Source organism: Dromiciops gliroides, chromosome 2 (assembly GCF_019393635.1).
Source record: "Dromiciops gliroides isolate mDroGli1 chromosome 2, mDroGli1.pri, whole genome shotgun sequence".
NCBI classification, from domain to species: Eukaryota; Metazoa; Chordata; class Mammalia; order Microbiotheria; family Microbiotheriidae; genus Dromiciops; species Dromiciops gliroides.
The window spans coordinates 454,988,733-455,277,090 of NC_057862.1; the positions used below are offsets into that span (position 1 = coordinate 454,988,733).

The 288,358-nt window shown below is 39.0% G+C and overlaps 1 protein-coding gene and 1 non-coding gene across 2 annotated transcripts; both read left to right on the top strand.

Annotated features, from left to right (window-relative positions):
- Nucleotides 1-3,529: 3,529 nt before the first annotated feature.
- On the top strand, nt 3,530-3,632 carry LOC122744931. Its single transcript, XR_006355262.1, has one exon. It is a non-coding gene; the product is annotated as a U6 spliceosomal RNA (small nuclear RNA).
- Nucleotides 3,633-41,899: 38,267 nt separating this feature from the next.
- On the top strand, nt 41,900-159,034 carry BCAS1 (brain enriched myelin associated protein 1). The gene is made up of 13 exons (XM_043980960.1): nt 41,900-41,984; nt 42,343-42,513; nt 54,815-55,389; nt 85,747-85,908; nt 89,674-89,718; nt 96,337-96,474; nt 101,682-101,717; nt 102,285-102,494; nt 112,274-112,315; nt 122,371-122,565; nt 136,156-136,221; nt 145,056-145,316; nt 156,101-159,034. The coding sequence occupies exons 1-13, from the start codon at nt 41,900-41,902 to the stop codon at nt 156,173-156,175; spliced, it is 2,061 nt and encodes a 686-aa protein (XP_043836895.1). The 3' UTR covers nt 156,176-159,034.
- The last annotated feature ends 129,324 nt before the right edge of the window (nt 159,035-288,358 follow it).

Genomic DNA, 288,358 nt, shown 5'->3' on the forward strand with positions numbered 1-288,358 from the left:
CAAAGGAGACTGAGGAACATTCAGATAAGCTGGAGGGGAGCTAGGAGAGTGGTGTACTAAAAATCTAGAAAGAAGAGAGCTTCAAGGAGAGGGATATCATCAGAGGATGCAGAGAGGTTGAGGAGAATGAGAATTGAGAAGAGGTCATTGAATTTGGCAACTTGGAGATCACTGATAACTTTGGAGAGATCAGTCTCAGTGAAATGATAAAGTTGGAAGCCAAATTGTAAGTGGCTACAAAGAACATGAGAAGAAAGTGGAATCATCTGTTCTGGCTGGCCTTTTCAAGGAGTTTAGCCACAAAAAGCAGAACACATATAGGACAATAGTTAGTTTGAATGGAAAGATCAAGTGAGGTTTTGTTGAGGATGGGAAGCCATGGGAATATTTGTTGTCAGTAGAGAATGAGCCACCAGACAGGGAGAAGTAGAAAATAAGACAAAGAGTAGAAATAACAGAAGGGGCAATCTGTTGGAGGAGATGAGGAGTGGGATCACTTGTGCAGGCAGAAGGGGATAGCCTTAGTAAGGAGTAAGGCCACCTCTGTATGTAAGACAAGGGTGAAGGAAGGGATAGTGGCAGAAGGCATGTGAGTGATACAAGAGTAGAATACAGGATAAGAGGAAGCTTACAGAATGGCCTCATTTATTTTCCTGGAAAACATATGCAAGATTCTCAGCTAAGAGGGTGGGGAGAGGAGAAACCAAGGGAGGTTTGAGGAGAGATGAAAAGTATTCGAAGAGCCACTGTGAAGGTAGGAGAGTGAGCTGATAAGGCAAAGGATTACCTCACAGCAATGAGGACCCAGTTGAAGTGTAAAATATTTTTTAGTGGACCCAGACAGAATGGTTGAATAATTTTCTCCACCTTCATTCAGCAGCATGTAAAATGGAGCAAAGGTGGTGAATGGTAGGAATGATCCAAGGCTGAGATTTGGCATGGCATCATTGTAATCAACAAAATGATAAAGGGATTCAAGAAAGAAGGCCTGTTTAGAGTTGAATTGGTTCACCGAGGGGTCAAGATGGAGAAAAGAGGAGAGAGTAGCTAGGACAAGGGAGGTACCCTGGGAAAGAATTGAAAGGTCAAGTGATTAGAAGTCATGGTATGGACAAAGAATAAGTGTTTGGTAAGGAGAGGCAAAGGAAAAGGTGAAAACCTGATTATGGTTGGATAAAGTGATTTTGGAATTCTTGGATGTGGTAGTGGTACTTTTGTGGGTAATGGCAAAATCAAGGATATCTTTATATGTGGCTGAGGTAGAGCAGAGGAGTAGGTCATAGGAGGTGAATAGGTTGAGGAACTGAGTGCTTGAGGGAAAGTCAATATGTATGCTTAAGTCTCCTAGTATAAAGGCAGGAGTTGGGAAGGAGAGAAAAATTGTGGGCCATGTACTGAACTCACTGTGTCAGGAAGGGAAGTAACCTGGAGGGCTGGGGGGTGGGGAGGGAGGGGGGAAGAGGGAGATCTATGATCTATAGACAAAGGCTACCAGCTCTTTGACTGGGTGGTAGATATGAATAGCACAAACCTCAAAAGAAGAGAAGTTATTGTGTAATGAAGGTAGGGGAGAATCTGGAAGAAGCGGCAATGAGAAATAAGGAGTATTCCAAGTCCCCTACCTTGACCAATGAACCATAGACAAGTAAAAGTGCAACCATCAATGGAAAGAGCAGCCAGGGAGGCTGCAATCAGCAAGAGACAGATTTAAGTAATAACTAATAGATGGAAAGAATAGGAGAAGAAAAGATTTAGGATGAAGGGAAATGTGTTGTCCTTGGAATAGGCATTCCACAGGGCATAGTGAAAGGGCTGAGTGGCATTTGTTTGAAACTTTGTGGTGGGAGGGTTAAGGGGGATGGGAATGAGGAACTGGGAGAACAGGGGTGGGGAATAGGTTTGAATGATTACCTCCAGTGAGACTCACTGAAATATAAAGGGTATGGTCAAGTGTAAGAATGTTCATCATTACATGGAGGGTGACACCACTTCCCAGTGGAGGCTGGAGATTGAATTGGAGGCAAATGCAGATTAAGATGGTGGTGTGTGGTCACATGATCAGATAGGAGGTCCTGCTTCACTACTCCTCTTCCCTCTGCAGCATGAAGATTAGGCAAGAAAACACAAATTGTAGAGCTAAAGTCCAGATTATGCCAATTAACTAGCTGTGTAACTTTGAGCAAGTCATTTAAGTTCTATGAGCCACCTTCTACTTCATAGTAACTACCTCTCTGACTTATTGTGTTTTTAATTTAACTTTTTTTTTAAATAACAAAAAAAATCTATTTTCTCTCCCTTTCACCTCCCTACCACCATTGGAAAGAAAAAAAAGGGGAGGAGGGAAAAAAGAAAGGAAGGAAAGAAGGAAGGAAGGGAGAGAGAGGAAGGAAAGAAGAGAGAGGAAGGAAAGAAGGAAGGACAGAGGGAAGGAAAACACTAATAATAAAAGTTCACATTTATAGAGGGCCTACTGTGTGCCAGGCACTAAGCTGAGCACTTTACAAATATTATCTCATTTGATACTCACAATAACCATGAGGGTAGATATTATTATTGTTGTTCCCATCTTACAGTTGAGGAAACTGAGGCACAGTGGTCAGGCAACTTGCTCAGGGACACACAGTAGTAAATGTCTGAGGCTAGGTTTGAACTTAGGTCTTTCTGACTCCAAACCCAGTGCTATGTCCACTGTGTGAACAGCTGCTTCAAAAAACAGAACCCATGTAACAAATATGAATATTCCAGAAACACGTGTTCCCACATTGTCTATAATGGGGGAGAAGTATGTCTCAGTCTATACTTTGAGTCCGTTGCCTTTGGAGATAGAAAGTATATGTCATCATTTGTCCTCTGGAATCATGATTAGTCATTGTTTTGATGAGAGTTCTCAAGTCTTTCAAAGTTCTCTTTTCAATATTGTTGTTATTGTATATAGAACACTGCAGAGCTTTTACAAAGGAATATGTACCTCAAAAGATAATAAAAAATATATAAACTTATTCCCCTAACACATGAGACACATAATCCTCCTCCCTGACCTTCCACTAGACCTCAGTTTCTGGGGAGGGAAAGGGATTAGGTTCATGATTTAGCCTGGTTCCTATATAGCACAGTCCCACTTCCAAGTCCAACATGCCCCACCCCCACCCCCAGCAGAAACTAATACCCTCAGACTCATTTCTCCATAAAAGGAGTAAAAAAAAGAGGGAATAGGAAAGAACTTTCCTTCCTCTCTCACCATTTCATTATATCCCTGCTGAACATAGCAGAGTGTAGCCCACAAATGACTAGCTCCAGTTTTCAAGATGCAAGCAACCAATCAAGGGAGGCTACCCCCACCCATCTGGTAATGGATTCCATACTAGGCACACTGGACATGCTCAAAAAATGAACAGAAAAGACCAGGCTACACATTAATTTTTCTGGTTCTACTCACTTCACTCTCACAGAGTTATAGTGAAAAATCAAATGTAACTTGTGTGAGGTGCTTTGCAAGTCTTAACAAAATATAAAAATGTCAATTAGGTGCTTGTTTTTGCAGCAGATATACTAAAATTGGAATGATACAAAAAAGATGAGCATGGCCCCTATACAAAGATGACATGCAAATTCCTGAAGCATTCCACTGTTTTTCAAGACTTAAGAACGCTGATCAACACAATGGCCAACTAGAATTCCAGAGGACTGATGATGAAACATATTACCCACCTCCTGACAGAGAGGTGATGGATGGGCTCAAAGGACAGATTGAGGCATATTTTTTGACATGGATAATATGGGAATTTGCTGTGTTCAGCTATACATGTATGAAATGGGTTTTGCTTTTCTTTCTTTCTCAATAGAAGCAGGGAGAGGTGAGAGGGAGAGAATTCAGACCTAAAAATAAAATAAATTTAATTTTTGAAAAGAAAGAAATGTTAGTTAGTATTATATGTCATCATTTGTTATTACTATTACTATTACATATACAAGATTCTCATTCAACACATGTTATAGCTATCACTTCAAGGTTTACAAAGCACTTTATATATGTTATCCTATTTGATCCTCAAAACAACTCAAAGTAAGCCTTGTTATTTTCCCCATTTTGCAGATGAGGAAACTGAGACTGAGAGAGGTTAAATATATTGCCCAGAGTCACACAGCTAACCTGAGTCAGGATTTGACTTTAGGTTTTCACTTCTCCAAATCCAGAGCCTAGTCTTGAAATTCACTGGATTGCTACTCAGTAATGGACCTAACATTAAGATGCTCTAACTAAACAAAACTTAGGCATTATCTTACTTTAATAGATGTGTGAAAGCATAAATGTGGATGCTTCCTCCATTGACCCAGATCATAATAGCAATAAAGGATACTATTAATAACAATAATTAACACTTATTAAGTACCTATTTGCTAGACACTATCCTTAGCACTTTACAAATATTATCTCATTTCATCTTCATGACAACCCTAAGAGGTAGATGCCATTTTTATGCCTATTTTATAATAGAGGAAACTGAGGCAGTCAGAGCTTAACTGACTTGCCCAAGGTCTAAGGCCAGATTTTAAGTCAGGTCTTCTTGACACCAAACACCAAGCCCCATCCAATTGTGCCACATAGCTGCTTCATTCCTTACTGTGTCATCTTTCTGAATTGCTGTACCCCAAAACTCTACCTAGAGACCAAGATTCCTACTAGAAGACTCCAAACCTACCTATTTTGATCTTTAGATGAGACTTTAAGCCCATCACTAGACTTGTACTCAATTCTTCCCAGCTTGATAGAGTAGAAACATAATACACAAGCATTGGCTTTTAGAATTATGTGTTACCACGCTACAATGAATCATTTGATTAGGACTTTGGTGGAGTATGATTATCTATATCTATATAAACATGTGTGTATGTATGTACGCAACGTGTGTATGTATATAATCTCAACAAAAAACACTAGATTTGAAACAAAAACTCTAGAGTACATATGTGTACAGAGACATTTGTGTCTATGTATAGATATAAACATATAAGCAAATGTATACATATAAACTTGTATATGCATATGTATGTGTTTATATACTTATACATATGTAACTGCAAGTACCAGATTGGCATAATGGCTATAGAATCAAGAAACATTGGTTCAAATCCCATCTTTGATACAAACTATTTGACCATGAGAGAGTCTCTTAACTTCTCTATGATCCCAAATAGCTCCCTAAGTTTCAGAGCAGGCATAGATCTGCACTGGTTGAGTTTCCTTACTCAAAGCTACAAAACAACAACTACACACAAAAACACAAAACAAAACAAAAAAGAACTAATGGAACTATACACTGTCTGAACAGAATAAGTGCCAAGAGTAAGGGAGGACATAATCCCACTACCCACTACTCTGGTCAGACCATACCTGGAGAACTGTGTTCAATTCTAGGCACCAGATCTTAAAGGGTACATTATCAAGATGAAATATATCCATCGAGGAGTGACCAGGCTAAGGAGAAAACATGAAGCTCTAACACATGAGTATTGTTGGAAGGAACTGGGATGTTTAGCCTACAGAATCAAAGACTTTGGAGGGTAGATGATAGCTGTCTCCTAATATCTGAAAAGCTGTTGTGTGAAATAGGGATTAGACTTAATCTTGTTGACCCAGAGGAAAGAATCAGGATGAGCGGACAGAAGTTGACAGCATATAGATTTTGATTTGACATATGGAAAAACTCCCTAGCAATTAGAGCTGCTTAGTGATTCATTGGAGTACCTGATAAATTAGTAAATTCCATAGCCACAGAGGTATTCAAGTAAAATGATCATTCAGCTAGGCTCTTGTAGAGGAGATTCACCCATTGGTCAAGGGGTCCAAGTAGGTGATCTCTGAAGTTCCTTGCAGGCCTACCATTCTGTTTTCTAAAGTCCTTGGAAGCTCAAGAGTGTAACTATATGTGAAATATTGTCCACTTTGCACTGATGGCTGGGTTTGGTTTTGTTCTATCAAAACTGCAATTTCATTTTTGTAGAGAATATGGAAGTCTTTGTCAGGAAACTCCCTCTACCACAGCAAATCTACAACTAGTCTTGGAAAAGTTTCTATGGAGCCCTGAGAGACTATGTGACACCCCCTGGGTCATACAGCCAGTAAGTGTCAAGAGGCCAGACTCTAGTTCACCCAGGTCTTCATGATTCCAAGACCATCCCCTATGCTGACCCTTTACAACAGGGAAGTAACAAACTTTAAATAGTAATAGCCAAGGACTATTTAATAGATATGAGACAGACAGAGACAGAGCCAGAGAGACAGAAAGATGGAGAAAGACAGAGAAAAGATACAGAGACAGAAAGAGATGACAAAATACAATAAAAGCAAGATCAAAGCCATAAGGTAGAGAGCAATGTAGCACTAGAGATCTAAAACCAAGGAAACCAGACATTAAATACCCAGATCTCTTTAGCAACTTAAGAGCATCAGAAATACTCCCAAGATGCTTAAATTATATTCCAGGTACATGAACATTCAGCATCATCAAATCCCTACTAACGGGCTACCCCCCTTCCTTCTCTTGAGCAGCAGCAAATCACCATTCCTGTGGATTTGTTAGCTCTCAAAATAGGAGAAGTGGAGGGATAATGGTGGTGATGATAATAGCAATAAATTTAGCAGCAGCAGTAGCATTTATTTATATAGTACTTTAAGGTTTGTGAAGTGCTTTATAAATATTAGCTCATTTTAACCTCACAACAACCCTGGGAGGCAAGTGCTCTTATCGCCCCCATTTTACAGATGAAAAAGCTGAGGTAGACAGAGGTTAAGTGGGCACAGCATCACACAACTAGCAAATGTCTACATTTAAACTCAGGTCATCCTAACTTTAGTTCTAGTGCTCTATTTATCTGGCTGAAGAAACAATTACCACCCAACTACCTTCATCAATCTCCATCTTCCCCCTATAATTTAAACTTTTTTTAAAAACCTGTGCTCCAAGGGGCAGCTAGATGACACAGTGGATAGAGCACTGGCCTTGGAGTCAGGAGTACCCAGGTTCAAATCCGGCCTCAGACACTTGACACTTACTAGCTGTGTGACCCTGGGCAAGTCACTTAACCCCCATTGCCCTGCAAAAAAAAAAAAAAAATTCCCAAGGACTTACTCTCATTTTTGGAGGGTGTCTGAGAGTCAGGAATTATGATCTCATTGGTGTAGGGAACTCCTTTTACCAAAGTAGATTGGCATCTGCTCTACAAATTAGAGAATCACTGTGAAGTTAAGTAACTTTCTTGAAATTAATAATAATAACAAATAGCCAACATTTATATAGCATTTACTATGTGCCAGGCACTGTCAAAGTTAAGTGTTTTGCAATTATTATCTCATTTGAGACTCACAACAACTTTGGGAAGTAGGTGTTATTATTTTCCCCATTTTAGAGTTGAGGAAACAGACAGGTTTAAGTGACTTGCCCAGGGTGACACAGCTAGTAAGTGTCTGATGAGATGAGAGTTGAACCCAGATCTTCCTGACTCCAGTCCCAGTACTCTATCTCCTAGGAAATCACTAGATTAGACTTTTAAAACAGGAGGTATGGGAAATCACTAGATTCAGCTTTTAAAACAGTGTAACAGATTGGAGCTATCAGAGGAAGCACTTGAACCCAGGCCTTCCTGACTTTGAGGCCAATTTGCTATCCACCATACCAATATGCTTCTCCAGGTATCATTATGATCTGACTTTAAAATGAGACTGGAGTTCCCTGAGTTGGTTTTGCATTTCCATCCTAGTTCTGTTAGAATCCAGAGGAGTGTGACCTGTGATCTGCAGATATAACTTCCTTCTTTCTTACCAGAGGATCCTTCAGGCATCTCTCCTCCCTCTGAAGCCAGGCTTTCAATGTCAAGATAAGATAATAAAACTTGTCAGTTCTGACCCTGAAAAAAAGCTCGATTACTGAAAATTCACAAAATACCTACTGTCCCCTACATACTTCGGCTTTGGGATACTATCCACTCTTCCTATCTATCTTTTTCTGTAGAGGGCTTAAATACCAGGCTGGGACTAGAAATCTGAGGAGCCCTTACCTTGTTTCCTCAGAGCCGGGCTCCCCAACCACATTCCCATAGCCACGTCAGATCTAATGGAATTATTTCTGCTGATACTAAAATTTGTCTATAGGTGGCAGTGACCTTTTACTTTTCCTGCAACATAAATCTACAACAATCCTTTCCTTTCCAAAAAAGAGAGGAAAACCATTTCACAATGTGTGAGCCATAACTGTTAACTCAAAGCAATATCACTTGGACCCAGCTTGCAATTGCATAAGACTTGTGGCTTAGTGTTTTTCCCCCCTAGAACCACACTTTCCCTCTAGGTTGTGCAGAAGCCGTTTGTGATACATAATACCCAAATTGCTAGAACATTAGATAAGCCTGAAGAGAAAATACAACTAACTATCTAACAGTTGTGCAATGGAAAAGTTGCAGCCATACTCAACAGATTTCAAACCCCTCCCAACTTCAGTAAGCTGGCAGGGTATATCCTCCAACATTTTCTTTAAATGTACTCAGATTCTAGGAGAATCTCTAAACATATATTAGATGGAGTAGAAGAGTAAATTGAACTCAGAACTTGAGGTCAAAAGACCTGGAATTAGAATTAGAAGGATTCTTAGAGATAGTTTAGTCAGATATCTTCAATTTATGAATGGGGAAACTGAGGCATAGAGAGGCTAAATTACCAAAAGTCATATAATTGCAAGTAATGGAGATAGGATTTGAACCTAGGATTTGACTCAGATAAAGTCATATTACTCCTATAATTTGACTCATTCTATAAGATCCTTTCCAGCTCCAAATTTTACAATTAGCCTATCATTCCACTGAGCCTCGGTTTTTTCATCTGTAGAATGAGAACAAAACTACTGTAATAATCCTTTCACCACCTACCTCAAAGAAATGCTTTGAAGAAAATTCTTTGAAAACTGTAGGATAGAATAGAAATGTGAATCATACCCTCTAATAGGTAAGTGGTCTCATAATGTGAGATAAATGGTTTTCAAAAGGAGAATTGCAGCAACCAGATGAGCACATATTCTAAATTACTCATAAGAGAAAAGCAAACTAAGAGAACTCTGAGGTTTTGTGAATGGGCAGAGACAACAACAAAAGCAGAAGTTGTCGATGACAGGAAGACTATGGGAAAATAAACACTTGTACTCTGTTGGAGGAACACTGAATTGGCCTAACCATTTAGAAAAACCACTTGGGATCATGTGACAAAAGTGATAAGTATATTTATATCCTTTGACCCAGTGATCTCATTACTAAACATATAACTGTAGGAGGAAAGAGGGGAGGAGGGAAAGAGGGAAGAAGAGAGGGAGAGAGGGAGGAAAGAAAGAAATAAGGAAGGAAGGAAGGAAGAAAGGAAGGAAGGAAGGAAGGAAGGAAGGAAGGAAGGAAGGAAGGAAGGAAGGAAGGAAGGAAGGAAGGAAGGAAGGAAGGAAGGAAGGAAGGAAGGAAGGAAGGAAGGAAGGAAAAGAAAGAAAGAAAGAAAGAAAGAAAGAAAGAAAGAAAGAAAGAAAGAAAGAAAGAAAGAAAGAAAGAAAGAAAGAAAGAAAGAAAGAAAGGAAGGAGGTCCCTGCTATTTACATGTTGCTCCACCAGTCAGAATGTAAGCTCCCTGAGGGCAGAAAGTAGGTTTGCCTTTCTTTTTATCCTTGGTTCTCAGAACCAGAGTTCCTGGTACATAGCAAATGTAATGAATGTCTGCTGATTGCTTCAGTAGTTGATGTATAACAAAGTGGGTGACCATCAGCTGGACTTGGAAGATGACTGAACAAGTTGGGATGTGTGAATATAATGAAATATTATGATAGAGTAAAGAAAAATAAATATCATGAATTAAGAAAGAAAATGAACTCATACAAAGAGAAATAAGTACAGCAAGAACAATTTGCCCAGCAACTGAAATAATGTAAATAAAAATGGAAGCCAAACGCCGAGTAAAACAAAGAAAGACAATAATGGTCCTAGAGAACAGATGATAAAATAAATCTCCTTCCTCTCTGTAGTGAAGCAGGATACCAGAAGGGCAGGAAGTTACATAGATTTCAGACATGGTGGCAGCATCCATTGTTTTTGCTTTGTTACAAAAAGGAGTTCAATTGGGGTCTGGGGCTTTAAGATGGTAAGAGTAAGGGTCAGGCAATGATGTGTTGATTATATGCAGAAATGACTGATGAAAAGGCATTTATTTATATTGATAAAAGCTCTTTTTTGTTTTAAAGAAAAATGAGCTTTAGTTATTAGATACTGTTAGCTCTTCCAGATCCATAAACAAAATTAAATGTTATATTGGATTATAGGATTTAAATGTGAAGGTAGCATCAAAGCCCTCCTTTACAGATGAGAAGACTCGGACCTATTTTGCCCACATGATTTTGCCCAAGATCTTGTAGGTAGTAAGTAGCAAATATATTCCGGATTCAGATCTAGAGTTTCTAATTTCAAACACGCAAAATCCCAACTTTCTAATACCTTTTTTTTTTCAGGGCAATGAAGGTTAAGTGACTTGCCCAGGAACACACAGCTAGTAAGTGTCAAGTGTCTGAGGCCAGATTTGAACTCAGGTCCTCCTGAATCCAGAGCCAGTGCTTTATCCACTGCACCACCTACCTGCCCCAGTGCAACCCAGCTGCTCCCCCAATACCTTTATACCCTATATGGGAGGTGGCAAAGGTGATAGAGTATTGGACCTGCAGTCAGATAGAATTGAGTTCAAATCCCACCTCTGACACTCTGTGACTCTGGGCAAGTCACTTTGTTTGTGTCTGCCTCAGTTTCCTCATCTGTAAAATGGGTATATCTCCCAAGGCTGTTGTGAGGATTAAATGAGATGATTATTATAAAGTGATAAATCACGACTGATATATAGCAAGCACTATGTAAATTTTAGTTATTTTGTTGTTGCTGTTGCTGAAGTACAAATTACTCTGCTTTAGTTTCCTTATATGTAAAATGGAGATAATAATGTTACCTACCTCCCAGGGTTATTGTAAAGATAAAATGAGATGATATTGGTAGATCACTTTGCAAACCTTAAAGTGCTATATAAATGCTAGAGATTAAAAAGATTAAACAATAGATATGTATGTTGTGTGCCTTTGACATATATGTCTTTCCTTTTAATAAGCAATGCAGAAATAATGTAGTTTAACTTGCCTTTTGAATGCAAGAATGGGATTTAAATGAGAACTCTGATCATGTTATATATGAGGGGTATGGTACCTGAGGGAAAATACAGAATATTTTCTACAAGTATCATAAACAACCTGGTAAAATGAAATGTTAAGGTTTGGAGACAGAATATTTGCTTTCAAATCTCAGCTTTGTTAGTTACCACAAGAAAATGCCTCCTCTCCAGACCTGTTTCCTCATCTGTAAAATGAGAGGGTTAGACTAGATGGTCTCCAAAGCCCCTTCCAGATCTAAATCTAGGATCATATGATACCTATGATGCCAACTTTGAAAAGGTGCCTTCCCCTCTCTCTGCCTCAGTTTCTCCATATATACAATGAGGGCTTGTACCAAATGATAGCTAAGGCCCTTTCTAGTTCTAAATCCTTTTATCCCATTAGGTTTGTTACACAATACTTTTAGAAAACAGATATCAATTCTTCAAATTCAATTACACACCAAATTTCCCACTGAGGTTTGGCAATGGGGTTGTTTTTTTTTTCTTTCCTAAATGCAAATTGCATGCTACTTTCGTTGCTAGGGAACAGAATCATGCAGCAAGGATAAGAAGCATACACTGAGTCCTTGGAGACTCGATAGCTGTTTTCACAAGAAATCAAAAGTTCTGATTTCAACTCTGCTAATACCACCTGAGCAGAAACCTCTTGTCAAACTTGCTCAGCAGTAAGACATTCTAGAGCTTGGGTCATTTAGGCCAATGTGGTCATATGCAGTATATAGAGAAATTTGCTTCAGGTATCAAATGTAATAGTCTTTTCTCCTCCCAACTACCCCACCCTAGAGTTTACTTTAAATTATACCTTTGACTCTGCCCTTGAATAAAGTATTATAATGGTAGCAAATATATATATATATTTTTTTTTCCCAAGGGAAGGAATACAATTAAGGATTAAAACTGTCTCTCTCAAATTCTACCAAACACATTCATCCAAAAATCGAATATAATTTCATGTTCATATCTGGAGGATTCTATTGATCAGAGATCATGAAGGTGTTAGGGGAAAAAACAAACAAAAACTACTGAATTAGGTCCCAAGAGATCTGGGTTCATATCTTGTCCTTGGCTAACTAGTCACTTCCCTTCTCTGTCCCTAAATTTTCTGTAAAATGATGGGATTGGATCAGACAATCTTGAAGGCAGGGAAAGTTGTATTCGAGGTCAGCTCCAAACGATTATACAAATTGTGAAATTTTCAGTCTGAGCATTTACATCTCAGAAATCAGCAAATGTTACAAACCAGGCTTTGATTTATTGTTTGGTTTGATTGTTTAAACTTAAGAAAGGCATGGAGAAAATTTTAATAATGCAGGTTAAATGTAAAGGTGTGTCATGTCTACATTTTTCCTTAGAGAGCCAGTTGTTAATCATTAACCAGCACACCTTTTCTCAATGGTCTCTTCCAGCTCTGAATTTAGAGCTAATTTAAGATTTCTAAGGTTATTTCCAGTTCTGACATTTTATGTTTATAAGGACTCTTCCAAGCTCTGACATTGTCTGTTCTGTGTTCTAAGGTTCCGCCAAGATCTGAAATGCTATAGCCTGTGTTCTCAAGTCCCTTTCAACTCTGAAATCCTGAGAGTAAGAGTTGAATTTAATGTGTAAGATTTCTGAGAGGTTATGTTTTTAGGAAGGAATGAATAAGACTTCTACTTGGTGTTTTTCTCTTGGACAGCAGCTATGGGAAATGAAATGAGTGTTCCTCAAAAAGATGAAGAGCCAACAAATGAAACATCAACAGACCATTCACAGGTAGCCTGGAAACATTTCTGTTCATATGACTTGTAATATTGCTTTACTGATAGGATAAAATTCCCAGAAGGCCCCAACCAAACTACCCCTCTAAAATCATCACAAATGAAATTCCTCTGTTTAGCATAAAGCTTTACCTCCATTAAAATGCAGCTATCCTTAGGAAGGGTAACTATAAACTATTGCCATTTATAGCTTTCTATGAATTATCTTCCTGCTCCCCCTTGGGCCCTTTATCAAAAACTGATTTTTGATCATCCATTCATTCATACTGTTGTATAATCTTGGGCAAATCACTTTCCTCATCTGTAAAATAAGCAAATTGAACTAGCTGATTTCTAAGGCTCCTTCCAGCCCTGCTACTCTACAATTCTTTAAAACTTCAATTATCATTCCAAGTACATATTTTCAAATTAAACAAATTATAGCTTTCATAAATAGAAAAATAAATTTGGACAACAAAAGACCATTTTCTGCCAACTTATCCTGGGACCATGATACTGAGCAGAATAAACTAATTCTACAGAAAAAGAAGATCGGAGACACAAGAGATATATCTCACTTTACAGTTTCATTCCACTAGTTCTAATTGCTAGGCTATTCCCCTACTCCTAACACTGGGATCAGAAATTTTTGAACTGGAAAGAACTTTAGACATTATCAAGTTCAGAATCTTCATTTTACAGCTGAGTAAAATGAGACCCAGAGAATTTATGACTTGCCCAAAGTCACATAGGAAGTAATAAGTTCCCATAAGAACAACTTGCATATAACACTCTTATATTAGGTTCCTAAGTCCTTTGAATAATAGTCTGCTATGACTTACTTCCCTGGGGCATAGCAAAAAGTTTCTGGAAAGCCATTATTTAAATTAAGCTTAGTTGTGGATAGAGTTTATTGGTGGCACTGATTACCACAAATTCTAATCTAGCTTAGAAAAAGCAGGTTCCTTTCCCCAAGAAGGTTAATTCACATTAGAACATTTGCTATTTCAGATTGCTCCTGAGTCTGGATGTGTTCAAAACGGGCTGCCTGCTATGACATCAGCTCTCATTGTTCAGCAGAAGAATGATGGTATGTACATATATAACTCTGAAGCGGCAACTAACCCAACTTAACAGACAAAATGGAAGAGAAGGAATTGCATTTGTGTTTTTGTACATGTGCATGCGCACACGTACTTTGATAGCACCAAAATCTTGCATTTGCCCCCATTAATATTTAAGCCTGATAATTTAAAGTGTATACATAATAGCTCCCATTCATTTTGAAATTTTTTTTTCATTCAGTTAGTCAATAAATATTTATTAAACACCTACCAGGGGAAACAAAGAAATGCAAAAGACAATCCCTGCCCTTAGGGAGCATACGATCTAGTCCAGGAGACAACATGCTAACTCTGTACAAATAAATTACATATAACAAAAAGAAAATAATCAACAGATGGAAGGTAGTAGATTCAAGAGGGATTGGGAAAGGCTTCTTGTTCTCCTCACAACAATTCTATATAGATAGTAAAAGTATTATTGCCTCCATTAAGATGAAGAATTTGAAGCTCTTGGAAACAACTAGATTGGTGGAATGCTGGATCAGGAGCCAGGAAGACCTGAGTTCAAATCCAAACTCAGATATTTACTAGCTGCATGATCCTGAGCAAGTCACTCAACTTCTATCTGCCTCAGTTTCCTCATTTGTAAAATGAAGATAATAATAGCACTTACCTCCCAGAAAGAGTTGATTTGAGGATAAAATAACATTTATAAATGTGCACTTTACAAACCTCGAATCACTATTGAAGAGTTAGCTATCATGGAGGTTAAATGATGTGTCCAAGGTCATACATTTGATAAATAGTAGAATTGGAATTTGAATACAGGTCTTTTGAGACCAAATCTTATACTCTTTCCTTCACACTACCCCGCTTCAACTTATAAAGCTATTCATGTATTCTCAAAGGTGAGTTTATTCAGAGGGATAGAACATTTACCTCCACACATTCTATTGCCATTGTAAGACTACAGGATCATAGATAAAAGAGGAAATTCCCAAGTTCTGACCAAATAAGACCCTGAAATATCTTTCCTTTTCCATCAGTCTAGAAGTGTCAATAAATACAAAATAGTATAGTGAAAAGAGCCTGGATTTGGAGTCAGATAAACTAGAGTCACATCCCAGCTCTCTTCTCCTTACTTGTTGTATGACTTTGGGCAGTCATTTCTTTTTTTTGAGCTTCAGTTTCCTCCTCTATAATAGGAGAGACCTAGGCTAGATGAATTCCAATAGCCCTCCCAGCTCTAAAGCAATGATGGGGGATCTAAAACATTCACCATTCTATGTCACTTTCACTTTACAAAATGGTACCCTCACGACAATCATGGATAGGTCTATGTAAATGTTTGTGCATGTCCTTAGCACAATGCCTGGAATATGTTGTTCTTTTGTTTCAGTCATGTGTGACTCTTCATGACTCCATTTGGGGTTTTCTTGGAATAGTCTACGATTTCTTTCTGCAGCTTATTTTACAGATGAGGAAATTGAGGCAAACAGGGTTAAATCACCTGCCCGGAGTCACTCAGCTAATAAGTGTCTGAGGCTGGATTTGAACTCAGTTGTATCTTGACTCCAGTCCCACTGCTCTATCTACTGTGCCACCTAGCTACCCCCACCTGAAATTATAGTAAAAGCTTAATTTATACTTGTTGATTGATTGACCGACTGACAGAGAGTGTGCCTGTGTATCTGATAGAACATGAGCTTATTCTCAGTTTCTTTGTACTTGTATCCCCAGGACCTAGCACAATGTCTGGTATATTGGAGGTATTTAATATATTTGAATGATAGATTTAGGTTTAGACTAGATCTATGATTTCACTGGTGCAGCTAGGTGGTACAGTGAGTGGATAGAGCGCTAGGCCTGGAGTCAGAAAGACTCATCTTCCTGAGTTCAAATCTGGCCTCAGATACTTACTAGCTGTGTCACCCTGGAAACTCACTTAACCCTGTTTGCCTCAGTTTCCTCATCTGTAAAATGAGCCGAAGAAGGAAATGGTGAACCTTTCCAGTATCTTTGCCAAGAAAACCCCAAATGGGGTCACAAAGGGTTGGACACTACTGAACAATAACAAAATGATTTCATTAGTATGGAGAACTCCTACTGAGTAAATCCCCCATACCCATGCAAATTCCCTCCTTTGCTGTAACTTACAGCCTGAGAAAGAGTTTTCTGAGGCACTGAGAGATAAAGGGACATGTTAAGGGCCATATAGCTGGCATATGCCATGTCTTCCTGGTTCCAAGGTCAGGGCTCTGGCACATAGCTAGCAATATATTATAGATATCTGGACCTTAATCAGGATCTTTTCTCAAATATTGTCCCAGCTTTGTCAACTATGCTTAATAAAATAGTCTATTTGAATCATTAGCAAGTGAATATTTCCTGTCAGCATGTTCTTTGGCTCACTTTTCAGAATCAGAGAGAGTGTGAGCTTTGAGCTACACTGATAGTTTAATTCAGCTAACATGCTGAGGACCTAATTAGGTCCCTCCTAAACAATGTAATATAGTAAAAAGAGGGGCAGCTAGGTGGAATAGTGGATAAAGCACCAGACCTGAATTCAGGAGTACCTGAGATCAAATCCGGCCTCAGACACTTGACACTTAACTAGCTGTGTGACCCTGAGCAAGTCACTTAACTCTCATTGCCCTGCAAAAACAAACAAACAAACAAAACAAAAAAAGAGAGCTGCTCTCAAAGCCAGGAAGACCTAAGTCTCATCTCTAATGAACACTGACTGAGTGACCCTGGGTAAGTCACATATAATCTCCCAGTGTTCTAGGCAGTTCTCAAAGACTCTTAGGTTGACCTGTATTGGTAGAGATAGTTTATTATATTCGTGAAATCATGGGTGAGGCCCCAATCCTGCCTTTCTATATCAGATGACCAGAGAGAGGGAAGGAATGACCGTTCAGTGTTATGGGGTGACATGTTTAAGATTAGGGCTGGGTTAGAAGCAAGAGTCTTCAATCCCCCAAGTTAGTCATTAAAGACTGAGGAGCACTTACAAGTGTAATGATAATAAAAGACTTCATTCAGCCCAGGTGTGGGACTGCACATTGAAGGAGGCCTCTTGCCTTTCTATTTTTTTGCTAATCAGTGGCAAGCCTGAGTCTCTGCCGTGGTGAACCCTGTTACTTTTCAAATCTCCACTGCTCCTATCTCACACAGATCCTTTGTTGTGGGGTTCCCTGGGAGGTAAAGATTGGATCATTTCTTTCATTCCTACCCGTTCCCTTGCTTAGCACTGATAAAATGTCAACCCCTCAGAAATTTGAAGGAGATTCACTAGGAAGAAGGGAAGGAAGGAAGGAAGGGAATACTCAATGGGGGAGGGAGAGTATGCCAGCAGATAAAAAGGTTCACAGATCCCAATGTTCTTATCATTTAATCCTGATCTTTAACACTAGCTTTGAAACATTTGGTCCATTCTTCTTATCTCCTTCCTGCTTAAATTTATTCTGTACAGGCTTGGCCTTGATAGTGACTATCAGTTATAGACTCATTTCTGTGGATTTGGCCAGCTCTGGCCTGCTACTCCCAAAAGCTGCCTTTTCTACCCTCAACATGGCTTATGGAGATCTAGTGCTGAGGCCGAGTCTTTTCTTATAAATGCTCCCAGCTTTGTCAACTCAGAATACTTTACCCTCAATCCACTGGCCAAAACCTGATAAAGCCTACCCTGCCTTGTAAAACAGGCCTCTCCCTAATCAAGGCCTCCGAATTCCCTCCCCTTGTGGTTACAGACCTGAGCACTTCCCCTCACTGGCACTCTCCATATTCTGAGCCCTTCACCCCATCTCTGTGGTCCCCTGAAGTATATTTTCTGAGAGGGAAATTTTGATAACTTCCACCCTTTAAGGAAAAATAATGACTAGCAGGGGCAGCTAGGTGGTGGAGTGGATAGAGCACCGGCCCTGGATTCAGGAAGACCTGAGTTCAAATAGGACTTCAGACACTTTACACTTACTAGCTGTGTGACTCTAGGCAAATCACTTAACCCCAATTGCCTCACCAAAAAAAAAAGAAAGAAAGAAAAATAATGACCAACATCTAAATCATATGAGCCCTGGCTTCATGGCTTTACCCTGTGGGTTTTTAAGACTGGCTAATTTGACTTTCTCTGAGATGGCCCCTAATTCCCTACTTGTGGATGAGCTGAAGTGACAAAAATAATTGAGGGCCAAGAGAGCACAGAGCTCTAAACATAGTAAGAGTTAAATGAATCTTTGTTGAGTTGAATAAATACTAGATGCTTTTCCTTTGGCACCTAAGCAGCTAGGTGGTGCAGTGGATAGAGAGCTGGGTTCAAATCCAGCCTCTGACACTTACTACTATATAGTAGTAGTAGGCCCTAGGCAAGACACTGTCTACTTCAGTTTCCTCATCCATAAAATGGGGATATAATAGCACCTACCTCCCAGGGTTGTTGTGAAGATCAAATGAGATAATAATTGTAAAGCACTTAGCATAGTACCTGATGCATAGTTAGCACTTAACAAATCCTTCCTTCCTTCCCTTTTTCTTTCTTCTTTCCTTCCTTCTTTCCTCCTCAGTTAAGAATCCAGTTATTTCTCTACCTTAAGAACAAGAGTTCACTTGAACTAATTCCCCACAGGGTGGGCCCTGAAGACTAAGGTGATGCAATAATAACAACAACAAAATGATATCTCCAGTCATTACCATCTTCAACCCCTCTCTCACTCAGCAATTGAACAAGGTCATTTTACCATACTATTGGGCAGAGCTTCTAAGGGGAAATCCTTAAAAATATTAATGATGATGATGATGGTGGTGGTGGTGGTGATGATGACATGTCTTTGTAGCTTTTAGTTTGCCAAGTTCTTTATATCTATTGTCTAATTTGGTGCTCACAGCAACCCTTCATGATGGGCACGATGGATGTTCTTGCCCGTATTTTACAGATAGGGAAACCAGGGCTCAAAGGCATTAAGTGACCCGATGGCTATACAGCTATGAAATGTCAGAATGCAAATCTGAACCCAAGCCATCCTAACAAATCCAGCAACTATCTACTTCATGCATTAGCTTCTAGGCTCAAAACATCCCTAGATGAACTTGGCAGGTAAGAAGTCAACCAAGAAGCATTTATGAAGAGAGCCTATTCTGTACCAGGCACTGAGGTTACAGAGACAAAATTGAAACAGTCCCTGCCCTCAAATAGCTTACATTTAATTAGGGAAATGATATGTACATGTATGTCCATACAAACACACATACACAAGCAAGTACAAAGTGATTTTGGGTAGAGAAGGTAGAGAGTAGCAGCTAACAGGATTGGGAAAGGCCTTGTGAAGGATGTGGCATGAGCTGAGATCTAGGCAACACAGATTCTTAGAGAAAGGGCAAGGAGAGAGGTAATTCTAGGCATGGAAAACAACCAGTATAAAAATACAGAAGGGAAATGGAAAATCATGTATGAAGAGCAACAAAGAGGCCAGTTTGGTTGAAATGTAGAGTGCATAAAAGGGAGCAATACATCGAAAACCTGGAAAGTTCGTCTGAAGCCAGGGTGGAAAAGCTTAAAATGCCAAATGAAAGAGTTTATATTTTGTTCTAGAGGCAATAGGGGACCCCAGGGTGGGGGGATCAAGGGAGTGACATGATCAGACCTGTCTTGGAAGAATCATTTTGGCAGCTTTGTGGAGAATGGATTAAAGGGAAGAGAAATGAGAAGCTATCGCATTAGTCCAAGAGAAAGGACATGAGGGCATGAACTATGGTTGTCATCATCTTAGGAGTGATAAAAAGGGGACATATGGAATAGATGTTGCAGAGATAGTCATTAAATTTGAAAAATGAATAAATATCGGAGGTGAGGAAGAGTGAGAGAGTTAAAACAGTTACAGCTGAGTGACTGGAATGAGGTGGGTGTCATCAATATAAATAAGGACATTAGGAAAAAGTAGTAGGTTTGGGAATAAATAAATGAATTCTGTTTTGGACACATTGAGTTTAAGATGCCTATGGGACATGTCTTGGGAAACATCTCATAAGCAGTTGGTGATGTAGAAGTGGCATTCAGAAGAGAGATTAGGGATAATTAAATCCACAAAAGCTGAGAAGATTACCAAGAAAGAAGGTATATATAGAGAGAAGAGGGCCCAGGACAGAGCCTTAAAGTAGACCCACAATTGAAAATTTTGTTCAGTTGTGTCCAACCCTTCATCACCCCATGAACCATACTGTCCATGGGGTTTACTTAGCAAAGTTACTAGAGTAATTTGCCATTTCCTTCTCCAGTGCATTAAGGCAAACAGAGGTTAAGTGACTTGCCTAGTGTCATATGGATAGTAAGTGTCTTAGGCCAGATTTAAATTCATGTCTTCCTGACTCCAGGCCTAGTGCTATATTCACTGAACCACCTAGCTACCTCCCCAGTAGATAATAGGGCATTAATTTTAAATGCTGCAAATAAGTCAAGAAGAATAGGTTTAAAGAAAAGATCACTGCATGTGTCAGTTAAGGGATCATTGATAACTTTGGAGAGAGCAGTTTCAGTTAAGTGATGAGGTAAAAAACCATATTGTAAGGGACTAAGAAGCAAGTGAAAGGAGAGAAAAAAAATTAATTCAATAAGTAGAGATAACTTCCGCTTGTGAATTTGGCTATGAAATGGTAGAATTATTTAGGAAAATAACTCAGAAGGATAGTAACATCAAAGGAAGGTTTTTGTTAGTCTGTTCAATAGATGGGGGAGATCCAGGCATGTTTGTATGCAGCTAGAAGGAGCCAATAGACAGGAAAAGATAGAACACTAGGGAGAGAAGGAGGATAGTGAGAGGTCAATCTGTGAAATGAGAAGGCAGTGGATGGGATCAGGAAATGAATAAAGGGGTCTTGGTAAGGAGATTGTCATCTCTTCATCATATACTAAAGTAACGGAGGAGAGACTGAGGGATAGTAACAAGGGGGTTTGAGATGCAGAGGAGAGAAGAGAGAGCTCATGGCAAATGACTTCTATTTTCTCAGTGAGGTATGAAGTAAATTGCACTGCTGAGAGAGGGAGGGAAAAGAATAATGCAGGCTTGAGAAATGAAGAACATTCATTGTGGGCAATGCAAAAGAATCAATTAGGGTGGGGCAGCTAGGTGGCACAGTGGATTAAGCACCAGCCCTAGATTCAGGAATACTCAGGTTCGAATACGGCCTCAGACACTTGATACTTACTAGCTGTGTGACCCAGGGCAAGTCACTTAACCCTTATTGCCCCACAAAAAATTAAAAAAATAAAAATAAAAGGAAAGAATCAATTAGGGTTAGGGTTAGGGTTAGGATATTTAAGGGAATATCAATATGTGGATTGAAATCCATACCAACATAGAGACAAGGGTTGGCAAACAAATCAGAAGATGAAAAATTCACATTTTAATTCAATTAAAAATTTAAAGCCCCAATATTTCTTTTTTTGTTGTTGTTGTTGTTTTGTGGGGCTATGGGGGTTAAGTGACTTGCCCAAGGTCACACAGCTAGTAAGTGTCGTGTCTGAGGCTGGATTTGAACTCAGGTACTCCTGAACCCAGGGCCTGTGCTTTATCCACTGCACCACCTAGCTACCCCAAGCCCCAATATTTCTTGAAACAACTCATATTGGCTCATGCTGGTTGTTTCTTTCTGCAATAGCCATCAGAATGGGGTGGTCAGATCTTGAACTCACAAGAATCATTCAAATGGCTACCAAGAGACAGCAAGAAAAGTCAAAGAAAGACTAACTAAGGCAAGTACATGTAGGCAAGCCTGTGTCAGAAAATACTCTGCAGTGTCTGGGTCAATCAGCAAATGTTTTTGAGGGCCTCCTATGATCAAGGTGTTCTAGAAGACACAGGAGCATAATAAGATAGAGGCGTCATCCCTAAGATCTTCTGGTCTAGCTGATCCTTGGCGTTTGTGTTATGGAATCTCCTATAAAAACTACCTGATAATATGTCCTTTGGTATTTCACTCACTTTGAATGGAGTCCAAGATAAACACATCTTATAGCCAAGTCTATAGTGAATAGTTTAGGGTCGAGCAAGGTCAAAGTGAATTTTTTCACTTTTTAAACAATCTGTCAAAAGGGCTCAGAAGTATTTTAGAAATATTCCAGACAGGGTTTTTAGACCCAACTTCTTTCCTTGTTCATTATCTTTTAAAGCTTCAGATCCTGTAATGAGTCCTATTTGGTAAGGATACCGCAGGTGGTTTTGAATATTTTAAGCAAGTGAAGATGTTAAATAATGATTTTTTTAAAGAATCTTATTACTTATTTGCATATAAATTTGCTTTGAGGAAAATGATGATTAATTTCTACCAGGCATAGGAAACTAAACTATGAAATTAGTTTAGAATTCAATATCAGATCTATTTAATGTCCTCTGAAAATTAACCACTGAGCTAACTGGTGAAATTTTTTAATGTACTTCCTAAATGGATATTACACATACCATGATTCTTAATGTACTCTACTACTGACTTGAATAGAACACCACATGGTCTGTGAAAGAAAAGTAATATACCCCAAAATGGTACCTTCTGAAAGCTTTTGCTCAGGCAAAGTAAATGCAGATAATGTAAAATAACAGCAGATCTTTAATTTCATGCAAAGTTACTCTTTTACAGGCTAAATCCCATATTACAAAGGAAATCTCAGTATAACAAAATGTTTTCAAAGTACTATGTTATGGAAATGCTTGTTTTATTTCATAAATATGTATTAATGTAATTTTTAAAAGGGAAAAAATTTAAAGGAAAAAATAAAAAAAACAAAAATCCTAGCCTATAGACCTCTTGTTGCACAGAATATTCAATGCAACAAAATGCCAATTTAACCAAATAATCCAGACATTTCCTTGGAGTTCATTGTCAGAAAATTTGGTGAAATAAGCCACAAGGAAAAGGAAAAGAGATGTGAACAAGGTAGAAAGGGAAGCAAATGTACTTAGTGCAGAATATATAAATAAGGATCCCAACATGTAATTCCACATCTGCATTTTAAAAAATCATCATTGATTGTCTACTGCAATATCCTATATGTCATTTATGCCACAAAAGATAGGACCTCAGCCCCCTAGGAAATTACAGTCTGAAGAAGATAGGTTTTTTGATTCCCCTTCTTCGTCCTTGGTGCATTTATTGATCTTTACTTGTTGGACCTTGAGATTTAGAGTTGGAAGGGACCGTGAAAATCATCTAGTGCAACCTGTTCATATAGCAGATGAGGAAACTGGGGACTAGAGAAGGAAAGTGATTTTCCCAGAATCACATATGTAACATATCCAGGTACAAGTAACACAGTGACATGTATCAAGGCCAACAACAAGGTCCTCAGATTCCAAAGTCAGTGCTGTTTCTACTATACTATGCATCCTTCCAACTTCTCCCTCCTAGATATTTTTTTTACTTTATATGCAAATCAAGATCTGTTGGTGTAGAACATCAATAGTTACAGTTGCCCTATGGAAGATTTCCTATAGCACTAAGCATATCATATATTCCTTATAATTGATCATTTACATGTACCAGAATTGTAATAAAGTCCCTTAATCAACATGCTATAGGTTAATTGCATTATTAAAGCTCAACAGATTTTGTTTCAAATGCCTTAATCTCACTTCTGGATTGTTCTCTTTGTAGCAATAAGATTTTTTTTAATAGTCCTGTATTTAATTATCTTTTAAATACAGTATAGCAGATACTGAATAAGCCAAGTATTATAGTGATAAAAATAGTTTTTTCCAGAACTGATATATTTTTCCCCCTTGTCTTTCTAACTCAATGATTTCCAATGCTGGTTTGGGGACCTTTCAGAATGTCATAAAATTAAGTAAAATTCAATTTAATTTTTAAGATTAATATATCCCCTGGAGTACCTTGAGGCAGGGAGGGGGAAAGAGTAGTTGCAAAATCTAACGCAATTAGATGTTGCAGCTCCAGACAGATTGGAAATTCCTCCTTGAAACACTATAAAGAGTAAATTGTCTTAAATAACAGCACATTGAAAAATTAAAGAACCTAATTTTTCTTTAACCTAAGCTACATTTTTAATTTAATTTGTCAATTTAAGACAGTCTTTGAAAGGCTTGCTTTGCAGGGAGGGGGTGCTGCTAATAGATGTCAGAGACAGGTAGGTGATGATTCGTGAGAGAAATCACACCGACTGACACGTTTTCCTTCAAATTGGCATTCTAGACTAATGTGCCTGCTTTGCAAAGATAAGGATTGCTTAAATTAATATCTTCCACTTCCTTCTAGATTCTTTTTCTAAAGATTTTTGATTTTAGTTCCAAAATTATTATTTTTTTTAAATAGAGGTAAGGATATTAATCACTATAATTGATCTTATTAACTCATTTTCCTCCCACATTCGCTCTTACCTGTGTCACCAGACATACATCTCATATGCGTACAAATATGGATTTTCATCTTGTTCTCAATATCAACTTTAACCTCACAGTCAACCTATTAGATCAAGCATTCCTATTCATGATAATAGCTGGCATTTATATAAGCAAATACAAGACGTTTAAAAAAAAAAAGGCTACCAGTACAGTCTCAATCCAGTTGTTAGTCACCATTCTTTTGTTCTACTCTTCCCTCCCCCACCCCCATCCCTGGAACTCTGATCCCCTTCTGATAAAAGGGTCATGATTAAATGCCAAAGGTCTGCATTCTGTCCTGCATCAGACTTATCCCTGTCTATGCCTTATCTTTACCACTAGATTTTAAGTTCCTTGAGGGCAAGGATAAATTGCTTCATTCCTGACTGTACTACTAATTTAGAGTATGGTTCTGGGCAAGTCCCTTCACTTTCAGCCTTTTCATCATTGTATGAGGACTGTGTTCTTAACCTTGTTTTGTGTCATAGACCATTCTCTTAGCCTGCTAAAGCCTATGCACGTCTCATAATGTTTGGGGGGGGGGTGTTGGTTTTTTCTTTGTTTCTTTTGGTTTGGTTTGGTGTTTTTGGTGAGGCAATTGGGGTTAAGTGACTTGCCCAGGGTCACACAGCTAGTAAGTGTCTGAGGTCGGATTTGAACTCAGGTCCTCCTGAATCCAGGGCTGGTGCTTTATCCACTGCGCCACCTAGCTGCCCTGTTGGGGGTTTTTTAATTCATAAAATAAAATACTTAGGATTACAAAGGGAAACAATTGTATTGAAAAATGGTTAACAAAATATTAAAAAAAAAAAAGTTCATGGACCACAGAGTAAAAGCCCCTTGGACTAGATGATCCCTGAGGTCTTTTCTACCTCTGACCCTCTATAATGCTATGATAGTATGAATAAATTCATTGTATGCATGTTTAAAAATAAGAAGAGAGCAAGAAGAAGGAAGAAAAAGAAGAAAAAAAATGAGAAGAAAGAGAAAGAGGAGGAGGAGGAGAAAAAAATACTATAAAGTAGCTTTAATAAAGGTATATTTTTCTAGTCCCCTTACCAGCTACCTGGTCTTTACCAGATTCTCCACATCATATTTTTATACCCAGATTCTCATTCATATATATATATATATATTCAGGGAAGTGAAAGGGCCTCATTTTTCTTTTCCTTTGATTCCTTCTTAATACAGTTTGTCAGCTGGGTCCCCTGTTGAAAAGATTTGCTTGGTATTCACTGTTAATGGATGGCAGAGACAGCAGCAGGATGATTTATCTGTCAGAACACACAGACTGACGTTTTCCAGCAATAGAAGAATATGTCTGCTCCAGCTGGATAAGATGTTTTAAAATTAGTACCTTCAGGCTTCTTTATGCTCACTCATTTATTTTTTTAAAAAGTAAATTACCTGCATTTTTTCTAAACAAATATGAAAATTTTTGTTTAGATTGAAATTTCATTTTTTGAAAAATTATGCCTACCATTCTACAAAACATCCATGATTTTATCAGTCTAAGGTACTCTTTCCACCAACACACCATTAGATGAGATGTTTTAAGTTCTTCTGGCCAAAAAAGGAAAGAAAATTAATTACCTGGAAACGGCCCTATGAGCCTCTCCAAACTGATCTAGTTCCATCCTCAGACTACTAACACATAATCAATAACTGGGCCTGTACTCAGGCCTTGCCATTTAGTAGGACCTGCCAGAGCCTATGATCCACTGGTAAAGCCTTCAAGATTTGAGGGTCATCATTACCTCTTGACAGAGAGGTGATGAACTCAAGATGCAGAAAAAGGCACATGCATTTTGGATGGAGCCAATGTGGGAATTTGTTTTGCTTGGCTAAGTCTATTTGTTATGAGTGCTTTTTTTCCCAGGTGGAGAAAGGCAGGAGGTCGAAGAGGAATTGTGATAAGGTAGCAAAAAGAAGAAAGGAGAAGAAGAAAAGAGAAAATAGGGAAGAGTCAATGAGGATTTTTTTAATGTAGAGAACAGAAGGAAAATCAGAAGAAAAAAAAAAACAGACAAGCTGTACAGCTTTCAAAACTACAGGTTGAATTTATATACCAAATGTATAATAGCAAGCTGTACATAATAGAGATCTGTAGTTTCATGTACAAACCTCTTTTTCTATTCTACTAGCTATGTGGAAATGTTCCTTTTATTTAGTTTTTAAGTTAATGATAATAATAGAATTGAAAGTTATCTCCACATCATGAGGCAGCATCAGAATAGGATATTAGTAGAGATTTCTCCCATTGATACAATAACAAATAAACAAACATCAAAACCTTTTCAAACTGGGGGCAGCTAGGTGACACAGTGGATAAGGCACCAGACTTGGATTCAGGAGGACCTGAGTTCAAACCTAGCCTCAGATACTTATTAGCTGTGTGACCCTGGGCAAGTCACTTAACCCCCATTGCCCTGAAAAAAAAAGAAAAAAAACCCTTTTCAAACTGAAGTTAAGGGCCAATGACAATTGCACAAAGATCTGATTCTATAAACTGCTTATCCCATGAGACTGTCAGTACCTCTATAAACCCCAGTGGCCCTTGAAAAGAAGCAGACACAGTCATAGCAACCCCATGGAAATGGGGTCCTTTCCTAGAAGACTGAGTGGTGGATCAAAACCAGAGAAACCGTCCAAACCACTGAAAGAGGAGGTAAAGGCTACAACTTCCCTCTCTGCTATAATAGGTTCCAAATCACTGGAGGAAGCACTGTGTGAATGAGATAATGGTATGAGGGATGGCAATCTTGTCTTCTAGCCTCAGCCCAGCTGTGTGTTTTTGGCCAAGTCACTTCAACACTCTAGACTTTTATTTCCCCATTTGCAAAACGGGGGGATTGGAGCAGAGAAATAATTTCAATCTTAAAAATAGTTTAAACTTCATTTTATTAATTATTCTTATTAGCAAGCATGTATTTTCTCTCCCTCCTCCAACACTGGGCAAGTCACTTCTCTTCTTGGAAGCCTCAGTTTCCTCCTTTGTAAAATGATGGAGTTAGACCAAATGGTCTCTGAGATCTTGACCAGCTGGGAATACTACGCTCTGGCATATCACATGTACCTAGATGTCGTTCAATATAATTCTTCTCTTCTCTATCAGAGGCTACTTTCCGGAGACAAAAGGACAAAAGTTTCATTCATTCATTCACTTGTTAGTTCATTCATTAAAAAATATTTCTATTTATTAAGTGTAAGATACTAAGTGCTATGAAGTATTATCTTGTTTTGATGTTGTATATTATACATGTGTATAATATGTGTAAGGTGTACACACATATATGTATACATATATAGTTATAGGTATATCGTGTGCACACATATATGTGTACATATAGTTATAGGTATGTGTGTACATACACATATATGTATGTGTGTACATATATATTTTATATTTATATTTGTACATGTTCCTTCCCCAATGGAACATAAGCTAGGGCAGAGGCTATTTCTTTTGTCTTTGTATCCCCAACCCCTGCACGATGCCTAGTGCATAGTAGGCATTTAGATAATTGATTGATTAAAATATGATCCCTCCCCTCAAGAGGATTATAATTTCTATTATAATTCAAAACAGTATATAGCAAGTGCTAAAAGAGGCCCCAAAGAAGCTCTGGCCAGAACTACTCTCCCAGAAAGCCTGAATAGATTTCTCTAACCTTCCTTGATTCCACACCCAGAATCTCTCAAACTAGTCTTTATTCTAATACTAGTTCCCATTCTGCATCACTTTCCTCACATCAACCACCTAAGGTAAATGAGGCAAGAATTATTATCATCATGCCCATTTTGCTGATAAGAAAATTGAAGTTCACAGAAGTTGAGTGAATTGCACTGGGTCATACAATCAGGAAGTGGCAGAGGACAAGATTATGGGATCATGAAGTCCCCTCGCCTTTCCACTCAGTTACCCTCCCTTCCTCTCCTCCTAAATGTCCAGGCAGGGGGAAGCTAGGGGGTACAGTGGATAAAGCACCAGCCCTGGATTCAGGAGGTCCTGAGTTCAAATCTGTCCTCAGACACTTGACATTAACTGTGTGACCCTGGGCAAGTCACTTAACCCCAATTGCCTCACAAAAACAAAAAAAAGAATAGCTAAATGTCCAGAAAATATCAAATTTCATAAATATGACGTGGAGAAAGGAAGTAGAGTATAGAAATTTGAGGAAGACCTATCATCCATTTCCCAGCTCTGATTTGTACTACTTATGTGTAACCTCACACATGTTACTTTTGGGTCCTCCACTTTCTCACCTGCAAAAGAAAGAAGGAGACAGAGACAGAGAAAAACACAGAAAGATAAACAGACCTCTAAGGTCCACCTCTAAATCCATGGTCCTAAGTTCCAATTCTTGATTTGCTCTAAATTTCATCTGGTTCTTTCCCACTACCTTGATATAAATGCTCAGTTCTTTCTGATCTTAATCATTTCCTTTCCCAGGGCCAGAGAGACCCCAACTTGTCTCTCTCACCATTGTTTACATATCCCCATCTCAATTACAAACATTGAAAAATCAGCATTCCCAAGACCCATGTATGTACTGCATACATAGAGTATATCATACATATATACATATATGCAAAAATGGGTACTTATAATACCCATATAAATAGGGAGGGTGGTTATTCTTTATACAGAACCTTTATGTTTGGATGTATTATTTTTTTTCACTGGCGAATAAAAATATTTTAACATCAGTATAGAAATCTATGGGGGGCAGCTAGGTGGCACAGTGTATAAAGCACTGGCCTTGGATTCAGGAAGACCTGAGTTCGAATCTGACCTCAGACACTTGAAACTTACTAGCTGTGTGACCCTGGGCAAGTCACTTAATCCCCATTACCCTGCAGAAAGAAAGAAAGAAAGAGAGAGAGAGAGAGAGAGAGAGAGAGAGAGAGAGAGAGAGAGAGAGAGAGAAAGAGAGAGAGGAAGAGAGAGAGGAAGAGAGAAAGGAAGGAAGGAAGGAAGGAAGGAAGGAAGGAAGGAAGGAAGGAAGGAAGGAAGGAAGAAGAAAGAAAGAAAGAAAGAAAGAAAGAAAGAAAGAAAGAAAGAAAGAAAGAAAGAAAGAAAGAAAGAAAGAAAGAAAGAAAGAAAGAAAGAAAGAGAGAGGAAGAGAGGAAGGGAGGAAGGGAGGGAGGAAGGGAGGAAGGGAGGAAGGGAGGAAGGAAGGGAGGAAGGGAGGAAGGGAGGAAGGGAGGAAGGAAGGAAGGAAGGAAGGAAGGAAGGAAGGAAGGAAGGAAGGAAGGAAGGAAGGAAGGAAGGAAGGAAGGAAGGAAAGAAGGAAGGAAGGAAGAAAGGAAGGAAGGAAGGAAGGAAGGAAGGAAGGAAGGAAGGAAGGAAGAAAGAAAGAAAGAAAGAAAGAAAGAAAGAAAGAAAGAAAGAAAGAAAGAAAGAAAGAAAGAAAGAAAGAAAGAAAGAAAGAAAGAAAGAAAGAAAGAAAAAAAAAGAGAAATCTATGAAGATTCTATAAATGACTCTTTAGAATGCAAGTTATTGGGAAGTCCTGTAATGAGGATAGTGATGATGTCCAACAGACTGGTTTGGGAGCCCCAGTAAAAACTCACATGGGGGCAGAGAGAAAAATTTCCTTTATGAAATTTAAGCAAGTTGTTCTTCTGTTTAAAATCCTTGGAGGCTCTTTTCTCCTCTCCCATCTCCATTAACTGACCCTCTTGGCAAATCTTGTTTTGTTTCATAATTAACACTGCTTGATTAAATTAGACTTCCACACAGCTGGTACTTAATAATATACAACCTGCTCTTTGCCTCTCCAAGATGGGAATAACTCCAGGAATCATATTCCAGTGAAAAAGATGGAAATGCTGACATGGTCTCAGAAACATCATCAATATTAATTCTGTGTCTGAGAGAGAAACACGGTGGGTGGGAAAGAAAGACAGAGAGAACTCACACATCTGTATAAGAAAGAACATAGCAATCAGCTGACCATTTCCTCTTCTCTCATTTCTCATCCCTGGGGTCAATTTCTACCAGATTTTCTGCCTGAAATAGACTAAGCTTCCAACCTTATACACAAAATTCTAAACTTTGTTTACTGAACAATTTAGAAACTTTTTTTTTGTTCTTGTCATTCTAATTCTTTCATTGGCCTGGAAAGAGTTTATAAGAACTTGACATGTATACCCTTTTTTTAAATTAAAAAAAAACCAGATATGATAATAACTCATATTTCTACTGGGCATTAAGGTTTACAAGGCCCTTTCCTTAGCACAGCCCCCTGTATAATGGGGAATGCTGATATTATGATCTCCATTTACAGATTGGGAAATTGAGACCCAAAGAGGAAAATTACTTGTCCAAGGTCACATAGCCATTAAGTGACTAGGCCACAACTTAAACCTAGCTCTTCTGACTCTTTGTCAATGTTCTTTCCACTACATCGGGCTGTCTCCCTGCCTTAAACTCAAATCCTAGACCCTGACAACTGGTAATCATTAAAGGCTTAAGGGAATATTTTGATAGAAGTTGAGTTAGCTGCTGCAGTCTAGCCAGATTTCTACTGCATACAGTATTCTTTGTCATTCAGGGTCTGGACTTGTTTTAACACGTGGCTGAATGGGAATTTACCACCCACCACCCTAAAAATATATCCCATGAAACTGTTTGTGCCTGGACTTCCTATATAAGGATTTCTTGATGTTCTGTGTTTAGTAAAGAAGAAAAGCATGAAAATCAATCTCTCATATATCTTAAAAACCCACATTACTTATAACCACTGCCCCTAAGCCATTCAACATATTTGCTACTTAGATGTTTATTTGGGGACCTTAAGATCTGTGGACATCTTTAAACACAAAAAGCAACAAAGATTTAGAATTTCTACAAGGTATGGAAGTAGAAGATAGAATCACCTCAGCTTAATTATTTAGAAAAATAAAAGATCAGGAGATTTGTGTATATTCTTATATGGGTATATATCAACAAACATTCTGTATTTAGGTTGAAATGACTCATTTATAGCTGTGAGAAGACAGTGTGTTACTCCACATTCAACGACAAAGTATTTCCATAGGACTACAATAGCTCTTTGCTAGACCCTTAATTCTTGTGGTCACAAATGTATAAGTGAACTCCAAGGGGAGAAATATGCACCAGCATTGCTTGTATTGGACTTTTAATTCGATTCAATAGGGGAAAATATTGTAATGTAATGGAAAGATCCCTGAATTTGGAGTTACCAGACCTAGATTCAATGGTTTGATTTACTAATTTACTATGACTTACTTTATGGGTGCCTTGGGTAAGATACTTCCCTTCTCTGAGACTCAGTTTTCTCATCCATATAATAAGAACATTGGACTAAATCAGAAGTTTGAAATCCTTTTTTTCTGTCCTAGACCCCTTGGGTTGTATGGTTAAATCTATGGATGCTGTTTTGAAATAATATTTCTAAATAACAAGAAATAAAATCTATGGGGATACAAAATAAGCCAATTATCTTAAAATACATTTATTAAAATATCTTTTAAATATTCACACTCTAGGTTAAGAACTCCTGGGAGGGATGACCTCTAATGTCCCTTCCAGTACTAGAACCTATGAACCTAATTCATTTTAGTCTACCTTAGTTCAAGTCAAGTCAATTCAACAAAAATTTATTAAACTCCCACTACGTACAAGACACTAGGGATACAAATGTGTCTGGGGAAGAGGGGAAGAAATGCAGTTCTTGCCCTCAGAAATCTTAGTCTACTAAAAATGATGAGACACATTATAAGCAACTGCAGCAGTCATTGGAATATGATTAAGTATATAAGGGAAAGGTCAGGGGCAACTAGGTGGTGCAGTGGATAGAACACCGGGCCTGGATTCAGGAGGACCTGAGTACAAATCCAGCCTCAGACATTTGACACTTACTAGCTGTGTGACCCTGGGCAAGTCACTTAGCCCCCATTACCCCAGGGGGGAAAAAAAATAAGAGAAAGGTCAGAGTGCCTCGAGATGGACTACTTGGAGCCAAAGAGATTAGGGAAAGGCTTCATAGAGGAGGTTGCACCATTAAGCTAGTTCTGAAAGTTGTGTTTGCATTTTTTTGAGGAGAATTTTGACAAGTAGAGTGAAGGAGGCATTTTGTTTCAAAATATCTATTTAGAATCCTGGAAGATTTACTTATTTTTATAACATTATTACCTGATAATATTAATCTTTGTTTCACAGGAAATACTCCTATCAACAAGATTGCCAAACCACTGAAGTATCAAAATGTAATTAATTGCCTTGTATCATTGTTGCCCAATGCCCTACAAAATAGGTTACTCAATATATTTGTTGAATGAATGAATCAAACGACAGTTCTGATTGGCAAAAGAAGCTACATATGTCCAAAAATTAGCAGAGATGCCTAGTTTAGTGAAGATAAGCCTGGATCAGAAATCTTGGGAGAACTATCAGGCCTAACTCTTTCACTAGCTAGTTATAGAACAAGCAACTCACTTTAGTTCTAATTCTAGTTCACTAGATCTGGATCTCACTTTCTGATGTCTGAAATAATGGAGAGGTCCCTTCCAGAATCCCAGAGTTGAAAGAGAATTGCAGGGGTCAAGAATGTCCAAAATACAACCATATAGGAATCTGTTTTAGAACACCCACCAAAATTGGGCCTGCTCTCTCCCAAGTTAGTCCATTCTACTTTTAGATAGCTCAAATTGTTGTTGTTGTTGTTGTTGTTGTTTCAAGTTTTCCCCTTACATCAAGCCTAAATTTGTCTCTCTGTAGCTTTCTCCCACCACTCCTAGTTCTGTATTGTTCAGCAAAGGAGAGCAAATGTAATCCTTCTTCTAAATATATTTAATCCCACATGTATGTCTTTATTATTCCCTTCAAATTCTTAAAGATAGCTGGCATGCCCTCATAAAATCTTCCCTTCTCCACTTCACAGAATCAACCATTGTATGGCTTCATCTTGAGGTCCCTCATCATCCTCTTCATCCTTCTATATACTATGGTACAAAAAAATTCATTATTAACAAGTATATCTAATCTGGAAAATTTTGTATGTAATTTAATTTATGAAAAATTATGATTATATGAAAAATTATAGGTTTAGAAAAATTATAATTGGGCTGTAAGTCCTGTTCATGGTCGCCATTCAAATGTAGAAATATTTTGTTAACTAAGGCTAATTTGGGGGGACTAATTTGATTGGGGTACTAATTCTGGGACTGTTGACTATTTGGCTATCTGACTGCTGTTAATTTAATGTTGGCCGTTTATATAAAGTTCCACCACACTGCTCCACTCCCAAATTGATAAGCAAAATATTAAGAAGCCTCCTACCTTAATAATCAAAGCAGAGTTTATTTATGAGATACTATTTAAAATTAAGAATACAGGGAAATAAAATGTACAACCTGACTGAATTACAGTGCGACTCTTTCCACAGAGTCTCTTTCCCACTTGCTGTGCCTCAAACTTTTTTAATACAATAAGGGCCTTAGCTGCCTCTCAATTCAGGGTATTCAGGTACTTTATTCTAACTCCGAGGATCTTTCACTTTGTAAATCCCCCTGCTTCTAACTTTCTTCTCCTTACTGCCACCGCTGAACCCCTTTGTTTCTCTCTCACCGACTTTCTGTCTGTCTGTCTGTCTGTCTGACCTCAAGCTGAAGCCATACATCAGTCTGCCCTTCGGTCTCTTTTTTCTCTGCTCTTAGTCCTTCTTGTCTTCTCCTGCGTCCTTGTAGCCCCTTCTCTCATCTGCCACACTCCAACCTTTCTAATCTCATCAGCTGCCTAATCTCCTCCTTCTGAACAACTCCGTCCTTGTCTGCCCCCCTTGATGTCTAACTCCCAGGTCTACATATACACCTTTTCTTCTCTCCACTCAAATCTCAGGACTTCTTGCACCCACACACCAAGCTAATCCACTAGCCAGCGCTGCAGCTGGTGGAGGGGGAGGGGGGGTGCTCGAGCAGCTCATGCCTCAGCACAGGCTATCCAGGATCTCTTGGGTAGCTCCGCTCAGGTCAGAGGGAGCTGGGGGCTTTTTCCCCCCAGGCTGTCTAACCTGGTGTCTTGTACAGCCCACTGGGCTTTTTGATTCAGCTGAAGCAGAGGAGGGGAGGGGCACCAGTACCTCCCACACAGAAGAGACCCTGAGGGCCTAAGGCTTTCTAATCTCAGCCCAAAGGTAGGGTCCCCAAATCAAAATAAATTTCTACAATACTTGTCAATGATTTCCCAGAAATGAATACAATACTCCTAAGTACTACCTTAATAGGGTAGAGAAAAACAATATTATCAACTCTTGTTTCTTACACATTTATTTTTCAGTCATTTCAGTTGTATCTGACTCTTCATTACCCCATTTCAAGTTTTCTTGCAGAAATGGTTTGCCATTTCTTTCTCCAGCTCATTTTATGATGAGGAAACTGAGGCAAGCAAGTGACTGGACCTGGGTCATCCAGCTAGTGAGTGTCTGAGGTGGAATTTGAAGTCAGGTCTTCCTGACTCCAGGCATAGAGATCCACTATGTCATCCAGCTGTCTCTATGTGTTTCACACATAATAAACACTTAATATATTTTTATAGATTAACTGACTATGTTGGGGGGAGGGGAGAGAATATCTCTCAATATAGCCTAAGTTCAAATAAGTTATGTTTGCTATATCTGTGAGTCTGTGACTCCAAGCAAAGTTCATACATTGTCCATATATACATTTTGAATGACCAAGTAATTCTTCTTTTCCTTGTAACTAAACACTGAAGTGTTTTCTTTCAGGGAAAATCTCATCCATTTTAGCCACCAAACACTCATCTGAGATAATGTTCAAGTCGCCATAATCAGACACATATCATAATCATATAATTGTTGAGCTTCCTTTTCCTTTTACAATGGCATTGCAGCTCCATCTGCCTTTACCTCAGTTCACATGCCAATGGCTAAGGATACAGCTTTCAGTGTGAAACATGCCATGCTCAAGGCTTATCAGGTGATGAAAAGCCTAGTAAGCTCATCTGTGGAAAGAATGAATGGAATCATTGTCTTCTGAAAGTGAATACTGTATTATACTGAGGACCAGAATTAGAAATAATGAAGCTTTCTTTGGCCTCAAAGAGAAATTTCAATGTGTATCTGGTCTTTATTAAGCACTTTGCTTAAGGGTTTGTAGGATTGTCTGGTTGCTGAGCCAAATTAAGCCAGGATTTGAGGGAACAGAGAACATGAAAGTCCTCTTCTGCATGCATGTTTTCAGCAAAGAGTTGTAGTTATGGAATGTTGGAAGGAACTTTAGAATACAGAATGTTACAACTTGAGTAGAATGTTAGAGCTGAAAGAAAGTTTGACTATTAGAACTGGGAGGAACTGTAGAAAGCAGAATACAGCAAGCAGGAACCTTAGAGTATAGACCATGACAACTGGAAGTGATCTTAGCACATGAAAGAAGAGAACCGAGAACGTTGGAAGAGACCATAGAATATTAGAATTAGAGCCCAAAAAGGTCAAAAAAAGATCTAATCCAACTAACTCATTAATAGATAAAACAAACTGAGACCTGCAGAGAAGTGACTTGCCCAAGGTCTCGTAACTAACTAGTGACACATTTGGATAATGTGCATTTTTTTTTCTTTCTAAGAAGCAGTCAAGAAAGTATCCAGCATGACTGTATAATTCTACAAGTTCTCAGGATGAAGCAGTTATTCCCAGTTCTAACAGGGAAGACAAACATATCTCAGATCTGTCTTGAAGTTTTCCCAGTAGGGGCTGTGACATTTAATAGGTAATATGTCATTATTAAGGGAGTCAAAGAGCCTGTAATGATTAGAATTCACTAGAAACTGAGCAAGAGTACATCAGTTTTGGCTGGGGTGGGGCAGGCACAGTCTAAGTTTCAGGAGTTATCCCTTGAGAAGCAGTTTCACTTCTGTCCTAATTCTAGATCATAAACTCTTTAAAAAAAAAAAAAAGCTGTCCTACTCAGCCAGAGAAAAGGCCAACATGAAGTTGATGCACCACACCTTATGACAAGGGCGGCTGGGCCCAAGCTTTAAGGAAAGCAAATAAAAGTGGATATACAGGCTAGGTGGTTACTGAAGCATCTACAGAGGGCCTTGGCTGATCAGAAAAGGAAAACCAGTCACCAGAGTGATGTTCAAGAAATTCTGACTAGAACAGGGAACACTTCAGGGAGTACTCCAGAGCTGAACATTTGTTTGCCTCAATTGGCTTTCCCCAAACTCTGGCTCACTCCAGTCTTATTCAGGGTGGCATCTGCCATGCCCTGTCCCAATCCAACTGAACCTGGCACACTATGGGCTCCTAGAGAGGCCATCCAAGGACAGAGCAGAGATTTGAATTTAACAAAATTATTTTATTTCACATAATCAAAGCACAAGATCTGCAGAATTTCAAAAATGGAATAGATTATAGTGCCCGGATTTTCCATTTGGATGATGACCAGAAATCCTCTTTTCCTTATCACCATCATCATCATCACTGTCATTGTCATTACTGCCACCATCACCATCACAGCTCACTGAGGGAAGAAACTGTTTACAGATATATAAAAATATGTAGAGAGATCTATTTCTATATCTGTAGATACAGATATAAATCCTCATTTCATTATAATAATAATAGCTAGCTTTTATATAGTACCTACAATGTGCCAGGCAACATGCTAAGTGCTTTACAAATATTATCTCATTGGATCCTCGCAACAACCACACAAGCAAGGGATATGGATTATCTTCCTTATTTTACTGATGAGAAAACTGAGGCAAACAGAGGTTAAATGACTTGCCCAAGATTACACAACTAGTAATTGTCTAAGGCCAAATCTGACCTCATGTCTCCAAGATGATCACTCTCTCTCTGTCCTTTGTACCACCAAGCTATTAGGTGGTCCTAATAAATGACCATCCATCCTCTGCCTAAAGATCTTCGGTGACAGGGAAACAACTACTTCCTAAGGATGTACATTCCATTTCTTTTTTTCTTTTTTTTTTTTTTTGGTGAGGCAATTGGAGTTAAGTGACTTGCCCAGGGTCACACAGTTAGTTAGTGACGAGTGTCTGAGGCTGGATTTGAACTCAGGTCCTCCTGAATCCAGGGCCAGTGCTCTATTACTGTGCCACCTAGCTGCCCCAGTACATTCCATTTCTTTTTTTTTTTTTAGTGAGGCAATTGGGGTTAAGTGACTTGCCCAGGGTCACACAGGTAGTAAGTGTTAAGTGTTTGAGGCCGGATTTGAACTCAGGTACTCCTGACTCCAGGGCCGGTGCTCTATCCACTGTGCCACCTAGCTGCCCCCATTCCATTTCTTAACAGCTTTATTAGTAAATGTTTTTCCTGACATCAAGACTAATTTTTCCCCTTTGCTGATCCTACATTTTTTTTTCTAGTTTGGGTCTAACCCCTCTTCCACGTTTGCCCTTCAAACACTTGAAAGTAGCTATAATGCCCTTCAAGTCTTCTCTGGATAACATAATATTAGAATGTCTATGATCATTATCATAATCATGTGGCATAGTGACTTTGGGTGGGAGCCAAATTCCTTTGACTTTTGCTTCCTTTGGGTGGGTCCCCCCAACCCTTCACTCAGTTTTTCTTTCTAAAATGGAGAATAGAACCTGAAGTGCAGGAAGGTGAGGGAAATGGCTGCCCCAGGGTACTGTTACAACAATGGCATCTGATTGACTGAGAACAAGATATTCTTACACTTATAAATTTATAGTCCATGAAAAAACAAAAGTGAATCTAAAGATGGGAAGTATTGTTGGAGACAAAGCCAAAACAAGGTGGGTATAGGCAAAGTGCCTAAGGCACAACAATAGGGAGGAGCAATATTCCTTTTTACAAATGTACATGTATTCATGCCAGAGAATTCTCTTCTCTATGATTCCCAAAAGATTTTTTGTGTGTGATAACTCAAAGTATGTTTATAGTGGAAGCTCAAAGCTTCTCATAGGCAAAGTCATTTTTTTGGTCCTGCTCTCCTCATGTAGAAATATAAAGAAATATGGCTTAAACTATAGCAAGCTGTATCTGGAACTTATTAAATGGCCACAGCCACAGAGAAGTCATTGATGGAGCAATGTTGACTTGGTGACAATTTTCCAGAGACATGTCCCAATGATCTTTCCTTGGCCCTGTGCATTCAAGATTTTTATCAGTGAGTTGGATGAACTCATATATAGCATCCTCTTCAAATGAGCAGATGACCTCAGACTAGAAAGCCTAACTAATATGTTGGGTGACCATTGGGATTAAAAAAAAAATACTGACCAGATGAAGCATTAGATGGAATCTAATAAGCGCAGTCGCTTAATTCTTGGGATGATCATCAGTCCTCTATAAAAGTATCTGCCTGTCTCTTGCTGGAGGAGAAAGGTCTCTCAGACAGCCACACCTTTGTGCCATGCCTTCTCCCCATGAGAAGTCCAAGGACTTCTCTCTTGGTTTCCTTTCCCTAACACCTAAATAAATTATTATTTTATTCTAATTGGATTTGTGTGCAAGAAGGTATAATTCTTTAAAGAGGAATTCCTAAGAACCCCTACCTCAACCCCTTTCAATTTCCCCCATAACAATCTCCATTTTATAGTTGAGGAAACTGAGGCAAACAGGTTAAATGATCAATTTCTTAAGCTATTAAGTATCTGATGCTGGCTGCCCCAAAGCCAGCAAATGATGAAACTGGAAAGGAAATTCAGGTAACTACCCTATTTCCCCATAACAATTGGAATAAATGTAAACTCTTACATTTAGGTTCAAAAAAATCAATGTTGTTCTTGTAAAGTACAGAAAAACAGAAACCAAAGGAAATGTTTAAATATGAAATATGAGAAATAACTTGGCATATTAGGAGTCATAGAGTCCAGGGAGAAAAAGGAATAAGTTTTTAAGGGTTGGAGTGGGAAATGCTGTTGTAAATCCTCCGCACTCCCTGGGCTCTGAGCCATCCACGGTGAACTTGTAGTGATATGACTTCTTGTAGATTTGCCAATAAAGTTACAGGTATGTCCTGCCCTATGATGCTAAATGGCTGGGGTGGAGCCAAGTACTTTTAGTACTGCAACACAAAGGCCCCATAGACACTGTCATTATTCTGTCTGTCCACATCCATCATGAAGTAACCCTACCATCCTTAGTGAAAATCTAGCCAATTCTTTTTTTTTTTCCCATAACGTAGTATAATATTAATTTTAAAAAAGATGATTGCACATGAAACAATTCTTCACTTTCTCAGCCTACAGGCACTTAGCAATACCCTTGGAAGAGGCATGGCTAAAATGCAGTTCCCTAAAAAGAATTTCAATATGGGTAAACAGTTAATATGGTGACTAAAAAACTAAACAAAACAAAAACAAAAATACACTATTATGAGTTTAAGAGAAACAGAACATCTAGAATAAGCAATGTGATATAGTCCCATTGTACTTTCCCCTGATGAGACCACCCTGCAGTATTTTCTTCTCTTCTGGCCAACCCCTCTTTAGCACAGTGAGAAAATGAAAAGCAGGAAGAAAAAAGTGAGCCAAGATGACTTAGAGTTTATGGGTTATACCATAGAAGGACTGGTTGAAGTACCTGGAAATACCAAGCCTGAAGGGAAAAAGGGAGGTGGGGGGGGTGGAGTAGAGGAGGGTACATTAACTGTCTTTAATTATTCCAAGTGTTGTCAAGTGGAAAGTATGTTAAATTTATGCTTAGCCCCAGAGGGCAAAACTAGAAACAATGGATAAAAAATTCAGAGAGACAGATTGAAGATTGAAATAAATCAATCTATTGATTGGGAATTCCCCTCACCCAGGGCCCAGGGTGACTGACACTGAATTCACATGGGCTGATTGGCTCTCATGATGAAGGGGCTAATCTAACAAGGGTCATTTTCTCTTTTGGCTTGTTGCTCCCAGAGTTATTCTAGGAAACTCTCCAAATATAACTTACATTTGGCTCCTGTGTATGTGTTCTCATATGTTGAATGAAGGAATCAATGAATGGCAGGAAATAGGATAGAAACTGGACTTGTGATTTCAACTCAAATTCCCAGGTGAGGAAGATGCAGATAGCACCTCTGCAACTCATCATCTTAGAGTTGTTTCTCTCTAAGGCTAAGGAATTTTCCCAGAGTCATATATACAGTATGTGTCAGAGATGGGACTTGAACCCAGTGCTTCCTGGCTTTGAAGTTGCTCTCTATCTACTACACCATTTATTAAGTGCTTACTATGTGCCTGACACTAAGGCAGGGGATTCAGATAAAAGCAAGCAAGACAATCCTTATTCTCAAGGAGCTTACATTATGAGGGGTGCAGATATCACATAGAGAGGAACTAGAAAGTGTGTTGGGGGTGGGGATGGAGCATAAGAGGGCTAGGGAGTATGCATATAGTAGCATGGTTTGGATATGGTTCCAAGCTCCCCTCTCAGAGACTTGGGTCACAGGGTCAGAGTCTAAGTCCTGTTGGGAGGAGGAGGAAGATGAGAAGATGGTGGGGTACAGGCAGTATGGTTTGGAATAGCTGGGAAATGACATGGATGCCTAGCTGCAGGCAAGACAAGATAAAAGCTCATCTGTCAAAGATAAGAGTATCAGGGTGAGAGTCCAAGACTTAGGTACAGGCCTTCAAGGTAGCAATGCATATGTTTATTTAGTCCATGGAATATATAACAGACACAGAAAAGTCACAGGCACCCAAGAACAGATGCATAAAGCCCTTATACCCAGAGGTTCCCCATGATCAATCATTACGCACTATGGACCACTAGGCAATGTACTAGATACCGGAGATAAAAATGCAAAAAAATTAAAGCATTTCTACTCTTGAAGGGAACTGAGCTTGGGGTTATCACTGGGGCAACCATTTGGTATTCTGGCAGATACCTCAGGTTCTCACAGATTCCTGCAGGGTACCTCTCACATCCAGAATATAATTCTGGGGTTTAGATTTTTCTCATCTCCCCCAAAAGGAACCCATACTTTGGGGCTGCAGAAGAAGAAATCTCCTTTCCATTGACTATGCTCTGTCTTAATAGCTAAACTGGCTTTGCTCTCTAAGTAGAATTCTATTGAAGAACAGCATGAGCAAACTTCTTTTCCAACAGACATACTGTATCGAAAAAATCTCCCTTTCTCTATTTCTCCATTCCCCAAAATTAGAAACTTGGGAGCTCTTGAACTTAAGGTTATCCACAAGGCAATCACCAAGGCTGGCACTGCCCAGGATTCTCCCTTTTCTGTCTAGATTTTGGCATACAGATGTTTGAGAATTCAAAGTCTTCCTCTTCTACAGAGAAGTTTGACTTCACAAATTACCCACTTGAGCCAAGTGGATGCACACATTTCTGCCTATGCCATGTGCTTCTCCATGAAATCTAGTCATTACCCAGTTGCTATCATCTCACGAGTAAGCACACTGAACTCTCTTGTGGCCCTGCCTCACGGAAACCATTTTCAGTTGGTGGGGGCAAGAGGAAGAAGGGGGAGGAAACAGAAAGGCCATCGCAAATGGGCACTGCTGTACACTGTGGTACAGAGCGGAACAAACATGCCGTAATAGAACAAGCTCTGGTTTTAGACTCAGAGGACCTGGGTTAGATCTCTGCTCTGCTACTTATTGCCTCGATGAACTTAGACAATTCACTGGTTCCCCAGACGAGACCCTCCATTTCAGATCTGAATATCTTTCTGACTGTCCCCCAGGCCTGGAAAGCTCTCTCTCTCCTCATCTCCACCTCCTGGATGCCCTGCCTGCCTTCAAAACAGATCAAGCTCTTCTATTACCTATCACAAATTCTATTACCTACCTATTACAAATCATTTTACATCTCCGGGACTCAGTTTCTTCATTTGTAAAATGAAGAGAGTGGACATCACTAGATGATGTCTGAGGTCCCTCCCAGCTCTAATCCTTGGGACCCTAGCATAATGGGTGTTTTGCATATATCTAGATGACCTAAAATGTCTGCATCCGCAAGGGCGATGGCAGGGACCTGCTTCTGTGAGACAGGAGATCTGGTGTAGGAGTGCATATTCTGCATTGGCCTACCCTGTGGTTGGGAGGAGCTCTGTAGCCAAATGCTGTCACCTCCGGAAGCCTTTCCCAAACCTCCTCAAATTTGGTACCTTCCCTCTCTTAAATATTTCCTGTTTATCCTGTGCATAGATGGCTTATTTGTACATATTTGCTTGCATATTGCTTCCCCTATTGAATTGTGAGCTTCTCAAGGTCAGGGACTATCTTTTGCCTTTCTTCATATCCCAGTGCTTAGCACAGAGCCCAGTACATAGTAAGTGCTTAATAAATGCTTACTGACTGATTGATTTTATAGATGAGAAAGCTGACACTCAGAGAGGGGTGGTGATTTCCCAAATGTCTTACTGGTAAGTGACAGAGCCAGGAAGTTAACCCAAGTGTTCTGATTCTAAATCCTATGTGGTTTCCACCACATCTCACTCTCTTTATGGATACATCTCTTGGGGTGTCAAATGCCACCCAAATACTTTTATTTTCATGTCTATATAAGTAACTGTTCTTGTCAAAACTGCTACAGATCCAGAATGTAAGAAATGTTTCTTTTTATAGGTTAAAAAAAAAGGTATTTTTAATGGAAGAAGGGAAAAAAAAGTTTCAGACCTTGCCAAGGGCTCACAAATGCTGTGCCCTAGCCGGAGCTGATGAAGAGAGAGTGTAACCCTATCTTATCACAGTGATACAACTATGGGCCTGTAGTCCAGAATGTGTTCCCAGCCTTAATTTATTCCTGGAGGAAAAGGCTAGAATAGACAGTTCTTGCTTTAATTAAACACTGGGGGCTTTGAAGGGAGATGCTGAGTCCTCAGAAGTGACTCATTTAACTTTCTGTTTATTGTTCCTTTGGCTACCTTGCTATAGAGGGATATGTTCACATTGTATTTCAATTTAAGAAGTAAATTAATATGCTCTGGTGAAAAAAGAGACAGACAGGTAGAGACAGAGACAGACAGACAGGGGGACGAAGAGAGAGGGAGGGAGGAGAGAGAGGGAGACAGAGAGACAGAGAGAGGAGGGAGAGACAGAGACAGAGACAGAGAGAGAATGGAATGGAAAGGAATGGAATGGAATGGAATGTTAAAGGACTGGAGTCTGAAATCCAACTATTCTATTACCTACCTATTCCAAATCACCTCTCTGCGCTTCAGTTTCCTCTTCTGTAAAGTGAGGAGCGTGGACATCACTAGATGATGTCTGAGGTCCCTTCCAACTCTAATCCCTAGGATCCTAGTGTAATGAATGTTTTGCACATGCCTAGATGACCTAAAATGGATGAACCTACATGAAAGATGGCAGGGACCTACTTCTGTGAGACAGGAAACCTGGTGTGAGTGTGGATATTTTACACTGGCCTCCTGTGTGGTTGGGAGCAGCTTGCCTTTGGCTTTGTATCCAAAGCTATCTGTATGTGTGCTGGTCTCCTATCTCACAAAAGCAGGGCCCTGATGTCTCCCATGTGGGTGCATTCATTTTAGATGGTCTGGGTATGTGTCAAACACACATTACATTAGGATTATAGGATCAGAGAGAAGAACTGAGGCCCAGAAGGGTCGGGTGACTTGCCCAAAATCACTCAAGAAATAACAGAGACAAGATTCAAACCTGGTCCTTTGACTTCAAATCTAGAATTTTCAATTGTGCTTCCAAAAGAGAAAGAATCCAGAGTAGTAAGAGTATTGAATTGGGTAGCAGCAGGAGACCTAAATGCTGGTCTTGGCCCCTACTTAGCCATGTGATCTTGGGTACCTTGTAGAGCTATTGAGAACCAAAATCCTCCCTAGTCACACTACATCTGTAAGATTGTGTTCAATTCTGGGTACCACCTTTTTTTAGGAAGGATTTTGATAAGTAAGAATTTGTCCAGCGAAGGGCAATTAGGTTGTTGAGAAAACTGGAAACTGTGCTATATGAGAATCTGTTGAAGGGGCAGCTAGGTGGAGCAGTGGATAAAACACCGGTCCTGAAGTCAGGAGTACCTGAGTTCAAATCTGGCCTCAGACACTTGACACTTACTAGCTGTGTGACCCTGGGCAAGTCACTTAACCCTCATTGCCCTGCAAAAAAGAGAGAAAGAGAGAGAGAGAGAGAGAGAGAGAGAGAGAGAGAGAGAGAGAGAGAGAGAGAGAGAATCAGTTGAAGGAAGAAGGATGTTTAGTACAGAGAAATGGAGACACATGAAAGCTGCCTTCAAGTATTCAAAGCATGGTTTGTAAGGAAGAGGGCTTAGATGTATTCTCCTTGGCTTGGAAGCAGAACTAGGTACAATAGATTCAAGTTTAAGGAAGGTAGATGGAAATTTGATGTGAAGAAAAATATCCCCACAAGTAGAGCCTCCCTAGAATGCACTGTGATTCCTCAGAAAGTAGAATCCTTCTCTCTGGAGGTCTTCAAGCAGAGGTTGGAACCCTTCTTGTTGGCAATGTTATAGGGGGGGATTGTCAATTATTTCTAGGCCACTGAAGCTCCCTCTAATGGAGATTCTGTGATTCATAGGCTCAGGGTATTATAAGATTATGGATGTGGAGCTGGGAGGCAATGTGGCAATCATCTAGTCCCACCCCTTTGTGTTATAGATAAGTAAACTGAGTTTCAGCAGACTAAGTGACTTGCCCCTAGTCATTTAGGGAGTAAGTAGAAGAGCTGGAATTTAAACCAAGTCTCCTGACTCCAAATTCTGATCACTTTCCACTCTCTGACATTTCTTTTCCATGAATGTCACTGTCGTCCTTTGTGAAAAGAGGAGTTTGTTCCACAGAATTCTTTCCAACTCTGCCATTTTTTAGGATGCATCTTACCTTTAGAGAGAAAGCATGTCATGTGTTCAAAAGAGCTTAATATGAGAGATCTAACTTACAGTCCCTGCTGTTTCCCTAAATGGTCATGTAACCTGAAATATGTCACTTCCTCCCTTCCTCTAAGCCTAGAAAATGAAGATTTTGAACTAGTTGACTTCTGAGGTCCCTTCTAGCTCTGGCAAGTCATTGATTCTATAATTAATGTTAAAGTCATTATTTTTAGTCAAAAGCTGTAACTTCACCTGTACATGGAACTCTAGTGAGGTAACTTCTCAGTACGAATTAGGATTTGTGCTACAGTTGAGCATCTTAGAAAGTTGCCTGGAATTTTGTATGTGTCAGAGATGGAACCTTAACCCAGGTCTTCCTGACTGCAGTCTTCTATCCCTTTTACTATCCTGACTCTCAAAGTTACTCTATATAACTTTACGTTTAATTTTTTTTTCTTTTGACTAAATCTGTGATTGCTTTCGTATGGAGAACTCCCAGTGAAGAAACTCCCACCCTAGTTGCAAAGGCAACTTTTGCAACATGTTGCAACTTGTCTGTGATTTTCAGTCTTAGAGTTGCTTTAAGTCCTTTGCAGAAGTGAGGGACTATAGGTGTGGAACATTGATTGCATTTACTGTTATACTTAGGTAATGCATTGGTTAGTTTTGCTGAACTGATTTTTTTCTCTTTTCTTTCTTTATTCTTTTTTTTTCTTTCTTCCTTCCTTCCTTTCTCCCTCCCTCCCCCCACCCCTTTCTTTCTTAGAGTTCTTAGAGTTGCTTGAAGTCCTAAGATTAAGTGACTTGCCAAGGATCACAAGACTAGTCTGTCTTAGAAGTATTCTAAAAATAGATAGATAGATAGATAAAAGTTTAAATTTAATTTTTAAAAAAGTAGTCTACTTAGAAGTAGAACTCAAACCCAGATCTTCCTTACTCACACTTAGCTCTACATATCAGGCCACTTGGCCACTTATATTATATCTTCTATATTATATGTTATATAGTCTTCTCAAAGGACTATTAAAAAAAAGATTAAATTTAAAGCTTCAAAGAAAACCACCTGCATTTTCTAATGCACACCTCATTGTCAAAGAGAGTCTTAACCATTGTCACTGCCCCTTTTATCTTTCTTTGGGTGGGATGAAAAACAATAAGACAGAGAAATCTTGGGAGTGCCCTTCTGTTAAGTACTTGCAGAATGTGTCAGAGGTCCACTGTCACAGTATATTAGTCAGTCTGTTGGGTCTGCAGGTTGTTAAGAGATCAATTGCAAAGCACTGAGCCATTATGATGAATTGTTCACTCAGAGAAATATTCTTGGGAAAATTAAAATGTGCCAGGAGCCATGGACAATGCAAGAGACATGGATTATTGGGTTTATGTACTAAGAGCCCTGTTGAGAGTCCTTAGCCCAAATTGGAGAGATTAGAGATAGTGACTGAGAAACAGAATGAAACAAGGATTTGCTGAGATTTTGCTCACATTTAAATGCCAGAGGGAAATGTTCCATTAATATGAAATTCAGGGTGAGATGAGGAAATGGGCCTACTATCAGGCAAGCAGAGAGAGTAAAGGTTAGTGCTATGAATTTGGTTTGGAGCTTTTTATTTCTTTTTAACATATCATTCCTAGATCTGAGGTATTCCATGTACACCAATTCTCCCCAATTCTGAACGCTATGTAACTAACTATAATGACCAAGCTTGGCCCCAAAGAAGAGATGAGAAATTCATCACTCTTCTTGCTTTGCAGAAGTGAGGGACTATGGGTGTGGAACATTGTATTTACTGTTATATTCATTGGTTAGTTTTGCCAAACTGATTTCTTTCTCTTTTCTTCCTTTCTTCCTTCCTTCCCTCCTTCCTTCCTTCCTTTCTACTTTGGACAATGTACTTAACCTCTCTGGATCTCATTTTCCATTTCTGTAAATCTGAGGGGATTTGTTTGGTTATACTTCATTCTTAAGTTTATAGGCAGCTAGATAATACAGTGAATGGATAGAATGTTGAACCTGGAGTCAAGGAGAGCTGAGTTCAAATCTAGCTTCAAATACTTTTTAGTTGAGTAATCCTAGTTAAGTTACATAACCTCTGCTGCCTCATTTTTCTTATCTGTCAAATGGGGTTAATAATAGTATGTACTTTCCAGGGTCATAATAAGACCAAATTGATATAGTATTTATAAAGTGATTTATAAACCTCAGAATGTTACCTATAAATGTTAGCTATCAGAATTTAGGGTTATATTTTCTTTCTGATGAAGTGAACCCTAAAATGTAAAAACTTTTCTAGAGACAGACAGATAGACAGACATATAACTGGAAAGTGTGTTTCAATCAGGAACAGCCTGTGCTAGGAAAATGATAAATATGTTCCTAAGAAATCCTAGAATTGAGATCAAAGAAAATTCTCAAAAAAATGAAGATATCTTGTTGATATCTTGAAAAATCAAACCATTGTTTTGTTCAGAGCTCTCATGTCTCTAAAACCAGTGGCTCAGAATGGAAGCTATGGACCCAAGCCTAAACTTGGAGGTTTCTTTTTCCTTTTAAGAAAAAATGTTTTATTGATGTTTTATGTATTGTTTGTTTGATAAAATTGGACTTGCTTGGTTTATGTATATGTAAAGATACATACATACATACATAGATAAATATACATATACACATGTCATGAATTCCCTGACCCCTAAAACCGTAGAACCCTAACTTGTAAAAATTAAGTACAATTAAGCAAAACAAAGAAACACATTAGCTATGCCCCAAAATAGATGTCTTATTTTGCACCTATTATCTACTACCTCTATGCCTGTTGGTGAGAGGCATGCTTCACTATCAGTCCTTTAAAATCATAAGTCACTACATTCATCAGAATTTTTCATTCTTTCTGTTATTTTTCTTTGTGATTATAGTCATTATGTACATTGTTTTTCTAGTTCTGCTTACTTCGTTCTGTCTGTTTATACAAGTCTTTCCCAGTTCCTATGAGTTCTTCATATTTGTTATTTCTTATAATATCAAAAATATTCCATTTATATGCCACAATTTATTACCATTCCTCAAATGGTCCTCTCTTGGGGACTTTTTAATAATTAATATTCTATATGGTCCAAAGGTTCTCATTTCTAAGAATATCTGAATTTGGCTCATTTTGCTCCCTAGGTGCACTCAATTCTCTTACAAGAAAACAAGACATGAAAAAGTAGATCAAATTTGGTACATATAACAAAGCATATAGAAAGGACTCACATCTGAACCCATAGACTATCAAGGAAACTTTACTCTCTGGTGGGTCCCAACTTCCCACAGGGTCTTATAGAGTCTCTCCACACATAGAGTGAGTGACACACTAAGGTTGAATCCAAGAAAGAGGAGTTGCTAGAGAGTCAACCCTCTTTCCTCCGGACCTGCACAGTCCACTTGACTGACAGTACTAGTGAAAGGCAAAGTCTGAGTTTACTTCTCTTTACTTTGGCTATGTGTCTCATTGTTCTTCTGTTCTAACTCCTACTCTTATACTTTGGTCTGGGGTTCCCTGCTTTACCAATTCCTATACATATATTGCTTGATATTATTGGTCTCTCCACTCCTGTTAAGGCTTGGAAGCTCTGTCATTTTGCCATTACTATGCTCTGTCTCCATTGCCATTTCCAGCAGCTGTTGCCACCACTTCCTCTGCAAAGGGTTATGGATTGTTTAGAATGAGACCAATTGAATCAATATGGCTTTGAGATAATCAAGACATGTCTAATTCTGGTGTCAATCAAGGATTACTCTCCAACCCAGTTGGCACATAAAAGGGTCATTCAGACACCTGTCAAGACCACCTGACTTGGCCTTCTTGACCAAGGGTACCTAGACATTTCTTCTGGACAAATTCCATTTTGTTCTTCCTTGCCACCAACACTCCAACCACATGCTCAGGGACAGGGGAGGGGAAATTTTACCCAACCAGATGATCAGAAGACGAAGGTTCAGTTTTCCTCTTTGTAGTCACCAAACTGTGTAATTTAAAATTCTAAATGTGGGTTCTAATCTGTCCCCCCAGTTTGGGGGGAAACTGACTAAAATTAATGATAAATGAATTGAGGTTTTTTAAGGGTTTATTGAAAGATAGTAAAAGAAAGAGAAAGATTGAGAACAGACTTCCTATAACCTGACGATCCTAAACTTTCCTAGCTTCCAATTCTGAAGTCCTCTGCCACCACCACAATCTTTCATAGTCAAAGAGGCCAAGCTCTCTCAATAGCCTCCACTTCCTCCTTCCTGTCCCCTCCCAGAAATGGGAGGTTCTTCAAGATGATTGGTTCAGTGGGCCCAAAGGTGGTCAAAGTTCAAAGTTGTTAGCTTCTGAGAACAATTACTTTCTTAAGTACCCTTAAGTACCAGCCAGACGTTTACAATCTAGTACTCCACTCAGTAGCTCTTCCCCAACTCAATCAGCCCAGATCAATCTCCAGGTGAACCCCTGAGTATCTGCTAAATCCATTACCTTAACACACTACTGAGTCTGTTTTAAAGTTAGGTACTGTAAGAAAATAATGGGGTTCTATGAGACCCAGAGAGCCTTGCCTGATCTTTCTTAAGGTCAACCCAGAGTCAGGAGAATTCCAAAAGAAATGTAGTTGGACCTTGAATAGAGACAATATCAGAGATTAAAACCATACCTACCTCAAAGCCTTGCCCTTCAGAGGGTCTGTCCCCTATACTCTAACCTCAGCACATACTATTCATGGACCACCCTCAAGTACAGTAAACCAATAGATTTGAAAGATGCTAGCCAATTAACTTTGAGCAGTGTGGAAGGGCTGCCTCTCCTTCAAACCTGCAGGAGGCTTCCGCTCACACATCCTCAGACACCTTTTCTTGGCCTGGGACTCTGAAGGGAGCAGACGCGATTTCTCTCTCTTTACTAATATTTAATATACTTTAATAAATGCTTAATGCCACAAACTGGTGCTATAGCCTCTACTTTCTAAGTAACAATATAAATTCCCTAAATTCCCTAAAACTTGGGACATAGGGCACCCCATAAATTTTTAAATGACACAGTACCAACAACATTAGGGCAACCACAGAGCCAGCTCTGAAAAAGAACATCAGAATTTCCTCTGACTTGCTCTAATTTTCTCTTCACTTACTGTAAAGACCTGCTTTGCAGATATGGAGATGCTCTCTCCAAAAGACAGGAGAGACAATTGTTATGACTTTATTGACAAATAGAGTAGGTCCTAATCAATTGTTTGTCACCCTCTCTGCATCCTATCACCATCCAAATAAATAAGTTTTCAACAGCATTCATGTTGGCTAGAGAGGAAACAAAATTAGTAGCAGGTAGTATACTTCCTCAAGGAGTTTTGGGGTTTTTTTTCTAAGAGAGCCAGGTACCAATCAGTGTTGAAACAAATGATTCTGGTATTTATCTTAGGAGAATATTCCATATTTAGCACAATCCATCTATGCATTGAAGCCTTGTTCTGACAGATAGAGTGAAGGAGCTGCTCAAGGGTATTAACACAATGTGTCAACAAATTTTAAAGCCTGGGAGAGGGCATTGCCTGACTGTAGACGCTTCCCTCTCCAGCCTCCCTCCCTTCCCTGCCAGAATCTTAAGGAAAGAGGAAAGATGCTGAAAGAAAGAGTTGAAACTCTTGGCATCTTGAAAAGCCTAGCTTTGTTGGGGATTTTTGCCTCCCACTTTTCTTCAGCTGTTTCCTCTTCTGCTGGCAAGGTCCATCAGTAAATTTAATTTACATTCACTGGGCACATCAGTTGGCTCTCTTAGTTGCTCAGGGACCTGACACTGCTCTCTCTTTCTGTCTTTTTCTTTTGGTCTTTTGTCAGTTCCCCTGTTTATAGAAACCCCTCCCCCCCCCTCCAAGAAGAGTCTCTCCCACAAATGGAGCAGCAAGAAGAGATGGATGAGTTAATCAGTCAGTATTTTAGCCGAGGCACAGTTGAGGTGATTGGCTTGGGGTCTAGTGGTGTAGGTGGACCCCTTCAAGGGCACAGGTCACTGCAGCCTTTCTTTAGTCTCCTTGTCTGTGCTCTGCAGGATGCTCCATGGGGAGAGAGGATTGCAGTAGAGAAGCCAAGCTTCTTTTTCCTGGCTGCTTTTCCATCTACTTCAAAATGACAATTCCACAAGCGCCAATGAGCACACAAGCACACACACACACACAGATACACATGCATGCTCACACGTGTGCCCATACATATACACAATTATACCCTACTCCAACATGAGAATGAGCAATTAGGGAAGAAAGAAATAACTCCCATTCAGAAACCCACAAAATGAGAACAGAGGTGGTAGAAATCAAATTTTGAGTGCCTCTGTAAATGTACAAGCTTAAGTAGAGAGGTGACATAGATAAGGCACATGCTGGAAGAACTCTGTCTAGGGGATAGAGAGATAGAGACAGAGACAGAAAGAGTCAGTGCTTTTGATACTGCCATGGTAGTAGAATATTTACTGGAGAGTCATGTTGAAGTAGGCAAATGCACACAGCATGGTCCCTCTTCTTTATCCATGGGCACCTGAGGTAGTGTCTATATAGAGATATATTTATATAGAGAGATATATTTATATACATACCCTATCTATACACACACACACACACACACACACATACATATATCTTCAGATATCTGTTCTGATCCACTCTATCAAATCTGTATATTCAATTTGATTTTACCTCATTCGAAAGGCAGCATGGTATGGTGGTAGGACTATTGGACTTTGAGTCAGAAGTCCTAGATTTAAACCCCATCTTTGCCACTTCCTAGCTATATGATCTTAGATAAGTCACTTAACAGCAAACAGCCTTATATGAAAATACAATTTGAGTTATAGGTGATCTTAGAAAACTTGCCCTCATTTTATAGATGAAAACTGAGGTTCAGTTAAGTGACTTTCTCAGTGTCACAGTGGTACTGTAGTATGTTTCATAGGTGTAACAAGAAGTGGAGCTGGGATTCGAACCCAAATCTTCTGCTTTTTTTCTATATACCATATATCTTTTTTCATTTTTTAATATTTTATTTCCCCCCAATTACATGTAAAAACCATTTTTAACATGTGCAGGTTTTTGAGTTCCAAATTCTATCCCTTCTTCCCTTCCCTATCCCCTCCCTGAGATGCTAAGCAATTTGATATAGGTTATACATGTGCAATCATGTAAAACATTTCCATATTAGTCATTTTGTGGAAGAAAACCTGGAATAACAAAAAAGTGAAAAATAGTATGCTTCAGTTTGTATTCAGATGCCATCAGTTCTTTCTCTGGAGGCAGATAACATTTTTCATCATAAGTCCTTTGGGATTGTCTTGGATCATTATATTGCTGAGAATAGCTAAATTACTCAGTGTTCATCATACAATATTGCTGTTACTGTTCACACTGTTCTCCTGGTTCTGCTCACTTCACTCTGCATTAATTCATATAAGTCTTTCCAAGTTTTCTCTGAGATAATCCTGCTTGTCATTTCTTTTAGCATAATAATATTCCATTACAATCATATACCAAAACTTATTTAGCCATTCCCCAATTTCCAATTCTTAGCCAATACAAAAAGAACTGCTATACATTCTTTTGTATAAATAGATTTCCTCCCCTGTCCCCTTTTTTAAATTTCTTTAGGATATAGACCTAGTAGTGGTATTACTGGATCAAAAAGTATAACTGGTTTTATAACCAGAGAAGTTGGATCACCTTACAACTCAACTCCATCAACAAAGCACTGGTGTCTAAGTTTTACCACATCCTCACCAACATTTATAATTTTCCTTTTCTGTCATATTAGCCAACATGATAGATGTGAAGTGGTACCTCAGGGTTGTTTTAATTTGCATTTCTCTAATCAATAGTGACTTGGAGCATTTTTTTCATTTGACTATAAATAGCTTTAATTTCATTTGAAAACTGCTATTCATACCCTTTGACCATTTATCAATTGGGGAATGACTTATATTCTTATAAATTTGACTCAGTTCTCTACATTTGAAAAATAAGGTCTTTATCAGAGATACTTGCTATAGAAACCTTCCCCTCAGTTTTCTGTTTTCCTTCTAATTTTGGTTGCATTTTTTTGTGCAAAAACTTTATTTCAACGCTTTGCCATTAAACTATTCCCTTTCCCAATGCAGATCAGAATCCTTCTGTGCTTTAACAGATAATCTTCATTACTTGCTGAGTCTGGGGAAAAAAAATGACCATACAATGGACAAACTTCTTGTAATGAGAGACTCCAAACTTAACTAGGCTGGATGAGACACAGCTTTGGAGACTCTCAAATCTGTATGGGATCATTTGTTTTCTCATCTATTAAATGGGGATCAAAAAAATGTGAACCCCTCACACTCCCAAAAGTCCTTAAGAGAGGGCAGCTAGTTGGCACAGTGGATAAAGCACCAGCCCTGGATTCAGAAGGACCTGAGTTCAAATCCTACCTCAGACACTTGACACTTAGCAGCTATGTGACCCTGGGCAAGTCATTTAACCCTCATTGCCCTGCCAAAAAAAAAAACAAAACAAAAAGTTCTTAGGAGTACCAAGGACCTGGTGATATAATAATAACTATATTTATATAGTACTTTAAAATTTGCAAAACACTTTACATGTATTACATTACTTTACATGTATTATCTCCATTTGATCTTCACAACAATCTTGTGAGGTAGGTGCTTTTAGTTGGCCCATTTTACAGGTGAAGAAACTGAGGTTAAGGGGGTAAGTGACTTGACTAGGGTCACAGAGGTAGTTAGCATCTAAGGCAAGATGTGTACTCTTTTTTTTTTTTCCGGGGCAATGGAGTTAAGTGACTTGCCCAGGGTCATACAGCTAGTAAGTGTTAAGTATCTGAGGCCAGATTTGAACTCATGTCCTCCTGAATCCAGGGCTGGTGCTTTATCCACTGCGCCATCTAGCTGCCCCCAAGATGTGTACTCTTGACCCCAGTCTAGCACTATTATACTACTTAACTACAATATAAAGTGCTCTGGAAAACTTAACGCACTATATTTTATGTTTCAGCTATTATCCTTTTTCGCACATACATAGCCCAGTACTTCTGAAGAAAATTCTCCAGGCAGCAGATACCTGGTCCCACAGTGTTTTGCTTTGTTTTGTTTTGTTTTGTTTTGTTTTGTTTTGTTTTGAAGACTGCCTCCTGCGGCAGCTAAGTGGTGCAGTGGATAAAGCACCAGCCCTAGATTCAGGAGGACTTGAGTTCAAATGTGGTTTCAAGACACTTGACACATACTAGCTGTGTGACCCTGGGCAAGGCACTTATGCCTCATTGCCGCCCCCCCCCCCCCCAAAAGACTACCTCCTGAATCCAGTCCTGACATGGACCATGAGCTGATTCCTTAATAACTAATTCCTAGTCTGAATTTTCCAACACAAGACATGAATTGTCTCTAGGTAAACCAACATGTACACCACAGACAAGCCAAGGAACAAGGGGTTTATTAACATGCCACAAGTCCGCTTTGTCCTTGTCATATGAAAACACACGAGTAAGGAACATTTGAAGTCCATGATTAATACTTGAGTTGCCTTGTTTGGTTGAATAATCAATGTTTTGTGTTTGTGTTTGCAGCCAGTGCAGAGACAAGTGTTAACCAGGGTAATGTGGCCACTTCTTCCCATCAAACAATGGAGATAAGCACTGTTTCTGAGGCCAACGGAAAGAATCTTGGGAAGGAGGCCAAAGCCCCAGCACCAGCTGCTAAATCTCGTTTTTTCTTGACACTCTCGCGGCCTGTACCAGGACGTACCGGAGACCAAGGCACAGATTCATCAGTTGCATCAGTGAGCCTGGATGTCAGCTCTGAAAAACCCCCAGCGAACAAAGCATCAAGTGAGAACATGAAACTTCCGGCAACAGCTGCACTGGAAGAAGATTCAGATAAAACCCAGAGCCAGGTCCCAGCGGAAGCATCCCTTAGTTCTACTGAACAGCCAGCATCGCCTCCACCTGAGGCAGAGGGTGAAGCCCCTGCCAAACCCAAGGAACCCAGCTTTTTTGACAAATTCTTCAAACTGGACAAGAAAAAAGAAAATACACCTGTTCCCACTGGAATCCAAGAGGGAACAGAAAATACAGAGAACCAACACCTGGACAGAGAGACTCCTGGATTATCAAGCCAGTCGAACAATGTCCCAGAGGAGAAGGCAAGTGTTTAAACAGGAATATCCATTCCATTCTTAATGAAATCTCATAAGAGCATTAATGGGGTAAGACAACTTCACATATGTTAAACAACAGACACCAGGGGCCTTGACAAAGGTATCAAGTCATTGGCCCTCTAAAACAAATAGGACATTGTACTGTAGTGTCTCCCTGACGTTTTAGCTGACAGGAACATCTGTTTGAAGAGCATTAACAGCTGTTTCATCTGGTTTATATAAAAAAAATGGAAGGTGACTGCCACAAAGATGAGTTAATCCTATTTACCAGAGTTTGAGGTAGGAGAACTGTATGTGGTCAATAGACCTGAATGCAAAAGCATTCAAAATGTCACAATTATTCCTGGTCTTAGAGAGGCCATAATTTGCTTCTTGTTAGAAGCCTGTTGTTTCACCAACAATAGGTATTATGTGGGTGAGTTAAGGGAAATTTTTTCCTTTTTGAAAATTCTCACTTGTACCATCTCATAAGAGTAGATCAAGGTGTGCTCTGAACAGTATTTCTGCTTATAACATATATTATAACATATAATTATAACATATATTATAACTATATCATGATAAAAGCTTTTATTTTCAGAGAGAGCTGTCCCAAAATAGATATTTCTGCTCCTCAGCATACTAAAACAAATGCCTTTTAATGTTTGGGCAAAACATTATTTGTTTAAAATATTTAGACCTTATTTTTATTTAGGTCTAGAATTAGTATAGTAGAGAAAGAAATGGGAGCTGATATGGTTCTCTCTCTCTCTTTCTCTCTTTCTCTCTCTCTTTCCCTCCTCTCCCTCCCTCCATTCTTCTCTCCTTCTCTCCCTCCCTTCTTTCCTCCCCCACTCTGCCAGTGAGCCACTATGAGCCACTGTTAATAGCCTTTTAAATTGTTGGGTTTTTTTAAATACAAAAGGTGAGATTGCATCCCTCTGGTAAAGTTGGACAAAAGAAAAAAATGCTATGTGATTGTTAGATTTTTCTGTTATTTGATTAGGAAAAGTTTATTTTTACAGATTTTGAAATAATCAGTTCAAAGCCTCCCTCCAAAATGTACCTGTTGTATGCACCAGCTACGGAGTTCCTCTGCTTGTACAATTTACACATTGAATGTTCAAGTAACAGTAACCAGCGCTGGAACAGAAAAAGGCGAATGGGAGTAGATGGGGATGCAAAACAACTTTCAGTGATAATGCAGCTTATGGTCTTGAGCTTATAGCTTATGAATTGAAATGGTAAAAGGGGGAAATGTTATGATCTAATTTAACTGAGTCTGTTCTGAGTAGTTTTGTCCCTCAGCAGTATGGTAAGTTTCTAGGAACCTCTACCACCTACAAGCAGGCAATATAGCCAAATAGGGAAACCATTAGACCTGGAGTCAGACAATCTGGGGTTGAATCTTGGCTCAGGCACTAGTTAACTGAGAGTCCATGGCCAAAGCACTTCTCCTTCCCGACCCTCAACTTCCTCACTTATAAAATGAGAGCATTATTCTAGATGATTTCTGCTATCCCTTCCTCCTCTTAAAGTCCTATATTCCTGTTGCTGCCTGTTAGGTGAGGAAGGTGGAGGAAGGGGAGTAGAGGGTGTTGCTGAAGAAGTCAACCATTAGATGAAATACCATTTCTGAGCATGAATTCTCAAGTCAGAGTTCTGAAGGCAGAATCACTTGAGAGAAATAATCAGATACTATTTTCTCCAGGAAATCAAAAATCATTCTGGGCCTGTTAAGCTATTGAGAAAATTGAACTGTTATTCATTGAAACAGAATCATAAGACTGAAAGGTAGCTTGAGAAGCCACTTAATTCTGTCTCCTAGCCTCCAGTCAGGTCTGCATCTACTAATGTCATACAAATGAATATTTGTGTTACTTCCAAAGTTATCCAGAGAAGGAAATTTTACAACTTAATATATTTAGTAAGCCCCTTCACTGTTCTATAGCCCTCTCAAGAATAGCCTTAAAAGGTTAAAAAAAAAAAAAGCCTTATGGTCAAAGGGCAACAAAGCTTAGGTGAACAAGGCTTCGATCCCATTGGATGCTAAGAGGTGGCCATCCTACATTTGGAATTTTATGCAACTCAACTCTTTTATAACAGAAATTTGGGGATAACATTCCATTTTAAATGTGTTGAAAAAGGGATTTAAATCTAAATATGAGGGGATATATTGGAAACACTATGGGAGGAAGCATGGTGCAGTAGAGTGCTGGATTTAGTCAAAGGATCCAAGTTCAAAGCCTAGCTCTTCCACTTACTACTTGTTATGACCATGGATAGGTTGATCTCTCTGGACTTCAGTTTCCTCAGCTAGAAAATGATAGATTACTTTTCATTTCCATAGTTTTGTTTTGTTTTGTTTTTGCAGGGCGATGAGGGTTAAGTGACTTGCCCAGGGTCACACAGCTAGTAAGTGTCAAGTGTCTGAGGCTGGATTTGAACTCAGGTACTCCTGAATCCAGGGCCAGTGCTTTATCCACTGTGCCACCTAGCTGCCCCCTAGATTACTTTTCTATATTTAAGCCCATGGTGCTATGACAGATGTATAACTATAGCCAAGCTAGGAAGTAAAGCTATAGTAACTATTTGGGAGAGCCAAAAGTTGAAACCTGCATTCCAGTCTGGAAAATGGGCCAGCACTTTCAATATTCATTTATGAAACCTGCATATTCATGTATTTTTAATTGTTTGAAGATGGCACGATCCAAAATTGTAACTGGATGATAGCTATCACGGAAGTGGAATTATCTGAATATCTACTCTATTATATGCATGTTTCATACAAAACACAGAAAAGATATGGAATAGTCATTTGATTCATTCATTCAGGGAAAATGATTTGGAGTCAAGATCTGAGTTCAAATGCTTAAATTCCACTAGATGTCTTTCCATGGACAAGTCACTTAAATTCTCTGAATTTCAATTTCCTCATGTGTAAAATGAGTCCAATACTTGTAGTTCCTTCATCACGGAGTTATTTTCAGCTTCAAATGAGAATATATATATAAGTATTTTACATATTTTAAAGTATCATATAAATGTTCACTGGCATAATAAATATTTGCTTATGTCTACTATGTGCACTGACCTATTCTAACTCCTTTCCCCAAGAGTGCTGGTCTTCCAAATGAGAAGAAATTGAGCATGTCGTGGAAACAGTGCTGGGCTTAGAATCAGGCAAGCTGACTTTTGAGTCCTGATTCTGTCAGCTATTAGCTATGTGACCATGAGGAAGTCATTTAAACTTTCCGAGCCTCAGTCTTTTTTCTTGTAAAATGGGGACAATACTACTTTCACCACCCATTTCATGGGATTGCTTGTGGGGAAGATATTTCTTAAGTCTGTTGCAGTTCATTCTTTTTACTTAAAATTACACCAAGATTTTTTTGGTGAGATTGGGTATTAGAGATTTTTTTCTTAAGATAAAAACAACAAAAACAACCACATAAGCAAAGTTACAGATATTATCTAGTCTAAAAAGTACCTCCAGGAAAACAGCTCAATGGTCACCAAATTTTATGTAAATTTCAATGAGGATTGACTAGATGTGTTTGCAAATGATTTCAAGGAGCCTTCTGATTGTTTGGGACAGTTGTCTGATCAATGGCTTGCCATTTCTTTATAAATCAGCTTTTTTTGTGTGAGATGGTAGAACCAACCCCTCAAATAGCAACAACAAAAAGATCCTCATGCATCTGCTTCCACGGCTGGAGCTCAATATTCTACATAGATGATAGTCAATAGATTGGCCCGGCATCCTTAGGGTAAATTAGAACTTGGGCACAGGATTGTCAGATGTCCTTGCAGTTCAGCAAACACCCTCCTTGAATTGGAATATCAATTCCAGCTAACAGATAGGATTGTGAATCAGAAGATAGATGCCCCCATTTCATTCTAAGAGTAACACACAAACCTTCTGTGTTTCATGAATGACAATCTCATTTTTGTGCACTATAAAACTACATTCAGAGCATAGCATAATTAAAACAAGGCAAGAATTCATGCACTAATGAAGCATTTACTACATGGGCCAAAGAACAGATAAATTATATGCCTGGAATGTTTCACTGAGCAGTGATTCATGCAAACAAAAGTGTTGGCAGAAATGGGTTCTTTGATTTTTTTTCCCACACTTAACAAGGGAACCAGCACTATATGATAAGCATTTAAAATATTTATCACAAAAAATCTAAGCTCATCAAAGAAATACATTTACTCTTTATAAGCAGATAGCTTTAGTTTCTAATATGAATCATGCTTCTTTTTTTTCCTGTCTTTTTTTTTTAACTTGAAATTTTTTCCAATCACATTTGGGTACAGTTGGGTGCTAGAGTTTTCCTCTTAAGATGAAAGAAACACATAAACAAAGATACAAATGCATCAGGTCTAAAAAGTGACTCCATGAAAAGAGCTGAATGGACTTGAAGGACAGAGTCCTGAGGGAAGTTTTCCATCCCCTCCTTCCACAGTTTCCTGATTTGCAGACCCAAGGGTATGGGTAGGTTCTATTTCCTCCTGAATAGACAGCAATGAGAGAGGAATAAAACAGGGGGCGAGTATGTTGTACAATTTAGGCCTATCTTCCTGTTATCAACTCATAAATGTTAGAACTAGCAGGGACCTTAGAAATCATCAAATGCATTGCCCCGATTTTATAGATGAGGAATCTGAGCCAAGAGAGGATTGAGTCTCTTGCCAAGGGTCATGTGGGACATAAGTAGCTAGGACCTGAACCTATCTTCCAACACCCACTCTCCTGCTCATCTACAGATATTTGAATCCATTTGAATAAACTCCAATTGTCTTTTGAAACACTTTGCACACATCCCATCATGGCAAAGATGGTGGGCATCATAACATACCTTTTTCATGCAGCTTTCATATTTTAAAAATTCTTGTATGGCTTTCAAATGACTAATTATAGTGTGAGTGCTTGGCCTGAGGTACCCTACTAAGAGCTGTATGTACTGAGTACCTAATACATCTTCACTTACTGGATCCTATCTGAGGTTACATGAGTCTTTTTTTTGGCCTCCCGTGCAGTAATGGTGCCTTGACTCATTATGTTTTGCATCATTTCTTTGGCATGGAATACTCTTGGAAGAGCATAGTCAGTCATACACTTAAGACCAGATTTCAATTTGGCAACAATGTCTAGTGGTCATGTTTTTAAAAGGCATTTTAAGACAGACAGCAGGGTACCAGTTTTAAATAATCCTTCAGAGAATATTTCAAAGCAGAAATGAGATGTGTGGACTGAAAACTTGCAATAAGATATGTAGTTACATATGGGGCAAGTAGGTGGTACAGTAGATAGAGCTCTGGACTGGAGTCAGGAAGACTCATCTTTGTGAGTTCAAATGCAGCCTCAGACACTTACTAGCTATTTGACCTTGACAAGTCACATTAACCTATTTGCCTCAGTTTCCTCATTAGTAAAATGATCTGGAGAAGAAAAATGGTGAACCACTCTCCAGTATCTTTGCCAACTAAAAACAAATGGGGTCATAAAGAATCATACTTGACTGAAACAACTCAATAACAACATGCAGTTATACAGGCAGAAGACATGGTTTGATTCTAAGCTCCACCACCTACTTATCTATGTGACCATAGGAAAGTCCTTTCAACTCTATTGGCCTCAGGTTCTTCATCATAGTGTGCTTATCATAATACCTGGCATGCAGCAAGTGTTTAATAAATGTTTACTATTGATTCATCTGCAAAAATGACTAGAAGATATTGAATACCCTCTTCTACCTCATCATCTCATGAGCCTAGAATTTCAATGTTATCACATTAATTAAAACACATTTTTCTAATATATAATACTTTATTTTTCCTCACTTACATGTTAAAACAGTTTTTTAACATTTGGGGTTTTTTTAATTATTGAGTTCTAAATTCTATCCCTTCTTTCCTCCTAGCCATCCCCCCCCTCCCTGAAACAGTAATCAGAGATAGGTTATATATGTATACTCACGTAAAACATTTTCCATATTAGTAACTTTGTACAAAAAATCAAATAAAGAAAAGAAAAAGTGAAAACAGCATGCTTCAGTCTGTATTCAAACAATATCAGTTCTTTCTCTGGACACAGATACATGCTTCATCATTAATCCTTTGGGATTGTCTTAGATCATTGTATTGCTGGGAATAGCTAAGTCATTCACAATTCTTCAATGAAAATATTGCTGTTACTATATACAATGTTCTCCTAGTTCACTTCACTTTGCATCAGTTCATGTAAGTCTTTCCAGTTTTTTCTGAAAGCATCCTACTTGTCATTTCTTTATAGCACAGTAATATTCCATCACAATCATAGCTTGTTTAGCCATTCCCCAATTGATGGACAACCCTTGATTTCCAATTCTTAGCCACAACAAAAAGAGCTGCTATTTTGTAAAATAGGTCCTTCCCTTCCCACATTTTTATTGTCTTTGGGATATAGACCTAGCAGTGGTATGTTGGAACAAAGAATATGCAGTTTGCTTGGCTCTTGGGCATAGTTCCAAATTGCTCTCAGAATGGTTAGATCAGTTTCACAACTCCTACCAATAGAGCATAGTGTCCCAGTTTCTCCATGTTCCCCTCCAACATTTATCATTTTCCTTTTTTGTAATAGTAGCCTATCTGATAGGTGTGAGGTAGTACTTCAGGGTTGTTTTAAAACACATTTTTTAGAGAAAAGAAAAATCAAAGTTTTCAGTCTTTTTGACGTATATCTGTTTCTTGAGTGCTCTGGGTGTTATTCTAAAGGAGTCTACCTAGCAAGTAGAAAGAACATTATATTCAGAATCACAAGTTCCTAAGTTCTAGTCCAGTTCCATCAGGTATACATTCTGTTGTCTTAGGCAAGTGATACAACAACAAAGCCTCATTTGCTTCATAGATAAAGTAAGGATATTGGATGAGATGTATCTAAGGTCCTTTTCTAGCACCAATATTGTATGTTCTAAGGTACCTCTCAACTTCACTTCTGACATTCTATGTTCTTTGAGTTGCCTTTCATTATAATATTCTGTTATGCATTCAGACTTGTGTGTCTATCCAATACATATTGGGCAAAAAACATTTTCACCCTGTCTGAGAACCAGTTTGCTCATCTGTAAAATGAGACTACATGATCTCTAAGAGTTCTCCTACCAGCTCTAAATCCTATAACACCAGTATATGATATTGAGACTAATCATTATCCTTGAGGGCTGCTGCTTATGTCTTCTTGCTAAGTTCATTTGTTGTGAGAGAGGTTGGTATCTCCTCCCATAACTAAAGTTGTGGCTGCTTTGTTTCTCATTCCTCCCACAGCTTTAGAGATAATACTTTTGGAAAATACTTATTTAGCATTGAATGTATTTGTGTCTAAATTCCAAATGCCCAGAGTAATGGAAGAACAATCAGTAAAACTCTTGGATTGTGACCCATTTCCTTTTTTTCTAAAGATGAAGAGTTTGTAGGGTTTTTTTAATATTATTTTACACCAAGTAGGTTTGTGGGAAGCTAAATGGCCAGTGATAGAGTTCCAGGCCTGGAGTCAGGAAGGAATCTCATCTTCCTAAGTTCAAATTTGGTCTCAAACGCTTAATAGCTGTGTGACCCTGTTTACCTTAGTTTCCTCATCTATGAAATGAGGTGAGAAGGAAATGGCAAACTACCTCCAGTATTGTTACCAATGAAAATTCCAAATGGGATCACAAAGAGTTGGACACAGCTGAAATGACTGAACAACAACAACGAGTAGGTTTGTATTTCCACAGACCAAGGTTGGCAAGATCAAGATGACTTAAATATTTTGCGTAACAAAATTAAAAACTAGACAAAGCATAGCTCTGTGAATCTCTAACTCCTTATGGCGGAATTCCATATTAAGCTAGGACATATTTTATATTTTGTGTGTGATTACCCCAAAAAAACTGGATAAAATATATAAAAGTAAAGATAGTGATTTGATCTGTTATTATTTCCTAGAAAAACCTAATTGCTGTAGGACAACCACCAAAATGAAAGAGCTAAAGAGTCTGGAAATTGCTATAGCCAGCAAGCAGTCTCCCTACACTGATAAATTTAGAGGTGCTAAGAGCAACAGAGGTCATCACAGTTAATTCCCTTGTATTGTTGATAAGGAAACTGAGGTCGACCCAATGTAATTATATAGCTAGTAAGATCAGCTAGTATTCCAATGAATATATTCTGATTCTAAAAGCCACCAAACTTTCCACTAGACCACCTCACCAAATAGAATAATATGGCAGCTAAGAGCTCATTCACAAAATACGGTAGAGGAGAATGACAAGGAAAGAAAGGAAGGAAGGAATGACAGAGGGGAGAGAGTGAGGAAGGGATGAGAGGGAGGGAAAGAAGGAGGGAGAGAGAGAGAGAGAGAGAGGAGAGAGAGAGAGAGAGAGAGAAGAAAAAGTGAAAAGTTGTAAAGAGGAAAAAGAAATAACAGATAGATTGACATGAAATCCAGCCAGACAAGTAATCCAAAAAGGATTGTAGAATTATATTTTGAAAGGACAAAAACCAGATACACAATATAATAGCATCATGAGTATTTCTTATAGTAATCTACATTCATCTGGCACCAGTAATGGAAATGTCACATCTAGATATTCAGAATCTGATACAGTTTGTAAGAAAGTAGCAATAGTACTTAAGAAGATGGCACCCCAAAAGAGTAGCTGGATCTCACAAAATTAATACAGAAGACATTTTTACTGGAGATAACACAATTATGAAAACACTTAGAATTGATTCCAAGATGTCAAAGGATGAGAGCATTTCAAAAGAATCAGAGATGGTGATTTTTTTTTTTAAAAAAAGTGCAACTGAGAAGATATGAATAAATGAATCTACTTATCATCTCAATAAAATCTTATAAAAATGGTTCATTAAGGCATTGAAGGCATCTTCAGTTTAAATGTGAGAAGAGAACAAGCAAGTTTTCATAGGCAGTTTTCTATAGCAGTCTACATAATTACACAAGCAGTTGAGAGATGTAAAGAACATAAGATCATGCTGTATCTATTCTTTATTGACTTTAAAATGGGTCACCTGATAACCAAAATAAAGCTCTGAAGGCTCTCCTTAGAGAAGGTGTCTTCCTATAAATACATAAAAATTCTGGAGATTCCATGACAGATATAACTAAGAAAATTACTTTGATCAACAATCCATTGAATATGGACATCAAGCAAAACATTAGATGTTCACTAAAAAGGTCCACCAGTAACATAGAAATTAGTTGACATTCATCTTGGAGACTTTTCTACTCGATGGCAAGGTTCTCTGAGTATTGCTATGTACAAATGGACATTGTTTGAATCAAGCCTTGATGCATTAAAAAATCCACCTTAAGTTATACCTATTGTCATATGAAAGAGATCTGCCTAACAAGTCACACTGGGAGAAATGGAGAAAATGCAATGCCCCACATCATAGCATGTACCAAGACAGTAATGTTGAATTAATGTATCACTATGGGCATTATGGGCAAGAACCAATGATAGGTAATGGAACTGAGTAGAAGGTGAAGATTTGGAATGTATTGATAAACTATACAGTGTTCTCAATGTCCTCAGGATGGTTTATGCTGCTAAGCTCTGCCACTTTAACAAAATAGTTCTCTCTGATTGCTATATGGTTGTGATGATCTCAGAAATGGTTTATATATAAATAATATAAAGGTCAGTGCAAAGATGCAGGGTCAGTCAGTGAATCAATAAGCATTTTAAGTGTTTACTGTGTGTACTAGCACTGGATATACCACCACCACCACCACCACCACACCAAAAAAGAGTCAAAAACATATTCCCTCTCCTCATGGAGCTTACATTCTAATGGGAGAGACAATATACAAATAACTGTACATATAAGATATTTATTTATTTATAAAGTATAAATGAAAAATCATCTCAGAGAAAAGGCAATAGCAATAAGTAATTAGGCAAGGTCTCCTGCATAAGGTGGGATTTGAGCTAAATCTTCAAGGGAAACTTAGAGGCAGAGTTGAGAAAGGAGAGCACTCCAGCCACAGGGAACAGCTAAATAAAAAGCAGATGTGAGAGATGGTGTGTCATATTTTAGAAACTTTAAGTAGGATATTTGTAGTGAATGCAGAGAAGTAAAGTATAAGAAGACCCGGAAGGGACAAGGTTGTGAAGAGCTTTAAATGCCAAACAGAGAAGTATAGATTTGATCTGGGAGGTAATAATGAGGCACAGGAGTTTATTGAGTAGTACTCAAACCTAAGCATTAGGAAAATCATTTTGGCAACTCCATTGGGGGTGGACTGGAGTAGGGAAAGACTTAAAGCAAAGAGACCAATTACTAGGTTATTGCAATAGTTCAAGTGAACAGTTATGAGTGCCTGAACTTGGATAGTGACTGCATGAGTGGAGAGAATGGCAAATATTTCAGAGATGTAGTCTGGCAAGATTTGACAGTGGATTGGATAGGATGAATAAGAAAAAGAAGTCAGAGGTAAAACAAAGGTTGAAGCTTGGTCTGACTGATTAGATGATGGTGCCCTTAACAATAATAGGAAATTTTCAGAGGAGAAAGGGTTAGGGCTAGGGAGAAAGGTGATGAGTTCTGCTTTGGAAACATTGAACTTGAGATGCCTATGGGACATCCAGTTCAGAATTTCCAAAATTCGGTAGGTAATATGTCAGTATGACTCAGGAGTGAGACCAGGGCTGGATATGTAGATCTTGTAGTCATCTGAATAGACATAATTGAACCAGTGGCAGCAAATGTTATCACCAAATGAGATAGTATAAAGCAAAAGAAAAGCAAGGCCCAGCAAAGAACCCTGGGGGATAGACAGCATTTGTGTATAAGAAGAAGGGTAAAAGATATTCATTTTAAGGATATTAATGAAAAATGGAGATGGATGAGCCACATAGGAAGAAATAGAAATAGTATATGGGCCAGTGGTAAATTCATGTTCTTGAGATATTGAAAGAACAAGAGGAAAGTCTCCAACATACTGGGCATCTCCTTCGTGAGGGATTTATGGGGAAACATGGATATTCAGGGAGTACTCACAGCAGTGAAACCACAAATCTTTTGTAGTATTTTGTACGAGCCGTGATATTTCATTGACTCAGTCAACAGATATTTATTGAGCACCTACCAGGTATAATGCACAGCAGGTAGGACCCCTAGAGCCTAGGTGGGTATTTCAAGATAAGTAAGGCTATCATATAATCAGAGGAATTAGAGATGAAAGCTGCATTTTGCAATGAATGATCTGGTCACATTCTATCACTTTTATGTTATTTTATTTTTTTTATTTTTTTAGTGAGGCAATTGGGGTTAAGTGACGTGCCCAGGGTCCACAGCTAGTAAGTGTTAAGTGTCTGAGGCCGGATCTGAACTCAGGTACTCTGACTCCAGGGCCGGTGCTCTATCCACTGCGCCATCTAGCTGCCCCCAATTCTATCACTTTTAATGAGGAAATTGAGGTCCAGAAGATATTAGTGACAACATTCAGGGAATAAGAAACTTAAGACATAAAATTATATGATTGGAAAGGAGTTATAAAAGGAAATGTGAAGATATCTCCAGGTCACCAACATATTAGATATTTTACATTCACAAAAATTCACCTCTGAGTGATACGGTATAGAAGTGATAGTTTCATATGATGGGAAGTTTGAATTATTCATTGTGCCAATGTCTCCTTCCACAAGTAATTCACTTAGTGCGTCATCTGTCTTACCCCAAATATCTCTCACAGATCCTCCTTACCCTCAGCAAATGTATTTCCATCTAATAACATGTACTATCTATTATTAATAACCTGCAGAAGAAAATTGTTAGGAATACCAAGCAAGGGAATATTTGTTACCCAAAGGGCTAGTTCTCACTATACTCCAAAAGATTTTTATCTGCTTGTTGGAAATAAGTCACTAGATTCTCTAAAATCCTGAGGGCAGCAAGTGGTGAGGAGGCCAGCTGCCCCCTACACTAAACATATGTATGATACTGTTTTTACAGATTTACATTTGGCCTACTTATTTACCCTCTGGAAAAGTTGAAGACCTTAGTTTACTTATTTGATTATATAAATTTAATATCTTCCTAATGACTTACTTTGATAAATCAACAAATATCTCCATGCAGAGCAATAACTAGCATGAGCAAAAAGGGATATTTGGGTGGCAAGAGATTTGTTCTTTCCCCATCCCCATTGGCATTCAGTCATTTTTAAATCGTGTCCAACTCTTCATGACACTATTTGGGTATCTTGGCACAGTACTAGAATGGTTAGCCATTTCCTTCTCTAGTTCATTTTATAGATGAGGAACTGAAGCAAAACAGTTAAGTGTCTTGCCAGGGTCACACAGTTTAGTAAGTGTCTGAGGCAGATTTTGAACTCAGGAAGATGTCTTCCTGACTTTGGGCCCCAGCATTCTATGAACCTATGACACCTCCTAGCTGCCCCTTCACCACCTAGCTACACACATCCCAACTGTCCTCTGTCAGCCTTGTGCCCTGGAGTGTGCCCTGGATATCAGTCAGACTCACTATATATGCTGCTGCATGCTGTTACACAGTGCTCCCCACTTCCATCAGCAGTTTTTTTGTCCAGGACAGACTAGTCCTAATAATGGCTTTATCTGAGTGCCTGTTCTGCATAAAGAAGGAACCATGTGAACTTTCTGTCCAACAAACCAGGAAGATAATTTTAAATGATAAAACTCTGAATCCATGTCTATACTGAACAAAAGGACAAGGGATTTATATTCTTGGGGGGGGGGCAATGAGGGTTAATTGACTTGCCCAGGGTCACACAGCTAGTAAGTGTCAAGTGTCTAAGGCCAGATTTGAACTCAGGTACTCCTGAATGCAGGGCCGGTGCTTTATCCACTGAACCACCTAGCTGCCCCCAACAAGGGATTTATATAAAAGTTCATTAATCCCATCAATCAATTTAGAATCAGAAACATCCATTCAGATCCTAGTTGTTCTTTTTACGAGCGAGCGACATGATCTTCAATGAGTCACTTAATCATTTGACCTCCTAGACCTCAGGGTCCATTGGGCATGATGACCTCTGATATTACCAGCAGCTCTGAATGTAGGGTCCTAAAGAGACTGCTTGCTGGCTATGGCTGGTTTTAGACTCTTTTGGCCTCTTCATTGTAGTGATTGTTAGCAACTCGAAACATTTTTTTTAATAGACTGAGCCAATTTTATACACTGAATTCAGATTATATGGTTAATTTTTTTCAAGTGATTCATTTGATCTGTATGATAATTAAAATGGAAAATGGTAACCACAGGTGAAAACACAATCAAGAATTAGAAGGGACCCTGCTTAGAGATGAAGTTCTTAGAGTTCTTCATTAGCTTACTTGTCTCTCTCTGTTGTGGTTGTAGTTGTGGTTGTTGCTGTTGTTGTTGTTGTTCAGTCATTTCAATCACGTCTGACTCTTCATGATCCCATTTGGGGTTTTCTTGGAAGAGAAACTACAGTGGTTTGCCATTTCATTCTCCAGCTCATTTTACAGATAAGGAAACTGAGGCAAACAGAGTTTAGTGACTTGCTTAGGGTCACACAGTTAGTGTATGATGCCAGATTTGAACTCATGAATATAAATTTTACTGACTCCAGGGCCAACACTGTATCCATTGTGCCACCTAGCTGCCCTAATTTTGTCTCTCTACAACAATCATAATAACTGACAATTTACTGCTTTCCTAGAACCATAAAATCTCAAATACACAAGGGACTTAGAGATTGTCAGTTCACCCCACTCATTTACACAGGATCAAAACTTTAGGCCCCCCACATACCACTAAGAGATCCATCATCAAGATAGATCCATAATATACTTCAACAAACATTAATAAAGAGCCTACTATGTACAGAGCACAAATAATAAGTACTCGTGCGAGGACAACAATGAGATAAAATACAGTCCAAGCTGTCATAGGGCTTATAATCATAGTCAGAGGTATATACTACACACACATAACTATAATAGACAACTACATAAGTAAAATTACAAACTTCTATACTATTCAAGACTCTCCCCAGGCTTGATAGGGTAGTAGGCAGAGTCAGGAGTAGAAGGATAAGATGCTACACTTGGACATCAGTAAGACATAGGTTCAAATCTTAACTTGTCAAAAAATACTAAGTTGTCTGACCAGGAGCAATGATTTAACTTCTCTGAACTCTCAGTTTCCTAATCTATCAAGTGGTGTTAATAACATCTATATACTTTATCTCACCAGGTTTTTGTGAGACTTGATTAAAAAATGCATGACAAGTGCTTTGAAAACCTTAAATGCTACACAGACATCAGCATTTTAAACGGTTGAATGGAATGGATAGGACTTTAACAAATGAAAAATCATGGGTGTTTGAGTCAATCAAGAACAATTAATTAAGTGCTTACTATATGCCAAGCTAGATGGTGCAGTTGATAGAGCACAGGACTGAATCAGGAAGACTCATTTTCCTGAATTCAAATCTGGCTTCAAACACTTAATAACTATGTGCACCCTGGGTAAGTCATTTAACCCTGTTTGGCTCAGTTTCCTCATTTGTAAAATGCGCTGAAGAAAGAAATGGCAAACCTCTCAATGTCTTTACCAAGAAAACCCCCAACTAAACAACAAGTATGTGCAAGCTCAGGGGATACAAATATAATATAGATGCCCTGGCTCAACTCTCAGTTCTGGGCTTGTCCATCTCTGCCTCAGCTACTCTGAAGGGTTTGAGGGTGTCTCTTTCCTTTGTTGTCAGCTCAATCCCCCACCATCTATGTTCCCTCACATATTATATTGGGGCTGGACTTAGTGTGGACACCCAAGCAGCTTTTAGCCATACTTGCAGCTCAGAACCCCAGAACTCAAACAATAATCAGGATTACAGACATGTGACAACCCAACTGACTTGGAAAGTTTCTAAAGTCCCTTAATTGATGGTAACTTCTGTAGTTCCTCTTTTGACTGGGTGGTGTCAGGCACTGTGCAAAATCTACTGATAGAAAGACAAAAAGGAAACAGTCTCTGGCCTTAAGGAATTTTCCATTCTCCCTAAGTGTATGCAATTTGCACACGGGTTAGTAAATGCAAAGTATGTGCAAATACACACAAAGTAATTTCAAGAGGGAAAGGGATCAGGAAAAGGCTCTTAACAGTGATTACCTTTGTAAGAAGCTATGCATTCTTATAGGGGCAAAGGTGGGCAAGTAGTAGATTCTAAACATGGAATATTCTATTACCAGGAAGAGCTAGCCACTGGCTAGTTTGACTGGAATGCAGATTACACAAAAGGGGAGTGATATTAAATGACTGGACAAGGAGGTAAGAGTACATTTAAAGAGGAAGACCTTAAATACCTGACTGAAATTCTGTGTTTTAATAATAGGCAACAGAAAGCCACTGTTTTCCACATTTTTGTCTGTTTCATGGGTGAGTCACCATGGCAAAAATTCTCAAGAATCAAAATTCAGGAGAACCACAGGGCACTGGAGAGGCACATGGTGGGTGTAAGAAGGACTACTACATATTACCAGAAATTGAGTTGGACATAAAGGACATTTTAAAAAGAACATGTATATATGGGAAATGCAGGACAAATGTAGAACAGATCATAAATAGAAAGCCTGCGTAGCTATATTAGTCCCTTTAAGTTATCAAAAGAATAAGAGCCACAGCAGAAAGAGGTTTTGATATCATGGTACCTGGGGTTGAATTCTGACTGTCACCTCCTTCCTGGATGACTTTGGACAAGTCACTTACCTAACTACTCTAGACCTCAGTTTCATCATCTATAAAATGAAGAAGAGTGGAATTAAAATGGCCTCCTAAATTCCCTTCCATCTCTAAATCTCTGATCCTAATGAATCTCTGCGGCCTCAGTTTCTTCATCCGTAAAATGGCCTCAAAGGTCCTTTCCAACCTGTCTGTGGCCCTATGATCTATGCTCCTGTGATGATATGGAGTAGGTCTTCCATGGAGGATTTATGGAAAGATATGGAGAAAATTCCATGAGATGAAAAGGCATAGGAAGGGGGAAGCTGTGCTGCAATCTGCATGAGTGGAGGAAGGACCCATGTTTGCTGAGATCAATCATAGATTCTTCTAAATATCTGGCATGAGACCTATCAGGAGACAATGCTCATTTATAAGCTGACGTGAACTGAACAAAAACAAGTTAGAGTGGACAAGTAATCACTCTAGGGCTGTTAGTTTATACTTTCCAAAAGCCAGGATTACAGCAGAGCAGACAAAACAAAGGCTTCATCCCTGTCCATTGAAAAGCTTACAAGACCAATAAACAGGGGTGGTTTTTTTAACGGTTGTTTAGTTTTTATTTCCTTCTTCTCCGTTTATAAATTTACTTTTCCTTTGTGGAAAAACTAGAAAAAAAATGCCTTCACTTCCAGCTTTGACCCACCCCCTCCTTTGTTTTGTGGATCTAAGCTTCCCCATCTGCCGATCACCCTGTTTCCATAGGGGGCTGGGAAGGGAACAAAATAAATACTGAGTCATTGTCTAGAGGCCCCTACAATGAAGTGGAGACTGTGTCTTACTTTTCCTGTTGCAATATGTAGGTGGGGAAAGAAATGGAATTTCCTTTTCATCCTCTAGACCTGCAGATCAAACTATCTAACAGATGTAAAGTGGAGGAAGGTTGTGCTTTTTGTATAGTCATGTTCTCTTAGCGGAAAATTCTTCTGGGCTGAACAGTACCTAGACATGGGACGTAGGCCTGCAAAACCAAAGAGTTAATAAACACAATGTAATGGAAACCAGCTCAAATCTGAACCTTGATGCTTTCTGTTTAACTTTTGTGAGCCTCAGTCTTCCATACCTGTTAAAATGAGAATGCCACTTAACTGCCTGGCAGAGCCATATAAGTTATTTGATGACCTCTGAGGTCCAGTTCTAAGTTTATGATCCTTTGTTACATAAACTGATGAACTGCTGAAATTCCTTTAACTCTTTTTAAAGCCTCCAGGGGCATGACTAGCCTACCTGAAGAGGGCTTCTCCTTGACCCAATCAAAGAGGTTCATACCTCATAAAGCCATCAGTGAACATAGTCCATCTTATGTACACACTCAGACTTTATCACTGTGACTACCTCACATTGCATTGATCAAGGTGGAGGATAGGACCCCTTACCTCCCATTACTATTATTGGAAGTGTGCTGTAGTAGAAAATATTCGATTTGAAGACAGAAGGTCTGGGTGCACATCCTGCTTTTCCTACTTACTATGAGACCATGGCCTTTTCACTTCGCCTTTCTTGCTGTCACTTTCTCCATCTGTAAAATGAGGAGACTGAATTAAATGTGATTATCTCTAGGTCTCCTCCTGTTCTATCTCCCATGAAATGGGGCAATAACTTCTCCATCAGAGAATCTGGACAAAGCTGTCACCCATTGCTGATCAAAGGATTCAGAGATGGATGTTGCCTTAGAGATCCAATCCATTCCCTTTATTTATTCATTTCAGATCATTTTTGTGAGGGAAGAAGGAATCCTGATTATCCAAGGTATCTCAGTTTTCCATTTCTCTTTAATGGTATAGATGTAGCTTAAAGGAGACTGGACTCCAGATTGCATTGCAGCCATTATAACAACTATAAATTATGGAGAAACAAAGGGAGACGTCGGGAAAGCCATATGGTTCTTATTATATATAATCATATTTTGCGGGGGCATCTTTTGGGTGCAGCAAATTGTCATCTCTGAACTAATGTTCTTGGATGTTTGTTCTTTGAAGACAAAGGGAAAGAGAGAACATAGGTTATCTCCTATATACATAAAAACTCAAAACTGGTAGAATGAACACCTGCATCCTTAAATGGATGAATGTTATTTCCTGAACAACATTTATCTTTGTGACTTAAAGTCAAATATGCTCACATCACAGCCATTAGACTGTGAGCTCACTGAAAGCAAGGATTACCTTTTGCCTTTCTTTGTATCCCCAGAAGTTAGCACAATGTCTGACACATAGTAGGTACTTAATACATGTTTATGGACTGACTGGCATCACCAAAAAAGAATTTGCCTTAGCTTTAGAATGAGCTGCAACCATGCTAAGGAGAGCATAATAATATAGCTACAGTGACAAATGATGTTGTATAACAGGACTGGGGGTACAGAGTCAAGAATGGAAGAGTCTGTACCCTCAAGGAGCTTACCATCTATTGAGGGAAACAAGAAAAATATACATGTAGCTTTTTTAAAAAAGAAAGCATGAGGGGCAGCTAAATGGCACAGTGAATGGACCACCAGCCCTGGAGTCAGGAATGCCTGAGTTCAAATCCGGCCTCAGACACTTAATACTTACTAGCTGTGTGACCCTGGGCAAGTCACTTAACCCCAACTGCCTCACTTTAAAAAAAAAAAAAAAACCATGACAGGCAGAATGGGGAACTGATCTTTAAACTAGGAAGACCTGGGTTCAAGTGCCTGGGAAGGAAGTGACAGAGGGAGACAAAGACAGAGGGAGGAAAGGAGAGGAGAGGAGAGGAGAAAAGAGGGAGAGGAGGCTCCTTCCCAAGGAGTTTAGATTCTTCTGAGCAAAGTAACATGCCTATGACTGCACAGTGTAAAAACTAGAACTGGGGCAGCTAGGTGGCGCAGTGGATAGAGCACTGGCCCTGGAGTCAGGAGTACCTGAGTTCAAATCCGGCCTCAGACACTTAACACTTACTAGCTGTGTGACCCTGGGCAAGTCACTTAACCCCAATTGCCTCACCAAAAAAACCCAAACAGACAAACAAACAAAAAAACTAGAACTAAAATTCTGTTCTCCTTTTTCCAATTCCAGCTCCCTTTCCCACTGTCACCACACATGCTCTAAATTCTGTGGTTTATCATATACTGCCCTCATTTGTTACCTAATTCCTTCATATATCATATCTCTTCCCCCCCAAAAAAACCTCAACTTTTTTTGAGGACAAATGTTGATTTCCAGCTCTATTTATCTAGCCCTAGGGGCAACTAGGTGGCACAATGGATAAAGCACCAGCCCTGGATTCAGGAGGACCCGAATTCAAATCTGACCTCAGACACTTGACACTTACTAGCTGTGTGACCCTGGGCAAGTCACTTAACCCTCATTGCCCCGCAAAAAAACAAACAAACAAAAAAAACCAAAGAACAAAAAAAAAAAAAATTGGGAGGGGGGGCAGCTAGGTGGCACAGTGAATAAAGCACCAGTCCTGGATTCAGGAGGACCTGAGTTCAAATCCAGCCTCAGACACTTGACACTTACTGTGTGACTTTGAGCAAGTCACTTAACCCTCATTGCCCCTCAAAATATAAATAAATAATAAAATTTAAAATATTTAGCTAGCCCTAGACTATTTCCTGAGTTCTGGTCCGTTATCACCACCTACTAAATATTTCCCACTGGATGCCCTGGGTAGACATCTCAAACTTAAAATGTAAGAACATTCAGTTCTTCAACCCACTCACTTCTTATGAGCTACTCCTCTACCCTACTTCAACCACAAACAAAAATGGTCATATCCTTGATCTTGCCATCACCTGCAAACATGCCTACTCTATGTCAAGAATTCCAGAATCACCTTAATCTGACCATAATCTATTTTATATTTATTTCACCTCTTCTTCTGTCTTCCTTTACAAAACCCTATTCTTCATCCACACCATAACCTCCAATCCCTTGACTCTTTAATTCTCTTTCCTGCATTAACCACTCTATCCTTTTCCTAATCTTGACCCCTTAGTGAGCAAATTCAACTTTACATTGTCCCCTTCTCTTGATTTCCTAGCCCCCTTGGAATATCACCAATTATACCCAGCCAAGTCTCAGCTTTGAATCAATCCCACTAGTGCCTGGCATATGTTGTTCTATCATTTGAGTCATGCCCAACTCTTCATGACCCCATTTAGGGTTTTCTTGGCAAAGATCCTGGAGTGGTTTGTCATTTCGTACTCCAGATCATCTTACATATGAGGAAACTGAGGCAAACAAGTGACTTTCCCAGAGTCACACAGCTAGCAAGTGTCTGAGGCTAGATTTGAACTCAAAAAAATGGGTCTTCCTGACTTCAAGCCCAACACTATCCACTGTGCCATCTAGCTGCACAGCATGTAATAGATGTTTAATAACTGTTTATCAATTGATTGATTAATTAATGACCAAAACTCACCCATCTTCCTAACTTCTCTATATCTGTCCAAGACAGGTCCTTTCTTCTAGTCACCTAGGTTCACAAACTCAGTGTCATCCTTTATTCCTCGCCCTCTCTAGCCTCCAATATAATTTCCAAATTTTCTTGATCCCACCTCCACATCATCTCTCACATCTCCTTTCTCTCTATTCACAACCACAATAGTTCAGGATCTCATCATCTCTTGCGTGGACTATTACATAGGAAAGAAGGAAGGAAGGCAGGGAGGGAGAGAAGGAAAGAAGGAATAGGGAACAGAAGAAGGGAGGGAGGGAGGGAAGAAAAGGAGAGAAGGGAAAAAGGGTGAGAAGCAGGAAGGAACATGCATTAATTTATTATTTACTATCTGCCAGGCTCTGTTTGTGGGCTGCTAAGGTGGCACAATAGACAAAGCCTGGAGTCAAGAAAATTCATTCTCTTGAGTTCAAATCTGACCTTAGACACTTACTACCTCTGTGACCCTGGACAAGTCACTTCACCCTGTTTGCCTCAGTTCCTCAATGGTAAAATGAGCTGAAGAAGGAAATGGTTAACCACTCCAGTTTTTCCGTCAAGAAAACCCCAAATGGGGTCACAGAAAGTCAGACACAACTGAAAAACAACTTAACAACAGGTTCTGTTCAAAATCATTAGTGGTTCCTTACTACCTCTAGGATTAAAAACAAACAAACAACAAAAAAAACCCATATAAATTCTGATTAGCTTTCAAAACACTTCACAATCTGGATTCAGTTTACCTTCCCAAGCATGTGATTCATTGCTCTCTTTCATGAATGGTACATTCTAGCCAAACTGGCATACTTATCGCTCCTAGTATGCAACATTTCCATCTCCTTTCTCCATACCTTTGCATGGGCTATTCCCTATACATGGAATCATTCCCTTTTTCCAACACCACTTTTGGGAAAAATTCTCTTCAGAGGTCAACTCAAGACCCAAATTTTACATGAAGTTTCCTTTAAAAAAAAAAAAACTTATTGGTGCAGCTAGGTGACACAGTGGGTAAAGCATCGGTCCTCAAGTCAGGAGGACTTGATTTCAAATCCAACCTCAAATATTTACTAGCTGTGTGACCCTGGGCAAGTCACTTAACCCTGTTTGCTTCCCAAAAAAAGGTAAATAGGGGTTAAGTGATTTTCCTGGGGTTACACAGTTAATAAGTGTTTGAGGCTCAGTTGGAATTCAGGTCTTCCTGACTCTAATCCCAGAATTCTCTCAACTGTCCCACCTAGCTGACCTATGGAATATAAGTTCCTTAAAGGCAGGGGCTATTTTATTTTTGTCTCCTCAGTATCTAGCACGGTGCCAGGCACATAGTGGGCAATTTAATCCATTCTTCTTGACTGATTGACTGGCTTAAAATTCCAACTCTGCTATTTTCTACCTATAAAGCTTAGGTCAAATCATTTCCCATTCTCCTTACCTACAAAATGAGAGGGTTATGTCTTTAATATAATATTGAAGTTTCATAATAATGTTGATCATTGAGGTTCCTTTCAGTTCTAGATTCTCAAAAGAAAAATAAATATTTCAAGATGGAAATATATTCTAAAAACACAATGAATACAATTTTTTATATTCATACAATAATGAAAATGTATGCACTAATGAATATACATAATGAAAATATGCATGAGAACAAAATATCCTCATATTTACTTTTTAACCTCTCAAAGCATAAGTAAGGTCAGCTGGCTGCATACATGTAACACAGATGCTTTCAGGTTCCACATAGAAAAAAGAATGTCAGGAATTTAGTAAAGATTGGGACAATTCAAAGGCCTGGGAGAATGGGAAAGTGGTTTCCTTCTGACTTGGTGGGTCATGGTTGGCAGTTTTAATAGGACCTGAGCATTAATTGTTTATTTCACCAACACACCTACATCTGAAGTCATCCTTCATATTTTACCTTAATGTGTCAAAGGACCAGTTACTATTTCCCACTTCATTCATCTCTGGATTTACAAAGCTTGCATTGTTAATCTTCCTAGGCTAGAATGCTTTTCCCCAGTTTCCAGATGGAGGGCCATAAAGCTGTCACTGAGCAAAAAGCCCAAGGAAACAAACAGATTTCCTTTCATAGATACAACAGGTCCCCTGATCTGTGACTCCTTCTTAAACCATGTGAGATCCTCAGGCTAGCAAAGGATAAAATTGGGGATATACTTGATGAGAGGAAAAACAGCTCAATAAGAAGTGGGGGAGAAACAAAAAAGAGAGGAACATGCCCCTTCTCAGGAAGAAAAGCAAGGACAGAGTTGGATGAGCTCCCACTACCAAAGCTATCTGTTTCAGGGGCGTGAAAGCCTTCACTTTGTTGGTTTAGGTTCATATAGTGAACATTCAAGAGGATGTTTATTTAATCTTAGGGGCTTGGCTTGCAATTAGGATACACTACCACCAAATGATTGATGATGCCTTGGTTATGACCTCATGGTCCAAATAGCTAGGTTTCATAATCCTAGTTAATTAAAAAAACAATTAGCACATTTTTTCCATCTAAAACTCTTAGATTTTATTTTAAAATGTAATTCATTATTGGAAGATTATGCATAAAAATAAATGTTTAGCTTTTTTTTAAGTGTGAGAGGCAGCATGGAGAACTAGATAGAAAACTGGTCTCTGAGTTAGGAAGACTTGGGTTCAAGTCTAGCTTCTGTTATATACTGGTTCAGTGACAAGTCTTTTGACCTCTATGGCCCCAGGCAATTCTTGAAAATTCTAAATAGCAGAGCAGTTACAGATATGCACCAGTGGAGGGAGTTTCCTTACCAAGATTCTACTGATGAAATCACAAGTCTCCTTGAAAAGGGGTAGGGGGGTGGAGTGTGGTAAACTTACCTCTAATTTTCATTTTAAAAAATAAATACTTAGGTACCTCTCACTAGTCCTTGAATATAATCGATCTATCCCCATGCCAATCCCTAGTCACAAACTTTGATCAAAATATAGTTGTATAATTTACCCTATTTCTCTTAGGTTCAAGTCAATATTAATTTCTAGGCATATATAGAACCCTAAGGCTTCTGTAGTTCACCAAGTATCAAGTCCCTATTTCTCACTTAGGAATTCAGAATAGTGAAAGATCATGGGGCTAGTTAAGATGCCATAGTGAGTAGATTTTTTTTTTAAATATACTGAGCCTGGAATCAGGAAGACTTTAGTTCAAATTTGGCTTCAGACATTTCCTAGCTGTATGACCCTGGGCAAGTCACATAACCTCTGCTTGCCTCAGTTTCCTCATTTGTAAAATAAGGATAATAATAGCACCTACTTCCCAAGGTTGTTGTGATAGTCAATTGAGATTATAATTGTAAAACAGCACAGTATCTGGAATATAGTAAGTACTATATTAATGTTAGTTATTGTTATTATTGTCATTATGGATATATTCAAAGAAGGCTTCTGGGGCAAGATGAGACTTGATCAAGAATCAGTCTAGCTAAATACAGAAGGGCCCAACATCAGAACCATGTTATTGTTGTTCAGTTGTGTCTGACCCTTTGTGATACCGTTTGGGATTTTCCTGGAGTGGTTGACAGTTTCCTTCTCCAGCTCATTTGATGGATGAGAAAACTGAGGCAAACAGGGCTAAGTGACTTGCCCAGGGTCATGCAGAAAGTGTCTGAGGATAGATTTGAAGATGAGTCTTCCTGACTCCAAGCCCAGTGCTCCGTGCACTATAGATGCCCCAAAATCAGCCTAAGTAGAGAAGTGCTCAGCATCAGAAAAATAGTAGCTAACAATACTGTTTTATTCTATATTTATATAAATATAGAATATTTATGTTTATTCTATAGCATTTTATGGTTTTCAAAGCATAGTTATTATTTTAACTTCACAAAAACCCTGCAAGTTGGGTGCTAATCTATTATTATCCTCATTTTACACAAGAGGAAACTAAGGCAGACAGATTAAGTGACTTAGGGGTCACACAACTATTAAATGTCTGAAGCTGGATTGAAACTTATTGCCAGACCTTTCCAGCAAGCCAGCTAGTTAGTAAGTGAACAAGCATTGCCAGGCAATAAGCTGATACCTCAGGAGACAAATAAAGGCAAACACAGTCCCAGTCCTCAAGGGCCTCATGTTCCAATTGGGGAGATAATATGAAAGGTGGCTCAGTGGATAGAGCACTGGCCATGGAGTCAGGAAGACCTGAGTGCAAATCTGGCCTCAGATACTACTAGCTGTGTGACCGTGGGCAAGTCACTTAACTCCATTGCCTCAAAAACACAAAAACCAAACCATGATCTATACAGCAGAATGGTAATCTCAGGAGACAGCTAGGTGGTGCAGTGGATAAAGCACTGGCCCTTGATTCAGGAGGACCTGAGTTCAATTCTGGCCTCAGACATTTGACACTTACTAGCTGTGTGACCCTGGACAAGTCACTTAACCCTCAATGCCCTGCAAAAAATACATACATATATACATACATTGCCCTGCAAAAAAAAAAGAATAGTAATCTCAGAGGGAAGGCACTGGGGTTACAGCAAGGGCAGACAGCCAAGAAAAAACTCTTGCAGAAACTAGATTGGATCTGAGTCTTCAACTAAGCCTGGAGGTTCAGATGAAAAGTGCCAGTATTCCAGTATGGAGCAGAGGTGGTGAAAAGCTACACAATGTGGCAAGAGGAAGTGTTGTTGCATTGTTGTGTCTGACTAACTGTAAGGCTAGTGTCGATAAATCCTAGAGTACATGGAGGAAACTAATGTGTATTATAGAGTAATTCATATAGAATTTATATATTGAGATTTATATAGTTATAATACTATATATAGTATATATACTATTAATATATTGACATTTATATATTTATATTATATAGTATAAATATTATTAATATGTTGAAATTTATATATTTATATTTATACTATATATAGGATATATTTATATTATTGTATATTTCACTACCTCGCTTGCTTCCGGGCATTACTGATCCTTTTATAAGAGCACTAGGAAGTTGCCATTCTCCAAGGGTCTTGCTTTGAGCCAGAAGCCAGACTCCTTCTGTTGCTATTTGAGAAAGACTTCAAGTATTTTACTTCCAAGAAGGTGCTTGCCCTTTAAAAGGGGACAAAGTATTGCAAAGATTTTGAAACCATAAAGAATGAATCCCTAATTATGCTGAAAAGAGGAAGAGATGGGTAGGAAAGGGACAAGGTATGAACAGCTTTAATTGGAGAATTTTATATTTGATACTGAAGCTAATAGAGAACCACTGGGGTTTATTGAGTATGGGGGGTAAGGGAAGGGGGGAAAGATACATAGTCAGACCTGTGCCAGTTCCCAGGGCCTAGGATTCTAGAATATGTTGTTGTTCAGCCGTTTCAGTGGTATCCGACTCTTTCTGAGTCCATTTGGGGTTTTCTTAGCAAAGATACTGGAGTGGTTTGCCATTTCCTTCTCAAGCTCATTTTACAGATGAGGAAACCAAAGCAAACAGGATTAAGTGACTTGCCCAGGGTCACACAGCTAGGAAGTGTCTGAGGCTGGATTTGAATCTTCCTGATTCCCAGACCAGTGCTCTATCTACTTGTACCACGTCATTGCTCATCCTAGAATTTATGGGTATCTATTCTGAAAAGTCTTTTCAAAAAAGATGTTGCCCTGTGACCATTCCTGGTGTATAATACATTTTTTTTTTAGTGTAAGAGCACTTCCTACTATGAAACTTTAAATATACTCAATGCTTACCTTTGCAAGGACATCAAATAAATCTATATGATAAATACAGAAGAAATTGTTGTTATAAAACTGTAACAAAAATTATCTTTGTTTCAATAAGCATTGAAGAGGTAGGAAAATGATTGTATTAACTTTCAACTTCTAGGCCATGTAGTTGAAGTCACCCAAGAGATTGCCATTTTTATTGCTAATCATTTTGCATTAGTCTCTAAGGAGTGGAGTTTGTAAGTGACATGAATGAACTCTTTAGAACACAATTTTCATACCTCATTTATAATCAGAAATTTTCTGACAGGGACAGATACAACTCCAGAATAATTTATTCCTTGGGCTGCTGACCATATTACTTCTTAGAAAACAAGGCACCTTCCAGTGAAGAAATCCAAGGTTGTTAGAGAGACAGAGAAACAGAAACAGAAAGACAGAGACAAAGAGACTTAATGCAAAGTCCCAGGGCCCCATGCTTTGGACACAGACCTTCATTTTTCAATGAAAAGATAAAAGTGAATTTAAAGTAACTGAGAAAGACTTAGTGAAACTACAGAGTCACAATATTATTTTAGGTCTCCTGCCTCCAAACCCAGAGCTCTTTCCATTATAAGAGGGACTGTCCCTTCTTTCATTGACACATAACAGTACTTAATGCTTACCAAGTTGAATATGAGGTAATGAAGAATGAACTAGGGTTGAATCCTGTCTCAGTCACTAGTTATGTGACCTGAGGCAAGTCATTCAACCTCTCTGAGCCTCAGTTTTCTCATCTATAAAAATGGGGATGATAATAACAACACCCAGAGCAGCTACATGACCCAGCGGATACAATGCAAAGGCTGGCAGCAGACCTTGAACTCTTTGTGAGTTCAAATCTAGCCTCAGACACTTACTAGCTGTATGATCCTGAGTGAGACACTTAAGCCTGTTTGCCTCAGTTTCCTCATTTGTAAAATGAGCTGGAGAAGGAAATGGCAAACCATCCCAGTGTCTTTGCCAAGAGAATTCCAAATAGGATCACAAAAAGTTGGACAAGACTGAAAAATGACTCAATGACAATAATAACAAAACTCACTTTAGATGGTTGTTAGGAAAAACAAATGAGCTAATGCATGTGAAGTACTTTGCTAAACTTAAGCCACTATATAAGTATAAGATAACATTCCCTAGACTGTGTAGATAAAATTTACATGAGAACCTTCATACTGAATCAAATGATTAAGTCCTTACAGATATCTCTTAAGTGCTCAATACCATGCTAAGCACTCTGAAGACTACATACAAATCTGAGTCATGCTTCCTGCCCTTAAGGATCTTATAATCTAACATACATAAGGCAATAAAAATGCTATAAACAATGGTATAATTTTTGCACACAGTGTCAGTATTTGTTTTACTTAAGGATGTAGACTTGTTACAAGGGTTTGTTTTGTTTTTAATTTTGAGGTGAAGAGGTGGAAAGGGGGCATTAGCAATAGGGTTGACTAGAAGGAAGGAAGGAAGGAAGGGAGGGAGGGAGGGAGGGAGGAAGGAAGGGCGGGAGGGAGGAAAAATGAGAGAGGAAGAAAGAAACAAGGAAAGAAAAAGAGAGAGAAAAGGAAAGAGAGAGAGAAACAAAAGAGGACTATTGAAAATTTTAATGTACAGAAGAGAATAGAAGGAAAGCCAGAAGAAAACAGAGACAAGGAAAACAGCTTTGAAGGTTATATGTTGAATTTATTATGTACTTAAAAGAAAAAAATTGGCTGTATATAGATAGTAGGGAATTCTCAGTTTCATATACCATCACCTTTACTGTTTTTCTTTGTACATGGAAGTGCTCATTTTATTTGGTATGTTAACTTCAAAATAAAAATTCTAAATTTTAAAATAAATAATGGTATACAATAAAATTATCCCCTAAAACTTGACAATGGCCAGTTGTGGCACACAAGTAACTGTTGGTTTTCAATGGCTAGCCCAGAAGAGTGCAGTCTGTAGCATATTCTAATAAACTAAAAGTCTTCTAGTTCATAATTGGTAATGTATTATGTGTGTCTTAGACTTGGACCAACCTAATTAAGTTAAGCATGGTTCAGTACCAAAGGTCTATCCACCAAATGGTGAATTTTGAGGAATCACATCCACTAAGAAGACTTTATTGTGATATTGGAGGAGCTGTCCTCCCAGCTGGTGGTTGCGAAAATATCTACACTGATAAAATCCTATATTCCTAAAGAATACAATCAAGTTATAAGTAGTATGAACTCGTATATAACTACAGTGAGAGTAAATAGTATGACAAAGGCTCAAGAGGTATAGGGACTTGCCCAATGTCACAGAGCAAGTGATAGTCAGGAAGCTGGTGAAAACACAATTCTACTAACTCCTAGAGCAGCATACTGCCCACTACCATGCTTCAGAATAGTAAGACAAGGCAGGTGGGGGAAAGTTCAGACAGTTACTAAGGAACCAAGATACTCACAGGAACTAAAGGGCAAGGGCAAACAGACAGAACTAATTAGAAACAACCACACCAAGAAGACCTGGATAACTGATATAATCCTATGTCTCAACGATATAACTTTTATCTAGTTCCCATTAAGGCAGCCAATTCTCAAGGGCACCTTCCTCAGAACCACTAGGTAGAAGATCAGTGACCCTGGATGAAATGGGCATTATGTAGGGAGAAAGAAAGACAAATCCTAACACCCACTTTGTAAGGTTGGAACCATTTTGACCATTACTGCTCTGTGCCAATGTTCCCAAAGATGCCCAGTCCTAAGGAGGAAAATGTGATCATAAGGGGAAGGGGAAAGAGGTCCAAAATGGATAGCTGGGGCACTTAAGTGGCACAGTGGATAGAGCACCAGCCATAGAATCAGGAAGGCCTGGGCTCAAGACACTTACTAGCTGTGTGACCCTGGACAAGTCACAACCTCAATTGCCTCAAAAAAAAAAAAAAAGGACAGCTGCCTATAGAACAGCAATGGAGTACAAAGAGGCGGTATTTTGAAATATGACTTTATATAAAGATACATGAGAGGGGGGCAGCTAGTTGGGTCAGTGGATAAAGCACAGGCCCTGGATTCAGGAGGACCTGAGTTCAAATCCAGCCTCAGACACTTGACACTTACTAGCTGTGTGACCCTGGACAAGTCACTTAACCTTCATTGCCCTGAAAAAAACAAAAGGAAGTAAAAGCAGTAATAAATTTTTTTTAAAAAAGATACATGAGAGATATAACATCCCAGTGGATAGAGAGGCAACTGTGGAGCCAAGAAGATCAGGGTTCAAGTCTTGCCTTAGACACAAACAGGCTATGGGACTCTAGTCAATACCCCCACTTTCTCAGTGATCTAGTGAACTCTCTAAGATTATAGAATGCAGAGGAGATGCCGAACTGCTTTGGGAGAAGGAACTTCCTCAGTCAAGAGTTCCTTATATCAGTGAAGTTATAGATCTACTTCTTATGCCTTTACACATATTTCCATGCCAGAAAATTCAGTTCTTCATGGCCCATAGGTATTTACTTTGTGATAAGCTACACCAAATGCATTGCACTGTCCAGGGAACACAAACACTCAGGAAAGGACCTCACCTTTCAAACATTTCCTAGAGGGAAAACCTCAATATTTTGTTCAGATTCTGGCCACAGCCAGCCAAAACATGGGCAATCACGGGTTCTGGGCACCCACCAATCACCAGTCACCCAAAAGATTCAAGCATTTCTTGAATACTGGCTATGTGCCTATTATAGCTCCTTATGTTGGTTTTAACAACCAATGGGCCCCTAAGGGTACAATGAAAGGTGATTCTTCCAAGAAAAGCCCCAAAATGATTATTCTTCTCCTTCATTCATTCCTTCAATGACCCTTTATTGAGTACCTACAATGTACTATATACACTGTGCTATGGGCAGGCATACGAGCAAGCACGTGACCTGGATCCTTCTAGATGAAATGTCAGAGAGTAAAGTTTTCATTGTCGGCCATCCTTCCTTACAATGATGATAAACCTTGAGAATTTTAGAGCACAGAGACAACTGAAAATGTAAATTTGTTCTTTCTTAACATTAAAACTTGGCATGGTGATTACAGCAGGTCAATCAGAGGTGTTTCTCTGGATAGGCACAAAGAATTCAGGTATGGAGGCTGCAAAGATTAAAACCACTGCCGCCCTATTCTTGCCGGGCTTCACAACTGCTTTGCAGAATTAATAGAAAAGAGTTTTTGTTTTGAAAGCAGCTTGAACTGTTGTGTTTGTTGTACTCTGGTGGCTCAAAACAATGAGCTTCCAACCAACAGCAAATGCTGAATATATTAGAAATTGAGGAAGGGGGAAGGGGGAGTGAGTCCTGTAAAGACCTTGATTGTTCTCTATATGTAGGCAGAATAAATATGGCTGGAATTCGGGTGTGTGAGGGCCAAGGGATGCAAATGACAAATAATACTTTGCCATTCCAGGATACATTCATCAAGCCCAAACTGTGAAAACTCTGCTTGATTTTAGGACATAGTTGACAGCAAGGAAAAGGGTGAACAGGAAAATCCAGTGGGTATCAATTCTTCAGTCCCAGAAGATACCGAGAAACCCGAGGTTGTTCAGGAGAACCCCAAGACTGTAAATATAACAGAGAACAATAATCCCGTCATGAGTTTCTTTAAAACACTGGTAAGTGTATTTCTTTCCTTTTTTCCCTCAAGCTTGTATTTTCTTAAAGCATTTACTGTTTTTGGAAGCAATGTGGTGTAGTGGAAAGAGCTTTGGCCTACCAGTCAGGAGATTTCAAGTTCAAGTTATCCCATTATCTGTGAGATGTTGGGCTGTTGTTCAGTCATTTCAGTCATATCCAACTCTTAGTGACCCCATTTGGAATTTTCTTAGCAAAGATCCTGGAGTGGTTTGCCATTTTCTTCTCCAGCTCATTTTACAAATGAGGAAACTGAGGCAAACAGGATTAGGTGATTTGCCCAGGGTCATCCAGCTAGTAAGTATATGAGCCCTTATTTGAACTGAGGAAGATGAGTCTTCCTGACTCCCGGCCAGGTGTTCTATCTACTTTGCTAGCTAGCATCTCTCCATATATCACTTTCCTCACCTATAAAATTAAAGGAGATGGTTTGGATTAGCTAATCTAAAAGGTCTCTATCCACTTGAAATCCATTGGTGATCAGTTCTCTGAACTTCAGTTTTGTCATCTGTAAAACAGAGATAATGACTCTTGTACTAACAGTCTCATAAAGTGGTTCTAAGAAACATTCTGCTATTCTTGGTTATAGAACCCACAGTTTAAATGTGTACACAGGAATAAGTCCAGACATGAGGCCTTCAGCCTTAGTGACCATAAGTAACTCAAAAGTCCCTTTCTAAACATGCATGTAAAAACTTCAACTTCTACCACTTGTGTTAGAAAATGAGATCATGCTCAGATATGAGTGAGGTTGTGTTCATTATAGCCAAATTGAGATCGGATGCTCACATAATTAACACTAATAAAGGAAGAAAAAATTACCGCAATTGGATTTAGGAGTGACTAAAAAAATTGTGTATGATACTTTACACATTGAAATTATTTTAAGTAAAAATGCTAAATACTAAACGTATTAACTAAAGTTTAGTTGGTCATTTTGTTGTTCGATGTTAAATTTTTAATAAAAGATTTAAATTTTAACTTGAATCATTTTCATCTCCCGAAATGATTGTCTCTATACCTAGGATGATAAAATAGGAAACATAAATTTAGAACTGGAAAGTTCTAATATAATTTTATATAATAATCTAATAATGATAATAGTAGCTAACATTTTTATAGTGCTTATTATATGCCAGGCACCGTGCTATGTGCTTTATAATTATTATCTCATTTGATACTCACAACAACCCTGGGGGGTAGGTGCTATTATTTTCCCCATTCTTACAAATGAGGAAACTAATAAAAAAACCAGGTTAAGTGACTAAAACTGATTCAGACCAGGGTCACACAGCTAGCAAATATCTGAAGCTAGATTTGAACTCAGATCTTCCTGACTCCAAACCCAATGCTCTAACTACTACACCACTTAGCTGTCACCCAGTCCAACCCCCTCATATTCTAATAAGGAAACTGAGTCGGAAAAACTATATGGTTTACCCAAGGTCAAATAAATTTCAAAAGTAACAGAGGTCTGATTTGAACCCAGGTTCTTTGACTTCAGACTCAGTGTTCTATCTATGCACCAAGCTGTCAGGTGATAAGCCTTGGTTTTTAACAGGCAGAGCAGATCTTATACATGCAAATGAGTGTTGTCTTTTAACATTTCCAAAATGTTGCCATTGCTCAAAAAGTTTTCCAGGCCCTATTTTGAAACTATGCTCAGGGCCAGTTTCTGAGCCACCAAACAAAATTAGTCACTTTATTACTTTATAGTCACAATTCATTCTAATCTAAGATTCTGTTCCTTGGCTTGATGGAAAGAACACTGAGAATCAGTACTGAGAATCAGTAAATCTGGATTCTAATCCAGACTATATGCCACAAACTCATTATGTGATTGTGGATGAGTCACTTCTTCTCTGTGGGCTCTTATTTCTCCATCTCTTAAATGATGGGGTTGAATTAAATAAACTCTAAGAGCCCTTCCAGCTCTGAAATTCATCACATCAATGAGATGAGATGAGTTTGGTCTACCACTTCATTTGCTAAACTTGGCTCTCAGTGATTTCTGGCTATTTCCCCTCAAATCAGAACCACCCGCAAAAGATAAAGATTTTCTGTCATTCAGAATACTCTACAAAATGGACCCTTGCCTCATGCCAAAGTGTTCCATAAGTGAAAGATCTAAACATGTTTAGAATAATGTTGTGCCTCTGATCTTGACAACTGCCTAGGTCCTGTAGTCTTTGACACAGGGATGGGTAAGAGAATGAGGGCTCAGAAAGTATTGTCAAGGACAAAGCTGTTGTTGACCTTGGATGCAAAATCATTATGCCCAAATTCTTCTGTTTCTTTTTCTGTGCCTGAAATCTCAGGTAGCTCACAGTACAGACCAATGTACAAGACTTCTCTCTAAGGTGACATTTAACCCAGAGGAACACAAATACAGACACAAAGGGAAAACTGTCCAGGTGACTGAACTTCCCAAAGTCAACACTTTTCTGCAATAAAGAGCTCTCCCCTGGATCTCTTGATCTCCTTGCTGTTAAGAAATGATCCACTAGTATTGCATAATGGGTCAGCCTAAGTGTTAGTTCAGAGACTTTGGCCCTCATTGCTTCTATATTTTATCTATATAAGGTATGGGGGGGCAGTGTCTGTGTGTATATACGCATGTGTATATCACATATATTATGTGATTACATGTATGTACACATCTGTACATACCTGTGTAAGGGGTAAAACTAAATGTGTGTGGACACTGAATCAACCTTAGAAAGTTCAACCCATACTCTCTCAGCAGGAGGCCCCTGGTAATAATATTCTCACACCTACATGCATTATATGTATGTATATATGTACATATATAATATATACACATATATGTATTACGTATACATAGTATAAAGATATACACCTATATTTTGTGTGTATGTATCTGTATATATATATATATATATATATATATATATATATATATACTATATTGCATGTGTGTGTGCCATGAATCAAGAAAACCTGATTTCAAATATGACCTCAGACACTTACTAGCTATGTCACCCTGGGCATATCACTTAACCTCTTTCTGCCTCAGTTTCCTCAACTATAAAATGGGGATAATAATGGAACCACCCTCCCAGGGTTATTGTGAGGATGAAATGACATAGTTTTTGTAACATGCTTAGCACAGTACTTGATACAAAATAGGTGTTTGAAAAATGCCTGTTTCTCCCCCCTCTCATACCTAAAAGAAGTCTCAGAATGGGAGAGAGGCTGATACACCCTTTGTGCTATTGGAAACAATTGTTGCCTTCCTATTGCCATATACCTCATATTCCCCTCCTTCCTCATCCCAGTAACAAAAAACTTTCAAAGTGACAAGGTGATGTATGCGTTGCTTCATTTACAAGCCCAGCTTATCTTATAATTGTATGAATGTAGGTGGCAGCTAGGTGAAGCAGTGGATAAAGTACCAGCCCTGGATTCAGGAGGACCTGAGTTCAAATGCGGCCTCAGACATTTGATACTAGCTGTGTGACCCTGGGCAAGTCACTTGACCCTCATTGCCCTGCAAAAATTATTATTATTGTTGTTGTTGTTGTTGTTGTATGAATGTATAAGTTCCAATGCATGTGTTTTAAGTAACAGTCTTAACTCACCTTGAGTCACCTGGGATGGGAAACCTAGAAAATTCAGTATAGTAAATGATCAGTGATTCTTCTCTGATTCTTTACCCTCTATAGTAAATCAGACAACTCTGAAAAGCAATGATTTAGTTTCTTTTCTTTTCTCCAACATTTAAGGTTTCATCTAACAAAGCTGAAACTAAAACTGATTCAGAAGACAAGGTAGGTAGTTTTATGTATCTATGTATATGCCTGCAACTAGGTTTCAAAAAACTTTCATTCAACCAACATTTGTTAGGTATCAACTTGGGATGCAAAGATAAAAAATGACATGGTCTCTGACCACAAGTAGTTTACAATCCAACAAAGGGATTAGAGATCTCAATATATACTACTTTATAACAGAGAAAAATGAATAATAATGTGCAGAACTTCCCTGCTAGGTTCTGATTCTAAGCTGTATGTACATGTAGTTGGGTAGTTTAGAAGCATATCTCACTGAACTGTTACAAAACAGAGTATATAACCATAATGGAAATCAAAGTTGTCATTTTCCCAGTTGAATCCCTGAATGGTTGCCTAAATGCAAAATCAAATAATTGAGCAGCTGGATGACAAATTATTTTATGTGTTTAAGTGTTTAAGGGAAAATACCAGTGTTCTATGCTACGGTTATTCATTGTGCACGTTGTATATCTTTCAAATACATCAAAACTTATTTTCTCAAACTATGTTAGCAGTGGCAAATGTTGACTGCAAAATGAGCTAACAATGATGCTTATTCTTATTTATGCCTACTTGATAAAAGATGTAGCTTTTCCCTATAACCCCTTTAAAAATCCCTATTCTAAAATTATCTTGATTGATCTAAGATTTTTTTATAGTAAATTTTACTCACAAATTGGGGGGTTTTTTTTCAGTTTTGTTGGTATTTTTCCCCTGCTTAATTTGTGTTGCTTGGGTTGAGTTACACACTTCAATTGCCAGAAATAAATAAATGAATAATTGTTAAATGTATATGTGTATATAATTCCCATAGATGCACAGATAAATGCATAAAAAAGGTAAAACATTAAGGGGGAGAAGGAGAGGAATGAGCAAAGTCCTTTGGGCATGTTTAAGGAGAAAGAGATCATTTTCAGCTGAGGGGATCAGGAAAAATTTCATGGAAACTGGAGTGTGAACAAGAAGGATTTCAGTGGGCAGAGAAGTGGACAGAACACTCTCCTGACATTCACCTGTACAAATGCATGGAGGTGAGAGAATGCAGGATGACACCTAGGATGGTTAGTGGTCTAATTTGCCTAGAATAGAAATTGCATGAAAGTATATGGTATGAAATAAGACTGGAGCAGTGGGTAAATGCCAGACAAGGGAAGAATTTAAATGTCAGGTTACAGAACATGCATCATATTACAATAAGCTGAGTCACTCAAGATTTACAATGAGGGGAATAACATTGTACTAGATATTAGGGAGCACTGGAGAGGGGAAGGACTGGCAATATGGAGACTAGTAAGGAGGTTTCTATAATAGCATAGGTGAGTGACAGGGAGTGACTGATTAGGGAGATAGCAAAATGAATGGAGATGAAGGGACAAATGAAAGAGATACTACAGTGTTATGCCACCATAGTAGATCCTCCAAGAATGGACATAGTGTGAATATTAGTCCAGGAGTAGTATAGAAATTCAGAGAGGAACAGATAGAGACCAAAAGACAGTGACAGAGAGACAGAGATAGACAAAGAGGATGTGGATAGAAACCAATTGCTGGAGCCAGGAGGACCTGAAAGCTCAGGTCTTGCCTCTGATACACACTGGCTGAGGGACCCTGGGTAAGTCACTAACCTCTCAGAGTTCTATGTAACTCTAAGAGAATGAGTTGCAGAAAAGAGGGTGACTTGCATTGGTAGAGGGAGTTCCTTTGTCTAGAAGTTCCCTATGTCGATGAAATGACAGACCCAAGTACCTATCATTCTATAACTGGGGTAAAAATGAATAGAACCTGCCAACTGACTGACTATAAAGGGTGAATGGAGAGGTTTTGCCTAGGAGGATGGTGGTACCTATCTATCAAGAAGAAACACACAATTTTTTTTTTTTAAGAAGAAGAAATAGCACAAAATCTGAAAAGAGAAACGGTGATTTCTGTTTGGATGGGAATTGAAGCGGCAGTAGATTGTCCAAGTAGAGATGTCTCTTAGGTAGAAATCCAGGTCCAGGAACTTGGGGAAAAGATTGGCCTGCATATATATGATATGTATACACACACACACACACACACACACACACACACACGTGCTTGCTTGCATGCACACACAGAGAAGCATTTGAGCCCACATAGGTAAGATGAGCAAAGCTCTGGGAATGAATGAGATCATCAAGAGAGACTATAGAGAGAAGAGTTGAGGAAAGAGACTGGAGGGTGGGGGTGGGGTGCAGGAGGGGAAGGGCAGTTAGGGAACTAGAGAAGGAACTAACAAAGGATCAAGCAGAACTCAGATGTGTCATATAGTAGGGGCTTAATAAATGTTTGTTGACTGAAGCAGAGAGGTAGGAGAAAGGATTAGGCAGAATTATGGAAGCCAAGGCAGAAAAGAATCTTTAAAAGGAGGAGGCAGTCAGCAGTGCCAAACATTTTTGAGAGACCAAGGAGGAAAAAGCCTGAGAAAAAGTCAAATTTGCCAATTAAAAGTTCATTAAGGGGCAGCTAGGTGGTGCAGTGGATAAAGCACCGGCCCTGGATTCTGGAGGACCTAAATTCAAATCCGGCCTCAGACACTTGACACTTGCTAGCTGTGTGACCCTGGGCAAGTCACTTAGCCCTCATTGCCCCACTAAATAAATTTTTAAAAATTAAAATTTTTTAAAAGTTCATTACTCAGGGCAGCTAGGTGGCGCAATGGATAGAGCACCAGCCCTAGATTCAAATCTGACCTCAGACACTTGACATTTACTAGCTATGTGACCTTGAGTAAGTCATTTAACCCCAATTGCCTCACCAAAAAAAAAAAGTTCATTACTCATACTCATCTTGAAGGGAACTATTTTTAGTCCAATCATGAGGAGTAAAACCAGATTGTAATGAGTTGAGGATTAAGTGAGTAGTGAGGAATTGTAAGCAACAACTGAAGACTAGTCCTTCTGGAAGTTTAACAATGAAAGGAAGGAAAAATGAAAGAAGAAGAGAGAATGGGTGAAGTTATAAAGAGGTTTTGAGTTATAGAAAAGGAGAAATGAGGGAAATGTGACAATGATCTTTGTCTTCTCAGTAAAATAGGAGACAAGGTCACCCACAAAGAGAAGGGAAGGAGGAGTGATGTTGTGGACTTGAAGAAATTTGATAATGGTTTGGGATAGCCACAGTGTGATAAGGATGAATAGAGAGTCCTGTGCAACAGTGAGAGCCCATTTGAGCTTGGATCTTATAAATTTGTAGCGGCCTCTGTAAGCACAGTTTCGTGACTTCCTCCAGCGGAGCTCAGAGCAGAAGAGTGGAGGGGCAGCTAGGTGGCACAGTGGATAAAGCACTGACCCTGGATTCAGGAGGACCCGAGTTCAAATCCAGCCTCAGACACTTGACACTTACTAGCCGTGTGACCCTGGGCAAGTCACTTAACCCTCATTGCCCCACAACAACAACAAAAAAAGATATTGCTGAGGATAGAGGCAGAAGCATAGTGTGGAATTATAATGGAGAGTTGTTGGGTTTTGTCCTTCATTTTCAAAAAGGATCATGACATTGGGGTGATGTTATGACTTGCAATGAATTGGATTTAAGTGAGATAGGACTCTACAAAATCACCAACCTCACTCTCTCCTCCAGAGCCATCTAGGTCCAGTGGCCAGATCAGATAGATAGATAGATAGATAGATAGATAGATAGATAGATAGATAGATAGATAGATAGATCAGAACAACTGGAGATGGCCCTAGATGTCTAAGGCAATTGGTATTAAGTGGCTTGCCCAGTGTCACACAGTCAGCAAGTGTCTGAGGTAAGATCTGAACTCAGGTCCTCCTGACTTCAGGACCAGTGCTCTAACCACTGTGCCACCTAGCTGCCCACAATGAAGAGTAGGAAGCAAGCGACCTCCTTCTGCTAGCCTCTGTGAGTCAAGGCTTTGAGCAAAGGAGCATCTAATGCCAGAGGGGATGATGGGAAAAGATATACTGTCTCCAGGGATAATGTAGGTTTCAGTTACCACAAGACGAAAAGAATTTAAGAGGAAAAGTTCTACAGTGGCTATCATCTGACCATAAGAGAATGGGGTTCAGGAGGTGTACACATGCAGATATGGAATGGGAGGGTATGGGGCCAAGATGATAGGTCCAGGATCATGGAGAGAAGTAGCAGGGGAAAGGTATTTTAGCTCAGAGAAGTGTGTGATGTTGAATGATAAAGATTTATGAAGCAAGAAGTTGAGTGTTGCTGATGAAAGGGAAGATGAAAGCTTATAAGCTAAGCTGTTTGAGGGAAGTTTTATATCTCCCATCTCCCACTGTTTGCGTGTGTGTGTGTGTGTGTGTGTGTGTGTGAATGTATCTGTTTTCCTCTGTATCTTCATATCTAGATTTTGAATGAATGAAGGGTTTCCTTGGCCATTTCAGCCAAGTTGTCAGATTGTGTGGTAGGCCATGTACTCTTAAGCTGATGGCCTTGATGGATATTTCATTTCATTCTCAGACTCAGTTCATTTTGTTAATCAGCTCTTGTTTATAATCAACCCAAGAGCCATTTTAAAAGGCATGAATGGGGAAAGTGATTGCTCCATTGTCGTCAAGATGTTTCTTATCCTCTAATTTCTGAGGTTGAGAATTAGCAGTGAAAATGGAAATGGTAATAGAGTAATTGTAGTCAGTGTGTGGTGACCTTCCTCTTTTTGTTGCTGTGCAAACATGCCCAGCAAACTCAGCAGAAACTGCACAGAGAAGGTTTGAAAGGAGTGAAACTCCTCTGGAAGAAGACTGGAGGTGCCAGATTTTTTAATATTTCACAATATGCCCATTGTTATTCCAATGATTTTAAAAAAGTTCCTCCCCTTGGAATGAAGGTGTTCAGTAAAATTAAATAGCTTCTCTCTAGGAAACTTGCCAAATGTTAATGAAGGGCGTGTGGAGAGTACAGCATATCCCATGGGGAGCCTAGGACTCGCTGAAAATATAGCAAACTCTCCAAGAAGAAACTGATAATTTGGAATAATAGATTTCTAAAGAAAATTTCCCCCTTTCCCACTGACATCACAGATTCTCTCCAGGGAAATTCATGATTCAAGTTTCAGGAGAACTGTGGTGAGAAATGGAGCCATCAGAGAGAGATTCTCTATGCTTATTTTTTATTGCCCTTAGCTTGAGTCTGAAGATATGGCCAAGGAATGAGTGGCTTCCACATGCTCCTCCCTCCTCCCCTGAGTCTCACAGAATCTCTTGCAACTCAGAATTATGTTCCTTTGACTTACAGTTTATGTCTTTATTCTTGAATTTGTCTATTTAAGGAACCTAAACGGATTGTCTTTATTATGTGTTTGCCATACTGCAAGCAGGGCTCAGGGCAATGTCACACAAAGTACTTCCTATTTCCCCATGCTCTGTATTGTTTGGGAATATTTTGCATGAGTGGGTTTAGCCTAATGCACTCTCAAGACTCTGCTTCATTTGGACTCTGCTCCTATCCTAGAATTAAAATATCAGAGTTATCTCTGGAAATGATAAGATCTCAATATTCCTCCCCACTGACTTGGACATAGCTCCCTCTGGCATCATTTGAAGCTTTGTGGCCTAACAGGAGGAACATTTATGAGCATGGTTTCACAACCATCATAATAACCCTTTTAAGACCTTGTTTCAAAGTCTTTTAAAGGACTTTTTTAATTGAAAAGTGCAGCCAGACTTCTGGGAAGTATTTGGTCTTGCCACTGTAATTGACATATTGACAAACAGCTGTTTGCTAGGCAAGTCTTATGATGAAATGTCAGCTATCATCATTGTCATTAAATATTATGTATAGAATATTCATCAACCCAGAAACACATACAACATTGGCATGGGACAATACTGTTAGTCAGGCTGGCAATGAGAGTGACCATTACTTAGTAATTTCAGCTTTATATCTTCCTTAACTTAGCCAGAGTAGATTAGTTCATGAAAGAAGTTTCATTAACATTTAGCCTCTTGAGTAGTCTGGTTTTGCCATTATGAAATGAAATTACCACCCATGCTAGAGACACTTGTCCATCCCTTCCACCCCTAAATAGAAATGATCCTATTATCTTGTGGTTCCAAAATCCTTTCCTTTCACTTATGTATTCAATGCCTATGTGGGGAAAAGATATTTTGGTGCCTTCCAGTGTTTAAAATCACTGGGATTGGATATTTTTTATTGCTATTATTCTCTTTGGGCTGCTAATATTTTGAGATAAAGAATTAAGAAATTTGGTTAATCACTGGGATCCATTGTGTGACATAAGATATAGTCACCTGAAGCTATCTGCTTGAGGCACTCTATTTTTTTCTTTTCATCTGGATGGCTAATGGGGTGTGGACACTCTCTAAATGCATTTTGATTGTCATTACTGACTGAGTTCACACTTAACAAAGGCCTTCTCACCCAGCTGAGAATTTGGGTGTGCCTAAATTTCCATGGAGTAAGTCATGCTCTTACAGGAGAATCATCATCCATCATTAAACATTCAGATATTACTGGGATGGGCATTTGGGAACAATATCCATTGACAGGTGTGTGACTATCTTAGCATGCAATTAATTAATAATGAAAAGAAAGTGGATAATGTAAAATAAAGTCAAAAACTACTCAACTGTGACTACTATCACCTGAAAGGGATCGAAAACTGAGAAGGTTCATGATGGACCAGCCGGTCAGAAGACAACAGGAGAAGTCCAGGCCAAAGGAGCCAAGAAAAAGAATACAGAGAGCCCCCGGCTAGGCTATGCCTTTAGAAAATTCTTTAGGCATAAGGTCTGTATCTTGTTGCTAGAGAAAAGCAGAACCCTGGCCTGCAATGGATGATATGGATTCTGGTCATCCATGGACCAAAATCTACCTTGGCAAAGGGAGAGGTTTCTGTAGGTGTTTGGGACTGTCAAATGACAAATGAAGTCGGTATGAGATAGTATAGTCTAGTGGAAAGAACACTGGATTTGGAGTCAGGGAGCCTGGATTCGAATCATGTCTCTGCCACTTACTACCTGTATGACCTTGGGCAAGTCATTTAATTTCTCTAGGTCTAAGTATCCCAGTCTATAAAGTAAGAGGCCTGCATTAGATTACCTCTAAAACCCCTTCCAGGTCTAAAAATCTACAATCTAAGAAGCCAATTTAAACGACAGCCCCAAAACCTGCATGGTTACAAACCTGCCCTCCCTGGTATCTCCCACCTGTAGGGCAGGGTTCTGAAATAATTCTCCTAACCCAAAAGTCATGTCTCTTACCCGAGAAAACCTATATAACTGTATGATTTTACTTTGTTACTAACAAAACTTATACCACCCTGCAACAGACAAAGAGGAAAAACAATGAATTAAGGCAGGGTAAGGTAGCCTCTTTGTTAGAAGCAGGCTGGGCCTTTAGAAAATAGAGAAAACTAAAAAGGCTGCAGGTGTGCAGGTATCAACTTCCCAGTTTGCTAGAGTGATGCCCTTGGGTGCTCAAGAGAACCACTACAACTACATTATTCCAGCATACTTGGAAATGAGTCAAAAATATCCCCCAAGCTCAGCTTAATGCAATGAGCACACGCAGAAAGCCCTCTCTCTTAATGTCCTGCTCTGGGAGCCATGCCTGTAAGGAGTTCTTTGGAAATATTTTTGAGATGGAGTTGAAATTTACACATGCTATCAATATTGTGAATTTATCCTTTGAAATGAGAGCACATTTAGAAATCTTAAGCATATTTCCTTAAAGAGAAATATTGTTCTGGTAAAGGACAGGGATGATCTGGAAACTAATGCTATAATTTGTAGTTCAGAGCTCCCCCTGCCCCCCCCCAAAAAAAGCAGTTGTACACTAGACAGCATCTCATGACTGACTACGGGCAAAATATGATATCATTCATCACATGGGAACATTCCAGACCAACACCCACTTGGGATGTTTTTGTGAGCAAGGAATTTTGATAATTGAAGAGTTTTTTCTTTTGTTCAAATATATGTATATATGTACATATATAGGCACATACCCATATAGTATATAATATATACACATGCATTTATGTAGTATGTATGTGTATGTGTGTGTGTGTGTGTATATATATATATATATATATATATATAAAGTTTCACCCTATCCCACTCCCTTCACCTGCCCACCCATGTATTTCAATAAGGACAAATGCAGTGCTTACTTTAAGAATGCCATTTCAGGGTGAAGAGGGAGTACCAAATAATCTAGTAGACTATATTCTGCCACTAATGCACATGCAAAATGAGAAAAGACTGAATTCTGGGAAAACTCTGGGAAGATGGAGAGGAAATGCCCCATTCTGGACATCTACACTATGTACATTTTGACAAGTCTTTACTTTGTGAGACGCATAGTCTTTTAGAACTGCATTTTCCAAATTCTCTGAATTCCTTTTCACACAGCAACTTAACGCATGATTTCTGAAGCTTGTAGCTGCTTCTGAGACCCTTCCTCCTGACCACTGGAGACTTTTCATTTTATTCTTGTTAGAAGTCTATCATCACTAATGGAATGGCCCATTCAAATGGAAAGACTCCCATCAAAATCAAGTAAATGGGTCCTTCCATCAAACTTTTCACAGTGTCACAAAGGGCATGATTCTGATCTTCCCTTTTTTTCTTAGATTTACAAATTATGGCAGAAGGGAGAAACACTTACCCCAAGACCAACCCAGAGCTTCAAGTCTAAAACACTGTCTTCTACTTCTCACATAATAAGGGCTAAGGAAGACAAAGAGCTAGCTATTGCTGCAATGTAGACTTGGCTAAGTTCTTAAGCAGGTCATATACACTTAGCTTCTCTTAGTGTCTCTATGAATGCCAACACTTTATTAACTTTGACGAAATAAATGGTTCTGGGCTCTCTGAGGGCTACGACATTCTTTTTTTAGTCAGACTAAAATAAAGGCATTGTTATTTTTCTTAAGTCATACAGAAGTATTGGTATTATAAAGGATTAAAAGGAGAATTTAGTCTTTCACAAATAGAAAGTGTGGTTTAACTCATTTTTCTTATGGCTACATGACTCATTATCAATAAGTCAACCAAGAAGCATTTATTAAATACTTAGCATATGCCAGCATATGTCTCCTGAAGATAAGGAGACAAAAATGAAAAGTCTCTGACCTCAGGTTGCTTACATTCTCTCTAGGAAGACAACATGTACAGCTATAAGTACATCTGAAACATGGATAAAATAGATGGAAGGGAACTTTCTGAGGACATGCATTATTGTCAGAAAATGCACACCAACATATCAGCACTTTTTACTTGGCAAGTTTTCCATATCTATATAGGATCCAATGAAGCCACCTTCTCATCTTAGAATGTTAAGATTATTGTTAATGGTCTCATAGGAACTATTTTCTTCATACATTCATTGTTTTTCAGGTCTTTGTGTAATCATTGTCCCTTACTAACATCATCCCCACAATGTGAAAATAAGATAACAGTACCAGTAACATGGCACAATGTATCTACGTTCAATACATTTGGGTGGCCTGAGAGAGTGCCCATAAGTGGAAGTAGAATATATATATATATAACATGTTCCTCCTTCACTGAACATCAATGGCCCAAACATTGAATAGAGTGGTCCATGATATGGTCGCCCTGTCAAAACAGCCCTGAATGATAAAAAATAGAGGGGGCAAAATGAGGGGCTTCTTGTGCCCGATATCGGACTAGAGAGGAAAGATTATGAAAACTGGGAACAGTGGGGCAAAGTAGAGGTGGAAGAGGAGGTTTTGTCTTGTTTCTTTGGGACCCTTGACCTGCCTGTCTAAAATAGTTTATTAGAGTTTAATTCAGAACTATAACTGAGTGATTCTCAAGTTGTCCTTTGTTAAGGGGATCTCCCATGCATGTTCATTTCTCTTGTAATAAACCTGGTTTTCACATAGTTCTCATGAGATTGTGATTGCCTGTTGACACCTTCTAGAGTGAATAAAGGTTTCAATTCAATTCAATAAATTCAACAAACATTTATTAAACACCTATAATGTTCCAGGCACTGTGTTATGCACTGGTTTGGCAATTATGCACCTGCTTTGAACAATGTAGACATCCTCTGTTGAGGACAAAAAGCAGCCAAACTGGGTCATTCAAACCAAAATAAATTTTTGTGGTTTGAATTATTGGTTATGAGATCAACTCTTACCAAATTGACTGGATCTTTCTGTATTCACCACTTCCCTTGGCCTACAGAATAGGCACTTTTAAAAAATGAATCATCTAATATAATCTCCTTTTTTCATCTGTGAATCAGAGGCATAAAACTATGACATGTTTGGGGTTAACTCTGTTCCAAGAGGTAGTATGAATAGTGGGTAGGGCACTAGACTTAGAATCAGAATGACATGGGTTCATATCCCACCATAGACACTAGCAGTGTGGCCCTGGATAAGTCACATAATCTCTCAGGGCCTCATCTGTAAAATGAAGGGGCTGGGATCTATGGTCCTCTAGTTCTAAATCTATGATGCTATGATCATATCCTTTTACTTTCCAGGGCTTCAAGTACTGCCCAGATCATGTGAGGCAACACTCCAAGACCCTAGGAGGGAGCCTAATGATTTGGCTAACTCCTGCCAAGAGTATTATTGTGCAGCCAGGCAAAGCAAGGCCCAGGATGATTTTTGCTAAATGGCATGGTGGGAAGGACAGATTGTACTGAATATTGTTGTTTCCTTGAAATCCTGCTTATGTACCTGATGTGCTCCAGCCCTTAGCAAACAAGCGAGCAGCAACTCTGGCAGACCCTTCTGTCACATAATGTAGAAATGGCTCCCCAAATATTCCAGAGAGAAGCATATTCTTTGTGCAACACACTCTTACCCCCCCCCTTATCCTACCTGCATTCATCACTCCTAAGAAATTGTAACCCCCAGTAACAACCATTCTCCCAATCTTTTCTTTTTTTTTAGTGTTTTGTTGTTTTAAAATAGAAAATATTGGGCCATGTGTGTTCATTTCCCCCTCAGTCTCCTTTAATTCTGTGAATAACCATTTGAAGTTAAAACTGTGCAGATTGTCTAAGACTTGCTGGAACATGCATAATGCAGAAAATCATTAGCAATCTCATCTTGTCCTGCCATCTATGAAATACAGACGGCTTTTTCCCCTTTAATTCTCCTGTGCTCTGCAGGTCTATGCATTTTAAAATGGGGCCGGAGATTACTCCTTAAAACTTATAGCAAGACTTTGATCATTCTTGTCAAAACTCATAAGTAGACTTTGATTTCCCTCTCTCTCTCTGGAGGCTTAGATTGTTCCACAGAGTAGTTGTCCCTCAGGACTGTCCAGTTAAATATGGAAAAAAGGCCTCAATTCAGCTTGGGTAACAGACTTATTGACATGTAGACAGAGAAAAACATAAGTCTACTCACTTCTATACAAGTTTTTAACCTTTCTTGTGCCTTGAACCTTTTGGTAGATTGATGAATCCTATTGATTCTTTCTCAGAATAATGTTTTTAAATAATTAAAGAAAATGCTAAATTTCTGTGAAAGGTTGGTAAAAATAAAGATGTAGATTTTTTTTTTCCCATCCAAGTTTCCAGACCTCTGAAAACTACTCACAAATCCTTTGGGTATATATATAGTGAACCACAGGTTAATAACCTCTGCCTTCTAGGGCGAAACAAGATTTGGAAAAACCTTTCTGGGTGTGAAAACAGCAGAATATCAAAGGGCCCCTTCTTTTTGCCAGTTTTTTTCTTCTTGGTGGCAGAGAAGGGTAGGAAAGATGAGCTATATCAAGAAGAGTTCTGCTCTCCCTGAAGGAAAGTTTTTGGGGGAGAATGGAATAGGAGTAGAGCACACTAGCTAAGACTGGATCCATACCCCTATGCCCAGTCATACCTACTTTGCCTCTTTTCTGTCACCTGAATTTCCTACTTGTTGGGGAAGATGTTGAGGGGAGAAGGGAGTGATAGTTGGAGGCCTTGTAAAACACTGACTTTATTTTCTATTTCTTTGCTTTTAGTCTTCAAAAGAAACTCAATCAACATCAAATACCAAAGTAAGTATATTTTCTACAACCAGTTAGTTGTTGCAGAATGGACATAGCCAGGGGGTAATTCAAATGAAGCTGTCTTGATCCACAGTCATCCTTTTCTGGCAAGCATTGATTTTCAACACAGGTTAATAGTGTAAAAAGCACTGGACTTGGAGTCCAAAGACCTGAGTTCAAATCCTACCTCTCCTACTTACTATTCACATGGCCTTGGACAAATAATTCAACCTTTCTTGGCCTCAGTTTCTTCTTTGTAGAATTCAGAAGTTAGACAAGATAATCAGTAGGGCTCCTTCTAGTTCTAAATCCTAGGAAACTATAACTTAAGCAATTGCATATTACTTGATTAAATCAAATCAGCAAGAATTTATAAAACTTGAGGGTAGAAACAGAGGGGGGGAAAGCAACCCTTGCCCTCAGAAATCTTGCAGTCTTGTGGTCCTCCATCATGCCTTCTAAAGAATTATTAGCACACAAGTAGAATAGACCTTTGTTCCTTTTAAGTCTTTTCCTTTTTTATCATTTTGAGCAACTATTTGTCTTTTGGGGCTTGCTTGTTTTTAACATATATAGGGTGCTGAAAAGTCACCTGCTTCTTCAGCTAATACAAAATCAGACAAAGCCACCTCTTCATCACCTGAGGCCCAAGGGACACAGAAAAATACTAAAGGCTTGGACTCTTCAGCTCAGCAACAAACGACAGCATCCTCAGAATCAGCAAAGAATGGGACAAAGGAGAAATCTCCCACTTCTCTTCCCCTGGGCAAGCTATTTTGGAAAAAGGTCTGTATTGTCTTAGTTTGCTATTTTCAAGGTTTGAAGGTATTCTGTTGCTTGACTTGTTGGGAATGTATTTCTAGAAACCAAATCTGTGAGCGCGCGCGCGCGCGTGTGTGTGTGTGTGTGTGTGTGTGTGTGTGTGTGTGTGTGTGTGGTGTGTGTTTAAAATTATTACTCTCATTCAATAGTGAGCTGACATACTTTATTTCTCCAACAGGATGGAACTTGCATTTAAGTTGATGGTGTCTTACTGATTGCTCAGAAGAGTTAATTATCTATCAGGTTAAAACATGTGTTTTGTGTGAGATAAAAAGAGGTGCACAGATATGGTTTCTCTTTCTTTGAACCACTCTTGCACATAACATACAAAGTTATAGTACTGTGTGATTTCTTTTAGCAGAGTTCTACTCATTAGAATAGCTGCTGACTCCCAGCTCTCTCCTAGTTTCCCATGTAAACTCTGAGCCGTTGGATCAATGAATATCCCCTTAGAGTTTCTTTGGATTGTCTTTTTCCCAGCCAGATGTGGTTAGTCATTAGAAGCTGTTTAGGTTCTATTCTTGTACTGGGAATTCAGGGCGTTTACCCAGCTCACCAACAAAGCAAATACACCCTTGGCTTTGGCTCTACGTGGAAGTTCAAACAGTTGCTGTCTGGATTATTTTTTTTTCCCCTCCAGAAGCAGATGCCTCAGGTATGAGTAGTGAAAGGAAAGGGGGTGGAGTTATTCTGAGCACTCTCACATAATTACCATTGCTAGGGAAACCACTGCCACTGATGTGCCTTCTAAATTGCTGCTTCATCTGAAAGCAGTAAAATAGAGTGCAGAAGGTACTTGGGGATTTCAAAAGGAAGTTGGGCAGAAGAAGCAAGCTGTTAAATATTTAATTGGCAACTAAGCCCAGAAAGGTGTTTGAGCAGATTCCTCTTTATACAGGTGATAAATACAAACATACCTGATGTTTGGAGAGACATGGCTTTGATGTCGATTTCAATTCCTTGTCTGGAATTCTAAAAGAATTCTAAATTCTAATTCGAGATACTCTAAGATTCCAGAAATTCTGTATAATGGAATGTCTAGATTCTATAAGATGTGAAGGTGACAAATAGAATGTAATGGGCTCTTCAATATCCCTTTCCAATTTGGGAATGTTTAGATCTTGTCAGTCCATCTCTATGTTCTGACACAGACACCAATAACTATTGGCTGTGTGGTCCAAGAGATTTGGGATTAGAGCACCTGAGTTTGAATCCATCAGGATTCTCTCTCTGCCCCATATCACCTGTTTAACCTTGGACAAATCATTTGCCTTCTCCACAACTCAATTCCAGAGAGTAAAATGAGATGGTTGGAATAGATGATTTCGAGTTCTTTTCTAGTTTATAATCTATGATCCCAAACACCCTTAAGGATACTATTGTTCCCATTCTCTCCTATCAGGGAGACTTCTTTCTCACCAAATACCCCCATTTTTTCCTATGAAGGTATCTTCTATCTGTAGTTTGCAATGTTTAGAGTTTCAGTAGAATGATGGTCACAGAGTTCTCAACCTTTTAAACTCTGAGCCTCACACACTTTGGAAAAAATACCACCCCTTTCTCTTTCTGCCCCATGTTTTGTCTCTGTTTTCTTGCATACTTTCCCAGTTTTAGAATATGAAATGAAGAAATCTATTCCACTTGAAAGTACCCTCACCAATGTGAGGACCCTTCTGATAAACTTCTAGCTAAAGCAGAATCCTCTGCAGAGATTGTTTTTTGTTCCTTTCCACTAACTACAAAAATGCAGGTCTAAGGGAAATAAAAATTCCATGTAAGAGAAAACAAACATGGTGTTTTTAGAAGATTCAGGATTTTTTTTTCTTTGAACCAATCAGACATCTGAACCAACTTCAAGCAACTTCAGGAACACTTTTAGGGATACATGATGAAAAGACCTGGAAAATATATTTAATAATGATGCCCAAGGTTTCTCTCTTCTAGTTCTATCAATTGGGATTTAAAAAATGAATTTTTAAGGGGGCAGCTAGGTGGCGCAGTGGGTAAAGCACTGGCCCTGGATTCAGGAGGACCTGAATTCAAATGCAGCCTCAGACACTTGACACTTACTAGTTGTGTGACCCTGGGCAAGTCACTTAACCCTCATTGCCCTGTGAAAAATTAAATTAAATTTAAAATGAATTTTTAAAAAATTACTAAGGACACTACATTGACTCAGTATGGCATAGTAGAAAGAACACTGGACTTGGGGTCAGGAAACCTGGATTCCACTCCCATCTCTGCCATTCACAAAGTATATGACTTCTAACAAGCCACTTAAACTTTGCAAGTGCCCTCCATAAAATTCAAGGATGGAGGGAGGAGGGGTGTCCCTTTGTCCATTCACTCTTAGTCACCTTTTTTCTTTTAACATGGTCATAATGTACTCCATTATCTAACATATTCCATTCTGCTAGATCTGGTTTTTTTTTTCCACTTTGCATTACTTCATAAAAGTCTGTCCACATATCTTTGCATGCCTCATTCTTGTCATCCCCAATTGCATGGGAGTATTCTATTTCATTAATGTGCCACAATTTCTTTAGCCATTCTGTGCCATGGGGTTTTTAAGAGTTTGAAGAGCCCTTAAAACAGATCATCAAGGTCAGTCCCCTTATTTTATAGATGAAGAAGCTGGGCATTCTCCATTTCTTCATCTTTAAAATTATGGAGCTGGGCTGCATGATCTCTACGGTCTCATTCCAGGACAGACATTTTATGATTCTATCATAAAGATGATCATAAAGTTCCTTTTTGGCTCAAGCAACCTGTGAGTCTGTGATTCTATAAGATGTCTCTGTGTGAAGCTGAAAGGGGGGGGGAAGGTGCTTTTTAACTGTTGCTGAAGAAGTTACCATGAGAAAAAATAAATAACCCCTAACTCTCCTGAGCAAACTGATTTCACACTCTAACATAGTTGGAAAAGAGGGCTAAAATAAAGCTAGCAAGAGGAACAGTCCCTTTCTCTTTGTTTCAGCACTAAATCCAGTAGTTCCTAATGAGCCTTTCTAGCCTGACAATCAGAGTGCCAAATGCTGTGGAGGATGCAAAAACCTCAATATTTAGCACAGCTCTCCTGGAGCTTCCAGTATTGTTGGGAAATGAGATATGCCCATCTAGGGGGTAAAAAGAGACATTATATACTTAAATGCTATAGACCTTTGGAGAAGAGAAAACTCAGTAGTCAAGGTAAGCTTCAGAGAGTGCAGAAATGTTGAGTAGGCCTGGAAGGATGGGTGGAATTTGAGTAGACAGAGGAATAATTAGAAGGGAACATTGCCAGCGGGAAAAATATGAGGAAAGATGCGGTTGAAGTGGGTGAGACTATAGTGGAAAGTACAGAAAGGGAGCTGTCATAAAGAAATCATAGACAGATAGGATGCCAAACCTGTGGAAGATATCCAAGCATGTCTGGTAACTTCACTGTGGAGGATTTTTGGAAAGACCGTAATAAGGATCGTGTAGGATATAAAGATGTGGATAAGTTGCCATCTGCCCCAGGAGAAGCAGCTACCACATCTAGAATATCATAGCTCCAGAGAAGGGCTAAAGTAAAGGGTCCTTTATTATGGAAGGCCTAGAGAGATAAGTAGTCTAGACTTGATGGAGCAGACTATACCACCATGGTAGATGATAAAAGGAGAGGCTTAACATGGTAAAGCACAAAGAATATTAGTCTGTTAGTGCCATGCATATTGGTTTAGAGGGGGCACTAGGAAAGATTTAACACTTTTTACAAATGATTTTTTATTGATGTCTCTTGTTTTGACATTGTCTAGATTTTCCCCTGTATCTCTGCCCCACCCTCTCTAAGGCCCAACCCTTTGAACAAAGAATTTCTTAAAAAGAAAAAGGGAGGGGGAAATCTACAAAAACAATTGACACATCAAAAAAATCCACATTAGATGCAATTTTCCACAACAATGAACCACATACACACACACACACACACACACACACACACACACACACACATACACACACACCTATGCAAATGACTGAAAGGAGGTATCTTCTTATTTCTTCTTTGGGGGTTCAAACTTCTCTTCATAACTTTGCAACATTCATTTTTTATTATTTTGTGGTAATCTCTTCATTTACATTGTTGCAGTTATTATCCATGTATATACATATGTATGTATACATATATGTGTGTATACACATATATATAATTTTACTGCCTCTGCTTACTACATTTTGCATCTATTCATGTAAGTCCATGCTTCTCTGTATTCATCATGTTCATCATTTCTGATAGCACATTAATATTTTGTTTTGTTAATGGACCACAACTTGTTTAGCCATTGCCCAACTGATAAGTATCTGTTTTGTTCCCAGTTCTTTGCTACCACAAAAAGTGCTGCTATAAATATTTTGGTGTATGTGGATCCTCCCTTCTTTCTTTGTCAGTGATTTCATTGGGGTATATACTTAGCAGTAAAATGTCAAAGTCAAAGGGTGTGGACATTTTAGCCACTTTATTTGCATAATGCCAAATTGCTTTCCAGAATGGTTGTATTAATTCATGGCTCACTCCACTGACAATTCATTAGAGTGCCTGTCTTTCTACAACTCAACCAGTATTGACTATCCCCATCTTTTGTCATTGTTTCCTATTTGTTGGCTGGGAGGCAAACATAATTTGCCTTTCTCATATTGTTGATGATTTGGAGCATTCTTTCATATGACTGTTAATAGTTTTCCATTCTTCTTTGCAGAACTGTTTGTACATAGCCTTTGATCATTTCCATGTGTGTGAATTGGCTCAGATTGAGATTGAGGCAAAGAGACATGGGAGATGAGGCAGGGGAAAGGAAGGGGAGGGGTGGTAAGGAGATGGGAATTGGGGAGAGGGGGGAGAGACAAACAGATAAAGGGAGGGATGACAGTATTGTATAGTGGATAGATATGTGACTTTGAAATCAAAAGACCAAAATTCAAGTCTGTCTCCTAAATATTCAGTCTATGTGATCCTGGGCATGTCTATTAATTTTAAGTGGTCTAATTAACTATTCTCCAAAACTATAGGGTGCAGACAGTTTGCTGATCTGTATTTATAGAGGAAGTTCCTTCACCTGGGAGTTATATATACTAATGACATAACAGAGCAACTCTGTATCAAAAAAAAAAAAATGAATGTTACTAACCCAAGTAAAGAATGTTTATTATTCAAGTCTATGCATCTGTAACACAAAAAGAAGTGAGCTGGCAATTATCTGGTTAATTTAGTCCATAGACGCAGCCAAACTGGATGATTTGGATTCCAAAGTGGAAGAGAGAGGAAGTTACGGGAGCACAGGACCTTATTTGTCATGGCTTATTGAACTCTCCCAACCTGTTAGTGACATGAGAGAGCAAACACACAGCCCAGCCTCTGCCCTAAAGGCTTATTTTCTAAGAATGTCATATATCTCAGAAAGGGATCAAAGATTCTCTGTACATGTTTCAGTGGCAGCAGGAGATAGAGAGATGGCAGAGCTGTGAATGGTCTAAGGACCAAGAAAATTCTATTTCCAGCTGATCTAAGGAATGAATGAGAGAAAGGCCTTAACAATCATTAAACTCTCTTATAGATAAGGAAACTGAGTCCAATGGAAAGGCAGTGACTTGCCCAGAGTCACTCAACTAGGTCAGGGCAGTTAGGACAGGAGAGACTGGCTCTACAAGCACACTGACTATAGGTAACTCTTTCTACTACACCCTTGTTCTACAAAGTGACACAATTTCTTGCAATCTCATTTTCCATCCAAATGAAGGACATTCTTTTTTCTCTCTAAACAGGAAGCTGAAAACAGGAACTGATTATTGATCTAAGTGTTCCCACATTTTAAACATTGTTTAAGGTTAGCTCTGTGGGAGTGACTGTAAGAGTGTGTCTGTAAACACACAGACACCATTGCTACAGTCTTCAGTGCATCTTCTAACTGGGAAGGGTAGAACAAACATGATTAAGAAAGAATTAAAGACCAAGAAAGACAAGGAGATAGTAACAGAGCCCCTAGAGAAACGCCAGGCGACTGGAGGCTACAACCTGGGGTATTAAATGTTAAGCCCCAACCAAATCCTAGATGATATTTTTAAACATAGTTTGTAAGGCCTGTATAGAAAAGGAAGCTGGAAAAGTCATTGAATCAGCATGAGTTTGAAGTCACATCACATAAACTTTAGACCATTTTTTGATGGGCCCACTATACTGGTTGTTTATAATAGTATGATCATAGTGTAGAGCATCTTATTTTTCATCAGGGTTCTTAACAAAGTCCCTCATGATACCCCTGAGAAGAAAATGAAGGAGTATGCCTTGAATGATAGTACAGGTAGGTAGATTCTTAGCTGGTTAAATTTCTCTTCTAGCTATACTTGGATATTCCCATTAATTAAAGATTTCAGCAACTACTGAGGTGAAGAGTGCTTAGGGAGGTTCATTGCATCACATTTTTCCAAAAGTGATCTTTTCATTGAGGATCTACTAGATTTTATGCTCTATGAGGGAAGGTATTGTGTCCAATTTAATCTCCCCCTGTATCCAGCAAAGCATTCTTCATATAGTAGTTCTTAATTGATATTTGTTGAAGTTGTTGCAATGGAATCCAGCTTGGAGATTTAATCAACAACATTTGTAATAGCTACTCCCAAAATTATGTGAAAATATCAGAATATTTGAATCAAAGGAGGGTTTTTAAAAATATTTTATTTAAAGTGTAAACTTAAACATTGACATAACCAACTATGCTTACTTGGTAACTATTTCTATTTAAATTAATTAATTTCATTATTTAAAGTAGCATGACAGTTTTTTAGTTACTTCCTCAAAGTCCTCATCAGGAATCTTCATCCATTCATTCTCATTCTTTTTCCCTCTTATAGTCCTAGTCAGTGTGTATTTCGTTCTTCTGGATGTAGGTTTTCTTTTTTGTTTGTTTGTTTATTTTGTTTTGTTTTGCTTTTCATTATTTAATAAAGGTCTTTTCAGATTTCTTTGTGTTCTTCATACTTGTCAGTCCCAAATACATTATAGCATTCCATTAATTTAATATCTATCATTTTTTAACCATTCTGGATCACAGGAACTTTTGAGTTCAGTTGGGACTTAAGAATTATCTAGATCAACACCCTCATTTTACAGATGAGGAAACTGAGAGCCAGAAATGTTGTGATTTATTCAAGGTTACATAGGCAGTAAATGTTAGAGCCCAGATGGGAACCTAGGTTTTCTAATACAAAATCTAGTACTCATTCCACTATACCATGCTACCCCCTGGAACTGGCACAAGAACCAAAATAAAGGACTATTGTTACGAATGTATATTTTTATTCCTCCCCACCCATCACCATAACCAAGATTACAGTTTCCTATGCACTACAATGAACATTCAATGGGCAGCCACTTTGCAGACCCAGGAAACCAAAAAAAGCAAAACTGTCTAGCAAAATTCCATCACAAAACACAACAGGAGCAGGAAAAAGCATCTGAAAACCTACAATGCCACTGACAGGGTGAGTAGTTTGGTCAGCCAAGAGAGTCCTTTACTTGATGCCAACAGTGTCCACTTCCAAGTACTTGTCATGTCAGGTTGAGAAAGTTTGACTTTTATAGTGTGGTTTTTCCATTTGTTTATTTATACGGCAAACCCCTCAGAAACACAAGAGATGCTGTGTGATGCACTCTGCCCTTCCCCCCTCCAAAAAAATAGCCTTAAAAGACTTGTGCTACCATCAAATTAATCTAAAATGCACTATAATTTCCTGACAATCAGAGGCTTCCTCAAAGCAATCTTTCTTGCCAGTGGCATTTTCTGCCTACAGTAGTTTCATGGTCATGGAGAAGGAAGGACAGTGCTAAGTGCTCCAGGCAGGAGAATCAGAGTCATAGACTCTAGTGACTCAAAGGGATCTTAAAGGTCACCATGTCCAAAACCTCTATTGTCCACAAGATGAAACAAGTCTAGAGACATCAAGTGACTTACCCAAGATAACACATACATTCATAGGACTTCAGAACTGAATAAGACCTTAGGTATCAATTAATCTGATCTCTCCCCCATCTTACATATGAGGAAATTAAGATCCATAAAGGTAAAAGTGATAAAGGTTATGCAACTAGTTAGTGGCAAAGCTGAGAATAAAGCCTAGAGTTCCTGGCCTTCCAGATCCAACATTATTTCTTCCATCCAATGCTGCCTCCAATAAAACTTGGTCCACAAAAAAATATCAGGATCAATGGTAGAGAATGGAATGTTGGATGTCCTTAAAGTTATTCAATAATTTCTGAGTTCCTACCTAATAAGTATGTCTAGCACTGTGCTAGGTGCTGAGAGTTCTAATAAACATATAAGGCAGTATACCCCTTCAAGGAGGAAGAACAGGATAAGATATTGCTAAACTTGAATATACCAACATCCTAAAATGCATGCTATATTGGAGCATGAAGGATGTTGAGGTAGGATTGAATTCGATGTGATCAATGTAAATAGTCAGGGAAGAAGGTTTCATGGAGTTGGTGGAACTCAATCTGGGCTGGGAAAGATTGGTAAGATATGATAAAGATATTGTATATGGGGGAATAACATGAGCCATGGTGCACAGGCAAGAAATATAGGTCAGGAAAAAACAGATCACACAATAGTAAAATATGGAGACAGCTTTGATTGATGTAAAAGGTATGTATGTATGTATGTATGTAGTCTAGATTGTTAATACAGTCCATTATTTCATGGAACAAAGACATTCTCTTACATTCAAGTGATCTAAGTAGAGGGTTCTCTAATGGCATGTAGACTGATCTGTGGAAATCACATAAAAGGATATCAGTATGTATGTGTCCAGTGCCACCTAGATCTCAGTTTGCGTTTTGATTCTGAGAGAAGCAGCAGCACATCTGATAGTCCTAAGAAACAAACCTGTCCAGTACTATAGGCTAATTCTGAGTGGCTCAAAGTGGGATTGAAAGAATCTACCAAATGCTAGCACAGTTTTATATTCAGAAGGGCAAAGGGAGGCTTTTGCTAATGCACCGGTAAAAGATGAGTAAGATTCCAGGCACATTTAAATACATCAGTCATGAGTCTCCTAGATAATTATAACACACAGGCGTTAGTAGAGTTTCTTTGGTGACAGGAGTTGCACCAATGGATCCATCAATTATACAACTTGTTTCTATGTGTCTGATATCCTCTCTCTAAGGCAAGGGGGCCTAGTCTAACCAGGATGTATCAAATAATGCTAGATAAATTTGAATGGGAAAAAAGGGAGCAGTCTATGGAAGGTCTTGAATGTTGAAACAGGCATTTCTTATTCTGATAGGCAACAGAGGGCTGTTGTAGATTAGAAAGGTAAATCTAGTGGCACTGTGCAGGATGGACTAGAAGTAGATAAACTAATGGTAAGGAGGAGCTAGTTAGGAAGCTATTTGGGTATGAAAAGGTTAAAATCTGGATAAGAAATGGGGGGAAATCATTCTAAAAGAAATATCAATAGGCATGGGTGACAGGTTGAACATGTGGAACAGAAGAAGAAAAATTCAAAGATGGTCCCCAGATTTTGAAATTCAGTGAGAATAGTTGTGCACCATTGGCAAGAATAGGAGACTTTGAAAGTGGGGTTACCTAAGAAGTGATTCTTTGGGGAAGGAGGAAATATGTCAGAATTTTATCCAGGGTGATTATTTTCCTCACCTTTTACCACTCAGTTATAATACCAACCCAACAATTCTCAATGAATCTTTTTTTTTATTTTCCCTTCAGTCAATTAAAGAGGATACAGTTCCCAAAGGTGCAGAGGAAAATGTAAGTTAAATATAAAATGATTGAATCATTTTGATTTCATCCTTGACCTTCTTGGTCCATTGGGTGTCAATCTCTGGGGTCCTTTGTAGTTGCATGAAATAGGCACGAATTATGGTAGGTTCTTTCATCCTTTCAAAATTGGTAGCCATGAGAATGCAGGGCCTTTGATGAAAATTGTAAGCCTCATTAAAAAGAACTGGTGCTATGTTAAGAACACGTGTTGCCAGTGCACCTGTCAAGACAAGTGGTTTTGCACACCTGTAATTCCCACTACCAGGAGGCTGAGACTGGTAGATTGCTTGAGCTCAAGAGTTCTGAGCTGTAGTAGGGCTAAAGCCCATTGAGTATCTGCACTAAGTACTGTACCAATATGGTTAGCACCTAGGAACAAGAGGGCACCAGGCTGTTTAAAGTGCGGCAAACCAGCCCAGGTCAAAAATGGAACAGAGCAAAGCTACCAAGCCAATCAATAGTAGGACAGGCCATGAATAGCTATTGTACTTATAACCTTTGCAAAATAAGAAGAACTAGTCCAAAAAAAAGTATATATCTCTGTTTCTTCCCAGAATTCATTATTATTCATGGACTGAAAGAATCTACCACATAGAACAACCTTTCCCATCCTTATCTCTGGGGACATCCATATGTTTCTATGTTTTTCTCTGTCATTCTGTTCATTCACTCCCTCTTGATTAAGTACCAAACCAGATCATGTTATAAACTTTAACAGCAAAAGGCATAGACGGGCATGAGGCATGAGAAGATGTGTGAACAACTGACACCAAAAGATTTCCATGGTGCCAAGCTCAGGCTGAAGGTTTGGGGTGACTTAAATTTTACCTTGATGCAGACATGTTGACTACATTACTTCTTTTGCCTTTTGTCTGAAGTCAGAGAGGTGGTCAATAGTTCCAAGAAGGGTGAATTGATTCCCAGGGGAGAACGGATTAATCCCAAACCTCAGCAGCCTTTCACCTTCTAATAAAGCATATCAACAGAGACAAATAAGCTGTCCATATGACCCATTATAGTGCCATTCTCCTGAAAGAAGAATACCTTCCCCCAGATCTTTTAGATTGGTGCTCATTAAATTCACAGTGGTTCCTGGAATTAACCATTCACTGTTCATTTTGCAAAAGAAAATACTAGGATCAGTAGGCAGCACAGTGGATAAAGTACCTGCTCTGGATTCAGGAGGACCTGAGTTCAAATCCAGCCTCAGACACTTGACACTTACTAGCTGTGTGACCCTGGGCAAGTCACTTAACCCTCATTGCCCTGTTTAAAAAAAAAATACTAGAGATTCATCTTTCTCTGGCTCTTTCTGAGGACTTCCTAATGCTTGACATAAGGCTCTTATGTTTCAGGTCTGGTGTTAGTAGACCTGAACAAATGTCAGAAATCCAAACATCTTCTGGAAATTCTATGTTTCTAGAGTAATGGAGATAGAAACAGGTGTCTCTTGTGAGTTATATTATGTTATATGTTATGAGGAGGAGAAAGAAAAACATTTCAACGTGCTCCTTTCACAACATTGGACTATGCCACCAAACCAATCGAGCTCAATCCCCAATTTCTTAGTATATTTTCCAGGAATCCAAAATTTCTTGTTATTTCAATCACCTGGAGGCAGGATTTCAATGCATCTTGACCGTGAACTTTAAATTAAATGGTGAATTGAAGCCAGAACTCCAGTTGGCAATGCATGCTTGAACATTCTCACAGTAACCTCTCATTTGAGGAGAAATATCTCTTTTGGATATTGTCGAAGGAACATTTTGTCCACTGGGGCTCTCATGATAACTTTTAAGTCTGGTTTCCAGAGCTCTGGCAGAAGGCATTTCATTTTCTAGAGTAAGGTTGTGTTATTTTTCTTTTTTTTTTAATGTGAATTGAATGTGAAGTCATCTTTGTGGCTTGCAAAGTATAAATAACACAAGATATACAAAAGCTTACAAAGGCTAAGGAAAGATGCAAGGTGATTTTGAAAGGAAAAGAAAAGATTCAGCACAAAGGCAACCTTTTCCTCCCCATCCCACAAGATTTCTGCTGGCTTGGCTTTGAACATAGCATTTCTATTTTTAAAGTCTTGAAATGTCTTTTTCTTAAGGATAATGACATGCCTCTTGGATAAAGCCAGTCTAAAAGCATGTGTTTTCACTGTGTTATGAAAAGCTACTCCCCAACAAAATCATAAACAAGTGGAAAAGAGAGAATCCTTGGAGTTGGAGGACTGGAGTCAGAGCCCAGCTCAGCGACATGCTGGTCATGTGACTTAGACAAATCATTCATTTAACCTCTTTGCTTCTTGGTTTCCTCATCTGAAAAAGAGGGCATTGGATTAGATCACAGATCTAGAGCTAAAAAGAACCTCAGAGGTCATCTAGTTTATTCCTCTCATTTGCAGGCAAATAAACTGAGGCTCGGGGAGTTTGAATGACTTGGAGGAAGTAGCAGAGATAGAATTGAAACCCAGATCCTCTCAGACTATAGAGCAGAAGTCCTTAACCTTTTTGTGTGTCACTGACCCCTTTAGCAGTCTGGGGAAGCCTATTCACTCCTTTTCAAAACAAACATAAAGCAAAATACATAGGATTACAAAGGAAAACAAACAGAAAAAATAGTTCATGGACCCCAGGTTCAGAACCCCTATCTGAGAACACAATAATCTCACAGTGGTTAGAATTCTGGAGCAGGATTCAAGACACGAATGCAATCCTATTTACTAGTTGTATTGCCTTGGGCAAGTCATTGACACCTTCTGAAAGCTTTAATTTCCTCTTCTCTAATATGTGTATCATAATGCCCCATATACCCCATGATGCCCCATATTACTATATACAGTATATATGTATACATATATACTATATAAATTATATCACTATATACAGTATATTTCTATATTATATATAATCCTATATCTCAAAGGATTGTTATGAGCATCAAGCAAAAACGTTATAGAAACTGTTTTGTAAATCTCCATGCGCTCACTCACTTTCACACTCTCTCTTTCCATATATGTGTGAGTACATGCATGCATGCAAGCATACATGCATCCATACACATGTCAGCTATTGTTATTACTAAGGTTCCTTCTAGCTCTGAATTCTGTGATTCCTTCCAAGGGAGTTACATCTTTTCAATTGCTTTAAGGTCCATGAAGCAGAATTTGTCTTCTCACCACTTTGTCTTCTCCTGCCTTTAACCTAGACTATGAGAGGGAGATAAACAAAGCATTTATCAAGTGCTTATTATGTGTCAGGCACTGTGCTAACATGTTCACAAATATTAAAACTGTGTTCAAAACACTGGGCCACTCCAGACCTGTTGGTTGAGAGGCACCATGATATAATCAAAGGAACACCCAACTAGGAGTCAGAAGATATGATTCTAATCCTGGCTCTATAATTAAGATTTAGAAGCCAAAGGGACATTTTAGGAAACATCTAGTCTAATCCCTTCATTTTACAGATAAGGAAACCAAGGCCCAGAGAGACAATATGATTTGCTAGATAACATAGTTGGGTGACATAAATGACAGGGTTTTAATTTGAACCCAGGGTTTCTAACTTCAAATCTGGCATTCTTTCTACCTTATAACTTTATGTCTCTTTAACTAGCTTTGTGACCTTGGAAAAATTACCTAACCTCTCTGGTCCTGTTTCCCAACTTTCAAGTGAGGGAGATGGATGAGATTATCTCTAAGGCTCCTTATACTCCAACATTCTTTAATCCTAAACTAATAAGATACCATATGTCAACAAGACAATAGAAAAAAAGATCCTATTCAAATTTCTGCTTTGATAATTCTGTAAATAGAATTTTTCAACAAATTAACCATCTAAAAGCCATCTATATGAATTGGCAGAGAAGTATCACTTGCTCCATTAGTACTTTCTATAAACAGGTCATGGACAATGGAAATGTTTTCAGAACATGAAATGTGTAGGCACAGTCTCTAAGGAAAGGAATCATCCATAATAGTTGAAACATGTTGGACATATGAAAAAAATTACTATCTTGAAATAAATTGGGCATAATTGCACCTAAGTTTTAATATCATAACATTAACATTTATATGTTTCTTGTCCTTTTTTAGTAAGCTGAGGATGAGCAAATTTCTCATACAAAAATGCTTTATTTTATGCACAGGTATGCCTTGCTTTACCAAACCTCAATATAAAGAAATCCAAATAAAATGTACAAATTGGGGTGATACTTTATAAAGGATGGTGGTTTTTGTTTTGTTTTGTTTACTAAGATTCCTTCCAATAAAAGTTCTAGTGATTTTTAGAAGACCTATCAATTGAAGGGAAGTCTACCTGCATCAGTAAGAAGTAAAGAATAGGACAGTTTAAACATAGCCTAGTACTTTTCAAGTAAAATCTGTCTTTTTAGAGTCCAGATAGACCTGGTCCTTCCTGCTAAAAATCCACTACTGGTATGTCCTCCAATAATTGCCCATTAGTGAAAGAAACAAAAAGACTGATGCCTATTGAAATGGGCCAAGGGTACAATTCCATTTGGACCACAGCTCAAACAGCCAGAGCACTCACCTGAGCCCCACACATAATCCCTGAGGAATAAATTGCAGAATGACAGTTAAAGCCGTGCTTTACTAAGCCAATATGACAACTAAAAGAATGAACAATTTCCTTCATTGTAACATACTATAGTTCAAAGATATGAATTATTCCCCTCCATAATTTACCTACACAAACTCAATTAGCCTTATCTGTATAGATATAGGTTATAAACACGTTTTTTTTGTTTGTTTGGTTGGTTTTTGGTTTTTTGTTTTGTTTTGTTTTTAGTGAGGCAATTGGGGTTAAGTGACTTGCCCAGGGTCACACAGCTAGTAAGTGTTAAGTGTCTGAGGCTGGATTTGAACTCAGGTCCTCCTGACTCCAGGGCCAGTGCTCTATCCACTGTGCCACCTAGCTGCCCCTAAGCATGTTTTAACAGAACAATAAAAATCAAATGAAATTTTGAGACAAAAAAAAACACTATTCCACTGTGAATGGATCTCTAAAAAGCTTCTCTCTGATTGAAACTATTTGAACCAAACCTCTAGACATGGGTCTGATATAAACCTCTGGGCAAGAAATAGAACCTTTTCCCAAAATACAAATGAAGTCTATTTTAATGTATAGCCAGTCAAGCTTCATGTGTGTGTCACATACTTCCCAATGAAATGAGGTAAGAATAAATCATTTTAAAATATAAGACAAGCCTCATTTCCATCATGATTTGAACAGAGGACCCCAGTTCAATTCCCAGGTCTGGTTAGAAGCCCAACCCAAGTCACTTGCTAGTCAGGCCAGTCACCTAACTTCTCTGGGCCTCAGTTTACTTAATTGCAAAAAAAGAGAGGGTTGGACTAGGTAGCCTCTAAGGTTCCTTCCAAATCTAAAACTATGACCCTATCAATCAATAATCAGTCAGAAAGCATTTATTAAGAACCTACTATGTACCACGAACTGAAGATACAAAGACTAAAAAGGGACAATTCTTGCCCTTAAAAAGCTCATCGTCTAGTCAGAGCAAACATACACTTTTATAGGAATATGCAAAATACAAAATAGTCACAAAGTAATTTTGTGGGGAAGCAAACAACGTGGGGGTGGGGGTGGGGGTGGGGGTGGGGGTGGGGGAAGGTATCAAAAAAAAAAACATGTATTAGGTGGCTTTTGAGCTGAGACAAAGTATATTAGGTATTCTAAGAGGTTGAATTAAAAGGAATGAATTCCAGGCAACAGGTAATGCCAAGGCACAGGGGGGAGACTGTAGGAGGTACAGTTTAGCTGTACATAGTGTGCGGTGAAAGGGAGTGATTGTATTGCCACACCCAAAACGAGAACTTGAGAACAATATGAATGTTATTCAAGGAAGATGGTAAACAAGACTTAGAATCCGAAGAATTAGAAATTCAAGACCTGGCTACATGCCTGAGGACAAGTTCCATAGTACCTGCAGCCTCAGTTTACTCATTTGCAAAATGGGAATGATAGTTGCATTCCTTACCTCACCTGGCTTCAGGTCTCACTTCTATCATATCCTGTCTATGTGACTCCTGGCAAATCATTTAACTCCTCAATGTCCTCAGGCAACTCTCTTAAACAATAAATTTTAGAGCAAGTCAGGATTTGTATTGGTAAGCAGTTTTGTAAACCAAAAGCAGCTAGATTGCTCAGTGAATAGAGTCTGGAGTCAGGAAGACCTGAGATCAAATTAGATCTCAGTTGGCCCTGGGCAACTCTTTGCCTCAGTTTCTTCCTCTGTAAAATAAGCAGGAAAAGGAAATGGCAAACCACTGTAGTATCTTTGCCAAGAAAACCCCAAATAGGGTTCATAGTGAGTTCAACATAACTGAACAACAAATTCCTAAACCAAAGATATGATAAAACTGATACAAAAAGAAAAAAAAACCCATTATGATAAATAATAAATAATAAAATCCTGATAAAGGATTGTTTTGAGGTTCAAATGAGATAATCCATGCAAAGTACTTCACAAACCTTAAAAGTGTTCTATAAATGTCAGCTGTCATTAGATGAATGGAAAATCTTCTGAGTTCTGGGTAAGCACCTGAAAAAAAATTTCCACCTAAATGAATTCCTCTCTTTGGGATTTAAAGACTTTCACAATCTGACTGCAGGCTACCTTTCCAGGATTACTGTATATTACTTCCCTTGATATACTCCACATTCCAGCCAAACTACCTTATTAGCTGTGCCTCATAGCGAACATTCCATCTCCCATCTATGACTTTGTATGGATGGCCTCCCATGCCTGGAATGTTCTTCCTCATCTCCACCTCTTAGAATGCCCAGCTCCTTTCAAAGCGCAGCTCCAGAGTACCACTTACTACAAGAGACTTTTCCTCACCTCTCCTATGCCCCTGAAATGAATTTGTATTTAATATGTGTGTGTTATACATACTCACATGTATACATGCTGTTTCTCCTGATAAAAAGTAGGTCCCTTAAGGGTAAGAACTATCTGGTTAGGTTTGGGTTGTTTTTTTAAAACTGTATCTCCAGTGCCTAAAATACCTGGCACATAATAGGCTCTTGTTTGGGGTTTTTAGTTTTGGGGGTGGTTGTTGTGGTTGTTGTTGTTGTTGTTGTTGCTGCTGCTGCTGCTGCTGTTGTTGCTGCTGTTGTTGTTTTGCGGGGCAACGGGGGTTAAGTGACTTGCTCAGGGTCACACAGCTAGTAAGTGTCAAGTGTCTGAGGTCACATTTGAACTCAGGTCTTCCTGAATCTGGGGCCAGTGCTTTATCCACTGTGTCACCTAGCTGCCCCCCACCACACACACACACACATAATAGGCTCTTAATAAATGCTTGAGTGATTTGTTGATTAAACCACACAGCAAAGATCTGATCCTCTGGATATATAAGTAGATTACTTCTCCATCTTCACTGGGTGCATGACTCAGTTTGACTTCAGGGGCAAGGTAATTACCATAAATGGGAAAATCAAGTCTAATATGTAATTGGGCCCTTTGGACATCTCTTTAAAAAGCACTTTCCTCATAACAAACCTGTGAGGTAGAGAATGCAATTCACCCCCATTTTATAGATGAGAAAACTGAGGTTTCCAGGGACCATGGAATTTGTCCTTAGTCTTCTAGACAGGTCTTGAATCCCTAATCTACTCTCTCTAAGACTGTTCTACTCTGCTCCCACTGTCCCTATAATAGTAACTGTTAAAAGGATATTTCAAGTTCAACTCAGAGTCTTAGGAGAACATATTTAAATCAACTCTGGAAGGAATAAATTTGAATTAAAATAAGACTGGATAAGAAGACAGTTTAAAAAAAAAAGGCAGTTTAAAATTCTTGAGGAGAATCCCAAATAGGGCACTATTACAATGTGTTTTCCTTCAGATAGAGCCCCTTTTAAGAGTAAAAATATAAGAAACAGGTTTTTCTAACCTTAATGGTATTGCCTACAATAAATGTTTTCTCTTAAATGTAATATTCAGGTTTTAGGGAAAACAAAGGCTGGATTTAAAGGTATGCTATGCTGTTCTTCAGCTGGCTATAAAATGTTTCAGGGATCTTTTCAGATCACAGATTTGGGGCCATTTTGGCAAGGGATAGAAAATACTTTTCTACAAAATGATCATATATTTTTTATTTATTTGTTTGTTTATTCATTTGTTTGTTCATTTGTTTGTTTGCTTGCTTGCTTTTGTGGGCCAATGAGGGTTTAGTGACTTGCCCAGGGTCACACAGCTAGTAAGTGTCAATTATCTGATGTCATATTTGAACTCAGGTCCTCCTAAATCCAGGGCTAGTGCTTTATCCACTGAGCCACCTAGCTGCCCCCAAAATGATTCTATTTTAAGAAGTAATTATTTCCCTTTTCCAACATGAACTAATCCTTAATAATAAAAATAACTAGTATTCGTGGTATACTTTATATATGAGTCTCATAATCGTGTGAGGTAGGTTCTGTAGGTCTTATTATTCCAGTTTTATAGATGGGGAAACTGAGGTTCAGAGTGGTTAAATGGCCTGTCCATGGTCACACAGAGAGTAAATGTCAAAAAGCAGGATTTTAACCTAGTACTTGCTTGACTCCCAAACCAGCCAACTTACCCACTGTAACTTTCTGATTATCAACCTGAGGCATTGTAAACAGTCACACATGTCAATCTGTCAGGCTCTTAGGAAGCACTGTCTGGGGGCAGCTAGGTGGCGCAGTGGATAGAGCACCAGCCCTGGATTCAGGAGGACCTGAGTTCAAATCCGGCCTCAGACACTTAACAATTACTAGCTGTGTGACCCTGGGCAAGTCACTTAACCCCAATTGCCTCAAAAAAAAAAAAAAGCACTGTCTGGCTCTGACCCCTAAATCCAGGTCTATTCCAGCAAAGGAGAAATACCACCACTGTGCCCTACGTCTAGTGGGTTTTCCCCTGGGGGAAAAAAAAAGTGTTCTATAAGACATTGCTAGGCCCGTGGCTTCCCAGGGATCAAATGAAACTAACAAGTGTCTGAGGTGTCTGATCCTGAGTAGGATGCAGAATGAGGCAGTCAGGCAAATGATCACGAATTAAACTTGGAGGCAGTCATAGAAGCCGGCACGCCACTAGATTGAAGGTGAATTATGCCTGCCATCGTGGACTCCCCTGGCTGGCCTTCTCCAAGCAATCTGATCACAGCTCATTAGGTCAAACACCAGGGGTGTGAAGCAATTTAGCAACGCTTGTCTTGGCTAAACTAATTTCTTTTCTCGGAGCTCGGGTTCTGTTTAAGTAACAAGGGCAAATGATTGTATTTCAAGCCAAGGGGAGCAGGGAGTGAATGAATGGGAAGGTGTATTGAAATGAGAGGCTTTTCGGCTATTCTTTCTTTGCTAAGGCTCAGAATGTTTCTACACAGCTGCTGCCGAACAATGTCTTTGAAAGCTCTGGAGGGGAAACACAGCTGACACCACTAGCCCTCAACCTAGGCCCTCTATTGTGTGCCAGTACTTTTGCCAGCTTCTGCGCAGTGCCGGTTTATGTCACACCCGTGGCAGATCAAAGAGAGACTGTCACAAGGGGGGAGGAGGGAGTAGAATAAAAACTTTGGGCCTTCCTGGACTTGAAGACCCTGGGTTCAAATTCTGTCTCTGCCATATTTATTAACCTGTGTGACCCTAAACAAGTGACTTTACCTCTCTGGGCCTCAATTTTCTCTTCTCAAAAAAAAAAATAAAATGGACTAGATCCTTTCTAGTTCTAAAGTTATGATTAAACTAGGTAAATGTCCCAAATGGGATGGATGCCTTCTTTCTTAGCCCTCACTGTATTCATTGGAAAGGATAGCAGCCATGAGCACTGAATCCATTTTGTTCATGGCCAGGGGATGGAGACCTGACAACAATTTACCCAAAGCCAGTCACCTTTCTTGCAGCCTGTGTAGAAACAGTCATGGACCCAACCCAGAGCTGCTTGGTAGATTAAGCATGTGTTGGTCCTGGTCCCAGGACTCCATTTTTGAAAAATTCATCGACAAATGTTATTTTCTCTACCTTAACACCTGGTCCTCTCCAAAAGCAAAACAAACCCCAAACACAGGAAGTGTGTGAAGAACCAGTAGAGGTTATAAAGTCCGAGGATATAGAAGCATCCTTACAAACAATAGAGCTGAATGAAGAAGAAGCTGTAAGTCCTGAGCCGGCCCCAACCCAGCCCAGTGCAGAAGAAAACAAACCACGGAAAACAAACCTGAGGCAGTTTTTCAGACAACTGGTAAGCAATGAGCTCTGGCTAAGATGAGGCTGAGCTTGTCCTCATCATTCAAATGTGGGAAATGGCCAAAAGAGATTAGTTGCTACAATGCCTTGGTTGAATCAGTCTGGAATAGCAAAAATATAAATAAGTAAGATATTTGATATGAATGAAAAGGTGTCCACCTTTATTACCTGCCGGACAAGGGCCTTAAATAGCAGAACTCAAACTAAAAGTAAATCAGCAAGGGTGAGAAATTTAAAAGTGGGTCTGCACAATAAGTGCAAAAGGGTCTTTGGTCTTATTATAGTTTATCATGAAATAAAAATCTCACTTCATATTATTCCTTTTTTCCCAGAATTTTTGAGAATACAGCCCTTTCATTCCATTGGCTTGGCCTTGTTAAGGAATCAGTCAACATTTATTTATGACAACACACCTGCTATGTACCAGGTATTAGGTTTTGGCACCAAAGATACAAAAAAAAAACTAAACCAATGAAAAGAAAATAGTCCCTGTCCTCAAAAAGCTTCCATTCTATTAAGGGATAATATGAATTTACATAAATACATTCAGAATAAATGCAAAATAATTAGTGGACAAAGCATGCACCAGTGGGAGTCAAAGCAGTGTCAGCAATGACTGTTCTGGGAAAACCAACAGGAATTATTTTCTTTCATTGCGCTTTGTCCCAGTGTGCTTCAGTCTGTATTGGTTAGCTCAGATGTTTAAAGCTTGCTGTTCATTGTTAGAAGTTTCCTGTGTGGTTTGAGACTGAGGGATTTGGGTCAGGGTTAAGGATTTACAAGCTGAAAACATCCTTTTCCTTGCTTCCTGCAACATCAAATCACAGAATCTGAGTTCGAAGGGACCTCAGAGGTTATCTAGCACAATCTGTAATTGTCCAAGAATTCCCCTCTACACCCTCTTCGACAAGTCTTCATCGAAGCCCTTTACTCAAAGACCTCTCATGAGGGGTGGACTCACAAACTCCACTTTTGCATCAGGCAAATAGTTAAGCAGTTGTGTTTTGCTTTGGTTTTGGGGGTGTTTTTTTTTCTGACACCAACTCAAAATATGCCTCTGTTAAGTTCCACCCTTTCTTTGCTTTTAGCTCTGTAGCCAAAAAAAGAAAAAATGTTTACTACATCTTCCAAATCCTTGAAGATAGCTAGCATTTCCCTACTGAGTCTCCTTTTCTCAGGGTTAAATAGCAAGAGTTGATTATTTTTTAGATGTGAAAACAAAAGCTCTAGGAGGCTTGATGATTTATACAGTAATAGATTTTAGCATGAAGTCATGGAAAGGTTGTTAGACTTGGAATCCAAATGAAAATGGAAATTCAGATTTGAACTTGGGTTCAAATTCCAGGTCTGGCATGTTGTGATTAGTTATGTGAACATGGGGATGTCATTTAGAGGCCCAGTGGAGCCGAGGCAAGAGCACTGTACAGGTAGACAGAAGCCCTTGGTTCAAGTACTATAATGGATATTTACTAGGCCCGTCACTTCACCTTTCTTAGTCTCGTTTTCCTCATCTCTAAAGTAGAGGCATTAGGGGCAGCTAGGTGGCACAGTGAATAGAGCACTGGCCCTGGATTCAGGAGGACCTGAGTTCAAATCCGGTCTCAGACCTTTGACACTTACTAGCTGTGTGACCCTGGGCAAGTCACTTAACCCCAATTGCATCACCAAAAAAAATAATAAAATAAAATAAAATAGAGGCACTAATAGCACATCAGTCCTCCTGTGCAGATTAAATAAGACAATCTATGTAAAGCACTTTGAAAAAGTATAAAGGGCTGTATAAATATGAATTGTCATTATGAAAACTCTAAGTCTCAGTTTCTTCCCTTAAGCCGGGATTTTTAATTAATAATTGCCCTACTTATCTCACAAGGTAATTGTTGGGGGTGGGGGGAAGCACTTTTTAAAACTTTAAAGTCCTATAGAAATGTATGCTATTATTATTGTCTACCCCCAAAGTGTGGTGAAGTTTTTTAAAAAAAGGCATTGTTTCTAGTCAGAGAACAAGGGCTCAAAGCCTATTTTCGATACTTACTCCTTGTATGAATGAACCCAAGCAATTCTCAATCAATATTAGTTTCATTATCTGTAAGAGAGAGAGAGCCCCTAAAGTCCATTCTGACTAGATCTTTGCTCTTCTTATCTTTTAGTAACTCATTTTTCCATCAATAAATATTCATTCAGTACCTACTATGTGTCAGGCACTATACTATGCTAAACACTAGGGATACAAAAAGAAGTAAAAGACAGTTCCTGCCTTCAAGGAGCTCACAATCTAATGGGGGAGACAACAAGGGAAAAAATACAAACAACAAGATGTGTGCAAGATAAATAGCAAATAATTAAGAGAGAAAAAGGCACTAGAATTAAGAGAGATTGGGAAAGGTTTCTGTAGAAAATGAGATTTTAATTGGGAGTAAAAGGAAGTCAAAAGGCAGAGATAAGGAGGGAGAGCATTCCAGGCCTGGGGGACGGCCAGAGAAAATGCCCAGAGCCTACAGATGAAGTAGTTTTTGTTCATGGAAGTCAGGAGGCCAGTCACTGGATTGAAGAGTAAGTGCTAGGAATAAGATGTAACAAGGCTGGAAAGGTAGGAGGAGGCTAAGTTATGGATGGCTTTGAATGTCAAATAGAGCTTTATACAATTGATCATAGAAGGCACTAGGGAATTTATTGGGAAGAGCGGGGCAGGTGACAGGACTGGACCTGCGTTTTAGGAAAATCATTTTAATGGCTGAATGGAGAATAGATGCGTGGAGAGACAATTGAGGCAGGCAGACCCAGAAGGATATTTCAATAGTCCAGGCATAAAATGAGTATATAACTAAAGCATTCTATCCTGTTATAGCTGTTAAGTTTTCTGCTTTTGCTGATATGTTGTCAATAAAGAGGGACTAATTTTGTTTCTCCATTGGTCTTCTCAGCCCCATTCAAAATTGGAAAGATTTTTTAACCTTAATTATTATTGAATTTCAGTCTTAAGCTCCTGAAGGGCAAGGACTAGTCTTGCTCATTTGGAAATCACGCCTAATCATGAGCTACCTTGTATAACACTGTTTCTATGGAATGAACAGAGTTTTGAGTTCTAAGCAACTCATGTGCCAATAATCTTTTAGCGTGTAGCCTATTTATGAGTTAGGATTGCCTATACATAGGGTAGATCTAGAGATGGAAGGGACCTCATGGGTCATTAGTGCTACCCTCTCATATTAAACATAAAGAACAGGGGCTGGTGGAAGCCAAGATCATTAAGCCAAGGACATTAAAAACAGAACCCAGGTCCTAGAATCATAGATTTGGAGGTAGAAAGAACCTCAGAGGGTACAGAGTTAAAACCCTTCATTTTACAGATAAGGAAATTGAGGCTGAGAGAGAGAGAGAGGTTAAATGTCTTGCCCAGGGACACACAGCTAGTAAGTGTCTAAGGCTGGATTTGAACTCAGGTCTTCCTGACTGCAAGTCCATCACTTTAAGGTGTTTTCCCTGTACCATACCATCTGGTCACAAGGGGACAGAGTATAGATGACTGTAGTACAAAGCTATTATCCATAGATATAAAAATTCAAAGTGTCATGTGACAGCATTTTCTGTAAAGAACAGCAATTATTTGTTAGTCTGTGTGCATGTGTGTTTAGTAGGATTAAAAGTTTCAAATTTCTTTTAGCAAGTACTCTGAACAAGAACTAATAATTCTGAGTTATTATAGTCCTCTTGTCTCCAAGTTATTTGTGTAAATAAATATCTTGTTCCTCTGTGTTTCCTCCCCATTAGACTGTGGTCTCCTTGGAGGCAGACTCTAGTTTTAATTAAATTTTTGTATCCTTAGTGCCTGTCATAGTCCTTTGCACATAGTATGTATTTAATAAGTATTTGTGGAATTTGAATTCAAACTGTAAGACTGAAAACCTTACAAGAAGCTGGAGTTGTAGCCTGAAGTGCCCCTAAGTCTCTCCTAGTCCCCTAAAATCTTAGCACCTTCCCTCATTTAGACACAGTTGTTTGTCTGTTGACTATTACCTCTCCTACTAGACCATGACCTCCTTGAAAGCAAGGACTGTTTTTGCCTCTCTTTGGCATTTAGCATAATGTCTGCCCCAGAGTAGGCATTTAATAAATCCTAATTTACCAACTATGCTTCACCCCAATTCCTCAATCATTGTCATTTAAGTAAGGTGACTCATATCAGGGTACAAGGCCTTTCATAAAGCAACCTAAACATCACTCCGTTGAAAGATGCCTTGCACATAATAACAACTACCACGATAAGCGATGAATCAAATTAGGCATAAGCCCTGTCTTTGAACTGAAATAATGCATAACTCTAGTTGGCTTTAGCTGCAACCGAGACGCTGTGATTATTTGTACCTTGACAGAATGTGAACTTCTTGAGGGAAGAATGTTTGATTTTTGTCTTGGGATTCCCAGCACCTGGCACAGTGTCTAGCACAGAGTAGGTACTTTATTATTGAGCTTGTTGATGAATTGAGCCCAGAGATCCTATGTATACTGCTTGCCTAAGAAACCAATCCATTGATCAACAAACATTCATTAGGAAAAGCCCTTCTCAACACAACCTCTTCCTGATAACGTAGGGTACTTAGATTCTTTCCAAGCTCTGTCAATTTCATATCTCTGTTCCTCAACTATACCCATTCAATCCTTCCAACTATACTTCAGACACCACCATCTTTGAGCCACACCTCCTTCTCCCACTGCAAATACACACAGAGAATCAAATAGATCAATAAATCAATAAGCATTTATTAAGTGTCTGCTATGTAGTAGGAAAAGCTAAAAGGGAAGTGAGCCCTTTGAGGACCCTACAATCTAGTGGGGAGAGGAAGAGGAAGAGAAAGAAAGAGATGATACATAAAGTGCTTTGCAAACTTTAAAATGTAATTATATAAATGTTGGTTATTATTATTACCGTACACAAAACAGATACAGTTTTATATAATTTGGGAGGGAAGGTGCTAGTAGTAGGAGGTATCTGAAAAGACCTCATGTAGAAAGTATTGTTTGAGCTGAGCCTTGAAGCAAACTAGGGATGCTAGGAGGCAAAGGTGAGGAGGTATTGAATTCCAGGCATGAAGACAGGAGAGGGAGCCCCATTTTTAAGGAACAGTAAGAAGGTGTTAACCAAAAACAATATCACTAATCCATGAGACATTGCACTGCAATTAGATTTATTGCAAGAGAAATGAACATGCATATGGAATCCAAAGCAAGCTCATCAACTTAACAATCCAAACAGAAGCTTGCATATTTATAAAATTGCAACAGAGAGGAGGAGAAATAGAAATCTCCACCTAAATGGGAGTGACAGGAGAGGAGAAATCATAAATAATTAAGATGGCAAAAAAAGCATTCTTTTTCCTTGAGAACTGCTAGACTATGAAGATATGATGATCTGCTTAGCTACAAGGGTCCCAGCTGCACAAGCAGTTTCCCAGTCTAGTACAGACTGTCTTCTATCTTGACTTCCAAGGACACACAGGGAGTCCAGCTTGGTGTGCAAACAACAAATGATATCAACTGGAGGGGGAGGGGCAGGGTTGGTCCTTGACACATTCAGGGTCTCCTGCATACTCTGGGTCTAGTGTTTCTGGAAAACATGACAACTAAAAAAGACAAGTTCAGGACATCCCTTAAGAAAGACTAGTTTGGCTAGATAGTGGTGTGCATGAAAGGGGAATATAGAATAAGTCTGGACAATAGGCTAGAACCAAATTGAGAAATATTTTACATGCCAAACGGAAAGATGATATTTGGTCAAAGTAATAGGGAGCCAATAGAGTTTATTGAGTAGGTGAGTGACATGGTCATATCTGTATTTCAGGAAAGTACTTCAGAAAGTAGTGTGTAGGATGGACTCAAATGGGGACATACTTGGGACAGGAAGACCAATTAGGAAGATATTGAAATGGTACAAGTAAAAGGTGATGAGGACCTGGAAAAGGATGATAGCTACTTGGGTAGAGATGAGGAGAAAGAAATTGCAAGATCTGGCAACAGGTCAGATATATGGGGAGAGTTAGCATGATGAGTCGATAATGATATAGATACCTCAAGTCTGAATATAAAGCCCTTCCATTGGTAAAAAAAAAAAAAAATAGGATATTTGGTAGAGGAGTGGATTTCGGGTGAAAGGCAATTAGGTCTGTTTTGGACATGTGGAGTTTGAGCTCAGAGGAGAGAAAAAGCTATATATCCCATTAATCATCCTTTCTAAAGTTTAGAGACCTTTAAGAGTTGAGATTAGAGATTTCTTATGGATCTGCTAAAGGTCTCAAAATAGGACTGTTAGAGATCTGTTCCTGATTCCTAAATAGATCAGGGGAAGATTTTTAAGAGCTAAAAATATTTGCAGAACAGGCAAGCATCTAAAATTTGTCAAATTTAATAAAATGGCTAGGTCTACAAACTACCATTATATCTCACAGCACTGCTACAGGACAATTAAAATGGTAGATGTTGTTAAAATAAAGAACAATCAGGTCATGGGATAATAATAAGACTATATGCAACTTGCTTGCTAGCTACTTTGGGTGTAGTTGAAATCAACTCCTTCCCCCAAGAGTAGGATAAATAGCATCTTGCTGTGGTTGTATTGTGGCTAAATAACTGAATGTTTTAAACTGGTTTGATATTTTGGGCAGAATATGATTAGAAACTGCTTTTAGGGGAAGAGAAAACCTCAATGCCAAGTATCTTATTTTTGTCATATTTAATTTCTCCCTCTCATTTTCTTAGTAGCTTCTAAACTTCTACCCTTCCAGTTGGACTCAACTAGTCCTTGTATGGACATCTATTCCTGAATGGGTAATGATTACCTGAGTTCTTTTAAAAATTTTTTTTCATGGATTCTGTTACCCAACTGGAAATAAAGGGCAGTAAAAAGTAAGGTAGTTCCAGATTGTGAAGGGACTTGAATGACAGACTAAGGAGTTTGAACTTTACTGAGTAAGCAGTAGAGACCTGGGGAGGAATCTGAGCAGAGCAGTAGTATGGGCAGATCTATATCTAAGGGAGATTAATCTTCAGTGAGGTGAAGGATGGACGAGGGACTGGGGATTGGGGCATTGGGGGGGGGGGGGGAAGGGTACACATGGAAAGATCAGTTAGCAGTCAGGCTATAATTCAGACAGATGGTAATAAGGGTTTACACAAGGGTTGTGGTGAAAAAGAGGGGCCAGATTTGCCAGGTATTGTGAAGATAAAAACATCAAGATGGAATTGGAGCTGTAATGCTGTCAACACACCATGATTTATTATATGTCACATGCTACAATATCTCTTTTTCTTAGAACTCGAGTTTTGTACCAGCCTTTTCCTCAGTTTTGGATAGAGATTTTCATTAGATATAAAACTTGATTTTGGAGAAGTCTTTAAAAATCAACTAGGTGGTGCAGTGGATAGAGCACTGGCCCTGGATTCAGGAGGACCTGAGTTCAAATCCAGCCTCGGACACTTAACAATTACTAGCTGTGTGACCCTGGGCAAGTCACTTAACCCCAATTGCCTCACCAAAAAAAAAAAAAATCAACTGAAGAACTATCCCTAAAATTCAAGTAGCATGTTGATTCCATGAAAGCTACCCAAACTGTTGAAAACTAATGTGGGGATTATACCTGACCAAAAAAAAGCATCATCTCTTCCCCATCCCCTTTTGGAATTCCCAACATTTGTATGCAGCTGGAACTGGTTAATGTCACCAATTATCATCCACTATTTATCAAGGCTTAGACAAAGAAGACACTTTTTTAAATGTTCTATCTTAAGTCAATACCAGAATCCTGGGAAAGACTGTTTAAAGGGAAATTAATGGGCTGCACAAAAGGTTGTTTTGTTTTGTTTTTTAATACATTCATTATTAACAAACAGGCTTGCCTTTACACCATAGTTTCATTCTACAGGCCAAGTATTAATGTATTGAGAAAAATCTGGGGGACAAAATGGTTTCCAAGACCTAGTCAGTGACCCACTTATTGAATCCAATTTCCTTTTCAAATAACATTTGCATTCATTTAAAAGAATATGAGCTCACCACTAACTTTAGGCCTTTTCAACTGGAATGTTAAATAGCTGAGTGTAGTCTATGGAGGATAATACTATTAAATTCCTCAGAGTATCAGGGGATAGGAATTGCAAGACACTGATAGAAATGTAAAAATGATCTCATTATTATCTAGCATTTGAATGCAACTGATTAGTTTAAATCCGATTATTAAATACAGATTGACCAGAACTTCTCCAATGCCTTTGCACCTTTCAACTACCATGAATAAAAACATAGATAGTTGATTTGATCTTCAATTAAATTAATATGAATTAGACATTTTGGAAGTTATTAGCATTTTTTAACTAGTAACCCTGATAATGGGGGAAAAGATTTGAAGATAGAGTAAGAAATAGTTATTGTTTGCCGTGATCCTTTATGTCTCAAGCCCAACACCAGTTCTCCTGACCTGTCTCTAGTAAAAGGATGATGATAAAAGAAACTAATTGTAGGACTAGTAATGACTTGGAAATCTAGATTTCTGGTTCTACCCTCTCTCCTGAACTCCAGATGCACATGCCAGATTTAGTATATGACATCTACACTGGGATGTCCTATGTATGTCTCAAACTAAGCTTTATTAACTTTCCCCCTAAACATGTACCTCCTTTGATTTTCCAGTTTCTGTTTGTGATTAACCCGATAGAGAACCAATAAGAATGGCATTCAAGGTCCCACACAATCAGGAACTACTTTATTATTATAGTCCTTTGTTCCTAATTAGGTAACAAAATCCATTTTTTAAGATCTATTTAAAGCAACTCATGTAATTATTACCCTATCAGGAATAAATGCCCTCCAAGGACAAGCTGAGTACAACTGTGTGTCTGAGTATAACCATGTGTCTGAATCATTGCCTGTATGCTAACTGATGTCTCCAAGTGTACACTGTCTCTTCCCCCACACCTACCCTCCCTGCCCCCACCACCACTCTTTCTTACCACAAGCTGAGTTCCCAGTCCATCCTTCACCTCACTGCAAATTAATCTCCCTTAAGCATAGATCTGCTCATACCACTTCTCTGCTCAAATTCCTCAGCCAGATCTCTGTTAACCTGATAAGATTAACCTGATCTTCTATGCTCTCCGTCAAAGAGTTATCTTTGACTCATTCTTCTTCCTCCTCTCTTATATCCAATCAGTAACCACATCTGGTCTTTCCAAGGCTGCTTCATCTCTCACTGCTATGCCTTCCTCAATATCCCCAATTGCCTCCTCATTCCTTTAGGCTCTCATTTCCATTCACCTGGACTATCGAAATAGCTTCCTCTATTTTACTTCACACCTGTGTCTGAATAATCTTTCTTAAGTATAGGTTTGGAAATGTCACTCTTATGCCCAAATTTATTCAATGGCTCCCTCTTATCTACTAAACAAAACTAAAACTCCTTTGCCTGGCAATAAAGTTGTTCTAAAATCTGACACTACCCTATCTTTCTAGCTTTATCTCATTTTATTCTATATTATAACTAAACTGGACAATTTGCTGCCCTCCAAGCACACTTTTGGACAGTGAGGTGGTATAGTGGCTAGAGCACCAGCCCTGGAGTCAGGAGGACCTGAGTTGAAATCCATCCTCAAACCCTTATTAGTTGTGTGACACTGGACCCTGTTTGCCTCAGTTTCCTCATGTGTAAAATGAGCTGAAGAAGGAAAAGGCAAACCACTCAAGTATCTTGGCCAAGAAAACCCCAGATGGGGTCACAGAAAGCCAGACAACTGAAAGAACTCAACAGCCACAAAAAGCATTTATTTGACTCTGGTTTCTGTGCCTTTTCTCATAATGGTCTTTATGCCTAGAATGTTCTCTCTCTCCCTTTTTACCTGTTGAATTCCCACCCAGCCTTTAAACCCCAAATTAGAAGCCTTTTCCATGAAACTTCTAACATTCTTTTCAGTTCAAAATCTAAGATCCTTTGGCCCTTCCCTAATCCCTTGGATGGTAACTCCATTAATCCTCACGTAGTTAATTAGTATATTTTGCATTTTTTCTCTGATGCACTTCTAAAATACTGCATGTATTATGTAGTTATTGTCATTTGTCCTATTGTAAAACTAGACTGAAGCTGTATGAGAACCTTAAACTTAATACCTCCTCCAGTTCCCAATACTGAGATGTAGTCAGTGCTTTGAAGGCTGAATGAACGCATGAGACATCTTAACTCAATCTTACATTCAGTAGCCAATTTACCTTTGACTCTACTGATCTTTAAATGGCTAGTAGAGGGGAGTAGAGTTTTCATAGAAGAAAAAAATGAGTGAAACTCTTTGTATTTTTTCTGTTTAACCAAGAATTGAGATTTCTTTTTTAAGTGAAAAAACTCTTTTGTAGGTGGTTAATGTCTGCTTTCTCTAAACTAGCTTAGTCAAGAATTGTATATGCTTAATATGGGTGTAGCCTCAATTCAAATTATTCTCTGAGATCATGAGACTCAAACCATTGGGTTTTTAACTAATACCAAAATGTAAGAGGTAAATAGAAATGACATTTATAGCTATCTTTAAGGGAAAGAATAATATTTTCTATAAATGGGAAAACTGGTTTCTATACAACCACTGGGATTTGTTGCTAATAAATTCATTTTGTGTAGATCTCTTCATAGTGAGGTAGTGAGTCATAGTGAATAGAGACCTGGCCTCAAAGCTAGGAAGACTTGGTTTCAAGTCCTGCCTTTGACACATACTGGTGTGTGACCTTGGATAACAACAACAGTAATACTTCAAATCATAATTACTAGAATTTATAAAAAACTTTCCAGATTAGCAATGCTTTACAAACATTATCTCATTTTATGCTCTCAACAACCCTGGGAGATAGGTATTATTACTATCTCCATTTTACAGATGAAGAAACTGAAGCAAATAAAGAATAAATGAGTTGCTTGGGGTCAAACAGCTAGTGAGTGTCTAAGAACATATTTGAACTCAGGTCTTCTTAACTCCTTGGCCAGGTATTAGATAAGTGGCTTAGCCTCTCAGTAATCGAAGCAAATCTCTAAAAATATGAATTACAATGTCAGTTCACAGACATTTATTAAGTGTTTACTATGTGCCAGGCACTGCAGTAAGTGCTGGAGATAAAAAAGAAAGGCCAAAAATAAAGTCTAAGAGAACTCATATTCAAAAGAGGAAGACAAGATGCAAACAACTACATACAAACAAGACACATACAGTGTAAAGGGAAGATTGTATCAGAGGAAGAGACTAAGAAAAGGCCTCCTGAAGAAGATGACATTTGAGTTGAGTCTTGAAGGAAGTCGGGGAAATTGCTGACGTGCAACGATAGAAGGAATTTCCTCCTGGCACTGGTAGAGGGAGTTTCCTTGTCTAGAAATTCCCTATACTGATGAAATGACAGATTTAGTTCCAATTCCCTTCTTCATTTGCCATCCACATTTGCCAAATGGCTTTATATTTTGAGGCTGTGGAATCATACTCTAAATATGACTTTGGAATGCATTTGAATGTTGGAGGGGTTTGATGTAAGACATGGACTAGAAGTTCAATAAAAGAATGAACTGTGAAAATCATGGGCTGCATCAGCCCATGGACAGAACTATATTGTGTAAGCTGGCACTAAAAGGGGGACAACTGTATTTCCAAACTCTCAAGAAAATCTGTGCCAGTGGGGGGACAGTTTAGAATACGTTCTGGTGAAAGATTCCTTTCCCTTCTCCCCCCCTTCAAATCAGTGCCTATTTTTCATAGAGGAGATAAACAGGGGCAGCTAGGCGGCACAGTGGATAAAGCACTGGCCCTGAATTCAGGAGGACCTGAGTTCAAATCCGACCTCAGACACTTGATACTGGCTGTGTGACCTTGGGCAAGTCACTTAACCCTCATTGCCCCACAAACAAACAAACAAACAAAAGATAAACAGTCAGATAACACATGGGCCAACAAGCTCACAAGAAGAATCTTGGACACCCTCACCTACCTACCTGCAAGTCAATCATATTTTTTGGTCTCCATCAGTCAAAAAATATTTATCAAGGAACTACCCTGTGCAGTTTCCTATAAAAACAAATATTTTAAAGCACTCTTGACCAGGAAAAAAAAAAAACCACCCAGGCTGCTTCAAAGTGGCCGATTTTTTGTTGTTTTTCTAGCCCAGTACTCAATAACAAGGGATATTTTAGGGTAGAGTATGGTTGCCCTTATTAATGGATTCTTCCAACTAATTAGAGGGCAGCCCAGGCAAGGGACATTGAAGATGGTTCAAGTTCTACTTTGTCCTCACTTCATCTTCCTTCAGAACAAGGACTGACACCCATGTACTGTCCCTCACCACTCTGAAATAAAAGAAAGTTAATCACTAGGGTTTCCATTTGTTATGAAAAAAAGTCCTCATATAGGGGCTTCTATTAAGTCTGCTAAGACATTAATCTACTATGTAGGTAGTTCAAAAGTATAGACTTTTTAAAAATTAAAAAAAACAAAAAATAAAATATATGGTTTCTTACCAAACTTCTTAGGCATTTAATAATATTTTTTAAACTGTTTTGATAAGAAGGAGATTATCAAGTATAAAATATATTTAAAGAGCCCTTATCAGTCTCTCTGGTCAGTTCAATGAATCAATTGTGGTACTTGTGAGCTCAAAGTCATAGATCCAAAAGCCAGACCTATCTAGGGAGAAGTAAATACAAGACTCCATGGTAATATGAGCACAGGAATGACGCTAACAAGAGATAGGCAGGAATCACAGAAGTGTTCATAGATGACATGGGAGGTTGCTGAGCCCATCCTGGAAGGAAGATACAGATGCTGAGAGGCAGTAATAAGAGTATAACACAGTTTTGGAAGTCCATCTATGAGAAATCTGGGAAGAAGAAGATAGCATATCAAATTCTGGGAACAGCCAGTAGTATTGTTTGGTTAGAATAGAGTTTGTCAAAGGGAGTGATGCGGAATCAGCCTGGAAAGTAAGTTAGTGCCAGATTGTATAGAGCCTTAAATGGCAGGCAAAGGTAACTATTTTATATCAAAGGGAATGGGGAGCCATTCATGGTCCTTGAGCATGAGTGATTATGGTCAAATATGCTATGGAGAGATACCAGAAACAAGGAGATTAATTTGGATGCTATTATAGGCCATTTGAAGGTGATTACAAAATGGGACACAGATAGAAGTGATATTAAATGGACAAGACTACTGGAAAACTAACACAAAGCTAATGATCATAGGTCAGCAACACTATGTTAATAGTCAAAGAACATCTTATCTTTATTCATTGCTATTTCTTACCAAAAAAGACTTTAGTGTTAGAGTTCTATACTGGCATATTTGTATCTTACAAGTTGTATACAGAAAGGGCTAGACTAGAGAAATTAATCAAGCTATGTTAGCAGATGACATGAATATCAGTACATTTCATGAATAATACATGTTTTCTTCTGACTTTTATTTTCCTTTACCTCAAAAACAGGCAAAGGAACTTAGATCTAAGCTAATATATAATCCCTCCCATTCTCAATATTGGTGTACTTGTGGTAGCCAAGAGGTCAATAACTATTTGTTGTTTTAGTCAATGAGAGGTGATGGGGACTTCACCAGCTCAGAAGAAGTCAATGGGAAAGACTCTGACGGTCAAGTAAGTAAACTGGTTTGGTGGTGGGCTCAGCTGGAGATTATTTTCAATCAAATGAACTAGGTGATGGGCTCAGTTGAAGATTATTTTCAATCATTGCTTTCAAATTCAGTTCTACATCTGTATTGGAGAGTCATTGTCATGTTGGGCATATTCTTGGTCATAGGAACTATAAGATTCTAGATCTGGAAAAAGAACTTTGAGTTCACCTAAATCAAGGATTCTTAACCTGGAGTCTGTATATGTGATCACTATATTTTAAAATAATTGATATCCTTTGTAATCCTATTCATTCTATTTTATGGATTTGAAAACATTATTCTGAGAGGGGCTCCACAGGCTTCAGCAGACTGCCAAAGGGGTCCACAACACAAAGAAAGCTTAATAACTCTATCTCCTCTCTCCTCTGTCTACAAACAAGGAAACAGACACAGGTCAAGGAGCTTGACTAAGATTATACCAGGAGGAGGTAGTAGATTCCAAATTCTAATCCAAGTCTTTTGCTCCAAATCCAGTGTTCTTCCCACACTATCCCTGTTGACTCCCATTGACAAGTATTTGCTGAATATCTATGTACTTCATGAGACACTCTGGGGAATAAAGAAGTGTTATCATTGTATCCCATCCTCAGAGAATTTAGAATGTTTTAATATTTTCCCAACTATATGTAAAAATAATTTTAACCTTTTTTTTTTACAATTTTGAGTTCCAAATTTCTCCCACTCTTCCTCCCCTCTTCCATCATTGAGAAAACAATTTGATAAAGGTTATACATGTTCAGTCACACAAAACATAGTTCCATACTAGTCATGCTGTAAAAGAAAGCATAGAACAAAAAAAAGCACAAGAAAAATAAAGTAAAATAACAGTATGTCTTAATCTGAAATCAGATTACATCAGTTCTTTCTGGAGATGGATAGCATTTTTCATCATAGGTCCTTCAGAATTGTCTTGGATCTCTATATTGCTGGGTATACTTAAATCATTCACAGTTGGTCATTTTACACTATTGGTGTTACTCTATGCAATGTTCTCCTGGCCATACTCACTTCACTTTGCATCAGTTCATTTAAGTCTTTCCAGGTTTTTCTAAAACTATTCAGCTTGTCGTTTCTTATAGCACAAGGGTATTCCATCACCATCATATATTGCAGCTTGTTCAGCTATTCCCCAGTTGAGAATTTATAATCTAGTCAGGGAGACAAAATTAACTCTTATTAAACAATGACTAGAAGACTGTGAGTGCTATTGGTAAGTATAGAGAAAGGTCTACACAGTCTAAAAGAATGAGAGAAGAAAGTGCTTTGGTATACAGCTATAGGTTACAGAGAGCAACATAAACCAAAAAAATTTTCATTGTGTGCTCCTAGGTGCTAGGCCTGGAGTCAGGAAAATCTGTGTTTAAATCCTGCCTCAGATGTCTGTCTGCCTTAATTTCCTCATCTATAAAATAGGCTAACAATAGCTCTTCTTCACAGGATTGTTGTGATGATCAGATGAGATATTTGCAAAGACTTTAGCACAGTACCTGTCACACAATAGGTACTTAATAAATGTTTGTTCCCTTCCCTCTAATACGTTATTGTTTTTGTTCAGTTGTTTCAGGTGTGTCTGACTCTTTGTGACCCTGTTTAGAGTTTTCTTGGCAAAGATATTGGAGTGGTTTGTCATTTCCTTCTCCAGCTCTTTTTACAAATGAGGAAACTAAAGCAAGCAGGGTTAAGTGACTTGCCCAGGGTCACACAGCTAGTAAGTGTCTGAGGACAGATTTTAACTCAGATGCTTTATCCTAACTACCTCTCCCCTAAAATAAATTAAATTTAAAATATGTATTTTATATTTAATTTCCCCCTAACATAAGTTAAATTAAATATAAAATAGATATCAATTAAAGACCTTTAAGGTAAAGTTTTTACTCATTGTAACCTTATTATTCAGAATTCATCATGATCTAGGGGAAAAACTGGCTTGATGTTTTCTTTTACACAGTCTATGAAAAAAAAAATTTGCTAAGCAAATTATGAGTGTAAATATAATCTCATGGGGAAGATTTTCAGGTACAAGAAAACAAATTACTTTCAGAGCATTTCAAAAGTATCATTTGCATTCAATTACTCAGGTAACTGAATCATTTCTAAGTAAATAAGAAATCATTCTCAAAGAAGAATCACAGGATCTCAAAGTTGGAAGGGACCCCAGAGACCATCCACTCCAACCCCTTCCTAGAAAAAAAAAAAATGCAGTTCTATAAGACCCTTGACAAGTGGTTCTCCAACCTTTGCTTTAAAACTTCTAGTAGAGGAGGCAGCTAGGTGGCACAGTGGATAAAGTACCAGCCCTGGATTCAGGAAGACCTGAGTTCAAATCCAGCCTCAGATACTTGACACTTACTAACTGTGTGACCCTGGGCAAGTCAACCCCCATTGCCCCACAAAAAAAAAAAAAAAACAACCAAACAAAAATCCTTCAAGCAGGAGAAATATACACCCTCCTGGGATAGCTAGGTGGCAGATAGGATGTTGGGCCTGGAGTGAGGAAGTCCTGAGTTCAAATCCAGCCTCAAACACTTACCAGCTGTGTGACCCTGTGTAAGTCACTTGACCTCTGTCTGCCTCAGTTTCCTCAACTGTAAAATGATAATAACAATAGCACCCACCTCCCAGGGTAGTTGTGAGGATCAGAAGAGAGAATATTTGTAAAATTCTAAGCAAGTGTCTAGCATACAGTAAGAACTTAATCAATGCTTGTTTCCTTCCTGAGACAGCCCATTCCACTAGTGGATGATTCATTGTTAGAGAATTTTATCTTGTATCAAGCTTAAATTTACCTCATCACAGCTTCCTGTCATTGCTCCTACTTCTGCCCTTTGTGGTCAAGAACAAGTTTAGTAACTCTTCTACAAATCCTAACAGACAGCTATCATGCCCTGCCCTTGCCCCTAATCTTCTCTTCTCCAGGCTAAACATTCCCAGTTTCTTAGCAATGCCAGAGCACTTTAATCAATTACATTTTGATAGTCTAGTTCTTGCCATTATACATTTTTGAAAATAAAACTATTTTTTAAAAATTTAGTTCAATCTTTTCACTGAATGGGATAGGAATCATGGATTCCCTCCTCCCCATCTGACAATCTCTTCTCAAATAATGTTTTTAATGCCTAAAGAATTACGAAGGAAACCAATTATTTAAAATAAAGATGTAATTTTTTTCCCAACTAAATTCACTGACCCTTGTCTGGTTTAGAATCCCTTCCTACTAGAACCTCACAAAGTTCACATCAGCCTTTTCAGCAGCATGGTACTTTTCATGCTACATTCTTGAACCTGAACTAGCTATGAATGACTCCATTTCTTTTAAAGGAAAAACTATCCTTTCTCACCCACTGGCAGCTAGGTGGCGCCATAGTGCACAGAGTGCCAGGTCTGGAGTCAGAAAGACTCATCTTCCTGAGTTCAAATCTGATCTCAGACACTTATTAGCTGTGTGACCCTGGGAAAGTCACTTAACCCTGTTTGCCTCAGTTTCTCATCTGTAAAATGAGCTGGAGAAGAAAATGGCAAACCACTCCAACATCTTTGCCAAGAAAACCCAAAAACTGGTCAATGAAGAGTCAACTAAAACTGAAAGGACTGAACTACAACATCCTCTCTCCCAAAGGCCATTTTAGGCTGAGGAAGATGATTAATTTGCACAACAAATTCTTTTTCATCATTAAATAACTAAGTAAACACTTTAAAAAATCTCACAGAGATTAATTTAAGCCACTCTAGAGAACAATCAGTACTGGTCTAAGTCAGTAGAAATTTGCTGATTTAAACTAATTGAAAAGAACATAAACTTCAGTGATGCTGAATGAAGTGACAGAATTCAGGATGCATGTAGTTATTTTTACAGGAAGACACAGACATTTTGGTTTTCTTCCTATTTCTTGTCCTTTCAAAGGTTAAATATCTAGTAAGATGCTTCTGTAATGGGATACTGTCTCAAACTCAAAGATGACTAACTGGTTACTTTATTTATAAAAACAAACAAGAATTTTAGGATTAGTTGTGTTCAACAGCATTTAAAGTCTTTTGAAACTGACTGAGGAATATACTGTCAACCTACCTCTACAACAAAATGTCTTTCTTCCTATCCCATTCTGTTTCTGAATTTGGAATATTTGAGATCCCCCAGTTTGCAAACCTTAAAAATCACTCTATAAATGTCAGTAATTATTATTATTCTGTATGGAGCATGACATTAATACTTCTGTTAGTGGGAAGAGTATGGCCACCTGCCACTGATTCTCTTGTAGTCTGGATAGGAAGTCCGCTTAACCAATTAATGCCTCAACTGTTCTACATGTGAAATAGGGGTACAATTACACCCACTGGGTAGTTTTTAATTGTTTTCCTAAATGGCAAGTAGTGAACGGTCATCTAAGATAATAGATTTAAAGCTAGAAAGGACTTTGAGAGATCATCTGGTCCAATTTCTACTTTATAGAAAAGGTATCTGAGGTCCAGGGAGGTAAACTAACTTGCCCAATTTCAAACCTAGAATTGCTGAGGCCAAATGTTGTGGTCTTTCCACTGTGCTATAACAAAACCCACTATCTTCAAAACATTGAGGCAAGTGACCCAAAAGATGATTTACCTAGGAAAATAATACTCTATGACTCTTTAGCTTTGCTATGAAAAGAAGATAGAATTTGAATCATAGTATCCTAAAGTTATAGCTATCAGAACCAGAAGTCTGTCAAGATCATCTTTGGGATAAATTGCTGACAATTACTTAATGAATACTCAATTTTCATCTCCAAGAAGAAAGGTAGAATGTCCTTTATGTGGCCAATTTAAAAAATATTATATTCCTCTGATATTATCCTTGTGGCTATCAAAACAACTGGCAACTAGATGTTGTTGGTTGATTTTCACCACTAAAATAATTTACTATATTTCCTTGATTACAAGGAAATAGGCATTTTCATGTATTTATTTATTTATTTTTCCTTTATTTTTTTTAATTTTTGTTTTCAGTTTCAAATTCTCTTCCTCCTTCCCTTCCCTATTCATTGAGAAGGCAAGAAATATATCCTTTATGCATATGAAGTCATGTAAAAATACATTTCCATATTAACCATGTTTCAGGGAAGGGGAGAAAAGCAAGAAAAATCATGAAAAGAAAAATGTGCTTCAATCTATACCCAGAATCCACCTGTTCTCTTACGTTGGAAGTGTATAGCATTTTTCATCATGAGTCCTTTGGAATTGTTGGGGATCAATGTATTGATCAGAGCTGCTAAGTTTTTCACGGCTGATTATTATTATAGTATTGCTGTTACTAGACATTGTTCTAGTTCTGCTCACTTTACTTTACATCAATTCATACAAGTCTTCTCAGGTTTTTCTGAAACCATCCCCTTCATCATATTTTATGGTACAACAGTATTTCATCACATTCATATATCGTAACTTATTCATGCATAGCCCACTTGATGGGCATTCTCTGAGTTTCCAATTCTTTGCTCCCACCAAAAGAGCTGCTATAAATATTTTTGTATACATAGCTCCTTTTCCTTTTTTCCTTTGATTTTATTAGGGTATGCACCTAGTAGTGGTATTGCTGAGTCAAAGGGTATACAGAGTTTTATAGTTTTCTGGCATAGGTCCAAATTGTTCCCCAGAATAGTTGGTTCATTTTAATATGGAAAGTTTATTTTCTTCCCAAAATAGGGTGGCTTTTGTTACAACCCCTACCCAATTTTCTACCCTATTCCCAGTTCATTCTAGGTTACTTGATACAAAAAAATCCAATTATCCTATCATGGAAAATTGAAAATCTCTCCAATTAGTGGAAGAAAAATCTTTGTAATGAAAATCTGGGTCCAGAATCCTTTGGTGGATGTTGATTCACTAATAATTTTAGTACTTCTTCAGTTAGAAGGTCAACAGGTTATATGTGAGAGGTGGTAGTAGTGATAGTGTCAGATGTTCTGATCCAATTTATTCTAATAGCTGTTGATGTGAAATCCTCTTTGTTCATCTTCCTGGGGTGTTGTCAATCTTCATTTTCCAGAAGATTGTTTCTAGTGTCAATTAAAACATGGGTCAATTTTTTTAAAATAGCTGGTGATACAGTGAATAGAATGTTGAACTTGGAGTCAGGAAGACCTGAGTTCAAATCTAGCCTCTGCCATGTTCTAGCTGTGTGACCCTGGGCAAGTCACTTAACCTCTATTTGCCTCAGTTTCCTCATGTGTAAAATGGGGATAATACCAAGGGTGGTTGTGAGGACCAAATGAGATAATTATAAAGCACACAATAAACACTATATAGATGTGTTAGCTATTATTTGTTATTATTATTATTACCTCTGGATTTCCCATTCATTGGTTCTTGTATTTGAGAGTTAAGACTGAGCTAAAGAATATGACCTAGTGTCTATTCCCTGGCAAGAGAATAAACATTACCAGCTGCCCAGTGATTTGACTTTTTCTGGCATGATATCACTTGGTATTTTCAAAGCAATGACATGAGAATGCTTTTCCCTTGAGATGATTTTTTGAAGCCTGGTGATGTCATGAAAAATGTATGAAATGAAACAAATTCACACTGGAATGCCCAGTGCGAGCAGTAGCTTGTGTGAGGTTGTCATCTCAGGTGTATTGACCACAGTGGAACATGATTACAATGTATTTTGAGCTAAAGTATTAGGCAAGACCAGCAAACCAGTTTAATCTTGTACATTTAATGTGAAATTCTCTGCCTTGTCTTAAGAATCAAGATGCAACCAATTTGTTTCTGAAAGTTAAGTAATCTTGCTTTAAAATTGTGTTTTTAGAGTCAAACTGAACTTGAAAAGTAGCTCTGCATAGTTATTAGAGGGTTGGCCTCTGAACCAGGAAGACCTGGGCTTCAGTCTGCCTCCAGAATCAGGAAGATCTAAGTTCAAATCCTGTCTCAGATACTTACTAGCTATGTGACCCTGAACATGTCATTTAACCTCTCTTTGCCTCAGTTTCCTTATCTGTAAAATGCAGATAATAAAAGCACCTACCTCCCTGGGGCATTAGATGAGATAACAGGTAAATTGCTTTGCAAACTTAAGAGTGCTATATAAATGTTAGCTATCCTCATCATCACCATCCTGGGTCAGTCATTTCATCTCTCAGTGCCCCAATAAACTCTAATACAGTATACGTTGCAGAAGAATTGCATAGATCTTCCTTAGCAAAAGGAGTTTCTTTACTGAGAGATCTCCCTATATACCAAATAAGTCACACGTTTAGACTAACTAGTTTGGAAGGCAGGAAAGAGAGAGCTGAGGGAAAAAAGAGATGAGAGTTGGCAGTACCAAACAAAAAAAAAGTCCAATTACCTTTTTCCCCCTTTCCAAATGATGACTTGCCAATGTTAACTTTTAGTTTATAGGTAATTAAACCTGGGATTTAAATCTACAAGTCTTTAAGAAGTTAAGAATAACATCTGCGGTACCAAGAGACATCAGTGGTACATTGAAAAGAGGGGATTTGGTATCAGCAAACCTGGGTTCTAATATCTGCTGGACTACTTAAAGTCTAATGACGTTTAGCAGTTGGGCAAATCATTTGCCCTTTTATAATCTCAATTTCCTTCTCAGTAAAATGTGAGAAATAGACCATACTCAATTCAATGGATATACATTAAACACCTGTTACATATAAGTCCTTAAGTTAGGTGCTAACAACAACAAGGTAAAATGTCCCACCCTCCAGGAGTTTGTATTCTACTAGATGATTACAGTTAATCTCGAAGGTCTTTTTTCAGCTCCAAATCCTACAAAATATTTGAAAATTGCAGCTTTTTCAATATCCTGGGAAAATGTATCCTCAGAGTCCAGATATTTTCTAGGGAAATAGATTGGCAGTTTAGGGACAGTTGGTCTACTTGAAAGAATGCTAAATTTAGAGTCAGACGATTCAATGCAATTCAATAAACATTTATTAAGCACCTACTATGAGTCAAGGAGGTGCTAAATGCTAAAGATTTTTTTTTAAGTCCCTGCCCTCAAGGAACTTACATTCTAATGATCTAGGGTTCAGATCCAGCCTCTGATGTTGACAGGTTTTGTGACCATGGCTAAGTCTCCTCATCTACAAAACTGGAGTTTTATCTCTTTCCCACCAGATTATTATAAGGAAAGGGTTTTGTGAACCTTAAAAATTTCTCAAAATGTGAGTTGTGATTCTTATCAGCACTCCAGAGGGAGCCACCACTGCTTCTTTTCCTGAGCTTGAAGAGTACTATATGGCTTTTGCTTGGTTTGTATTTCCCCCAGCCTACCTGATGGTAAACTATTGGGTTTCACTGTCTTCTATTTCAAGGGTCCAAGGCTATTCTGCACTGGGGCTTCTGCAGTTTATAGCTGCCTGTGATTTTTAGTAACAGGGATCTAGCAGTTTGTGGACTTTTAAAAAGCTCTCCATCTCTTGGGGGAGGTGCTGGGGCTTCAGCCCATGTGTTTGCAAGGATGCAATGGATGGCCAGTGCTGGGAATGTGGGAATCTTGATCACCTGTTTCAATTCTGTGTAGGCTTTCCTTATGACAATTTTGTGCTCCCTCCTTTCCCCTTAAATGCTGCCTTCTTGATTGAAATCACAGCTTCAACATACGATTTTAGAGGAAGTAAAGGCCATCTAGTAACACTGTGTTGAAAATGGGAATAGTTATAATCATATTTTGATTCTGTGCAGGTAATTAAATTAGAAAAATGTCCTAACAGGTGGTTTTTGGATGTCTGTATTGGCCTGTGGTTTTTTTTCACTTGCTCTCATGTTAAAATGGGTGGTAAAAATAAGTTTTGTTTGCTTTAGACCTCAGACTCCACAGAAAAGGCTGTCACGCCCCCTGAACCAGAACCAGCAGGGCAGAACAAAGAGGGTACAAAGGACAAGAAGCCCACGGCTGATCTGAACAAGCAGAAAGGAAACAAAAAGGATGCCACAGAGCAAGTGAACTCCCCTGATCGCCGAGGGGCCGAGAAGAATCCCATGCAGAATGGAGGGGATTCCAAAGAAAGCCCCCTGAAGAGGCCAGAGAAGCGACAGTCTTTGGGAGGCTTCTTTAAAGGCCTTGTAGGTGTATTTCTTTTTCCTTCCTATCTTTTTGCTTCAGTTCATTTCTTCACAAGACCATAGATCTAGGGCTAGAAGGGACTTCAGAAGCCATCTAGTCTAACCCCATAATTTTGCAGAAGAGGAAACTGAGGCCAAAAGTGACTTGCCCAAAGTCACACAGGTAGTAAATGCAGCCAAACATTATCCAAGCAGTCATCCCTAAACAAGCAAAGAGCTTCTGTGAGATGTTGATTAGAAGCTTTGGGAGAGGATTTTGTTTGTTGAATCCCTGTTCTCTGATTCAAGAGTATGTCTTTTTTTCCACTAGAACTTGAGTCTGTTGGGCCATGAACTGACTTAGAGGCAGGAAGTCTTGGGTTTAATTCCTTCCTCTTGCACATGACTGTATGACCCTGGCCAAGTCCCCTATCTTCTCAGGTCCCTAGGCAACTCCCTTATGTTGCAGAACACTTGAGATGTTCATTGGAGAGGGCATTTCCTACAAAAAGAAATAAAAATTCTGGACCAAAAAAACAAAACAAAACCCATCCCCCAAATCTGTCAGTCAACTTCTAGGGGCAGTGAAAGCATGTTTTCTCTCAATCCTCAGACTATTTAAACCAAGTAATCATGTAGTAGCAGTCCCGAAGACCTCCTAGGCTGATGAGTTGCTCCAGGTTAGGGAAACTTATCTATATGTCAGCTGCAGTAAGCATTGAGGTCTTTGTCCCCTATGCACTCCATTCTGGAGTAACATCCAAGCTCCGTCCTCTGGCATTCTCTTCACTTTCCTCTCCCATGACTTTCTCATCCCTTCCCTCTGAAAACCTCCCCATCTTTTTCTGCTCCTGGCTCCCTCATCCAGTGACCTCATCAGTCATTCATCTAGTGTCCCCTTCACTCCCTTCTCTAGTGACCCTTTTCAGTTTGGGATTCAGTGACCTTCACTCTTCCCCTCAATCACTCCCTCTTCTCCCCTCCTAACACTTCTCACATCCTCCAAAAACTGTCAGGTTGTCTCTATTGTATCTAATCATGACCCCTAAAAAGATTTCTACTATTTGCAGATATTATTCAAATCTCAGCGACTTCTAACTACTGCCTCCCACTCCCACTCCAATCATAGTTAATCTAGCTTATGTTCCATCCCCCACCAACTCCTACTCTGAACTGATCATCTAATGTAAGCTATTATTTTGGTGAACAGTAATGTAAAAGTGTGTCACCCCATCTTAGAGATAGTGCCTTAACCTGAGATGGGTTGGTAAATGTTTAACAATCAGCTTTCTGCCCCCCCCACCAAGGAATATTCAACAGAATTTTCAGTTTAATATTCATTATTAAATTTTTTTCCATTATGTTCTTCCGTCTAGAAAATCAACAAAACAATAAATCAAGCCCTTATTTGTGATTTCTGAGGTGTAAATGCTCATACTGAAAATTTAACAATTGGTTCTCCAAACTAGTTTGAGCTGGCTCCAGCATACCACTGGTCCTTCATCCGAAGGAATGATTTCATAGTGAGAACTTCAGGCCCCATGTAGGGGAAGGGGGAAACCTGGGCTTCAAAATCTATCCCGTCCTAAATATTAGGTCACATTTATATGGATTTCTTTTCTCTTTTTTTTTTTTTAAAAGCACTTGCTTCACAATTAACCTTTGAGGGAGTTCGGGCAGGTATTTATTATCTCCACTTTATAGATGGGCAGCTAGATGGCGCTGGACCTGGAGTTAGGAAGACTGCAGTTCAAATTTGGCCTCAGACGCCTGTGTGATCCTGGGCAAGACACTTAACCTCTGCATCTGTTTCCTTCATCTATAAAATGGGGGTAATAATAGTACCTACCCCCCCACCCCAACTTATTGTTAGGATCCAGTGTGAAAATATTTACTTTGCAAACCTTAAAGTGTTATATAAATACTTATCATCATAAGGAAACTGAGGCTTAGAAAAGTTAAAAGACTTGCACATGGACTCAGAGTTGGTAAATGCCACAGCTGGAATATTATCCTGTGATTCTAAGTCCTTCCCACTATCTACTGCCCCTCCATGGCTTTTTTATTCCTTTATCCTCCTGAAATAGACCATTCAATTGCCTTCCCTTCCAGAGAACCTAGAAGCTTGGCAGCTCGGTCCCTGGACCACCACCCCTCCAGCTGAGCACAATGAGGACAGTCAGTTCTCTCTCCACAGCCTTCATTTTTAAAATGCAGCCACCCACAGTCTAGCTGGAGCTAGCCCCAACCCAGCAAAGAGTGTCTGTGTGCCGTGTTGTTCGGAAGCAGGCATAGGGAGACAGTGGCATGTTGTTCTCAGTTAACAATAAGCTGGGTTCATTGCTCAGTGTTTGGTTGGGACTGTGGGATTGGATAGTCCAGGTTCTTATCAGAGCTTGGCCACTAACTCATTACATGACCTTGGGGAGATAGAAAGCTACTTGGCCTTTGCTCAGAACTCCATCATTCCTTCTCTATAAATTGGTGGAGAGGCAGGGGACAGAGAGAATGACATAGTTAGAATCTGCCTCGAAGAGGTAACATAGTGTAAAGAAAACAATGTTATAATTAGAGTCAATAGAGTCCTGGTTTTTGAATTCCAGTTCTTCTCACTTATTACCTTTGTGACCATGAGCCAATCACCTAATCTCTGGGAGCCTCAGTTTCCTTCTCTGTAAAAGAAGAACAATACCTTTAAATGCTTTACTTTACAGGATTGTTGTGAAGAGCAAATGAGATTTTATGTGCAAAGTGCTTTATAAATTTGAAAGAACATGAGTTGTGATAGTCACAGATTTCTAGCACTGAAATTCTGTGATTCTCTCATCAATCATTGGTTAAGGATGCTGAGCTCTTAGGGAACACAGTGTGCAGGAAGTTCATAACAACATTCTAAAAGTCTGAGCAACAGGACTGAGTTAGACATAAAATGGTATTATAACAACCTCCCTCTGGTCCTTCAATCAAGGCAAGTCAATTTTTCACAGAATTACAGAATCTCTGAGTAGAAAAGGACATCACAGGCTATTTGGTCCAACCTAAACTGGACCAAGAATTCTTTCTCAACATGTTGTGAGGCAGTTCATTACAATGGAAAGAGCATTTCAAATGAAGTCATAAAGACCTGATGAGTCTAAATCTTGGTCTTTTCACATATTTAACCTCTTTGATCTTAGACTAATTACTTTACCTGCCTACTAGGCTTCAGTTTCCTCCTCATTAAGAGGCAGTAAGGGGGCCGCTAGGTGGCTCAGTGGATAGAGCACTGGCCCTGGAGTCAGGAGAACCTGAGTTCAAATGTGGCCTCAGACACTTAACACTTACTTGCTGTGTGACCCTGGGCAAGTCATTTAACCCCAATTGCCTCACCAAAAAAAAAAAAAAAAAAAAAAAGAGAGGCAGTAAGAGCAGATGACCTCTAATATCCCTTCCAACTCTAAATCTATTATCCCATGTCCCCCAACAAGTGATCACCCATTCTTTTGCTTGCAAAACTCCAATAAGGAGAATATTCCCCAAGGTACTTCAATCATTTTAATTTTTAGAAAGTGTTTTCCTTCCTTGGAGCCTAAATCTGATGCTTTTCTGCATTTTCAAACATTGGGGCCAAGTAGAACAATTCCTCTTCCACATGACAGCCCTGCAAATATTTAAAGACAACTATCATATTTACCCAACATTCCCCCCCTCAAAAACAAACAAGCAAAAACAAAAAAAAATTTCAATTATCACAAACTTGGAATGTGCAAGGCAATGTGTTCATGATTAGGGACACAGATTTAGAACAGCGTAGTCCCTGCTCCCAAGGAATGTATAATATAAAATGGGAAGATATGAATAATGGATTCTCTGATAAATATGACACAAAATAGAGTATGATGCAAGACCTCATGGCCAATCTTCTGGACCACCACTCCTCCTATTAGGCCCAATGAGAATGTTTGTATCAGGTTTTTCATCCCAGCCCTTATTTAAAATATACATAGACACATATAAACATGAATGCATGCATATATCTTGGAGCCACTGTGTGCAACGATTTCTTGAGCATCTACTGTGGGAACTATACTGAGAATTATAGAAGATACAAAAGCACCCTCCCTTCTACAATTTATTGTCTGCTTGGAGATACTCTTGAAATAATAAGATAATTAGGGGCTAAACTGTGTGGTGCTAAACCGTCAGGACAGTTATTAACCTCCTTGAAAAGAGCATTATATCAAATTCCAAGCTATAATCACATTGTGGTTAGTCTGTATAGCCCTATCTACTCTATAGCAAGCGTTCTTAACCTTTTTTATGTCTTGCACCCCTTTGTCTGGTGAAGCCTGTGGACCCCTTCTCAAATTAAGGTTTTAAATGCAATAAATAAAATACATAGAATAAAAGGAAATCAGTTTGACTAATATATAATTATCAAATCTTTTTTAAAAAGTTAATAGATTCCAAGTTTTAAAAAAACCTGCTCCATATAGATATCCACTGTTCTAGTGGAAAGAGCACACAGCAGGGAGGCAAGAGAATTGAATTCTAGTTCCAGCTTTGCCACTATGTGACTTTAAAATATGTGACCTCTCCTGTGCCTCAAATTTCTCATCTATAAAATGGGCACAATGATATCTGCCATGACTACCTTAGGGGTTTTCCCTAATGCTCAACTAGAATAATGTAAAAATGCTTTGAAAACAAAAAATTATATGCCAATATGAGGGATTAATACTGAGATCACTGCTATATCACCAAAAAAAACTGTGGGAAATTTAATCTGGTGATATTAGAGATGGCTGGGCCACAGGACAATCTCTGGTATCCTGATAAAACAGTAACCAAGCCAGGAGATGGGTGTTCTTCCTTTCCTAATGGAATTTTCTACGCTATCTTAACAGGAAACCCCAGAATTGAGGGGTCTCTCATTTTTTCCCAAACCAAGAAAATAACAATAGACTCAGGTAACAGATTACTTCTGATCCCATACCCTAACATAAAATAATCTAATCTCTGGAAAGAGGATAGGGCAAAAGAATAAAGATACTTACTTCATAGAACAGAAAGGATGCTAGAACATAGAAATGTCAGAGCTAGAAGAACCCTTAGGCTATATTTAATGTTAGAAGTAGAAGGTGGGGGGAGGCAGCTAGGTGGTGCAGTGGATAAAGCACCCACCCTGGATTCAGGAAGACCTGAGTTCAAATCTGGCTTCATACACTTGACACTCACTTAGCTGTGTGACCCTGGGCAAGTCACTTAACTTTCATTGCCCCACCAAAGAAAAAAAGAAAAAAGAAGTAAAAGGGACTTTATGACATAGAATATCAGACCTGAAAGTGACATCAGAGCATAGACTATCAGAGCTAGAAGAGACCTCAGAACATAGAATATTAGAGCTGGAAGGGACCTGAAAATAGAGAATATTAGAGCTAGAAAGAACCTTACACTATAGAATGTTAAAGCTTCAAGGGGTCTTAGAACATGAAGCAAAGAATGCCAAAGCCGAAAGGGCCCTTATGACATTAAAATGTTACAACTGAGAAGGACTTTAGGGATCATGTATGTAGTCCAACTCCTTCATTTTCTAAGGAATAAAACCTTGAAGCTTAGGAAGGGAAAATGACCTGAGGATTGTCACACAGCTAGTAAGTAGTGGAGCCAGGGCTCAGTCAAATTTTCTCACTAATGGCCCATCCTGGCAGACTAGGAGAAAACTTTCCATTTGCCAAGAATATTCCCCCTTTGGCACGACAAGTGTCTCATCAAGCAGCAGTTGTTTTCTTTGAGGAAAGTCAAGTTAGGAAAGCAAATAGAACTGCTCAGGTCCCAGCAAGAAAGAATGAGAAGCTGGCCTTGGAGCCCAGGAAAACAGCTGGAATGCCACGTTGTTCTTGAAATGTCATCCTTGGATAATGATCCAGGAGAGAGGTCCCTGTGCAGAACAACATGCTTCCTTTTGGGAAGCTGTGGTTGCTCATCCCCTCAAAGGTGTGATTTTACCCCTGCTATAATACAAGCAGGCCTGGGCAATTCAGTTGTATTTGCATTCTCTCTCCTCTTGTTCAGGCTCCTGACCCCCGAACTCCACCCCCCAATTTTGCAAGTAAACATAAACCCTCATTAAACTCTTCTCTGTTGTTTCTTAATGATGTCAGCTGCAGGCATCTATACTTAATAACATGGTGTGTGCCTGATGTTCATGTCCTGACTCTGAAGTCTAGGTCATGATGTTTTGAATGGATAAGTGTCTGGAGATATCAGGGATCTGGAAGTCTGTTGAAATGACAGATGCTGATATTTTCACTTAGGTGATTCTTGAATTCATCCTGTCAGACGCCTTAAAGGGCAATGCAAGAACCACAGGGGATTGGGAGAATTGTGAATGTACTGAAGACTCCATTTATCTGGTCATTGAGCAGAAATTACACATGTCTTGACAGACCTAAGCAAAGTTTTACAGTAGGAAAAATTCATCTTGGATTTGAATCCCAAGTACATCATTTACTTGCTGTGTGACCCTGGGCACAAACTCTCTGAGTTTCATCTCTAAAATGGAGATAATATTTACATTACCCATTTCACAGGGCTATTGTAGGATCAATTGGCATCATGTATATTTAGTGACCACTCTGGGTTATTTCTCCAACTCAGCATTCATAGGTTTGATCCTACAGAGGTAAATACTCTTACAGTTTCTAGGGTACTTTGTGGTACTCATATATAGCTCACAAGCCCCAACCACTGAACCTACCTTTAATAGCCAGCCAGTCATTAGACACAATTAGTTCAAAGAAAAAGATATTTACTAAGATGTCAGAGTACAAACAGTAGCTATAAAATATTCTCCCTCCCCCTGAGAACCTACTCTCCCACAAATATGGGGCTGATAGGAAGAGTGGTAACAAATAATGCATTGATAGTGAGGCCTACACTTATGGAAACCATGTGGCTATAGCAGCTCATAATTCTTGTACTGGGAAGTGTAAATGGGAAGGGAATAAGCTATTAAGTGTCTACAATCTACCAGGCACCGTGCTAAGCACTTTACAAATATTAACTTATTTGATCTTCACAACAACCCTGAAAATAGGTACTATGATTATCATCCCCATTTTTACATTTGAGGATACTGAGGCAGTCAGAAGTTAAGTGTCTTACCCAGGACCACATCGCTAGTAAATGTTTGAAGTCACATTTGATCTCAGATAATTCTGACCTTGCTGCCTCAATAGCTAGCATTTATATAGTACTTTAAGATTTGCAAAGCACTTTACAAATATTTCATTTTTCCTCACAACAACCTCAAAAGGTAGGTACTATTATCTCTTTTATTATATATGACGACACCGAGGCAAACATAGGTTAAGTGACTTTCCCGGGATCACATAGTTAGTGTCTGAGGCAGGAATTGAATTCAGGTCTTGACTCCAGGTCTAGCCCTCTATACACTGCACCACTTAAATTCCTCCAATGTTCTTTCCTTTCTCATGGTATCCCCACAATGATCCTTCCAGACATATCTATATTGCATGGGTTGCTCAGCTGGATTCCCAAGGTCAGCTTCTGTCCTAAGCGCAAATATCATATGCCAGACTAGTTGTGTCATGAAGCCATAGTTGACTCTCTTCTCTACTGCCAGAGGTCATATTTCTTAAAGCTGATTCTTGGCCTCAGATTTTTATTTCTCTGCTCCCTACATGATGCTGTGGCTCCCAGTGGATGACAAGCATTGCAACAAGATGGTGTTGCCAAAAGGGTGGGGTGGCAGAGAGGAGGAGAAAAAATTTTCTTTGTGGGTCACAGTCCACAAAGCTGCTGCTTTCCTCCAATGTTTCAGAGCTGGCAAGCTTAGTTTTTTTGAAAATCCACCAGGGAAGTGACTGTTCTTCTACCAGACAATGGTAAACTCCCCTTCCAATTCAATCAGGGAAACTTTTTCATACTTTGTAAAGGACTGATATTCATCATAATAATTTTATTGTTGTTTCCATTCTTCAGCATGCCTGTTTCTAGGTATGCTTCCCCCACCCCCTCCAATTTTTTTTTCTTAGTAAATTCCTTATGAGGTATTCAGTGCTTGGAGACCCTGATGGTTGCATTTCACCTGAACTTTGTCTTGAACTACAGATCTTTCCCATCTCTTGATTTGGATTATTGTGCACTGCATTCCCTGTGATCTGCACTATCTTGTGGGTGGCAACTAGCTAATCTGCCAATCCCACAAACAGATGCTAATGTACAAATGGTTAAACACAGGTAATGTTCGCTTTAATTGGGACCTTCTGGAAACAATGCCTTACTCCTCAAAAGAATAATCTTTAAATCTTAGTTTGGCCTGGTCTCAAGGAGAGAGTAAGAATGGGCAATATTTTTCATGGGAAAGAAGGCTACTTGCTTCACCTAGGTAGTTATACTAAAAAATACATTGTTCCTCTTGGGCCTTCATTTTAATAAAGTCCATTCTCTGTCAATGTTTTGGGTTTGGCTTATAAAAACATACCCACTTTGCAGGGGGAGAAGCTGAGGTTACCTCAGAGAAGCTAAATGGCATAATGGAAAGTTTGCTGGATTGGGAGTAAGGAAGCTTGAATCTGGGTTCTGACATTCATCAGTATGTAACCACAGCGTGAATCTCAGTTTCCTCATCTGTAAAATGGAGATGCTGATAATTTATCTATTATCTACCAGATAAATTAAGTTCTTTTTAAACCTTAAATGTGAATTATTATTACTCTGACTGAACCAATAGGAGATGCTTTGGTGACTCTCTTTCATCCTTTTATGCCATATGTTGTTCTCTATTGTTTCTCCGGGGACAGGGCACAACACCAAGTTCATAAATTCAGAAAGCCAGCTAAGCATCTATCTCCTGCAGTCATTTAATTGATGTGGGGGTGTTCAGATGTCTTGTGTGAACCTCAAGTGACTGGCTTGTTTTTGCAAAGTTCATGAGATTTAGAGTCAGTTAACATTAGAAAGCCACAGGACATTTAGAGGGAAATGCCTTAACTTGCCCAGGGTATAATCAATTAGGTTTGCTAAAGGACAAGAAACAAGCCTGTGTCGTAGACTGACAGACAGGAGTCCTGGACTCTAGTTTCAGTTCTGCCATTAACCCACTGTATTTCTGTGGGCAAGTCACTTTTCTCTTCTGTGTCTCAGTTGCCTCATCTGCAAAATTAGAATTTGCACTAGTGCTTTCCTTCCATTCCATGAATCTAAGCTTTTTATGTTATTGAGGGTTGGGGGAAGGGGTGAGGAGTGAAGAGTTTCTTTGTCTACATGGTTTAATTTTAAAGATGGGTTTGCTTAAAATCAATAGTAGGGGCAGCTAGGTGGTGCAGTGGATAGAGCATCGACCCTGGATTCAGGAGGACCTGATTCAAATCTGGCCTCAGACACTTGACACTTACTAGCTGTGTGACCCTGGGCAAGTCACTTAACCCTCATTGCCCTGCAAAAAAGAAGAAGAAGAAGAAGAAAGAAAGGAAAAAAAAATCAACAGTAGCCAGAGGGGAATGTATGCTATGGTTTTAACAGAAGTCTGCCAATGGCAGATCCTATAGGGAAATTGAGGTTGGAGGAAATAATGAGGTGGAAAACGAGGGATGATTCCTGACATTTGTTGGTTACCCAAAGTCAAGAGAATTATTGAGGGAAAGGCTGAAATAAAAGACTTTTATCACACTTTCCAAAGGCATAAGAAGGCATCCTGAGGGGGAAATGCTATTGCTAGTGACACCCAAATGCCAGGGGCAAGAAACTGAGCTTTGAGCTCCCTAAAGCCAGGCCAGACACATTGATGATTCTGTCATCAGCAGGAAAACAACCCCTCCCTAACCCTTCTAATAGGTCCATAGGATTTAGTACCAGAAGAGATACTTTTCTAGACCAGTGCCTAAGGAAACTGAGGCCCTGAAAGGAGAAGTGACCATCAGACCAGAAGCCGTATATGACCTTGGACATGATCAAATCAGAGATCTAGAGTTAATAGAGTCCTAAGTAGCAGGTGGAGCAGTATAACCTCCTCCTTTTATAGATTAGAAAATTGAGGAAGTTCAGCCAAACTCACACAGGTAGAAAGCATCAGAAGTGGGCTTAGCCAGTCTATAAGCACTTAATAAGTACTCTGTCCCAGGAACTGTGCTAGGGGCTGGTGATGCCAAGAGTGTGCTCTGAAGGAACTAGGATTTTATCAGGGATGACAACCATCTACTTATGTATGTATGAGGGGTATTACAGAGAAATACCTAGAGAGTCATGATTTAGGGAGAGTCAGAAGTGCAGCCTGGAGAATGAGAGCAAGGAGTCAAGGATGATGAATTATTTAACCCCTCTGATGCTCAATATCATCTTCTTTAAAATGAGAAGTTGGGGCTACATGATTTCAAAAGTGTCTTCCAGCTCTAAATCTTATGGTCCTATAGAGGCAGGGGCTATGATCTAGGAGTCCTTGGTTTGCCACCAACAGGTGTAACATTAGACAAATCAGATCTCTAATCTGTGCCTCAGTTTCCTCACATGTAAAATGAGGGAATTTCCTTTCATGGGTGCCATTCATGGGGTGAGATTAGATACATTCTTGGAAAGGCAGCTCTGTGGTGGCATTTCAACTCCACTGCCCTCAGACTGTGTCTTCTGCCTTTAGCTAGGAATGCTGAGATACCTGTAGCAAAGAATACTACTTAGAGGGAGAGAGGGGGAAAGGATAAGACTGAGGAGAAAGAAAATATGGCTAGCAGACTTTTATGCGAAAGCATGAGGATCAAAATCTATTGCTCTTCAAAATGATTCAGCCTTTTCATATTGTTCTCCAGGGACCAAAACGGATGTCTGATGCCGAAGTACAAACAGATCCCGTGTCTATCGGGCCAGTTGGGAAATCTAAGTAACAAATACCCACAGAGGTATTGAAGAATCCCGCTCACAAAACGTTCTCCCACAGTCAAGCTGACTTTTCCCTATCCCACATCCCCCTCCCTCCTTTCCACCACTGCTGTCATCAAGTGAGACCCCTGCTTAAGGATAAAAGTAACAGCTAATGTACATTGAGGTGTATTATTTACATATCTGGTCCATTGAATGCCAATCAATAACTGTAAAGGTCATCATGAAGCCAAGTGTATGTAGTATTGTAACTAAAGAGAGGCCAGTAATGTGGAGGGGTGGGAAGAGGGGCCATTATTCTAGATAAGGTATAAAGTTTAAAAAATGGCAGCCATTGCAAAAATGCATTTGCATAATAATTAATGTACACTGAGAGAATTAAGCTTTTATAGTCAACAAATGCTTGACCTCAAAACTTGAAAGGAACTATAAAATCAAGATTTGTTTCAATATGCATTTCACAGAGGAAACTAAACAGCAGTAATCTATTGAAGGTGGAGGTATTACCAGTTTTCAGGAAGCTTCTTGGATCTAAAGAAGGAATGATTGCAAGGTATTTGTCAAATAGGTCCTTGAAAGTTAAATGAAAATAATGAGATAGTAAAGGCTGAATGGAGAGGGCCTAAAATGATTTGGAAAAACAAGAGTATTTTTGTTTTGTTTTATTTTGTTTCTTTTCTTCTTTTCTTTTTTTGGCACGGTTTGGGGACATAAGTTCACAGAGAAATTGGGGGAAAAAAAAAAGATTCAAAGTTATCATACAACACCAGGGGGAGCCAGGGTCTCCATTCTCAAACACTGTGCTACTAACACCAATTCTGTATCTGCAGTCTTACATTATTAATGTTTTTCAGATGCCTGAGAAGCCTTCATCTGTTTTGTCTGACACTTGTCCAAAGTCTTGTCTGTAATTTCCTAATGAAAAATCTGCATATTATCGAGATTCCGACTCTTTTACCAAACTCTTTCCCCTAACCCAGCTTAATAAAGTTTACTGAAGATTCAAATACCTATGGTTATTTTTAACACCTGTACGAACAGCAAATAGCATCATGAGTCTAATATGTTAGAATTCAAGGTAGTATATGATGATTTACTTATTTGTATATACTATAGCTTTCTCTTCTGATTTAATTTTTTCAATACTTTTTTCCTCCCAAAATATCTTTAATTTTGAACTAAAACAGATTTCCTCTATTCACTTGTCTAAAATGTCTTTTTGTCTCCCAGAGATTCCCCACAGCCCCTGCATCCCCTACTTCCCCCTTCGTCCCTTCCCTTCACCCTCCTCCTCTCCAAAACCATTGCGATGAAATAAACATGGGTTATCCTCTCTTAACCCAGACACAGAGCATAGGAAAGTGTCTGCCTGGAAGGCAGATGGAATCTATAAAGTTGGCAAAATGACATTTGAAAACTGTGCTCAGAATAGTCGATAAGGACGTGGGCTCTTGTTCCAGTAGGCTGTGCAGGTAGAAGGGATTGACTAGGGTTGGCCAACTCCCAGGCTTTCAGCTGGTGGTGTAAATACACTGGCTCCAATCCGGGCTAAAAAAAGGAGATTGGATCCTTTTGTTTGCTGATGGGGCTCGGGGTTTCTAATCTTTTCACCATCCCCAGAGCTAGTTTGCCCCAATCTGACTCTTCTCCATCCCATCGGAATGTTTGTCCTGGCACAAACCAGGCAAGGAGCTATTTAGGAAGAGGGAAGAAAGGAGTGGAGGAAGGGAAGGGGGGAAATTTTGCCTACATAAGTCTATTGAAAGATTCAAAGATAGTGGCCACTGACTCCCGAGTTAGCTCCAAACACCAGGGGCTTTGCTTAGTCAGGCTTTGTTTAGCTGGAGTGGGGAATACAAATTGAGAGTAGTAATAGTGTAATTTGCAGGTCTCACCTCACTAGCCAAAAGGGTTTGTTGCTTGGATCAGAAAAGTCCCCTGGCAAAAAGGATAAGAAACAGACAGTGATTGCTGGTGACCTTCTGCCATAGAGCCACTAATGTGTATGAAATAATGGTTAGTGTTGGCAGAGCCCTGACACACACACACAGATAATCTCCTTCCCTGTTTTTAGATTTGATTGCTGTGTAATCAGAGAGAAAAGTACCACAGCCACAGCCTGAGCCCCCAGAGCCACAGCCACTCAGAGAAGGAATTTTACCTTGAAATGGACCTTTAGCTCCTCCTTCCCTTGGGGAGGATGGCAAAGTAACTTTGTTGTATGCCGGTAGGTTTTGTTGTTGTTGTTGTTGTTGTTGTTTCTGGGCAAGCAAAAGTCAGGTTTATTTCTTAGATGGCTTGTTTTTATTTTCCCTTTAATAGGCATAGCTGGGGCCAAAGGAAAAAGTTGTTTTTTGGTTTTATTTATGTTGAAATCTTAAATTCAACTTCATTAGTACAAGGCAGGGACACCCATTAGAAGTTACCATCTACTGAAAGTTGACAACGCAGGTCTTGGAAATAAATGGAAGAATTGGATTCAAAACTGGCAATGTGAGGTTGGGAGAATACTTTTAAAAGCTGGTTTCAGATCATAGGACACATTCACCAGAACAATGGAGTTTCCCCCAAAATGTGCAGCTCTGAAAGATTCCCATGGATCAGAATAAGGAGAACAAAGTTTTAAAATGGAAAAGAGCCTAGCTAGAGAGGCAAAGATACAAAAAGAGAAACAAGAGAAGAACAGATTGACAAAGAGATAAAAGACAGAGAAGAATCAAGGAGGTGTACAAAGAGACAGAGAGACACAAAGAGAGATAAGAGACAGAGAGAAGGAAACAGAGAGGCATCTAGAGATAAATATAAATAAACAGAGAAAAACAGACTGAGTCAGAGTTACAGAGTGGATGAAACAAAGAGACAGAGAGAGGGAGGGAGGGAGGGAGGGAGGAAGGGAGGGGGAGAGAGAGAGAGAGAGAGAGAGAGAGAGAGAGAGAGAGAGAGAGAGAGAGAGAGAGAGAGAGTTGACAGAGAACACCCAGAATGAGTAAGAAAACAAAGAAAAGAACAGAGGCATGAAGGGAGAGGGGGAGGACAAGGTATCATTTTTACATTGAAGGAAGAATTGTAGCTTCTCCAGTGTCAGCAAGAAGTAGCCTTTCCAGGGACCGAACTGAAATGGCCACCATGACCTAAAAATTGCTCTTTCCAACTGACAGTGATTTATTGACTGTTCTCTATAAAAGAACTCATTCACCAGTTAAGTTGTTTTGAGCCCTGCTGCCATGTGTTCTCCTCATTACAGGCTTAGCATCTTTAAGGGGGAATCTAGACATTAAAATAAATTTTAAAAAAAAGAGGTGACTTTCTTATTGAGATCTGTGGTGAATACTAGGTTTTGTTCTATTTGGTTTTGTTTCCCCTCTTCCTTATACTTTAAACAAATGATCCCCGATATGAAAACACACATTAACTGAATTATTCTCCTTCACAAACTGTCCAGATGCACCAGGGTCTCATTAAACTACCAGAGACCAGTATCTGATCTCTTCCCGACTCTGACTGGGGGTTAAGGTGACTCGCCACATATTTATATAACCTGGAAATGACAATGTAATTTCCTGTGTCAAATAGTCCCAAAATGATTCTCTACATAAAAAAGAAATCAGCTACCAAGACTAGGGGCGGGGGAGAAGTGATTTGAATTTTATTAACTCACACTATTGGGACTAGAAAGGTGGTTTGCAGCAACAATTATAGGCGGTTTGATTTGAATGATTCAAGAACATTTTCGGTCGCCCCCTTCCCCTCATTACCGCTCCCACCCTACCCCCAATCCCAACAAAGAGCCAACTGGGGTTTCTGAGTGATTGGAATTTTTCTCCCTCAATCATCTAAATAAAAAGCCACTAAAAACTAGTGATTCCATTAGGAATAAAAAACAAAAACAATGCAGGCTGCTTGTCTTTGTAATTCAGATTATCAACTAGAGCCTACACAAGAGTTTGGTATCCACCCTTTGCATAAATTGGTCAACACTGACTTCCCTCAAGGGGTTAACCCTTTCCGCCCTTTCTGGTTTTTTTCAATGCAGACCCACTCGTTCCCAAACTTGGGCCCTTTAAGACTCCTTATCAAAAGTTGCCATCGGTACTGTTAAAAGGAAATAGGAAACTGTATGACCTTGGATGTACTTAATTGTATCCTTTATCTCTTTTAATTAAGACTTTAATTAGGGCTTTCCTGTAATTGGAGAGGTTGAAAAAGAAAAAAAAAGTCCTTCTACAAAATGGACTCAAGTCCTCCATTTGCAAAATGTAACGTTCTCAATTCCTCCCAGAAGTTTCTTGTCTTTGAAGAATTCAACAGCCAACCACACGAGGGAGCCCCAACATCTGGGGCTGTACATACCATGGGCAGGGAATGTCTGCCCTTGCTTTACCTGAAGGCAAGACAGGACTGGCCTGGAAAAGGTTAACATAGGTGTGTTTATTGAGTTACAGACAATATTGAAAGGAATATGATTGAATGTGGGAGACACAAAGAAAGTAGACATCCCAGTTAGTTCTTTTCTTTCAGCAAGCCCCTTGTCCCCAACATTCACTCTTCAAGTTCTTTTCTCCACTTAGTAGGAGAGTTTCCTACAAACAATACATGATCCATCCTTGAGAAGTATGGTTATGCTGTCACGACAAATATAGGATTATAGATCTATCACTGGAAGTAGCTTTAGGGACTATCTCACCCAATATTTACAAATAAGGCAACTGAGGCCCAGAGGGCTAAAGAGATTTGCCCCAAATCCCACACATAGGAAGGACAGTGTGGGAGATTCTGATCCAGGTCCTGTAAATCTAGTCCTTAGAGATGACACTACTAATGATATTAGCATTTATTTATGAGCATGAAAGACCAGTATCCCCTGAATACCTCTACATGGCACACAGCAAGAGTTAGATTCTATAGAGGATGGACTTTTATTCTTTTGGGGGTCATGGATCCATCTGGCTATCTAGTAAAGCCTATGTATCCATTCTCAGAATAATGCTATTAAACATGCAAAAAGGACAGCTGCTGGTGCACCCGATTAAACACTGGGCCTGAAGTCAGGAAGACCTAAGTTCCAAAGAAGCCTCAGACACTAGCCCCAGGATCCTGGGCAAGTCACTTAGCCCTGTTTGCCTCAGTTTCTTCATCTTTATAATGAGCTAGAGAAGGAAAAAGCAAAACATTCCAGTATCTCTGCCAGAAAAAAACCCAAATAGGGTCATGAAGAATTAGACATGATTGGAAAATGACTGAACAACAATGTAATTCTCCAAAAAAAAATTTTTAAACGATAAGGTTACAGACTCCAGATTAAGAACTCCTGCTTAGAAAGTGTCACTTGATGTTACAAAATTACAGATTCTCATTAAGAAAGACCCTTTAGGTCACTCTGTTCAATCCCCTTAATTTGCAAATGGAAAAACAAACTCAGAGAGATGAAATGATTTGCCTAAGGACACACAAGTGATAGAGCTAAGACTCTGAACCCAAGTCTTATGACTGTGAATGCACCAGTCTTTTCAATTTGTCCTTGCTCACCAAAAATACAACAACAAAAACTTAAATCAGGGAGATAACGTGCAGACAAGTAAAAATAATACTTTAATGCAAGGCAATGTCTGATTGTAGTGTGGTAAGAAGCTTAGGGGAGAGTAACACCATCAATTCACATACCATTTTAGGGTTTGCAAAGTGCTTTTCTTGCAAGGATGGTAGGACAAGTATTGTTCTCTTGATTCTACAGATAAAATGTGGGTTGGGGTGGCCAAGAAAGCCTCTGAATACCTCCTTGGATGGATAGGTTTCAGATAGATGGAAGGACAAGCCTCTTTTATGGTGTAGCTAGGAGGGAAACACTTCCTCCATATTGAATTGCTCTATCAATATGAGCACCTATTATTTCAGGAAGGGAAACAAATGAAAGAAAGAAAAGGGATGATCAGATCACATGTCTCAAGACCAGAGTAGTATACCAGAAGGAAGAGAGCATAGCATTTGAACTCAGGAGCCTTGGTTTTGAATGTTAGCTCTAGTGGAGCAGAGGTGAATTCCTTCAGCCCACTCCCCACCCCCAGTTTGGGATATTTTCAGGGGGTGGGGGAGAACCTAGCTTAGGACAGCACTCAAGCTCCCCCCTTGCATTCCTAGACAACTATCCAGATCAGAGTGGGAGTGGAAGTCATACCCCTTCTACTTTTAACATTTATGGGCTGTGTGACCCTGGGCAAGTCAATTGACATCCATCAGCTATAGTTTCTCTTCTCTAAAATGGGTATAAAACCAGTTACCCCACCTATATTCCACACTGGAGCCTAGTAAGAAAACTGCAAATATCAAAGTGGCATGCCAATGTAAATCACCATTATTATTCTTATTTCTCATTGTTAATTGTGTCAGGGGGATCACATAGGGAAGTGATGGAAAATGAGGTAGGAAAGAGAAGTAAAGGTCACATGATAGAGGACCTTGAATGCTAGGATAAGGAGTTTAAGTTTATCCTCTTACAGGCTCTGAAAAATTGCTGAAGGTTTAGCTACATGTCAAAAGTGTTTTTCTGGGGACTAGCAGTGTTTGCCAGGCCACCTACTAAATTTGTCCTTTGACTGGTGGCTGTAGCTTTTGTGAGATCAATTGCTGCCTCTGACAGCCTCATTCCCTCTCTTGTCTCCTCTTGCATGCCAATTCTTGCATGCATTCATTCAGCAAACACTGAGCCAACCTTGCAAAGAGGGCCAGGGACACAAGTAGAATTGGGACAATGCCTGGGGGGAGGCCAAAAAGGAACAGTTGTGTTAAATTGTTCCAGTTGCTCCCTTAAGCTGTGTCTGAGTCACAGAATCCCACAAGATCAGGGTTAGAAAACTCTTCAGAGATGTCTAGTCCAACTCCCATCCAAAGAATCTTCTTATACATACTAGGTATTCAATAAATGTTGACTGAATGAGCATTTCCCTGTAGGGCAGGTTGCAGAGACTGGGTTATTCTCTAACCAGGTAGGCAGCTACTTTAATTTCCTATCCAGGCAGTGTTGTAATAAAAATAATAGTTGCTATTATTATTATTATTATATGGCATTTAAGGGTTACAAAACATTTTACCTATATGGCCTAATTTTGCCCTATTTATAACATTTATTATTATTATTATATAGCATTTAAGGTTTACAAAACATTTTACATAGATTGTCTAATTTTGTATTATTTATTATTATTATATGGCATTTAAGGTTTACAAAACATTTTACATAAACTGCCTAATTTTATCACAACAACCCTGGGAGGTAGGTGCTATCATTATCCCCATTTTACAGATAAGGAAACGTGAAGTTGAGAAGTTAAATGACTTGTCCAAGGCCACACAGCTAAGTGTCTGAAGCAAGATCCAAAGTCATGTCTTCTAGATTCCAAATCCATCACCCTATCCACCACAATATTTACAATGTAAAGAATACTGGATTTGAGGTCAGAGGACATGGGTTCAGATTCTACTTCTGTTGCTCACTATGCATGTCACCTTAGGCAAATCAATTCACTTCCCTGAGCCTCAGTTTCTTCATCTATAAAAAGACTGAGTTCGACTAGATGACCTCTAAGATCCCTTAGAGCTCCATCTATGAATATAACTAATCAATAATCATTAGTAAACTCCTAGGCAGAGAATTCTACTAGGCACCAGATTCCCTTGCTTCCTGGAGTTTAGAGTATCTAGGAAGGAGAAAAGTCGTGGTGATAACTCAGAACTAAACTCCTCCTACCCCATGCTAGAGAGTAGAGTCCAACCAATGTGAAGGAAGTTGGTTTATTGTCTGCCCTCTGGGGTCCATATCTAACTATGTTATCAGCAGGGTGAGAGATCGTCTGATACAGTCTTGGTCTGTGCATTTAAGTAGACTGTGGGTCTGAAGTGAAGCTAGGGGTCCTTCTGTTAGAATCCCCGCTTGTCACTCATATCAATGACAATCAGCTAGAACTCGATCAATATCTCCCATTCTTTCCCATGATCTAACCTAACCTGTGCCATGTCTAAGTCCAAGGTTCCATTATCTGCTATTGATACGTGAATAAAGAAAAATAAAAGTTTTCATATTTATTCTCTGAGAAGGCCTCATAGTATAATTTAGTGGCTAGGGCACTAGATTTGGAATCTGGAAGAAGTCCAATCAAATCCCTCCTCAGATATCCTGGACTTCACTTCAACTCTATAGGTCTCAGTTTCTTTATCTCTAAAAAGAGGGAGTTAGGCTCTAATGTCTCCTCCATCTCTCAGTCTCTGATGCTGATTCCCTGCTTGAGGACTCACCTGCCCCCATTTTCCCTGCCCCATCCCCCCCCTTCACTTAAGTGTTCTCTTGCCTTCCCCCAACCCCTTCAGTTCATTTCACAGTATGACTGGCAAAGATTAAGGAATAAGCAGCCTTACTCTTCTGTTGGCTAACTCCACCCCCACCCCCATCTTTGCCTGCCAGTTGTTCACAGTAGCTTAGCAGTTTTAAGAACACAAAAACAGGAAATTATGCACCAGTTCTGACTTCGATTAAAAAAAAACCCCTCATATTCAAATCCTTCACTATAAAGATTGCTTCAGTTTTCAAAACCGAGGGCCTTGAAGAATCAAATCTCTTCCCCAAGGCCCTCTGCTTTTGCTTAATAATTTCCTTTGAAAACTTATAACCTCTTTGACCATTAAGAAAAGAGGTCAGAAAAGGGTGGTTGAGAACATTGGAGCTGAAGCAAAACATGACAGGAAATTCTGGATATAAGCTCATATGCTTTTCTCTTTTAATCCCCTGGTGCCCCAGCAGTGTAGGACTAGAGTTCTGGGAAATTGCTCATTGTCTGAATAATGACCAGTCTAGGACATTCTTTTACCATGGATACTAACAGATCCAAAGGAACATTTTGTTGCCTTTAGTCTTCTAATGACTACCTGTTATGGGGTTAATATATGTTTCAGGGAAGAGTTAGGTGCCTACTAAGTGTGGCTAAGTGCCAAATTCTGGAGTGGGAATAGGGAAGTCACACCTTTCTTTCAACCTCAGTTTTCCTTATCTATAATAACTAGATGATCTCCCAGTTTCCTTCCAGTTCTAAATTTAAGATTTCATGATCATTTCCCAATAATATCAGGAGAGCAAACTACATTTATCAATGCCACCCAAATGGCAGGCCCTATGCTATGCCCTGCATAGAAACAAAGCAATTCTGCCCACAAGTATGTGACATTTTATTGGGAGCAGAGGGGAAATACAATATGTACCCAGATAAGTAAATATACAATATGTAGTTATATCCACATCATGGGGGTTAGAGGCATGACGCCCCTTTGATCAGGAGAATCCATGTAAAATTTTTTGGCCTTCCCTTAGCACCAGAGAAGATCTGAAATAGTATGGTATTAAAAGATAAAATATGTTGATATTATACACTACTCTACATATATTTTATGCATTTCTGAGTTTCTAAACTTTTTCTGTGTTGTCTGTGGTTTCCACAAAACTCCCCAAGATTTGCATTTAATTACTTAAGCTGACTCAAAATATATGACAACCATGACGGGAAAAGTCATGATGTGGAAGAGATAACTGTACAAAGCCATTCAAGGTAGTTTCTTTGTTAGTTTGTTTGTTTGTTTGTTTTGTTTTGCAGGGCAATGGGGGTTAAGTGACTTGCCCAGGGTCACACAGCTAGTAAGTGTTAAGTGTCTGAGGCTGGATTTGAGCTCAGGTCCTCCTGAATCCAGGGCCAGTGCTTTATCCACTGTGCCATTTAGCTGCCCACCCCACCCCCCAAGGTAGTTTTAAGAGGGAGAAAGCATTTCATTCGTTTCAGAAATAGATGTAGAACGCATCTATTTAAAAAAAAAAAAAGAAAGGTATTCTTTTTAAAAAAGGGAAAGAGCTCTAACAACCAGGGGGGTTGGGAAAGGCTTCCTGGAGGAGGTGTTACATTATCTATACTTTGGAGAAGGTGAAGAGCCTAAGAAGCAGAAGTGAGGAGGGCATGCATTCCAGACAGAGAAGTGCATGGGGCTAGAAATGGAATGCCATCTACTGGAAACAGCAGGCCAGTTTGACTAGAAAAGAGAGTTCGTGAAAGAAGACTGGAAAAGTGCAGGGTAGCCTGTGACGGAATTTCAAAAGCAGGATGAGAAGTTGGAGTTTTTAATCCTAGAAGCATAGGAAGCCATTGAAGGTTTTTGAGGAGGGGAATGATAGTCAAACTTGCCTTTTAAGACTATCAATTTGACAGCTGTTTGGGTGATGGAATGGAGATGAGAAATATAAGAAGCAAGAAGATGAGTCAGGACGCTACTGAAGTAGTCCAAGGGAAAGGTGATGAAAGCTTGAACTGAGGTAGAAACTGTGAACAGAGAGATAGAGATGGATGTCAGAGGATTGTGAAGGTCCACCCAACATAACTTAGCAACTGATGAATATGGGAGTTGGGGAAGAGGGGAGGAAGACTCCAGCTAGTTCTTCTCAATGAAATATTTCTGGATAATTAATGCTTTTAGAGCTCTTAGTGCAACCTTGAAAAGATATTCCCAAAACCTTTAAAAACAATGACAATTGGTTAATTATAAAATTCTCACTAGCCTTTCCTATGCTTAGAACTACCTCACACCCAAGATTAGGGGTTGGGGGGGGGGGCAAAGGGGGCGGCAGGGAAGGATTACTCAGTATCCACTTCTACATTTCTTACTTTCCAGGAGCAGGCTTTGCTCTGGGACTGACTTCCTGCTCTGGGCCCGTGTACCTGAGCTCAAACTGCAAAACAGCAACAGACAGAAGTTGTCCCCTAGTGACCAAAACACAATAAAAACCTTTTATGTCCAATTTAGACCCCAGAGCAAGAGAGTTGCCTTAGTCACCAGACTGGATAGAGGCCAGGGCACATTTCTTTACTTAGGCAGAAGTACTTGAGTGGGGCAGCCAACATTATTATCTGTGTAAGGTGTCCTGTGCCCTATGAAGCATTACAAAGGAACAGAAGAGACAGTCCCTGCCAAGAGAGACAGGACAAGATAGGGCAAACAAAGAAAACATATAAGCAAACTCCACAAGCAAGTACACAGCACATTACAGCTGCACTCATGTATATGTAAGCATTCTGGGAGTTGTTAGAGTACTTAGAATGGCATTTAGATAAGAATCTACTACACAGGTATTTAAAAATAATTCTTGGCTTTTCATAATTCACCATTTCTAAGTTACTGAAATCAAACTATGTAGCATTTGCTAGCATTCTGGAGTCCTGCTTCAATGGGAATGTGAAATTAATAATAATAATAAATACATGTATCCAACACATTAAAATTTACAAAGTACTTTTTAAAATGTGTTATCAATCCCTTTTTATACATTACAATAATTTGTGGAAGTATTTCCTTCTCCTTCAATTCACCCCTCAAAATTGACCTCCCCACCCTTGAAACAAAGAAATATTTTATTGTTACTCAGTCATGTATGACTCTTCATGACTCCACTGGGGGTTTTCTTGGCAAAGATACTGAAGCGGTTTGTCATTTCCTTCTCCAGTTCATTTTATAGATGAGGAAAATTGAGGCAAACAGGGTTATGTGACTTGCCTAGGGTCACATAGCTAGTAAGTGTCAGAAGCTAGATTTGAACTCAGGTCTTCCTGACTCCAGGTCCCACACTCTATCCACCGCACCATAGTGACCTGACTATCCCAGAATCAGAGAATTTAAGAATTTGGAGTACCTCAGGGGCCATCTTGTCCAACCTATACATGGAAGGAATCCTCAGTATAACATTCCCAGCTAATAGTCCTCCAGCCTCTGCTTGAAAGCTACTAAGGAAGGGAAACCCACTGCTTCTTGGGGCAGCCCATTCCAGTAATGGACAACATATACAACCTCCTGCCCTACGAGTCTAGGCCTCTGATGAGAAGAGGGAGGTATGCTTTATTATCTCTTCTTTAGGGAACATGCCTGGTTTTCAAATTGGAGTTCAACTGTTTCTGGTAATCTTACAAGACATTGTATTCCTTGTTTATATGATTCTATAAACCAGTCAAACCATCAACAAGTATTATCATGGGCCTACTATGCAGGTAGGTACTGTACAAAGCACTTTGTTGACAGGATTTCATCTGATACCTAGATAAGAATGGCCCGCCTCTACCCCACCCCTAACCTGTCTCCACTCTATACATAAACTCAGTTTTCTCATAGTCCACTATATCCTCCTCCTATCCCTTTCTCCTTCCCCCTTGCTGTCATAGTTATTGTGATAACATCATATTATGTGTACTTGTGCTCCCCCAGTCCCATTAGACTTCTAGGGCTGGTGATGTTGAAGCTGTCACAGCATTCTCCACACCTTGCAAGGAACACACTCAGTACTTCCCTGAACTGGTGATTTCCCTCATGAGGGTGTGGTTTATTCTCTCCACCTGTACAGATTATAGGCTAGCCATTCCCTCTGTTCCTGGGTGATTCTTGACTATGTCCTCCTTCCATAAATCCTTCAGAGAAAAATCATCAGATGTGCTTCAAGTCTTCCTCTGATTCTTTTAATGTTTCAGGGACATCACTGAATCACTCAACCTGTCCAATTTCCATCCCTTGCTCTCAACACATGCCCTTCCTGCCTTCTTTTCCAATTGTACATGCTCTTCGATGAGCTCTTTTATGCCACTGATCACATACAAGTCATCGATGGTAGTTTGGTGAAGCCTATTAATAGTGAGCATATATACTTTTATTGCCTTTTAAGTCACCTACAAATATAATTCTTCTATGATGATGTTTGTCTATAATTTACAGCCACACGACATCATGAAAATAGCAGTGCTAAAAAAGATGCACTTGTGAGCAGCTTAAAGTCATCGAGAAGTGCTATAAAATTTCCTAAATGCCTTGATTGTTCTCATTTCATTTAAATTCTGTTCCTAGCTCATTGTTTTTCTGGAGAAGCAGTATGCTATAATGGTCCGAATCTTAGTTTAGAATCAGGAAGACTTGGGTTTCAACCATGGGCCTCACTTTCCTTATTTATAAAATAAGGATAATAATATCTGTAGGACTTACCTCTCAGAGTTGTTGTGAGTATAATATTAATTAAATCTAACAGATGTTATCTGTATTAAGGTTTGCAAACCTCAAAACGCTACATGTAATACCTGTCCTTGATATATGCACTGATGGATCAATTCAATGACTTTCTTGTCTGACTACAAGTCATAGGTTGGATGACATATTGGTTGAACTTATAGGATCATAATTTAGAGATGGAAAGGATCTTTGAGATAATCAAGTAATCCTATTCATTTCATAAATGAAGAAACTGTGGCAAAGAGAGTTAAAAAGACTTGTCCAAGGTCACACCACAGTAGCATACCCGGGATTAAATTGTATTGAATTAATTTATTTTGTCAAATCTTTGATCCTTCCATTTCTACCAATAGTGGAACCACAGGTTACTAGATAATTGCCTATTTTAATACTGGTGCAGTGTTATTTAATGTTTAGGCGATGGAAAATGAACCAGAATTACTCCTACATAATCATATACTTGAATATTTCTTTCAATCTAGAATCTCACTAATATAGAGACTTCATTCAGTGGTGCAGATTCCAACCCATCCATGCCTCTTTGTCTATATCCTCCTGTAATTCTTCCACAGGGTGTCCAATAATATCCTGGGAACCTTCCTCTGGGAGGTCTCTTGACATTCCATGGATACCAAAACAGCACTCAGGCTCTCCAACTGTTATCCTTACTTTTACCACATGACTGGCCTATCTCAATTTCCATTAATACAGCTTTTTAAGGATATATTTTTATGCTGCTTTTTGCACACAATTTGCCATTAGCAATATGCTGCAGCCTAGTTACACCCATCATGCATCTCTCCATTGCCCTTTGGACGACCTGCAAGATTGATTCCTTAGAGATTATGGCATTCCATGATTCATAGCCATACTGCATCACAAGAAGAATATTGGTGTTTTAAAAGATGTGTTTTTTGTTTCAGGAGAAAAGCTCAGGATCAAAAGTATCCTGAAATTTGTCAAATGTAATTCCATCTGTACTGGTTCTCCTATTAAGTTTTAGGCCCAATTCACGATCTTTTTGCAGCGTCCCCCTAAAATACATGGACTGATGGACCAGCTCTGGGCTGTTCATCCAACCCAAGTGTATCTCACAATCAGAACAACAACAATAACTAACATTTATTCAGAGCTTTAAAGTATGCAAAATGTTTCACATATAGTTTCTCATTTTATCTTCACCACAAGCCTATGAGGTGGGTGCTATTAGTATTCTCATTTTATAGATGAGGAAACTGAGGTTGCCTGGGTTACTGCAGGTTGTAAATGTCTGAGGAGGGACTTGAACCCATGCTACTTATAGTCAGGAAGATAAGATTACCAAATGATTTGTGTCTTAACAAATTCATTTTCTTTCTATGAAATGATGCTTTTCCTTTTTTTTCTTTGGGGGAACATCTAAAAATCTATCGATCAGTGATAACTGATGTCTCTCTGAAGTTTAGTCTTCACTGAACACATACTTATGGCACTTAAGAATTGTTTAGGGGGCAGCTAGGTGGTGAAGTGGATAAAGCACCTGCTCTGGATTCAGAAGGACCTGAGTTCAAATCCAGTCTCAGACACATAACATTTACTAGCTGTGTGACCCTGGGCAAATCACTTAACCCTCATTGCCCCACCCCACCCCCCAAAAAAGAATTGTTTAGTTTCATCAAGTCAGTCCTCTGTGGATCTCAATTCCATTGATTACAAAAACAAAACAAAACAAAACAAAAAACAGAGAATTGGATTAAACTGTGTGTACACTTTGACCCAGTGATACTACTACTAAGTCTATACCCCAAAAAGATTAAAGAACAAGTAAAAGGATACATATATTCAAAAACATTTATAGCAGGTATTTTTATTATGGCAAAGAACTAGAAACTAAGAGGGTGTCCAATAGTTGGGAAATGGCTAAACAAATATAATGGAAGATTATTATGCTGTAACAAATGATGAAAGAGATGATTTCAAGTAAATCTGGAGGGGCAGCTAGGTGGCGCACTGGATAGAGCACCAGCCCTGGAGTCAGGTGTACATGAGTTCAAATCTAGCCTCAGACACTTAACACTTACTAGCTGTGTGACCCTGGGCAAGTCCCTTAACCCCAATTGCCTCACCAAAAAAAAAAAAAGAAAGAAAGAAAAAAGTAAATCTGGAAAACTTCTATGAACTGATGCAGAGTGAAAGGAGCAGAACCAGAAAAATTTATACAACAATATTGTGAAGACAAAAAACTTTACACAAAATCTTAATAATTCTGATCAATGAAAGGATCAAGTATGATTTCAGGGGACTGATACATGATATTGACCCCTTGACAGAGGGATGATAGATTCAGGAAGCACAATGAAACATAATTTTGGACTTGGCCAGTGTAAGAATTTGTTTTTCTTGAATATATATGTACATGTAAATACAGATGTGTATTTGTTATGAGGGTTTTGTTTTGCTTTGCTGAATGATGGAAGGAAAAGAGTAATGAATAATAATGCAATAAATAATAAATGTCTCAAAATTTAAAAATTAAATGTAAAAAGTAAAAGAAAAAAAGGAGCTGGACAGTATAGTTTAAAGTCTCTTCAGGCTCTAATATTCTATGAGTCCATTTTTTAAGTTCCTAAGAAATATATTTAAAATATTACATTAGTAAAGGAAGTGATTCATACAGAACAGTTGGGTTCCAAGACTTTTTGCTGTATCAACTGATTTAAAGGCTAACATGGAATTTTTATAGTTGTTTTCCCACCATTTCCCTTAGAATGTCTATGAACCCAATAAATAAGATGAATCCACATGTGAACTCTTTGAAAGCAGGGACTATTTTTTGCCTTTCTTTGTATCTCCAGTACTTAGCACAGTGCCTGACACGTAGCAGGTAATTAATAAATACTTATTGACCACCTAAGTACCCAAATATTTGACGGCCACAGCACCATTTTATCTCCCCTGTGTTTATGCCTTAGTTCCCCCACTATCTCTGAGGTCAGGCATAAGATCTTTTCCTCTTTATCTGTCTCAGGGTGCTTAGCACATAACAAGTATTCAGGGAATAAAGGGATTCATTTTTGACTGACAGACAGAGGGTTAGAGGAATGTTATGAGATGTATTGGAAGCAGCATGGCACAATGGAAAGACTGATGGATTTGGACTCAGGAGATCTGAGTTTGTCCCGCTATTGACTGGCTATGTGATTCTGCAAGTATCTCTGTGCCTCTCTGATCCCAGTTTCCTCATCTATATGATGGAGTGAATAATATTTGTACTCCCTACCTCCCAAGGTTGTTATAAGGAAAGTGCTTTGTAAATTATAAAACATTATAGAGATGATGCCTACAGCTGTTTTTCATGTTTTCATACTTGTCAGTCAAATGCCAGTTAACACTGGAAATCTGGCATTTATTGACTCAACAAGCTTTTATCAAGTCCCTACAATGAGCTCAAGATTTAAGGAGACAAGAGACTGAACTGGCTTTGGCGACCCAAAGACAAAAGAAAGGAAGAGAAGAGAAGAGAAGAGAAGAGAAGAGAAGAGAAGAGAAGAGAAGAGAAGAGAAGAGAAGAGAAGAGAAGAGAAGAGAAGAGAAGAGAAGAGAAGAGAAGAGAAGAGAAGAGAAGAGAAGAGAAGAGAAGAGAAGAGAAGAGAAGAGAAAAAAATAGTTCCTGTTTTCAAGCAGTACCTTCTACACAGAGGGGAACCAACATGAAGCAGTGTGGCTCAGCAGAGAGAGCACTGATTCTAAGGACCTGGTTTTGAATCCTCACTCTGACATTGATTACTTGTTTGACCTTGGGCAGGTGACTTAATTTCTCTGTTCCTCAGTTCCCTCATCTGTAAAATGAGAGGATTGGCCTCCATATCCTTTAAGGTCCCTAAATCTAGATTGCCATGAATCTCTGACTCAATGGCCTTCTAGACAATGTATTCTCATGCAGATCCATGATGCCATCAACACAGATATATCAATAGAAAACATATACAAAGCAAATACTAATGGGGGGGGGAATAAATAGGACTGGACCCTCATTTTAAGGTGGCATTTAACTTGAGCTTTGAATGAACCCAAGAATTCTAAGTGGCAGAGGTAAGCAATAAATGAATTCCAGACATGGGAAGCCACATCCTGTACAAAGTCCTGGAACCCAGAAATGTAATGTTATGTATGGAGAATGGCAAGTAAGTCAGTTTATCTGGAATGTAGAGTCTGTCAGGGAAATTAATATTAAATCTGTCTGGAAAGGGGCTGGAGCCAAACTGTGCAAGGCCTTAAATGTCAAGCAATGGGGAGCCACTAAAGCTTCTTGAGCCAGTGAGTATCAAGGTCTAATTTTGAGGTCTCCCCTCAGTTTGCAAAGAGTCTGTAAAGGACACTGAATACAAGTCCCAGAGGATGGAGCTGGAGAGACCAATTAAGAAGCTATTTCAATAGTCCAGGTAAGAGTAATATGGGCCTGAACAAGGGTGATAAATCTTGTTTTTTCCTTGCTCCAGTGGAAACTAATAGTGGAATCACTAAGTAAGTGGATATGTGGGTTAAGACAGTGGCAAAAACAGGAAATTATTTCACTCCCAAGAACATTCTTGAAAGTAGTATGAGTAATTTTTTTCATATCCAATTGGACAAATTTTCACTTCCAGGATGACTCACATGCAGTACACATACCTGTGAGCATGATATTGCTTCATTTCACACACACACACACACACACACACACACACACACACACACACACACACACACACCTTTCCAAAATACCACCTATGCTGCTTGGCTGAGCAGAACCAGAAGTGAGAAATTGCATTTCTATATAGGGGAACATTTTAATGAACACCTGTTTACAGAGTTGGAAAAAAAAAATACAGTTCATCAAGAAAGCAGTGATCCAGTGAATGACACAGGAAGGTCCAGAGGTCATCAAGGTCTTTGTAATGGGAATGTTGAGTAGCTCTATTCATGTTCTATTTAAGCCATGTAAAGGTTTTACCATAAGCAGATTGGTTTTTGTGGCAGTGTATCTCCAGAACTACAATGGTTGAGGCTGCCCCCAGAGCAACTCAAGAGACCTCCCCAGCTTAGTCCTGTCCTGCTGAGGTAATAATGTCCTCACCTCTTTGGCCTTCTGATTCCGTCTCAATGCTGTTGACTCACTGACTCCAACCTCCCCACTTCATCCAGCTTATCCAGTCTTATCCAGCTTTGTGAGGGCAACGATTCTCATGGGATCATAAGATTTGACACAAGAAAAGACCTTAGAAATCACCTTGTTCTATTCTTTTAATGTATAAATCAGGAAAAAGAGTCCCAGGAAACTTTGGCAATTTCCTCCAGGTCACACAGCTAATTAGTAGCAGGGCCTTCTGACTCCAAAGTCACTGTGCTTTCTTCTTTTCTAGGCAGCCATTGGCTATCCTGTATTTCAGCCATTATTATTTCATTTTATTTATTAATATCCACATAAACAATTTAAATGGGCCTCCTGCTTTGCTATATACATTTCCCATGCTCAGTCAGGACATATCAGGACATATCATCCTGACTGTCAAATATTTTAATTGGTGCCACAACACAATGAATACAATTACAGTATAACGATAACTCAGTTAATCAAGAAGGAGAATCTGCCCAAGTTGTTTCCTTTATCTGAAATACTTTTTGGCACCCTCTTCCAAATTTCTACCCAACACAGTGGGTAGAGCACTGGACTTAGAATCAAGAAGACCTGAGTTCAAATTAAGTCTCGGGCAGCTAGGTGGCACAGTGGATAAAGCACCAGCCCTGGATTCAGGAGGACCTGAGTTCAAATCTGGTCTCAGACACTTGACACTTACTAGCTGTGTGATCTTGGGCAAGTCATTTAACCCTCATTGCCCAGCAAAAACCAACAATAACAAAAACAAACAAACAAAAAAAACAAATTAAGCCTCAAATAACATGCTAGCTGTGTGACCCTGGGCAAGTCACTTAACCACTTTGTGCAACAAGTTTCTTCATCTGTAAAATTGGAATAATAATAGCATCTAAACTCCCAGGGTTGTTGTGGGAATAAAATGAGTTCATATTTGTACAGTTCTTTACAAATCTTAAAGCACTATAAAATGCTTGCTATTATTATTATTATTATTATTGTTATTGTTATTCTTATTATTATTCCCCCCACCTTTTTTTTTTTGAGGGAATAGGGGTAAAGTGACCTGCCCATGGTCACTCAGCTAGTTAGTTTTTGAGGTCATATTTGAACTCAGGTCCTCCTGAGTCCAGGGCTAGTTGCTCTATCTATTGTACCCCCTACCTGCCTGTCTTGTTATCCTTTAAAGCCCAACTCAAATACCAAATCTTTAAAGCTTTCTCTGACCTCCAAGCTTCTCTCCCTTAATGACCTTCACTCAGGAACTATAATAGTTCCTGCACCTATTTCATACATTCAGTAGTGTTTGTGTTTTATACCTTATTAAATTCCAAGAGGGCAGGGACTGTTTTTATCAAAACTGTATTTCTCCTTCATGCACCCAACACAGTGCTCTACACACAGAAGACACTTTATAAATGTTTGTCAAATTAATGAAAAAAAATTACCACTTGTACATTTGAAGCATTCTTGGACACCTTGATTTCCATCCTTCACAATCATGATCTGGTAATTAAACAGTTCAGCCCCTGAATCCCCTGCTCCCTTATCCTGTTTCTAGTTCTGCCGTGTCAAATCCCAGCCACTATCTGCCGTCTTCGCTCCTTCCTACTCCAAGGCTGCTAAAAGCTGCTGGAGAAATTCATGCAACCACAAGGCTTGGGTCCCCTACTAATTTATGTGATCTAATCTCAGAGAGGATCTCACAGCTACAGGGTAATCTTTTTATTCTTTCCTGATTGACTACCATACTTTCCACCTAAGCTATTTTAAACCTCTTCTTTTCTTCTTCAGCCCCTCCCTCACAATAGAGGAACTCACCTCAATTACACAAAGACATGTTCATAGATTTGGTTCTGCCATGACCCACAAGGGTCTTCTTTGGCCATGAACTATTAAATTCTTCCAACTGATAACAATCTTTTATCATTCCATCTTGTTCTATGCCTTACCCCTAATGTGAACCCCTAATTACATTCTTTGTCTTCACTGTCCTCCAATCTCTCCCCATTTGGTTCTTTCCAAGCCATCACCTCTACCATATTTTATTTTCTTCCCCATTCCAACTCCTTGGTGAATCAATTCAACTCAGTTCTATCCTCTACAGCCTTGCTCTCTTGTCCTATCATGCCTTGCCAAACTGCAACCTTGAAATGCTGCCAACATTTGCCTCCTTTGCTCTGATTCACATGCTACTAAACAGAGCTGGTGAAAATCCTAGAACCATGTTGATCAGACCCATTACTAATTTATGTTCATAATGTCAACCGGACCCTCACTGCAATACAGTAAACTTTTTACACATCCTTAATTCCTTTGCTGTCCCACTTGCCAGAGCAGCTATTCCAAAACTTTTCATTCCTCCTTAAACTGGACCTCAATTCATATTTTATTGGAAAAAATGAGGCCATTTTATGAAAGCTCCCTCTTCTTCTCACATCAGTCAGAAGTCTTCCCACATTTTCTTCTTCTTCATCATTGTCTTACATAAAGAGATGGCACTTCTTCCCCTCTACAGGCACTCTTGTTCCCATCCCATCCTGTCTTCTCTAGCATATTGCCCACACCATCACCCACTCTCTCTAATATTCATTCTCTCCCTATTTACTGACTCCTTTCCTGCTGCCTACAAACATGCTTGACATCTCCCTCATCATTAATTTTTTTTTTAAACTCACTTTATTGAATTACACCTGCTAGCTCTCACTCTATCTTCTTACTCAAATTTCTTGAGAAAGCCAGCCACACTCTATGTGCATCTACTTCCTCTTCTTCTTTCCTCTGGCTTCTAAACCCAAATCAGTCTGGGTTCCTATCTTACCATTCAGCAGAAACTGCTTTCTTGAAAGTTACCAATGATCCCTTAATCACCAAATCTTTTTTTTTCTCTTTTTTTTTTTTTGCAATTAAGCTTCTTTTTTATGCTTATCCTTTCTGACTACTCTGCTTTGGCACTGTTGATCACCCAGATACTCTCTTTTCTCTAACTTTTCATGACACAGCTCTCTACTTGTTGGCCTGCTACCAGTCTGACCACTCCTTCTCAGTCTGCTGAATCTTCAGCCAAGTCATAACTACTAATGATAGGTATATCCCAAGGCTCCATCTTGGGCCTCTTTCTCTTCCCCCTCTAAGCTATCTCAGTTGGTGATATCATCAGTGCCCATGGATTCAGCTATCATCTCTTTGCAGATGATTTCCTGAGCTATATATACCCAGCCTTAATCTCTCTCCTAGCTCCAATACCACACCACTAACTGCCTTTTGGACATCTAGATGTCCTGTAGGTTTCTCAAACTCAAAATGTCCAAGAGATCTCATTATCTTGCTCCAAAATCCTCCCCTCTTCACAATTTCCCTACTGTTCTCAAGCATACCGCCATCCTCCCAGATGCGTAGGTTCCCAATCTCATCCTCAATTTCTCACTTGCATGCATCCCACCTAACCAATATGTTGTCGAGTCTTATCATTTCTATGTTCTTAATATCCCTTGAACATCCCCTTTTTTCCACTTACCTGGTACAAGCTCTAATCACCAACCCCTTGCTAGTTCCTTCCCCCTAAGACAAGGAGTGCTTAGATTTCCAACTGGGTAGAGACAGTGGGTCAATGGATCCCAATGGGTCCACAGGTCCATTTTAGGGGATCTGTGAATTTGGATTAGAAAAAATTGCATCTTCTTTTTCACTAGTCACTAATGGAAATTTAACATTTCCTTCCTTTATGACTATAGATAACAAAACTTTTTCTGAAAAGGGGTTCATAGGCTTCCAAAGTGGTCCATGACCCAAAAAGGTTAGCAATTCCATCTCTAAGATTATTTTCTATCTACACGGTATATATCTTGTATGTATATAGCTATTTGCATATTGTCTGCCATTGGAATATAAGCTCCTAGAGCAGGGAAACTTTGGACCTTTTTTGGTGTTCCCAGCACTAAATGCAGTGCCTGGAATATGGTCAGAGCTCAATAGTTGCATCCTGTCTGACTGACTGACTGACTGATCTACTTTACTAAGAAAATACAGGCCATCTGTTATGAGCACCTTCTTTTCTTCTACTGGACACTTCAGAAACCCTCTGTATCATCAGCATTCTCTCCTTTGCTTCAGTTCCTAAGGAAGGGGTGGCCCTTCTCCTGGTGGATGCCAATTCCTCCCTTGTGCTCCTGATCTTTAATGGAAGGATGAGTTAATTGGTCATCAGCTTTAATTAAGCACCCATTACAAGCACAAGCCTATAGAAGGAACAATTCTGGGTACAAATCTAACTTTAATAACTGGTGCTGACTTCCTCCTGTGTTCTGTGGTAAAATTATTTCAAGCTTAGATTGGCCCTCACAACAATAGAGAGTGAAAAGGTCCTCTACACTATAGGAATGAGCATAAGTGATGATTTCCTATACACAAAAGAAGTGATAGAGAACACAGAATACTCATCGAGTGAGTGCATAGAGAGAATGACTAAAAACAGTATTCAGTAACTTAACCTACAACTATTGCTACAATCTGCTAGGAGGCTGATATTTGAACTTCATCTGAAAATGAAATGGTTCATATACCTGCTGATGAGCAATTTTACATTTGACCTTGATTCTGCACTCTCTCTCTCTCAAAAAGTTCATGGTGCTGGAAAGCCAGCTCAGGAGCTTGGGCCCCTCTTTTTATCAGAGGTTGTTTTCTTGATCCTCTGCAGGCTGTCAGTCAGCTCCATTCCTTGGACCCAGAACTCCAGGCCTTTCAAATTCAGGAGGTCACCTCCAAATCAGGACATTCACCTCCAGATGTTCCCTCATCTAATCCTGAATGAATATACAAATCAGAAACAGCAATCAGGGACCAGGGAAGAGGTTGCCTACGTGCTACATGTGGAAGCTGCCATCTCCTCCTCCCACTCCATCACCTGTGGTTTAGGGACAAAGAACACTATCTGCCACATGGGAAAGTTGAGGCAAAAGAGCCATCTAGAAACAGTTCCCCTAGTCCTGTCACTGTAGGAAGCATGAAGGAACAGGTGACCATTGGGGGTTTTCTGTGTCACAGAAAAATTATGGGTCTTTTTAGGGATAAATCACTACATGTACACTGGTAGGAATTTTATCATCGCCAAAGGGACTATGTGCCAAGTCACACATATGGTCTGCTGGAAGGAGGCAGGTAATATCTATGCATGCTCTGTACAAGACAAATTACAGAAAATAAATAGGACACACAGTCTCTGCCCTTAGGAGATTATGAACTGCCCGGAAAGCTAGATGGCACAGTGCATGGGATATACGACTTGGCATTAAGATGACCTGAGTTTGAGTCTTGCCTTGGGTACTTACTAGCTCTGTGACCCTGGGCAAGTCATTTAACTTTTCTGTACCTCAGTTTCATTATTTGTAAAATGGGGATAATAATAGCACCTATCTTATAGGACTGTTGTAAGGAGGAAATTAATTAACATGTAAAGCATTTTATAAACCTTAAAGTACTATATAAATGCTATTTATTATCATCATTATTAATTTCTACATGGTTATGTAATGGGTGCCATTAATGGTAAGATAGAAAAAGTGAGAACAATTTAAAGCTAGGTGACTATTCAAAGTCTCTTTTCCCAAATCTAGGTCACACATAATAGCTCTGAATTAGAGACTTTGTCTTTCAGGAACGAATCTGTAGACAGAAGCTCTGAAAATCATCTCAAAGCCAAAACTACATTTTTGTCCAAACCGAAGCATTCCTATTCCCATCCCTTAACCTAGCACGTGGGTAGAAAAGGGAATGACAGGAGGTAGCCCTAATAATAGCTCCTCACATTATACATGCCTTTGCAACAATCCTGGGTAAAAAGTTCAAGTATTCTTATAACTATTTAACAACAAAGGAAACTGAGACTCACTCAGAAAAGTTAAGCAAGTGACTCTTTGAAAGTCATTCTGTAAATAGCATCAGGCTAAGGGTTTGGATCCCCCAGGCATTTTGGTTCAAATTCCATCTGTCCTACCACACTATTTGGCAATGTCTTTTCCAAAAGTCTGAGCTACTTCCATTCCCAGAATTACTAAAGTAGGAGGGGGAGTGAGTAGGTGTCAAAGAAGGTGTCTTTCTGTGCTCCAGTCTTTTACCCCACTTGCACCTCTCTGCATATGATGTAAATGCTTCGGTGTTTGTTTGTCTAGGGAAACATCCATTTCTTTCTATTGCCAGTGGAAGAAGGGAGCCCGTCACAGGCCTGCGTTTTGTCTTGTAAATTCAAGAACACAAAACAGTCACTCTGAGCAGAGAAGAGGTTGGCATTTATCATACAGTGACTCAGGAAGCTAATAGTTCCAGGTCCCCTTAACTGCCTTGGAAACAGGATATGCAGGCTTGATGGAAGAAATGTCGTTGAACTTCCAGGATTTTAAAAGCCTGCCTCACTTGTCTTACAGAGGAATTTCGGGAGAGTTAGAGCTAACGACCATCATAGCTGGCATCTAATCCTACCCTCTTATTTTAGAAATGGGGAAAGAAGGTCTCAGAGAAATGCAATGAGTTACCCAAAGTCACATAGTTAAGTAGAAGAGTCAGAATTTGAACCCTAGTCCTCAGACTAATTCCAATGCTCTTCTTACTATCTTCTGTAGGTAATAAGGTCATCATCCTCATTTTTATAAATGAGGAAACAGATACCCAAAATGTTGGAAGAATTCGCCCAAAAACTCCCACCCAAGAGGCAAACCCAGGAGCTCAAATTCCAAATCTCACTCCCTTTCCACTTTACCACACTGTCTCTTTAATGTTACTCCTTGAGAAGATTTATTTTAAAACTTTTTTGTTGTTGTTTTCAGTGTGTCTGACTCTATTTGGGATTTTCTTGGCAGAGATACTGGAGTCGTTTGCCATTTCCTCCTCCAACTCATTTTACAGATGAGGAAACTGAGGCAAACAGAAGTAAGTAACTTGCCCAGGGTCACAAAGCTAGTAATTATTTTTAAACTACATTTTCCCATATGAGACCAGGACATTTACACTGGTATCTCTGACCAGCGTGGTATTCTGACACTTCAAGGACCTGTGATTTTGTCACTTTGAGTACTCCCTCTTCTGATACTTATCACAGTCTCTCCAAGGTACTGTGGTTTAAAAATGCATAACCTTGTGGTCAACCAGGTGATAAATCTCTTCAGATTTAGCTAGGCTGGCATTGACAGACAGTCTGTCACCAGGGCTCCTCTCAAAGCCTTCCCAACATGATACCACCTGCCACCTTTAGGCTCTTGGACTCAATCTTCCAAGACCCAGAGTCCCCACTTAGGCCCTAATCAGCCATTGGAGAAGGATAGGTATCTTCCTGATAATAAAGGAAATCAATTTTCAAGGCACAAGGACCTGTGAGTTAGCATTAATGTCTTCCTGCCTCTCTTAGAACATAATAGCCCAGCCCCACATCTCCTAAGGAATTACTTTTTGTTCAGTCATGTCCAACTCTCCTTGAGAACCCCTTTTGGATTTTTCTTTTTTTTTTTTCTTTTTTTTTTTTTTAGTGAGGCAATTGGGGTTAAGTGACTTGCCTAGGGTCACACAGCTAGTAAGTGTCAAGTGTCTGAGGCCGGATTTGAACTCAGGTACTCCTGACTCCAGGGCCGCTGCTCTATCCACTGTGCCATCTAGCTGCCCCTTTTGGATTTTTCTTGGCAAAGATACTAGAGTGGTTTTCCATTTCCTTCTCTAGCTCATTTTACAGATAAGGAAACTGAGACAAACTTAAGTGACTTGCCAGAGTCACACAGCTAGTAAGTAACAGACACTAGTAAGTGTCTGGGGCTGGATTTGAACTCAGGTTTTCCTGACTTCAGGCCTAGTGCTCTATCCATTGCGTCACCTAGCTAATCCCTCATAAGTAATATATCCTCCCAAAGAAAGTTCATTCATTCATTCAAAACATTTTCATCAAGCATCTCCCATGTGCTCCCATATACATGCATATATGCATACATATACTCATGTACATATGTGTGTATGCACACACACATATATAGACATATATACACTTACTGTTTCCAAGGCATTTAAGGGGGCCTGGAACTATTAACTTCTTGAGCCACTGAATGATAAACGCCAACCCACTCCCTGCTCAAAATGGCTGTTTTGTGTCCTTGAATTTAGAAGACAAATCACAGATCTGTATGTACATATATACCCACACATGCAAACACATATAACACACATGTATATAAGAAACACGTGTGTGTATATAATACACAAAAATGCACATCTGACATATACGTGTATACATATATACTAAATATAACCATATAATTCCTGCTATACATGTATATACACCACACCCATATATATGTACATATACACATAAATATAAACATACAATTCATGCTATGTGTATAAGCATACACATATATATGTATGCACATAACATACACATACATGTGCACACAGAATTGGTATAAACACCTATTCCTCTAGATAGATACAAACAACAAAAAGCAGGGCATACCTATGAGAAGAATGCAAAATCACTGGAAATCAGGAGCCCTGGGTCCTTGCTCTGGCTTGTAGCAGCTCAGTGCACAACTTGGCTTATCTATAGAATAAAGCATTTCATGATGATCTCTAAAGTCTTATCCAGCTCTAATATCTCTGTATACTTTTGTCCAAACCTCTGATTTCATTAGTGTAGGGAACTCCCCTTGAGGAAATGCCCTCTACTAATACTGATCTTAACAACTGTCTTCCATCTCAGTCTTAGAAAGCTGCCTGGGAAATAACTTTGAAAATCTTACAACTCCTTCCTTTACATTTTCCCCATTAGTTCCCTTGATAGTCTTGACTTTTTGTTCTTCCAAATGAATTTAATTATTATTTTTTCTAATTCAGTAAGATAATTTTTGGTAATTTAATTGGGATGGTGTTGAATATATAAATTAGTTTATGTAAAATTGTCATTTTTATTATATTGACCCTGCCGACCCATGAACAATTAATATTTGAAAATCTGATTTTATTTATATAAAAAGGTTTTTTTTTTTTAAATAATTGTGTTTATAGAGTTCCTGGGTTTGTTTTGGCAGGTGTACTGGAAGATATTTTATGCTGTCTAGAGTTATTTTAAATGGTAGCCATCTCTAGGACAGAATTGGGTGAGGGGGAGAAAAAAAATAAATTTACATGATAACTTTATGATATATTTAAAAGGAATAGCAAGTTGCACATAATAGATTTGCAGTTTCAAGTGCAAAAATCAATCAATCAGTTAATTAATTTTTAAAAAGCAAAACTATTGCATGATCATATATTTATAACCCATATAGGATTGTTTGCTGCCTCGGGAAGGGGGGAGGGGAGGGAGGGAAGGGAGGGAAGGAGGGATAGAGATTGGAACAGAAAAATCTAAATAAAAAATGTTTAACCTGGAAAAAAAAGGTGGGAGACAGGTATGCTGGGAAAGGTACAGGATGTATATATGTATCTATATACACACATACACATATAAATATATTTGTTGTGCATATATGAGTTATTTAGGTCTTATTTATATAGTAATTATATTTAAACAAATTTGTCATATATATTATTTATATAAATTGATATGTATGTGTTATTTATAAAAGTTATTTACCTGTAAAAAAAAACTTGCCTGTTTATTTAAAAAAAAGGAAGAGGAAGGATTTAAAATACAAAGTTATATATACTAGACCATAGGTATATATAAATATAATAACGTAGAAAATATGCATTATATATGTCATATAAAAAAAACACACTAAGAACTCTGATTAGTGCAATGGCCAATAATTATTCCAGAGGATCCATGCTAAAGCATGCTATTCATTTCCTGACTGAATGGTTTCAGGATGCAAATTGAGATGCATATATATATTTTGGACATGACCAATGTGACAGGTTTTGTTTTGTTTTATTTTTTTGCTTGACTGGGAACATTTGTTCAAAATATTATTATTTTCTATTTTGTTTTGTTTTGTTTTTTAATGGGGGTCAGTGGGATAGAGAGAAAATAGATACTTGTTAACTTAAAAAAGTAAATTATTTTTAAAAAGCTTCCTAGAACAGTGAGACATGGAGTAGGCCAGAGCTGCAAAGCCAATACATATCAGATCAGAACTCCAATCCAAGGCTCAGCTCTCTATCAACAAGTTGCCTCTTAGATGTCTGCAAACACTAGGTATTTAATAACTCTTTGTCAAATGGTATAGTACAGTAGAACTAAGCTCCTTGAAGTTGACTGTTTTGTTCTTGTCTCTTAATTCCCATAGCTTTAGCTTCATGCCCTGTGCCTAATAGGCACTTAATACATGTTTGTTGTTAAATTGAATTAAAGTCCATACCCTGTTATTTTTGTAGGTAGGAAAAAGCTAACCAGGGACTTGGGTCCTATATGTTGGTATTTATTCCATTTGCTACAAATCAGTTCCAACCACCAGAAAGAACAACCAAGATAGAGAATTCCTACCACATCCACACCCAGCCTTTAACTCTGAAAGAAAGCTAATGGCAAGGATGTTTTTAAGTCATTGCTTACAAGGAGACATTTCATATTTATTTCAGATTGATACATACATATTCATCAGATGGTTCTATCCCAGGCTAACCAGGAGAAAAACATGGGGAAATTTTATTTATATATTTCCTCTGTGTGCCTAATGCCTCTTCTATTCTTTGTCATAATAGAGGCCAGTTTCTAGACTGCAGTGATAACAGCTGACTCACTATGACACCGGTTCACCCTGTGCGAGATTCAAAGGCAGTGACTGTTTTCGTTACTTAAATCGAGTTAGACACAACCCGGGTCAGATCATTTTTCTCGTTGGCTCAGTAAATCTCTTCTCAAACAGCTGAGAGAGTTTAACTTACTCTGGACCTCAGCAGTTCAAATTTAAGTAGATTTGCTGAACTCTGAGCTACAGGAAGAGGGAAATCACTATGCATTTGGTTCTCTATGTGAATGCATTTCCTTTGCTCGCTGCCCCAGACCTCAAAATCTTCAGCATTGGAAGAAATATAAATAGAAACTTCACCATACACTTACTACTCTGGGAATAAACAAGAGCCCTTAATTAATGCTTTCTTAACAGCCTAATAAACCAAATTTTGCTTGTTTCTTCTGGCCAATGTGCCTTTTGTCTGAGGTGGTAACTAGTATAGAGAAACTAAGACAAAAGGCTAATTCAAGAACAAAATGCATTTTCTGGATATTTCAGGATTCAGGATTAGGGAAAAGGGGAAAAAGGCTAAAATTTCTACAAGATTTATGTGCATGTGCCCTTACACACACACACACACACACACACACACACACACACACACACACACACACACACCCCTAGAATTGTTATTTAGTGGTGTCCTACTATTCATGACCCCATAGGTTATACATGCCAATACTGTTTTGGGGGTGTTCTTGGCAAAGATACTGGAGTGGTTTGACATTTCCTTCCTTTTCCAGTGGATTAAGACAAACAGATTAGGTGAATTGCCTGGTCACACAGGTAGTAAGTGTTTAAAACTAGAATACACTCAGTTATCGTCTTGATTTTTTCAGTGCTCTAATGGCTTCTTTCATTAATAAATTCAGTGTATTTCTACTAATTACAAAAAGTTCAAATTATATTCCTGTATCTAGAAGGTTAGGTTTGCAAAACTTGCATATATCTGTATCTATACATGCAAAAAGAGTAGGAGAATTGGAGTTATTCATCAAGATAATTAAGGACAAACACAATATTCCTTGAAAAATCCAGAGACTTGGGGCAGCTAGATGGCGCAGTGGATAGAGCACCAGCCCTGGAGTCAGGAGTACCTGAGTTCAAATCCGGCCTCAGACACTTAACACTTACTAGCTGTGTGACCCTGGGCAAGTCACTTAACCCCAACTGCCTCACCAAAAACAAACAAACGAACAAAAAAAGAAAAATCCAGAGACTTGAGTCTCTGGATACAAGGGTGTTTGTATGTGTGAGAAGAAGAGAAGATAGGGATTCATGGTCTGAATAAATGAAAAAAATATTCTAATTTTAAAAACAAAGGTTTTACTAGCTATGTGACCCTGAACAAGTCATTTAACTTTTATCTACTTCAGTTTAAAAAAAAAAAAAAAGGTGGGGAGTGGGGTTAGGAAGAGTAATCACAGAGCCTACCTCCCAGGGTTTTTGTGAGGATAAAATAAGCTGATATTTGTAAAGCCAGTGTCTGGCCACTAGTAGTTGCTATCTAAATGCTTATTCTCTCCTAGTCCATTCTTTCTCATTCTTTTCCTGATATGGTCATCAACATCAGTATGTGTTCCATTCTTTCGATTTTCCTTTTCTTTGTAGTATTTCATAAAGGTCTTTCCAGATTTATAGTATTATATTAAGTTATAGAATATACATTTATGGTATTACATTATAATATTCCATGACATGAATGTACCACAATTTGTTGAACCATTTCCCCATTACTGCATGTTTAAGTTGATTCTAGGTATGGGTTTTTTTGTTGTTGTTTGTGATTATATGTTGTCATTCATCCTTTGTTGTGAAAGAAGACCAGTGACATCATGAGGGTGATATCTTGGCTGAGGCAGAGCTGGGCAAAGTCATCAGCATCTCTCTCTCCTCCAGAGTAATCTGAGTCCAATGGCAGGATATAAATTAAGATGACTGGCAATGCATTTGGCCTTTTTAAGTTAAAGTCTTTCTTAGGTCTCAGTTTATCTGAGGCAACACCCATACAGTGATTAAGGGCTAGATAAGCATCAAGACAAAAGAATGCCTAGTTTGCCACCACAAAAGAATCAGTCTGGGAGGGGAAGACCCTCAGAGTTTGTAATTACATGTAAGGCTACTCTGACGATCTTTGGACTAAGCATTTTTTTTTACTTTTTTGTTTTTTATAAAACTTTCAGGTTATAATGTCCACAGTGGAACTATTGGGTCAGTCAGTTCAATTTTTTGCTTCATTTTGTGTTGGGTGTACAGAGTAACCTCTGAGTATGACTGCTATTTCACAAGGTCAAACAGTTTCAATACTAGCTGTGACAATGTGTTCTGTTTCTGTTTATTTTCTAGCAAATGATTCAAATACCATCTAGGTGAAATCAAGTTGTACCAGATTACTAAATCTTTTCCCCCAAAGGCTCAAAGTATGAGCTCCTTCAATGATTTCTTCAACGCTTTTATTCTTTCTCTCCATTGTTAAATGATGATTTGAAAATTTCAATCCAATTCTCCCTCTCCTGCCTTAATTCCCCGGGTGGTTGATATCTCCTTTCAAATGCCATGTGTCTCTTACCCCCTCCCTTCCCACTCCCCATCCCCCACCCTCACCACGGTTGCTAAAACAGGAAAGCTGGCTGTAATTAGAGCATTAGACAAGAGTATTTCTAAAACTTCTCGATATGATTTTCATCATTTATCTGTGGCTTCCCTTCCTCTTTTTTGTTGCGAACACCTCTAGAGTGTTCATTTGTCTATTTTTTTCTCACTGATTGGCACAGCTGGGTGTTTTAGGAGTTAATGACATCATTCAATAACATTAAGAAATAAGAGAACAACTTCCAAATGCATCATACTAGGTAGTAACTAAATATATAAAATATCATGGCAAACCTCAAACAAGAGAAGGCTTTTTTTTTTCCTGGTTTCCTGATCAGTTGAAAATTCAGCCAGGGTTCATGACACTATTGGGAAAGCCTTGGAAACAAGTTTCATGTGACTCTTCCAACGGCCCATCCCTGTTACAACATAAAGTGAGGGATATTTAATACTAAGTCAACTTAGATTTGGAACATGGATGGACAGTTTCTGAGTTCTTCAATTTCTTGAGTCTAACCTGTGCAGGTACAGAAACATTTTAACACATTCCCAATACTTCAAAGATGTTTTCAGAATCATACTCTGGTGGTGACTCAGAGTAGTATAAAAATAGCTTTCTATTGCTTATGGTATAATGATAGCAAGGGACATTTATTAAGTACTTTATTTATATATTTGTATACATAATGTATACAATATCTCATTTGAGAGCCACAATGACCCTATGAGGTACCTGTTTTTTAAGTGAGAAAAGTGACTTGCTGGTCAGTGGTGGGATTTGAACCTAAATTTCCCTTACAGTGTGATACAATGGAAAAAGTAATTAATTTGGAGTTATAGGGCTTGGGTCCAAATCCTGATTCTTCACTTACTCTGTGACCTTGGGCAAGTTATACAACTCTCTGGGTCTCATTTGTAAAATGAGAGGGATAGACTAAAAAAGACCTGGAAAGTCCCTTCCATTTCTAATAAGTCTATGCTTCTACAATCCATCAGCCAGGCCCAGAACCCTACCTACAACATCACATAGAACTGGCCTTGGATTCAGGAGATATGAATTTGAATCGTGGCTGTGACTTAGTAGCTGTCCTTCCCTGGGCACAACTGTCACTTAACCTCTTAGTTTTCTCATCTATAAAATGGGGGTGATGATTTTGTTTTGTACTTCCTAATTCACTAGGATGCTGTGAGGAAGGTGCCTCAAAACCAAGCCTTAAAATACCATCCTAAGGTGAGCTGAGGTGATTCCAGTCATTATTACAAAAACACAGGCCCCCTTTTCAATGATTATCCTAAGCTGCTCTTTTCAAAGTAAAGCTTTGTGCACAGCCCACTAGAGCCTTCCTGTTCAATTCTGAGGCAAAGTCTTAATCAGTCTTTCTGGTCCAAGCTTGTGCAACACTCTGTCTGGATGGAAAAATTACAAGGTTCAGCAATCTCCACACCCCGTAGTGAACAATAAGGGGGGGGGCAGGGAAGAAGAGGAGGAGAAGGGGAGGGGGGGGGTGAGAGAGAGACAGAGACAGAGGGACAGAGAGAGACAGAAAGCCTCAAAGTGATGATCAAGCGGTTGCTTGTTCCTGCAAAGGGAAATCAATTTACTTAAAAAGGAGTTTTAGCCCCTTTTCCTCTTCTAAAATGACTCTTGTTACAACACTGGAACTTGAGTAATAACAGGACAGCTCTCTGCCCCGACTGCCTGCTCCCAAGGAGGCTTGCCCTGATTTCCGGAGCTCATCTGAGAGATTATCTTTTCCAAACCAAGCCCACATGACTCAGACTTCTCCTTGGGCTAGGGATGAAATCCCTTGCCTGGTTGCCTGGATTTCATTTACCTTGCTTGTCTCCCCCTCCTGACTTCCCTCCCCTTCTCCCTCCTCTGGCCAGTAGAGGGCACCTGGGTTTAACTCCTCCTGGGCTGAACTCTTAAAAAATATATGTTTCCACCATCATTAAGAGATTTTTTTTTCCTCCCAGTGATAATTTCTTCTAGGAATCGGAGGTATAAGATAAGAGTTGACACTTCCAGACAAATAATGAAGACTTCCTGATAAAGGAAATGAGAAGCATGGGGGATCGTCGGGGAAGCAGTTACTAACCTTAGGGAAATAGGGCCCCGGGACTCTCCCCTTGTCTTGGGGGAAGTGTCTTAGCTTGTGGGATGGTCTCAGAACAGGGCAAAAAAAGGAGCCGCCATTTTGCAGAATTCTAAAATGTTGATTATAGGGTGTGTTGAATCCAAGAATGATACCTGAGGTTCCCATAACTACAAAACAAATACATTCCTAAATCCCTGGTAAAAAACTGATTGCCCTTTTCTCTTCTCTTGATTCTTATGGACTCTTTTAACATGGATTTATAGTACACATCTGCCATCCAACAAAATGGTGGAGCTCACTGCAGCAGAAACCACAGAGGTAGACTCAGAAACACCTTTTAGGAATGGCCCTCACTTTTCCCAGCCTGCCTTGTGGATTTACTTTCTTCCAAAATTCCTAATTATGCCCTTCAGAAAGGAAGTACTTTAATAAATGCTTATTGATGAAATTAAATTTGTACATTCCTAATATTCCCACAGCAGAGAAGAGATCAAGGCTGACTTTTCCAATGAAAAAAAAAAAGGATAGTCTAAGCAGCACTAAAAATTCTCCTGCTGTCTTTGCACAATTGTTGATTCACTATTTAAATATACTTTGTATGTGATTTGTTTTACTGTAGCTAAGGGATGATGTAGAACTTCGATTCTTTTTTTCCACATTTTATAAGATGGTGGCCATTTATTTAAAGTACTTATTTAAAGTAGATCCTGAATACTCTTTGGAGAATACCTCAGAATATTTTTGGATGGGTGTCTACAACATCAATTCCCAATATTATTATAATGAGAGATTTGCAGTCTCCAGTAAAATGACCAACAATTCAGTATACTCTATTAAATCACTTAGTCAACCAAAAAGTATTTATTAAGCACCTACTATACATCAGTCACTGTCTTTAGGTTCTGGGACTGCAAGTACAAAGAATGAAACAATCCCTATTGGCATGGGCTTATTTTCTAATGCATCATATAGAAGTAACTTGACTTTAGTGGATAATGGGCCAGCCTTGATTCAAATCCTGCCCCTGACACATGCTATCCATGTAGTCATGGACCAATCACTTAACCACTCAGTTTATAAACAAATCTCTAATTCTATTACTTTCAAATGAGTCCTGCATCTGCCCAGTGGAGGGAATTTCCTGAAACAATGAAATCACAGATCTGAACCCACTCTCCTCCCCTCCTCCAAACAGAAAATGCACTGTATTTTGTGGGCAAATTTAACCGCCACCTTTGTCAAGGTTGGATTAGATAACCCCTGAGATCCCTTTGAAGTAGAATTTTACGATTCTATGGTCTCCTTATGATGTACTTGCTCCCAGTTCCTGAATTATGGTGGTGGCTGTTGTTGCTTGTTGGTTGTTTCTGTTGTTGTTGTTGTTGTTTTGAGTCATAGAATAGAACTACAATTCAGCATGATAAAGTGAGTTTGTATGTCATCTTCCTTCTCCATCACTCAATTTAAAAAATAAATGTATAAGGGAAAGAGTGCAAGTACTAAGTCTCTCTGAGCTTTAGTTTCTTCTGTTGTGAAGTGGAGATAAGAATATTCCTTATACCTACCTCATAACATTGTTCTAAGAAAAGTGATTTATGAGCTTTAACTATATCAGTGTTATTATTATACACATAAGACAAATACATTAACCCTTTTGACGTACTTGAAAAAACAGTCCAACAATTTAACAAGGATTTATTAAGCAACTACTATGTGAATGATGCTGTGCCAGCCATTACAAATACATAGACAAAAATGAAATAGTGTCTTCCCTCAAGGACCTACACACAGATAAGCAGGTACAAAGTATGTATAGAATCAATAAAGTCATTTCAGTGAAGAGTATTCAGGGCATGTGAGAGCAAAGAGGCAAAAGATGGAATGTTGTGTTTACAGAACAGCAAGTATGTCATTTTTGCCAGAAGAAAGTGGGTGAGGAAGAATCAAGGTAGGCTGGAGTCAAACTATGTAATACTGAAGTACCAGAGGAATCTGGGAGTAAGACCCTATGCTTTTGATCCTAGCTTTTTAAACTGGGGGTCTCCATCCCATATGGGTCCGGTAACTGAATGTGGAGGTAGTGAAAAATTTGGTAACAGTAAAAGGTTATGTATACCTATTTTTTTTCTGTTTAGAATTTTATTTTCCAAATTACATGAAAAAACAAATTTTGACATCAATTTTTTAAAACTTCATGTTCCAATTTCTCTTCTTCCCTCCCTCCCCACCCCCCCACCCCCAAGAACTCAAGCAATTCAATATGTTATACATGAGTAGTCATGCAAAACATCTCCACATTAGCCAGGTTGTGAAAAAAAAAAACAGACAAAAACAAAACTTCAGATTAAGGAACAATCAAAAAAAATTATGCTTCAATTTGTTTTCAGATACCATCAGTTCTTTCTCTGTAGATGGACTGAATTTTTCCTAAGTCCTTCAGAGTTATATTAGATCATTGCATTGCTGAAAATAACTACGTCCTTCACAGCAGATCATTTTACACTATTGCTATTTTTTTATATACAGTACATTTCACTCTGCTTCAGGTCATGTAGGTCTTTCCAGGTTTTTCTGATAGCATCCTGTTCATCATAACTTTTATGCAGTACCTTAAACTTGACAAAGAATTTTCTTCACAATAGCCCAGCAAAGTAAGTACCATTATAATCAATCATCATAATTGTTTTCTTCCATCCTATTGCCTTCTCATGATATTTACTCTATTTTCTATCTTCTTTTACCCTATTCCTCCTCAAAAGTGTTTTGCTTCTGACTGCCCTCTCCCTCCCTCTGCTGTCCCTTCTTTCACCCTTCCCTCCTTGTATACCTGTTTTTTATACCTAGATACCCAGGGTTGGGTAAAAATTTCTCAGGCGGAAAGGGGTCCTGAGTGGGAAAAGTTTAAGAATACCTGGTGTAGACAAATTAGTTTGATAGAGGAGTGAAAAGAAGGGAGCTATTGTAATAATCCTGGAATTGGCCTGAATCAAAGTGGTGAAGAGAAGGGAAAAGATCTAAAACGTGTAGAGGTAAAATCAATAAGATTTGCTATCTGGTGGGATAATAAAAGGTGAGGGAGAGTGAAGAGTTAAGAATGACTCTGGGTCCCTGCAGGAAGAGGACTTCAAGTGAAATAGGAAAGTCAGGAAGAGGGCTGGGTTTGGGGAAATTGAGCTTAAAGAACTTGAGTCTGAAATGTCTATGGGACATCCAGATGACAGCATCTTCTTATTGGTCAATCGTGTCTGACTCTTCCTGACCCTATTTGGGGTTTCCTTGGCAAAGATAGTGGAGTGATTTCCCATTTCTTTCTGCAGCTTATTTTACAGATGAGAAAACTGAGGCAAACAGGGTGAAGTGAATCGCCCAGGGTCACACAGCTGGTAAGCGTTTGAGGCAAGATTTGAACCCAAGAAGAAGAGTCTTCTTCACTCCAGGTTCAGAGTGCTATACACTGTGCCACCTAGACGCCTTCAAAATTTTCCAAAAGGATGCAGGCATTACTTCGATTAGGCTACTTCTCACATACCAAGCAGGCTCTCTACCATTTGAGCTAATCCCCCATCCACAATGACAGAATGTGAGTTATCAAATATCTTTTTTTTTTTTTTTTTGGTTTTTGGCAGGGCAATGGGGGTTAAGTGACTTGCCCAGGGTCACACAGCTAGTAAGTGTCAAGTGTCTGAGGCCAGATTTGAACTCAGGTCCTCCTGACTCCAGGGACGGTGTTTATCCACTGGTGTTTATCCACTGCGCCACCTAGCCGCCCCGAGTTATCAAATATCTTAACTTCTCTAAGCATCAGTTTCCTCATCTATAAAATGGGAACAATAATAATACCTGGATGAAGTTCACCACAATGTCCCGATGAGAAAAGTACTACAATGTATTTTGTAAAGCTTAAAGCATTCGTATAAATGACACCTTACAAATTGCTTCCTCACAGCAACCTTGTGTCTTACACCTCATTACTCTTGGTTTTCTGGGGAACTCAGAGGAGAGGCTCCTTGAGCCTCATGGAGGGTTTGGTTAACCTAAGCAGAGCCACACTAGTATCAGTGCTGGTACTCAAACCCAGGTGTTTTGAATCCAAGGCCTATCCTCTTTTCACCACACCACATTGTCTTCCATTTTCTTTAATTCAATGCCACAGTGTGTAGGGGACTGGGCTAGGTTCTGGGAATACAAACATATAACCCAAACAGCCCTAGCCTCAGTGACGGTGAGGGAAGGGAATAAAACTCATAAACATACAAATGTATGCAAAGAAAATGAATTGGATACTTCATGGGAACCAGAGCCATTTTTAGTAGCTACAACAAACACTAGAAATAGAAATAATGCCCATGCTTCCTTCAAAATAATCAAGTCTTTATTGAGCAACTACTGTATGCTTAGTCCTTTGCTTGGCCCTCTTAGAAACTCATGGATCCCATCCTCTTGGGACTTGCAATCTAGCTGCAGAAACAAGAATAAACATACATAAAATATATATCGTAAAATATACACTATTTAAAAAAAAAAGAGGAAGTACTCTGAGGAACAAGGAAGTTTTCCTAGAGGCCCTGAAATCATACGGTAACCTTGGCCCAGAAAAAGAAACTAGGTTTCTAAAGATTAGGTTTGATCTTTGCGTTCCCATACAGATCTTCCCACACAATGTATTTTTGGCTTATGCCCCCAGCCTGGGGCTGTTGTTTTGTTCTTGCAACATGAGAATTTGGCTTTTGTTTCGATCTGTACAGAAACTGTAAAGGCCCTTACCCCCCATGCAAGTACTTGGGCTACATAACACTGAATACAGGGTAGGTTTTATTTAATCAGAATGAACAATGCAAAAGACTCTTACTTTATAAATGTTTGAGTCAACTCTGCTCCTCTGTGAGTCCAACTTCTCCCAGGAACTCTACAGTCTCCCAGGCTTACAATGCTACCCTGGGGTTAAGGGTTTCTCACCTAACAGGGGAAAGCACCAGAGATCACTTGAGAAATCATGCCTTTCCCTAGACCTACAAAGTCCCCATCATACACAGTGACAGTAGGAACCAAGGTCCAAGTTTGTTCCTCCACATTATCTCTGACTGTTGCTGCTTCACAGCTGTGACTTTTTCTTAGTCTAGGAATTCTGCCATTTGAACACAGCCACTCAATGCTACTTGCATATTGCTGTAGTGCCCAAGTGGCAAAAAGAAAAACAAGACAAGCTTTTCACTGTGGCCATGTGGCTCCTTGGAGGGACCTTCTTCTATGCATGTATTCCAAACCTCCAGAGAACTGAATCCAAGGTTCTGTGCAGAGGTCTTCTCCCCTCCGCACCTCTTCCCTCTACTCCTCTGGCTCTGCTCTCCCTTTTCAAACTTTAAGTCCCAGGATGTAGGCAAGTTTTGTGACCTGGCTATGGATCAATAAATCCCTCTTAATGTGGTGTTAGAGGACCTTCAGCAAATTCTCACCTTATCAAAGAACTGAACTGGTCAAGAGATTAACACCTAGTTAAGGAGAGAGAAATTGATGTCCTGGCACTCTGTAAGCATAAAGCCAGCTCAGCCCCAAAGCCTCACTGCCACATCCACCCCAGATCTTTTCAAACATAAGGGACTCATTAATTGGTAACATGCATGGAGAGCCTCCATGCCGAATGAAATTGTTCCTGTCATTTCCTCCTGTTACTCAACTTACAATGAAATAATGAGAACTTCTGTGGACAGTTTCCTCACTCTTGGCCAAGTAGAGCAGAATCCAAGTAAGTTCAGAAGTTGTTTTGGAAGGCCTCATGTTTGGAGAATGCTAATCTTAGGTAAAAGGCCCTGGGAACATTCATATCTTGGGAGAGGTGTTCTTTGCTTATGAAATGGCCTCAGAGCAAAAACATGAGGAGCCCCTATTTTGTCCAACTCTAAGGTGTTTGAGATAGGGTATTTTCCATCACACTGAGCTCTGGTACCCTCTAAGTCTATTCCCGACTTTAACATGTCTTTTCTCCCTCCCAACTCTGTATTGTCCCATGACACACAGGGCTACCCTGAGCAGAACCCTAATAATCTGGAAAGATCAGGAATAATCATTGCTAGCATTTACATAGAGATTTAAGATTTGCAAAGCACCTTTACATATGTTATTTCATTTGAGGGAATGGCATTTGATGGAATGACTTCTCCATTCTCCAATGTCTGTGCTTCTCATGGTATTTATTGTTCTTTTGTAGCACACAGAACAGATATTCTGATTGCTGGCTTAGCATGTCTTCCATTATGTCACTTGGACTTTTCTGAGGCCTGTGGTATGCTGGTAAATATTTAACAACCAGCTGTCTGTGTATGTACGATACTCTTGTAAGTTTAATCTGAATTATTCACATTTTCTCCATGGCTTTCTTATGTCCAGATAATCAACAAAACTATAAATTCAGCCCTGACTTGTAGATTTCTGAGCATAAACGCTGACTCTGAAAATTCAACAATCTGTTCTCTTGAACCAATTAGAGCTGACTTCAGTACACTGTGCCTGGAAACTTCTGGGCAAAATGAAAGCCCAACATGCCCTTCACAGACAAATTTTAATAGGAAGTGATAGTTACAAACTCACATTATGTAAACTTTCTACTATAGCTCTAAAAAAGTTCTTCCTCAAGAATCCACACAAGCGATGGCCTCCTTTGATGAGGTGGGTTCACCCTCTACAATTGGATAGCAAAGCTCATCCATGCTTTCCCATTTCATAGGGATCTTATTCTTGAACTTCCATAAATTTTCCATGGATCCACACAGAATGCTGGTGGTTTTCCTCTAGGTATTTTGATACTTCCTGGATAGTACTACAACAATCATAACGGGTACTCAAAAAACGGTGCTCACCAATCTCATGGAGGATGTTTTACATTCAGTCCAAAAGAGGGGTTTAATACAGATGACAAGGTCTTCCAGATACTCCCTTTTTGCAGATGATGCAAAAAGGACTTATGGTCTCAAGACCCAAAATGGTATAGGACTTCCTCAATGAGATTCAGGATCCCTCACAAGAGACTGACCTAACAAAATACAAAGGGAAAACAAAAAGATGAAGACTGTCTATCAATTGTCCAGAGTATGACATGCAGCTGGATGGGCTGAGACAATCTACCAGAACATATATCTTTTAAAGGCAATTTAAACAGACAGTGAGTAAGCTAGACCCAGATTTAAGCAAGAAGAAAACAGGCTGGATTGCATTTGCAAAATTCCATCCAACTTCCAATGATTTCAAGCCATGCACAGAAACACAAAGCATCTTTTAATAGCAATATTCTTCCAATGATGCTATATGATTACAAATCACTGAACAACACAATCTTTGAAGAATAAAAATTAGAGGTAACCAAAAAAACAGTAGAGACTTGTATGGTATGTGTGTGTATTGTGTGTGTACTGCAGCATATTATCCAAGATTTCTTTAATTATATGTGCTATAAAAATAACATTGATTTAAGTGGTTCGAGAAGAGGAACGAGTAATTGTCAAAAGAATTGCAATCTATTAGCAACTACATGACTATTCTAAAATACCAATAATTTTTAAAATGCAATTCCAAACAACTCTGAGGTTTCATACCCAACAAATTGGTAAAGATAACAAAAGGTGGAAATAGCCAATGTTGGAGAGATTTTGGAAAGGCAGGAACACTAACATACTTTTTCTATACTGGAAAATAATTTATAATTATGCTTTTTAAAAAGTGAATAAAATGTCCATACCCTTCAACCCAGACATCCCACTGCTAAGCATATAGCCTCAGGGGGGTCAAAGAATGAGAGAAAGGCCCAATATGCACCAAAATACTTATAGCAACACTTTTTGCAATAGCAAAGAACTAAGAAATATTAAATGACCCTCCATTGAAGAATTTCCAAAGTGTATTACATGAATGTAATGGAATATTACTTCACTCTTAAGAAATTATTAATATGAATGATACAGCAAAGCCTGGAAACACATAGATGAACTGATACAAAGTAAAATAAACAAAACCAGAAAAAGTATATGCATAATGACTACAACAATGCAAATAGGAAGAACAAAAAGAAATTAAATGAACACCTGAACAGTGTCTAATTATAATGACCAAATTTGTCTTGAAAAGAGATGAGGACCATCTACAGAGAAAGAACTGATGGTAGCTGAATACAGATTAAAATATAAATTTTTTTGTTAGTTTCTCTTTCTAAAGTTTTTTTGTCTGCTTTCTTTCACAACTTGACTAATGTGGAAATACTTTGCATGACTGCACATATATAACTTATATTGAATTGCTTGAGTTATTAAGGGGGTGGGGAGGGAGGGAGGGAGGAAGAGAATTTGGAATACAAAGTTTTAAAAATCAATGTGAAAATTTCTTTATACATGTAACTTGGGGAAAATTCTAAATAAATAATTTTTTTAATGAAAAAAAAAGAAAGTCTTCAAACAGAAGCTGAATGAGCACTTCTCAGGTATATTATCATGGGGATTCCTTTTGTATAATGGGTGAAAATATACATCTTTGGCATATAATCATATACCACTTTATATTTGTATATAATAAAAATATAACTAGAATTTGGAAAAAAGGAATTTTTTTAAAAAGAGACAAGGAAATGCATCCCCAGCCTTCCCTACAGAGATGGTGAATGATGGGTAGGGAACATGACATACATTGTCAGTAATAACAGATCTATTGATTGGTTTTGTGGAAGTCTTTTTCTTCTTTTATTTTTGTTAGCCTTTTTGTTTACAAGTGAGTGCTGAGGAATATATTTGGAAATGAAAATGATATAAAGACAAAAAAATCAATAAAAATATATAATACAGAATATATAACATCAGAAAAGAAGCTGAACTATTCATGTAGTCCATGAATATTGTTATCTTTTTATCAGTTGGACAACCTGAGGACCACACAGGTACTCATGTAATATTAAAGTACCTATAATAAGATCTCTATCATGTTGAGTACATTCTCTACAGAGGATTAATGAGAGAGTATGGACAAGAATTGCATAGGTTGAAAATGTGTGGATGAGCCCAAGTGTTGCATTGGCACCTCAATGGTGGGCCCTTCTTTTGTTCTCATGTATTTCCTTGCTGATGCTTTTAAATTTATTTTCATATTATGTCTTATGTGTAAATCATTTTTGGTGATATGCAGTACCCTACTCAAAACTATATCATAATTCTCCCCTTGGGTTACCTGCAACTTTGAGTCTTTTGAAATCATGGTTTTTCATCCACGAGACAATCCTAGCATTAAAAAGATGAGATTTTATATTAGGTAGCAGCTTGAGATCATTGAAGCAACTATGCAATTAACAAAATGCAAACCAGTTTACTCTCATCCTCCTATTTAATTATGGACCCAATTCATTTTCCATTTGTAGTACATATTTGATATATTTATTGATGAAATAATTAAATGAGCTTCCCATATAATTTCATGTCATAACTTTGGCAGTAACCATTTGGAAAAAGCTTCTCTGGTCCACCACATTCCCACAAGACTTTGGAAAGATGATAGATTAGTGAAAGTCTTCAACCATTTGATTTTTCCTGTGTGGATTGATAGGCTATTCTTTTTTGTGTGGTCATGGATCTCATGTAATATTATGGGGCATCATGCAATCAGCACAATGTCCTCCATAAATAGAGATATTTAGACAATCCCACCACCTATAAAAAGAAATTCCTCTTTTATTTGGACTCTGTAGGACATCTGCCATGAGAGCAGACACCTTTAGCTAGCATATGCCTCCCTGTTTCACGTCTTACTTGCTACTGATAAACAAAGTATTATTGTTGAATAATGTTCATTCTGTGTTTGCATCCAACAAGAAAGTTTGGTTGATCTTAACAGATGTATGGATGATACCTTGTTGGAGGAAGTCTTTAAGATTATGTATTGCTTTACTGAGACAAATTGGGTTTTGGCAGTGGCAGGAGGTGGGGGTGTGTAGGCCTCCATCAGTCACAGACGACCATCGATCAGCACCTTGAAGAGCCACAGGCCACAGTGAGGCTGTGCAGTCCAATAAGGGAGCTGCAGCTCCTGAGTGACTTATAACTGGTAACTGCCACATCCAGTGTTGTATCTACCCCATTGGAAAACAAGCTAATTGCTCATGCAGCAGGTTTTCCCTCTCCATGACACTGGTGGATCTAAAGGACAGGCAGAGCCAATACAGTTTGGCACCAGTGCCACCACAAGAGTTGCCAGAGGGATGTGATGTCCAACATCCAACTGCCTAAGGGACTCCAACTCCTGATTTTTCCTCGGGGTTAACTCCCAAAGCCTTTCCCATATATGGGTATAGCCGCAAGGCAGCAGAGGTAGGGGTGGGGGTGGGGGGGTGGAATCAACAAACAAGAGACACTGTTTATCTTATATTCTCTCTTTTTTTTTCTTAATCAGAAATTTAAGGAGTCAATTACTAAACATCTAAACCAGTCCTCATTTGAAAGCTCATGCCATAGGATTAGACCCTGGGCAATGGAAACAATGCCAACTACCCTGTAGTCCTGGGCTGGGAATAGCTGCTCCCATAATTCAATGTTAACTAATGCATCTGTATATTCAACTGTTGTACCTCTGAACATTTAAAATGGAATATTTACCCTGGTCTTTTTGTGTTCAGCCTGAATTTCATGATAGACTGCCTCTTTTTTTGTTTGTTTTTTGTTTTTTAGGGGGCAATGAGGGTTAAGTGACTTGCCCAGGGTCACACAGCTAGTAAGTGTCAAGTGTCTGAGGCTAGATTTGAACTCGGGTCCTCCTGAATCCAGGGCCGGTGCTTTATACACTGTGCCACCTAGCTGCCCAACTGCCTCTTTTTAAATTGGTGTTAGTGATTGCCCTGAGTCAAGCAGTATACTCCCCCACACCCTACCCAGGGGGAAGAAAAGGAGTGGGTGTTAGGGGTCTTCACAATCCAGGCTCTGGAAGAATTGACCTAGGATCAAAAGGCACTTGGGACTCTCATATTGGTTGGGCTCTTTTACTGCATGGCTGTCCCTGACCCCAGAGAAAAGGTCATCCAGCTCATGAGGTCCAATCAAGGCTGCTTCCTCAGACTCGGAGTTGTCACTGTCACCCTGAGGGGGTTGTGGGGGGCAAGTGTCTCCGTTGCTTTCGGATTCTTGGCTTGGTGTTCTGGAATCTAGAATTCTAGGGCCTGGAATTAGAAGTCTAAGTATGTTTTGATCAGCAAGATCAAAGCAGATGTGGAAGAATGAATCATTTTCTCTCAGATTTTTACCAGGATCTTGTCGGTAAGCACCTTGAAAAGGATTGGTTTCCTGATGGTCCTCACCTTGCCTTAGGTGTTTCTCAAGCTTTTTCCAGAGTTCCTCTTTGGCTCTCATTGCTTCTTATTGCTGGGAAGCATGGATTTTTCATTTATTCTGATTAAATTTTGTGAAGCTTGCTGCCTCTTCCCTTTTCAATCCTAGCTGTGCGATTTCTTCCTCTTCTCCCCTTTGTTGTAGCTGGTGCTCAGCTTCATGGGTGGCTTCTCTAAGAGCCTGGTATAGCTCATGAATTGTTGATCCCAATTAAAGTGCTTCTATGAACAGCAGCTACTTAGATGGTTATTGCGCATAATGGGGATATAGCCCATGTTCTAAGTGATTAACACCTAATAAATTCAGGACATGTACATAAGGGGCATATATATCATGTACTGCTATCCCTTTAACTGACCACCTGAAGGCTGCCAGTTTACTTGCCAATGCTCTGTCCTTTGCTAAAGGATGTAATTCAGCTCCATCAGTTGTTTTCTGGAGAATAAATTCTAACACTGTTTTCACTATCAGAAGCCTTGCAAACCGGGCCTGAGCAACAAAGTTTGAAATAATTGAGTCTGTGGCATCATGCCCAGATTGCCCATGGAGTCCTTGGTGGATTAATGTAAATTTTAAAATGAAGCACTGCCTGGCCAGAGAAGATGACTCTCATAGTACCAGGAGCAACCCAAGTTTGAGGAAATTCAGTTAAACCTTGTTCAAAGTGAACTTGTACTTGCCTCTAGACTTTCTCAAGGCAGGCCCTTTCACTAACAACAAGTTTTGGAAGGAAGAAGCTAGTGAATTCAATAAAAGTCTGATTCGGCTTTTTAAAATGGCACTAGAATCGATGACACGTAATGCCCGAATAACTTGTGGGGCATCTTCCTGCTTGGCAATGAAATCTATTGGCTTAAGTTCCTCACCTCTTTCTTTTTCTTTCTATATCTTTTGGGGTTTCCTTAATGGAGAAGCCATACTTAGCCAGGTACTGGGATACAGCACCCTTCTTGAATGTTAAAGCTGGCCCCTCATAGAAATACCCAATGAACAGTGACAATAAACAATTATCAGTATTCTCCCCTAAGTCAACTCTGGCTTCAGTTGCATCATTTGCATAATTGAATGTAAGCTGAGGTGCTAAAGTATACAAGTCTTTCTGCTCAAGAATAACATTGGCTCACATTGAGGCCTATCTCTAGGAGACCATGTAGGTTCTCCATAAGACTTAGCTGATACTGTTTTACAATGTTATTTTTTTTATTAAGGTACAGTTGATTTAATCTGAATTTTTAATGTTCCTTCTATCTTACATTCTCTATACTCCTCAATGTGACTGTATAGATATGTTCAGCTATGGAAAATCATCTGTAAAATCCAGCCTAGTCACATTCCAGGATAACCTCAATACATGAATATCACAAAAATATTACAGAGACAAGAAAAACTGTAGGGGTCAATAGTTGGTGAAATCTTCCCAATCACCTTTTTTGGGTACAAATACCATATGTGATCTTTTCCATTCTATTAAGATCTACCTTTCTTTGAAGTATCTTGAAAATTAATCTTTGAAAACCTTTCAAATTATGCTGCCTCCAGGATGAGTTTGGGTCCAGCTGTCTGGTCTTCATCTTTTTCAGTGTAATTTTCATTTCCTCATATAGCAGACTGGGCACTGGGACATTAGAATTCAAATGAAGAGGTACTGATGTAATTGATGATAAGAATAGTTCACTGATAAATCTGAACATCATTACAGAAAATCAATTCAATTTAAACTTTTTGTAGTGCTAGTAGGGAAGCAGTACTGTGCCTGGAATTGGGAAACCTGGCTTCTGAATCTAAGAATTGAAGGTCATATCTCACCTGTAGTCCATGCTTTGTGCATGACTTTGGATTAGTCCCTTAACTTCCCTGGACTTCAGTTTCCTCTTCTATAAAATGTGGGTTTGGATTAGATTGCCTTTGAGGTCCTTATTTCATAGAGTTGGAAACATGAATGAGAGGTCTCAATATCTTCTAAGATACACTATTTTAACTAAATTATTTTTTGAAATTTAAAAAGTTCCTTAACCTAGACATTCTAGAAAGCCAGTTGGAACTATATCCAAAATATTACTAAAATATGCATAGCCTTTGACCTAGCCATACTACTACAAAGATTATACCCCAAAGACATCAAAGCAAAAAATCAAAGGACCTATATGTACAAAAACATTTGTAGCATTTTTTTTGTTCATACTACACAGGATTCTCTGAAATTATCTCTTACTTTATTTCTTGTTTGTTGTTGTTGTTGTTGTTATTGTTGTTGTTGTTGTTGTTGTTGTTTTGGCAGGGCAATGGGGGTTAAGTGACTTGCCCAGGGTCATACAACTAGTGAATGTCAAGTGTCTGAGGCTGGATTGAACTCAGGTCCTCCTGAATCCAGGGCCAGTGCTTTATCCACTGTGCCACCTAGCTGCCCCTAGTTTATTTCTTATAGTGTAATAACACTCCACTATATTCATGATACTATTTCCCAATTATCTAAGCAGCAATCTAAGATACCCTTTATATTCTGGTTCTTTTCTTTTTCTTCTCTCTCTCTCTTTTTTCAATTTGTTTTCTGTGTTGGACTTTTAATTCCCCCTTCAGAGTCAGGAAGTTCTCCTTCCTGACTTCACCAAATTCCTTCAAGTCCCAGTTAAAAATCCACTTTCTAAAGGAATCCTGTCACAATCTTCCTTATTTTTAGTTTATTATTTCCCTTCATTGATTATTTCCAATTTATCCTCTATAGTTGTTTTCATATTGTCTCTCCCATTGGACCATGAGCTCCTTGAGAGTATAGACTGTTTTTTGCTTTTGTGCTTAGCACAGTGCCTTACGTGTTTAATAAATGCCTGTTGACTTAATGAGATTTGTAGAAGTACATCAAAATCACTAGGAAAACTAGCAGGAATAGGAATAGTTTTAAGTAAAACAAATTTCCTGACCCTGAAAGGGGGATTAAAAGTCCAACATGGAAAAGGAATGGGGAAAAAGAGGAGAGATAAAAGAAAAAAGAAAAGAACTCAAATATAATGAGGTACCTTATATTGCTTCTTAGATAATTTGGAAATGGCATATGCCTCAGATGCTAGCTGTGATACTGGGCAAATAACTTAATATCTTTCTCAATTTTCTTGTCTTAAAAATGGGAAAATTGGGGACATCTAGGTGACGCAGTAGATAAAACACCAGCCCTGGATTCAGGAGGACCTGAGTTCAAATCTGATCTCAGACACTTGACACTTACTAGCTGTGTGACCCTGGGCGAGTCACTTAACCCTCATTGCCCTGCAAAAAAAAAAAAAAAAGGGGAGGGATTTATAGCATTTATCTGAGTGTTATAAGGATCACATGAGATATGCACAGTGCTTTGCAAACATTAAAGTGCTATGTAAATACTAGCTAACATTATTATTACAATAAACTCTTTTAGGGTGTGCATTCGATCTCCTTTTTCAATTTCATATAGCAGTGAGTTTCATCTGATGATACCCACTCACCCCACCACTTACTCCAGGTTTGTGTACTCTTCTCACACACCCCAATTATGAGAAATAGAAAGTTTCCCTTCTTTTCCTTATTTCTACACTAGAAAATTCTTCCTTTTACCTTTCTTTATCTTTCTTCTATTCAAACCCTTAGAACAGGCCCAATTCATTCCCAGACTTCTGTTTTTCTTATTTAACTTCATCAATAGCCCTTGAAGACATTGAGGTCCTTAAAGGATACTTGTTTCTTCTCCCTTTATAGAATGTTAGCACCACATCATTATGCAGGTCCTTCCAATTTCTCAAATAGATACGCCTTCCTAAGTTTCCCTGAACTTTTGTATTTATATTTTCAAGATGCCACTAAGCTCTTGTATTTTCATTAGAAATTCTTGAAAATGCTCTATTATTCCATTAAAGATCTATTCCCCCCCCCATCAGATTATATTTCACTTTGCAGGGTGAATTCATAAGCCTCTATCTTTTGCCTTTTGAACTACCTTTAAGAGTTCCTTTCAGGAGGTGATTGGTAGATTCTTTCAATCTTTTGATTGAAATTTGCCGAATAGTTCTAACAAACCTGGGCACTTTTCATTTATGATTTCTTGAAATACTCTAGGCCTTTTTTAAAAAAAAAATCATGGCTTTGAGGGGCAGCTAGGTGGCACAGTGGATAGAGCACAGGCCCTGGAGTCAGGAGTACCTGAGTTCAAATCCGGCCTCAGACACTTAACACTAGCTGTGTGACCCTGGGCAAGTCACTTAACCCCCATTGCCCCACAAAAAAAAAAAAAAAGAATACCTAGACTCCCTCAAAGCCATGATTTTTTTTTTTTTTAGTGAGGCAATTGGGGTTAAGTGACTTGCCCAGGGTCACACAGCTAGTAAGTGTTAAATGTCTGAGGCCGGATTTGAATTTACATCCTCCTGACTCCAGGGCCGGTGCTCTATCCACTGCACCACCTAGCTGCCTCCTAGTTATTCTTAAATTATCTCTCTGTGACCTGTTTTCCAGGTCAGTTGTTTTTACCATCAGATATCTTAAATTTTCTTCTATTTTCTTCAATCTTGTTTTTTGTTCTAATATTTCTTTCTGTTTCATGGAGTAACTGGTTTCTGTCTCATTCTAATTATCAGGGAATTCATTTCTTGAGTAAGGTTTACCATTTCTCTTCTAAACTATTCTCCTAATTGTTTTAAGAACTTTTCTTTTTTCTTTTTTCATATCTTGCTTCATTTCTTCTAGATGTTCATGTAGTTTTTATGGGAAGTCCATTTTCTTTCACTGAGTCTCTGCTTATAGCTATAACTTGCCCTTTTTCTTTGGGGATCTTAGGTTTGCAGTATTTTTTTATGTTGGTTGGCATTTCTTTGAATTACTTATATCTCCAGTTTTAGTTCCTGAATTGGAGCTTTGTTCCAGACCTAGGTTCTGCCCCCTGCTGCATTTTTGATAGGGTAGTAGGTCTATTTTAGCCTCTTCCTGGGGCCCCTGAGTTTTTATTCAGAGATGTACTTCCTGAAGTTACACTCCCGGTCTCCCATCTTTGAAGTTCAGAGCCCTTTTTTTTTAGTATCTCAGGACAAAGTGTTAGGAAACTCATAGCCCCTGAGCCTAGGTTTGCCTAATCTAACTGCTGCAGGACCCCTACTCTCTTCAATATTGTGCTGCTTGCTGCCCCCTGGGGCTCTGTAAATCTCTGCTCTGGGTCTTTCTCAGGTGATTCTTATGTTCTTGCTGCCTCTAGACAGAGCCTTGCAAGCTACATATGTCCCTCCCCTAGTTGGGCGGGTGCTTGTTTTTTTAGAGGATCCCCTTCCCATTGCTAGTGGGCTTCTGGCTGATTTTTTGTACAGTTCTGGAATGAATGGAAGAAGTCACTATGGTTACTTACTGGATTTCTTGGTCATTATACAGTATGATGCAAATTTCAGGGTTTTGCTGGAGTAGATATGTAAGAACTGGGATGTCTATGTCATGTACTACTGGCAGTCATCTTGGAAAGATTAAGCCTTTGGTCTAATATATATATATACACACACATATATATACATATATATACACACACACACATTTTTTAAGTAAGTTATATAGAATAGGAATTCATGTTTTCATATACAATCTTTATATTGTTCTTTATATTGAAATGTTCAGTGTGTGTGTATATAAGTTCAGAATTTTTTAAAAATTAAATTTAAAATGTTCTTTAGGGGCAGCTAGATGGCGCAGTGGATAGAGCACCAGCCCTGGAGTCAGGAGTACCTGAGTTCAAATCCGGCCTCAGACACTTAACACTAGCTGTGTGACCCTGGGCAAGTCACTTAACCCCAATTGCCTCACAAAAAAAAAAAAAAGCTATTTAACTATTTTTGTTCTAGTTTTAATTCCCTTGGGTTTGTAAAGAATTAATTGTTACTTGAGGTTTTTATGCCTCAGTGAGCACTGACCTGGGGCTCCGCAAACTGCACGGTGCTCCACCCACTGGTTGTAGCCTTTGTCAGGGCTCTGGAACCTCAAGTCATCACCACTGGCCAACGCCTACATGGGCCTGGCAAAATTATAATGATTGGAAGCCTAGCGAGGGCAGTCATGTGACTGTCAGAGTGGCCATCCCATTGGCTGGGACCGTGTGGGGTGTTTTCTAGGTTTGGGGGAGGAGAATTGGGCATTCTAGGTGGAAGCTGGAGAGCGGTAGGCATTCTGCTACGTATTTTTAGCTGATTCCTGGGCGGTGGTATTTTTCAGGTATTATAATTTCCCTTTCTCCATTTTTATTTCCTTTCCCTTGATCCTACTGATCCTGTTTGTGTGGTGTTTTTTTTAAGTTCGTTCTTGTTAAAATAAATCTTGTTCTATTTTGAGGGAGGCTACCGGTTTCCTTCCTTGCCCCAATATTGCGGCGAGCCGCAATTAAAAATTGGTCCCCACACGTTCAATAAGTATTTATTAAGTACCAGCTGTATGTACAACCTTATGCTAAGCCTGGGGGAAATATAAACTACAGGAAAGACATGATCCTTACCCTCATGAAGCATCCTATCTAATGCAGAATCTGACACAAACACAAATATATATAATATAAAATAATATGACAAGTGCATTAGAGCAGGGGTTGTTAACCTTTTTTGGGTCAGGGAAATCTTTAGCATTCTGGTAAAGCCTATAGACCCCTTCTCAGAAAATGTTTTTAAATCTATATTTTTAAAATGTATAGACTCACAAAGGAAATTTGTTACACTCAAATATAGTTATAAAAATATTAAGAAAACAAGTGAGAAGCCCCTGGTTAAAAATCATTTTTAGAATGTTAGAAAACAAAGTATTTTGTGAGGGAAGACTTTATAGAAGAAGTGGTATCTAAGTTGTATTTTGAAGGACAGGAATTTAACAGGTGATAAGAAGGGACCATGCATAAATAACAGAGAAATTCAGATGGGCCAGCACACCACAGGTTGGAGGCCCATAGAATATTATAGTTTGGTTCGAATACAGAACACATGGAGAGGAACAATGTGAAAAAAAGTAGAGAGGAGGAGATAGATTTAGAAATACTTCAGAGGTAGAAGCAACAATTTGATGACCAAATTAATATTAGAAGTTTGGAAAGGGGGAGGGTAAAAAAAATCATGCTGAATTTTCAAATGTGGGACAAATGAATTGGAATGATTGGAATGATGCCACCTACTGGAGACTTGCTGTGGGAAAGCTCCACCATGAGGAAAATGCCTCAGAGGCATTGTGGCTTTTCCTTAGTGTCAGGAAATGACGTTTGCTCATGGGTGCTGTCTATCAAGGCTACCAGTCAATCAACTTGAGGAGCCTCCTATTTTCTGGGAGGAGACAGGAAGGAGGAGAGGGAGCCTGCGCAGAGAGCTCTGGCGCTTTTGGGTTCCTGACTTGGTGGTGGTGGCAGCAGAAGACTTCACAGAAAAATTGAGGAAAGATAGGAATGCTAAGCTGTTGGAATTCTGTTCTCAATCTTTTTCTTTCTATTTTCCAATAAACCCTTAAAAACCTAAACTCGTTTTATCAGTGATTTTAGTCAGTTTCCCCCAAAACTGGGGGAACAGATTAGAATCCACATTTAGAATCTTAAATTACACAGTTTGGCTGACCACAAAAAGGAAAAGCAGATCCTCGATCTTCTGATCAAGTTTGGTAAGATTTTTTTTTTTCTTTTCTCTTTTCCTTCCTTATTTGCACTTGTGCCTGTCTCTTTAAATTGGGTTTCTCCTTAATGGCTAAGTACCTAGGTTGAGTATATATTTTAACCCTTAAGTACTCTTAGCCTCCTATTTTCAAGCCTTGCTCCCTTTTACAAAATGGACCAGGAATTGCGGATCCTCACTATGTTCCAAGCATTGTACTAAATGTTGGAGAGACAAATAGAAAAAGAGACTCCCTGTTCTCTAATTGGGGTATATTGAAAGTCCCAGAAGTCCTCATGATGCAGCAGTAGGGATGATGACAAGACCCAGGGATTCTTAGGGTACATTAGTCTATTAGATAGCAATATCTGAAGGGCTGGAGAGTAGAGCAGAATGGTAGATGTTAAGGCGTGATGATCCTCCATCTTACCAAAAAGACTGTACTTAGTGACTCCTAGCTCATCAAAGTGGTATGAGTGACCATATTGCTCTTCCCAACTGCCACCCCATGGATCTCGGAAGTTTGAGTTTGGAGGAAGCAGGAAGGGATGGCTATTGGCATTAATGGCGGTAGCACTGATTGAAATAGTAAACCTTTAAAAAAAATACTTAGTATGAATACAATGGAATACTATTGTGCTGTAAGAAATAATGAGCAGGAGGAGTTCAGAGAAACCTGGAGGGTCTTACGTGAGCTGATGATGAGTGAGATGAGCAGAACCAGAAGAACACTGTACACAGTATCATCAACATTGAGTGTTGACCTACTGTGATGGACTATATTCTTCTCACCAATGCAATGGCACAGAAAAGTTCCAGGGAACTCGTGATAGAAGAGGATCTCCAAATCCAAGAAAAAAAAAAAAAGAACTGTGGAGTATAGATGCTGATTGAACCATACTATTTCTTTTGTTTTGGGTGCTGTTGTTTTTTTTTCTATTTTGAGGTTTTGCATTACTGCTCTGATTTTTTTCTCTTATAACAGGATTAATGCAGAAATAGGATTAATGTTATTATGTGTATATATATATGTGTGTGTATAGATATATATATATCTATCTATATGTATATAGATATATAGATATAACCTATATCAAATTGCCTGCTGTCTAGGGGAGGGAGGAGGGAGGGGAGGGAGGGAGAAAAATCTGAAATTGTAAAGCTTGTATAAACAAAAGTTGAGAACTATCTTTACATGTAATGGAAAAAAAAAAATATATATATATATATATAAAAATACCTTATATGTAAAAAAAAAAATACTTAGCATAAGAGGACTTTGATACCCCCCTAAAAAAATTCCAGTTCTTATACTTTTTCTCCTGCCAGTCTCTGCCTATGAAGTCCATATATCAAAAAATCTGAGAAATTCTGTACATGACTTCCAACCATCTATTTAAGATCCAAGATAATCAGCTAAGTGAGTTGGGGAGCAGTGATCCAAACCAACTCCCATATCATTTAATCCTGGGATTTCATTTCAGTTGCAACATCTGCCTTTGCCCTATTTATTCTTCTACTGAACCAGCATGAGGTATACAATTAAATACTGCTATGGGATTTGAACCCACAACCTTTTGGCTCTCAGTCAAACATTCTGAACTTTGTTCCAATACTAAGTTTTAGATGTTTCCTCCTGTCATTTATTCAGAACACATTTGGAGAGTGGAAAAGACTATAACTTTGAGCAATCAAAAGAGAAAAACAAAAGACATATATTTCCTGATTAAAATTCAAGATGATATTAAAGCAATGAAATCAAGAGAGACCTGGGAGTGGAGAAGACAAGGAAAAAATCAGGAGATATATGGAAAAACACAAGATGAAGTCATGCTGAGAAAGCAGGATGAAATGTCAATATCCCAAGATTTATTATTATTAATAACTATTGCTTATCAAACTATAAAATACAAAGTGACTAACTTCACACTTATCCATCAGCCAGAATTACCAGAGTATCTTAGTAAGTATTTCTGTACAAGATTTACTTGGAAAGGATATTGTTGCAAGCCTAGACAAATCATGCATTGTGTTCCTGTTCCAGTTATTTTAGGCAAGGAAGGGGAATTTCCATGCCTCCTTAGATAGAGCTTTTTAACAGTCAGTTCTGAGTAACCATATCCTTATAATATGTTGTAGTCTCAGTCATTTACTGGGGGAGAAAAATCCCTAATATTGTACATAAAAATCCCATGTTCAGTAAGATATAAAGAACACAGGTATTCAAGAATTCAGCTGTTAGCCATTTCAATGAAGAAAATGAAAAATGTTTATCTTGAGAAAGAAAGAAGGAAGGAAGGAGAAAGAAAGAGAGAGAAAACGAGAAAGAAAGAAAGAAAAGAAAAGAAGGGGAAAGCCCAGCAGCCAGAAAGCAAATAACTGACTGGGAAACATATTCTTCTACTGTGTAGTTCCCATGAAGAATGGGGTACACTCTCTGCCTCAATACCTTAGGGGAGGATCTAGTTCTATCCCAAATAGAGATGAGGACCCCAGGGCCCTTGAATGGGCATCTTCCCTGCTTCAACATCTAATCTAATCCAATCTGTACTGCTACTAATAACTAGCATTTATATGGTGCTTTACGATTTGCAAAGCACTTTATATGTTATTCCATTTGATCATCACAACAATCAGGTGAAGTATATGTTATTATTATATCCTTTTTATAGATGAGAAAACTGAGCCTGCAAGTGTTAAGTGACTTGCCCTTAGTCACACAGCTAACCAACAAGGGGACTTGAACTCGAGTATTCTTGACAAGTCCCACACGCTATACACAGCGCCACATTTTGGTCCCTGAAGACGTGGTGGTGTTCAAGTAATCAATCTAGAGAACAGTAGAAAGAAAACAGAATTTGCAGTTAGGAGACCTGTAAAATTATGAAGTTGGACTAGATGGTCCCAGAGGGCCCCATCTCTTACTCTGTAATCTTTTGACCTAGATGTGTCTCTGCTTTGCCACTTATGGACAAGTCACTTAATCTTACAAATGAGGAACTGAGGCAAACAGGATTAAGTGACTTGCCCTGGGTCACACAGCTAGTAAATGTCTGAGGTTGGATTTGAACTCATGAAAATACGTTTTCCTGATGTCAAGCCCCTGTTCTATCCACTGCACCACCTAGTCCACCTAGTATAAAAGGACATGTACACAAATAAATAGAATGAAATACAAAGGAAAGGGGAGGAAGGGAATAAGCATTTATATAGAATCTACTTGTGGGGCGGCTAGGTGACATAAAGTGGATAAAGCACCAGCCCTGGATTCAGGAGTTCCTGAGTTCAAATCCAGCCTCAGACACTTGACACTTACTAGCTGTGTGACCTTGGGCAAGTCACTTAACCCCCATTGCCCTGCCAAAAAAAAAAAACCAATCTACTTGTGCCAAGTACCATGCAAAGAGCTTTTTAAGACATATAATCTCATCTGTGTGTCCCAACCACCCTAACAAAGTAGGTGTTATTATTATCCCCATTTTACAGTTGAGGAAACTGAGGCAAGGAGAGATTAAGTGACTTGTCCAGGATCACAAAGCTAGCATCTGGATTTGAATCTGGCTCTTCTCTACTCCAGGGGCATTACTATAGCCATTGTGCTATTAGCAGCTGTGAAAGGAGGAAAGAGACAGATGAAATTCTTGACTATTGTTTGAGAAAACTAGTTAACATTAAATATAAGCTAGTCTTTACATTTCCATATATAGGAGATAAACCCATTCCACCCTCTAGTTCCAGGAGCACTGAAATCAGAGCTAACCTGGTGGTAGGAGGAAGCAGTAAAAAGAACAGGACCAAACTAAAGTCCCAGTTCGGTAATTTACCTTGTGACCTTGGTAAGTCACTTACCCCCTCTAAATCTCGGTCACCTTATCTAGAAAACGGAAATAGCAACTGCTGCCCTACCTGTCATAAAGATTATTATGAAGATCTAATGAGATAAAGTCTATGAAAAGTGCTTTGTAAACTATGAAGCCTATACAACTATAAAGTATTACCATGTTGAAAAGGCTCCTTCAATGTTTCTCCACTCTTGTGGGACTTGTGTAATAATCCTTTAATAATATCTGACATTTTTAGAGTATTTTAAACTTTGCAAAGTACTTTATGTAGATTGCACATAAGACCAATGAGGCTCAGAGAGGTTAAGAGATTTAATTATGTCACCCAGCTAGTTGTTGTTGTTTGCCCTTTTTTCTTGAAGAGGATCATGACATGGGGGAGATGATGTCATAACTTTCAGGGAACTGGATTTAAGTGAGGGAGGGCTGTGCAAAGTCACCAACCTCACTCTCCTCTGGGTCCAGTGGCAAGATATGGATCAGGATGACCGGTGATGGCCCCAGATGCAGTGGGAGACTTTGGCCTCTTTAAGCTAAGGCCTTTTAGAGGCTCACCCAACTACTAGGTGTCAGGAGTTGATCCCAGTTGTTCCTGTGTCCTAGACTAGCACACCATCCACAATAATATGCTGCATTAAGAGGTGTCCTTACAACAGTTGCTTTCTCTATAAAGCAGAGTGAATTCAGTTCAATGCAGTATTCTCAGCTAATGCCTCTTGGGAAGATGAGTGCAGGTTATTTTAGGAAGTGATTAATATCTGTTTAAACCAGGAATGGGAGGAACCCCTTGAAACATGCAGGAAAGAGGAATAGGGTCAGATTATTCCACATAGGAGTTCACAGAAAGGAAATTTCCCAGTGGTAATTCAGCCTCAATTTTCCATCATTCAACTTTATCTTATTTGTCTTCAAGAGTACCCTTAGCAGTTCCCCTCTTTCCTTTTTATTTACATGATTACAATACTTCGAGATGGTTATCATTCCCTTCCCAGGCTGTTTCTGGCCAAACGGAGCTGATTTCGCTCTTTTCATCTTTCCTCATAAGTCAGTCCCTCCTTTATCGGGCTTTACTGATCCTCTTTGAACTGTTGCCAATCTGTTGACATGTCAGGGTGATTAAAGTATCCATTGTTGAATGTTACATTCACCCAAGGATAGGTGGAGAGGGAATTGTACCTGGCTGATCAGTGATCTCCAGTAACCTTCAGATTGCTCTCTTTGGACTATTTGTAGAATTCAAAGAGTGAATACCCTTGGCCACAGTAATTCCAGCTAACTCCCAGTTAAGGTATGGAGGGCTTGAGATGGCCTTCAGCATAGTGCATATACTCACCAAGGACACCAAAGATCTCTCAAGGCATTGAAAAGCAGGATTATATCTTCAGACCTGTACTAAGGGTTGTGTATGATGAGGAAATGACAAATGATGTTTCTCTGCCCTCAAGAAGCTTACAATCTTACTATTTTTATTTAACGGAAAAAAACAAGCATTTCCACGACATAGTATGATTTTAAAAAAAGATGATTACACATGGAACTGCAAATCTACTCTTTAGAGCTGGCTGTTCTGTTTAAATATACAACAAAGTTATCATTTAAATTTCTTTTCTTCCTTCTCTCCCCTTCCCCCAAGATGGCTACAATCTTATTGAAGCAATACAAAGAGGAAAAATATTCTGAAGACATTTACCCATCACCAGGAGGTTCGGATTCTATTTGTGCTTTTGCATATATCAGAGAACTAACCAGTGAGAACTTGGGAAAGTTTAATCTTTCTGGATTTTAGTTTTCTTAACTGTTAAATGGATTGGAAAGGAATCAGAATAGATCCCTCTCAGATCTAGGTTTCTATGTTCTGGTGTCTATGGGGTTTTTCTAACTAAATCTGTAAGACTTAATGGCTCCTGAATCTAAAATAGCTAACATGGGGGCAGCTAGATGGCCCAGTGGATAGAGCACCAGCCCTGGAGTCAGGAGTACCTGAGTTCAAACCCAGCCTCAGACACTTGACACTTAACTAGCTGTGTGACCTCGGGCAAGTCACTTAACCCCAATTGCCTCACTAAAAAATAAAATAAAATAGCTAACATTTATATAACACTTTAAGGTTTACAAAGCACTTTACATATATTATTTCCCTCAGTTCTCACAAGTGTTCTATCAGGTAATTTTTATTATCATCCTCATTTTACAGATATGGAAACTGAGTCTGAGAATGGCTGACTTGTCCATGGTTATAAAGGCTGTGTTTGAGGCAAAATAGGGACTTGGGTCTTGTCTCCCTACTCATTGTGCCCCCTAAAAAATTCCCACCTAGAGGGTAAGGGTCCCATTATATCCTTGTAAATTACTATCTTGAAAAAGTTGGGGTCTCTCAGGTAATTGAGTTGCCAATTGTAATTGAAGAAATTGCAATACTGACTTAGAATCCTAGAAGTGCTAATATACTTTCCTAAGTGCTATTTTTACACCCTTACTTAAATTTTATTTTCAGAGTGGGGAGGGGGCCAGATTTGTGATTTCACAGCTATAGGGAACTCTCATAAGGACATTTCCTCTACCAAAGAAGAGACCACTGATGTTTCTGCAATTTAGTTTTGCCAAGGAGACTAAGGGCTAGGTGGCACAGTGGATAGACTGTAAGGCCTGGAGTCAGGAAAATGAGTTCAAATTCCACCTTAGACACTTACTAGGTGTGTGACTCTGGGCAAGTCATTTAACCCTGTTTCAGTTTCTTTATCTATAAAATGAGCTAGAGAAAGAAATGTCAAATCACTCCAGTATCTTGGCCAAGAAACCACAAATGGGACACAAAGTCTGACACGATTGAATAATAAAAGGGGACCACAAGGTTAAATGTGTTGTTCGGGATCACATAGCCAATATGTGAGGGAAGGAGACTGGAATCCAGATATTCCTGACTCAGAAGCTGGCTCTCTATGCTATGAAGCCTAGTTCTGGAAAGAAGGGAGGGAGGAAGGAAGGAAGGGAGGAAGGAAGGAAGGAAGGAAGGAAGGAAGGAAGGAAGGAAGGAAGGAAGGAAGGAAGGAAGGAAGGAAGGAAGGAAGGAAGGAAGGAAGGAAGGAAGGAAGGAAGGAAGGGAAGGAAGGGAAGGAAGGGAAGGAGGGAGGAAAGGAGAGAGAGAGAGAAAGAAACAAAGAAACAAAGAAAGAAAGAATCTGCAGAGGGAACTCCCAATTAGAAAATTCTCTTTATTGATGAATATTGCCATCTGCTCTTGCTACTGCTAGTCTTCCATGTCTCAAACCATACTAAGCAATACTTACGATGATTTACCATCTTATTATAGATTTCATCAGCCCAACCTGAATTGATAGACTATACCTCAGTGCTCATGACTTGATGCTGTTTCTCCTCTAGAGTGGCACTTTTGCAGTCAGAGTGAAAACTTTACTATCACAGGAACAAACAAAGCAATGATAAGGCTTATTGTTTGCTAACACAAAATGTAGACTTTGACTCTAAAAGAGAATGGCTCAGTAGAAAGAGGATGGGACTTGGAATCTGAAGGCCAGAGTCTAAGAAGTAATGCCAGGATTAACAGCCAGGTGCACAAGTTATATATTCAGTTTCCTTGTCTGTAAAATGGGACTAATGAGATTTGTACTCCAGTCTCACAGAGTTGTTTTGAGAGAAGTGCTTTGTAAAATGCATCACACTCTAAAAATGTACCGTTGTTATCCCTCTCAATTAGTAGCATGCCACAGAGCAGTGGTTCTTAATGGGTGGCTCAGGGATGCCTGGGGGTGAACAAGACTCAAGGGATCTTTGAGATGAAAATGATTTTCATAATAGTAAAAAATTTTAATTTCTAAAATGGTAAATGATTTTATATATGTGTGTTTATATACACATATACACATGTAAATGCATATACATATGTACATGTATGTGTATATATATATATAAAACTCACATAACAAAAGCTCTTTGTAAGGTGGGGGGGTGCTCCACAATTTTTAAGAATATAAAGGGACCCAAAAAATTGAGAACCACTGGCATAGTGGATAGAGAAGCCAGTCAAATATGACCTGGGATCATTTCCTACCTCTGATTTATTTATACCAGCTGTGAGACCCTGGCAAATCATTTAACCCTTTAAGGACTAGAGGCAGTTCTCTAAGATTATAAATTGGAGGGAAGATCCCAACCTGTATGGATAGACAGTTTCCTCACCCAGAAGGGAATTCCTTAAATCAACAAAATCTCAGATCCAATCCCTATCTTTCAACTCATTATTATGCCCAGCCTCCAAAGAAAAATGCAGGTTATTATCACTGTTCTTATTTGGGGGGTGGGGGAGAATGAGGGTTAAGTGACTTGCCCAAGGTCACACAGCTAGTAAGTGTCTGAGGCCAAATTTGAACTCAGGTCGTCCTGAATCCAGGGCCAGTGCTTTATCCACTGTGCCACCTAGCTGCCCCTATCACTGTTCTTATGAATTATTCTGTGACCCTGGGCAAGTCACTGCCTTGGACTTGGGCCCACATATAGGGATGAATACATTTTGAATTCATCATGAATTGCATGTCTCAGGAATTCATGAATGAATGTTGTGGCATCATGTATAGCCTGACATCTTAGGGAGGGGGAAGGAGTGAGGGATAGATGCTAGAACTCAAAACTTTTAAAAAAATGCTTCAAGAGGAACAGCTACGTGTCTCAGTAGATAAAGCACCGGCCCTAGATTCAGGAGTACCTGAGTTCAAATCTGGCCTCAGACACTTAACACTTACTAGCTGTGTGAGACCCTGGGCAAGTCACTTAACCCTCATTGCCCTGCGCCCCCCCCCCCAAAAAAAGCTTCAAGAATTGTTTTAACGTGTACTGTTTAGGAGATTGGGGGGGGGGGGGCTCGGGGCCGGACAATGAGAGTTAAGTGACTTGCCCAGGGTCACACAGCTAGTAGGTGTCAAATGTCGGAACCAGATCTGAACTCAGGTCCTCCTGCATCCAGGGCCAGTGCTTTATCGACTGGGGCACCTAGCTGCCCCTGATAAATATTATTTTTAAAAATAAGTCTTGGGGGGCAGCTAGGTGTCACAGTGGATAAAGCACAGGCCCTGGATGCAGGAGGACCTGAGTTCAAATAAGCCTCAGACACTTGACACTAGTTGTATGGCCCTGGGCAATTCACTTAACCCTCACTGCCCTGCAAAAACAAAAACAAAAACAAACAAAAAAACAAAATAAGTCTTGTTGATTCTATCTCTATACCTGTATTATCTGTCCCACCCACAGCAACCACAATAGTGTGCTGTCTCTTTACTTCTCACCTGGACTATTGGTTGCAATCACCTATTAAATGATTTCCCTGCCTCCAGTCTCTCCTCTCTCCAACCATCCTTCACACAGTTGAGAAAGAGGTATACTTAAATCACTAACCATGTCACTGCCCTGCTCAAAATGCTTCTGTGGCTCCCTATTGCCCCTTTAAAAGGCCTTAGCCCTTCCCAGCCTGGCTCCAGTATACCTTTCTAGGCTTCTTTCACAATACTCCCCTTTGTCCCATTCTATGTTCTGGCCAAATTGGCTTCCTTGCTATTACTGGTACAAGACATCCCATCTCTTATTTCCATGTCTTTTCAAAGGCTGTCTTCCATGCCTGGAACCTCTTAGAAATAGTACATTCCTCTGAAGGAATGCCACCTCCTACAGAAGACCTTTCTACAAGTTTCCCCCTCTCCACCACCCACACCCCAATTATTTTGTATTAATTTTAGATGTTTTTAATAGACACAGTGGGCCAAAAGTCATGATATTTTTAATAACTTTTTGGAAATTTTTTTTTCGTTTTTTTATCATTTATGAGATTTGATTTTTTTCACACACAATTTAAATTCATTTCATTTAAATTCATATGCTATCTATGGTGTTATGGTATTGTAAGTTAAAAACAAAAAATAAATGACTTATTAAATATTGAAACCCCTTTGTGACTTTTGGTCCACCTTGTGTAATGTTATGTCATTGAAATTAGAGACTTTTGTCATTTTTGCCTCTGGATTTCCAGAGTCTAGCATGATATTGGGCACACAGTTGTTACTTAATAAGTTCTTATTGGGGGCAGGCAGCTAGGTGATGCAGTGAATAAAGCATGGGCCCTGGATTCAGGAGGACCTGAGTTCAAATCCAGTTTCAGACACTTGACACTAGCTGTGTGACCTTGGGCAAGTCACTTAACCCTCATTGCCCCAGTGGGCCCCCCCCCCAAATGCTTATTGACTGACTGTTTATATCACACTAAATTTGAAAACTAAAACTCATTGGTTTATTGGTTAGGCAGATATTTCAAGAATTCCCCACAAGGAGACACACACATATACACATCCCTTATTACAATCAAAAGAGAACTGGACTTTTCCCCCCTAGCTCTGTTATTAACTTGCTGAGGGTTCTTAAGTGAGATACAAAAGTTTAGTATATTATCTTGTTCAGTAATGACAGAGCACTGGGCCTGGAATCGAGAAGACCTGAGCTATGTGACACTGGGCAAGTCACTTAACCTCTGTTTGCTTCAGTTTCCTCATGTGTAAAATCGAGATAATAGCAGTCCATGCCTTGCTGGGTTGTTAGAAAGATCAAATGAAATGATATTTGTAAAAGCACTTACACAGTGTGTGGCACATAGTATACACTATATAAATGTTAGCTGTTATTATTAATGGCTTCCAATTTGTGTGACTTATCTCTCTAATTGGTCAGCTAGGTGGTGAAGTAGATAGAGAGCCAGGCCTGGAGTCAGGAAAACCCATGTTCAAATGTGGCCTCAGACACTAACTAGCTGTGTGACCCTGGGCAAGTCACTTAACCCTGCTTGCCTCAGTTTCCTCATCTGTTTAAAAAAAAAAAAACTGGAGAAGGAAATGGCAAACCACTCCAGTATCTTTGCCAAGAAAACCCAAAATGAGGTCACAAAAAGTTGGACATAACTGAAAACAACAAAATCAAAGTTTTTCTAACCAGACTATAAGCTTCTTGTGGACAAGGACTGTCTTCTTTTTCTCCCCATTAACACCTACTCTTAGTGCTGATCTTATAATAAATATTTAATTTTTGTTTTAAATTATTGATGGATTCCAGAGTCACTTATGGAGAAGTTCCATCTGGAGTGTGCCAGACTGGTACATTAGCAGTCAGATACGGTAGAAAGAACATCTAGGTGATGTAATGGATAGAACACTGAGCCTGGAGTCTGGAAGACCTGAGTTTAAATCCTGTTTCAGACACTCACTAGCTACATGAATCATTGAATCTCTGTCTGCCTCAGTTTCCTCAACTATAAAATGGGGATAATAATAGCACCAACCTCCTAGGGTTGTTGTGAAGATTAGATGAAATAATATTTGTAAAGCACTACTACAGTGCCAGCACAGAGTAGGAACTCAATAAATATTCATTTCCTTCCTACCTTCTGCCCTTTCTTATTTCCTTCCTTTATTTCTTTCTCCTTCCTTTTTTCCTTTCCTACTGTATTCAAAAGAACTGTATCCAAATCCTGGCTCTGTCACTTACTAGCCAATAAACTTTATGCAAGTTAACTCACCTTTTGGAGTCTTGGTCTTCTTCTGTGAAATGGGACTTTCTCAAAATGCTTACAATTGGTGAGTCATATAGCACAGTGAAAATAAGCATTGTTATTTTCTTGATTGAGGAAGGTTAAGAAGATGAGAGAAATTAAATACACACACACACACATATATAATCTTCAGGGTCTATGAATTTCATTTGCAAAGACTGGAAAACACATGTGAATTAAGGGATGCCTTACATAACTGAGAGCTCTTCTAGAAGCTTCTATAGCTTACTCTGCAGATTTCTAGGTCCATATACTAGGTGAGGGAGGCAGAGCCTTGCCCACAGTGGCTGTTTGACAGAAAGAAGTGGTCCAATTTTATGATTCTTTTGAAAATGAAATTGAAAAGCCCCCTGTTTTGGGTTTCCCATTTCACAGAATATCAGCACTGGAAATTATCTCAGACGTCATTAAAAGTGAGAAAACTAAGGCTTACAGTGTTTAAGTAGTAGTAATTCAGTTGTTTTCAGTCGTGTCCAACTCTTTATGACCCCATTTGGGGTTTCTCATTTCCTTCTCCAGTTCATTTTACATATAAGGAAACTAAGGCACACAGGCTAATCTGGCCCCGAATCATACAGCTAATAAATGACAGAGCTGGGACTCAAATCCAGGGCTTCTGACTCCAAATCCACAACACTAAACTGTTTCCTTCTGTGTTTCAAGTCTGACCTTCTCTCTCTCTTTTTTTTTTTGGGGGGGGGGATGTGGAAGGGGGGGATAGGAGGGAAAGGGGAAGGTCTGCTGGGAAAGACAGGCTCACAGTTAGCCAAAATTTCTCAAATGTGGCATGGTCACTCAGCAAGCTCCAATAGCAAAAACAAAGAAAATGTTCCCAGCCAGACTCATTAAGTGGGTGAGAGCTCTGTCAGTCCCACACACCAGGAAATGGTTTTCTCTAGTCTGAGTTACAGCAGTGGGGTGGAAAAGTGATCTTTGTTATTTCCTTCACAGGAGGGCTTTGGTTAAAACAGGAAACAAAAACTGCCCAGCCATCCCTAGCTGACAAACGCATGTACTCCGTGAGCTCTCCTTTCTCCTTTTACCAAACCTGAGTGAGCAGAGACAAGCAGAGAAAGGTGTTAATGGTGATTGTAATCATATGATCACGGGGCAGGTTCTAAAAATTACTGAAAGGAGTCTTAGAGGCCAACCATTGCACCCTACCCCTACCACCCGAATCTTATAGAAGAAACAAGATAAGGGAGGGGAGATGCCTGAGCCCACATAGACAAGTCTCTCCATCTCTTTGGTACAGTAGCAAAGCTGGCACGAGAATCCAGATCACCTGACTCTCCAGTGTAGTCTGCTTCCCATTAGAATCAATTTATAAAATGGAAGGAACATAATTCAGCATTTTTATTTGTCAAGGTCTGGGGCATCATCTCAATATCAAAATGAACGGAGAATATCGGTCATGAGTTCATTCATTCATTCAACAACATTTATTAAGTGTTTTGCCTTTCTTTGTGTACCCAGTACTTAGTGCTGAGTCTGGCACACAAAATGGACTTAATAAATGCTTATTGATTGATTATTTGTCTGCTGCATTCATGAAGTATTGTGCTTACAAAAGAGAGAGCTACATATTTTAGATCTGATAATGCTCCTCCCCTTAAGGTTCCTTATCTTAGGAGCAAGTTAAGAAACTCATATCTATATTGTCTTGGGGGTGGGGGGAGGGAAGGAAGGGAAGGAGAAGAATTTGGAAGTCAAAATCTTACAAAAGTGAATATTGAAAACTATTTTTGCACATAATTGGAAAAAATAAAATACTATTAAGTGCAAAAGAAAAAAGACACAGCTAACTATAACCTTACATGATTAGATGTGATGAATACAATTTTACAGGTTAAGTGAATCAGAGATGGGCAAAACCGAAGACCTGGTGAAGTCCAAAGGGGAAGGGTATTGTTACTAACAAAAGGGATGGAGGAAGGCTTCCTGGGGAAGGGAATACCTGAGAGTTGGGTTTAAATGGATAGGTAAGAAGTTTTCTCCCCCATCTCATTAGTAGACATCAATTTCACCTAACTACTCTAAGGCCAATGGATTCTCCTTCTTCCGGGGGTTAATAACAAAATGAACTAAAAATGAACTACATAATTGTGGGAGTGGGCAGTGATGAATCAGAGTCCCAAGGGCCATGCTATAAGGATTCCTCTAGAGAGAAAATGACCATTTCCTTTCATTTTTTTCCCTATAAATGTCTGTTGTAACAGGGTCCCCACTGATTTCCATGAACTCTATTATAAGCCCTATTTGTTTTCTTTGACCTAAATGTATCCGTTCTTCTCACTGATGATGGGTGTATTTGTGGGAGAGTATGCCCAAGTTTTATGAGGGAAATGCATTTTTTTTTAAATTGAATAAATTTTATTCATATCTTTTGGTTTTGTGTCAAATGAATTTCTCCCTCTCAGCCTCAAGATATGTGTGTGTGTGTGTGTGTGTGAGAGAGAGAGAGAGAGAGAGAGAGAGAGAGAGAACCAAACCATACAACAAAAAAGTGTTTTTTCTTAAACAAAAAGGGGGGGGGGGGAACAGCAAAACTTATTAATAGGGGGCAGCTAGATGGCGCAGTGGATAAAGCACCAGCCCTGGATTCAGGAGGACCAGAGTTCAAATTTGGCCTCAGACACTTGACACTAGCTGTGTGACCCTGGGCAAGTCACTTAACCCCCAATGCCCCACCAAAAATAAATATTTTTTAAAATTTTTTTAACTTATTAATACATGAAAAGCCAAACTATACTGTATATGCAATTTTCCACAACACATTTTGGACACCCTATCCCCACCTCCACATAAACCTCTGCAAAGGAGCAGGGGAGGGAGGTGTCTTCACAAATCCCCTCATTGGTGCCAAGCTTTTTAGAAATGTTTTATTTCTTCTTCTTATACTATTTCACCAAATGCCTTTGCTTTGAACTAATGGTGTTCTCTGGCAGAATAATAAAGGTAAACACAATTGTGAGGATAAACACAAAAGGATTTGGTACAGAGCTTCAACAGTTTCATCTCTAAAATAGGGGAAACCTTATACTATTTACTATAATATACTACTTATTTGAATTATACAGAGTTACTGTGAAGTAAATGTTTTATAGGAGCAATAGAAATACATGCTATTATTATTCACATGAAATAATTACAGAACAGTATAATTAAATGCTAAATTAAAACCTAACCAGCTCATTCTCTTGCTCCAAAATCTTCATTGGCACTCACTTGTCTTGGGGATAAAATATAAGACTCCTATGTCTGATACTTAAAACCCTCCATCATCTATTTTTCATGTACCTTTACAGATTTATTTCACATGACTCCCCTTCATGTATTCTATCAATGTCCAGCCCGGCTGGACTACCAGCTATTTCCTAAACTGAGAATATCAATTCCAGTCTCTGCACCTTTACATTGACTGTCTCCCATACTTTTGATGAGTCTAGACATGTGATTTCCTTAGGGGAGAGGTCTCTGCCCTAGCCTCCAACAATCTGAATAGCAAAAATTCCATAGGTTATCGTCTTAGAAAGTCATCCAGAGCATTGGGTGGTTAAGTGATTTGCCCATAAGCCCACAGTTCATATGTCAGAAGTAGGACCTGGACCCAGATCTTTCCTATTCCAAGGCAGCCTTGGAGTCACTATACCCCAATGCCTCTTGGTACTTATTAAAGTTCATTGATTTGAATTTAATTATGTTAAGTTGTATACTACAGAGTGACTGCTGAAGCAGTTGGGGCTATGAGATATCAATGTGACCTATATTGGAGGTGAAAGGCCTCAACGAGAAATGAGGATTGGAATGCTATTTAAAGGATGAATAGTATTTGGATAAACAGAAAAGAGAAAGAAAAAAAATTCACTTAAACCAGCTCATAGACCCAGGTAATGACAAATGTCCCTGTGTTCTACTCAATACCGGTGATAACTAATAGGAGAACGGAGCACATCCAGATGTGCTCACCAAACCTTGCTTCTGAAAACCACTGAAAAGTTTAAAAACCTAACCAGATTGTCATGAGGTAAGCAGTGGTAACTGGTAATATCACTGAAGATAGCTGTCAATTTCTCTCGGACAATAGAGAAGACTTATTTGGTGGGTTTGGTGGGTTCTGTGGCTGAGCCACAATCCAACACCTGGTTCATCATCAGACCTCCTTCCATAAATATGCCATAGTGGAGTCAATACACAGGAAATTGTCACCTGCTACTCCAGAAACTGATTTTGGGGATTTCCCCAGATCTGCCAGCACTTCCCACTTTGACAGTCCTTTGTAACATCATGGGACTCAATTGCTATTTACTTCTCCCTTACTCTGGTGGAGGTTAGTAAAGAGGTGGGTGGTGCTTCACTTCTTATAGAAAGAGAATTGTAGAGCCAGAAGAAGCCTAATTTTACAGAAAAGGAAACTAAGACCGAGACTGATTAAATGATTTGTCATTTAACAGTCACACAGCTAATTAGTAGCAGTTGAGAGCTCAAGGTTTAGGAAATCGAGAAAACAGAAGTCTGGATCAAATAGGTATTTGGGAAAATGTTTTCAAAGAGAAGTTGGATGCATAATAAAAGGCTTAATTAAAATGTGCCTTGCTGTATATTATATATACATATATTACATATTTTATATTATATCATGTTATATGACATAACATATAATGTATATATTATATGTGTGTCAATTTTCCATACATACATACACACACAAATTTAGGCTTGCACAAAAAATGGTGAACATCACCAAACCATAGATTTAAAGGTGAAGAAATCTAGTCCCTTATTTTACATTGTTCATTCCTTTCAAAAACAGTTGTCGGGGGTGGGGGACAGCTAGGTGGCACAGTGGATAAAGCACTGGCCTTGGATTCAGGAGGACCTGAGTTCAAATCCAGCCTCAGACACTTGACACTTACTAGCTGTGTGACCCTGGGCAAGTCACTTAACCCTCACTGCCCTGCAAAAAACAAAACAAAACAAAACAAAAACAATTGTCTTTAAATGGTGATCATCCCTGAAACATTTAAAATATGGTTTGATATTTGAAATTGATATTTCTAATGCACAGATCAAACTCCATTGGCTTCTTATCACCCCCATTATCAAATGTAAAATCCTCCATTGGGCATTCCAAGCCTATCATAACCTGTTTCCCTCCTACCTTTCCAGTCTTCTTATACCGTTTTTATCTCCCATAACCTCTGTGATTTAACAACACTGGCCTCCTTGTTGTTCCTTGTACACAATAGCCCATGTCCCAGTTTTGGTCGTTTTCACTGGCCATCTCCTCTGCCTGGAAATCTCTCCCTCCTCTTCTCTGTCTTCTGGCTTCGGTGGCTTCCTTCAAGTCCAAGCTAAGTTCCTACCTTCCAGAATAAGCTTTTCCTGATGTTTCTTAATGCTAGTATAGTACTCCAATTTATTTTGTCTATATCTTGTTTGCACGTAGTTCTTTGCATGTTATCTTTTCCACTAGAACATGAGTTCTTTGAGAACCAGGATTTTTCTTTTTTACCTTTTTTTGTATCCCTAGAATTTGGCACAGTTACTTATACATAGTAGGTATCTAATAAATGCTTGTTGACTAATTTAAGAAATAACTTTCAGAAATGTGTATTGCAAGAATGTAAATTCTTTGAAAAGTAGGGATTATTGTGCCCATCATTTGGGGAATGATTGAACAAGTTGTGGTATATGAATGCAACGGAATACTATTGTCCTGTTAGAAATGATGAGCAGGCAGATTTCAGAAAAAAACAGAAAGATTTAAGTAGACCGATGCTGAATGAAGTGAACAGAAGCAGGAGAACACTGTACACAGCAACAGCAACATTGTGTGATGATCAGCTGTGATAGACTTAGATATTATTCTCAGCAGTGCAGTGATCCAAGACAATTCCAAAGAACTCATGATGGAAAATTTTCTCCACATCCAGAAAAAAGAACTGTGGATTCTGAATGCAGATTGAACCATACTGTTTCACCTTTTGTTTTAGTTTTTTTCTTTTTTGAGGTTTTCCCCTTTTGTTCTGATTCTTCTTTCACAACATGACTAAGGCAGAAATATGTTTAATGTGATTGTACATATATAACCTATATCAGATTGCTTTCTGTCTTGGGGAGAGGGGAGGGAAGGGAAGGGAGGGAGGGAGAACAAATTGGAACTAAAAATCTTATGAAAACAAAACCAAAAAAAAAAAGAGGGAAAGAAAAGCAGGAACTATTTCTTTTTTCTTTTTCTTTTGTCTCTGAATCCTAGGTGGCTACCACAATGCTCATAGGATCATATAGATCATGGACCCATGGCTTCTGAGGTCATCTAGTCCAATTCCTTTGTTTTTAAAAAAGAAGAAACTGAGGCAAGTAACTTGGCTAAAGTCATATAGTCAGTCCCTCAGTCAGTCAACAAACATTTATTAAGCATTTACTATGTGCTAGGCACTGTGCTAAATGCTCAGGATATAAATACCAGCAAAAAAGGGCAGTCTCGGGGCAGCTAGATGGTATAGTGGATAGAGCACCGGCCCTGGAGTCAGGAGTACCTGAGTTCAAATCTGACCTCAGACACTTAACACTTACTAGCTGTGTGACCCTGGGCAAGTCACTTAACCCCAATTGCCTCACTTAAAAAAAAAAGGGGCAGTCCCTGCCCTCAGGGAACTTACAGAACTTACATTCTAATGGCAGAAGACAAAACAGAAAAGGGGAGCAGAAAAGTCAGGGGCAAAGAGGGGAGGACAAGAAGGAGTGCCCAAGTCTAGAGAATCGGGGAGAGTTCGTCTTCACCAGTGGGAGAAGGGGTACACAGAAGTGGAACCAGGAGGCAGCTGGAGTATGGTGGCTAAACCAGAGAATTGGGTAGTAATATAAAATATAAGCAGTAAATAGCAGAATTTGGATTTGAATCCCAAATCCTCTGACTCCAAATTCAATGTTCTTTCTATAGCACCTCAATGCCAACATGGGTAGGCAGTCAATACTTTCTCATTGAATTGAACTAAATGTTTTGTATATTCTGCCTCCTATTTCAGAGAGAAACAAATCTATTGCCATCAAAGCTGTTTCTGTTGGGTGCCTGATAAGTCTGAAATGTTGAGTATTTGACTTTAAATATCCTGTTTCAGAAATGAAGGGTCTTTATTCATTAACTAATGGGGTTGCCCTAGGAGGCCCCTTGATCTGCTGGACTAAGGTATTTTCCACAAAACTGGGCCTCCATGGTCTGGAACTGTGTTGGGGAAGAGGGGGAGAAGGTTCCATAACAGGGAGCTTAAATGAAGCCAAACCTGCACTCTGGCCCTTTCCAGTGGACCCCATGATCAAGTTCCCTCCACTGCCACAGTAGCTTCTTGCTAAAGCGCATGCTTGACCAGAGGCTCCTAGTTGGTCCCTTGATCCCAGTGTGTCTATGTTGGGGAGAAAGTGGAGGGATGGGGCCAAAAAGGATTGGTAAATGAGACAGGAAAGAGACACCCTCTCACAAGGCTGAAAAAAAGAAACAACTTCTGCTCTCATACTCCCTTTCTTCTTCTCTTTGGAGCATGCCTCTTGGGGCTCAGGAAACCCTTCCTTCCTGGGAAGGTAGACTTTAAGGTGCAATCAGTGAGTTGCAGTGTAACAAGCACTGGGTGTGGAGAGTTTGAATCTTGGCTCTCCTTACCGTCTCCAGACCTCAGTTTCACCAGCTGTGAAATAAGAGGATAGGGTTTAGTTACATATACAGGACCATACACTTCTAAATCCTACAAACCAAGTTTTTTATAAAATAAAATAAATTCATTATTAAAAAATTTTTAAAAGGAAGAAATCACAACAGAGTGATCAATCCTGCCTTCTCTGCCCCAAGCAGACAACTGTGATGCTGGTTTTTGCATAGATAATAATAATTCTACTTTAGTATTTGTTGTTGGTGGTTTTCTTAAAGCACTTTCACAACCAAACACATTTTCCACTTTCCAACCTATAGGTTTAGTCCTCTGTGGACACAATGTGAGACAACGGAAACTAGTCTAGCCACCAGTGGAGAAAAAGCAATCAGTGACGAGCCTATGTACAACCAATAGTGTTGAGACAGGGCCAGATCCTTATCTCTTTGGACCTCAACACCCTGCCCCCACCCCAGCACACAGCAAGTAAGGGAATGAATGAGCTCCTTTGAAAGTCTAAGCCCTGAGGTGTTCTTTACTGTGAGGCACATCCCAAAGCCTGCACATCTGTATCTATTTTTAAATACGTGGACTAGATACTCGTAGTGCTTGGACCTTCCTTTTCCTTAAGGCCCCTTTATTTTAAAAAGGTAGAAAATGAGAACCCCCTCTATTCTAAAATTTTCTAATTCTATGGCTTATTTTTGGAAATTATAGCAAATTGGAATGTAAATCACTGAAAGGGGCATTGGGTAAAAAATAAATAAATAAATTATATGGAAGAATACATCTTTCCAGAGAGAATGCTGTATTTCAACCAGCCACAGAGGGAATACCTAACCAGCTGTTTTCCCAGGAGTCATCAACTTAATAGAGGGAGAGTTGTGTTTAAGATCAGGAAAAAAGGGAGATTTCAGTAACTGGCTCCATAATTATGTGCAAACACAAATTTCTCCCACCTTTAAACAGACTCCTATTTATGGGGTGAGGCATAAGGGGAAGAGAAGTAGGTGTGGAATAACAAGCCCCAGATTTGACTCCTGTGCTACATACTACCTGTGTGATTCTGCTCAAGTCTCTTTCCCTCCCTGAGTCTGTTTCTTCAGATATAAAATGAAGATATTAGATCAGGTGATTTGTTCAATTCCTTCCAGCTCCAGAGCCTATGATCCTAAATGTTTTCAACCTGAGTTGGGGGACAATCAGATTCATCTCATTGTGTCACTGAGGAAATAAGCATTTAATAAGCACTTATTATGGGGCTGCTAGGTGGTGCAGTGGATAGCTCACCAGGCCTAGAGTCAGGCTAGACTTGAGTTGACTGGCCTCAGATACTTACTAGCTGTGTGGCCTTGAGCAAGTCACTGAACCATGTTTGCCTCAGTTTCCTCATCAGTAAAATGAACTGGAGAAAGAAATGGCAAACCACTCCAATATCCTTCCCCAAAATAACCCAAATGGGTCACAAAGGGTCAGACAAGACAGAAATGACTGAACAACAACAAATATGCTAGGTTCTATGTAAGTACTGGGATACAAAGAAAGCAGGGTCCCTGCCCTCAAGGAGCTCACTTCTTATAGGAGACAATGTGTAAACAAGATAATAGTGTAAATGGGAAGTAATCTCAGAGAGATAGTGCTGGTGGGGGTCCGGGAGGGAGGGAGTAGTAGGAAAGACCTCTTACACATGATGGGGAGTTCAACTGAGTTGAAGAAAGGGGAGCATTCCAGGCTTATAGGACAGCCAGTGAAAAGGTTGTGAGTGAGGAGCAGGAAGAAGGTCGGTGTTGTTGCATGAAGGGTACTAAAGTGGAGGAAGATTAGAAAGGTAAGGAGGAGATAGGGTGGGAAGGGTTTGAAATGCCAAATAAAGGATTTTACATTTGATCCCAAGGGTAACAACAGCTTACTGAGGAGGAGCTGCCATGGTCAGATCTGCACTTTAGGAAATCACTATGGCAGCTGAATGGAGGGTGGATTGGAGTGGGGAAGAGATCTGCAGCAGGGAGACCAATTAGAAGGCTATTGCAATACTCTAGGAGAGAGAGGTGATGAGAGGCCTGAAGTGGGGCAATCACTGTTTGAGGAGAACATGTACCCCCAGAAAGATAGCTTCCCCAACCCAACAGCTTAGACCAAGAATAGGGGCAGAGGAGGCAGCTAGGTGGCACAGTGGATAAAGAACTCAGGAGGAACTGAGTTCAAATCCAGCCTCAGACACTTGACACTAGCTGTGTGACCCTGGGCAAGTCACTTAACCCTCATTGCCCAGCAAAAAATAGAAATTAAAAAAAATTGGGGCAGAGTGGGGAGTCCTGAGTCTGACACTTAATAGCCTGGCAAGTCACTCAACCTTTCTGGGCCTCAGTTTCCCCATCTATAAAATAAGGGCACTGGACTAAATTACCTCTACGGTCCCTTCCCCCTCTAAATCTATGATCCCAGAACAACTACAGGGAACCTTTGAAACAATGAAGTGTGAATGATTGATCCTCTGAGCAGGGGGCAAACTGTTTTATTTGGTAACCTGATTCCACCCCTTGTCCTAGAGACAGGAGAAGCAGAGGGATGATTTCTCAACTGATGATTATTAACTAATCAATCTGAGGTAAGAGCAGGGAACTTAGCCTAAGCCTTTCCGAGAAGGCTTGGCCCTTTCTTTCCTTTTTGCCTCATTCTGGATGGCTCTTTTGTTTTGTTTCCTTTCCTTTTTTTTTTTTTAAAGAGAAAGCCTGTTTCCAGCTTTTCCTTGCTGAGGTGTTAATGTGCAATTCCTTAATGAAATCTGACCTGTCCCTGATGTTGTTGCATCACACTGCAGCTATTTTTACTTGGCAGTGTGAGTCACAGGGGCATAATATTGCAGTGTTTAATGTAGCTGAGAAAACACGGTGGGTACAGCCAGGGCAGTGGGCAGGCCACTTTCTCTGCCTCTCTCTTTCTCTCCCTTAGGTGGCCTTCTCTCAGCCATGCCTTCCTTGCCGACAGTGGTCAGAGCACTCTCTCCGTTGTTTGCCAGCTTTCTCCAACTGTTCTGTCACAAACACAGCATGAAGTGGGGCCACTGGTCCCATTGTGTTCAGAAAATGGGTTTTCGTAGGATCCTTTGCTCATTTTGAAATGATTACAATTACAGCTCAGTCTCCACAAATCTCCGAATCCCAGAAGATTAGACAATGCCCTAAATACAATCCAAATTTATCTACAGTAAGGCAACAGGAAGGCTTCAAGGATGATGCAAATGAGTGACTTTGCTGCTGTTTGATTCTGGTGGGAAGATGTGGCAATAAGTATCGAACAAGATGTTTGTCTTTTTCATCTATTTTTATTTTTGAGTGAGGGCCCCATTCTTTGGGTATACACTTCTTGTCCTCTTTATTCGAGAGCTGTTTCCCCCTACCGTGTTCGAATGCACACACTTACAGACATTTTTCTGCATAATATTAAGCAGTAACCTTTGAGTCACCCGTATCCTGGTATGCACTAGACTCAAGTAATACATTTTCCTTATTAAAAAAAAAAAGGAAAATAACTGAATCTCGACACCGACTGACATAAGGAGGTGTAAGGTGGCAAAAAGCTTCTATTTTTTTTCTTTTCCTTTTTGAAAAGGGACCATGGTATGAAGATTTAAAGATCAAATCATCTCTGCTTTGAACACAGAAACTGAACCACCCTAGAAATGCCATTTTATTCATGACATTGTGCAATTTACAACTTCCTGTATTTTTATTCAGAGCTTGTCAGATCGGCTTCGTAACTACTGGGAGGGAGGCAGAGGGGGAGGGGCTCATTTATTGTTCAAAGACTGATGGGAGGCTTCTGCTGAAGCTTTTTTTTTTTTAAACTCCTTATTTGGATTCCTAACTCTTTCCACTATTTACTGCGCCAGTTAGAAATGAATCATGTCTTTACAATGAATGTAAAGTACAGAAATATGGGGTCTGATATTTAGAACTTAACATGGCATTTCACCCCTTTCAAATGTGTGTGTACCATATAATATTCTCTATCATGGTTAACTGGGTTTGTCTTTTCTGTCCCTCCTGGACGGATGGCTCCGTAAAAGCGGGAAGTGTGACTTATCCAAACTGTCTCTCCCACAGCACCCATCATTATAGTCTATAGTGCTCTGCCCACATAGAAGCACTTAATAGACATCTTAGAAAACAGGTCCTTTGTTGGGCTCAATTGGTGAAAGGAGATTAACTTTTTTTTGTTTGTTTTTGGTTTTGGTTTTTTTTGGGGTTTTTTTTAGTGAGGCAATTGGGGTTAAGTGACTTGCCCAGGGTCACACAGCTAGTAAGTGTTAAGTGTCTGAGGCCGGATTTGAACTCAGGTACTCCTGACTCCAGAGTCGGTGCTCTATCCACTGCGCCACCTAGCTGCCCCTGAGATTAACTTTTTAAAAAAGCTGTTCAAGAGTTGTACGATGAAGGACCATAGAACTTGCTGCATTCATTAATAATAATAATGATAGATGACACAACAGATTTATATCACTGTCCTATCTTTTTTTTTTCCTGGTGAATTTGGGCATCTAGATAGATGAGTACAAGAAATTTACTGGCCTACACCAAAACATCTGATCCTGTCCCCTGCCACAAAATTTGCCCAAATGCTAAGTTTAAAATAAAACCCTAGCTGTGTGACCCTGGACAAGTCACTTTACCCTCATTGGCCGGAAAAAAACAAACAAAAAAGGAAATGGCAAACCATTCCAGTGTTTTAGGGGGCAGCTAGGTGGTACAGTGGATAAAGCACGGGCTCTTGATTCAGGAGGACCTGAGTTCAAATCCAGCTTCTGACACTTGACACTTATTAGCTGTGTGACCCTGGGCAAGTCACTTAACTCTCATTGCCCAGGCAAAAAAAATTTTTTTCCTAAAATGAAACCAAGTTCTGAGCCCAAAATGGCGCCAGAGGAACTTCATCACCACTCAAAAGGAAAGCTGTGTTATCTGATTAACTCATCCAAGGCAGAGCTTGTGAAGTCAGAAAGACAATGGAATGGGAAATAGAGTGAGTGGTCTGGAATGAGAGAACTTTGATTCTAGTACTAACAGTGTATGTCATTTTCCTTTTATGGACCTTAGTCTCCTATCTTAGATTATTAGCTCTAATTTAAGTTTCTGATATCAAATATCAGATAAATGAGTCCAATAGTCATAGACTCACCTTAAAATCCTTGATGTTTTTATTACGGACCCTCATAAAAAAAAGTAAGTGTGTGTGTGTGTGTGTGTGTGTGTGTGTGTGTGTGTGTGTGTGTGTATGTGTGTAAACTCCTGGAAAAAGCTGTCTATACTCATTACAATGTGGCACAATGGCTAGAATGCTAGACCTCAAGTCAGGAAGAATTAAGTTCAAATCTGAACTCAGGTACTTCCTAACTCTGTGACCCTGGCCAAGTCATTTAACCTCTGTCTGCCTCAGTTTCCTCATATGTGGCACAATGGATAGAACACTGAACCTGGAGTCAGGATGATTTGATTTCAAATCCAAATTCATGTACTTCCTAATTCATGTACTTCCTATCTGTATGACTCTGGACAAGTCAATTAACCTCTGTTTCAGTTTCCTCATTTATAAAATGGAGATAACAATAACTTCTATCTCCCAGGATTATTCTAAGAATCAAATGAGATAACAATTGTAAAGCACTTAGTACGATGCCTGGCACATAGTAGGTGCTTAATAAAGGCTTATTTCCTTCCTCACTTCTCCTTTCACTTCCCTTGAACCCTTTATGATATTTCTTCCAATCTTATTGCTTAGTTGAAACTGCTCTCTCAAAAGTTACAGAACCAAGGATATAATCTAGCCACCTTTCCTCAGGCCTTATTCTTGCTGACCTCTCTGATTCATTTAACATTATTGGCTGTCTTTGCTTCCAGCATATTGTCTCCTCTGTGGCTTTTGTGACACTGTTTCTCTCCCCTGTTTCTCCACCCCCCCCCCCAGCTACATGAAAGCTAATTCTCAGTTTCTTTTGCTGCTCCATCAGCTATATCACACCCCCTCACTCTGAGTGTTCTCTAAGACTCTGTCCTGAGCCCTCTTCTTTCTCTCTACATACTTTCTCTCTTGGTGACCTCATCAGCTCCCATGGGTCTAATTATCAACTCTACAAAGAAGACACGTAGATCGATACAGCCAGCCCCAGCTTCTCCCCTGGGTACCAATCCTTCACTACCATTTGTCTTTTTGGATATTTTAAAGTGAAATCCTGGCTGGAGACCTCTCAAACTTAACATGCCCATAACATAACACCATATGTCTACATCAATCCCATCTGAGGAACTTCTCTCTTACAGCCATCTCCTTAGTTCAAGCCCTCATTACCTCTTACCCAGACTATGACAATGGCCTGTGTCAAGTCCTTCCCCATTCCCATCCATACAACTGCCTAAGAGTTTTTCATTAAATACAAAATGGATCATGACATTCCACTCCTCAATAAATTCCAGTGGCTCCCTATTGCCTCTAGAATAAACTATAAACTCTGTTAAAGCCCCTTACAACGTGATCTCATTCTGTCTTCCCAGCCTAATTATATGCATTAGACCCCTTCCTGTACTCTGTGGCCCAGCCAAACTCACCTATCTGCTTCTCACACTTGGTCCTCCATTTTCCATCTTTGCACTCACTGTCCCCCATGCCTGAAATATACCCCTTCCCAACTTCTACCAAATAGAATCCCTCTTTCCTGCATGACCAAACTAAAACACCAGCTTCTAAATACATATATGTATTTGTGTGTGTGTGTGTGTGTGTGTGTGTGTGTGTGTGTGAGTGTATGAGTGTATATAACTATACAGACAGCTAGGTGGTGCAATGATCTGAAGTCAGGATGACCTGAGTTAATCCAGCCCTAGATACCTGCTAGCTGTGTGACCCTGGGCAAGGGCAAGTCAGTTTGCCTCAGTTTCCTCATCTATAAAATGAGCTTGGGAAGGAAATGGCAAACCACTCCAATATCTTTGCCAAGAAAACCCCAAATGGGGTCAAGAAGAGTCAGAAATGACTGAAAAAACTGAACAAGTATATCTATACACATGTATAGATAGACATAAGCACATAGCATGTATATGGAAATATAAATTTGTATATATATACACATTCTTTAGTGATAGATAAATGATAGAGATAGAGAGATAGATAAATAGATAGACAGACGGATGGATATAGTTATCTTTCAGAGAGATGGGCTACCAGTCTAACCATATATCCTAACCTGAAGGCTAACTACATTGTTCATCCACTTTATTCTTCCAGAGTGTCTAGATAGGCCAATAGGGTAAATTTAAAATAGAAGACAAATTAATAACAGTAACTTGAATTTCTTCACTATTTTCTTTTCTCCTTACAACAACTCGGTGGCAGAAAGATTTCATTTCATTGTTTGCAAAAGAGATATCTCAACATTGCTATACCTCAGTTTTTAAGAACAATGATAAAATGAAGATAACTTCCCCAAAGTTTTCCAGGTAGCATGGTATATATAGTAAAAAGATTGCTGACTTTGAAGTCCAATGGCAGGGGTTTGAATCTAGGCTACATTACTTTGAACCTAAGTGGACAAATTATCCAACCCCTCCTGGCCTCAGTTTACTCTTTTTTAAATTAGATAATTTGACTACGTGATTTCTAAGTTCCCTTCCAACTTTAAGATTATGATAATAAATAAATGCTAGTATTTGAACCCAGATCTTCTGAGTCCAATTTTAATGTCCTCTCTTCACCACCTCTGTCAAATTCTTGCTTTTATAGGATTTTGTAAGGTCATCTGAATCTTTTGGTTTACTTTTATCAACCTAAAAAATTCATCTGTACATACCATTTAGGTGTAAAGTAAAAAGAGTTCTGAACTTGAAATCAGAAAATTTGGGTTCAAATCTCTGCTTTGCTCATTTAAGATATATAATTGTTGACAAGACATGCCATCCCTCTAAACCTCAGTTTCCTCATCTGTAAAATGGAGATAATAAGTAATTTGAAAACCTTAAAGTGTTATAGAAATAGGAGCAATCATTCATTCATTTATTTGTTGTTATATCTACCAAATAACAGAAAATAGATCAATCTCTATGCTTCCAAGAACAGTTTTAAATAATTCTCAAATAAAAGTGAGGGCAATTGTTTAGCCATTTGAAATGTACAGTGACCCAAAATAATTATTTAACTTGTAAACATCCTATAAAAGAACAAGAAGGACCTTTATTCAGAGTATGCAAGTGTGCTTTTTCATAATAGCCCTTTGTACTTTGAAATGTACATACGTCCATAAAACAGAATGGAACAAGAACTATTTCAGAGAGTTTCAATGCCATGTTTTCTCCATGGATGAACTGTTAAATTATTTTTATTATTAATATTATCATCATCATCATTGTTGTTGTTATTTTGCTCAGTTAACTGTCCCCAAAGAAAAAAAGTCAGTCCATTTGTTTTAATTCATCCTCAAGAAGTCCAAGGTGATAGGAAAATTTTTTTGCTTCTTTACTTTTTCTCTTTTCCTTCTTTTTTTTTTCTTTCAAACCAAATAATAACAGCCTGACCAAAGATTTGAATTCACCACTGGGTTGATAAGCCTCCCTTGGAGAACTGAGTTTTCCTTGAAAGCCCTCAAAAATAAGCTGGCAGGAAGAAGGGATTAGACGAAAGGGATTCAACTTGATTGAAACCTGCTTTCCTAACAGGCAGGAAAACGCCCAAGAACAAAATGTGGGCTTTTAAATCATTATCAGTTATATTTATCATTCCTAAGCTAGCACTAAAACAACCTCTGACCTTACTTTACCGGATTTCCTCCCTGCCCAGACTCCTGATCTGTCAGATTAATTAACAAAGAAACTGATTTGAGTAAGAATCATATTTCTACATATATACATCTTCAGGTTTACAAAGTGCTTTCCTTGCAATATTATAGGCCAAGTAGTACTCTCCTCTTTTAGAGATGAGGAAACTGAGGTTCAGAGAAAATCATTGACTTCACCACATTTACCTAACTGGGAAATGACATAACCCAAAGTCTCAAAGCCTTTTGCCTTCCTATCTATATCTAGTGTTTTCCACAACAGAGTAGGCTGTAAGTTTTAACTGTTAAAATTATGTCATCTATTATCCACACATCAGACTGGATTTACCCATCAGACAAATCATAGGTTATCAGAGTTGCAAGGGAACCTAGAGTTCTTCTAGTTCAGTCCCTACATTTTACATTGAAGGAAACTGAGGTGCAGAGGGGGAAAGAGATTTGTTCAAAGTCACACAGGGAGCTACTTTGCTGAGCCAGGGGAGTTCAGGCAATGCTCTTCCACCCACAACCCATGCTTTGGATTTCTTTTCAAAGAATCCTAGTATTCCAGAGTCACAAACAATAAAAATTGGGGGCAGCTAGGTGGCACAGTGGATAAAGCACCAGCCTTGGATTCAGGAAGACCTGAGTTCAAATCCTACCTCAGACACTTGACACTAGCTGTGTGACCCTGAGCAAGTCATTTAACCTTCACTGCCCTGAAAAAAAGTAAAAATAATAATAAAATTCTAAGGAGATTATTTTATATATATATATATATATATATATATATATATATATATATATATATATACACACACACATATATACATGCATATATGTATATTATATATATGCAATTTTATATATCCCCTCCCTTTCATTTCTTCTTTCTCCACAGATTCTCATTTTCTTTTCTTTTTTTAATTTCATTTTTTAAAATGTTGGACTCTGACACAAAATGAACTTTTCCATATATATGTGTATGTATACACACATATATATAATATATATAAATATAACAGACTACAAAAAGAGGATTATAATGTGGCCATGAATCTCAATTTCCTATTGCTTGGTTTAAAAAAAAATTATGTACTAAATTCCAAACATGACTTTAAAAACTATCCTGCTTGTCTTTGCTTCCCTCTGAAATTCCTTCTGTGCATCTTTTTTTTTTTTACTCCCTAAAACCTAGAGGAAGGAAAGTTGGGAGCCTGCAAAAAGCTGGGCTGTAGGGAGAGGGGGTGCCCAGATAAACGAGGCTTCTGTGCCCTGAAGGGAAATTCTTAAAGAGGCCTCCAAGGGGAGCATCAGGGAATGTCTAAGAGAATTAATCAAATGAACTTAGCCTGGCTAATGTTTATGAAGACTAGGCATTCTGCCCTATTGGACATTGGTGGAGTATCACTGCTCCCTAAGAACACAGAAGTTTGCTGCTGGTAACTCAGTATGTACTTGACCAAAAAAAAAAAAAGTTGCCCAACTGGTTTTGTTATTTCAGCTGGTTACAGTCAAGTGAGGCAAACAAAACCTTATCACTTCAATTAAGTCTAACTCTGACATTATTTTCAAGTAAATATTTATAATAGTGGATGATGTTCCATTGCTAGTGGTCTAGGAGACCCCTAACTTCCCGTAGAGTAGATTAATCACTGAGGTTTGCAGATGTACAGTATATAGCAACTAAACAATCTGTAAAACGACAGAGGCACTGGAAGTTACTTTCCAGTTCCCAATCTATGATCTCAGTAACAAGCATCCTTTCTCCAGAGTTTTGTCATTTACAAAGCATTTGTCTCACAACCACCCTGGCAGGTAGGCAGTATTGTTATTCTAATTGTACAAGTAAGGAAACTGGGGCTCACGGGCCCAAAACGTGCCCAAGGTCACACCGAGACTAGCAAGGGTGGGTGGGGTCTGAAGCTGGCTGCTTCTCTGATGCAGCTTTATCTAACATGCCCAGCTAGTGTTTGACAATGTTTGACAATCGGAACTCTAAGGTTCATAGGATCTATCCACGGAAGAACCCTTAGAACATAAGACATAGAATATCACAGCTTAGATGGCTGGAAGAGACCAGAACGTCAAAGCTGAAAGAGGCCTTAGAATGTTAAAGCTAGCAGGGACATTAAAACACAAAACATTATAACTAGAAGAGTTCTCAGAAGTCATCCAATTCAACTCCATTGTTCAAATGAAAAAAATTAGTTCCTTTCAGGGCTATAACTGAATAAAGAAATATTCTTTTTTTAGTTTCTAAATGGAATAAGATTTATCTTCTTTAACACATACACAAAGAGGAAAACTACACTAAGGCAGAAGCAGATTTCCTCCTTCCTGTCTCTTTTCTCACTCTGCTTTTTTTCCTTCCTTCCTTCCTTCCTTCCTTCTTTCTTTCTTTCTTTCTTCCTTCTTCCCTCCCTTTTTCTTTCTTTCTTTCTTTCTTTCTTTCTTTCTTTCTTTCTTTCTTTCTTTCTTTCTTTCTTTCTTTCTTTCTTTCTTTCTTTCTCTTTCTTTTCTCTCTTCCCTTCTTTCTTTTTTCCTTCCTTCTTCCCTCCCTTTTTCTCTTTCTTTCTTTCTTTCCTTCCTTCCTTCCTTCCTTCCTTCCTTCCTTCCTTCCTTCCTTCCTTCCTTCCTTCCTTCCTTCCTTCCTTCCTTCCTTCTTTCTTTCTTTCTTTCTTTCTTTCTTTCTTTCTTTCTTTCTTTCTTTTCTTTCTTCCCTTCTTTCTTTTTTCCCTCCCTCCTTCCTTCCTTCCTTCCTTCCTTCCTTCCTTCCTTCCTTCCTTCCTTCCTTCCTTCCTTCCTTCCTTCCTTCCTTCCTTCCTTCCTTCCTTCCTTCCTTCCTTCCTTCCTTTCCTCTTCATTCAGGAAGTAGGTTGCCAGGACCTGAGCTTCTTTCTGCTCCAATGATATGAATAAATACAGAAGGAAGTCAAGTCAGACTTTACTCAGTTTCATTTGTTATCCCAATCAGCATTTCGGAAAACAAAACAATCCCGTTATTGATTGTTTTTGTAGGCAGTTCTCAGGCTGAGAGGACAGAAATCCCAGCTTTCTAAGTGTCAGAGAAGTAGATATAACCAACCCCCCTGGAGAAAATGGAGCAAGTCCAGTGGTTAGTCAAAAGAGTATTTTCCTGGGACCTTGCAACCTTAGAGCCATCAAGCTCTGTTACCTTAATGGTTGTTTTCTGAGGCAGCAGCTGCTGAAATTTCAGCTGCAGATATAGACATAATCAGAAAAGAAAGAATAATATTCTCCAGGTACACAATAGCTGAGCCTTCATCAGGGCTGCCTGGTGCACTAATTCATGCCCAAGAAAAACTAACAGTAATGATTAATTAAAGGTGCAGTAAGCTTGGCAGAGCAGTACACACCAGACTGAATGGAGACATCTTATCGGTTTGATCTAAAGATAGTGCTTTAAAAATCACATATAATTAAGCCCTTAAAATGGATGAGGCTGCTTAAACTTTATTATCAACATGGAAGAGGATTGCATCCTTGGGTCTTACCAACAGCTTTGGGGGAAACTGAACAGTTTTCCAAACCAGAGGTACCCGCTGATCTTGCTCCCACACCTGCGGGCTTAAATCTGACACACCTATTCTAGTCACTCAGGAAAAGAAGCCCTGAACTCAATAACTGAAGGAAAACAGAATGAATATACATAGCAAATATGTACAGGTGTGTCCCTGAGATAGAGTTGCAGCGTGAGTTTTCTCTTTCTGTAACTAGCTTTAAGAGAAAGAGGGAAGCAGAGGGAAAAAAGATGAGGAAGGAAAGAAGGAAGGAAGGAAGGAAGGAAGGAAGGAAGGAAGGAAGGAAGGAAGGAAGGAAGGAAGGAAGGAAGGAAGAAAGAAAGAAAGAAAGAAAGAAAGAAAGAAAGAAAGAAAGAAAGAAAGAAAGAAAGAAAGAAAGAAAGAAAGAAAGAAAGAAAGAAAGAAAGAAAGAAAGAAAGAAAGAAAGAAAGAAAGAAAGGAAGGAAGAAAGAAAGAAAGAATACCTACATCCCAAACTGGTTTTCCCTCACTGGATATTAGTCTATAGTAAAAGGCCAAATGCTAGGTAGGAACAGTAAACAGTGAGCACAATGAGCAGTGAGCATAACCTCCCCAGTTATGAAAGCTTGACATTTCCAGAAATTGAGCTGTATTTGTAAAGTTGTGTATTTGTCAGAACATGTTTGCTACATTATCCCTGCTTCCTCCCTCCTTAGCAATATTAGAAATTGCTTCTGTGACTGTAATTGTTGCTAGTATTAGTGAGCAAACAGTGGATAAAAGGAGACTTTAAGGTTACAAAAGGCAGCCTTAATTCACGCTTTGGCTGATATTTATTAAAATGTTTGTTTACATGTCTACACTCTCTGCTGAAAGCCTTGCTAGGTTGGCTCTTACAGAGAATGGTTTACTCCTTGAGCTATGTTCAATCTGAGAAAATGATCTGGTTTTAACTGGAGAGGAGACAGGACAGATAGACAGGTAGACAGACAGACAGACAGACAAACCCCAAGAGACAGACACTTGTTTCAGTGGCTCCAGGGCTTACTTTCATATTAAATTTCTTTATTTATTCCCTATTGTATTATATTACATGGGAATGGGCGGGGGTGGGGAAGGTACCTTGGAGTCAGTCAACAAGCATTTATTAAGCATCAATTACATGTCAGGCAGTGTGCTAAGAGAAGAATCCTTTTGTTTCTCAGAGAAGGAAACTGAGGTCAGGAAAAAAAAAAGGAAGCAACTTGGTCAAGGCCACACAGTTAGCAAAACCAATAATCTGAATGTCCTGATTTCTAATCTATCCACATCTATTGATGTGAAAGGTATCCACTATGTAACCACTTGAATAGAAATGAGAATAAGCAAAAACTATAAAAAGTACATTTCTCTTAAAGATTCTTGATTGAATCAAGCCAGAGCAACAGAATCATTTTCTTACCACCACAAAGGACAGAATATTAATTATATCCCTACATTAAAAACTAGTCGACACCGGCCCTGGATTCAGGAGGACCTGAGTTCAAATACAGCCTCAGACACTTAACATTTACTAGTTGTGTGACCCTGGGCAAGTCACTTATCCCCAATTGCCTCACACACAAAAAAAAGAAAGAAAGGAAAAAAAAGAGACTTACTGTCTTATTAAAAAAAAAAACCTAATCAAATGGAGAATTTCTTGAAGTCCTCGAACATACAAAAGTATTATTTTTATGAATAGTGGCATGGATAAAGTAGGGCAGCTAGGTAGTACAGTAGATAGAGTACTGGGCCTGTCATCCAGAAGACTTGAGTTCAAATCTGGCCTCAGACACTTCTGTGTGATGCTGGGCAAGTCACTTAACTTTATTTGCCTCAGTTTCCTCATCTGTAAAATGAGCTGGGGAAGGAAATGGCAGACTACTCAAGTATCTTCGTCGAGAAAACCCCAAATGGGGTCACAAAGAGTTGGATATGACTGAAAAAAATGAATGAAAAACAAATGGATAAAAGAGATAGTAATAAAATGTAATCCACTGTCATCATGTTACATGCCTAAGCATTCATGTTTCCAAGGAGAACAATGCCATGGAGTTAAATAGAAGTTTTTTCTTAATTGAAATCAGAGTAGCGAACCTCAACACTCAGGTAGATTTCCAAGTGAGCGATGCCTGATAATCTCTATCATGAATTGATGCTAAAAATGATGATGATGCAAAAATGTTTTAAACACATTGGGGAGAGCAGAAAAATAAGAGAAGGGAGAAATATGGATATTATAGGGCAGAGTTAAGAAAGAGTATCTAGAATTATCTAATTAGAATTGAAAAAGGCCTCAAAGAGCTTCCAGTCTAACTCCCCCTAATAAATAATGTTACATAGCATTATTAAGTTTAAAAAAGCATGTTACAAGTATTACCTCATCTACGCCTCACAACAACTCTGTAAGGTAAGTATCCATTTCACAGATGAGAAACAGAAGCATGATTTGAATCCAGCTCCTCTTCCTCCAAGTTCAGCACTTCCCCCACCATACCACACTTCCATACTAGCTCAATTTAATGAACACTTCGTATCTACCACAGATAGGAAACTGTTTTGGATTATAAATATAAAAAGAGAAGTGTCACACAGGTTCTGGTCTCAAGGAATTTACAAATAATAAGAGCAATGACAGGAACACGAATAATACAAGGGAGGCACAATAACTAACACAAGTGCAAAGGAGGGGTCTAGTCAAAATAAGACAGTTGAGTTCAGAGGGAATATTTTCATATGGCTAAGAGTGAGAAAATCAGGGAAGGCTTCCCAGAGGAGATGGCATCTGAGCTTGGCCTTCAAGGAAAAGACTTGAGTAGGTAGAAATGGGGAGGGAGGTCCAATGGGGCATAAGAGACTACATGAATAAAGAGGAATGAAGAATCAACCTGTTATTTGCAACAGAGTAAATAAAAGATTAAAATTGAGCTAACATTGGACTAAATGTTTCTGTTTTCTTTTCCCCTACCTCTGCTTTTTTTTTTTTTATCACTCCTTTACTCCATTTCCATCCCCCTTTTTTCCCCCACAGAGACCCCTGGGTTTTTTTATTCCAATTTCTTTATGTTTTAAATGAGAATAGGTGTTCTTTCCTAGCATTTTTAGGATTTCCAAAATCTCTCAGAAAGTTCTGTTTCCTTGTTGTTGTTGTGTGTCCTTCATTCTCTCTCTCTTTTTTTTTTTTAGTGAGGCAATTGGGGTTAAGTGACTTGCCCAGGGTCACACAGCTAGTAAATGTTAAGTGTCTGAGGCCGGATTTGAACTCAGGTACTCCTGACTCCAGGGCCGGTGCTCTATCCCCTGAGCCACCTAGCTGCCCCCTGTCCTTCATTCTCAAAGAGGACCACGACATCGGGAGATAATGTCATGACTTGCAGTGAATTGGATTTAAGTGAGGGAGGGCTGTACAAAGTCCTCCAGAGCTATTTGGGTCCAGTGGCAAGATATATATCCAGATGACTGGAGATGGCTCCAGATATTTGAGGCAATCAGGTGACTTTCCCAGGGCCACACAGCTAGTAAGTGTCAAAGTGTCTGAGGCCACATTTCCACTCAGATCCTCCTGACTCCAGGGCCAGTGTTCTATCCACTGAACCACCTAACTAACCCGAGTTCTGTTTTCCTAAATGAATGGTCACGGAAGATGGAATAAAGGAAAGGACATAGGACCTGAGTGCCAGGTGACCTAGATTTTAGCTTTGGCCAGCTGTGTATTCTTGGGGAAATAAATGCACTCTTCTGAAGTTTTGTTTCCTTAAATGCAAAGGTTGGACTTGTTCATATTGGAATTGCTTTCTAGTTCTGTGTCCCTATTCCATTTTCTAATATTCTTGTACTAAGATTCCTTCTAGCTTTGTCTTAGATTCCATGATCCTAAAGATTTTAATTTGAGGTCCAAACAGACTTAAGATTCCTTTGGTTTTTTTCTGGATGTGGAGAAAATTTTCTATCATGAGTTCTTTGGAACTGTCTTGGATCATTGCACTGCTGAGAATATCTAAGTCTATCATAGCTGATCATCACACAATGTTGCTGTTACTGTGTACAGTGTTCTCCTGCTTCTGCTCACTTCACTCAGCATTGGTCCACTTAAATCCTTCTGTTTTTTTCTGAAATCTGCCTGCTCATCATTTGTAACAGGACAATAGTATTCCGTTGCATTCATATACCACAACTTGTTCAATCATTCCCCAATTGATGGGTTAGCTAGCTATGTGACTATGGACAAATCATTTAACATTTCTAAGCCTCCCTAAGACTTATCTACTAATAGGTGGGTGAGTTTCTATCTGCATGATTTCTCCTTCATTGAGTAGGAACTTTTTTTACAAGGTAATCACAGCCCTTAGTAGATTGTCTCCATGGGTCACTGGGACTAAAAAAAAACCCACCAAAGCTTTGAATGATTCCCCCAGTTATTAGTACTCTCTTCCTCTTGAAATAACTTTGTTCTTACTTTTATTTAATTATTTATGTGCATATTATATTTATATTTAATTATTTATTCCCCCTGCCCCTCCATAGAATCTAAGATCCTTTAGGGGAGAGACTTAATTTTGTCTTTATATCCCTGATGCCAAGCACAGTGCCATGAACAAAGTAGAAAGGAGCCTTCGATTTCATCTAGTCCAGTTTCTCAGCATATATGTGAGGAAATGTGACTTAGAGAAATTCAGTGGCTTGACCATGGAGCTAGCTGCCAAAGTTCTTTTCACTAGACCTCATTTCTTTCCATGAGGCTTTTCCTAGCCTGCCCCTCTGCTACCAAGCTCCTCCCTTGCCCCCCCACCTCCTTGGCACCATTATCTGTGCCCACCAACAAACCAAAGTCCTCTACTGGGGAGGAGAACCTATCAGTACATATCAGTAAGTCTTCAATACAACATCCCTGCCTACTAAAAGGGAAGAGCTGCTAAGGTTTATTAGTGAACCACAGAGCCTAAAATAGTACTGAGTTTGAGGCACACCTAACTGGCTCTGGAAGTGACACCCTTCTTGAAAACAGACTCCTAGAATGCTGCATCTGGAGGAACTTTAAAATAGAGAACATCAAATGTTCAAGCTGAACACAGAGCATCGGATGTTAAGAGCTGGAAGTAATCTTTTAACACAGAACATGAGATGGCAGAGCTAACAGGGCTCTTAGAAAATATCAAGTCAAATCAGCTCATTTTATAGACAATGAACCTGAGGCCCAGAGAGGGGAAGCAGCTTGATAAGCACATATTTTCCCCCTGTTAACGTTCAGATCTTTTTATTTTTTTTAAACCTCTCTCCACTTCTGCTCCCTGAAAGACAGGAAACAGAAATGCTTCTGGAGAAGCTAAAACATTCAGAGGTGTTTGTGTAAATGTCTCCAGTTTGGCAGGTTTTCTTCTTTACCACTGGGCTCCAGAACCCACCGGTAAGCCCACACTTCACTGCTTCCATTTGCATTTGTCTAGCATTCTAAGGTTTTTACTCAGCGCTTTCCAGACATTATCTCATTTCATCATTTAAAAGTCAAACCTAGGGCAGCAAGGTGTCAGAGTGGATGAAGCACTGGCCCTGGATTCAAGAGGACCTGAGTTCAAATCCGGCCTCAGACACTTGACACTTACTAGCTGTGTGACCCTGGGCAAGTCACTTAACCCTCAATGCCCTGGCCCCCCCCCCAAAAAAAAGTCAAACCTGTGGGGCTCTATGGGTGACCTTTCTTGGCTGGACACTCCCAGTAGAATGGATCACACATTTCCTCACAGAGGATGGGCAGAAAAACATCACAAGTTTAAAAAATGCACTAAACTATTCCCCTTTTAAAGACCAGAACAGGAGGAAAGCTGAATACCTCCTTCCTCTTACTGGGGTAGGAGATAAAACTGTTGGTTCTTTTTTAAGGGACTCTGCCTTCCATCTAGGCCTGTTTTAACCTTCCTGACCACGTCCGGGTGGGGCTGTTGCTGGATTTTATACAGTTATTACTGTGCTTCTGATCCCTGATTAAGATTTCCTAGCCAGCAATTTATTTTAGTGCTTTGGGGAAGAAGTGAGTTTCTCTTCTGCTGCTGTATCATTTATATTATAACTTGATCCCCTGAAGGAAATACCTTTCACATCACAATTAAGATGAGGCTTAAAGTGAAAAGTTTGCCATATTAGTAAGGGTATGAAGCAGCAGTCCAGATGTGCTTCTGAAGCCACCCCTTTGACTGATGGCCAATAATGGATTGCATTTTAGACTTTGCCCAGATCTGCTTTTTTTCTGTAACCTACTGCTTATCGGCAAGAAGGAGTTTTCTACAGTTTCGGGCACTTGGTTTTTCTTTCGGTTTCTTATTACAGTTAAGGTAAGGGGGGTAAAAAAGATTCATTTCTCCAGAGGGTTTGTTGAATGTAAAAAAGGGAGGGGAAGACAGGAAAGCACATTGTAACTTTCCTCATGATGGTCACCTGGGTCATATACCAGTATAAAAGCATTATTAAGCAATAAGACAAAAATGTCCCAAATCCCCTTTTTCCCACATTGTCAGTAAACTCCATTCTCAGTCCTCCGAGGTGGTATCTACCTAATTAGTTGTGCCCTTAAAATACAAATGCACAAGCAGACATGCCCACAAAACAAACAACAGCAAACTCCAGTGATTCTTCACAAACCTACAACAGGAAACACTTGTGATCCTAGGCTCTGTGCCTGGCAAATTAAAAGATTTAACACTTGGTAGATTAATCTCTCAGGTTTTAGTGACTGTGCTCATTGGGAAAAAAAAATCAAACGGAGGTAAAAGGGCTCTCAGAGCACAAGTCTGGGCTGATTTTTGTCAGTGTGTCTGGCTCAAATTTTTTATTGAAGCCAAGGAATTCCTACCTCTGTCTGATAAGAATCTGTGAAGGATTTAGAGAAAACGATGTCACTTCTCTCCTCCCACCCCCCACACCCCCTTTTACTGACATTTAAAAAATACCAGTTTCCTTATGTTACATAAGTGTAATTCACTTTAAATTCCTTCCCTCTCTTCCTGGGTCTACATAGACAAAGTGAAGGAATTATTCACTGAATAATCTATACTGCTGTCTCCCTCTCCGAATTATCATGTATAAACTTAGCTATTTTAAGAGAAGCAGCTGGTGCAGAAAATAATAATGCTGGGCTTGAAATAAAAAAAACCCAAAAACCTGGGTTTGATTCAGGCCTCTCCTATTGTCTCTGTGAGCCTCAGTTTCTTCATCTGTAAAATGGGGGTGATAATGTCTGTAGTACCTCTCTCATGGGGTTATCTGGAGGATTAAGTAATATTGATCTATGGGAAGCTTTTCACAAACATTTAACTCTCTGAAAAAATATTAGTCGTTAGTATTAAGGTGAAGCATTAGTGTAGAGTTTAAATTTTTTTAGGGCAAGAGTTCTTAATGTGGGTTCCATGGACTCCTTACATGTCAGAGTATTCATGAACTTGGATGGGGGGAAAAATGGAATCTTTCTTTTCAGTCCCCTGTATCTGAAGTCAAGCATTTGCTTTAATTTTGAACATAGGCAACCAAGACTTAAACTGAGACTGTGTCCATAAGCTTTCCCAGATTGCCAAGGGAACCATGACATACAAAAGAAAGGTTAAGAAGCCCTGGATTGGGACAAGGATTACTTCTGTTTTGTCTTTACATTCCTAGAATCTGGTCCAGTGCCTTATACACATAGGTACCTAATATATGCTTATTGAAAAGGTAGTGAATTAGTGAATGAAATCCCTGGTGCCTAGAGTAGTACCTCACACATTATTTATTTATTTATTTATTTTGTGTCCAGACTTGTGATTTCATTCGTGTAAATAGCTCCCAATGTCGAAATCTCACTATCAGTACAAACCAGCAACTATCCTGCAACTTGTGGGATTAGAGTTGAAATGACTTTTCCAGGAGTTATGTGTCAGGGGCAGACCCTGAGCACAGGTCTTCCTGATTCTGAGGATTCTTTCTGTCTGCTGGGCCGGCCCACACTGCCTCTCACCTTGCACATGATGAATATTTAATTGAATGAATGAATGCTGCATTCCATTGACCAGCTAAGGTGGCATATTTCAGGTGCAGGAAAACACGTTCCAGGGACTTTTCATGGGTTAATGGGAGAATTACTTGACTATGCCTTGGTATCCTGAAGTAACAGACAGCCAGTTAGAGCAGTGAGACAGAACATCTAGCTTCAAAGAAAGAGGGAGAAGCCATAAGGTAAAACCTCTAAAAATCAGGGATTGCAGATCCACATCTCTTTACCTAAGAGGTAGCCATCTAACCCTGAGGCAAAGCAAGTAGATGATATAGTAGGTAGAGCACTGGCCTTACAAATGCAGGAAAGACCTGCGTTCAAACCCTGTCTCAGTAACTTACTAGCTCTGTGAGCCAGGACAAGTCACTACTTAACTTTTCTCAGTCTCAGTAGTCTCATCTGTAAAATGGGGATTAAAAAATAATACACACATAGGGGGGCAGCTAGGTGGTGCAGTGGATAGAGCACGACCCTGGATTCAGGAGGATCTGAGTTCAAACCCAGCCTCAGACACTTGACACTTAACTAGCTGTGTGACCTCGGGCAAGTCACTTAACACCAATTGTCTCACCAAAAAAAAAAAAAATTAATTAAAAAATAATACACACACAGGTTGTTAGGAGAATCATATTTTATACATACCCATATATGTGTATGTATATATATATATTTATATGTGTATATATATATATACACAGACACATATAAGTATTTAATTGACTGCCAATCTATATGTGTATCTGTATATGTGTTGTGTATATATATAAATACATGTATATATATATTTTTGTTTTTGTTATTAGGTATATATTAGGTACCTGTAGGTGTAAGAAGGGGCACCTAGGTGGCACAATGGATAGAGTACTGATGCTCTTCATAAATTCAAATACTAGCTGTGTAGCCTTGGGCAAATCCCTTAATCCCGTTGGCCTCAGTTTTCTCATCTATAAAAGGAGATGAAGAAGGAAATGGTAAACCACTCACGTATCTTTGCCAAGAAAACACTAAATAGGATCACAGGGAGTCAGACACAACTGAAAAATGGCTCAACAACAACAATATTTATAAGGTACTGTAACAGGCTCTAGAAATGTAAAGACAAAGTTAAAAATAATCCTGGTTCCAACTGATTGCCTAAATTCATAATATAAGTATATATGTAAAGTGTTTTGCAAATCTTAAAGCACCAAATAAATGTTAGCACTCATTAATTGTTGAGTACTACTCAGTTTGCGTACACACGTGTACACACAAACACACACACACTGCTCATAACAAAAAAGGAGCTCGGTTTAGGATACAATCTTCATAAGTCCAGCCTATGACAGATGGATTCAGAAAGATTCCACACCCAGAACAAGATCACATTTTCCCCCTAGCATGTGGCAAACACCTGTGACCTATTGGCCTGGCCTGGTGTTCCAGTGTGAGATATAGACCTTCACTCTTAACCTCAGGGCCTTCCTCTTCTTCTGTGACCTTATTTTGGAAAAAAAAAAAAAAAACTTTTAGCTGGCACTTGATTTTTCTGTGAGGTCTAAGCGATAATAATGATAAAGTATAATCATGAAGAAGAAAAAGAAAACTACTGTCCTAGATTTCTTTTAGGCAGTGGTGAATCTGGAGAAGCAAACAAGCAAGCAAACAAACAAGCCAAGCACAGACTCAGTGGTAGGACTGGGGCAGGAAGAGGTGTGCATTTAGGGTATTACTCGAGATCCTTTGTGAGTTTAGAAATGGTAATGAGTTTCCAAACTTGGGGGATGGGGAGAGGAGAGAGGAATAGAGATGAGTTTCCTCCATCAGTGGAGGAAATCAGGTGAGAGACAAAAAAGAAAGAGTACTGTTTCTTTTGTTCTTTCTGCCTCCACAGAGATTTTCAACTAGTGAAAGCAGCATTTGAAATAAAAGGGAAAAACTTATCCTGCCCTTCTACAAAACCAAGGTCTGACTGCACCTGGGATCTTGTGTGTGGTTCTGGTCGCCATACCTCCTATCACAGTTGGAGAAAGTCCAGGAAAAAGTCACTAAAAGGATCAAAGGGATTAGGGGTTGGTGGGGGGAGGCCTTATGGAGAAGAGGATCTGGAGACTACTTCCTTACTATGTGAGAAGAGACTGAAAAGCCTCTTCACTTGCAAAGAGAGAAACTCAGAGAAGTGTGAGAATCAAAGTTCATCATATTAGAAAGACCTAGATATAGTATTAGGGAAGGGGAGTTTGTCCAGTCAATTAATTTGGAAGGCTTCATTATATCATGGGTGGTCACAGTGGATAGTACACGGGGCCTGGAGTAAGGAAGACCTGAATTCAAATTTGACCTAGATCACTTATAAGCTGTGTGACCCTGGGCAAATCACTTAACCCAGTTTGCCTCGATTTCTCATCTCTAAAATGAGCTGGAGAAGGAAATGGCAAACCACTCTAGTATCTTTGCCAAGAAAACCACAAATGGGTCACAAAGAATCAGAAATGACTGGAAAAAGAGTGAACAACAACAAATAGTATAATGGGTAGAGAGCTTTCCTGGGAATCTGGAACTTAGTTCAAATCTCACCTCATATATATACTAGCTGTGTGATCCTGGCCAAGTCAATAAACCTGTACTGAAAGAAATTTTATAAGACCATCAATCTTATAAGACTATAAGCTTTATAGGTGCAACTAGGTAGCACAGTGGATAGGGTGCTGAGCCTGGAGTTGGGAAGACCTGAGTTCAAATCCACATTCAGACATTTATTAGTTATATGGACCTGGGCAAGTCACTTAATGCTGTTTGCCTCCGTTTCCTTTTCTGTAAAATAACAATAATGAAAGCATCTACCTCTCAGGGTTGTTATGAAAATCAAGTGAGATAAAGTTGGAAAGCACTTGGGATAGTACTTGGCACATAGTAGTGTAAAGAATTAATTGTTATTTGAGGTTTTTATGTCTCGGCGCACACTGGCCTGGGGCTCCACAAACCGCACGGTGCTCCACCCACTGGTTGTAGCCATTGCCAGGGCTCTGGCACCTCACATTGTCATCACCACGGTTATCACCACTTGCTGACACCTACATGGGCCTGGCAAAATTATAATGATTGGAAGCCTAGTGAGGGCAGTCATGTGACTGTCAGAGCAGCCATCCCATAGGCTAGGGCTGTGTGGGGTGTTTCTAGGTTTGGGGGAGGAGAATTGGGCATTCTAGGGGGAAGCTGGAAAGCAACAGGCGTTCTGCTGCGTATTTTCAGCTGATTCCTGGGAGGTGGTATTTTTTCAGGTTGCATAATTTCCCTTTCCCCATTTTATTTCCTTTCCCTTGATCCTACTGATCCTGTTTGTGGTTTTTTTTTTTTAAGTTCGTTCTTGTTAAAATAAATCTTGTTCTGTTTTGAGGGAGGCTGCCGGTCTCCTTCCTTGCCCCAATATTGCGGCGAGTCGCTTAGCTAGCACTCCCCAATTAAAAATTGGTCCCCACAGTAGGTACAAGTAAGTTGTGTTGGTAGAGGAAGGTCCCACAACAGGGAATTCCCGAGACCAATGAAATCACAGGGTTGTAGGAGTAGGGATGTGGAGGGGAGGAGGGATGTATAATATGAATATCAGTTTTACTCACCAAATCCCACAACACTAAAAGTAAGCAGTGTGGCTGAGATGGAGACTTGGGTTCAAAGCCTAGCTGTCACAGTTACTAGAAGAGTAACCTTAGGCAAATCATTTAATCTTTCTGAGTCTCAGTTTCCTCATCTGCAATATGGGGATAAAAATATCTAGAAATAAGCATTTCAACAAGGATTTATTCTTAAAGGTGTGAGAGTTCTTCACCTCAGAGGAGTGTTATAAGGAAAGTGTTTTGTACAAGTAAGCAGAACCAGGAGAACAAACTAAATTATGATCATGATGAGGTAAAAGATGACCATGAGGTCAAGTATGACCATGATGAGGTAAAACAACACTGAAAAAATCCAGAACTGTCATCAATACAGTGACCAACTGTATTCACTGTATTACAGTGTATCTTAGAGAGGTAGTAAGTAAACTACAGGTGTGGAATTGGGCATATATTTCCAGATAGCCAAAGTGTTGATTTCTTTGGCTTGAGCATATTTGTTATATGATCCTGTAAGAGTTCATGGTGGGGGAGCCACTAGGAAATAATAGAAAACTTTAAAAAAAAATTAAAGTATCAATAAATTCTTTTTAAAAGAAAGGCAAAGTGCTTTTTCTTTCTTTTTTTTTTAGTGAGGCAATGAGGGTTAAGTGATTTGCCCAGGGTCACACAGCTAGTAAGTGATGAGTGTCTGAGGCCGGATTTGAACTCAGGTACTCCTGATTCCAGGGCCGGTGCTCTATCCACTGGGCCACCTAGCTGCCCCTGCAAAGTGCTTTTTAAATCTTAAAGCACTATGTAAATGAAACACTATTAAATAGAAGGCACCTTGTGAAGTCTAAAAGAGGTGCATTAGGCAGAATAAAATCAAGCAGCAGCAATGATCTAGTAGAAGAACACTAGATTTTTGAGTCAGAGTCTATGAATTCAGAGTGGTTTATTACCTGTGAGACACTGGACAAGTCACTTACAATAACTCACACTTAAATGAGACTTGAGGCTTACAAAGCACTTTCCTCCTAATACCCTTCTGAGACAGGTAGTACAAATTTTATTATCCATATTTTCCAGATAAAACAAGCTCAGAGAAGTGAAATTATTTGCCAAGAGTTAAATACCTAAAAGGGAAGATTCACATCCCTTACTACCCCCGCCCCAGCTCACAGGCAAAAACAAACAAAAACCTTTCTGGGTCTCAGTTTCTTCACTGAAGAAGTTAGATGAGGCAGGCTCTAAGTAGGTCCCTTCCAGTTTGAAGTCCTATAATCATAAGATACCAAGAATGTAAATGAAATGAATGAAAAAGCATAGTTAATTTCTTGCTAGGTGCCAAAAAAAATGTGCTAAACAAGGAGAATACAAATAGAAAAACTAACAGCTTCTGCCTTCAAAGAGCTTACATTCTGAGAGAAGGAACATATAGGGCTATCATGGCCAAAGAGAAATATCTGAGTTTAGGATAGTAAAATCACAGGGAGCAAATGATACTTTCCCCAGAGAGAAGACAAAGGATGAAAAATCTGAGTTTAAAACAAGATTTAGACTAACTCATGGCTGAAAGGTCCACATAATAATCAAGAGGCCAAGGGAAATTAAGATGGTCTGTTATCCATGCCTGAGGATGCAGGATCTAAAGTTCCTTCCAGGGGACAGCTAGGTGGCACAGTGGATAAAGCACTGGCCCTGGATTCAGGAGGACCTGAGTTCAAATCCAGCCTCAGACACTTGACACTAGCTGTATGACCTTGGGGAAGTCACTTAACCCTCACCAAAAAAAAAACCCCTTCCAATTCTAAATCTATAATGATAGATTTGGTAGGTAAGAGAGAATGGAGAGAAAGAGGAAGGGAGAGAGGGGAGGAGAGGGAGGGAGGAAAAAAGGGAGAGACAGAGAATGAGTGTGTATGTGTGTGACATTGGTAACTACATGGTCATATATATGTATGCATATCTAACTGCCCATCTCCATCTATCATTTCTATATTGTTATCTCTCTCTCTCTCTCTCTCTCTCTCTCTCTCTCTCTTTCAATTCAGAGAAAATGAGAGCCTTGTCTGAGAAAACACCTGAGACTCTAGCATACACAGCATTCCAACTGCCAATAAAATCCAGCTTGGTCTAGCTAGAGAATGTTGTCTTTCAGAATCTTTCCTTTTCTTGAAGTTTCAGTTCAGGTTGTTCTCGCATCTGTGAAGCTTTCCTTGATCTGAACCCACTCCCCATATAAAAGTCTTCTTTCTCTTCCTCAAATTTTTCAGGAACCATTTTGAATCTCCCTTTTGCAGTCCTCCTCACCCCAAGACCTTTCCCTCACTCCCTATTATGTATTATATTTATCAGAGTAGTTTCCTACTACTCCCCACCTTCCCCTTTGCTAAGTAAAACGTATTCTCCATGAGGGCAGGAATTGTATCATTTTTTAATCTTTGTCCCCTTAGCAGCTAGCCCAGTGGTTTGAACATTTTGTTGTTGTTCAGTTTCAGTCATGTCCAACTCTTCATGACCTCATTTAGGGTTCTCTTGATAAAGATACTGGAGTGGTTTGTTATTTCCTTCTCCATCTCATTTTACAGATAAGGAAACTGAGGCAAATAGGGTTAAGTACCTTGCCCAGGATCACACAGCTAGTAAGTGTTTGAGGCAAGATTTGAACCCAAGAAGAGTATTCCTGACTTCAAGCCTAGCACTCTATCCACTGTGCTGATACACACACACACACACACACACACACACACACACACACACACATCAAATTGTGTCCCTAGTCACAAAATTCCATAGAAGTAAATCTATTAAGTTACAATTTATCCATAAAGCAGTCATTGGTCTGCTTTATACTCATTATATAATGGGGTTCTGTGGTAATCATTATCAGCAAAAATTATAACAATAAATCCCAACAACTCAAATTTAGCACTTGAAATATATTCTCTCCTAAACCTGTTTTCTCCTTTAATCCCCACAACAGGCTGGTGAGGTAAGCAGGGCAACTATTATCACCAATTTACAGATAAGGAAGGGATTCAGTGGGGTGACAGTATATTTGGTAGAACTCAACTGGACTCTCACCCATGTCTTTGGTCCAGTGCTCTTTCCATTGCATCACCCAACTTCTACAAAATAGCAAAGATGCAAAGAAACTTAGAGATCATTGAGTCCATGTGCCCTTGACTAGAGTCATCAAATATACACACAGCAAGCCACACTACAGCCCAAAACACCCCCAAATGAGTCCTGAACCACATTAAAATGCAATAGGCAAATATTTAAGACAATATTTTAAAATACAATAGAACATACATAATGTTAGCATGTGGTTTTCTAATTGAAGATGTGCCTGACAAAGATTTTTATTTGTAGTTTATGGGCCCCATTTCTATTTGAGTTTGATACCAGTCTCTTGTATTACTCTAAAAACTATGTTGGGGACTCCACGTGTGTACACATATACCATATGCATTTTACATGTATATACATGTGTGTATGTACACATGTGTAGATACAAACTGTTTTCTCTTTGTTCTGTGAAAGCTATTAAATTTAGGACTCTACTCCCCCAGAGGGTTGGAGTTGGGAGCTGGGGAAAAACACGCAACATTTCTTTTATTTCCTATGAGAATTTCCATCTTCTCTCATAGTTACTTGCAAAAGCCAGAAGTGTGACTGGAGACTTAACATTCAGGCATGAGATGATGAATCATGTCCTAGGAGAGGTCATTCTAAGTCCTATAGTAAGCTCAATGAGCTCTAATTGTTCTACTCTGAAAAATAAGGTTGACACCAGTAGTAAACTGAGGTGGGTTTTTTTGTTTTGTTTTTTTTTAAGTTTCTGGAATGGAGGAACTTTAGACACTTGTCTGTGATTTTTAGGGCCCAAAACCAGAACTTTAAATTAATCTGTTGTATATAGAGACATGTTCATATAATTGTTTATGAATGGAAGTATGAGTGAATGCATACAGATGTGTATGTGCGTGACATTGGTAACTATATGGTCATACATGTGTATGCAAATATACACATACATACACAGAAATATATAACTGTATATTCATTAGAACTGAAATAGATTTTCCTGAGCACAGCCATTTTGCAATAACTTTGTTAATATATTATAACCAAACCCAAATTCAAAGTTGTGAAAACTAGCTATAGTATTTTTCAGCCAACCATTTGGGTTTTTTTGTTTTTTTTGGTTTTTTTGCAGGGCAATGGGGGTTAAGTGACTTGCCCAGAGTCACACAGCTAGTAAGTGTCAAGTGTCTGAAGCCGGATTTGAACTCAGGTACTCCTGAATCCAGGGCCGGTGCTTTATCTACTGCGCCACCTAGCTGCCCCCCAACCATTTGTTTTGACATTTATACTAATGCTCCTATGAAATTGATGGCCCCTTATAACTGTTTCATATCACACAATGTTTCTAGAGAACCAATTTTTGTTATGATATTATGAGATTACAGATAGACAGATAGATAAATGATAGATGATAAATGATACATGATACATGATAGAAAGACTATATACAAATGCATGTATACATATGCATATAATATACTTTATGTATGCATGTGATTAGATATGTGTATATAGATGCATATAGACAAGCTATTTCTAGAGTGAGCCTGACTATCATGAATGGCACACAGACCAAGATTTGTTAGGTCGCAGCCACATTTCATATATATGCATATATGTACACACATGCCCCCAACCCTTCCCCAGTCAACAGCCCCTCCACCCATCCACCCACACACTTGGAAAATTAGCAGAGGATCTGGGCTAACTACACATCCACAAAGCTCCCACAGAAACATAGCAACCAAACATTCAAAGATGAAAAGCTAGATGAGAGTATTTCATCAGGAAAAAAGTCAAGGTTATTTTTTACTTTAACTGCCACATGGAGGGGGGAGGGGTGGTTTTATTTGTTGAATGGAAGAATTCTTATTTCTTTCTCCTCCCTCTCACTTCCTTAATTCCCCACTGTAGAAAGATTCTGGCGAAAATATCTTTGCTTGCTTTATTAAAGTGTTGGACAAGTTTTGTGTGTGTGTGTGTGTGTGTGTGTGTGTGTGTGTGTGTGTGTGTGTGTGTGTGTGTGTAGCCAGAAAAATTCTCCCTAACAAAAGGGAAGAAAAAAAAATCTTTGACTGGTATCCGTTCCCAGACTATAAACATATTCAGTAACTTCCCAACTACATCATAAAGTGCTCTCCTCCTCTCCACATTCTCCCCTGGTTCATATGATTCAGTTATAAATTGTGAAGAATCTTATTCTGATTGTTAATGGATGCAGCCCTAATCTGCCTAGTTTCTAGGGAAGTCCACAAAAGCTTCCCTTTGTTGGGTGAACTAGCTTTGGTAGGCTTTTCACTGGCAACTGAATGGGTGTGTTCCATGTAGCTGCTGTTGGATTTTTAGAGCAAGAAATTGAAAGATGATCCTCTGATAGAGATCAGAGAAAGAGAGATGTTACCTCAGACAGCAGCAAAGCATAAGCCGGCCTTATAAACAGGAAAGCACCAACCACAGTATTCTCAAACCATGAAATACAAGTAGGAGCTTGTGAACTGAAACCCGAACTGAGTCCAAGAATCAAACAATGGTCATTTTTTTGCTCAAGAAGGTGACAATCTCCAATTTTCCTATAACTGATTTGACTCAGAGAGCCCAGTTTCTTTCTAGTGGGTATAGTACACAAACAAATAGGTGAATATGTCTTCTCCCTCTGCTCCCAGCCTAGTTCCCTTGCATCTCATAGTTTCTACCTGTGAAATGTGATTAGATCATGTGTTTTGCTCAGTGGGCCACTTTTTGCCCATGTCTAAAAGTAGGCTCCTGGTTTTCATAAGTACCTTCTGATTTGTTCAAACTCTTGCACCTTCTGATTTGCCCAGACAAAGACCAGAAACTAAAATCCAGCTGAATTACCCAGTTGTATTTATTAACAAAGTGGCATTCAGCCAAAATGCTGAGCACGTCAGGACTATAACCTGTTCAGACATAATGGCTGCCTTTGTAAGAATATCTCTACATTTCTGCAACTCTACCCCCACCAGTTTGTTCAATGAACCAGAAATCATTTCTATTTCTTTGCAGCCAGAAAGAAGAGATCAGTAATAAGCCAGGTGTACATTTCTTTTGCTGCTTTTAAAACAGGAGAACATGAAAATATTTAGCCATCTTCATTCACCCATCAAAAAGAATTCTGGGTTCCCCACTCTGACCAGAATATACAATACTCAACAATAACAGATTGAATGAGACAGGACGGACATGTGGGGGAATTATTTAAAAAAAAAAAAAAAGATTTTACTATAGAATTCAATTCAGTGAGAATGATGCCCTCAACACCTATGATGTACTCACTCCCATTCTAGGCAGTGTGAGGGATATATGAGAAGTATAAAACACCATCGCTTCCTTTAAGGAACTTATAGTCTAGTTGGGGAGATAACACACACCCTTTCAGAGTCAGATAATGATATATGACAGTATGAATAAATGCCAGAGTAATGACAGCATACACATGCTATGAATTCAGAGGGAGGCGCCCATCCTTCTGCCTGTTACTGTCTATAATACATCACCTCTATTAAATACACTTAAACATCTGCAGGGTGGGATATTCTATAGCTTGTCTTGCTTTGAATTCACAATCCTCAAGAACAGAAACCAGTGGGGCTTTTTATGTCAGTCACACAAGAGATTTTAGCAATATAAAAATAAGGTAAATAACCTTACGAATGTACACCACATTTATACAACTTTGGACTTCAGCTCCTTCATCTAAGAAATGAGGATTTGTACAATTACTGATGTCTAAAGGGCTTTCTGGATCTAACATTCTGTGTTCTCAGATGCCTCTCAGCTCAGGTATACTAAAATCTATGGTCTAAGGTACCCTCAGCTCTGCTATTCTGTTATCTGTTCTAAGGTCCCTTCCAGCTCAGACATGCTATGTTCTAACCCCACCTCCCCCCATTTCCACGGCCCCTAAAGTCAGTCAATTTGCAGTAGTCCTCAGTATGTACCAGTCCAAATGAGGGGCCCAATCTGAAAAGGCTAAAAGACTCACAAAACTATTTCACAAGCTTTTCAAATTTGGAGGCTTTGCTGAGAGTCTTAGAATCTTTTGAGATATTCATGAGTGGATACTTTTCTGTAGGGAATTTAGGGATCAGGGCAGCCCTACAGGTGACCAACTTTTACCAGGGTGGAAACCTTGCCACAATGCCTTGTTTAATCAACGCTGTTTTCCTTCCTTCACTCCCCAAACATTAAATGCATGATGTGTAAAAACTCCCATCTTGAGCATTAGGGGAGATACAGAGTTTAAATATTCCCGCCCTAATGGAGTTTATAGGAGGAAAAGATGCCAGCTAGGTGGTATAGTGGTAAGATCTGAGTTTAAATCCTATCTCACCTGGTGATTCTGAGCAAGTCACTTAACATTTTTTGACCTCACTCTCATCATCTATAAAAAGGCGATAATAGCATCTATTTTAGAAGGTTGTTCTTGCCAGTTAGGTGGTGCAATGGATAGAGCACTGGGCTTGAAGTCAGGAAGACTCGTATTAGCTGTGTGACCCTGGGAAAGTCACTTAACCCTGTTTGCTTCAGTTTCCTCATCTGCAAAGTGGAGAAGGAAATGGCAAACTATTCTAGTAGCTTTGCTAAGAAATGGGTTCGCAAAGAGTCAGACACAATAAAAACCACCACCATAGGGTTGTTGTGAGGATCCAAAAATACAATATACGTGAAGCACTTAACAAACCTGAATCTACTACATAATTGTTAGTTATTGTTCAAATATACACATTCTATGCTACTAGCATGACTTTGTGCAAGGAGGCCTCATTTTCCTGGTCTGTGAAATTGAGAAAGTTGAAACAGTTGAACTCTAAGATTCCTTCCAGTGTTGTGTATCCTGAGTTCACATCCTGCATTGGAAGCTTACAAGATGTGTGACCCTGAGCAAATCACTTGACCTATCTACAACCTCAGTTTCCTCATCTTTGAAATAGGGATAACAGGAGCAGAGCCAAGATGACGGAGGAGAGGCAGTGAGCTCCTGAACTCATGACATGATCACGCCATAGGAAAATGCTCGGAGCAGCAAAACTCACAGAAGAATGTGCTGAAATCATCTTCTAACCAAGAACGGCTTGGAAGGTCAGAAGGAGGGAGCTGCTGTGCTGATACAGGAGTCCAGCCCAACCCCACAGTTGACCTGACACAAATCCAGTCCCAGGAAGACCTCACCAGAGAAGCAGACCCCCAGAGCCTCTGAATCAGCTGAGGCACCAGTGTTGTCTGGAACTAAGCTCACAGTCTGGTGAGTGGGCTGAGCCCTGGGCAGGAGGGAGACTACAAGGGTCTATGCTGGTGCTGAGGCAGACTTGGATTTTACACCCCTGCTGAGAACCAGGAGGTAGGCTTGAGTAGAAGTGGCCCAGGTGGGGGAGGGGCATGGGCTTGTTGGAGCTGACAACCACAACACACAAAGCTGGTTGATTGGCAAGTTGGTCTGGGGTCATCTAGGACCAGGAAACAGGCTGGGCAAGGGAAGAACCTGATTCTCCTTAAATCATACCAACTGGGACTTCTTAAGCTTGGCATACTGCAGCCTAGAAACAGTGCCCCACTTTAAGGAGCTAAAAGTCTAGTAAAAGAAAGGCAATATGAGCCGACAGAGAAAGGTGAAGACCATAGAAAGTTTCTTCAGTAACAAGGAAGACCAAGGGGCATCCTCAGAGGAAGATGTCAACATCAGGGCCCTTATATCTAAAGCTTCCAAGAAAAATATGAATTGGTCTCAGGCCATAGAGGTGCTCAAAAAGGACTTTGAAGATAAAGTTAGAGAGGTAGAGGAAAAAATGGAAAGAGAAATGAGGGTAATGCAGGAAATACATGAGAAAAAAGTCAACAGCTTGAAAAGTCAAATTGGCCAAATGGAAAAGTAGGTACAAAAGCTCTCTGATGAAAATAATTGCCTAAGAATTAGGATTGAACAAATGGAAGCTAGTGCCTTTATGAGAAACCAAGACATAATAAAGAAAATCCAAATGAATAAAAAAATAGAGGGCAATGTGAAATATCTTCTGGGAAAAACTGCTGACCTGGAAAATAGGTCCAGGAGAGATAATTTGAAAATTATTGGTCTACCTGAAAACCATGATCAAGGAAAGAGCTTAGACACCATCTTCCAAGATATTCTCAGGGAAAATTGCCCTGAAATTCTAGAAGAAGCTAAAATAGAAATTGAAAGAATCTACCAATCACCTCCAGAAAGAGATCCCAAAAGGAAAACTCCTAGGAATATTATAGCCAAATTCCAGAACTCTCAGGTCAAGGAGAAAATATTGCAAACTGCCAAAAAGAAAGAATTCAAGTACTGTGGAGCCCCAGTCAGCATAGCACAAGATCTAGCAGCTTCTACATTAAAGTACCAGAGGGCATGGAATATTCCAGAGAGCAAAGGAAATGGGATTACAACCAAGAATCACCTACCCAGCAAAATTCAGCATAATCTTTCAGTGGAAAAAAATGGAACTTTAATGAAAAAGAAGACTTTCAGATATTTGTGATGAAAAGACCTGAACTGAATGGCAAATTTGACTTTCAAATACAAGACCCTAGAGAACCATAAAAAATTGCAGCTGGGGGACATACCTGGCGTTGTACAGTGGGTGACTGTCTTGTGTCTGAGGCCGGGTTTGGGCTGGGATCCCCCTGGGTCCAGGGGTGATGCTTTGTCCACTGTGTCACTTAGCTAGGTGATGATATCTTTAGGGTTAAATTGAGGGGTGAAGGGAATTCACTGGAGGAGGGGAAAGGGCAGAGGTGAAATCCTACATGAAAGAAACAGGAAAAAGCTTATGGAGTGGGAGAAGAGATGGTAGAGGAGCAGGGCAGTAAATGAATTTTACACTCATCAGAAAAGGCTCAAGGACCTTAAACTCATCAGAGCTGCCTCAAGGAGGGACTAACAGACACACCCAACTGGGTGTAGTGGTCTGTTTAATATGGGCAGTAAATGAGCCTAACACTCATCAGAATTGGCTGGAAGACCTCAATCTCATTAGAATTGGCTCAAGGAGGAAATAATGTACACATTCAATTGGGTGGAGTAATCTCTCTGACCCTGCAGGAAAGTGGGAGGGGAAGAGGATAAAGAGAGAGGGGCAAAAGAAGGAAGGGCAGAGTGGGGGAAGGGACAGACAGAGGCACCCTTTTGAAGAGTGATAGGATGAAAGAAGATCGATAATAGAATAAATATCATGGGGAAGGGAATAGGATGGAAGGGAAACAGGTAACAATAGTAATCATGAAAAAGAGAAAAGGGGGGAAAATTGTACAAAAAATATTTATAGCAACTCTTGGTGGAGGCTAAGAATTGAGAATCAAGGGAATGTCCATCGATTGAGGAATGATGGAAAAAGCTGTGTTATATGATTGTAGTGGAATGGTCTTGTGCTACAGGAAATGACAAACAGGATGATGCCCGAAAAACCTGGAAAGACTAATGAACATCAATGTATAGTGAAGTGAGCAGAGTTGGGAGGCATTGTGCGTAGTGACAGCAGTATTGTTCAATGAGCAATTGTGAATGACTTAACTACTCTCAGCAGTGCAATGATCCAAGACAATCCCAAGGAACTAATGAGGAAGCTTACTATGCACCCCTATAGAAAGAACTGATAAAAAGAACACTTGTGGATTGTACATATATAACCTAGCGCAATCTTGTGGAGGGGGGAGGAAAGGGAGGGAGGGAAGGAGAAAAATTTGGAACTCTAAATCTTATGAAAATGAATGTTGAAAACTACCCTTACATGTAACGAGAAAATAAAAGAAATATTTGTTGCTAAAAAAAAAAAAAAGAAATAGGGATAACAATAGCACCCACCTCCCAGGGTTGTTGTGAGAAACAAACAAGATAAGATTTGTAAAGTACTTCACAAAACTTAGAGCACTAGTATAAAACACTGGCCCTGAATTCAGGAGGACCTTAGTTCAAATCTGGTGTCAGATACTTGACACGTACTAGCTGTGTGACCTTGGGAAAGTCACTTAACCCTCATTGCCCTGCAAAAACAAAAACAAAAACAAAAATACCCCTCAAAGTACTATATAAATGCTAGCTATTATTGTTATCATTTTACCCTGTAATCTTATGGAGTTCATAAGGTAATGGAAAAGAAATTAACTACATGAGGTGCAAGAAAATAAATAGGTCATTACTTACCAGGGAGGATCTGAGAAAGTTTCCTGGAAAAGGTGGCAGGTGGCATATGACCTGGGCTGTGTACAGCAGTGACAATCTTTCTCATACCACTGCTATGAAAACCATCCCACCCCACTTCATATCTGCAGCACCATCTGACACCCCTTGGGTAGAGACTTTCTGGATTTTCAGAGGGCATCCACATTGACTGTCCTTGGACCCTCCTCTAGATTTTATTCCTAACCCCATTCTCATGATGTGAACAGCAATAGCTAGTCAAATATGTGTGTATTTAGCCAGAGTGTGGGGACAAAAAGATGTCTGCTTCCTTTGGGGGCAGGATATAAGATAATTAGATAGATAGATAGATAGATAGATGATAGATAGATAGATAGATAGATAGATAGATAGATAGATAGATAGATAGATAGATAGATAGATAGATAGATAGATAGATATGCACACAAACGTTCATATATATCTATATTCATGTATACACACAAATGCATTCATATTTGTACTTCCCTAAACCAAATGATATCCAGTACTTTCTTAGAACTCTAAGCTTGGCAAAACACTTTACACCCATGATCTCATTTGATCCTCACAACAATCCTCAGCAGCAGATACTTCAAATATTATTATTCCCATTTTGCAGGTAAAGAAGTTGAGGCTTTGAGTGAGCAAATGTTCTGCTTGTAACAATGCCAACTATGTGGTACTTTACATTGGAGCCTCACAACAACCCTTCCAGGTAGTCAACAAGTGAAACCATCCACGTTTTTAGAGAGGTTAGGTGATTTGTGACAGGTAAGTGTCACAAGTGGAGTTCATATATAGGTCTTCTTTTCTTTTTTTTTTTTTAAGTGAGGCAATTGGGGTTAAGTGACTTGCCCAGGGTCACACAGCTAGTAAGTGTTAAGTGTCTGAGGCTGGATTTGAACTCAGGTCCTCCTGACTCCAGGGCCAGTGCTCTATCCACTGCTCCACCTAGCTGCCCCATATATAGATATTCTTGACTCTAAATCCAGCTCTCCTTTACTACATGAAGCTACTTGTCTGGGTAATCATGTGAGGAAGGACCTTAGAGATCCCATCCAACTGCTTCACTTTGCAGATCAAAAAATGGAGGCCCCAAGTGGTATAATGTCTTACCCAAGGTGTTAGAAGTAATGAGTGGCAGTCAGGATTTGAATCCAAGTCATCTGATTACAAACAGCAGCTTTTCCACTGCTCTCATATTATCTTATATATTACATAAACAAACACATGCAATCACACATTGCATACACATATTTGGATATACACATGCATTCTTACACAAGTATACACACACACACACACACACACACACACACACACGACCTTTCTCTGTATTTGGCTGTTGGATATGTTTGTGCCCATTACAAAATCTCACCAGCTCATCATATATAAAACCTGCTTTGGCACCTTTTAAATTAAATCTGATGACTAGAAATCCAGAAGTCAGACTGTTTGCAGAACGACATCATAGAAACAGACTCTTTGATGATGCCAGCCCTGGAGTGAACATTTTTCATCTGTTAGTATAGTACGTGGTTGCCAGGCATAGGATTAATTGCTGCAATCTATTTCTGGTTCTCTCCGTCTCCTTTAGCTGTAAACTCTGACAATACAAGCAGCCTAGATGATCCTGTAGGTAGCAAAAATAATGCTTTGAATTTACCTAGCACAGGGAAGAGCTCCAAACAGAGAGGATGAGTGATTTGTCCACAGTCCTCTGGCAATGGGAGGGTTAGCACATGGAAGTCACACATGTCCTTTCCAGTCTAATCCTCTTTCCCCATGAAACCACTAAAGGCATGTCAGTGGAGGATGACAGATATGTCCTGTCAGTTTCTTTAAAATGAGTGATGTGAGGAGGGGAGAAGGGAAAGAATAGGGAAGAGTGGGGGACAATGTAAAGATCATCCTCCCTCTTGGTCATGTAATTATAGAACGTAGAGTTGGGAATCCTAGACTAAGTGCTGTCTAGTGTTTGTGGAATCTGCCTCACTTTGTCTTCTATTAATTATATCAATCAGTGACACTATAGCTACTGCCTGGTACTCTGTACTCAAGAGCTACATGTCTATCACAATTGGTATCAATATCAATATTTCTATCACAGTATCCTATGAATATCTGGCAAGTAGCCTGGGGAAATCTGGTAGCTAGGTGGTGCAGTGAATAAAATGCTAGGCTGGAATTGGGAAGACCTGAGTTCAAGCCTGGTCTCAGATACTTAGCTATGTGACTTGAGGCAAGTCACTTAATCTCTGTCTCAGTTTCCTCATCTGTAAAATAGAGATAATAGTAGCACCTACCTCCCAGGTTTGTCGTGAGGATCAAATAAGATAATAATTGTAAATAGCCTGCTACAAAGTGAGAACTACATAAATGTTATTAATTATATTATATAGTAATTGTACATTGCATTATATATTATGTATAATTATATTATTATTATTGTGAGACAAACTCAAATAATCACTAAGCATTTATTAAGTGCCTACTATGTGTCAGACACTGTGCTAGGTGCTAACAATATGACAAAAGTAAAACAGTCCCTGCCCTTGAGGGGATTACAGTCTAGCCTTGGGAAGAAATAGAGGTATAAACAATAGAGATTCAAGATAATGGGGTGGGGGGAGAAAGGCACTAGTGGAATTAGGAAAGTCTTCATGACTTGAAACTTAAAGGCACCTAGGAACTCTAAGAAGCCAGGGTGAGGAGGGAGTGTAAAGAGCATCAGGCATGGGAAACAACTAGATCAGGGCTTCTTAAACTTTTTCCCCTTGTGTCCCCTTTTCTCCCAAGAAATTTTTATGTGACCCTGGGTATAAAGGTATATAAAATAGGTATACATAACCTTTTACTGTTGCTAAACTTTTCATGACCTCCACATTCAGTTATGTGACCCCATATGGGAACTTGAAATATGGACACTGAGATAGAAGATAGAGTATATAAAGAACAGTAAGTAAAAGCCAGTTTGGCTAGACAATACTACACTAGAAGGGGAGTGATATGTATTAAGGCTATAGTAGCCCAAATCTTGCCTCCCCCAAGAAGAATTCCCTGATGACCCCAACCCACAGTGATGTAGGAACAACTCATGATAATGGGGGCAGTTTGGGGAAGAAGAAGTACTAGCAGCTAGTGGGATAAGGAAAGCCATGTATTATATTTAGTCTATGTAATACTGCCTTGCATTATATTTGATTTTGCATATGCCTTATTTTCCCAAGTTCAGTGCAAATGTATGTTTTATTCAGCTCTCTGTTCCCAGAGCCTCGACCAGGGGCCCTTGGTAGTAGTAAGCACTTTGTAAATGTTTGTTGATTCAGATTTTATTTGTAAATGTAAATTTCCTTAGCTGTTCCCAATATCTGGACTCATGGCAGAGTGAAAAATGACAGGCTCATTTCTCTTGTAGAAAACTCCCACCAGGACAAAGGAGACCCCAGCACTGAGCCTGCAGGAGTTAGTAGGTGAGTATCTTGCATTCAATTGGTAGTAAAGCAGCCTGGGATACTGGTGGTAATGGACCTATGTACAGGGTGGACCAAAAGTCATGAAGTCACAAAGGAGTGTCAATATTGAGTAATTCCTCTATTTTTTTGCTTTTAATTTACAACACCATAGCATCATATATAATATATAGAAATAAATATGTATAGGAAATAAAAATATTTTCCAAAAAGTTATTAAACCATCAGACCCCATTGTGACTTCTGGTCCACCCTGTGGAAAAAGAGGTGGGTTGTTTTCGTTTTTGTTTTTTAGGTAGAATGACTTTTAAAATGGACTTGGAGAAACTTCACAGAACATAAAGAGAAATCCAAATTTGATGGAAAACTCATCTAAAAAGTCAAGGAATGAATTTTAACCCCCTTCCGTAAAAGGAAACTGGTGTCAACATCACATGGCAAAAATGCAGGAAGCTGTCATTGTTTGCTAAATTAAGTGAGAAACTAAGATGTCTCCAGACTTGGAGAGATTGAGAGAGCTATGGAAATGAGACAAGAAACAAAGAATTCTGGATATGGAATTAGCACACCAGGATTCAAGTGCCAGCTCTGCTACTGGCTACCTGTGTGATCCTGAACAAGCTATGCAGCATCTCTGGGGCACAGTTTCCTCTTCTGTCAAATTAAGGGATTAGACTTGATTACCTCTAAGATCCCTCAAAGCTCTAAATTTCTATTAGAATCTTAGGAATCTTTGAATCATTTTTGTTGCTGATCAGTTGTTTTCAGTCGAGTCTGACTCTTCATGACCCTATTTGGGGTTTTCTTGGCAGAGATACTGGAGTGGTTTGCTATTTCCTTCTCCAGTTCATTTTACACATGAGGAAACTGAGGCAAACAGGGTAAAGTGACTTGCCCACGGTCACATAGTATACCTCTCATTCGATTCAGTAAAAAAAAAAACACTTATCAAGTTCGTTATTTGTGAGCATACAAAGATGAAACAGTCCGTCTAACTTCTCAAGGAATTTACAATCTAAGAAAGAAGGGTGGGGAAGGGGATATATACACAAAGAATCTGATAAGAGCAAAGGAGATGTCAAAGTATTCTGGGAATGTTTGAGGGAGGGAGAGATCTCTTTCTGTTGAGGGTTTCAGGGAAACATTCATGGAAGAGAAGGCACCTGAAATCCTTGAAGGAACTGAAAAACACCAGCAGTGATTGTATGGAGGGAGGTGCCCAGGCCAGAGGTAGTCTTCAGGAATTCATCATGACTGGAGAGAACTGGGAACAGAATGAGAACTGGGAACAACTTGGCTGGAATAAAGCAAGCAAGAAAATCAAGCAATGAAATAAGATTAGAGAGGTGGGCCAAAACCAGATTGTGAGGGGCTGAAATGACCAGCTAAGGATTTTGTATGTTTTCCTTATAGGCAAAAGGGAGTCCCACAGATTTTTGAGCCAGGGAGTGACATGGTTAGATATATCAATTAGAAAAATGAATTTAGTCACTGTGTGAACATTAAAGAGGAAAAAGATTAGATTCTGGGAGACCAGTTAGTGATTACAACAATAGTCCAGTAAGAGGCAAGGGGAGACCTAAGGAGTACCAGGGAGCGCACCAAGAAGGTGATGGATACAAGAGGCATAATAACAGTTCACTACATTTAAAAAATGTTAATATTTTATTTTCCCCAATTACATGTTAAAACATTTTTTAACTATTTGGAGGGTGTGTTTTTTTAAGTTTTGAATTCCAAATTCGATCTCTCCCTTCAGTCCCTCCCCCCTCCCTGAGATGGTAAGCAATTCAATATAGGGTTTACATATGCAATCATGTAAAACATTTCCATATTAGTCATTTTGTACAAGAAAACTTGAAAAGGAAAGAGAAAGAGGAAGGAAGGAAAGAAGGAAGGAAGGAAGGAAGGAAGGAAGGAAGGAAGGAAGGAAGGAAGGAAGGAAGGAAGGAAGGAAGGAAGGAAGGAAGGAAGGAAGGAAAGAAGGAAGGAAAGAAGAAAGAAAGAAAGAAAGAAAGAAAGAAAGAAAGAAAGAAAGAAAGAAAGAAAGAAAGAAAGAAAGAAAGAAAGAAAGAAAGAAAGAAAGGAAGGAAGGAAGGAAGGAAGGAAGGAAGGAAGGAAGGAAGGAAGGAAGGAAGGAAGGAAGGAAGGAAGGAAGGAAAGAAAGAAAGAAAGAAAGAAAGAAAGAAAGAAAGAAAGAAAGAAAGAAAGAAAGAAAGAAAGAAAGAAAGAAAGAAAAAGAAAGAAAGAGAAAGAAGTTTCAGTCTGTATTGAGACAATATCAGTTCTTTCTCTGGAGGCAGATAGCATGGAGTCCTTTGGGATTGTCGTGAATATTGTATTGCTGAGAATAGCTAAGTCATTCACAATTCTTCATAGTACAATATTGCTGATACAGTGTACAATCATCTCCTGGTTCTTCTCACTTCACTATACATCAGTTCATGTAAGCCTTTCCAGGTTTTTCTGAAATCATCCTGCTTGTTATTTTTTATAGCACAATAATATTCCATCTCAATCACCACATTATTATTATTATTAATGACATCTTCAGGGTAAAACTCTGACCTCAGAAAACAAAATCACACTTGGTGCCCTTGTCAGAGATAAAATAATAATTTACAAAGCTTATATGGCCTTTTAAGAATTATAAAATGTTTTCTTCATAAGCTTGTGAGGGATGTTGTACAAATATTCTGATCTCTACTTTACAGATGAGTAAACTGAGGTTGAAGGGGTTAACTGAATTGTCCAAGATCACACAACTACTTAATAAAGAAGTAGCGACTCAAAACCAGATTTTTTGTGTCCAAATCATTATACCACACTGGGCTAGATAGACCATGGATTTGACCCAGTGTGGCTTTTCTGATATTGTATAACTTTATTTGTCCAAATTAGCTTTGTTTAACTAGATGTGTATAAATATTGCTCCTTCTCATATATCCTTCAGTGTTTTATCTCTTCTCTGTGGCTTCTTGTCCTATTTCAGATCCAGCCTTGTATAAATCCCCTCTATTTGAGTAACTGTGTCTCAACACCGTTATCTTCCCATCTAGTTAACATTTCCCAACACAGGTAAGGCTCAGGGATTCCAAACCAGTTAGAAACAAGCCCATGGAGTCTGCTACACCCTAGTCTTTCTGAAAGTCCCCAGGGAGTAATCCAGAAAGAGGAGATAAATCCTGCTTGGGATCCAACCTTAGCTATTGCATAACCAATGGCACAGGAAAGCTGTGACTAGTTGGGCAAGCAAGGAGTTAACAGCCCTCCCAGGGCATCCTGCAGCTGCTGCTGGCAATCCCATAATTAGGCATAATTAAACAACAGTTTCTTGAGGTGATGTTGGAAAACTTAATTGGCTACAAACACCTGAGCATCCAGAGGGTGGGGCATAGAATTCAGCAGCAGGAGGGGTAAGGAAAGGGGAGAGAAATAAGAGTGAGGGAATGGGAGGATCACAATGGCATGTCGGGTTTGGTTCCCTTCTCTCATCATAAAAGCTTATTAGACAATATTTTCTTTCCAGGGATTTAGGGCACATCTTGAGCAAAGTTGTGGGACTCATGGATTTAAAGTGCCACAAAAGCAGGTGAGGTAAGGTAGAACAATTAAAAGAGAGTTGGGGTGCAAAGAAATAGCTATGATCATCAAACAAACCAGAGGATTTAGGTCTGAAAGGAGATTTAGAAATCATTTAATCCAGGGGTCAGTAAACTATGGCCCAAGGGCCAAGTCTGGTATTTTAAAATGTAAAAAAAAATCTGAAAGACCATACAAAAACAGGTAAGGAATTTGGCCTGCAGGCCTGACTTTTACTGGACCCCTGGTATAGACTTTGCAGAGGAAGCAACAAAGACCCAGAGAGGGCAAGTCACTTATGTAAGGCCACACAGAAGGTGGTAAGATTAGGATCTGCTCTTGTCTGTTAATGACAAATATAGTGTGCTTCTCATTCCCCCATGATATGCTGAGGCTGGACATAAGATGGTAGAGGCAAATTCTTTCATGTTCTCCCTGTTGTCTATAGGGGAGAGGATCTTGTATCTGATCTTGAGTTATATTTGTGAGTCATGGATTTGAATGACACAATTTCTTGTGGGGGTTCCCAACCCTTTTAAATTTCCATGTGCTGTTTGGCTTTTTAGTAAACTTTCATGCACCCCCTTATTCAATATGAAAGGAAATAAATTCTTGAGTTTACCATATATACTGTATTCACATATAAAATATAATAGAGAAATTATTTTGTTTCTCCTCGAAGTATCTTTTTGAGCCTTCATTAGTTAGAAATTAATTCAGAATGTCTAGAATGTTTCAATAGGCTAATATAGTTATTTGACAAACATTCCCTGTATACCCTGGGAATTCCCAGGGATTTGGGGATTCCCTGATTTACTGGGAACTCAGCTTTATATAGGGATGTATCATAGCATGACCTTTGCCTGTTTTTCATCCATTCTGGTCTTTTCAGTGATGCAGGAAAACCACCTTGGGGCTATGTCTCAGTTTCCTCTGAACTGGAAAGCTAAAGTTCAAATTCCATTTCTTTAGGTCTTCAATGTGTTCTGAATTTACATTATATAAATCACTTTTCAGAAAGTGAAACCTATGAGTAATATTATTAGCTAGAGTATATTGTACTTTAAGGTTTACAAAATACTTGACATATATTATCTCACTTGATCCTCACTACAGCACTGTAATATAGGCACTATTTTTATCATTGTCCCCATTTTGCAAGTGAGAAAACAAGTTGGGAAGTCACATGATGCCCAGGGCCACACACTGTCTGAGGCAGGATTTGGACTTGTGTCTTCCCGACTCTAAGGCCAGCTACTATGTAGTAGGCCTCCACCAGTCACAGATGACCATGGATCAGCGCCTTGAAGAGCCACAGGCCACAGTGTGGCTGATACAGGAGCCATAGCTCCTGAGTGACTTATAACTGGTAACTGCTGCATCCCGTGTTGTATCTACCCCATGAGGAGTAGCTGGAGTGTCCTCTCCAGGGCACTGACTTGAGCGGATCAATATGGAAAAGAAGCTGTTGCCCATGCAGCAGGTTTTCCCTCTCCTCGACATTGGTGGATCCAAAGGAAAGGCAGAGCCAATACAGTTTGGCACCAGTGCCACCACAAGAGTTGCCAGAGGGATGTGATGTCCAACATCCAACTGCCTAAGGGACTCCAACTCCTGATTTTTCCTCGGGGTTAACTCCCAAAGCCTTTCCCATATATGGGTATAGCCGCAAGGCAGGGGAGGTTTAAAATCAGGGTTCCTTCCCCTAGGTGGGTTGCCTGCTAAGGCTAACGAGCCCCACCTGCCCGAAGAAACTGGTTTTAAGGCGTCAGTGACTCGCCTTTGCCCCTTCTCCTATTAGTGGAAACAGTTCCGACACGAGAAGGCCAGGAGTTGGGTTTTGGTTGTCAGAGGCTATTTGAGACGCACGCTATTGGAGCATTTTATAGAGAGTGGGAGCTTATCCCCACTCCCACCCCGCTATGACAAATGTACTAGGCCAATTATATACTTAGGCCCAAAAGGGGTACCTAGGTGGTGCAGTGGATAACAGGCCCTGGAATCGGGAGGACCTGTGTTCAAATCTTACCTTAGACACTTAATAGTTGTGTGACCCTGGGCAAGTCACTTAATCCCAATTGCCTTAAAACATCTGGCCATCTCCACTCGTCCTGATATATATCTTGCCACTGGACCCAGATGGTTCTGCTTCACATCACTCCCTCACTTAAATCTGATTCAGTGCAAGTCATCACCTCAATGTCATGGTCCTCTTAAAGAATGAAAGACAAACAACAACAACAACAACTTAGGGATTCAAAGGTTAACAGGACTCCCAAGTGTTCAGGCTCAGGTGTTTATGTATAGCACTTGGCATAGGGCAAATCATCATGACACAAAGGGTAGGGAACTTGCTATATTCTTCATTAATCTCCACCAAAAACTTATTCATAAATATAGCTGAAGGTCATAGACATATAGACTTAGAATTGAAGGGACTTAGGCCTTCTAGTCTAAACCTCTAAATTGGTAATCTTCTATTCTAAAGTAGTCATCATCCTCTGCTTAAGTACCTATGGTAAGTAGCAGGGAGTTCATGGTGGTTTTTCAAGACAACATACTCCATTTATAAACAGATTGCATTTTTTTTCTTTCTTGTGTGCTGAAATCTGTTTCCTTATAACTTCCACTTTTCAGTTGTAGTTCTGTTGGGCCAAGATGGACAAATCTAATTCCTCCTCATATAACATCCTTTATTTAAAGATTATGATTGCGTTTTCTTAAAGTCTTTTTTTCATACTAAACAGCCATCTAGTTTCCCTTAAAAGGAAACACAAAATCAAATTATTGTCTTAATTTCTAGAACATTAAAACTGGAAAGAACCTAAGAAATCAGCCAACCCAGTTTCCTCATTTTATAAAAGAAGCCCAGAGAGGGGAAGTAACTTAGCCAGTTAGTGGAAAAACCAGAGGTAATGATATTTCAATTTGATAGGGCACTTCATGATTACCGAGGGCTCCATGTAATCATTTCTTGATCTTCACAAACCACTTCACAAATCACTCTGTGTGATAGGTAATTGAAATATCATCTTCATTTTGCAAATAGGGAAATGGGCTCAGAGGTAAAATGACCTGCCCAACGTAACAAATTAAAAAGTGGCAAGACTTGGGGCAGCTAGATGGCGCAGTGGATGGAGCACCGGCCCTGGATTCAGGAGTCCCTGAGTTCGAACCTGGCCTCAGACACTTAACACTTGCTAGCTGTGTGACCTTGGGCAAGTCGCTTGGCCCCAGTTGCCTCACCAAAAAAATTAAAAAATTAAAATTAAAAAAAATGGCAAGACTTAAGCTTAGTTTTGTAGCTCCTAGTCCATGTAATGGGATGTTAGGACCATAAATTTAGACCTGGAAGGGACCTTAGAGGCCATTTTGTCCAGCTCACTAGTAAAGACCCAAGTCCTCTTACTCCAAATCTATCAAGATTTCTCTCCAATGGTCTGTGATAAATTCAAAACGTATGAGGTGAATTCAATGGCTGCAGTGCATGTAATATTCAGATTTTTAATTTGGCCACTGGGAAAATTCCATTTTTCTCACCCCACCTTTATTAAGCAAAATCTACAGTGTTCCCCTAATTCCATAAGGATAAACTGTCAGTCAATCAATGGCTAGACTTTGGTGCTTGGATGGCAAACTTAAGCATTGACATAGACTCTAGAAGAGTTAGAAAAAGTGGAGCCAGTCAGCTAGTTAGCCTGTACCTGATGTTGAAGGCAATAGAGGTACGCTGTTGGCACCTCCAGAGACAAGCAAGCTGGAGCCTGACCTGGCTCTGCTGGAATCCTGAAGTAATCTCTGGGAGCAGAGCCACCATCTGCCTGAGTGTGAAAGAGCCTGATGTTACAAGGTTGCATACGTAGGATCCCTTCAACACCCCCTCAATGATATTTCTTATCATAACATAGGCCTGTGTATGGGTGTGTGATGTCTCTAATAAATACTTTGGGAATTTTTTAAAATAATAACTAATATTTATTTGGTGCCCACTATGTGCCAGACATTGTAATAAGTGCTTTACAAACATTATCTCATTTGATCGTCACAACAAGCCTGGGAGATAGGTGCTATTATCTCCACACTTTGGGAATCTAAAGCTAAGTCCAGGGGCAGCTAGATGGCGCAGTGGATAGAGCACTGGCCCTGAAGTCAGGAGCACCTGAGTTCAAATCCGGCCTCAGACACTTAACACTTACTAGCTGTGTGACCCTGGGCAAGTCACTTAACCCCAATTGCCTCACTAAAAAAAAAAAAAAGTAATTCATTACTCTAAACATTGGGAAAGTTATCAGACTGATAGACTCCAATTCTTAACTTACTATACCACCTATCCACTCTGAAGCCCCAGTCTCTTAATTCCTGAGTCATTGGATCACATTGTTTCCATGCTACTGATTAATAAGAATGAATGTTTGTTGAATGAATGAAACATGATAGAGTAGAAAAATACCAAGATTTGGTGTCCAAACACTTAGATTTGAATGCTAGCCTTGACACTTATTTACTAAGTGACTATGGATAAATACTTTACTTCCTTCTGCATTCTCTTTTATAAAACAAGGGTAATATTAATACCTCCCAGGTGTACTGTGAGGAAAAGGCTTCTACATACAAAATACTGTAGAACCATGAGGAGCTGCTGTATTGTTATTGACTGTTAAGCCTTCAGAATCTCAGTACTGTATCTGCACAGTCATAGTGGGGGTCCATTTGTCTTAATTGTAGTCTGCCGAGAGTTCCTTAAGTATGTAATCTAAAAATCACTCTAACAGAGCTCATTGGGCTTAACAGCCAAAGAGAACTATATCCCTACTGTTCTGAACCCTCACTTCTGGGAACAAATTCTGTAATTAAAAAGAGACACATTCTGCCCCCCACCATCCATCTCATGTTTCCTTCAGAGCATGCCTTTGGTGGATAGTTTTTTGAGGTCTCATGCTTTCAAACAATCCCAACAATTGGAGTTTTGTTGTTTCTAGAATCTTAAAGCTGGAGGGAACCTCAAAGACCATATGCCCTAATTTTATTCCACAAGAGAGGCCAATGAGGCCCAGAGATGAGAAGTGACTTGCTCAGGGTCACATCCAGTTAATGGCATAGCCAAGTTTGGGATTAACAATATTAGCAGCACACCATGCCTAACAAAAACCTGTACCTTCTGTGACATGTAAAATTTAATGTGTTTGCCTTAGTCCTATTCCAAGTTTGGGGAAGATTAGTCAGGGCTTCTAATATATTTGTTACTAATAAATTGGAAGCTTTAGCACCAGTTTGGGGGCATTAAGCATTTATTAAAGCATACCAAGTATTAGTAAAAAGAGAACACCTGGGTCAGAAAGTTAAGAAAAGGCCTATCTAGCCTGGCCTGCTTCTTCCTCCAAGTCCTCCACCATGAGCCTGTCCAAGAGCCAAACTGAGAATGGAAGCTCTCTCTGAATCCTTATACCCTGCTTCAAGCTAATTGGCTAGCATCACCCAAATCCATTGGTTCACTAGATTTGAGGGTGGTCCATGAGCATAATGTGCTGAGGTCAGAGAACCCACCCCCTGATAGCCAGCATCTCAGATAGGTGTGGTTTCAATCAAGTCAACTTCAAGTGAATCAATCATCAAAGTCAATCCAATAAATCTTTTTTTTTTTTGAGGGGCAATGAGGGTTAAGTGACTTGCCCAGGGTCACACAGCTAGTGTCAAGTGTCTGAGGCCGAATTTGAACTCAGGTCCTCCAGAATCCAGGGCTGGTGCTTTATCCACTGAACCACCTAGCTGCCTAATCCAATCAATCTTAATATAATCCCCTCAAACTGGGGCCGTCGGGTGTTCCAAAACCCATTATTTTCTCACACTTCTCTAATATTTGGCCTTTTTCCTCTGGGTTCATGGGACTTTACCTGCTATAAAAAGATCAGAAAATATTTGCTGATCTGTTGCACATTTAATGTCATCTATCACTGTGGTAGATCTAAACTGACCTCTCAAATCAGGCTGAGTTGGGGCCTGGTTTAAGTAATTGCTTATCTTGCCCTCTGGATGGGCACCTGAATCCAGGCTGTTTGCCTATGACAAACACCTCAGGTGTGGAGGCAAACAGCACAAGATTTGGAATCAGAGAACTGTTATTCAAAGAAAGACTGGATCTTCCACTTGTCCTTGACAAATTTTTTCTTCTCCCTGGGTCTGTTTCATGATCTACAAAATAAGAGATTAGAACCGTGTAATTTATAGGGTCCCCACTAGATCTAAATGCTTTCTATGGGTGGCTTAAACTCATCAATCCTCCCTTTTTCCTGTGGATTCCATCTTTCATGGGAAGGCTTGGTTTTCTAAGAAGGTATATTTGTATCATCCAGTAAAGCCATATGGAGCTAAGACCAGGCAGTCGAGGATCTGTCTGTTGAGAAAGAAAAGAAAAAAAGGCAAGTCTGGCCTCATAAAGTTAGTTCCAAGGCTTTGATTATAACCCAGCTGAAACTGTATGCACCATAGCATGTCCAACTGTCTGGTTTTTGTTCTTCTGCAGCTGCAGTCTTGCTCCATTTTGGATATCCATCCAACTTTCTCAGATCTAAAGTATGCTATCCAGTGAGTTGAGTTATTTAACTAAGTCCCCTGAGCCTTCCCCCAAAAATATGGGGATATGGTCAAAGGAGAAATAAGTTTAAAACAGTAATGAATAAGTGAGCATTTGTTCTTTAAGAAAGGATAGTATATCTAAAAGAATGGCTGTATATTGGGACAGATTAGCATTTGGGGATCACAGATATTTAATCATTCATAGGTCATTGTGAGTGACACATAAGAACTTTATATTCTGACAGATCTTACCCTCCCCAAGAGCCAATATATCAAATGGAATCCATCCTATGATAGCATTTAAAGAGCATTTAATTTTTTGAGTGTTTTATCATCATCTAGGGAAGCAGACTAGTATAGTGGAAGGAATCCTCGTTTTGAAGTCAGGAGAAAGTTGGGTTGGGATACCTCCTCCACTATCAACTAACTGTGTAACTGTGGACAAGTCACAACCTCTCTGAACCTGTTTGTTCATCTGTGACATAGAGATAAATAACACCTGCTTTATAAGTCCAGTAAGAGAGGCAAAAGGAATAATGTATGTCAATGGCAGCTACTATTATGTTTATCAGGTAGAGGCTTGATTTTGTCAAGATCTTGAGAAAGATCTTAGTACTTCTGGATTTAAAAAGGCAGGTAGGTGATGGAGTAGACGGAATGTCTGACTTGGAATTAGGAAGACCTGCATCCAAACCCTGCCTCAGATACCTACTAGCTGTGTGACCCTGAGCAAGTCACTTGCCTCTCAGCCTCAGTTTCCTCATTGGTAAAATGAGATATATGATAGCACTTAACTCACAGGGTTGTTGTGAAGATTAGATGAGATATTTCAGGCTCTGTTTCTGACTTTTTGGACTTTGAAACCATGCTGCTTCTACCACTGGCTCATCCTGTAATTTCCCTCAGTGCCTGGGACTTTAATTGCTCTGGGACAGCCTACTAATCCTACAGCCTGTTTACTTTGGAATAGCCTTTCCCAAGGCCTGCTCCCCTTCTCTCATTGACAAGGTCCTCCTGGAGCCCCTATTTTGTGGAGGACCCAAGGCTGGCCTGCCTTCATTCTCCTTAGACCTGTTCTTGACTCTCTGGCCTTTAAAAACATGCCCCCCCGGGGGCAGCTAGATGGCGCAGTGGATAGAGCACTGGCCCTGGAGTCAGGAGCACCTGAGTTCAAATCCGGCCTCAGACACCTAACGCGTACTAGCTGTGTGACCCTGGGCAAGTCACTTTACCCCAATTGCCTCGTTAAAAAAAAACAAACAACAAAAAAAAACCATGCCCCCCCCCAAAAAAAAAACCCCAACATACCCCGGGGGCAGCTGGGTGGCACAGTGAATAAAGCACTGGCCCTAGATTCAGGAAGGCTTGAGTTCAAATCCAGCCTCAGACACTTGACACTTACTAGCTGTGTGACACTGGGCAAGTTACTTAACTCTCATTGCTCCAGATGAAGGAGGAGGAGGAAGAGGAGGAAGAAGGAGGAAGAAGAAGGAAGAAAAAATGCCCCCCTATTTGGGTACTTTTTCACCATTCTCTGTTTTTCAGCTTCCTTTTGTGTGTTGTCTTTGGAGGTAGGGAATGGCTTTCTTTTTTCTTATATTTGTATCTTCAGCAATTAGCATAGTGTCTGACACATAGTAAATGCTTCTTTCCTTCCTTCTGAAGTGTTTTGTAAACCTGTAAGTACTACATAAATGTTATTAAAAATAACATTTGGCTTTATTATAAGACTAATGAATACTTCACATTATTTTTTAAAGTTTTTATTGATGTTTTCTGTTTCTTACATAACCATAGTTATCCCAAGTATCCCTTCTTCTCCCCCTCCCAGATACTACCCTATATGACAAATAGTATTTTTTTAGATGAAAAAAATTCAGCACAACTAATTGACATATTAAAAAAGTCCAAAAACATGTGCATTGTGGAAGATCTGTGGACTACCCATTTCTACAAAGGGGTACATTGGGGATGTCTTCTCATATCTCTTCATTTAAGTCCTGCTTGAGCTTTATAATTTTGTTACATTTACTTTTGATTTTTGGTAGTGGTGTTCTTTTCATTTATATTATTGTAGTTATTGCATATGTGATTTTTTCTTGTCTCTGCTTACTTTATTCTGCATCAGTTCATGTTCTTTTCTGTATTCATCACATATGTCATTTTTACAGCACAGTAATAGTCCATTATATTCTTGCACCATAATTTGTTTAGTCATTCCCCAGTTGAAAGGCATCTACTTTCTTTCTAATTCTTAGCTATCGCAAAAAATAAAGCTATAAATATTTTGGAATATAAGGGGACTTTTTTCTTATGGATGGCTTCCTTGGGGTATAAGCCCAGTAATGGAGTCTCTGGTTCAAAAGGTATCACCTGGGGGAAGGGGGGGCAGCTAGGTGGTGCAGTGGATAAAGCACCAGCCCTGGATTCAGGAGGACCTGGTTCAAATCCAACCTCAGACACTTGACACTTACTAGCTGTGTGACCCTGGGCAAGTCACTTAAACCTTACTGCCCCAACAAAAACAAACAAACAAAAACAAAAGATATCGCCTTTTTACATTTTACATTTTAGTAATTTTATTTACATAATTCCAAATTGCTTTGCAAAATGGTTCTACCATTTTACACTTCCACCAACAATGCATTATTAGTGTACCTATCCTTCAACAACCCTCCAGAATTGACTGTTGCCATTTTTTGGTCATTTTTGCACATTTTCAGACTGTGAGGCAAAACCTCAGGGTTGTTTTGATTTGCATTTTCTCATTATTAGTGATTTGCAGGGTTCTATCACATCTTTGTGTATACACTTCAGTTCTTTTAAGAACTGTTTGTTTATAATCTTGGACTATTTATCTACTGGGGAAATGGCTATAAGTTTTATATGTATATATACAAACACATATATACTTATGTATGTGTATATACATATAAATATATAGGTATATTATTTCTATATCTTAGATATAAAACCCTTATCAGAGAAATTTGATGCAAAGATTTTTCCCCCATTGAACCACTTCCCTCCTTATCCTTATCCTAGATGCATTAATGTTTCTGTGCAGAAGCTTTTCAGTTTCAACTAATCAAAGTTATCTATTTTATCTTTCGTAATTGCCTCTATCTCTTGTTTGGTTAAAAAATACATCTCCTAACCATCTATTTCGCTTCTAATTTTTTTTTTTTTTTTTGGTGAGGCAATTGGGGTTAAATGACTTGCCTAGGGTCACACAGCTAGTAAGTGTTAAGTGTCTGAGGCTGGATTTGAACTCAGGTCTTCCTGACTCCAGGGCCGGTGCTGTATCCACTGTACCACCTAGCTGCTGCTCCAATTTTTTTTAAAGTGTGATTTTTAATATTGGATTTTTTTATTCATTTAGAATGTATTGTGGAATATAATGTCGGATGTTGATACAAACCTAATTTTTGCCAGAATACTTTGCAGTTTATGCAATGATTTTTAATCAAATATGGAGTTTTTCCCTAGATAATTTGTTTTCTATTTTATCAAACACTGGGTTTTTGAGTTCTATTGTTTCTGAATCACCTTTGTTTAGTCTTTTCCACTGATCTATCCTTTTGTTCTTTAATACCAGATGGTTTTAATGACTGTTGCTTTATAATATAGTTTGAGTTCTGAAAGTGCTATTCCCTCCCCTCTTTGTCTTTATTTCTTTTCATCATTTCCCTTGATGTTCTAGATCTTTTGTTCTTCCAAATGAATTTTGTTATTATTTTACTAAGTACTATAAGGTACCTCCCTCTTAGTAATTTGATTGGAATAGGACTAAAAGTGTAACATTAATTTTGGTAGTATTATAATTTTTTAGTATATTGGCACAGCCTAGCCATGAACACTGAATATTTCTTCCAACATTTAGGTTATTCTTTATTTATTTAAGGATCACAAATATTGCCTGTTATTCTTCAGCTGATCTCAAAATAGAGTCTAGAAACTGTATATCTTTTTTTCAAAGAAGTAATGGACATAGTAGAGTCAGAAAACATCTGTGTTCTCCCATATTTACTACCTCTGTAGCCTCTGCAAGGTACTTAACCCGTTTCAATTTCCCCGTTTATAAAATAGGATAAATAATACTTATATTACCTACCTCACAGAGTTGTAATGAATTTCAAAGCACCATGGAAATATAAGATATTCTCTATTACCCTCATTCATGTCTTCTGGATTAGAAAGGAAAAGCAGGAAGCATTTATAAACTACTTGCTTATTATGTGCCAGACATTCTGCCAAGTGTTGAGCATACAAGCAAAAAGTACCTCCTTTAAAGAAGCTCACAATCTAATAGGGGAAGAAAAAATATAAAAAAGATATAACTTTAGTGATATAATTTTAGCAAAGTAGCAGTATATAAAAAATACCCACATAAATCATCAGCATTTCTATATATCGCCAGCAAAACCTTGTGAGAAGATATCAGAGAAGCCCCATTTAAAATAATCATTGATAGCATAAAATATCTGGGAGTATACCTGCCAAGACAAACCCAGGAACTACATGAACATAATCACAAAACACTTTTTATAAAAAATAAAGTCAGACTTAAATAATTGGAAAAATATTAATTATGCATAGGTGGGCAGAGCCAATATAATAAAAATGACAAATCTACCTAAATTAATCTACTTATTCAGTACCATCTCAATTAAACTGCCCAAAAGGTCATTGATTTAGAAAAAAAATAACAAAATTAATTTGACAAAAGGTCAAAAATATCAAAGGAATTAATGAAAAAAATATAAAGGAAGGAGATTTGGCAGTACTAGATTGTAAAATGTATTATAAGGTGGTAATTATCAAAACTATCTGGTACTGGCTATGAGATGAAAGGTAGGTTAGTAGAATAGATACAATACATATTAGTAAATGATTATAATAACCTTGTGTTTAACAAATGTAAAATTTAAGCTTTGGGGATAAGAATTCAATATTTGGTAAAAATTGTTGGGAAAGTTGGAAAGCCATCTGACAGAAATTAGGTATAGTCCAGTATCTTACACCATTTACTGAGATAAAGTAAAAATGGACATATAATATAAAGGGAGACATAAGTAAATTAGAAGAATGTATAATATAATATCTATCCGACTAATAGAAGAATTTATGAATAAACAGGAGATAGAGGACATTGTGAGATTCAAAATGGATACATTAAATTAATTAATTACATTAAATTTAAAAGGTTTTGTACAAATAAAACCAATGTAGCCAAGATTAGAAGGAAAGAAGAAAATTGGGGAGAAATTTTATGAACAGTTTCTTGGATAAAGGTCTCTTATCTCAAATATACAGAGAATTTTGTCAAACTTAAAAGAATATGAGTCATCATTAATAAGTACTTATAGAATATGAAGAAGGAGTTTTTGAATGAAGAAAGCCAAGCAATATATAATCATATAAAAATGCTCTAAATCATTATTGATTAGAGAAATGCACATTAAAACAATTTAAAGATATATCTTATACCTATCAGATTGACTTAAAATGATAAAAAGGAGAAAATAACAAATGTTGGAAGGGGGGTGGAACACTAATACACTATTTTTTTTTTAGTGAGGCAATTGGGGTTAAGTGACTTGCCCAGGGTCACATAGCTAGTAAGTGTTAAGTGTCTGAGGCCGGATTTGAACTCAGGTCCTCCTGAATCCAGTGCCAGTGCTCTATACACTGTGCCACCTAGCTGCCCCTACTAATACACTATTAGTGGAACTGAGAGTCAACCATTTTAGAAAGAAATGTGGAATTATACCCAAAGAGTCATAAAACTAATGTATACTCTTTGACCCTACACCATTAGGTCTATTTCCCGAGATGATCAGAAAAAAAGGAAAAGAACCTATATGTTCTAAGATACTTATAGTAGCTCTCTTTGTGGTGGTAAAAATTCCATCAATTGTGGAACGGCTAAAAAAGTTGTGATATATGATTGTGTTGGAATACTACTATGCTGTAAGAAATTACAAGTAGATTGGCTTTAGAAAAATATGGAAAGACTTACATAAAATAATGAAGAGTGAAATGAGCAGAACCAAGAAAACATTGTATACAGTAACAGCATCATTGTTTGAAGAACAACTGTGAATGATTTAGCTATTCTGAATATTATACATATTTCAAATCAACTACAAAGGACCTATGAAGGAAGATGCTGTCCATCTCCAGAGAAAGAAATGATAAACAGAAAAATGAATGGTATGGGTTTGCCTATATATACACATTTATGTATGTTTGTGTGTGTATGCATAAACATACTGTGTGTGTGTGTGTGTGTGTGTGTGAGAGAGACAGACAGACAGACAGACAGACAGACCAAACTGGGGGGCCTTCTCTAGTGGGGAAAGGGGAAGAGGGAGACAACTTGGAATTTTAAATATAACCAAAAAATTACATTAATTTTTTTAAATGAAAGATATTAAAGTATTTTTTAGTGAAGGGATTGGATTAGATGGTTTCCAAGTTCTTTAGCTCAAAGATCCTTTGATTCTAGACAGTGAAAGTGAAGCAGAAAGGAACAAGCAATGTCTGAAAAAGAAAAGGTCCAAAATCTTCCAATGACCTGCAAAAAACAACAACCTGATTTCCAAAATGAGAATAATCAGATTCAAAATGAAAAGCAAGATCTACAGTGATTTCTCAAACTTTAGCCTGACTTCAGAAAGTATTTTTGGCAGAAATAGTTTAGAGACCTTGTGTTTTATAGCTGGGATGATACACTTTCTCTCTCCTACTGAAGAGTGAGTCATGATACTGAAACTAAATGAAGAAGGAAATGGAGTACTTTGCTCCTTGAACTGGGCCAGTCATTCACCTCTGGGTCCCTCCCTGAGTGTACTTACTTGATTCAGCTACTTTTGGAGCCAAAGGGAATACAATTCATTAACATTTATGAGAAACACTTGGAAAACATAAAAATCCATTAAACCAAGCCAGATTGTAGGGGATATTTTGATTTTTTCATGGATTAAACCCAACTCATTACTTCTGCAGCTTAACAGTGGGGAGGCAGCATGACACAGTGGAAGGAGAGCTTGGAGGGGAGTTAGAGAACCTAGTTTTGAACCCCAAGTCCTCCTGTGTGATCTTGGACAAGTCATTTCACTTCTAATAAAATTGAGTGGTTTGGACTGGAGGACCATTCCAGCTCTAGCTCTATGTTGTTACCTCCACCAAAGTCCTGTTATCATGGCTTGGAGATGCCCTTGGGTTGATAAAGGTTATAACAGGGCAGCACAAGTTTTGGCATGACCTACCGAGGTAAAATGGCTAATCTTACAGGCTTGGCAGAAGCATAATCTGCAGCTGCTGTTGGATGACCTGCTGAAATGTGCACAAGTTCCCCCTTCAGAACATTAGCCATGAGCTTATAGGTTGTTTTATTTGGGGGCTTTCTTTTCTTTTTTCTCTTTTTGGTTTTGGTCCCAGAAATTCATGAAATCACCAACCAAGCCAGGGAGGGGTTCGAAAGTGCATCTGTGTAAGGAGCACCCACACCAGTGAAATCATAGATTCTCCAAAAATGAGTTGACCTTAGGAAGATCAGAAATTGGGATCTCAGTTTCAGAAGGGGGCAGGTGATTCATAGTCTCCCAAGTCATAGTGGAGAATGATACCCAATAAGGAAGCTGTGAATCTATCTGCCCCAAGGTGTTTACATGAACAAAGAGTGGGGTCCCATAGAAACTTCCTCAAAATATCCACCTGTTTAGACCTTAAGTCTCAAAGGGCTCTGCCCAAAGTTCAACTACTGAACAGTGCCCTATAAATCCAGATCCTGAAAAAACTCAGCTAGATCTCACACAAAGCCCTAAAATCTGCTGGGAGTGGAAGGGAGAGCAAGGAAATAAGTGCCTTGTCCTCTTTTTGGTTTTCACAAGAGTCTTTGACCAGGCCCAGGAACTAACTGCCTCTCCCATCACATTTTGAAATAAAAAAATAGAGAGAAGACACACATGCAATTTACATAGACATCTTGGTATCCCTTCTATTGAAACTAACCATGTGTTTATGGAAAGACTGCTCAATGGGAAGTTTCCAAGCACATGAAAGTGAGCTTTCTCCTCTTAAATGGGAAAATAAAATCCTCTGTGAGAACAAGGGAAATAAAAATGTCTGGAAAGTCTCTTACTCTGCCTTTTGAGTCGAGAACTCATCATTAAAGCCAGAAACTCCATTACACTGACACAATTAGTCATACTGCCATTTGTTCACTCCATCCTTTGGAAGTGGTGGACCAGGAGCAATGATCTTAATTTTCTTCTTACTCTTTTTATTTAAAACATGTCATGTGTATGAAATCAAAGAGATCAGCACATTTTAGATTTTTTTTTCCCAAAAAAGGCAATTATCTTAATGAGTGGAAAAATCACCTTTTGAAATGAGCAAAGAACTAAGTGTTTTGTTTCTTAGGAGAGGCACACACCCACTAAGAATATGGAGCTAAGAGGAGTGTCTGTGATTGCATGAATAAAGTCCCTTTTCTGAGAACCCTACCCCATACAGCATAGCTAAATATAATTGACCCACAATCCAAGTCACCTTACTCAAGAGAACAATGTACTTTATCAGACAATGTCAGAAGGAAGATTGTAATTACTAGCCTCTGGATAAACCTGTTCCATAAAGCACAACAGCAAGGATGGTGTTCTTGATGTACCAAACAGAGGACCTGATAGGGAAGTGAGCTTCCTGGCCTGGAAGCCAAGCTTATCCAGTACAAATAAATATGTTATCTGATTAGGAATGATCCTTGAAAATTGATTATGAGTTCCTTGAGGGCAGGGATTCTCCACCCCCCCCCACCCCTGCCCTTTTTGGTTTTCTTTATATACCATGCCTTGTAGGTACTTAATAAATGTCTGTTGAATTGAAATACATAAAGAATATGTTGTAGTATGTTTGATGAATCTCAGATAATCTAATAATATTGCTCATATTCTTCTGTATTGTCCTGATTGAGTCTTTGTAGAATAAAGAGGGCAAGGGTTCTTAACCTGGGCTTTAATTTCATGAACTGTATTTTAACATAACTGGTTTCCTTTATAATCCTGGGTATTTTATTTTGTACATTTAAAAACATTATTCTGAGAAGGGGGTCCATTAGTGCTTCACCAGATGGCCAAAAGGGATCTTGACCACAAAAAGGTTAAAAAACCTCTGGTTTGGAAGGATAGCTGAAAATTCTTCCTTTGGATCCCAGATGCCACAAACACAGGACACCTTAGAACAACTCAGAACAAACTGATGGGTCCAGGTTTAGGCTGTAATATGCATCTTCAAAGCAGCCAAGGGCCAGGGTGTATCTAAACCCAAGCACACAGTAAGCATTTAACAAGAGTACTGATCAATTGATTGTTTACTCAAAATGGATAGCACAGGAGGCATACACAAGTTAAAGCCTGAAGGACACAAGTATAAAATGGTTTATTCATGTGTTAACTTAAGGAAGAATAGTTTTGTCACAGCCCAGTTCATAGACTCTTCAATCTGGAAGAAGCCACAGAGACCATCTAGACCACCTGAGCCTTTCTACAATAGCTTCAATGAATGAAGTTGGCCTCCCTTTCAAGTTCTTCGGAATGGGACTTGCAAATTAATGGATAGACACAGATTTAGTAATAGAGACTGAACCTGGGCTTTCATTTGGTATAAGGATCTTTTTTTTGTTTTTTGTTTTGTTTTTGTGGGGCAATGAGGGTTAAGTGACTTGCCCAAGGTCACACAGCTAGTAAGTATCAAGGGTCTAAGGCTAGATTTGAACTCAGGTCTTCCTGAATCCAGGGCTGGTGCTTTATCCACTGTGCCACCTAGCTGCCCCCAGTATAAGGATCTTTTGTAAGAGGAAAGTCTTTCTGAAAATGAAGGTCAGTACCTTTGCTGCAATTTATAGTCTTAGAGGAGGCAGCCAGGTGGCACAGTAGGTAGAGAGCTGGGCCTGAAGTCAGGAAGACTCATCTTCCTGACATCAAATCTGGCCTCAGACACTTTAAGAATGAAGGATGGGGGCAGCTGGGTGGCACAGTGGATAAAGCACTGGCCTTGGATTCAGGAGGACCTGAGTTCAAATACAGCCTCAGACACTTGACACTTAACTAGCTGTGTGACCCTGGGCGAGTCACTTAATCCTCATTGCCCTGCAAAAATAAAATAAAATAAAATAAAAAGAATGAAGGATGAACAATAACAAAGCTGTTTGATTCTGGACAAGTCGCTTACCCTGTTTGCCTCAGTTTCCTCATCTGTAAAATGAGCTGGAGAAGAAAATGGCAAATCATTCCAGTATCTTTGCCAAGAAAACCCCAAATGAGGTCACCAAAAATCTGACAACTGAAAAAAGACCAAACAACAACAAAATAGTCTTAGAGAGTTGCCTATACCACCAAGATTATGAGACATGCCCAGGGTTACATAGCTAGTATTTATCAGAGGTGGGACATAAACCTAGATTTTCTGCCTGGCTCTTTACCCACTCTACCATGCTGCCAGGAAGACATCTCTGGGCCTAAAAAAGTATAGCTTGGTATTATCAATACATATATTCATCAATGCATATTTTAAGTTGCTTTATCATTCCTTATTAATTCCAAACAGGGGAAAGAATGAGGTTATGAGATTCTTAACTCTCAGAAAAGCATCACATATATTGCAAGGGATATATATATTTTTTAGATTTTATCTTGAGAGGTAAAGAGAATGGAAGAGTAGAGATAGAAATGCCAATCGTGAAAAATTGTCAATAAAACATTTTTAAAATATACAGAAGAGAGTAGAGTGATATTCAGAAGGATACTATCATGTTAAATTTTATAGACTTCAAAAAAAGAAAAAATCTATACATAATAGAGATTCATAGTTTCATACAAAATCCTTTTTTTGTTTTTTTTCTTGTTCATGAAAATCTTCCTGTTTATTTATGCTTGCCAAGTTCATAACTTTTAATATGTGTCACAAGAAGTTTAAATTCATCACAGTAAACCCTGTGAAGTAGGTGGCACAAATATACTTTGTACTATTTTACAAATGAAAAGAACTAAGGTCTGGAGAGATTGAGTGATTTTCTCTGAGTCATTTAGGTAGGAAATAATGGGGCTGAATTCAAACCTTTCTCTTCTGACTACAAGGCCAGTAATCTGTCTACTATAGTACAATTGATGCTTAATAATTACTTGTGTTGCAACAGAGACACTTCTCTCCAGTTTTACACATCAACTTCATATCACATCATCTTTCATTCTCCCACCCATCTCATGAAGATAACCTTTTCCTTTCAAGGAAAAACATTTGTCAAGGCCAACTATTCTTTCTTGTACACTTGATTCCATCCCCCTATTCCTGACTCCCCACAAATACACATTTATCCTTTCTTTCATCCCTTCTCTAATCCTCAGACTTTCTATATCTACTGGCTCCTTCCCTGCTGCCTGCCCCCCTATTCAGTTTACTCCCTTCCTTAAAAAAATAAAACAAAAAAACCCTCCACTAGATGCCTCCAATTTCTTAAATTATCCAAAATATTCCTCCTCTCTTTCAAAGACAAGGTCCTAGAAAAAGTTGTCTGTACACTTTGTTTCCACTAACTCACTTCTCCACACTTTTCAGTCTAAAGGTTGACCTTGCCTCAAAGCTGAAACTGCTCTCTCCAAAGTTTCCAGCAGTCTCTTAATTGTTAAATCCATTGGCCTTTTCTCAGGCTTTGACCTTTTAGCTTCTCTGGAGCCT

What these genes read in the sequence shown, in the direction of transcription:
- BCAS1 (XM_043980960.1), top strand. Translation starts at nt 41,900, where the DNA reads ATGGGCACTGCTGTACACTGTGGTACAGAGCGGAACAAACATGCCGTA. An exon ending in AAACTGATTCAGAAGACAAG is followed by an intron (nt 89,719 to 96,336) that starts GTAGGTAGTTTT and finishes ATCACCTGAAAG; the next exon opens with GGATCGAAAACTGAGAAGGT. An exon ending in GCAAGCTATTTTGGAAAAAG is followed by an intron (nt 102,495 to 112,273) that starts GTCTGTATTGTC and finishes TTTTCCCTTCAG; the next exon opens with TCAATTAAAGAGGATACAGT.